The sequence below is a fragment of the Panthera onca genome, chromosome A3, assembly GCF_046562875.1.
Source record: "Panthera onca isolate mPanOnc1 chromosome A3, mPanOnc1 haplotype 2, whole genome shotgun sequence".
Classification (NCBI taxonomy): domain Eukaryota; kingdom Metazoa; phylum Chordata; class Mammalia; order Carnivora; family Felidae; genus Panthera; species Panthera onca.
The window spans coordinates 36,736,064-37,024,421 of NC_138341.1; the positions used below are offsets into that span (position 1 = coordinate 36,736,064).

Consider the following 288,358-nt stretch of genomic DNA (forward strand, 5'->3'; position numbering starts at 1 on the left):
TTTTTTTAATTTTTTTTTTAACGTTTATTTATTTTTGAGACAGAGAGAGACAGAGCATGAACAGGGGAGGGGCAGAGAGAGAGGGAGACACAGAATCTGAAACAGGCTCCAGGCTCTGAGCTGTCAGCACAGAGCCCGACGCGGGGCTCGAACTCACAGATCGTGAGATCATGACCTGAGCCGAAGTCGGATGCTTAACCGACCAAGCCACCCAGGCACCCCAAGGATTCTTCTTTGAATTCACTTCTCCCAGCTTCCTAACTCCCCAGTTCAGCCTCCTTTGCCCCAGGCTGCCCCCCTAACCAATGCAGGTTAGCGTCTCCCACCTCCTTTCCTCCTCGCCTTCTGGTGCCCACCCCACCCCCCAACACCCCCACCCCATGTCCAGATATCAATCGAATCTTTCACTTAATGACAGCGAGTGAGGTGTCTACGCAGCACAATGTCACGGATCTCAAACCTCAAGCAGCACTGGAACCACCAGAAGCTTATTCAAGTGGATTCGCAGGCCCTACCCCCCCAGAGCTCCTGATTCAGTAGGTCTGGGATGCAACTCGAGAATCTGCATTTCTCCCAAGTTCTCAGGTGACGCTGAGACCACTAGCCCAGAGGTCACACGCTGAGAAGCACTCTACTGGAGAATGCTGGAGCATCATCACACCTGTGCCTTACACACACACCCGCGAGAGTGAATGGCACATCTCCTGCGAGCCCGGCCTCTCGCTTCCCGGTGCCCTCTGCCCGTCCCCAAATGTCATCGTTGCCACAATCGCTGGCGTTCATTTTCGTCTTCATCCCTCTCAGCATAGAACAAACGTTTTTAAACTTTTTTTTAAGCATTTATTTACTATTTTTGAGAGACAGAGAGAGACAGGGCGTGAGCGGGGGAGGGGCAGAGAGAGAGAGGGAGACGCAGAATCCGTGCTGAGCCATCAGCCCAGAGCCCGACACAGGGCTCGAACCCACGAACCGTGAGATCATGACCTGAGTTGGAGTCGGACGTTTAACCGACCGAGCCGCCCAGGCGCCCTTCAGCATAGCACAAATTTCATCATGTTTGTTTCCATTTGGTCTGGACCCAGCAAGCCAACTTTTGACTGGAAGAGAACATTCAAAATTAAATAAGCATTATCGCGTGAAGAATGAAGAGAAGAGCAGGAACATGAAAACGCCTAAGAGGTGATAAGAAACGAAGGAAGAAAAGCAACGAGGATCAAGAAATAAGAAGGAAGTCGATATTTTCCATGCCTACTGCTGTGAGGTGACTCGGGAGCTAGCTGGATGTCCTGCTTCTCAGTCAGCAGAGAAAGAACAGCGGGGCCATTGTTCACGCCTGTAATAATCATCTCTAACAACAGAAAAAACCATTGGCGTCGGAGAGGATAATTTATGACTGGCAGGAGTTCTCCCTTTTGAGTCTGTTGTCACCATCTCTTGAGAGGCCTTCAGATGTCCCCAGGGACTGTCCACACTGTCCTGGAGGCCCACACCTCCTGACGGAGGCGCCAGAGCCATCTGGGCCCCCAGGGCCTGTCCCCGGAGGACACCCCTGGGAAGCAGGATGACAAAGTGAGTAGACATTTCCCTCTCGGGGGCCTTCGGGCCTAAACACGTCCATCCTTAAGTCAGGAAATGAATCTGTGGCAAACAGGACAAGGGTGTGTGGGGGGAGTTGGGTGGGGAGGCTCGGGCCTTCACAGACGTCAGAGCTGAGACCGAGGGGAGGAGCCAGCTGTTCTAGGACCTGCAACCCCCCTCCCCGCCACGGGCGTGGGAATCACCCGAGTCCACCTACCATAGATTCTCATGTAATAGGCCTGGAATGAAGTCTGGCTGACAAAACCTCCCCCAGCTGGTTGCACAGGGCAGGCTGCAGCCTCGAGGACCTAGAGGCAAGTTCAGACCACCACTCTCCTTCTGCAGGAGAGGAGACTGAGCTTCAGAGAAGCTGAGCCACTTGCCCAAGGTCACGGTATAAGTGACTTCGCGGAAGATGGATGATGTGAAGTCCCATCTCCATCCACCTGTTCTCACGTGGGGAGAAAAGTCTTCTCGTTTCTGAGGTGAGAACCAGCTGACTCTTCTCTCCCTACCAGTTTTCAGGGTCATCTATCCGGTGGGGCTCTGTCCACACACTGCTGAAATGAGCCTGGAAGATTCCTATCCTGACAAACAGGCTCCTGGGAGGCCTGATGGCTCCAGGCTACTAACACTCCACAGGGGACCTGTACCTGTGTTTGCCCTGTGGTAGCGTGCAGGCCATGAACCTCCTCTCGTCGCTTCTGTACTCCCAAGGAGAGAGCTTGTCACGTCGGATTGGGGCACAGCGGGTGTGAAATACGGTGCCCACAGAGGGGCGTCAGCTAGACTAAAAAATGAATCAGTAACAGAAAAACATTGCGGGGCATCTGCAGTTTACTGAGTGTCCGCCCTGTCAGGCACTGAATCTGTAGCAACCGGACATCTCATGAAAACCCTCTGGCAGGCAGCCCACCCGGCGGCCGTGGAAATGAACCAGCGCAGGCTCCGCTGGGAGGGGTGGTGCGTGTGACAAGGCGGGGAGGCTGGAGCTAGAAGGCCGGGCCTCGGCTGCACTTGATTTGCTGAATGTGCTGACCCAGAGCTGGGCCGGAGCAGGCTGGGGTGACTCCCTAGGTGTCAGGGAATGAGGCAGAACTTCTAAGAGTGGCGGGCCCCATTTTCGTCGTTTTGCAGGCTGACCCTCCCATCTTAGAAAAGCGCAGGATGAGGTGACTTGGCACACTGCCAGAGGACAGCTGGGGTGTCTCCTGCCCACTCGGAGCTACCCCAGCAACTGGAAAGGAAAGGAGACCAACTGGAAAGGCTGGGATGCCAGCCGGTCGAGGCCTTGGTTTTCTCATGTCTACACCGGCGTCGTGGCGGGGATGGGATGCGATCGCGGGCGTCAGGTTCCTGGGATGGCGCTCAGCATGTTGCAGGGGCTCCGTGGACGTTCGATGCTGCCCGTGGTGCTGGTTTTGTGATGAGTCTGGAAACGGCTTCTCCTACCTGTACTCTCTTGTTGAAAAAGCACACGAAACCCTCGAAGCAAACACAAATGTAGCAGATGAAAGCATGCAGCGTAACATGGTCCCCAGGCCAGCTTCTCCTCCGCACGAATGAGTTCTTTTGTCACATCTTTGTTCTGTGCAGTTTCCACTGGAGCCTTTACAGAAGGGCCCCGGGGACCTAGAGCGAAAGCGCTTACTCTGCTTTAATTAGGATTAATAAGCCCGGTGCTCTGCGTAGGTTGTGACGGAAGTGTCCAGTTCATTCGTCATCCATTCATCCATCCACTCATTCATTCATCCACTCATTCATTCATTCATTCATCCACTCATTCATTCATTCATCCACTCACTCATTCATTCATCCATCCATCCACTCATCCATCCATCCACTCATTCATTCATTCATTCATCCATCCACCCACTCATCCATTCATCCATCCACTCATTCATTCTTTCATTCATCCACTCATTCATTCATTCGTCCATCCACTCATTCATTCATCCATCCATCCATCCACTCATCCATTCATCCATCCATCCATTCATTCATCCATCCACTCATCCATTCATCCATCCATTCATTCATTCACTCACTCATTCATCCACTCACTCACTCATTCATTCATCCATCCATCCACTCATGCATTCATTCATTCATCCACTCACTCGTTCATCCATCCACTCATTCATTCATTCATCCATTCATTCATTCATTCATCCACTCATCCATTCATTCATCCACTCACTCATTCATTCATCCACTCATTCATTCATCCACTCATCCATTCATTCATTCATCCACTCATTCATTCATTCATTCATTCATCCACTGGTCTGCTCATTCATTCATTCATCCACTCATTCATTAATTCATCAGTTACCTACTCAACACCTGCCCATACCAAGCACTGCTTCAGGGGCTAGAATGCTATGACATCAAGACAAAGAAAGAACCGGCATGCTAGTGAGGGGGACAGATCACAGAGAAGGAACCTGCAGAAGCACTGATGAAAATCAGAGTGCAAGGCGACAGGATTGTGTGGGGCAAGAGGCCTGCCTGAGGAGTGACCCCAGAGACCCGAGGGGCCGGAGGACCATGGCGCCTGGCTGAGCACTCCAGGCTGACAGAGAAGCGAGAATGAGACTCTGAGGTGGGAGCCCCCTCACAGCGAGGACAGGTCGTGGTAATCAGCTAACCATATTTAACATGGGCAGTCTGGAAGCTGCACACGCTGTCCCAGAGCTCTTGGGTGAGCAGACCCTTGTCACACTCACGGGGAGACACAGAAAAGGAGGCTTTGTATAAAACGTGAGGAACCAGGGGCGCCTGGGTGGCTCTGTCAGTGAAGCGTCTGACTCTTGATTTTGGCTCAGGTCGTGGACTCATGGCTTCGCAAGTTGGAGTCCCGCGTCCGGCTCTACGTACTGACCTCGAGGATCCTGCTCAGATTCTCCCTCTCTCCCTCTCTGCCCCTCCCCCCACTCACACTCTGTCTCTCTCCAAAACAAAAACAAAAACAAAAACAAAAACGTGCAGAACCACGTGAGCACAGCACATCTTAAATTGGGGCCACCCACTTTGCCAGTAAGGGCTCTGTCTCTCCGTCTCTCTCTCTTTGTCCTTTTTTTTGAGAGAGAGACAGAGAGAGAGAGGGAGAGCACGTGCATGTGCCAGAGCACGTTCGAGTTGGGGAGGGGGCAGAGAGAAAGGAAGAGACAATTCCAGGCAGGCTCCACACTGTCAGTGCAGAGCCCGATGCCCGATGCGGGGCTCAAACTCACGAACCAGGACATTGTGACCTGAGCCGAAGTCAGATGCTTAACCGACCGAGCCACCCAGGTGCCCCAGGACTCTGTCTTTTGGACAGAGGACCATATATTAAGCCAAAGGAATGGCTATCTAAGAGTGGACATGTCAGCCATCAACTGACAGAGCCCAGGAGGGAATGTTTTCCAAGGGGAAGATATTCCCAGCTCTCAGGGTACGGCAGGTTGCCTTTATCCCTTCCACAGGGGGGGCCCACCGGTCAAGTGACTTTGGTTTGCCTTTGGCACCTCTCCGCGCCCCGTCCAGGCTCCACTGATCAGATTCTCCCTTTGTTGTCTCTCTGTCTCTGGCGTCATGGCATGTGGTCATTAGCCCAACCGGTTGGTCATACTAAGAGCTGAGGGTTTCACGGAAGCCAGGAAGTGGTTCGCTTGGGCAACAGACAGGCTCTACCTCCATGACCAAGAGCCGTCTCTGCCTTTTGCATCCACTGAAGACACCCGAAGCGTGGCCCCTTGCCCTTTTGGGAGCGCGTCCGCCCTCACCACCTGCGGTGCCTCGGCATTCGGGCACTGTTCCAGTAGCTCGCACACTGTTCGTTGTCCTCGGCAATCTGACCGAGGGGCTTCTACCGTCATTCCTGCTTCCCAGCTAGAGAAACTGAGGCCCGGAGACGGTAAGTGGGGGAGGTGGAATTTGAACCCATGATGTGCATTTCCAGAGGCCGAGAATTTTACTCTTTGCTACACCCCTCTGCAAGCCCCCTCAAGCACTTGTGTTTTTCGGGGCTGGCCCTTCCACACGGCTGCCTCTCTCCTCCAGCTCACCCCAGATGAGGACGCCTGAGGGCCTTTTGCTTGTAGCAGGGGACAGAGACGGTTCCTGGCCCCTCCCATGGACGCATTTGGAACCTGACTTTGATGGTAGGAAGCAAAGAAAAGGAATCAGGGGAAGGAGGTGACAGCTAATTTGGGCTCAACAACACCTTGCTTTGTTCTCAGATCCCCAAGTGTGGGGTCACTGCCAGGTGTCCCAGGAGACCTGTGTTCTTATAGCTCAACTTGCAAATCCCTTTCCCTCCCCCAGACTTGGCCCTGTCTTTGGCAAACCAGGGGGCTATGCTGGGTGTTCTCGAGGGTCCCCTTGCTCTAACGTAACTTTAGCTACCTACAGAGGGAGAGAAGATGACAGGTTGCACACAAATGGTTTGTAAACAGTGTCCAACTGATGGGTGCCTGGGTGGCTCAGTCAGTTAAGAGTCTGACTCTTGGGGCGCCTGGGTGGCTCAGTCGGTTAAGCATCCGACTTCGGCTCAGGTCATGATCTCACGGTTCGTGGGTTCGAGCCCCGCGTCGGGCTCTGTGCTGACAGCTTGGAGCCTGGAGCCTGTTTCAGATTCTGTGTCACCCTCTTTCTCTGACCCTCCCCTGTTCATGCTCTCTCTCTCTCTGTCTCAAAAATAAATAAACGTTAAAAAAAAAAAAAAAGGAGTCTGACTCTTGATTTCCGCTCAGGTCATGATCTCACGGTTTATGAGATTGAGTCCCAACCAAGTTCAGCTCCACACTAACAGCACGAGGCCTGCTTGAGATTCTCTCTCTCTCTCTCTCTCTCTCTCTCTCTCTCTCTCTCTCTCTCCCTGTCTCCCTGCCCCTCCCCTGCTTGTGCTCTCTTTCACAAAATAAGTAAATAAACTAAAAAAAAAAAATGTCCAGCTGGTTATACCAATACCTCTCATCCTACTGGTTGAAGGGAATGAGGGACTAGAAAGCATAAAACATCTCAAAAGGAAATAAACCAGCTCTTTGGTGTTTAATGGCCCTATCGTTCAGCAGATACATCTTCCAAATTAAAACCCGCTTCCTCATAAAAAAATGCCAGGATGATTTTAGCCAAGTGTTCCAGCAAAGGTATCTTCAGTAACTCAGCAAGAGCTCTCTAGATGGTTTTAGACCGGAAATTCCCAAAGAATTCCGTCTCCAGTTCTCTATGTCAGGGGACGTCAGCATGGAATGAAAAGAATGGGTCACTGGTGAGGTCCACACTGACATGGCGGCCTGCCCTGATGTCGGTCATGGCGTCAGGTGAGCAGCTGGGAGGACCAGGGTGAGGGCGGGAGGACCAGAGTGGGGCATAACCAAACTCCCTGGGCTCAGAGAAGCGGATGGTCTGACAGGTGAGCAGGGCCTCTCTGCTGAATGGAAGGCTGGCCTGCCTTTGGATGGAAGATGTTAGGACATGTGGTGTAGACTGTCTACAAATAAGTCATCTGTGAACCCAATGACTTTTCTATCAGTTTGTGTGTTTATTGGCTCAGAGTGAGAAAACGGCATCTTGGTTTCCAAAGTTTTGGGGCATCATATAAAATACTCTTTGTGAAGCAACAAAGTTTTTGTGGCTGTGTTGACCTCTGCAAACTCCAACATAGTGTTTTAGGTCAACCCTTTGCCGAAGTCAGACATCCATGGAGAAAAGTGCACAAGTGATCTGCATAAGAGCGCGACAAATTTTCACAAAGGAACCAAATCTATGAAACCATGACCCGATTGAGGAGCAGGACGCTGTTGAATCTTCATTATATTGTACACCTGAAACTAATATAACACTAGATGTTAATTATACTTCAGCAGAAAAAGAAGAGACAGATAACGACAACAACAGCGACAAAGAAACAGGACATTACAAACACCCCAACAGCCCCTTTGTGTTTCTTTCCAGTCACATCCTCCAAATAACGACCATCTTGACTTGCATCCCCACCGATTAGCTTTGTCTGTTCTTGACCTTCATGTCAATAGTATCATCCCGTGTGCCCTCTTGGTTGTCTGGCTCCCTACCCTGAACTTGAAGGTTTCAGTTCTGTGTTAGCTCGTGTTGTTTTAGATTGTTCAATTTCATTGCTAAGGACACCACAGATATTTATCCATTCCACTGTTGATGGAACTCTGGGCTATTTCTACCAACCTTGAAGATCGGGGCCTGGGTGGCTCAGTTGGTTAGGCGGCCGACTTTTGATTTCAGCTCAGGTCATGATCTCACTATTCCTAAATGGAGCCCCTGCCCTGCTCAGGCTCTGCACGGACAGTGTGGAGCCTGCTTGGGACTTTCTCTCTCCTCTTTCTGCCCCTCCCCTCCTCGTGTTCGCGCTCCCCCACCTCTTCAAAATAAAGAAATAAACTTTAAAAAAAAAAACTTGCCAGTTATTTTACCAGTAAAAAAAATGGGTTCATTCAGAAAAAGCAGAGAATCGCAATTCGGGACAAAGTAGCTTCAGAGCAAAAGCATAGGCAAGTCCAGAGATTGAAGGAGAGGAACGCTCTTTTACAGAGGAAAGGGACAAGTTGGGAGGTCTGTTGTAAAAAAAAAAAAAAAGTCCATTAGGGTCAACTGGGGGTTCAAATTATAGTGGTTTTTCATTGGCTGAGTTATTACAGTCTCTCACTGGCTGAGTGTCGCCAGGGGAGGAAAATCTTCCTCCTTCTGGGATAGTAAAGTAGTCGCTAAAGTAGTATCACCTTGGGGCGCCTGGGTGGCTCAGCCGGTTAAGCGTCTGACTCCAGCTCAGGTCATGATCTCACACTTCATGGGTTCGAGTCCCACGTCAGGCTCTGCGCCGACAGCTCAAAGCCTGGAGCCTGTTTCAGATTCTGTGTCTCCTTCTCTCTCTGCCCCTCCCCACTCTCGTGCTCTCTCTCTCTCTCTCTCAAAAAATGAATAAACATTAAAAAAATTTTTAAAGGTGTGGCTCTTTCTGCAATTGGCCAGGAGGGGTAGGGCATGAGAACTCCCACCTCTGGCCTCCCAACTCCATTTTAGTGTGGTTTCCTTTTAGAACTTTTCACGTTTCCAGTCTTTGGCTCCTTAACTAGATAGCTCTGAACGGTTTTGTACGTGTCTTCGGTGCGTGTGTGTGTATATGTTTCAGTTGGGGGTATACCAAGGAGGGGAACTGCTGAGTCACAGGCTCTACATTGTTCAGGTGCAGTAAATCCTGCCCCAAATTTTCCACAGTGATTGCACCCATTTACCGCCATGCTTGTCAGTGGATGGCGGTGGCAATGGCCACACATCCTCTCCAGCACTTAATGTTATTAGTCTGTTCATTTTCAGCCACTCTGGTGGGTATATAGTGGTGTTACCCTGTGAATGTCCTCTGTACTCCCCTGCTCATATTTACTGATAAATTGTATAGCCTCTTTGTGAGGTACCTGTGCCAGTCTTTTGCCCATTTTTTTTCTATTGGACTACTAATGGTTTTTGAAGATGTCTCATATATTCTGGACACAATTTTTTTAAATCAAGTTTAAGATACGCAAATATTGTTTCTCTGTGGCTTGCCTTTCACTCTCTTTTTAAGGTTTTAAATTATTTATTTATTTATTTATTTATTTATTTATTTATTTATTTTTTAGAGAGAGAGAAAGAAAGAGAGAGAGGGAATCTCAAGCAGATTTCCACAGTCAGTGTGGATCCTGACTCGGGGCTCGATCCCATGACCCTGGGATCGTGACCTGACCTGAAATCAAGAGTCAGACGCTCAACCCACTGAGCTACCCAAGCACCCCAACCTTTTTACTCTCTTCTTGGTGTCTTTTGGTGAGCAAACTTCTTGGTTTTAATGAAGTCCAGTTTACTGATCTTTTCTCATGTTCTTAGTGGTTTTTTTGTACTGTATTTGAGAAAATTTTTCGTGTCCAAGCTCATGAGATTATTCTCTGATGTTATCTTTTAGAAGTTTTATCATTTTACCTTTCATATTTAGATTACAGTCTACCTGATTTGATTTTTTAAGCTTATTTATTTATTTATTTTGAGAGAGAGAGAGCACGACCACGGGAGGGGCAGATAGAGAGGGAAAGAGAGATTTTCTCAAGCAGAGCCCAATGTGGGGCTAGATCTCAGGAACCATGAGATCATGACCTGAGCTGAAGCCATGAGTCAGACTCATAACTGACTGAGCCACCCAGGTGTCCTACCTGATTTAATTTTTGTGTCTGGTGTGAGGTAAGGTCAAGATTAATTTTTTTTTTCAATGAATATGCAGTCAACCCAGCAGAGTTTATGAAAAGACCATCCCTCCTGTCTCATTGCATGGCAGTGTCTTTTTTTAAAATCACAAATCAAGGTATTGAATGTGAGTGGTCTGTTTTCTAGAACTTTCATTTCTGTCCCATGGGTCTATTTGTCTATGCTTACACAAATCTTACACTGTCTTATTTACTAAAGCTTCAGAATAAGTCTTGACAAATGTTCCTATTCAAGATTGTTTTGGTCTTTTAATTTTCCAAATAAATTATAGGATGAAGTTTATGCTAAAAATAAAATTAACAAAACTCTACTGGAATTTATACTGAAATTGTGCTAGTTCTAGAGATCAGTTTGGAGAGAATTGACTTTAAAAGCATTAAGTCTTGGGGCGCCTGGGTGGCTCAGTTGGTTGAGCACCCAACTCTTGATTTCAGCTCAGGTCATGATTCCATTCTCTTAGGATCAAGCCCCACATCAGGCTGCATGCTCAGCATGGAGCCTGCTTGAGATTCTCTCTCTCTCTCTCTCTCTCTCTCTCTCTCTCACTCTCTCCACCCCTCTCCCCCACTCACACTCCCTCTCAAGTAAAAAAATTTAAAAATTAAAAAAAATTTTTTAGAGCATTAAGTTTTTCATTCTATAAATATTTGCTTGGGGTTTCTTTAATATCTTTCAACAATAATCTTATAGTTCTTAATTAAATTTCATCACATTTTGCTATTTTTAAAAAAAATTGTTTTATTTTTTATATTTAAGAGACAGAGCATGAGTGGGGGAGGGGCAGAGAGAGAGGGAAACATAGAACCTGAAGCAGGCTCAGACCCACGATGTGGGGCTCGAACCCATGAACTGTGAGATCATGACCTGAGCTGAAGTCAGATGCTTAACTGACTGAGCCACCCAGGTGCTCCTATTTTGCTATTTTCTAAAGACTTTTTTAAGAGCAGTTTTAGGGTCACAACAAAATGGAGAGGAAAGGAAAGATTTCCTATATACTCCTTCCCTCAACACTTGCATAGCCTCCCCCATAATCAACATCCCCAACCAGAAAGATACATTTCTTACAGTTCAGAAACCTACATTGGCCCATCTTATCACCCAAAGTCCATGGTTTCCGTTACAGGTTACTCTTGATGGCATACATTCTATGGGTTTGTAAAAATGTATGACCTGTATCTACCATTATAATATACAGAGTATTTTCACTGCCCTAAAAAATCATCTGTGCCCCAACTATTCCCTATATTTTAGGTGCTTTTGTAAATGGTGTCATTTAAAATTTGTTATTTTCCAATTATTTGTCACTATTTAAAACCATTAGTTCTCTTAAGGTGATTAAGCAGCCCATCTGCATGTGTTCAAAGCTACTAATGTGTGAATCGAAGTCATCATTTACAGTAGAGAAGTTTTTCTGTATGCTTTCTCTTTGTCACTCAGATTGGGTGACTTCTGTTGTTTTTTCCTCAATTTTATTGATTCTACCTTTTGTCGTATCCATTCTACCATTGAGCCTATCTGGTGAGTTTTTTATTTCAGTTATTGTATTTCCTAATGCTATAATTTCCATTTGGTTCCTTTTTTATAAGCTCTGTTTCTTGGCCAAGATTTTTTTTCTCTTCTTTCATTTGTTTCAAGAGAATTTGCACTTCCTTTCTAAAGCATTTTTATGACAGCTGCTTCAAAGTCTTTGTCAGGTGCTTCTAGCACCTGGTTCATCTCAGAGTGGGTGTCACCTGATTGTCTTTTCTCATCTACGTTATTCTCCTGGTTCTTGATATGATGTGTATGTTTGGACATCTTGCCTTTTATGTTAGGAGACTCTCAATCCGATTTGAATTTTTTTTTTTTTAAGCCAGCTCTCACCCTATTTAGGTTAACAAGCAGATCCTGGCCTAGGTTAGTGGGCTGTGGGTCCAATGGCAATTTAATTTCAGAGCGTTTGTCATATTATTACAGTCTCTTGGGGCTCCCACTGGTCCTCCCTGCTGCTACCTGAGGGGGCTGAAGGAAATTCCTCAGTCTGGTTCTCCCGGTGCCTCTAGATAAGGGGTCCTCTTGGGTCCATGGAGACAAAAAAGCTTCTTCCCAGGCGAGGTTGCTTGTTATGCTGTAACCCCCTTTTTTGGTACCATCTGGCCATTCCAGGTGTCTGTCCATGAGAGAGGAGAATCTCAGGCCCACCAAAAAGAGGGAACCTCTGTTGGTTCTCCTCTAGAGCCCGGTTGGGCAGCAGGAAATGCCAAGCCGAGATCACCTTCTCCTGTTGGACAAGGGGGTAGTAAGACACCCCCCTGCTGTGTTGTTCTTGCAGTACTAGGATCTCTAGCTTGTTTCCCTCTCTCTTTCCCCTTTCAGAGTTTTCCTTTGGTGACCTCTTGCAATATTTCCAGAGTTCATCATTGTACCTAGCTGGAGGAGGAAAGGGAGAAGTGAGTTTATGCTGTCTTGTCTGGATCAGAAGTCCTTTCAGTAGCTTTTGAATACAAAAACAATTCATTGACAGAATCAGCGATGATTCCATCTTGAATATAATTCATCAACCTAAATATAGCCAGGCTATAAAAAGGAAATCAATCACAGACTCTCAGAACTGGTAGGATCTTAGACTCGATTCCACTCTCCTTTACAAAAGAGCCACTTTCTGTAGAGCACCCGGACAAATGGACAGCCCATTTCCAGCATACCATGGGATCAGGGAATTGTCCAACCAGCGGTTTCCCTGGGGCACTCTGGCCAGGGATATTCAGGAAAAACATTATGGATCCATCCATGATGGGAGAAAGAGGTGGAATTGCCTATTTTAATTTCTGTGACTAGTATATTTCAGGACAATGCATGAGCAGCCAGTAAAAATGAATGCAAATGACGGGTGGAAAGAATACACGTGGAGATGAGAGAAAGCAAAGCTAGTGAACGTTTTAAACATACATTTTCACCCCCTCTCAACTGAAAAAAAAAAAAAAAAGGCAGAAACCTGCTGTTTAAAGCAGGAAATATTAGAAAACACCAGCTGAGAAACTGCCCACTTGGCATCTGTGAGCCCCAGCTGGCCCTCTGACCCTGCTCCTATTTTAAGTTCATGACGCACAGTCAAGCATTCCTTTGCTGCACCTGAAAGAATGACTTCAGCCCAGACTGAGCCCTTATTGGAAGTGACGGAGTTATTTTTAGACCTGGGCACGTAGTTTGCTTCAGCCTAATTGTTGGAACTTTCAAGGAAACGCGATGGGGGTGGGGGGAGGATGGCTCTCTCATTAACGTCCCACCTGGTGTTCCACCAAAGGGCACCTCATTTCTCAGACAGCTTGTTAGTTTGGAGCCAGTGGCCATTGCCAAGGATGACTCTTGGTTCCCCCCCTGCCTGTCACAAACTGCTCTCTGAGGCTCCCACACCAGATCGTACCCATCTTGCCAGTGGAAGTGAGCCCCCATGCCAAGCTGTTCTTATCCTCACTAGCTTACTTTCTCTGGAAAGCATGAGAGCCCAGCCAGATTCTGGGTGTCTGAATTTGGATTCTATCCCTTACAAATTATGTCTTTGGACACATTACTTCTTGGGGTCTTAGTTTCCCAAACTGCATAGACTAACAATTCATCGTTATAAGGATTAGGTAAAAGGTCGTAGGCAAAAAGCGATCTGTGTTGAGCAGGGAGTGCTCAACAAATTCTGGCCATTATTATTATTATTAATTATTATTATTATTATCATCAAGGGCTCAAAACACTTTTATGCGTTGTTCCACTTGGTCTTAAGACCTCATAGGTCTTGACAGGAAACCTATGAGAGAGGGGTTATCGTCCCCACTTTATAAATGAGAGCAGTGAGGCTTAGAATGGTTGGGTGAGTCGACAAGTCACAGGACCACTAACAGGGGAATTCAGGACTCTTGGCTTCAGTGACAGTGCCTGGGGGCAGCTCAGCAGATGGCACCATCACGTTCAGTAGCAGCCACAGTAGCAGGACGGCAGCAAGTATAGAGTGATCAATTGTCTGCACACCGGCTCTCGTTGAATACTCACAACAGCTATAGGCTCTGGATTCTATCATAAAACCCCACTTCGGATGAGGGGCCCAAAGTTCAGAGAGATCAAGGAAGGCGTCCGGGGGCACACAGCTGAGAGTCGGGGAGTTGGGGTGTCCCCTGGCCTACCATGCCCATGCAGTGCTCTCTGTCCCCCTGCTGCTGTCTACTGCGGCAAACCCTGAGAACAACTGCAAATACCTGCCTGATTGATGCAGCCCAGGCAAGGAGGACGAGCTATTTGTCCCAGAGTCCTTGGGATTTTCTATGCAGTCATGCTGCTTGCAATCAGAGATAGTTTTACTGATTCTTTGATTTCTTTTTCCCGTCTTGTTACAGCAGTTAGAACTTTTTTTTTTTTAAACGTTTATTCTTTTTTGAGAGACAGAGAGAGACAGAGCGTGAGCAGAGAAGGGGCAGAGAGAGGGAGACACAGAATCTGAAGCTGACTCCAGGCTCCGCACAGAGCCCGACACGAACCGCACAGAGCCCAACACGGAGCTCAGACCCACGAACCACGAGATCGTGACCTGAGCCGGAGTCGGACGCTCAACCGACTGAGCCACCCAGGCGCCCCTGCAGTGGTTAGAACTTCTAATACTGTGTGTAAGAGTAGTTAGAGCAGACATCTTTGCTTTGTTCTACATCTTTGTTCAGATCTTAGATGCATTTAATCTTTCACCATTAAATACAATGCTTGATGTAGGGCTCAGAAGATATTCTTTATGAGGCCGAAGAACTTCCCTGCTATTCCTAGTGCGTGGACAGATTTTTTTCATTATTAATGGTTATTGCATTTTGGTAAATGATTTTTCTGCATCAGTTGATATGATCATATGATTTTTCTTCTTTAGCCTGTCACTATGGTGTATTACATTGATTGATTTTCAAATATTGAATCAGTATTTCATACCTGGCATAAATGTTTCTTGGTCATAGTGTCTTACTATTTATATATACATCGTTGGATTTGATTAAATTTGGTTGATGATTTTTGCATCTAAGTTCATGAGAGATATTAGTCTTCAGGGGTTTTGGGGGGAGGGTACTGTCTTTAGTTGGTTTTGGTATCAGAGCAACGATGGCCTCATATATAGAAGTGGGAAGTGATTTATCCTTTCTTATGTCTGGAAGAGATTATATAGAAATAACATTAATTATTCTTTGAATGGTAAAATGTTCTAGTGAAGCCATCTGGGCCTAAAGATTTCTTTTGTGGAGCATTTAAATTGCACATTCAATTTCTTCAACAGTTGAAGAACTCAGTAGATCATCCAATTCATCTTGGCTAAGTTTTGGTAGTTTGGGTGTTAGAGGAATTGTCTTATTTCTTCTAAGTTGTTGAATTTATGAACATAAAGTTGTTTGTAGTATTTTTTATTATCATTATAATAGTTGCAGAATTTATTGTGGTATCTCCTGCAATTCTGATATCGGGGATCGGGATCTGTGTCTCCTTTTTATCTTTGCCAATCTTGCTAGAAGTTAGTAATTTTATTTTATTTTATTTTTTTGAAGAACCGTCTTGGCATTTCAATGGTTTTTTCTACAATTTTCCAGCTTTCAATTTCATTGATTTCTGCTCTTTATTATCTCCTTTCTCTGTTTGCTTTGAATTTATTTTGCTCTTCTTTTTGTAAATTTTTTGATGTAGGAACTTAGATTAGTGATTTGAGATACTTCCTCTTCCAAGGCAGCTTTTAGTGCCATAAATTTCCCTTTCAACATTGCTTTAGCTGCCTCTCACAAACTTTAAAAATCATAGCACTGAATGAAAATGAAAATGAACATATTTTCATTTTCATTCAGTGCTATGATTTTTAAAGTTTCCTTTGAGATTACCTCCTTGACCCATGAATTATTTAGAAGTTTATTTAGTTTTCCAGTATTTGGAAATTTTCCTGTTGACCTCCTGTTTTGATTTATAGTTTGATTCCATTGTGGTCAGACAACATACTCTATGATTTTAATTCTTTTGAATTTGTTAAGGTTCGCTTTACGATCTAGGATACAGTCTACCCTGATGAATGTTCCATGGGCCCTTTGAAAGGACAGATGTTCTGCGGTTGTTGACTGAGCATCCTATAAATGCCAATTAGATCTTTGTAGTTGGTGGTGGTGGTCTAATTTTCTCTTTAGTGGTCCTAAAGTTTCTGAGCGGGGGTGGGAGTGGGGGCGGGGGTGGGAAGCTCCCAAAGGCAATTGCAGATTTGTCTAATTTTCTTTCAGCTGTCTTAGTTTTTGCTTCGCTATTTTGAAACTGTTATTTGGTTCACAGGAGAACTATTTTTTTCTTAGTGGAATAATCCTCTTTGCCCATGGTAGCTTCTTTGCTCTGCGGTCTGTGTTGTCTGATGTTAACATAGCCATTCATGCTTTTGATTAATACTTGCTTGGTATATCTTTTCCCTTTCTCTTGCTTTCAGTCTCCTCGTGTCATTAAATTTGTAGTGAGTTTCTCATAAACAACATATAGTTGGGTCGCGTTTTGTAATCCACCCTGCCAATCTCTGTCTTTCAATTGGTGTATTGAGACCATTTCCATTCAAGGTATCTAGCGATCTATTAAAGCTAAGTCTAGTGTTGTATTATTTGTTTTCTGTTTGTTCCTTCTGTTTCTCATTCTTCTGTTCCTTTGTTCTTGTCTTTCTGTGGGTTGCCTGAACATTTCTTAGAGTTCCGTTTTGATTTAATTATTATATTTTTTAATATATCACTTTGTATTGCTTTCTTATGTGATTATTATGTTAGGAGACTGTTGCTGGGCAACCCTTGGGAGCCGGGAAGTAGCTGCTGGGCCTGGGTCTCCTTACGCTACTGGGTCAAGGCCAGGGAGACATGGGGCTTCACTGCTGCTGCTGTGGGTGGATCAGGCCACCCGCTGATGTCTCAGTTGTGGACCAGAGGCCAGAACTGCTTGGGGCTTTGCTGCTTCTGCTGCCTCCGCCCCCACTGCCTGCAGATTAGACTGTTTGCAAGGACCCTGGATTGTAGTGGGGGCTGGAACTTCTTACTGGGCCTCTGTTAGATTTTCCCTTTCCTGAACTTTGACCAGAGAGAGGAGGATATTCTTGGGTTTCGTTTTTTGTTGTTGTTTTCTTGTCTGTGCCTATTGGTGATTCCAGATTGCAAGCCCCTCCTGTGCCCAGATCAGGGTACATGGGAAATAAAAAGAAAATCCAGGGAACTCAGAAAGTTGCTTCTCAAGTCTTGAGGTTTCTTTCCAGTCCACCGTGTTTTGTTTTGTTTTGTTTTCCAACGTTCAGATTTCTTTTACCATTGTCAGTTGAATAGTTTGCAGGGAATTTAGTTGTATTCGGAGAAATGGAGTAGGGAAAAGTGATCCTATGACATCTCGTTCCAGAACCAGAGGCAGGACAGCCTATTTTCTAAATGTTTCAGACATACTTTCTTTCCTGGTTGATTTTCCAGAAACAGAAAAAAAATATTATCAATGGTGCTTCCTGTGGTCCAAGCTACACCCTCTTTCTCCTTCTTGGAAGGGATCGATTGCATTACTCAGTAGTCCCATTTCTCTGAGTCCGCTCTGTAGTCAACAGGATATTGAATTCCTTTTGAAAGCCGAAACAGGTAATCATTTCTTTCTTGGACCAAATGTTGATCAGTAGTGTTAATACTTGTCTGTAGCATGGAAAATGGTTTTCTTTGAGTTCTTCCTTGCAGAAGTTTTCTTCTGGCACTGAAAGGCTTTAACTACATTTATCTAGAAATGGATTCCCACGGCAAGAATGGAACTTTCTTCATGACGATTGTTTCGCTGCACAGGCAAAGACTTCTTATATCTGTGCTTTACTGATTTCTCGTCTTGGACCCTTGCCTGACAATATAGGATAGGATGGGCTTTTGGCCCAGTGACTCACAAGAAAGCACAATATCGAAGCTTGAAGTTAATGTTTTAAATTTACCAGCAAAGGCAGAGTAAGCAGAACACTGAGCCCTGCCCCTCTTTAAAAAAAGAAAAATACTGCCTTCTGTGCCCTTTTCCTCACCATAAAGATAATCCCCTAGTTTCTCTTAAGTAATCAGAGAGTGGAGAAAAAAAAAAAAATCCAATTTGTTATATATCTTTTACCTAAAAGACACAGTTTAGAAAAGAGTAGATCAGCTTTAACATGATTCATGCCACTCTTTTTTTGCGCCATAGACTACCTCTCCCCAGGCTTTTGAAACTCCCATAAACAAATCCCATAAGATATTCAAATACATAGCAACACTTGTAAGTTTACATGATTTTAGGCTTACATCAGTACAATGATTCATATAATGCGGTAAATAATAGAAACTTTAAAAATCGAATATTTATATTTAAGGATATATGAAATCGAATGTTCGCATGTGAAGTAACACATTTTCAAGCACATTTTACGTTTGTTTCTGAAATCTCCTTTTCTCCACTGACTGTGTCTTTAAAAATTTTTTTTTCAAAACATATACTGTTTCTTGGCACCACATGAAAAGTTTATTGTTTGAGTGCAGGGTTAAAAAGAGGCCAGTAAATTAACATGCTATATTTGCTATGGGCACCATTCACTCCAAATTGTGAAAAGACCCAGAGAAATCATGTACAGACAACCATCCAGCATATTAAAATTGTTTTTATTATTTTAAAAACTAGTCGTAAAGATCTGTGTTGAAGCACACTGTTTTTCATTTGTAAAAGTGGGACAATCTGAGTGAATTTGATTAAAACACGAATGGAAGACTCTCAGTCCTCTATAACCTCAGCAGAAAACGTGATTGTAAACGTTTACGCAGAACCTCGATTTCCCATAGCTATGTGTGAGATGAGCTGAGAACATATTTATATCAGTCTCTTAAAATATTATTTGCCCTCCTCACTGATAAGCCAACAGAGGATGAGAGTAAAAATGCAATAAAAATATGGAAAAAAAAAATGACTCCCCTTGCCTACTTTCAGCAAACCTAATGTTAAAAAAATACAATAATAATAAACAAATCAGCTCACAAAGAAAACAGCTTTTCACTTAGTTTCTTTTGAAGTGAATCTCCTTTTTAGTTTTGGAAGCCTGCACATGCAGGCTTCCTTGGAAATGGATGAATTCTGTAGAGTTTCCAGACTCAGAAGATAAACAAAGCAGCGAATTTCTCTTCCCGCCCCCACCCCCACCCTGTAAATAACCTCGGGCCACAGTCTGAGCCTCCCTCTGCTCCCCGCCTCTACCCAGGGGCTGGGGGCTGGGTAGGCCTGTGACACCGGGGTGAGGCAGCGCAGGGAGGAGGGGGGGGTGAGGGAGGAGCAAGTAGGGGTGGGCTCATCCAGGACTGAGCCCCAGCTGCAGCCCGGTGAAGAATGTCGCATGCATGCCCGCACACACAAAAAGTACACAGTGGAAGCCAGGCGAGAGAGAACTGTTAAAAAAAGAGAAGAAAGAAAGAAAAAGTACTGCTTCATCAGCTAAAAAACAGTCCTATTCTTTCCTGGTTTGATTTCAGCTAGTAGTACTGGCTTGGAATTGCCCGCAGCGATATTGGGCCCCTGCCCACACAGCAGGCAGACGGCTTTCCCTGCCAGCAACAGGCTTTTAATAAAACAGGATGCTCGCCCATCACTAAGGCCACTGAGGACTAGGGGTCCCGGGTCCGTATGGACTGCTTCTCCCAGAGCCATTCTCTATTCCTTATCAGGAAACTCCACTCCGGAGCTCCTGGCCCTCGAGCAATGCCCCTCTCCCAGGGGACTGCGGAGTGAATGCTTGGGGGTAGCCGCCCCATTCCTTGAGCTATCTGCTTCCGTAAGCTTCTTATCACCCGTGAGCGTGCTCCCTTGCTCCTTCTAGGCATTTTGGCTTTTATGAAGTTTCCCACCTTGACAGTTAAATAGGATGGACTTTTAAATAAGGACCTGGCTGTACAGGAAGGGTGAAGACAATCCGTCCCCGTCTCCCCACAGCCAGCTCTAATGAGTCATGCCAGATCTGAATTTGGATCCGACTCACCATCTCAAGTGTGATGAATGTTAGCACTTGGGGGAGGTTCACCTGCCCGTTTGTTTTCTTCCCACTTGGAATGAAATGGGGTATGTTTGTGTTGGGACGGTGGTCCCTAAAATTTGCTGGCTGCAGTCTAATAGTGTCCCAACTAATGGGTGAGCTCCCAGGGTGCCCTCCAGACCTTGGAGATCCTGTGCGCTGCCCCCTCCCCCCAGCCCATGCTGGCCCCAGGGCATGGAAAGTGGGATGTTGAAAGTTCTCCAGAAGGATTATCGATAGGCTCATAGGCATAGCCGGCTCCCGCCAGGGTGTCCAGAAGAGGCTGAGTATGGAACACATAACAGGCAATCAGCAAGTGGCCCTTGATGACCTCATATATGACTGGACTCCAGCATGAAAGAGACATCATTGTCATTAATAGGAAAGGCCTGGGGGCGCCTGGGTGGCTCAGTCGGTTAAGCATCCAACTTTGGCTCAGGTCATGATCTCATGGTCTGTAAGCTCGAGCCCCGTGTCTGGCTCTGTGCTGACAGCTCGGAGCCTGGAGCCTGCTTTCCATTCTGTGTCTCCCTCTCTCTCTCTCTCTGCCCCTGTCTCTGTCTCTCCATCTTGCAAAAATAAATAAATATATTTTTTAATTAAAAAAAAAAAAAATAGGAAAGGCCTAACAACCTAGAATCTATCCCCAGAACCGCCCTTGCTTCTTCTCCAGTTTAGACAACTTGATCCGTGTGTGCTTCAGTCTCCTCGTTTGTAATGTGCAGAGGGGGGTGTTGGAGGAGGGGAACTCACTGTACTTTTCCTTCGCAACTTCCGAGCAGGCCTTGCGGATCCCTCAGGACACCTTCCTACCCTGCCCCGGTGGGAAACCCAGCCAGCCATAGCCCGTCGGTCAGAGATGGCCCTTGAGTAAAGGCCTGTGATGGTTTCCAACTTTTCTTCCAAGGGTGGTAGACGGTGAGCCTTTGAGTCTCAATCCAGTACGTTTCTACGCACTTTGAAGTTCGGAGGAGGAAATTGACGGAATTGGTGGTACAGGTGGTGTTTTCATTTCTCCCTTCACTTGAAGTTCGTGACTTTGGAAGTGAAAGGAAGAGGGAGGAAGTATACGGAGGGAACATCTGGGCATGTAGATGGTGTCAGAATGGAGAATTGTGTCTGCTGGACCGCAGCCCAGATCCACCCTGGAGCAGCGGGGTCCTGGCAGGAAGCAGGATGTACTAACCCAAATCTGAGAACATGCGGCAGGAGACCTGCCAGTGTGACCAGAAAGAGTTTAAACAGAAACTTCAGAGGGAGGAATTAAAAAAAAAAAAAGCCCAAATAAATCTATAAAACCAGAAACGATGAGGCACAGCACAAGAATATCAGCTAGGGTTCTTGAAAAGAAACTACTCTTGCTGACTCAAGCAAAAGGGGAATGTGTGGGACGTTGTCGAGGGGCTCACAGGGGAGCTGTTTTCTGAGCTGGAGCGCGGGGTTCAGGCCGGGAGGGAGCACAAGTGTGTCAGGTGCCTCTGCGGGGTGGGGATGGGCCGCGGTCACTCCTTCTGAGGCTGCTCAGCTCCGCTCTGGGACAGGAAAGGGCACTGGGACAACACCCTTCCAGACAGGGAGACAGCACCTGAACTCCCCGCCCACCAGGACTGCCCGATGGTCAAGACCATGCCACAGAGGAACACAGAATTGTGCAAAGGAAGGGTGCACGGATTCTAGGTTACTAAAAAAAAAAAAACAAAAAAAAACAAAACACCAACGGTACCCAGTGCCATATGTGACGGAAGTGTTACACGGTAAACACCATGAATGGCCAGGCGTGTCTTAGAAGGGTGACTTCAAGGTCAATGGCCAGGTGTGGAAAACCCAGCTGGCAGGCACAGGCGGGGGTCAAAGGGTAAAGGCAAAGGTGCTTCCCAGCCACCAAGACCAAGCTGTGTGGAGCCCAGGAAGGAGTCTAGCTGCTGTCAGAGATGTAGGTCAAAGCCCAAAATACCTAGACAAGTCAAGGAGGGAGTAAGAAGCAAGGACTTGTGTCCAGGGCTCAAGGTCATCTTTCTGCACTCTGGTGGGGCCCATCCTGCTGGAAAAGAGCTGCTTTGAAAGGTCCTAGTTGTGAGCTTCAGAGTGGAGGAGGTGCCCAAGAGTGTCCGCGAAATCACTCCCGGTCAGGAAGGCTCCTGGGCTCTCCCTTTTGGGAAAGCAAATCTCTCCAGTTCAGAATTTGGCTTCCACTGCTCTGGGCATGGGGCCAGTTCCAAGAGGAGCCAAGAAACAGGATGGTTCTGCCAGGCTGGGGGCCCAAGGGAGACAGGGGCCTGGGGCTGCTGCGACCATCTTGCCTCCATGTGAAGCAGCAGGAAAGCCAAATGGAGAGACTCAGGTTCTGGTGACATTAACAGACCTCTGAACTCAGCTATGCCTAAGGCTGGGGTGACTTAGATTCTGCTTGAAGGCAAGCCCTTGGGGAAAATCCTCTGAGCCAATAGAATCTTTTAGTGTCTAAGCCAGTTTGCGTTGGCTTTCTATCACTTGTAACCACAAAGGGTTTCAATAATAGGCAGACAATAATACTAATAAGGACCTAACTATGCACTATTTCCCTTATAGCAACGCCAGGAGGTTAATGCCGTTATCATCCCCAATCTGGCATAAAGAAAACAAGGCCTGGAGAGATTAAACAAAATTCCTTAGTGCCACCCAATCTTAACCTGAAGGACTGGGGCTCAAGTGTCCAAATGCACAGAGACCGAGTGAAGAAAGAGACTGAGAGAAAACCCTCAATTCTGCTCATTCACGTGACTAATCCCAGGGAGGAACAAAACAAGAGGAAACACCAAGAAAAAAAAAATAATAAAAACCAATGTGGCCACCAAAGGTGGTCATTGGTGATCTCAGATCACCATGCTTTAGACCATCATGCTTTAGAAAAGCATGCCTAAAATGTGAAAGGGGGGCACAGAATCAAAGAGAATGTGCATGAAGGGACTGCCCTACTGAGGACAGCATCGAGAAGGCTAACACCCAGAATAAGCAGAAACCTACTAAAGGACCATGATTTCACAAGGCTTTTTAAAGCTACTTGAAGAGCGCAAGAAAGGGATAGGGCTTTCTTGCCCTATCTTGCTAACATGTAAAGACTTGACAAAAAAGCCCGCAATTTCAATTTAGCCTCCCACTTTTCTAGTTTTTCAGGTGATCTTGAAAAAGGTAGAACCCAGGACCGTGAGACAACACTCGGATGCACTAAATGAGTCAGTCTTCAGCCCAGGCAAAGAGGAAAGTTCTCAGATGACCTCGGAGAAGCACACCGATAAAAATACTGGGAAGCTAGCCCCTAAGCAAACTGTCCATTCTCAAACGCCGTAAAAGGATAGATTGCTTTATGGCAATCCCTGGGGGAATAGTCTAGAATTATAGACCATGTGGCTTGCAAACATTTCAAAAAGAATGCGAGGGACAACACGGGTTCGAGTCTCCCCAAACAACTAAGAATCTTTTGTGGTTAAACAGGTGCATCTGGTAAGCATTGTGTACCTAAAATAATGTCAGCAAAGCAGTTGGTATCTTGGAGCGTCCTTGGATGCCACGGATGGGGCAAGAATCAGAGCAGCATCATGGCCAAGGGTATCAGTGTTGGGGACAGATGCAAATTCTTACCCACCAACTGCTCTCTGCATACTGTAGGCTTCCTCTCTTGGAGGTACAATGTCTTTCTTGATCATCCAATGGGTATAAGAGCCCACCCCCAAAATGCAATAGACAAGCAAATCATGAACGACACAAAGTCCTTTCAACTGGATGGAATAGGAGGCCAAACCATCAGCACAAATTGAATCTGAATATATATCAGTACAAACACAGAAAATTAAAAATGAAACACAGAAGAACGTGCTGAGCAGAAACTATTTTGTCAGCTGCCTATGTAACCATGAGAGCAGGGAATAGCTCGAGTGCCCAACAACAGTACGCAAGAGAGCTAAGGAAACAGAGTGGTCCGAGAAGTAGAATACAGCTCTCAAGGGAGAGAACTAGGCGTAGGCCAGTATATTCCAGGCACCTGACTCTATATGTGGAAATCATGCAACAAGATGAAAAGCCGAAGACCAAATGACATCTACTTGGGGATACTGTTACATCAAAGGGTTACATCCAAATTTATAGCAAGTGGTAGAGATGTTTCTCTAAAAGTTGTATCCTCACCCGCGGAACAAAAGAAAGTCTGGCAGTTTTAGTTCCCATGGGATTAATGTCAGTAAAGGACGTGAGTGCTAAAAGCCAACGTGTACCCATGGAAGTATAATGCCTGGGTGTGCTCCATGCAGGGGACCATCCAGGTATCACGAGTGACAGACCTGTGTGAGCACATCCAGATACTGGTGTGATGGAACAGGTCATGGGTATGGCCCCCCCACTCAAGCTTATTCAGGCACTTCTGGGTTGACCTTTTGAGAAGAAAATTAACAATAATTTCCAGATAGATGAGAGAGTTAAATGTGGGAAATGAACTCATTGTAACAGAAAAGAAAAGTAAGACATGTATCTGCACCTGGGAGAGATGAAAACTTCCTATGGGTGAAATTCATGGGAATAGTGACAGAGGAAAATAATTGGCAGATATAGAAATATTAAAGTTTCTCCGTCCTAAGTCACCATGACAAAACTCAAAAGCACAGAAATAACCGGGGAACATACATGACAGATAGGGGTGAATTGCACGATCACTGAGGTGCGTGCCTAGCGTGAGACTAACAGAAAAATGGGCAAAAACACGATAAGGCAACGCGAAGGGAAAGAAATGCACATGTTCCGTAAGAAATCAAAAGATGCTCAAACTTGCAAACAACCGGATACATGCAAATAAAAGCAGTAAGCTAACATTTCTCTTTCAAGATAGCATAAAAAAAAAACAAAAAAAAAAGATAACAATTTATCCAAGGGTCCGGGGACAAGGGCAACCATGTAGGTGGGAGTGCTAATTAGAGTCTCCCTGCTGGCACTCCCTGAGTAGTTTACTTAACCTTCTGCACAGTAAACTGAAGATAATCATAATTCCTGTCTGACGGGGCTGTCAGGGGGATTGGGTGAGATTACTCTAGCCCGGTGGTGACACTTCAAGGAATCTTTTCTAATTAGAGGTAAGCAAGCAGGGTATGGCTAGATAAGTCATGATACATTTATGAGACCAAGTGCTAAGCAGACATTAGGTACATTGTAAAAGACTACTTCCTAATGAAAATAAGTGTAACGAGCCTCATATTTGTAAAGGAAAGTGCACACATTAAAAAAAGTTTTTTTGATTTTATTTTAGAGAGAGAAAAGAAAGAGCATGCATGGGGAGAGTGAGGTAGAGGGAGAGAGAGACAGAGAGAGCATCTTAAGCAGAGAGAGAGAATCCACGCGCGGAGCGTGGACCCTGACACGGGGCTCGATTCCACCACCCAGGGATCATGACCTGAGCCGAAATCAGGGGTCAGTTGTTCAACCCAGGCGCCCCGACACACATATTATTTTACGTACAGAAGAAAGACGGCTAAAATTTTGATTTGTTTCCTTCTAGTGGTTATTTCTAAGTGGTGGGCTTACCGGCGATTTTTTTTTTAACAGAAAAAAAGCTATTAGGACCCCAAAAATGTGGAAAAATGGTATTGAGGCTAAGCAAAGTCAAAACAAAGTGAAATAACCTCAACTGTGTCCTGAGAGTGTCAATCGTTGTGTTTAGATTTGCTGGAAACCTCGAAGTGCATGAAATAATTGGAGAAGATGGTCATGTGCGGCCTGAAAGGGATAAGGTCTTGTGGGGGTTGTGACATCTCTCTGCACAAATTTGATGGATGTCACATCAGGATGTGTCCCGATTTTGCCCTCTGGAATAGCACGTCACCTGCCTCTCAATGACCATATCATCTAAAGAAAAAGATTAGGACTAACTAATGTAAGGAACTTGGGGCCACACTCGAGCCCTCGGGACCTCTCTTGATGTTGGTGGGCATTTTGGCCCCCGGAAAGCAAGCATGGATCTCTTATGGGGATCCATGCAGAGGTCTCCTGCTTTGCATGGGGTTTGGATTTGATAGCTTCTTGTTTTCTCTTTAAGATGGACAGCTGTAGAATGATTCATTACGGGACAAAGAAAGGGAGCCAGGGCAACCATCAACATACGGAAGGTAAGGAAGGGGTGGTCTGACATTGTCCTCAGGAACATTGTACTTTACATCGAAAAGTGACGTCAGATTCATTTCTGAGACCTTCTATCCTGCTGCTCTGATACCCTGGCCGTAGCAGAGGACAATTAGCCCAGAAGTTGCTTCATTACAGTTTTAGTGAGATTTAAATAATTTCTCAGGAGACAAGCTCTGTGCAAGCTGGGTTAAAACGAAGCTAAGCCGGTGATACAGAGCTAACCCCAGGAGTGGAGGCTGTGTGAAATTTTCCATGTGGGAGCCGATTAATTGTCGATAAGGATCACACATCACTGGCCACGCCAGTCAACGTGACTGGTAAGGTGAATAGCAGAGGCGGACAAATATGGCAACTGATATCCGTTCCCTACCCTAAAGCTTAGGTCCCGAAATTTCCCTTGGGAAGCCCCCCCTTTAGCGGCACCAGCTATGTTAGTTGGGCGAATTCCCCTTACCCCGTATTTCAGGGGTTGGCTCGCATTGGCTTAAGCCAATTAGCTTGTTCCTTTGCCCTGACTTTGGGCCCATGGCACCCGAGGGACCGTTGGCTGAGCTTCCCGGGAGACAGAAGCCCTCTCTCTTCTGCTGGAGCCTGCAAGAGCGGCCCTCCCCGGATGGCACAGGACATGGAACGAGGAGTCAAACAGTGGAGAGAAAGAGGAGGGACAGCTTCTGGGATCCTATGATGGGAGAAGTACAAAACTGGAGCTTCAGGGACTCAGGAAACTTGTCCAAGATCGGAGCCTCTGCCTGATTTTTCAGTGTCCCGGGCCAGTACCTCCCCTTGATTGTTTAAGCTAGTTTGAGCGGAGTTTTCTGTCATTTGTGTCATACTGGTACGATGCTGAACAGGACGCTTACCTTCTAGTTTAGGAGACTGGATTGTTGTGTCTATGCCTTTGGCAACCACCAACAAGCAGCTTAAGGAAGATAAAATCTGCTTTGACTTTACTGTCAAGATAATGTTTTCAATATCTTATTCTAAAAACATGACCACTCTTGGAAGGACTTCTGTGAAATTTTGTCCCCATCACCTGGTCTGACCCAGGGCAGGGCTGGTCTGAAGATGACAGAGTGACCGAGCCCCAGGTTCTAGTACAGCGGATACAGCCATCCCCTTTTTTCTCTCTCTCTCTCTCTCTCTGTGTGGGTGGTGATAATGCACAGAAAGTGATTGGTCAACTGTAAACTGTTACAAACAGAATCACACGTCTGGTGTAAGTTACTGTTTGACACGAGTTTTCTTTACCGATTCAGTAAAATGATTGTGGTTCAGTTTTAGCCAACAGGGCCCGGCACGGAAAAATAAATCACATGCATTGTAAGATTTGATGAGGTAGGTCAATGCATCTTAAATCCTTCCCAGAGCAAAGAGAAAGTGTTTTTGTTTCACCGGAGGGAAGTAGCCTGGGCCCTACCCTAAGGCCCCATGGGGTCCAAAGTCCATGGGAACCCTTCTCAGGTCCTGAGGAGGCCAAGATTATTCAGGATACTGGCATGCACGCATTTCTACTCTTCTCCAGAGGGTGAAGATCAGCCAAGGGTTGCTGAGGGATGAATCATGTTTCAAGCTAGGATTGTATTTAGCTGCATTTGGCCGAAAACTCCAAAGACAGAAGCATAAAACACAAGTGTTTACATACCCATAGAAAAGACTTACAGAACTTTCTTCTTCTTGCCTTTCTGTTCCACAACCCTAGCTCTGGCTTTTGCTCTCAGTGTCACAAGGAAGCTGCAGGAGTTCCTGCTCTCCCATCTATGGCCCGATGAAGGAGGAAGAGAATATCTCCGCAATTGAATCAGTTCCTTTTAACTTACCTTCCTATAAATTCCATACTTCTGCTGGTATCCCATTGGCTAGAAATTAGTTACATGGCCACAGTGAACTTCAAAGGAGCCTGGAAAATGTAGTCTTTTAGTCGGGCACATTACCTCCCTGGATAAAATTGGGGTTCTCTTGCTCCGTAAATAGAACAGAGATAGGGTAAGGACACGAGAGAGGTTTATTGGTAAAGATCATTCAGAAAAAAACTGCGAACATGGGAGCATCCTCATGAGAAGCACGTGCCATCAAAACTTATTTCTGGGCAACGTTCAATGAGAATTGTCACAGAGGCTGGCCAAAGTGAGAGGCTTTACTCTTCAAAGGGTCTGGTTTCTGAGACCCCAATTTCTTTTCCCAGAGTGATGGCCGCTTGTAACAGGCTGTCCTTAGGGCATCAAGGTGTCTTACGAAGAAGTAATTTGACTTCATATTTGCTCTTCCTGTCTGCCTTTCACCTGCCAGTTGCCCCCCCCCCTTTTTTTTAATGCACTGAGTCACCCCTGGAGCTGCAGAGGGAGGGGTCTTTCTGTCCTGGGACACAGCGATCAGAACCTTTTAACCTAGTTGAGCAAATGAGCAGTGAGTTGCTGGGCACCAGGTGCCAGATGCTTGAGGTCTGTTATTTTAGTGAATTCTCACAACAACCCCATGCAAAAGGTCCTTTCAACATCTTCATTTGAGGCATGGAGAAGTGAAGCCATTTGACCAGGGTGGCAAGTTAGGCAAGGGAACAGCTGCATGTTGCACTTCCAGGAAAGAAGAACCAACGTGTAGAAGGTCAAGGAAAGAGCAGGGCGCGGGGTGTGGGGTGCACCTGCTGTGGCCACCTTTCAGGATCTGATCCTCCTTCTCTGGCACCGGCGTCCTACCAGGACCAGCTCACGCCGTTTTGGTGGGCTGCCTGGTCCGGAGGTGGGCGGGTGACCCAGAACCACTAACTAGCACATCCCATGCCCCAGTTCCAATGTCCGGGATGGGCGGATGGTCCCGTCATGCCATTCCCGTGTCTGTCACCCGGGCTGCTCAGAAGACAGTCTTCGAGCTAAGCTGCTGGCAGCCAGCTCACAGCCACCTCTAGTGGACAGCCCCCCCTCAAGAGCGATGGGGCGATTGAGATCCAGTCCTGCTGATGTCATAGAGTCAAGCCAGTCCTGGACTTTGCAGGCACTGACCAGTGGATTTCTTTCTCAACTACGTTAAGTTGAGTTCTTTCCCTTACAGCCCTTACTTCCTGCGTTAAGTTCTTTCCCTTACAGCCCAAATGTCTGAGCTTTTATGCAGGGTGGACAGCACGAATGCTCCCCTTCCAACCACTGGGGGCCCACCTATAAGAGAAGGGTGAAAAGTTAAGCAAACAGAAAAGGTTGTGTTTTCTAAAGCAAGGAGCATTTTTCTCTGTATTTTAAGCCATACATAAAAAGGAAGGCCTTTGGGGATGTTTTCTGGCCTGGGGCTCTGAACCTCTGCATTTCACTCATTAAGAAGCATCTCTGCTCCTCAGAGTGGAAAGTCCCTAGGAGAGGCAACTGCAAGCAAGGCCTCTGTGAGAGGAGAAGTGAGGCATCTCAGGTCAGTGGGGAAGGGTGGCTCACTCAAGAAACAGTATTGGGTCTACGGCCATATCACCCTGAACACGCCCGATCTCGTCTGATCTCAGAAGCTAAGCAGGGTCGGGCCTGGTTAGTACGTGGATGGGAAGAAACAGTATTGGGACGACAGAATGGGGGGACCATCCAAAAAGAAAAGAAAAAAAAAAAGGTGAATCCATACTTTAATGATCTATCCAAACAAAATCTACATAGATCAACTTTTGAAATATAAAACAAAAATGAAACCATCAAATTTTTTAAACTTTTTCAAAAATGTTTATTTATTGAGAGAGAGAGAGAGAGAGAGAGAGCAGGGGAAGGGCAGAGAGAGAGAGAGAGGGGGGAACAGAAGATCCGAAGTGGACTCTCAGCTGACAGCAGACAGCCCAATGCAGGGCACAAACTAACAAACCATGAGATCGTGACCTGAGCCGAAGTCGGACACTCAACTGACTGAGCCACTCAGGTGCTCCGAAACCATCAAAGTTTTAAGAGAAAATAATAACTTTTACCTTTTCACGTCAGAAGGAGGAATGCCATATTAGCACAAACACAAAGCATAACACCCCCAAACAGAAAGAATTGATGAAAAGGACTACCTAAAAATCGAGTTTTCTCTCTATGGCCGACCGATCCTATCATCAACAAACCTAAAAGGCAAATGTCAAACTGGGGGAAACTGTTTTGATTAACATCACTAAGTGCAACTGTCCCTAATATATAAAGACTCATACATCAATAAAAGGCCAACAGATAGAAAAACGGGCAAAGGACATGAATTGACGAGCTGTAGGAATGGGAAACAAACAGCCCTGAAGCATTTGAAGAAACGCTCAGCATCATTAACGAGAAGAAAAATACATTTACACCAAGATACTATTTGTCATTGTTCAGACTCTCACATTTTGATCACGTGCCATGTTCAAATACGCATTTGGAAACAGGTGCTCTGATCCATCCTAGCTGTTTGTGAAATAGCGGTTTTGGGGGAGGGCAATTTGGCGATATCTATCCAAACGACAAAGGCACATCTCCCTTCCCCTGGGACCTCGGTCTCTGAGAATTCGTCTGCGCGTGCTCTCACAGGTGTGTGAGTGATGTGCACACTTAAGGGTACACTTAAGGCAGCATTGTCTGTATTTGTCAAAGACCGGACATGACCCAAATATCTAACATTCTGCAACTGGTTAAATAAACTAGGGGGGTTCCTGGGTGGGCCAGTCGGTTGAACGTCTGACTTCGGCTCAGGTCCATGAGTTCGAGCCCCGCGTCGGGCTCTGTGCTGACAGCTCAGAGCCTGGAGCCTCCTTTGGATTCTGTGTCTGTCTCTCTCTCTGCCCCTCCCCTACTTGAGCTCTGTCTCTCTCTCTCTCAAAGATGGATCAACTTTAAAAATAAAACAAAACTCTGTAACTCACCCTTCTTGCCCCACCCCAGTTAAAAACGAGCTCTCCTGACACTGGACCCCGAGAAAGCAGGGGGTGCCCCTCCTGCCAGGGACACAGCACTGTGGCTCTGAACTCTGACACGGGGTCACCACACCCAAGTTTCTGGCCCCAGAGTCCTGTCTTTTGAATCACAGCGGTTGCGGGTGACATCCTGGTGCAAGCCCCCGGTATGCTCAGCCTTGGCACTGGGCTGTTTGGCTCCTGAGACGGGGGCGCCGATAGTGTGGCAGAGGGGGCTGGCAGGAGCAAGTGTCCAGCTGTCACTCTGTGAAGGCTGGGTGTCATCTTGGCACCCAAGGGCCTGGCCAGCTGCCCATGAATATTTGGATGGAACTCTCTGGCGGGAGGCGCTCCTGGCCCTTCTGGAAGGGTGTGCGTCTCGCTAGGCCCTCCCCTGGGCCTGACGGGAGGCTGGCTGTCAGATGGGTGCGAGTGCAGACAATTTGAGGGGAGACTGGCCACTCCTACAAGCCACCAGGGAGAGAGACTGCTCTGAGCTGACAGCGGGCCAAGTGAGAGGCCCAGGGCAACATCCCCGTGGATGGGCCTCCCTGCGCGCGTGTGTGTGGGTGCGTGCGTGAATGCCGTGAATGTGCACGCGTGGGTGTGCGCGTGTGTGTGCCAGGACCGCACAGACACCTGACACACGCAGGCATCCCCCTGGAGTCGTTCCCATCTGCTCCGTGGTCTGACTAGAATCGCCTTCCCAAACTGGTCTGCGTCTTGCACTTTTTCCACAGAGAAAGGGCCAGAGAAATTGGCCCCCTGCCCCGCAGGATCTGAACGTCTGGGTGGGGGCCACCGGGGCTGTTTCCCTGGGCAGAGACGCTGCCTGGAGGGCTATGCCGCTGACCTGTCAGGAGACAGGGAAACAGTTGTTTCCTGCGTCTTTGATGTGGGGCCCCCGACGGGCGCAGCCTGGACATTGTTTTGTGCCCACTTCCTTGGCTCGGGAGGAAAGAATTCTGTAGGCCCGTGTGGGGCATAAGCTTGGCTGCCAGCGTGAGGAAAGGGAAAGACGAGCGAGGACTTTCTGAAAGGAAGAAGGAGAGACAGAGACAGAGTAGGAGGGAGGGATTATAAACATGGACGGGAGGGGTGGGATTTGGGAGAGGCAGGGAGGGAATGGTGTGCAAGCCCACACCTGACTGTCTCTTACGAAATCACTTGCACGCCGCTGATGGGAATGAGCCCAAGTCCCACTGCCCAGGGCTCCTCTGTGTCTGGCGTGGCTGGATCTTAGACTCTCCAATAACCACTTCCGGTCAGCCTCAAGGAGCCGGTCGAGGTGGCCGAAAGGGTCCCCTCACAATGGTGATGGTGCTTGTGGGGGCTCTGGAGAACCTCTGTCACTCGCTGAGTCCATAGGGACCTCAGGGAAATGACCTCCTTTCCTCGGCCTTCCCCTCCCCATGTAAAAGGTATGTTGGACACTGACTGATAGAGTGGGCTATTAAAGTATTCATCTGGGGGGGGGGGTGGGTAGGAGGAAGAATCTGGAAGCCGAAGCCAGAGTGTGTATTGAATGTGAAAATGTACGGTGGCATGGAGAGGACTTTTTCCCCCAAAGCCAGAATATTGCCACAGTCTGCAGCCAGCAGAAAGGGGGTCAGCGAGCGCACGACTGGCCTGTCCCTGCGAAGGCACGTGCGTGGCGGCCCACGTGGACGTGTGCGTGTGTCTGCGTGTGTTGGGGGTGAACGGGTGCCCGGAAGGAGCCCCGAGCCGTGTATGGAAAGTAAAAGTAGTGAACGCTCAGTTTAAGCAATCGTTTTCCTCCTGGAGGCTAAAATTCACGGGCACTTAGCCAACAGCCACATTAGGATAAGAAATGTAATCTGTTTATATTAAGGTTGCAAATACATCTCATTGGTGCAGTGGGCGTGCAGTGCGCCATAACCTGCCGTGACGCTGGCCTTGGCTTGGGGTCCATGGCCAGCACACCGGAGCTAACGGGCTAGAGTTTGCAAGGCCCCGCCTAACCGCTCGCCTCCCTTCTCAGTCATCCGCTTCCCTCTGGGGTGGAGAAACACATTCCCGAAGACGACAGCTGGAGTGTCTGAGAGCCAACAGAAACTGCTGCTTCTTCCCTTCGCGGGAGCCGCCGCCACTGCCGGAGCAAAGACTGGAAGTGACCTCTCCAGGTCAGAAGGCACTCCATCCCACCGTCCTGGTCCCTGCAAATGGTCTCCGATGAGGTTCTGGGCTCTGTGAGGCCTCCCTGCTTCCGGACAAGCTCCGGGCTGCCCCTGCCATGTAGCCCGGTGTCGTCCTCCAGTCATCGAAAGTTTCTGGGTCGTAGTGCCTGCCACTTTGCAGAGAACTAGCAAATAAAATGAACAGCCAGCGCCTATTTGCCATCTCCTGTGGCCTGGCACAGCCTAGGCATTTCATGTACAGTGCCTCACTGTACCCATTGGGAAGCTTCCAAGGAGATACCGTCATCCTCCTGCTGTACAGATGTGAAAACAGAAGCTTGGAGGGCTTCGACAACTTGCCCGAACTCCTGCCATTGGTGGGATTAGTGTGGAGTCTGGGTTTGAACCCAGGTTTCTCCAATTCTGGAATCCCAGCTGCCTCCATGAAACGCCACGGGTTGCCTCCCCAGGTGTCCCCTGGAACCATGCAGGTCTGCTGTTCACCCACGCCTCTCCTGGAAACGTTCCTTAGCTTTTTTCTAGGTCCTTCCTTCTGACCTCTGCAAACTCATTTCCCCAAAGGGCCCGCATTCCCTCCAACCGGAATTCCATCAACAATAAAACGTGGGGGCTAAAAAGCAAGAGAATGAGAATCACACAGACCCAGCTGAGAATTCTGCTGTCGACTCACGCTGACCTTGCTCAAGTTACTCAGCTTCCCTGCTTCTAGATCCCCGTCTGTGAGAATAGAGAGCACTAACCTACTGCCTGCTCCACGCGGTGGGTGTGACAGCTAAGTGAGATAAAGCGTAAACAGCTCCCTGGCCAGTGTTTTCACAGCTCTGCTGAGGGTGCGTGTGGTGGCAAATGGGATAAGGTGGGCAGATGCTCCAGCCGAGTGTTATGTCATCCCCATCTACTGACTTCTCCCGCCCCAGGATGGTGTCTGAGAAGACTGAGCAGGGAGCTCGGACTTCCATCTGCAGAGTTAACGAGCTTCTCTACACTGTCATCATGGGGTTGGGAGGGGGGAGCCTGGACATTCACCCCCGCCTGGCAGAGACCAGGCTCTCCTCCGTTTCCCCACTGGAGTGGCATCAGAGGAAGCTCTCTCCACCTTCAGTGGTAACCAGGCCCTGTGGGGAATATCAGTGGGGCACTCTGACCTTCTACTTGAGGGAGCTATCCGTGGTGGCCCCGTGGGGAGCCAGAACTTCTGTCTCCATCCAGCAGTGAGGTAGAGACCTCTTCTTACTTTTACCTGCGTGTCAACAGATGCCAAGTAGGGAACGTGGATTTCCACGTCCCCCTGGCAGGAACAACACAACTCACTGTTAACCAATCCCTTTCCCTACTGGGGCAATGCCAGAGGAAGCCATTTAACACAGACGATTGCACTAATATCCAGTGTCTTGTAACATAATATTCGAAATTTTCAGTTTCAGTAGAAAATCGTGCACCATACCAAGAACAGGATGATCTCAGACTGAAAGAAAACACCCAATAAATGCTAATCCCAAGATGACAGAGATGTTAGAATGATCTGACAGACATTTTAAAGCAACCACCATAAAAATGCTTCAAAGAACAATGACAAGTACTCTTGAAACAAATGAAAAATTAGGACGTCCCAAGCAAGAAAGTCAAAATATAAAGAAGAACCAAATGGAAGTTTTAGAACTGAAAAATACAGTAACCAAAACAACAACGATAAAACCCGCGTCAAGGGAGGCACTCACCAGGGGAACCGAGGGGACACAGCGAACTGGAAGACGGGACATTGTTACATATCCATTCTGAACAACAGAGAGAAGAAAATGGGCTGGAAAAAAAGGGAACAGAGCCTCAGGGATATGTGGTGTTATAACAAAAGATCTAACTTCCGTGACATTGGAGTTCTGGAAGGAGAAGAAAAGAGGGCAGAGCTGAAAAAGTGTTCGTTAAGTAATGGCTTAAAACTTTCTGAATTTGGCAAAAAGCACAAAGCCGCAGATTTAAGAAGCCAAGCGAATCTCAAACAGGATAAACCCAAAGAAATCCACGGCAAGGCACATCAACTCGGAAACTCAAACTTCTGAAAGACAAAGCGAAATATGTATATATTGGAAACAGAAAGAAATGACACTCCACCTAAAGGGGAAAAATTTTTGACTGATGGATAATTGTTGCTAGAACACAGAGGCCAGAGTATCGAAGAAGTGTTGAAAGAAAAAAATGGCCAACTCAAAATCCTATCTCCAGCTGAAAGGTCCTTTCTAGTGGAAAGATCCTTCCGGAATGAAAGGGAAATCAAAGCGGTCTCAGAAAAACTAAGAATATTTGTCACCAGCAGACATATGGAATAAGAATGGACAAAAGAATATTTCTCAACAGAAGGGAAACAATAAAAGAAAGACTATTGGAACATCAGTAAGGAAGAAAGAACATAATAAGCAAAAATATTGGTAATATGGGTCATTACAAGAGACTTTCATTTTCCTCTTGAGTTTTCAAGATTACACTGATGATTGAGGCAAAAACTAACACTGTCTAATGTGATTCTAAAAGTATGTAGAAGAAATATTTGAGACAATGAGCTATATCACTAACAGAGATGCTAAAGGGACGTAAAGAGAGGTCAATGTTCCCCACTTCACTCAAATTTGGAAAATGATGACACTAGTAAACTGTGGTATGTCTCACACGATACAAAAAAATGATTTGGTAAAATCCAGCAAATATTCCTGATAAAAACTCTTAGCAAACGAAGAATAGATGGGGACTTCCTCAACCTGATAAAGGACATTTACTAAAAACTTACCACTGACATCATTCTTTTGTTTGTTTGTTTTCAGTGGGCTCCATGCCCAACGTGGGGCTTGAACTCACAATCCAGAGATCAAGAGTCAGATGCTCTACTGACTAAGCCAGACAGGTGCCCCTATAGTTAATATCATTCTTAATGATGAAAGACTGAATACTTTCCCTCCTGAGATCAGAAATTCTCACAGATTCTATTCCACATTGTACTGAAGATTCTATCTAGTGTAATATGGCAAGAAATAGAAATCCAGAGATCCACGTTGGAAATAGAAAAGGAAAGCTGTTTTTATTGGAAGGTGACACAGAGTCTACATAGAAAAACCCATAGAACTAAAAAGCCACTAGAACTAAAAAAGTGACTTTAGTAAAGATACAGGATACAGGAGTAATTCACAAAAATCACTTGCATTTCTGTATATTTGCAGTGAACTATTGGAAATTGAAATTTTAAAAGTACTACTTACAGTAACATCAAAAAGTATAAATTAGAGTGAAAATGACAAAAGGTGGACAAGACCTACACATTAAAAATTATAAAACATTGCTGATAAAAATTAAAGAGACCTGAAATAGGTAGAGAGATACTGTGTTCATGGGTCAGAAGGCTCAATGTTTTTATGGTATAAATTTTCACCAAATTGATCTATAAAGTCAATGCACTTCTGGGCAAAATCTCAGCAAACTTGTAGAAATTGACAAACTTCTTCTAAAACTCATACGGAAATGCAAAGGACTTAGAATAGTCAAAACAACTTTGCAAAGGAGGAACAAAGTTGGAGAACTAGCACCGTGTGATTTCAAGACTTATTATAAAGTGACAATAATCAGGACAGTGGAGTGACCGCAAGTACCAATATCAATGGAATGTCAGAATCAAGACTAAACAGACCCACTCGTGCATGAACAACTGATTTTTGACAAAAGTGCAAACAGGGCAGGGAGGGAGAAATGGTAGTCTTTTCAACAAATGCTGGAGGAACACTGGGATATCCAGAGGCAAAAAAGATGAACTTCAATCCACACCTCATACCATCGACAAATATTAACTCAAAAAATGGGTCATCATAGGTTGAAATATCCACAACTTCCAGAGGGAAATTGAAGAAAATCTTTGTGACCTTGGGCTAGGCAAAGATTTCATAGATATAGCAAAAGCATAACACATAAAAGAAAAAAATGGATTTTTTTTTTTTTTTTGAGACAGAGAGAGACAGAGCATGAACAGGGGAGGGGCAGAGAGAGAGGGAGACACAGAATCTGAAACAGGCTCTAGGCTCTGAGCAGTCAGCACAGAGCCCGACGCGGGGCTCTAACTCACGGACCGCGAGATCATGACCTGAGCCGAAGTCGGACGCCCAACCGACCGAGCCACCCAGGCGCCCCAAAATGGATTTTTTAGACTCCTTAAAAAATAAAAACAAAAGTCGTTGTTAAGAAAATGAAAAGATAAGCTACCATTGGGGAGCAAGCATGCGCAAATCATATATTTAATAAGGGGCTTGTATTCATTATACATAAAGAACTCCCAAAACTCAATAATAAGAAATCAAACAACCCAATTAAAAAACGGACAAAATATTTCAACAGATATATCACCAAAATCTAAGAATTATAAACAAGTAAATGAAAAGGTGCTCATCATTATTGGCCATTAGAGAGATGCAAATCAATATCACGAGATATCACTGTGCAACTATTAGGATGACTACAATAAAAAGGACTGACCGTAATGGGCGTTACGAGAATGTGGAGGAACCGGAACTCTCACACACTGCTAATGGGTTTGTAGAAATGATGGGGCTGTCATTAACCAAATCTTGCCAAACCCCGTTCAAGGAATCACGGCTTCATTTCTTCCCTGCCCAGTTTGCTTTGCACTGGGCCCCTGTAAAGCCAGCTTTCCAATGTCCCACAAGGTCACCTTCCGCAGTAGTGAGGTTTCCCCTTCAAGTGAACTGGGGTGGATCTACCTTAGAAACACTCTTGCTGGTTTTTTGGGTTTTTTGTTTGTTTGTTTATTTGAGGCACCAGAGTGTGAATTAGTACCGTGTGTTCAAAACCCGCCGGCCCTCTTTCGGTCTGCTTCTCGGTTGATTTCAGGTGTCTTGAAAGGTGACACGGCGCCGGATAAAAAGAAAGAGAGCAAGACAGAAAGCACCACGACCCTCAGCAATCTCTTGTAGACAATTTTTTGAGGGTTGAATACAACTCTGGGCGTGAGTCAGCTGCTGAGCGAGTGCGTTTCTGTCTGCTTGTGTCTCTCTGCCTTTGCAGTCAGAGGAAGGGCCCGGGCTCAGGCCAGGAAGAATCTGCTCTAAGCTGATAAACCCAAAGCCCATGTGCCAGGAACCCTGTGGTTTTCTGTCTTTGTAAGTTTTCCCCGCGAGGCCTGGGAGGAGAGGACACTCTCTAGGAGGAGGTACTTCCCCGCAAAGCATCGGCCTGAATACCGCCCAGGGGAGCAGTTTGCACACATCCGGACTGTGAGAGCTGCGCACCCAGGGCTGTGCGCTCCATTTCACGGGCTCCGGGCTCCGGACCTGGGTTTTCTCCGTTAAATGTGTGAACTGTAAAGTTCCGTGCCTTCTGGGGATGGGCGAAGGGAGGCAGCCTCTGAGCTGGAGTGGGAGAGGGACCCGCGTGCGGTCCCGTGAGGGTCCGACCGCTCCGAGACTGGCCGCAGCTTCGCAGTGACCGTGGCCAGAGAGCCCCAGACCCTGACAAAGCCAGCCTGCTCTCTCCGCTTTGCCGCCTTTTACTTTTCCTAAAACAGTTCTGGGGAGTTTCAACATTCTGCAAATGGCCAGCAAAACTCTCTAGAGCTGAGCTCAAATCAATCAAGGCAAAGAAAAAGTGCAGATTGGGTTTTTTTTTTTTCTTTTTTTCTTTTTTGTTTTAACCCATTGTGGGTGTGTAAACGGAGCTGTCAATCTGGAAGCCCCCCAGGAGCGCGGCATGAGTCCGCAGAGCTGGGTATTTTTAGTCTGCTCTCTCTCAGATTCCAGCTGGTGGACCCTGAGCGAGCTTTTGTGGGGCTCCTGGCACAAGTGGCTTTTCGGAACCTGATGATGCAACCGCAAGGTGGGCTTAGCTCATGCAGCGCACAGAGCTGTAGCCCCAGAAGCTCCGAGACAAGCAGATAATACACAGAAACCCTGTCCAATTTCACCTTAGAAAGAAAGAAAGAAAGAAAGACCTCTCAACAAGTTCAGATGCCCGTGTGTGTGTGTGTGTGTGTGTGTGTGTGTGTGTGTGTAGCAATCTACTAGTAAAAATTAAAATCATCACATTGTGTCACAGGATGGCAGCATATTTTGCTTTTCTTTGGCAATGATCCATGACTGAGCTACTGATTAAAATATACCCTATGAAGTACATGTGTTCTATGGAATGTCTCCCTAAGTATTTGCTGACTTGCCTCTGAATTACACGCCTGGTGAAGCGGACCCTGGCCGGAGGGAATCGCTTCTCCTTCATGCAGGTGCTTTCGGCTCCCCTCTCTCAGGCTGGGATCTGGGCTGCTTTGGGCTTTGTCTTTTGTTCTGGCCCCTGAGCCCAGCACAGGATCTAGAACAGGGAGGCTGTCATTCACATCCACTGGGGGCCCCTTCCTGGTCATCTGTCAGGGGGACAATAACGCTAGTCTTACCCTCCTGAGAGTCTCCTTTCCAGATCCAGTTCATAAAGGATGGGAGAGCTGCTGGAGGCTGCACACTTCAGCCGAGTCCTTTTGCTTTCTGCTCCTTACTTGGCACATCTGTGAGATCAAGGAAAAGGTACAAATTTAGCAGTCACGATTCAGTTATTTTACTTAAAAAAAAAGTTGGAGCTATTGTTACAAAACAGAATTAACATTTGTTAATTGTGGGATGGGGGTACTCAGGTGTTTGATAGATCATTCTCTGTTTTTCTGTATCTTTCAAAGTCCTTTGGTCCGATAAATGAAAAGGAAAGAAACATTTTTAAAGGATTTGTATGAAATCTGGTTTCCTCCAGATGGACACTCTCTGGTTCTGTGTACAGGGAAATGCTCAGTAAACCCCAGAGTCCTGAGACTGTAAGGAGAGGCATTAATATTATTCATCACATTTCTGTTCTATACACTGCTCCAGGAATTTACTGATACCCAGCACTAGGCTTCACCCCTACCCACACTCTCCGCTGCGTGAGACAGCCAGCCGTTTGCTCACTAAGCTGTTTTACCTTTCTGGTGGGATAGGAGTTTTCTAGTTGAAGGCACGGGAGTCCAGAATGATGGCACTTAGAATGTTCTGATTCCGTTTCATCCAACCCTCTCCCCTCCCCCGGAACCACCTGCAACCCCAACCTATACCAAACAGAAGCATATACCTGTAGGAACACTAACTCCTACCTCCAGTCACTAAACATTTGTCTCATATAATGAAATCCCAACTTTTGGGGGCTTAACCAAAACACGTTGCCGGAGAAAATGCACGTTGACATCTCCACTCCTCTAACTTAAAAACAGCCAAACTAAAATAAGTAACAACAACAACAAAAAGTTGTTTCCCACACATTTGCCCTGCTCTTACCACCAGTCTTCAGCCTGAAATAATTTCATGCTTGAGTTATTAACTTATGAAAATAGGCACAAAAGGGGAAAAATGTGAACAGGTCCTCAGCTATATTATTAGTCATTGCTACAGCTGAGTGCATTCCGGCACAAAGGCGTGTTATTCTGCCTGAGTACCTCAGTTTTGAACAAAATGTAGCTCACTAATGGGTTATGCCTCATATACCTTTTTGTAACCATTAGGTTGCCATTCTCTGTAATCTATCCTGTTTTTCATTACGGGTATGTTCATTAGGCAGGTGTGCGCGCAAGTGCCCGTGTATGCGTGCGTGCGTGTGCACGCACACGCGCACGCGCGCACACACACACACACAAACCCCCTTTTGTTTGTGACTGAAAAGAAAGGTCACGGACTGAGCTGGCAGTCGTTTTGGGGAAACCACTGTCTTGATAAATGCTAATTATCATTGATTATGATAGTTGATCGTTATCATTGATTATAATGATTTGGAAATCAGGGCTGTGGATGGATGTGAAATGTGGATTCTGACAAACTGGTGGATTGGGGGGTAGGAACATGAGTAAAAAAAGGGAACCCAGAAGCATTCTGGAGAAGACGGAGGTAGAGCAGGGGAGCCTGACCTGTCTTGCCTCAGTCTCTGTTTGTCAGGGGCAGTGCTGGTCTGAAAACATTCCGGGCTGGGCTCACTTGCCAAGTGTTCTCAGGTTTCCAGGCAGTAGCCCCCTTTATGGAAGTTTCTGGCTTGCGCTCAGAGATGTTGCCCCAAACCAGTGTGAGTCACATGAATAAAAGAGCCAAGTTTGGACCTACTGACTTTTGCTTCTGTAAAGCACAGAATTGGTTATAGAAATCAAGGCCTTTGGGTGTTAACTTCTGGATAGACAAAAATGCAACAAAAGTAGCAGGCAAGAAAATAATCAGGAGAAAGAAATATAGAAGGGAAATAGAAGAAGCTTGGAGAAGATCAAGGTCTTTCACAGACAAGTATGGTTCATTAGAGCTGTCTCCTAAACAGACCAGAGGTCTGCATGGGGCTGGAGATCCCAGAAACAGGGCCCCCCAGCCCCCACCAATTCTCAGCCAATAAGAGAAGCCCCGGGCACCTTCCCCCTTGATTAGGACAATGGGATTCTCCACCTGACACCTGCCTGGCCAGGAGGGACACTAATTGGGAACCAAATGTGGTCCTTTAACCCCTTTGAAGTGTTCACGAACGCTTTGATTTTGTTCTTTCCTCCTCATTAAGACAAACGGGGTTCTACTTTGCCCTGAAAAAATCTGATCTCACCTCCCAAGCCAGCTGCTCATCTTCCAGCTCCTGTGAAGCAAGCTCTGCAAGGCGGGGTCCCCTCCTGTCAGGTGACAGAAATGCCCACCTTGCCAAAGATCACTCTGGCCGGGCTCTGTCTCGGGGGTCAGCAGATCACACTGTAATCAGAGCCCAGGATGCATCACCACGGGATCTCCACTCATGTCAAACCACAAAGGGGCTTGTGGTAACTCTCAACCCAGAATGTCCCGTTAGATACCAGGCAACACAGACGTGATGAGGTTCCCAGATGCTATGCCTTGTGGAGGCAATCAGGCTGGAGAGAACTCCAGGAAGACAGAGCCTCCCCCCCCCCCCCCCGCCCCGCCGCCTCCCCAAAGATCTGGAATCTTGAAAGATTATGAAGCCAGCTTTGCCTTCGCCCTTCTTTTACTGGTGACACACGGGGGCAAAGAGGTGGCAGAACTGGACCTAGAAATGATATTGCTTCTCCCAGCTGGCATTGAACCCCTGAGTCTCATCTGCCATAACACCCCCCCCCCCCCATGCCAAGACCGCCTTCCCTTCTCCCAGTGCAGGGGCAAAGTCAGTGCAAGGGAAACCTGCAGAATGGAGGCAACTGGAGCCCCGTGGTCTCCTCAGAGACCATGAACGTGGGACATGCACCTTCACCTCCCCCCCACAGTGCCAGCCACAGGGGAAACATACGCCACGGCACCAGAGCTCTGCTCCAGAGGCACACGCTGAGAAAGAGGCCCCGGTGCCCAGTGGGGACACCTCTGGAGATGGCTGTAGGCTGTGGTGGAGTCCTGGGAGGCTGGATGAACTCTGTCAGGTGGGAAATAGAAAGGTGGAGAGAAGAGTGGTTGTTGTTGCCGTTGTTGTTGTTTAGAGAGATAGAGAGAGGATGTGCTAGTGGGTGGGGGAGAGGAGCGGGGGGGCGGGGGGCGGGAGCGAGAACCCAAGCAGGCTGAATGCTCAGCGCAGAGCCCGACATGGGGTTTGATCTCATGACCCTGGGATCATGACCTGAGCCCCAATCAGGAGTCCGACGCTCAACCGACTGAGCCACCCGGGTGCCGCGAGAAAAATGTTCTTAAGAGCAGAAATTCAAACCTGGGAAAGCATCGCCCATCTTATCTCGTTCTGTCACAGATATAATCTCCACAGCCAACAGGCCCAGAGTCCTGCTAAGTGTGTGTTTATTTCCTTGGACCCCCACAGATCTCCATCTGGGAGATCAGCATCTGAATTAGACCCTCTCCCCCTGTTTTTGTTTTTACCGTCTTTATCGCTTTAAGTGTTTAGTTCAGGAGCGTTAGCAAGTACATGAACATTGTTTTACAACAGATCTTAGATCTTATTCATCTTGCAAAACGGAAACTCTACCCATTAAACAGTCACTCCCCGTTCTCCCCTCTGTGCAGCTCCCGACAACCACCGGTCTACTTTCTGTCTCCGTGACTTTGATGACTCTAGGGACCCCATGTATATGGAATCACATAGGATTTGCCCTTTTGTGACTCACTCATTTCTTCAAGTTTCATATATCTTGTAGCAGGTGACGGATTTTCCTTCTTTTTTAGGCTGAATAATATTCCATTGTATGTATACACCACCTTTGGCTTATACAGCCGCGTGTTGAAGGACCCTTGGGTCGTTTCCACCTTTTGCCTCTTGTGAATAACACTACTGTGAACACGAGTGTGCAAATACCCCTTTGAAATCTTGCTTTCAATTCTTTTGGCAATGTACCCAGAAGAGGAATTGTTGGATCATATGGTAGTTCTATTTTTAATCTTTTGAGGAACCTCCATGCTGTTTTTCACAGCAGCTGAACCATTTCACATTCCCACCCACAATCGAGGAGGCTTCCAATTTCTCTACATCCTCACCAACACTTGTTATTTTCTGTTGATATGTATATATACATATATCTCCCCCTGAGTGGGTATAAGGTGATATCTTCTTGTAGTTTTCATTTGCTTTTCCCTAAGGCTTAGTGATATTGACTATCTTTTCATATGCTTGTTAGCCATTTGTATCTCATCTTTGGAGAGACATCTATCCAAATCCTTTGCCTTTTTTTTTAAGTTTATTTGTTTCTTTATTTTTTAATGTTTATTGATTTTTGAGCGAGAGACCGAGCATGAGTGGGGGAGGGGCAGAGAGAGAGGGAGACACAGAATCGGAAGCAGGCTCCAGGCTCTGAGCTGTCAGCACGGAGCCCGACGCGGGGCTCGAGCTCACGAACTGGGAGGTCACGGCCTGAGCTGAAATCAGGAGTCAGATGCTTAACTGACTGAGCCACCCAGGCGCCCCTCTGCTTATTCTGAAATCGGATTATTTTGTTGCCGTTGAGTTGTAGGAGTTTTTTAATACCCCCCTCCTTTTTTTTGTTTTTAGCTGAAAAAAACTGAAGGATCGAAGAGGTGGGTAACTTACTTGCGTGTGCTGTGAGTCGCCCCGCAGCGGGGAGGGCTGGCCCCAGGCGGCAGCTAGAGCAAGCTGTGGGCCCGTCCTCCCAGCCACATGGTCTCACAGCCAACACTGCCCGTCAAATGCACACCCTGTGTTCACAGCCTTGTGTGCCAAATTGCTGTTTGGAAACGAACAGCAAACTCTGGTTGTGGAGAACTCAGAAGCGTGTAATATCCACTTTAATGACAGTTCCACTCTCTTGTTTTCCCCTCCTCTGAGGAAGCGCAGAGAGAAAAGGCTGTTCATGGAAAAATACATTTAAATGGATCAGTGCCAGGCAGCCCTTTGCACATCTGTTCTTAACAGGTTTCAGCTGAAACTACTGAAAATATACATAGATCTGTTTGCGTGGAACCAGTTAAATCTGATAAGATTACGATTGGGAGGGTAACTCTGGATTTGGTGGTGGGGGAAAGAAAAAACCCTCCACACTTGGTCTCCGCACACGCTCCTAATATTTTACCACAGATGTTGTTGAGGGAATCGGATTTGCTGCAAATTAAAAAGATCTAAATTATTTGAGATTAGTTACAAACAAACTCAAGATGTCCCGACCGCCTTTCTGCACACAATTCCCGCCTCCCCTCCAATCTGGGCCGAGTCCTTTGTTATCAGAGCGGAGACCACAGCTGGGAAATCACTTGTTTCTGAGTAATTCTGTCCTCACTCCCTGCATCAATCGGTTTAGGGAGAAGGCAGGCTGTTCACACACTGAATGCCCAGTTGTCTTCCCCTGGAGGACACCAGTGGCCCCCAAGGACATGCAGGTAGCAGGGAGGGAGGACAGAGTTACACAGGTGCTGTGCTCTTTCCCAAGACTTTCTTACATCGCACCAGAACCACCTTTTGAGGTCATCCCATTACAGAGATGAGAAAACTGAGGCTCTACGATGATTTGCTCAGGACCACACCAACAGTAAAGAAAGAGGTGCTGTGAAGCTAGAAGCTGTGAGTTTTTCTCTCATCTAAATGTCCCATGGTGAGGGGAGGGGGGCATCTGGGTGGCTCAGTCGGTTGAGCAGCCGACTTTGGATTAGGTCATGATCTCGAGGTGCATGAGTTCGAGTCCCATGTCAGGCTCTGTGCTGACAGCTCAGAGCCTGGAGCCTGCTTTGGGTTCTCTCTCTGCTCCTTCCCTGCTCACACTCTGTCTCTGTCTCTCTCCAAAAGAAATAAACATTAAAAAAAAAAATGTCCCATGGGGCAAGGCCACAACTCAGATACCCACAGGGCCCAGCAGAAATGGAAGGAGCCAGGGGCCGTGCACAGCTATGAAGCAGCTTTAGCAAATTGATACTGGGGCAAAGGGGAGGGGGAAGAGTGAAGATATCATGGGTGCAGATCTCCTGGATTTGGTAAAGAAAGCCAGAAATCACCAGGTTTTTACCTGTAGGCTCAGGTATTGAAGTCAAACACCCGCCTGCTGTTGTGTGGGATCCCATTGCAGGGACTTTGGTGCCTCCAGAGGCATCTGAGTAGTGACTTGGGCGTCTGACTATCAGGATCCTTGTCTCCTGGTACAGGAGGTGCGGTCACAGGCAAGGAGCACCACAGCTCAGCACCCTGGTCCCTGTATCCCTCCTCCTCCTTCTTCTTCTTCTTCTTCTTCTTCTTCTTCTTCTTCTTCTTCTTCTAAATTTTTAAGTGTTTATTTGTTTTTGGGAGAAAGAGAGAGAGAGAGAGAGAGAGAGCTTGAGGAGGGGAGGGGCAGAGAGAGAGAAGCAGAATCCAACAGAATCAGACGGGATCCGAAGCAGGTTCCAGGCTCTGGGCTGTCGGCACAGAGCCTGACGAGCAGCTCGAACTCACGAACCGTGAGACCGTGACCTGAGCCGAAATCAAGAGTTGGATGCTTAACCAACTGAGCCACCCAGGCACCCCCACCCCCACCCCGTGTCCTTTCTAAAGCCTTTTCTGATAACTTTGTGGGAATCCTCCCTTGATTCTAGCATGCTGTGAACTGCGTTCATCTATAACCATTGATCTAATCATGTATCTCCAAAAGACGACATCAGTCTATAAAATGCACCACAGGACACGAGAACCGCAGTCACATGGCCTCAGAAACAATCAGCCCAAATTGACATCTGACAACATCCCCCCGCGGCACCCCCAGGGGCTGGGGTTGTGATTGGTAAGGTTTTCATTCCTGATGGACCCCACGCTGTGAAAATGCACCTATTTTTGTTCATTGAAACTCATTTTTTTTTTTTAATAAGCAGCCCAGTGGAAAACAATCGTGAATGGCAGCTTCATTACATGTGGATTTTTAGAACAAGGAAAATATTGCTCACACCCTATGACCTGTTCAATGATACTGAATTTTAATTAAAAAAATGTTACATGTTAAATTGATGACAAGGAAAGGGCGACACTACGGCTATAAAAGAAATCAGGAAGGCAAATCCTGGTGGACAGATCGTCTCAGTGATCTAGTCAATGTATGTTTGTCTTCTTTGTCTCTCTCTGTTTTTCCATTTGAAAATTTCTGTTCTAAGCGAGAGGGGACATATTCCAAACTCTATAGACTTCAAATGGGGAGGCTGGTGGGACCAGAGGTGGGTACGAGAAGGGGGGGACTTAATTTGCTCTCTGGGGGCCTCCCACATGATCTTGTGCAACGGATTGGTTGTTGTCCTAGAGGGCCTCCTCCAAGTGGCTGCTGTCCCAGGCCACCGTGGAAAAACCCTTTGAAAGGGCCAGTTTCGGGTCATCTTAGCAGGCCTGATAACTAAGAATGAATTATTTTGAAGGGATAGATTAAATGGTGTACGGATGGCCCACTGGACGTTCAGCCCAACCTGAGTGTCACCAATTAGAAGAGAATTTTCTTCCGAGCTGATGCAACACTGGAATGGAAAATCCAGGGGCTGAAAGTATGTCACCGTACTGGGTTTTCAGAAAAGCCGACGGGAGCAAGCCAAGGTGGTCAGCTTCTTCTCCGGATGGGTTTCCAAGACATGACGTGTCAGTTCATGACCTAAAGCCTCATGAAAGAGTAGCTATTTGCCCCAAACACAGAGCCCTGAGATCTGCCCATGGTGGAAGATTCACACCCAGCACAGCATGTGCAGGAAGGAAGCAACTTCCCTCAGGCTGCTGGGAGAAGCGTGGGTCTTGGGGCTGGGTCGGGAGGGAGGGGGCGGGCAGCAGCCCCACAGTGTGGGAGCTTGAGCGTCTCGTTCCTCCCGAGAGAATAGGTGTGCAGGCGTGCAGAGTTAACCCCCAGCTAGAACATGCCTTGACCCTCCCTGAGGAAGACTAGAATGATTCAGGGTCTAGGGTCCCAACCACGGGCACAGAATAGCAAATACAAAGGCCCTGGGACTGGCGGGGGGAGTGCAGAGTGGGCGAACCACAGCTGTAGCACAGCTGGGGCGGGGGGTACTGGCCATGCACGGTGGGGAGGCTGAATCCTGTTCTAAGAACACCCGGAAGCCACTCTCACGTTCCAAGCAGGAGAAGGATGTGGCTTGGTTTTACATTTCCCGAAGATCATGCTGGCTTCTGTCTGGATCAGAGTCTAGAGGGGTAGGAGGCTGGGCTGTGGGCCAGGTGGGAAGCCATGGGACAGGAGACTGAGGGACTGCATTTCACAGGTCGGACCAGCACAGCATGGGGAGGAGGGGGAGGAGGGGGAGGCGGGTGAGGGACGCGTCGGTCCTTGGAGGAGACATCCAGCCCCTGGTTTCCATACTGGGAAAAGGCCTCAATAACCCCCAGCTCTCGGAGAGGTTGTGAAGGTTGAAAGTGGTGCCTGACCCACAACAGGTACCCAAGACTGCGTTCCCATTGTCCCCTTTGTCCCCACGAACACAGCAGACGGCGATCTTTAGCAAGGCTACTTCTGACCCTCGTCCTCGGTAGAGTGGGAGGTAGGGCCTGGGCTGGAAGGGGTGACAGGGCGGGGTCGGGTTGTCCTTTCTGAGAAATCATGTGCCGATCCACAAACAAGATGGCGATGCAACAAACTTCCATGTTCTTGAAAACGTTTTGATGCTTACAAAAAGAAACGATCGCCGTCATGCAGCCCGACGTGCCTGTGGCCCAGAGTACAACAGGTGAGCCAAACCAGTGAGTGCCCTTTGGGCCAGGATCCCTGTGTCCATCCCCAGCGCTCGCACCTGGCGAAGCAGGGGTGGGGAGCGGTTCAAGGTAGCACAATTCCCACTTGCACGCCAAACGCGCACTTCTGGGCTCACACCGTGCCTGGCACACAGTGCCACACTGGAGCATCATGGTCCTCGTGCTTGTAAAGTTTATTAACAGGGTCATCCAGCCCGACCCTGCGGGGTCTTCCCTATGGCTGGGAAGTCTCCCTAGAGGAGGAGGGGCATCTGGGCTGTGTGAAAGATGGGAGGAAGGGGGCCCGATGGGGCCGGGCTCCCTGCTCAGGGTACAGCCTGGAGAAGGACACATGACCAGTTTTCTCTGAGCCAGCACATTTTCCATTCTAAATATAGCCCAAGATGACCCAAGACATCTTCCCCCTCACAAGGAGACTCAAGGTTCTGTATTTTCCCGCGTTTCTGTGACTTCTGAAAGAAGTGAACAGCGAGAGCTGAGGCTTTTACCTCCCATCGCCTGATCCCATGGACCCTGGGTCCTAAGGAGCGATGGCCACCCACCCTTGAGAGGAGGGCCTGGCCTGGGTGAGGAGCTCTCTTTGGTCCCCAACATTTAGTAGCTACCAAAATATTTTGCCAGCCCTCTCCCTCCAGCAGAGTGAAACAGGGCTTCTATCCACCTAGGCAGGGTCAGTCGTCACGCAGGCCGGAAATGAGAAGCTTTCTGCCACCCTTGTGTTCATCCACCCCAGCATCTCAGAAGTGAGGCCCAGCCTCATGAGTTTTAATTGGACAACAGATTCCTACTTCCCTTAGGAACCTTGCAGCAACATCAAGATGGACCTTTTATCACATTTCTGGAAGGTACAGGATACGAGCCTTTTGGAAAGAGGCACAGGGCTGACTCGTGGCTCCGAGGGCCTTCTCTGCTTGTTTGCAAAGGGGGGCAGGGGATAGTTTTCTGTATCTGAGTGGGGATCTGCTAATTGCTGCACAAGCACTTCTGGGGAAGTTCAAGTTTCCAAAGGCCTGTGGTTAACTCCGACGGTGCCAGCTGGCGCTTCCCGAACAGGGCGCTTGAGGGCACTGGTGGAGGGGCCTTCCGGGAGACACAAATTGCAGTGGGTATCTCCAAAGGGTTAATGACCAAAGAGTGAGGACGGTCATGTTAAGTTATATATAGCAAACAGTGAGCAAAGCAGGCAAGAGGAAAAAAAAGATAGAAAAAAACCCCATGGATACGCTCCCCTCCCCCCTCTGGCAACCCCCCCCCCCCACTCCTTTAACATGGATACGCTCCCCTCCCCCCTCTGGCAACCCCCCCCCCCCACACACTCCTGCAACAACACTATATATACAGACCGCAGATTGGGGCATAGTTAAATTTGGCACACTGAGACTACAGCAAAGAAAGAAAACATATCAAGTTACGCGGAGCCCTATTCAGATTTGGGCCTGGGCCTCACCCGCACAATGCTGGGCAGAGGAGAACAAGGCCGCTCGGTGTGTTGTCGAAAAGCGCACCGGGCCAGCTTTGCTTTCCTTTCAGTCATTTGCTGGCCCAGCCCTGGGCAACAGGTTAAGTCCCTGCCCCACAGGTGGAGACAGATAAAACAAACCCAAATGGTGCCATGGGCTGCAGGAAACCTTTCTTTCAAAACTTGATCCATCTCCAAAGAGGAAACACGCAAGGACTTTGCTCTGGACAGTAATCTGTTTTCTTAGGGCAGCTGGGAGAGACCTGGTGGCCAGGGTAAATAGGCAAAGCGGCAGTGGCGGGGTTTTGGCAGGCAGGGCTGCAAGGGCAGTTTGAAAAGACCCCTTCCTACACTCTGTTCCCAACCAAGAGTAAGCTGTCAATCTCATAGGGTGAAGGTGCTCTGGAAAAAGTCAGTGGAGAGAGAGGGAGGCCCTTCCGCAAGGGAGAAAGCTAAGCCACAGGTGCATGCTGGGATCTCCTCCCCCTCCTCCTCCTCCTCCTCCTCCTCCCCCTCCCCCTCCCCCTCCCCCTCCCCCTCCCCCTCCTTTCCTCCTTCTCCTCCTCCTCCTTTTCCTCCCCCTCCGGGCAGGTTCACCTGGCCAGAACCCAGCCCGCAAGTCCGCTCCCCTCAGAGCTCACTGAGCAGGGAGAGAGCAGGCCGGGACCTCTGAAATGCAACCCGGGTGGGTTTCAATCTCCGCGTTGAGCAGCTGGACGGGCAGGCCGGCGGCAGGCAGACTGCCAGCAAAGACTGGCTGAGTCTCTGCTGTATGCGAAACGGGCTCGGGGAGGGTCAGATATGCTTTAGTCATCAGACATTGTCCCTGTCAGCAGGCGCTAGGACTCCCGGAGGAGATGACACAGCCACCGGCTGGCACTTGTCGGCTCGGGCTGCGCCGCACATCAGCGGTCATGACGACGCTGCCCGCGTCACCAGGTCTGTGGGTCTTTCCAAAGCCATGCCATGGGGTCACCCTGTTGGGGCTTCACCTGACCTTAGGTGGGCAGAGCCCGGCAGGGCAGAGCATCGCCGCCATTTTGCAGGGGAAGGAACTGAGGCACAGTGAGGAGGCCGCATCTCGCCTGGGTGGGCACAAAGAACAGACCCTTACCCTGGCCCTCCTGTAGGCGTACGTGAGGGGTGGTCTGCACAGGACGGTGGTTCTCACCTCATGTGCCAGAATCTCGGGGTCATCCTCTACCTGGTGTAACCCACTCTCCTCAAGGTGGGCTTGGGTGTCCTGTCCCAGTCCCAGCCCCAGAAGGGGGTGGGTGTCCGGTGATCCTGGTTCACGCCGGGCTCTGCCACGGACCTGACCCCAGTCTCCACCTGCAACACAGGGACAGTGGCGCAAAGCCCGTCCAGAGCTGCTCCAGAGAGTGAGGGACCCAGCACGGCATCCCTCTCCCTGCCTGTGGCTTGACGGGCCCACGCTCTTGGCTCCCTGGGCAGAAAAGATACAGTAAGAGGTTGAATTGTGTCTTCCTAAGCATCACGTGTTGGAGTCCTAACCCCCGGTACCTCAGAACGTGACCTCGTTTGGAACTGGGGCCGCTGTAGATGTAGTCAGTAAGATGAGGTCATACCGCATTAGGGGAGGCCCCTAGTCCAGCATGACTGGTGTCTTTATAAAATTTAAAGGGGAAATTCGGATAGAAACACACACAACATAGGGAGAACACCATGTGGACACGACGGCAGAGATCAAGTTGTCGCGTCAATGAGCCACAGAATGCCACAGATTGCCACCCAGCCCCAGAAGCAGGGGGAGAGAGGTCTGGACCAGATTCTCCCTCACGGTCCTCAGAAGGGACCAACCCCGCTGAGCCCTTGATCTCGGATTTCTGGCCTCCAGAACTGTGAGACGGTACTGTTGTCGATACTTTGCTATGACGGCCCTAGCAGACACAGATGACGAAAAGGCCAAGGTATCTCTGGTTAGTTTACCTTGAAAACGGGCTTTGAAGCCCCTTCCAGCCTTACAGACATTTATTCTAGGCATCGTTGTCCGAACAAAGAGTGAAACAGTGCAATTGCAAGAATGCTCCACGAGTGCTCCGTTCCAGAAAAATCCCGCCGGCAAAAAGAAGGGAAGTCCCCTTTCTCTTCTCAAAATCCTAACCCTCCTTTGTTCTCAACAGAAATCATACACTGCGTAATTCTCCCAAAATGACCCCAAGGCAAGAGAACCTCTCTTTTCCAACCAAGTGCAGGGCTGACCCTCTTGCTAACTTCCTGGCCATCCCAACTAGTTTTCAGGAGAAAACTCACTGAAAACTCAGTCGCATGACTATGATGATGAGTGCCAGCCAGTCAGGAGCTTGAAGGGTTAGCTTGCTCAGGTAGGGAATTAGGTGACCCGGAGCATCGGCCAACACTCTGCCTTCAGCCCTGACCACATATGTAGTCCTGACTGTGAAACATCTCCCCACCCCCTTGGCAGGAACTCCTCCTGGCGTGGCAGCACCAGTACCCCTGTGCCTTTGGCCTCCCTCCCCTGGTGGCGTGGAGCCCAGAGACACCAACATCCTCTCAGACTAAGGAAGCCCTTCCAGAACTTGCCACCAGCCCCGGAATCCTGGCTGCTCCCCCAGTGATGGAACATTGGACATGGTGGCTCTCAGGGCTGAATTCTGGAGTGCTAACGTGGACCAGGAAGTAAGGCTCATGAGACTTGGTCTTCGACTGCCCTCCTTTCTCCCTTGCTTTACACCTGAATTTGGCCTCCTGCTCTACATCTGCCCGCCAAATGCCTCTTTTAGCCTCGCTGTTACCCCGCGGCGTCCCATTGTTTATACAAGTTATTTCTCCTCCACCAAGAATTTCTTAGTACCTCAATTAGAACGTAGGATTTTGAGAGATTCGTGCTGTCATCCTTCCCCCCACTCCTGCACTTTAGTCATTTGAATGTAGAAGTTACTCAGTCCAGATTTGTTGAAGGTGGATTCAACCTGGATGTCTTCTGTGCATTTACTCTTGTTATCTGTTTTGATCCCAAATCCTTTCCCCGTGTGGTTCCGGAGTTCCTCCCGCTTCAGGGTTTGGTCTCCTCTAGGGATGCTGATATCTCCTAATTTAGACCGAATCTACAGGAGTGTTCACTGTAGCTGATTACCCATCAACTCGGAGGAAAAGAACTCATACATTTTTAGGGCTGAAAGATTCTCCAGAAAGTATTTAGTCCGTTTCTTAATAAGAGGCCAGGTAACTCGTCCGGGGTCAACTGGTTACGTACGCGACAGAAGAGAGAAGCCAAATGTCCTGGTTTGATGTGAGGTCATTGGTCGTGTGGATGAAGACATCATCTGTATGGCTGGTGTAGGGTGAGTGGGGCGTCACATCGTATCTGTTCCGGAAGGTTCCTCCGTTGGCTCCTGGGCATTTCAGCTTAACTTTAACAGCTTCCAAGTGAGTTTAGACACCTTCATCATGTCTGCTCCACAGGGGTTGCGTGGGGGCAGCTGGAAGACGGACCCACTCCCAACACAATCAGGTCACACAGACGGTGTTCCTAGCAGCAGAGATGGAACAGTCTCCTGTTCCATCTCGCAAATCCACAGATATGACTGACAGGGAGTGTTTTCCACTTAGAGTCATGCAGATCTCAGAGGTAGGTCTGTTTCCAACCACTGAGGAAGCATAAAGCAAAACAGTCTTGTCGGCATAGACATATGCCTCATTGTTTTCAATCTGAACACATGTTTTACATCAAGAGAAGGGCTTGTGGTCGGGGTAGGGGGAGCTGAAGGGAGATTCAAAGGTTCTTCAGCACTCAAAGATCTCAACCTCTTCAAAGTTTCAACCCTCAGAGCTCTTACGATGTTTCATCCCACTCAGCAGAGACGCTTCTCTGCCCACACTCTCAGGTGCATGCGTGGGGACTCGAGTGTGGTCCAGAAGGACAGAGAAAGGTAACAGGATGGTCACCTCACTGCAGATATTTTCCCCAGAGGATGTCATTTCTCCGTTGGGATTTGATGAGCTCCCTAAGGCACATTCACGTGCAGAGAGCAGGTGATATCTGGCTGCTAGAGAGGCCGCATCAAGCCATGGCGGTCATGGGTACCACGAGCTCACCCTGGAGGGGAATAAGCACCTTCTATCTGGGACACCGGGCAGGTGGGTGCTGGCCAGAACCAGTGTCAGGGACAACAGGTTGATCAAGAGAAAAGGGAAGGGTTTGCATTCAGTTATCATCACTTTCTAGCCTCAGGGCTCTCAACTGCAAGTTGGAGATAATAATAACTTCCTTCCATGATATTTTTGGGGTTCACCAAATGCGATCATTACCTGTGAAAGTGCTTGGCACAGAGAGATGAGGGGCAGTGCCCTCGACGGGAAGGAATTCCGGCACCCACGCCAGCTCCTGGCTGTCTTCTTTCTGAGATGACTGTTTCTAAGGGGAAAGGAGGAGCAAGATGATGCTCCCAACCTTCAGGTCACGTCCAGGCAAGTCAAGTTGGAGTGTAAGATTACCACGTACACTGGGCCCCAAGTGGTTTGTCATCAGAGGGCCCCGTGGGAAACAGAGTGGCAGGGTGATGGGGGTGGGGCCAGGAGAGCCCAGCACGAGTCCTGGGGTCACTGCTCGCACTCTTGCTACTTTGGATGGGTTCTTTGCCTCCTTGGCCGTCTATAAATTGGCCCGTCTATAAATTGGAGCGGACTACACACAGCATAGGGTCGTGCCAAGGCTCCTGCAGAATGATCCAGGAAGACAGCTGGAAATGACAAGGTGCTGAAACATGTGCGATGGTGTTGTTGTTCTTAAAGGAAGGGAGAAAGGAGGGAGAGCATGAGAAGTGCGGGGGAAGGGATTAGCCTCTATTTAAAATTTTTTTTTTAATTTTAAAATAGTTTTAAGTTTCCAGAAGAGTTGAAAAAAGGGTCTGAAGAGTTCCCACATACACCACATCCAGTTTCTCCTACGGTCCAGCTCCTATATTAGGATGGGACATCTGTCCTGTTTCATAACCGATATTGATAACACTATTGTTAACTAAAGTCTATACTTGCTTCATATTTCGTTTGTTTTGACCAAATGTCCTTCGACTCTAGCGTTCCACCCAGGATCCCACGTTACATTTCGTTGTCAGGTCCCCTTTAGGCTCCAGTTGGCTGGGGCAGTTTCTCTGATTTTCTTTGTTTTTGATGACCCTGACGGTTTTCAGGAGTACTGGTCAGGCGTTTTGTAGAATGTCCCTACACTGGGGTTTGTCTGGTGTTTCCTCATGATTAGGGTAGGATTGTGGATTTCTGGGAGGAAGACACAGAGGGCAAGTGCCATTCTCATCACATCATATCAAGAGTACAGACATCTACATGACTTATCACTCTTGATGTTGACCCTGACATCTGGCTGAAGTAGTGTGTATATGTGTTGAGTTTCTTTTTCTCCCTTTTCATACTTTATTCTTTTTTTGAAGTTTATTTCTTTATTTTGAGACAGCTGTCAGTGCAGAGCCCCACATAGGGCTCAAACTCACGATCCACAAGATCGTGACCTGAACGGAAGTCAAGAGTTGGATGCTTAACGGACTGAGCCACCCACGCTGCCCATAGTGTAGACCTTGAAAGGAAACCACTGTGCACTCCACACTCAAGGAATGGGGAGCTCTGCTCCACCTTCTTGGGGGAGGAGTAGTTACCTCGATTATTTGAAATTGTACCCCGTGGGAGAGTTGTCTATTCTCCCCCACTCGTGTATTCATGTGATCAGTACACAATATTTCATATTCATATGTATCAGTATGAATCATGCATATTTGTTTTATACTTGTGTTATTTATAATCCATTACTACTTTATTGCTCAGATTATACCAGTTTGGGTCATTGAGAGCTCTTTCAAATGGCTGCTGGGTTCCTTCGACACACCCCCACCATCGTGCATTGTCGTTTGTTTGTTTTTCTGAGCACTTTCTTACTTTCTGATGTTACGAGGTGCTCCAGGATCATCTTGCATATTCCCTGCCCATCCTAAACTTGGCCATTTCTTCAAGATGTCCTAATTCCTTTTATCAGAGAGTGATCCTAACATCTGAAATCTGGGCACCAGATGCTCTCATTGCGACAAGGGTGTCATTTTCTTGTATGCTCTGTTAGCTAACAGATGTGTTTACGCAGGTAAACATGTAAATATGTGTTTACACCAACCTGTATCTACAGATATTTTGTACGCATCCCTCTGTGTCTGTATTAGGCTAGACGTGAGTTCTTACTGACGTCTCCAATGCTAATCCCTGGCCACGTGAATCATTCCAGCCTCCCCACTTTGTTTGCCTGTGTCCTGTCACTCCAGCAGTGAGGACCTTGGCTCCCGCCATCGGCCATCCATCTACTTCAGTTTTCAGTTCCAAAATTCACAATGGGTGGCTTCAGAATCATTAACGCGTGTCCCATGGGAAACAACTTTATCAGTCAGAATACAGTGTTACGTATAATTCCTTTTGCTTTTGGTTTTACAATTTCCACTCATTTCCAGTAGTACTTGGGTCAGCACGTTTTATACCCACCCATTCAGGGGAGGGATTTCCTGTATTTGTATTACCGTTAGATTTATTTATTTGTTTATTTATTTTTGGTCAGACTCAGCAGTCCATCCCAGAATCCCCCAGCCTCTTGAATAATTTTTAAAAATTTGCATACATTTGAAAATTTCCTGAGACGAAAACCTGGATGACTGATTTTGGCTCTTTATTTTTTTCTAATACGTGCGTTTCACACTCTACATTTCCACTGTTCTGCATTCTGTCACTATGGGTTAGTTTCTGTTTTTAAAAATTTTACGTGAACAGATTTGTGCAGTGTGTGCCCCGCCTCTCTGGCTGCTTTCACTCGGCGTAATTATTTCGGATTCATTCGTGTTCTTGCCTGTGTCGATAGGTTGTCTCTTCTTACTGCTCAGTCACATTCCATCATGTGGATGTGCCACTGTGTGTTTACCTATTTACCTGTAGCTGTACCTCTGGATTCTTTCCAGTTTTGAGTCATTAAAAATAAAGCTGCTGCGAGCATTCGTGTGGGAGTCTTTGTGTGGACATACACTTTCATTTCTCTTGGCTAAACGCTTAGGAGTAGAATGGCTGGGTCATATGGTAAGAGTATGCTTAACTTTGAAGACGCTGCCCATTCGTTCTCCAAAGTGGGTGGACCACGTTCCATTCCCACCACCGTGTGTAAGGTTCCGGTTCTCGCCCACTTCAGCACGGAGAGTATTCAGCGCGGAGAGTTAATTTCAGACATTCCAGAAGGTATGTGGGGCTATCTCATAGTTGTTTCTGTTTGCATTTCCCTAGTTACTAACGAGATTGCGCTTCTGTACCATTCATATTTCTTCTTTGGTGAAGTACACGCGCAGTTCCTTCTCCCACTTACAAAACTGGGTTGCTTGCATTTTTCTTATTGATTTGGAGGTGGTTGTTTTTTTTAATGTTCTGGATTCCAAGTTTATTGTCAGACATGTGATCTGCAGATAGCTCCTAGTCCGTGGCTTATCTATTCCCTTCTTTACAGGGTCCCTCATAGAGCAGAAGTTTTAAAACTCTATGAAGTCCAATCTATCAAACTTTTTATGCGTCATGCTTTTGCTGTCTTATCTAGAAAGTCTTTGCCTAGGGGCGCCTGGGTGGCTCCGTTGGTTAAGCCTCGGACTCTTGATCTCCACTCAGATCATGATCTCACAGCTCCTGAGATTGAGCCCCACATCAGATCCTGCGCTGACAGCACAGAGCCTGCTTGGGGTTCTCTCTCTCCCTCTCTCTCTCTGCTCCTCCCCTGCTTGCACACGCATGTGCACACACCTTCTCTCTACTTTAAAAAGGTAAATAGGGGCACCTGGGTGGCTCAGTCAGCTGAGCGTCTGACTTCAGCTCAGGTCATGATCTCGCGTTTGTGAGACACCGGGCTCGTTGCTGTCAGCCCATCAGCACAGAGCCCGCTTCGGATCCTCTGTCCCCGCCCCCTCTCTGCCCCTCCCCTGCTGGCGTGCTCTCTCTCAAAAAATAAATAAAATAATTAATTAATTAATTAATTAATTAAAAGTCTCTGCCTAACTCAGAGTTGCAGATTCAGTTTCTTTTTCTTTCTTTCTTTTTTTTTTTTAATTTTTTTTTAACGTTTATTTATTTTTGAGACAGAGAGAGACAGAGCATGAACAGGGGAGGGGCAGAGAGAGAGGGAGACACAGAATCTGAAACAGGCTCCAGGCTCTGAGCTGTCAGCACAGAGCCCGACGCGGGGCTCGAACTCACAGACTGTGAGATCATGACCTGAGCTGAAGTCGGACACTTAACCAACCAAGCCACCCAGGCGCCCCAACAGATTCAGTTTCAAAGTCTCCTGGACCTGCCTGTCTGCCTAGAATTTTTCTTCTATATTTTCATGTTGCACTTTATACAGTTGTAGGTTTTTAAAATGGGCCTGTGATCCATTTTGAGTTAATTTTTAGATACGGTGTGAGGTGTTTGTCAAAGTCCAATTTTTCATGCAGGTAATTATTCAGTTGTTCCCCAGCATTTACTGAAAGAGTATTTTTTTTCTATAGAGCTGTCTTGGTATCTTTGCTGAAGATCAGTTGTGCACATATCTGCAGGTGTATTTCTGAAACATATATTTTGTTCTCTTGATCTGTCTGTCTTGTCTGTATGCCACTATATACTGCTTCTTTCCAGGGACTTTATAACAAGACCTGAAATCTGGTAGTGCTAGTCTTAAAAAGGGGTTCTCTTTTTCAGAATCCTCTTGGTTTTCGCAGAGCTATTGTGTTTTCTTTTGAATCCTAGGACCAATTTGTTGATTTGGACAAAAACCAAAGGAATTAGGGATTTTTGACTGGGATCGTGTTGAATCTATGTCCGTTTATTTACATTTTACTCAATTCCTCTCAGCAATACTGGATCGTTTTCAGAATATAGGCCTTTCTTAGCCTTTGTCAGATCTGTCCCCAAGTCGTTCTGATCTTTATGTTTCTAGAAATGGTATTTTTTATTTCAATTTCGGATTGCCCACTGCTTGCACATAGGCATGCAACTGATTTTCTTGTGTTGATCTTCTATCTTGCACCCCTTCCAGACTCACTGGTTCCTTTCAGTGGCTTTTTGTAGATTCATATATTTTTTTTACCTTTTTGTTTGTTTGTTTGTTTCACGCGAGAGAATAAATTTCAATAAAGCTACTCCCTTTGACTGTATTGGAAGCCTGAAGGATTTGCTTTTTTTTTTTTAATTTTTTTTTTAACGTTTTATTTATTTTTGAGACAGAGAGAGACAGAGCATGAACGGGGGAGGGTCAGAGAGAGGGAGACACAGAATCTGAAACAGGCTCCAGGCTCTGAGCTGTCAGCACAGAGCCCGACGCGGGGCTCGAATTCACGGACCGCGAGATCATGACCCGAGCTGAAGTCGGCCGCTTAACCGACTGAGCCACCCAGGCGCCCCATGAAGGATTTGCTTTTAAAAAGTATACCTACTAGGGTGAGTGAAGGTATGGATAGAACCATTTTAGGGCACAATGGCTCAGCTACATGTCTGCTCGGGGTCTCGCGGGCTGAAATCAAGGTGCCAGCCAGCATATGCTCTTATCCAGAGGCTCTGGGGGAGGATCCCCTTACAGGTTCATTGAATGTGTTGGCAGAATTCAGTTCCCTGACTGCAGGGCTGAAAGCCCCAGCTCCTTGCTAGCTGTCAGCTGGGGATCATTCTCAGCGTCTGGAGGTCTCCTGCATTTTCTTAGCTTGTGGACCCATCTTCAAAGACAGTTATGGTACATCAAATCCCTTTTATGCTTCTCAGCTCTCTTTAAGGGCTCATGGGATTTCCTTGGGCCAACCCAGATAATCCAAGATAATCTCTCTAGATGAGGGTCAACTAATTAATAACTTTAATTAAGTCTACAAAGTTCTTTTTGCCATTCATGGGCATGATAGCTTATCAGAGTCATAGGTCCTGGGGATTAGGCACAGAATCTTGAGGGACATATTTCGAATTCTGCCCTAAACAATTAGCAAATAAAATTAGGAGTGACACAAAGTAATATGTGCAATACGACAATGTTTTTACAAGAAAAAATAAAAAATTGTGGGTAATGTTTGCTTTCTTCTTTGTCCTCTAAAGTAGAAATTTTTTTTTCTTAAGGTTTATTTATTATTTATTTTGAGAGACAGTGAGAGCGATCAGGGGAGGGGCAGAGAGAGAGAGAGAGAGAGAGAGACTCCGAAGCAGGCCCTACACCCTCAGCGTGGAGCCTGATGTGGGGCTCGAACTCACGTATTGTGAGATCATGACCTGAGCCGAAACCAAGAGTCAGACGCTTAACTGAGCAGCCAACCAGACACCCCCGTCCTCTAAATTTTTTTTAAACAATAAACATGTATCTTTAGAGAGCCATGAAGAGTTCACATAAAACCCAAACCCATAAAAAATTCATTTGCAAGACAGAACTCAAGGTGCATTCTTCCCATAGACCCAAAGACTGGCCTTTGCACGCGCACGTCTGTGCACGTGCGTGGGCACAAACGTCTCTGCAGTAGCAACCGAGGGAGCAGGTCTCCTGCAAGTTGCGCTGCCTCTTCCCAAAAGAAGAAGAGTCCACTAAGAAACTTTCGTTTATCCGAGAATATAGATTTCACGGCAAGTAAGCAATCTGTGGGGTGTGATTATATATGGTAGAATCTTCCGACTGTTCTTCACCCGCAGCGTCCTCTGCTGGAGGCAGCCACCTGCACCTGTCACCTGTGCCCTGTCCTTCTGTGCACCCTCACTCTCTGCACAGGCTTGTGCTCTCTCTCGGCCTCCTTCTCCATCCCCTGCTGGACCACTTTCTCCCTGATCTCCCCACCCCAAACTAGAAACAGCCCAGATGTCCTTCAGTGATGATGGGTTAAGCAGACAAACCGCAGCACATCCGTGCCTTGGGGTGCTATTCAGGGATCAAGAGGATGCTGGGTCTCCTCCCGCTGGAGGAATGAATGGATGAATCTCCCAAGAGTTTTGCTGAGCAAAAATGGCATAGATACCCCCCAATTCCACTTATACAATATTCTTGAAATGACAAAATTATGAAAGCAGAGAACAGACTCTTGGTTGGCGGGAGTTATGGAAGGGGAGAGAATGGGAGAGACGGAGGTATAGCTATAAAATGGCAACATGAGGGGGGTCTGGGTGGCTCAGTCCATTGAGCATCTGACTCTTGGTTGAGGCTCAGCTCATGCTCTCAGGGTTCGTGAGATCGAACCCAGAGTTGGGCTCTGTGCTGACAGTGCAGAGCCTGCTTGGGATTCTCTCTCTCTCTCTCTCTCTCTCTCTCTCTCCCTCTCTCTCTCAAAATAAATAAACAAATAAAGATTTTAAAAAATAAATAAGATGGCAACCTGAGAGATCCTTCAGTGACAGAAGGAAAGCGTATCTTGACTGTGGTGATGGATACCCAAATCCACACGTGAGATAAAAGTACACAGGGCAGAATGCATATGCACACACACACACACACACACACACACACACTGGTGAATATCCGTAAAAGTTATCAGTGTCCACATTCTGGCTATGATATTTCACTATAGTTCTGCCGGATGTCACTTTCAAAGGAAACAGAGTAAAGGGCCCCCAAGATTTCTTGGATTTATTTCTTACCTCACCTATGAACTTACAAAGATCTCAAAATAAAAAGTTTAATTGAAAAAAGTGAAGGAGAAGTAAAGCTTTTCTCAGACAAACAAGATCAGAAGGCATTCACTGCCCGGAGATCCATGTTGCAGGAAATGTGACGAGAAGTTTTTCAGGAAGAAACTTGGGTCTGCATAAGGCAGGGGTGAGTGTCAGAGAAGGAAGACATGAAGGTAAAAAAAAATTTTTTTTCGTTTTTCTTGGCCTTAATTAATTTAAATTACCAGCTGTGGTTTTGTAGTTTTCTTCTTATATTTTGGAGTTAATTTTTCATTCAAGTGTCAAGCATTTTTTTTTTTAAGTTTCAGGCCTCAGGCAGGCTCTGTACTCATGGGCCAATGGCTGGAAGGGTCTGGATGGAATCCTGAAAGCACCAGGTTCTCCTGAGGGTGCCCCAGCCTCACCCTGCCATGGTCCCCATTGTCTCTAAGAAACTGTGACAGCTTTTATCAAAGGGGACCGCTGACCCTTCAGTGCGTGGATACTGTCCAAAGCCATCAGGGTGAGTGACAGAAACAAGGACGCTGGAATCACGCAAATCTGAGTTCAGACCCCAGTTCTGCCCCTTAGCTGTGTGACCTTGAACAAGTTACTTAACCTCTCTGGTTCCAGTTTCTATGTTTAATGTACTTTTCAGGGCACTGGGGCAGTGATAGGACCTAACACGTGGGACAGAGCCTGCCGCATGACCGATGCTAAAATATGTTCATTTCTTCCTTATTAGGATGTTTATGACTGTCCCTCTTTCCGAGCAGACAGTTGGCACGCTCACGCAGAAGACTCCAGTCCTTGACGAAATTCACATGTAAGATCTATGGTGCTTTGTTCTTGCTCGAAAGTTTATTCTCTGCCAGGAGGCAAGCATAACTACCACTGCTCAGTTCTCCTCAAAACTTAGGCCGGGGACAAGTTATGCAGGAAGCCTTGCAGCTCGAGGAAAGAGCTCTGGATCCAAACAACCCGAAGAAACAACGATCCCACTCTGTCCCTCCTCCCAAATTCCCCTGAGAGTTGGAGCATCGTGTTGCCTTTCTGAGGCTCCAAACACTTGGCACCTTGGTTTTAATACAATTCTATCATTATTTCTCTACGCAGAAGTCAAAATGATGTCTTCAAAATGAAAACCAGTTCCTGTCAGGTCTCTACTCCCTAAATGCACTCAGTGGCTCACGTTGCACTTGAACTAAGAGCTGTTAATTAGGGCGGCTCACAAAGCACCCCTGACCTGCTCCAGCCCTTCCTGCTCCCTTGGTGGCTCACACCACTCAGCCACACTCACCTTCTCTCTGTTTCTCAACATGTTGAGTGCATTTGGCCCCAGGGCCTTTGCACTTGCTGGTTTCTCTGGCTGGAATGTTCTTCCCTGATCTGAGCATGCTAGCTTCCCATCTTCTTGCCCGGTCTCCAGCACTCTCTTAGCCGGCCGCCTTCCCTGACCGTAGTCTAAACTGGAGGGGCTTCCTCCCCTTCAGCAGCCCCTCTTTGCTCCCACTTTGTCCCATAGCAGGTGCCACAATCCAAAATCAACACATTCATTCACATGTGTACTTGATTTTTGCCTGTTGCCTCTTTCAAGAACCTCAGCTCTATGGGACAAGGAAATCCCTGGTGCCCAGATCTGGGCCAGGCATACGGTGTAGGTGGTTCCCAATACCTATTTATAAATGAGTAACTGTTCCTTCCCATCCTGGCACAAGTACTCACACCCTGCGAAGGCAACCCAGGCCCCCGATCCCCGGAGAGCCATTTGCGGATCCCAAGCCATCCCCAGATCACACTTGGTGAAGCTCACCCAAGAGAAACATGCCAGCGACCTCAGACGGTCACACGCGGCATTAGGCCTGAGAACAGAGGCTTCTCGGGCCAGGCTGGGAGCCAGGACAGGAGGTGCTGGATAGGGGTTAAGCGAGTGGGTCACCCCCACGCAAGTGCAGTCACGTAGGCGGGTTGCTTGGGATTAGGGAGTGTGCTAATTCAGCTGACACCGAGGCAAAGGGATCGTACCTGAGAAAGATTTACATCTCGTCTTCCTTCCCTCCCTCATGTTGCCCCCACTCCCCCGGCGGGGCTGCGGCCCGCTCCCCCCAGCGGTCATGACGCCGCAATAATAACCAGTTCAGCGGCCCGCCCCTCAGCCGGCTGAGCTGAAGCCAAGCACGAGAGGGGCTGCCCCCTCCTGCTCCCCACCAATGTATAGATATGTATATATATCCGCAGAGGAACATTTGTCAGAAGGCTCCAGGAGAGAAATGACTATTCCATAAAGATTTCATTTTTGTTGGAGTCCATCCACGTCTCTATATTGTCATAAAAATTCAATAGGAAACTTCCATTTAAAAAAAAAAAGGAGGCACAATTAAAAAGAAATAGGGACAGCTCCAGGAGAGGTTGGAGATGAAAGACGAAGGGGCCCGGTTCAGGCGGGGGGGATTTTACGAGCTACCAAAGAAAGAAAAACACACCACACAGAAAAAGTGCCCAGTGGAAACCGTCCTGGCTGCCTTAGGTGAGGCAAACCATCCAGTCTGGGGCTGTCGTCTCTGAGGACCGTGGGGCAGGCACCCGGGGCGCCTGGGTGGCCTAGTGGCCGTCCTGCTCAGTATGAGGCTGTGTGCATGGGTGCTGGCTGGATAGGGGCGTGGGCCCCCCAGGGAAGGCAGCACCAAGTCTCTGAAGCAGGAGAACCTTGCCCATGTAGGAGCCACAGAGGTCTGGAGCTCAGGACAAGATGATCCTCAGCAGTTCCATGACCGGTGACCCCAGCAATCGTAGGGAGGGAGAAAGGGCTTTTTAGCAACATTTCAGGAAGTCTCCCGTCTTCTTGCCCGGTCTCCAGTACTGTCTTAACAGGCAGCCTTCTAAGACCCTTCTGATCTACCTGTGGATCAGAATATTCAGCCTCAAGGTCCCCATTCCGTTTCATCAGACTGTTTTCCTGATTACACACACACGATAGATGTTCACTGTGGAAATTTTGGAAATACAGAAAACCAAAAGAAGACGAAAAGCGACCACCATTCTTTCACCTGCCTCCACGCATCTCTTATCCTGATGTGGCTATTTCCCAATCTTTGGAAAAACGCAGTTTGTAAAGAAGAAAATACGAGAGACAGCTTGGGTATCGAAAGTGGGGCGGAAAGGGGAGATCCACTATCCAAAGCAGCCCGCGTGCGCACAATGACGAGTTCCTTGGGGACAGAGCTGAGCTGGCAGAGAGCGATCCTGTCCATCAGAATCCTGGATAGCTCAGCGGAGAAACCAGAGGTCTGCCAATGGGGGCTGGAGGAGGAAAGAGATGGGGGAACCCTCAGGGTTTGACCCTGTGAGATTTGATGGCCTGTCCCCGTATATGGTCCCTCTGCAGAGATCATGAATGTGCAAGCCTTTCCACGCCCATTTGCCAATTACACGAGGTTTGTGGTAATGTCTGGTTCTGACGCTGATACTCTCTACCCTTGCTCCAGTGCATGACCTCGGCGGCCCGGCCTGCATTTCTGGAGATGCAGACACTAAAAGCTAAAGTCCTTGTCATTGAGCTGCTTGTAGCAGTGGGGGGGGGGGGGGGGGGGGGGGGGCCGGGGCCACTCTTCTGACAGCAGTGAGCCTCGGGTATCTGCCCACATAATTTGAAATTTGCAAGGTGGTAGCACTTGTTACTGTCACTTTTTTTTTGTTACATCCCCATGGCTGTCATCAACGTGATGCTGAAGGCCACGAGGAAGGAAGCCTTGCCTTAAGACAGGGCTGGGCCACGTCTTTCTGCCTGAGACTGTTCAGAAACCAATAAAGTGCTTTGGAGCGACTTTTTTTTTTTTTTCCCCTATCAAAATGAAAATGGCTATATTAGTCCTTGTTCCCGGTTTTCGGACAGAGAATCGTCTATGGGGACCTGGCACAGCTTTTCAAACGTGGCGGTTGGCTGGAGGCTGAGCAGCAACCCCGGGCAGCCACTGGCCTCCCTTGCAATTAGCTCAGGCTATGCCATGGCATGGGCCACTCACAGGGCTCACGGGGCACCTGCCACTGGCGACAAGGGCCACTCTGCCAGGTGTGAAGCAGGTCAGGGACAGGTCTGAGTGCCTTTCCCAAAGCTGCCGCGTGTTCCTCTTCTATGGGACTGGACTGGCTCTCATTGACCCACACCCCTGCTTCTACTATGGCCATGAGCTCACCATTTATATCCAGGGGATATAAATGTATCCAGGGGATATAAATGCACCCAGGGGAACCCTCTCCTTCCCCACTTTTCAAGTGAGGAAACCAAGGCCAAGGTAGGTAGGGAGGCCCAAAGTCACCTGGCAATCACCCGCAGAGGCCACAGATAGCAGGGTCATGCTGCCTCACAGGCTGTAGCCAGGGAGAGCATGAAGCCCACGGAATCAGAGGCGGTGCAGGACAGGGGGGCAAGATCGGTGGCTCCAGCAAGGGTCTTGGTGGAGGAGTCCAGTGACCCGGAGGGATGAGGGAGACCAGACACAATGGGTGGGCTGGGGCTGCATTGGGTCAGTTCTGGTGTCTTATGCGGGTTTCTAGGGAGTCCCATTCTTGGCAGGGCCGGAGAGGAAAGGGCGAACGCCTGCAAAAAGTCTCAGGTCAAAGAGCCAGGCTCAAAGGAAGAGGCCGGGAGGGGTTCAGACACCAGGCCTGGGGTGGCAGACCAAAGGCTGAGGGTGGTTTCTAGAACCACGCTAGGAGATCAGTCTGGGCCCTGTGGGAAAATGACCTTGATGTCAAGCCATTCAAACCACTTAAGTGGGCTTTTGAGTTCCTTCGGGCCGAGAAAGGCCCAGCCCCGGAATCTGTAGACTTGGTGACCTTAGCCCAGAGGTCATTCTCACCCAGGCCTGTGCACCCAGGCTCATTTACGCAGCTGCACCAATGGTGCCTAGTGGAAAATCAGAGAAGGCATTAAAAAATAAATGTTGTTCTAGAAGGAGCCTGGAAGGATGTCAGGAAACTGATCGCAGTGATTGCCTCAAGGGAAGGAAATCAGCCTTCGGCAAGAGCTGGGGGGCTTTTTGTACTTGAAGGTTTTTACAATATATGTATTTTCCAACGATGTGCACATATTAATTGTAAAAAAAATTACGACAAAAGAATTCCATTGTTAATGATGACGGAAAAAAAAAATCACGCAGACACTTTATAAGTTGAAAGACAGACGGAGCCCAAACCACAGTCTAGTAAATGCATCTACTCTGTTTCAACACCCCTACCCAGGCACAGGGACAAGAATGGTGTCTTTGGCCCCAGCCAGAAAAGCAAGGGTAAGGGGTTGTGTACAGGCCAGGACTGGGGAGGTGGGAGGGAGCTAGGCTTTCCCTCACCTTAATAATAAAGATATTTGGATCTCTTGTAGAAATTAGGCATGTGCAATGAACACAAGGAAATGCAGCAAAATAATACTTATAAAAACAATGATGGCTCACACTCACATAGTACTTCCTATATGCCAGGAATTGTTCATAAATTTCATACATAATAGTTAATACAATCTGCCTAACAACCCTATGAGGTAGGTACTATCGTTGTCTTTATTCTACAAATAAAGAAATCGAGGCCCAGAGAGGTTAAGCAACTTACCCAAGGTCACACAGCTAGTGCCCGTTGGAGCTACAGTTAAACGAGGTGGTCTGGCTTCAGAGTCCACACCCATTTCTATATCTCTACAATATACGTCCAAAGCACTCAGCTTCTCAATCCTTTTATTTGAAAAGCTCATATGAGAGTAGAGAAAACATAGATCCAAGTGGACAGGCTTGAAGTCGGAGGGGTTCCGCGGTCATATTCTCTCCACACAGAATGCCTTCAATTGTCACAAATGGTGACAAGGACAAAGCAGAGGCAAAAAGCGAGATTCCGTCAGGTCAAGCTTAGAAAAATGGTGAAGGGGCACGAGGGACCATCAGATGGAGGCACGGGATCTAAGGCCCCCAGCCGGAAGCATCCAGCTTTGCTAAGAGTGCTGCAGCACCTGGAGGAGGAACAGACCCCTTTTGCAATCTTATCTGTAAAAAAGCAGGGTTCTGTGTTTATCTCAGCCTGGCCCCGCCCTCAGGATTAGCCTTGCACAACCGGAGGGGACCCTGGCTGAGTCGGCTCCCTGCTGTGTGTACTGAGCTCTCGCCTCTCCTCTGGATGGCCTTTCCTGGCCCCCCTCCTGCAGCCCGTCTCTGCGGAGCTGTTATCCCCTCGCGGTATCCCATCACTGCTCTGTCCCGTGTCTTTTCGCACATGAGTCCTGGCGACACCCCCAGGATGTGGAGCCCTTGGGGGCTTCCCCCTTTGTTCCGGTGCTGGCCTGGCTGGCTGGAAAAACAGGTGGGAAAGGGTGTGCTCCTGAGAACAGGTAAAAGCCTATGGCCACCTGGGGGGTTAGATTGGCTTCTCCTTCCTCAGTGGCAGCTGCTTCCTGAAGGATCTGGTCATCACAATCCCAGCCCTCTGAGATGGGTCTGAGTCAGTCTGAACTGCACTCCGGGTTCCTGGGACAAGCTCCACGCAGACACCGGGCGGGGAGTGCCCCGCTCGGCCCGTCAGCCTTCCAGAGCACGGTTAGAATTGAAATGGCAGAGAGGCGGCAGAGGACGCTCACATTTGCTCTTACATAGCTAACCTCACAAACACACACACACACGGGACCTTGCACACTCACGCACCCAACCTCATATGCACACACAGCAAAAGGCACCAAGTGTCTCCAGGGGGAGGTAATTAAACGTTGATCTAAGTCCCTTTGAAGCATCAAGTCTTTGCTAAAGTCTCCATGGTGTCGTGATCAGTGCCTCAAAGGAGAACCCTGACTTTTCTGGAAAAAAATAAAATAAATACGTGAGACACACCTAAGTCTTGCTACAGAAAATATATACTAAGGAACATGGAACAGTGGGCTGGGTGATGGAGAAGTTCTAAAAGGAAAGCAGTCTGTGTGTCTACCCTATTCCAGTCATTTCTACAAATGATCACAAAAGGTGGGAAGCATTTGCGTTTGGAAATTGAGGAGAAATGAATCTGCACATGTGAATCTGAATCCAGCATCAAAACATAAGAAACAGACCTCATAGACAAATAAAGGAAAACCTGGCAGGGGACAATGGGTCTGCATTCGGCTAAAATCCATTCACCTGGACTGTGGTTGGTTCTTCGTTGCCCCTGAAAGTTAATGACTTGGAAATCACAGGCGCTTCAAAGAACACGACTGTCCACCCTATCGTTACCGTGCTCCCAGGATAGCTCTCTAAAATAGTCTTCTCTGAGTTTACTCTTTTATATTTTTCTCTCTGAACCCATGGAAGATATCAGAATTACTCCTTCACAGTTAAAATGTGCCGCTGTGTTCGGAACAAAGACTGATCTTGGGTTTTGATCTCTGTACCCACAGTGGGAGTAAGTCTGTGTAACTCCAGGCAAGTTCTTTTATGTCTTTGGGCTTCAGCAAATAAAGGGGCGAGTGCTATCACCAACAAAGCTGTACGAACAAAGATAGATCCAATGATGAAGGCTAAATTCATCTTCAAGAAACTCCCATCTCTGTTCCTAGGGCCCAGGGCCACCAATAATTCCTCGGATTGAATTTCTCCCCAAGGTTGTTATGTCCTAAAAGCCACACTTCCCTTATCAACAATAATGTGGTTTGTCAGTTTGGGTTGGCCAAAATCATGTTAACTGTCAAACAGAAGTCCTGGCCAGCCAGGGAAACCAGTGTCTCCATGAAAAATAGGATGTCATTCTAACCAAAAGTAACCGTGTTTAAGGTTTTAGTTAGGGATACTTGTATAGTTTATATTTGGAAATCGTGTTTATAACTTGTAGAAATTGTCCTTCAACCCAGTATGATTTTCATGAATTGTTTTGGGATTCAGGGACCCTAAATGAGAATCACTGTCTCTGGTGATCTCTAAGTTTCCAGCATTCGTGATATTTAGCTTAAAAATCCTAGCTGCCAAGTGGAAAGAATATCAAGGACTCTCATCTACTACGGGTGAGAAGATAATCTGGTATAACCTTTGTGGAGGTCAGTTTTGCAATACATTTAAAAAACCTTAAAATGGGTGTGGAAGAAATTCTAGTTCTGAGGATGATGGAGTAGCTCTTACTGGGTCAACCTTCCAGCAGATAACAATAACAAACTCTGAATAAAATATTTTAAAAATAACTATTTTAAAATATTGCAGAACAACTAGAAACAGGCAAAAATTGGAGAGACTTTGACCTTCGAAAGAAGGAACCACACTGGGCGAAATCTATCTTTAGACAGTTTTTTGCTGAGGGCTTTCCTCAGTCAGCCAGGCAGAAAGTTTATTGCTCGAGGTGTCAGAGGACAGAGTTCAAGGCTACCAGAGGGGCTGGAAATGGAGGGGGTAAATCCTGAAAGGAGCTAAAAGTTTAAAAAGCTGAGCAGAGATTTCAACTGTTGCCCGTTTAATGAGAGACAGAGTTTGGAGTTTGAATCATGCCACTTTTTCCAAGAGAGATTTCATAAATACCTCGGGCATTCCATTGAAATCCTGGGGTGGGGCGCGATGGGAGGGAATCATATCTAGGAGCAGTGACTATGTCTTGGGATTAAAGATTGTCCCTTGGATTAAAGAAAAATCAAACGAGATCCATATTAAAGAGTGTAAACCCAAGCTTCTAAAACTTCAAGCTGATATGCCATAATTAACTGCTTGCTGTAAGTCAACAGAATATAGAATCTCTAAACCTATTGCCCACAGAGACCAGTATACAATAAAAGAATTCCTAGACATGCAAAGAAATAGAAAAATGTGACCCATACTCAGGAAAAAAAAAACCATTCAATAGAAACAGACTCCCAGATAACTCAGATTTTGGAGTTAGCAGAGAAAAACTTTACAGTAGCTATTATAAATATGTTTGAGGATGTAAAGGAAAAGATTGCCAACATGACTGACCAGGTGGGAAGTCCAGCAGAGTAACAGAAACAAACAAACAAGAATCCAGTGGGAGTTCTAGAACTGCCAAGAATCAGCAATGAAAAATTTAGTGGCTAGGCTTAATATCAAGTTGGGGGCAACAGAAGAAATGTCTCAGTGAACCAGAAGACAGGACAATGTAAATTATCCAATCTTAAGAACACAGCGTGAGAGAGATCTTTTAAAAATGAAAGAGCTTCTGTGACATTTAGTACCGTATCAAAGATTCTAATATATGTGTAATTGGAATTTCAGAAGAGGAAAAGAGAGAGAGAGTGGGCAGAAAAAAATACTTGAGAGAATATGGCTGAAAATGTCCTGAATTTCCTCAAAGAATATTAACGTATAAACCCAAGAATCACAAAAAATATGCACAGGGAAGATCACCATGTACACACACACGCCATGGAAAAGCACATCATAGTTAAACTACTGAAAAATAAAGAGAAAAACCTGGAGGAGCCAGAAAGGAAAATATCACAGATATAAGAGACCAAGGATAGGAAGCACGGCTGACTTTTTTCCGAAGCAACGAGAAATTACGAGAGAAGATAACGAAATGATAAATGCTGGAATTGACATCCAGTCAAATATATCTTTTGAAAAGCGAAGGTGACGTAGACATTGTCAAGGTGAGAGAACGCTTCCTCAGGAAGTATGGAAAGAAGTTATTCAGGGTGAAGAGAAATGACATCACATGGACACTTGTGCCTTTGACACGGAAAAGGGCTACCCAACGTGGCAAAGATGAGGGTAAAATAAAGACTACTTGTACGTTCGTATGTAATTTCTTTGAAAGGTAATTGCCCATTGTTGTTGCCTGTGGTTTCTGTGATACCATACGGAGTTTATCTCTGACCCCGTGGATAGTAGAAATCGACAACAAAATCCCTAGAAAATCTTCATATACAAATTTAGCCACACATACGGAGGCTGATCGACTGTAAGCTTCAAAGTAAAACCCTGTAATTATACACGCTGTGGAAGAAAACATAGAAGGTTCTTGCAATCTTGGGGGTAGGCAAAGATCTCGTAGGATGCGTAAAGCTCTACTCATAACCTCTTTGAAATGATACAGTGGTGTTCATAAAATTCTTCTCTTTCAAGGAAAAAAATGGCACAGAGACAAGCCAAAGACTGGGAGAGAACATTCACAACCTCTTTAGCTGGCACAGGACTTGTATCCAGAATATATAAAGGATTCCTGTATAGCCATAATAAAAAATACACAATCCAATATTTAAAATAAGCAAAGGACAAGAATTGACACTTCACAAATGGCCAATAACACAGGCAAAGCTGCTCAGCATAATTACTAATTAGGGAAATTCAAATTAAAACCACAGTGACTGGGGCGCCCGAGTGGCTCAGTCAGTTAAGCATCTGACTTCAGCTCAGGTCATGATCTCACAGTTCGTGGGTTCGAGCCTCCTGTCGGGCTCTGTGCTGACAGCTCAGAGCCTGGAGCTTGCTTTGGATTCTGTGTGTGTGTGTGTGTGTGTGTGTGTGTGTGTGTGTGTGTGTGTCTCTCTGCCCCTTTCCTGCTCGAGCTCTATCTCTCTCTCAAAATTAAACATTGAAAAAAAAAAAACCCAAAAAATTTTTTTAAAAGACCACAGTGAGATGCCATTTCTCATGCACTAGAATGCTTAGAATTCTTATCAGGACTGACCACACCAAATGTTGGCAAAGACACAAAGCCATTGGAACCCTCATACTTTGCTGGTGGGAGCATACCATCGCCTCGAAAAACTATTTGACAGCTATTATAAATTAAATATCCACTTACAGTGTGACCTGGCCATATTTCTCCTATGTGGTTTTCCAAGAGCAAAAAACATCCGTCCACAAAACGATGTGTGTTTGTTTATTCATAATACTCCAAAATTGGAAATGGCCCCAACGGCCACCCACAGGTGAATGGATAAACAGAGCGTCTCACAATGGCGCAATGGGTTACTTGTCAGCCAATCTGGGGACAGACACCAGTTAGAGCAGAGCTTAGCGCAGGGCCCCCCCGTCAGGACAGGCGGAGAGTAAACCCAGACAGAGACACCGCGGTTCGGGAACATGGAGAGGTCAGAGACGGACACCTGGAGACCAGGATGGAAGACCTCTGTTTCCCCGTGAGGTTAGATCCTCCTCCATGCCACAGGGCACACTGATCCACTTCTGGCACTGGGGCTGCATCTTGGAAAAAGAAGAGGGGGGAAAAGAAACCTAGGGCACCATCGGAAAACGTCGAGCTCGATGAGTGTAAGTCTTAAAACAGTAGAAAGCGAGACGTCTGCGGTGAGTAGAACGAAATATTCTGTTGCTACCAACAGGAAAGGGGCCTGTTAAGATGAGCTTAGCTATTAAAAAAAAAAAAAAAAAAGGATGAAAGTTATAATTTTTTGCACTTCTGGCACGTAGCTGAGCTGTCTGTGTATTTCTAGAGGATCTGAAAACTGTGGCTGAGGCCTCAAGGACCCCAAATCTAGATTTCGGGGTTCCTTTGCACTCAGGTGTACCCCTGGTCATAAAACCCACTGCAGTAGGCTTCACTGAGCTGTGTTAGCTTAAGATAAACTGCTCTTTGAAATTCAAATGAACTCCGGTGCGGTTTCTCCTCTAGAGAAAGAATCTTTTCCACACTGACTCAGTACCAAGTCTGAGAAACCAAGTCACCTATTAAAGTTGATCGTTAAAATCTTGTCATTCTCATGAAATCTTACAGGTGTTTGAGTGCTCCCCTTCCACTTCTGAGTCCCAAATCCTAGACAAGCTCTGCGTCTTCTCTAGGAGGAAACGGTGGGGTGACATTACCCTGCATCTTCCACACCCACCATCCCCAAGCATGAGCGGTGGATGAGAGGGGCATCTCCGTGGCCTTGGGGGACTGAGATTCTTTCATCACTAGAAAATTCTAGGGGTGCCTGGGTGGCTTGGCCGGTTAAGCACCTGACTCTTGATTTCGGGTCAGGTCATGATCCAGGGGTCGTGGGGTCGAGCCTCTCCATCCTCGCTGAGCGTGAAGCCTGTTTAAGATTCTTTCCCTCTCCTCCTGCCCCTCTCCCCAGCTCATACTCTCTCTCTTAAAAAAAAAAAAAAAGACAAGAACATTCTAGAGACATGTTCGAACTTGAGTGACCAACCATCCTAGTTTGCTTGGGACTGTCCCCAGCTTTAACACCTAAAGTCCCACATCTCAGGATTTTTCCCAGTCCTGTGCAAGTTATGCTTTGGTCAAGAGTTGTAGGTTCGAGGCGCCCCCTCTCTGCAGAGCGGCCCCCTCCTGTCCCGGAGCCTTTTCTTTGAAAGTCTTCCTGAGGCTGATGTCTTCATCTGTGCCCTACCTGCCTCAGCCTGTTCTGGCTCTGTGCTCTCTTTGTGATCAACCCCATGCCACCTCATGCCTCCTCTGATCTTGGCTGTGACCTGTCTCACCTCTTGTCCAACGACACCCTTCATGTTCCCAAGAGGACTCAGAGTTTAGGACTTTTTTTATTTTAACACCTGTGAGTTATCTGTAAATTTACATAGCTATCAATTCTGATAATTAAAGAAAAGTCTTTTGTCCTTTATTTGTTATTATTTTTAATTTTTTTTTAACATGTATTTGTTTTTGAGAGACCAGAGAGAGACAGATTGCAAACGGGGGAGAGGCACATAGCGAACAAGACACAGAACCTGAAGGAGGCTCCAGGCTCTGAGCTGTCAGCACAGAGCCCGACGCGGGGCTCGAACCCACGAACCGTGAGATCATGACCTGAGCTGAAGTCAGACGCTTAACCGACTGAGCCACCCAGGCGCCCCAAGGTGATACTACTTTAGCGACTACTTTACTATCCCAGAAGGAGGAAGATTTTCTTCCTCCCCTGGCAACACTCAGCCAGCGAGAGACTGGCTGTAGGGGAGGAAACCTATTTTTTCCTCAACCATCTTGGGGATGCTCGGCTGGGCCTGAAAATTAAACTGACAAAGACAGACAAATAGGAAAAGAAGCATGCCGATTGACGTAATGGGAGTTTCACCTGACACAGGAGCCTTCGTAAGGAAATGAGAAACCAGGGAAACAGTCAGACCCGAGTGTTCTACGCAAAGTTTGGTAAAGAGTTGAGGAGTGTGATCGATTAAGGAGTGGGAGGTAAGTGCTAGAGACTGGGGACACGCCGTAAGGCCTGTTTGTAGGAATCTCCTTGCTATCTATTTGTTTTTAGAGATCAGTATGCCCCTCTCCTCTGGGTACGGGGCGGGGTGCACCTCTCCCATCAGTGTTTCATGACCAGTTTCAGGGAAGAAGGGCAAGGCGAGGAGGAGGTCCAAGTGACTGTCCAGCTGCCATTTTCTCAGACCCCTTCATCTTAAGCTACCCCGTGTGCCCCGTATGTCCAGCAAGGTGCCATATTTCGAGGTAGTGGGTCATGAATTCCATCAGGGCTCTGGCAATAACAAGGCCAATAGAAGAGCCTGTTGTACAATAGATAGCCAGGGGCAGAAACTGGTGAAGCCAACATCATTCTCTTGCTCCGGAGCACCCCAGGCATACCCTTTGGTGACAGAAGCGGGGTCCTTTATGCCAGGCCTGGGTTACCAACGCACTCGTCCATCTGTAGGATGGCACCGAAACGAATCCTCAAGTCCTCCCTTCCTCCCTCACAGCAGACAATCCCAGAGTCACAGGTCTGAGTCCAAAGCTCCAGTGAACTCTGTCACAAAGGGCCAAAGAGGATGGCAGTCCGGGAGAGAAAACTCCGCTGGCTGAGCCATTGCCTGCCGGGAAATCAGGGCTCATCCTAGTTCCTCATTCAAGGCACACGCCCTAACTCCCAAGGCAGTTCGAAGCTTGGGGTTGCCCAACTCAGGCAGGGGACGCGGGGCACACCGGGTCCTCCTGCACACCCTCAAATCCCACGGGCTGATCCCTGGGAACTCTGAATGTTACCCTATATGGCAAAAGGGCACTTTGCAGACGTGATTAAATTAAAGATCTTGAGATGGAGAGCTCGCCCTGGATCATCTGGGTGCACCCCAAGTGTAATCATTAGGGTCCCTGTAAGAGTGAGGCAAGAAGGCCAAAAGAGAGAAGGTCAGGGACAATGGAGTCGGATGTCAGAGTGATTCATTTTAAGACGGAGAAAGGGGCCACAAGCCAAGAAATCCCGGCGACCTCTGGAAGCTGGAACAGTGCAGGCAGCTGAATCCCCCAGAGCCTCCAGGAGGACCCCCCCGTTTGACATTAGCCCAGTGACACCGATTTCAGGCTTCTGGCCTCCACAGCTGTCAGGGGATACATTTGTGTTGTTTCTAGCTACCAAGGATGTTTCCACAGCCGTAAGAAACTAGAACACTTTGCATGGGGAAAAAAGCAGGAAGGGAGAGAGGGACCAAGGGGCTGACTCATCACATCTCAGGAACCCAGACCTCTGCATCCTGCTGGGAAACACTCTCCTGGCCTCCCAACGCGAGCACCTCCCTAAAATCCACAGGAAGAAAACACCGGGTCCTCCAGGGTTCAGCAGAGCCCCGGGACAAGCCTGTGATCCTTCATTAGCTCCAAGAGGGCCACTCAGCCACCCTCGGCCTCCAGCAGGTAGGGCATTTTATGGCCTTCCAGAACCCCGAGCTGGCTTAATTGCCTCCGAGGACGGCAGCGAGCCTGGACGGCTGAAGCGTGCACTGGTGAACCTCCACGGTGCCCATGAGTTCAAACTCACTTATCCAGTGAACACACACACACTGGCCCTGTGCTCCAGGCATTTGATCACAGAGCACGAGGGACACTGGGCTGGGTCACAGGTATCTTTCAAAAGATGCACAAACCCAGGTGGAAACCAAATGTTTCCTGCTGGCTCATTTTGTTCCAGCCTGGGCCCGAATGTATTTACCTCAATTTCTCAGCACGGTGGGGTGTGGAGAGGGGGAGGGGGGATGCTCCAGTCGCTCACTGTGGGGGCAGGTAATTGGTGCAAAGCCCTATTTACTGAAATAGCTTTCTTCTGACACAGAAAAAAAAAAAAAAAAGTCCCGAAATAAAGGGGCCCGTGATTGTTTGCTTCCTTTTGCTTTTTTGGTTACAACAGTAAAAACTGTCCTTCAAACAGAGTCCCAAAGGACATCAGAGCTTGACAATGACGAATGGGGAACAGATGTTTCTGGGCCATCAGAATGACAGCTTCCTCCTCGACACGTGGGCTCCGGGACCCAGGGATGGGGTCTCCGTCTGGCCTTGGAGGCCAGACAGTCCAGACACTGGTGGCCAGGGCTCGAGATCTGAGGGTGTGCAGGAGGACCCGGCAAGCCCAGTGTCCCCTGCCTGAGTTGGGCAACACCAAGCTTTGAACTGCCTTGGGAGTTAGGGTGTGTGCCTTGAATGAGGAACTAGGATGAGCCCTGATTTCCCGGCAGGCGATGGCTCAGCCAGCAGAGTTTTCTCTCCCGCAGGCCTATGAGGCAGGTCTCAGGACCTGTGAGCCAGCTCAGCAATTCTGTGCCACTGTGGCACGGCACTTTCTGGTCACTTCACTCCCTGCCCCACGTCCCTCTCCCTGGGACGCACCCCTCCCCCACCTCCGGGCTGGCAGGGTATGTGGAGATAGGCACAGGGAGTGGGGATGGGGCTACTATTAACCGCCTCCTCCTACTATGGGCCTCCTCCTCCCGGGCCTCCCCTGCCCCATTCAGCACCGGCCTCATCCCAAGCCACCCCCCACTTCTCTTCCATACCCCGCGCGCATGGGGTTCTGCTGCCCTGGCCTCGGAACATTCAGTCAGAGCCTCTGGGGGGCTGGAGGGTCCCAAGAGGGAGCAGTGGACATGGTCAGGAGTACTCCCAGGGCGGCCGGTACAGGAGGCTTGGATGTGGGAACAGTGGCCCGGTGCACTCCCGGGGTGGCAGGCACGGGAGGCGTGGGGAGCCAGAGGAACCCTGGCAGGAACTCAGGAGCCACTCCCTTGCCTGCCAGCGAAGCAGCAGCCCAAGTGGAGCTGCCCCACACCTCACCTTCCCCTCCAGGCTCACAATATCCCGCGTGCGGCCAGCGGACGCCGCCTGCTCCTCCATTCCTAGTAGGAAGCACAGAGACCTACTATAGGACAGGTTCTAGATGCGAGCCGTTAGGAGACAGGCTCTGGAGGACAACTCCCCGGGTTCAAATCCCGGCTCCAGGACTCACCCTTCGCGTGCTTCAGCGTTTTATAAACTCTGGGTGCCTCACTTTCCCCATCCTTAAGTGGTGAGAAGTTTAGAGCTTTTCCCTGTGAAGCTGTTTATGAGGATTAAGTGATACAGGGCCTGTCAAGGGCTCAGCGCGGGCCTGATCCAGGTGAGTGCCAGGTGCAGATGGAGAAGAGAGGAGAGCTGAGCACCTGACCTAACGGATGGAGCAGAATTAGAACCCGGGCGGCTGGACAGTCTGTCCATGAACGCACGGCCCCCCACACCCGTCAGCCTTCAGCGCACACGCCTGGGTCTTGCTGTCCACACTGCCCCTGAGCACCAGCTGACTTCAGACGGGAAGGCTGCTGGGAACAGCGTCATGGCACCATGAGTGCTGTGCAGAGGGGCAGGGGGACGAGGGGGCGGCTGGAGCCCAGTTTGCTCTTGCGAAGCACTTCCTGAACTGCATATTCAGTTACCACAATATGAGTCAAGGTCCCTTTCAAGTGGCTTGCTGAGCTTCCCTCTGATCTGGCACAGCCTCCCCGGGATGGACAGGCAGCAGCCTTTCCTGATGAGCTGTCAGGTCCCTCCGGGACGCCCCTTTACTGGGCGCTGGCACCAGGCCCTACGCAGGCACTGATTTGCTTTCCCTACAACAACCCCGTACGGCAAGGTCTGCTCTTGTCCCCGTTTTACAAATGGGGACACTGAGGCTCAGAGAGGTTGGGTCTGAGGTTGGATCACACCGCTGGTGGGGGCCAGGGCTGGGATTTGAACTCACGCCTGTCTGGCCTTCACCTGCCCCATTCTTCTGCCGGGCTCACTGTAGCAAGAGGAGGCGGCGTTCACCTCCCCTGCCTGAGTCAAGGAGAGGCCTGGCAGCTTTCTTGGAGTTCTTTTGCAGGTCAAGGCTGGGGAGGCGAGATTGTGGAGAGGGAAGGATTAGAACCAATGTCTGCCATCCCAGGAGGAAACAGGGGATTCTCTAGGCAGGAAATACAAGAGCCCCACTGATGGGCCAGGGTCCCCCTGTGCACTGATTCCCAATAAGAAAGGGGTCACTCTGCCCACAAAGGATCTCATCTGAAAGACCGAGGTTCCCTGGATGAGGGAGACAGCTACAAAAGGCTTTCGCTAAAGCCTGGCTTCAGGACCAGGCACACGCCTGAGTGGAGGGGACGTGGGGAAGGGTCCTTCATCCTGGAATGGGGGCAGAGGGTAGGAGGGGCGGCAGCTTTGCCAGGAATGCACAACCCAAGACCTGTGTGGGTCCTGCCCCAGGGGGTCCTTTTGGGTCCCTGGACAAGAAGGAGGGATTCTCAGCGGCACTTAGGAAATGAGGGAGAAAAAAGGAAGCAGGTGCGTTTTGAAATAAACACAGCCTGTGGAATACCGACACTAGCCAAGAAGGTCTGAATTGTGCTGGTGGGGATTCAGGTCTTTGTTTTTGCTTTTGTCATTGTTGTTTTGATTCAGCTCAGGGGTTTTCTTCGTAATGACTACGAGGAAACTCCGAAGGCTATTAAAACAACAACAGCAAAAAAAAAAAAAAAGGGGACAATAACAACAGCTCAACAAATCTGACATTTTCAGCCAACTCACCCATCTGTTGAAATGGAAATGAGTCCGAACCCAAAGTCACATCTTTTCCCCCTCTGCTGCCCTCTCTGCACAACTAAGGATTGCACACAGAAGTCCAACAAAGTTGGGAGACTTGAATGACTTACCCTTCCTATAGAGATAAAGAATGTTCATCAGTATATTGAAAGCCCTGAGAAGTCCTGCGGTCATAGAAATAGTTTGACTATTTCCCAAGATCCCCAAACTTACTAGTCCAGAAAACTCTTTTTTTTCTGGCAAAAGGCCTATGTTACCTCCCTGTGAAGCACATACTGAGACCTGCTGGCCTGGCCATCTGTGGGGTGGGAGCAACATTGATCCCAGTGCTTATTTAGCAGACATGAACTTCTGCCTAACTGTAAGGGCCCTGGCACCTAGTCTTGCCCTGATAGTTTAGCCAGACCCAATGTTTAAAACCTTAGGGTGTTGATAGCACTTTTAATGATGGCTTGGGTTGAAACTAATGGGGTCTCAAACTGTGGCCCTTGGGCCAAATCTGGCCCACTGCCTGTCTCTGTAAATAAAGTTTTATTGGAACATAGCCATTCTCATTCCTTTACATACTGCCTATGGCTGCTTTTCGTTATAGTGGTAGAGTGGAATCGTTGTGACAGAGGCCATAAAGGCCTGAAAAGCCTACAATATTTACCATCTGACCCTTCAGACAAAAAGTGTACAGAACGCTTGTTTAGAAAAGAATCAGAACTCCCTTGAAATACTAACTCTGTTGAAGCCTCAATATCAGGCAAATTTTAGATTCTAAATCCCTGTAATTTGGGCCAACCCAGGTTCTGTGGTTAAGTTGTTGATGTAACTGGCCCACCCAAGGGTTCAAGTGTAAAGGGGTGTGTGTGTGTGTGTGTGTGTGTGTGTGTGTGTGTGTGTATGAAGAGGATGCAAGTAGGAACGGAGTGGGAAGGGAGAGGTTTTATTGCTTAAGAATATTGAGTTTGGAGTCAGAGCATGGCTTAGATTCCAGCTCCATCACTGGGCAAGTTATGTCATCGCATAGGCCTGCTTGATTATGTGTAAGAAACATGGAGATAATGTCTTTGGCTGGACAGGGCTGCTGTGGACAGTGAATGAGATCGTATATGCAGAGCCCCTCTGCCACCTCACAGAGGGCTCGGCCTTTTTGGTTAAATGTACCCAGGGTGTATGAAATGCCCGACAAATATGATTCAGGGCCGTATTCCAGGGGCAGGCAATATCTGGGCGAGACAAAACCCCCTTGCGTTCCTGGTTGGATGTTAGGCGTTAATTTGGGTCACTTCCCAAGTATGACTTTCTGCCCCGCTGGCAAATGCCAAGTGAGGGCACTGATGATCTCACACATAACTAGGGCATGTCCAACTCCTCCATGTACAAACCACGTAACCACCCGGGAAGCAGACGGCCCTGCAAGTGTAACCCACAGACTGAAGATGACCCATGGACAAGTGGCAAGGTGTGCGTGGCTTCTAGGCTGGGATTCACGACGCAACGCTGGGGATTCCAAGGGCAAACTTGAGCAGACCCGCTCTCTGTCAGCTGGCGAGGTCTGCCCAGAGAGACGCTAGTGTTTATCTGCCACAACCTTTAGGTTTTATTACACTCAGTTGCCTTGTATATTTAATAGGGAAATTTGCTGAAGTGGTTACTAAGCCACGAGGAAAAAAAAAAAAGGAAGGGAGTGGGGAGCCTCTCTCCGACCCTATAGTCGGCAAAGCTGCCTCATTAATCAGACCTGCACTAGGATCCAGCGCTGTTCATGTTTAGGGCATTAAAACTCAAACTAAAATTGTAGCAGGAGGTAATTTGAGTACATGCAGCCTGTCTCTCTGCAATAGATTTATGATGTTTACCCAACAATGGATGGGAACTTTCAGGGAAAGAAGGGTTTTGCCCTCCTCCTTTTCAAAATACATCGTCAGCCCACAGTGATCAAGTTCCCAATTTTTGTGTGAGTGTGTGAGACTTAAAAAAAAAAAAAAAAGAGCTGCAGGGGTGATAAAAGCAGATCTTGTATTTAATTTTCAGCAATCTGAGCACCGAGGAAGGATGATTGGAATGAGCTTTCCGGGAGACAAAGTGTTCTTGTGATGCTCTCACCCTGCACCCCTCTGCTCGAGATGATCTGCCAAGTATCACCCGCACGGGGCCCCCCGCTGCCGAATCCGGGACAGCTGGCCACTGTGCCTCAACAAGAGACTCAGAGAATTCCCGGCAAACGTCTCCAGGTTCCAGGCTGCGACTCTGCTGTCAGGTGCATCGTGGTTATAGTCCCTGGGGCTGAGTGCCAGTGAGTCCAGAAGAGCAAGACCTCCTATTTTCCAAGTTTCCCCACCTGCCTTCTGGGCTGAAACTCAGAAAGCAGGAGATGCCTCTCACAGAGAGGAGGGAGAGGCACAGCGGCTCCGAAGGGAATTCCTTTCTAGAAGGAGGTGACTCTACCATGCACAGGGAGCACAAGGAGTGGTCAGCCTGCGTGTGGACAGGGAGGCAATGAAGTGCACCCAGGAGCACCCATCTCCCTGGCGGCCGGTGATGGGAGCCAGGCGGCCATGGGTGCCTCTTCCAACTCTTGCTGGTCTTTGGTTGTACAGCTTTGCCTCAGACCTGCCGGATTGGTGATAGGTTGGGGACAATCATACCCACCAGATAGGGCTGTTTCACAAATTAAATTGAAATTTTTAAAATATTTGGTTTAACCAACCCGCTCTGAGCGTCAGCTTCGCCACTTCCTAACTGGGTCTCTGGGCAAGTTGCATGCCCACCCTGAGACTTCATTTCTCTCTCTCTCTTTAAATGATTGCTACTGAATCTGGAGCTCCAGATGATTAGAAATACATTATATGCTTTTTTATTTTGAGAGAGGGAGAAAGCACAAGTAGGAGGGGGCAGAGAGAGAGAGAGAGAGAGAGAGAGAGAGAGAGAAACCCAAGCAGGTTCCACACCGGCAGCGCAGAGCCCGATGCGGGGCTCAAACTCACGAGCCGTGAGACCATGACTTGAGCCAAAGTCGGATGCTTAACCGACTGAGCCACCCAGGCGCCCTTTCATTTCTCTGTCTTAAAATGAGGATGACGTTGCTACTTGCCCCATGGGGCCATGGATGAGTGTATGGAAGTGCTTTTGAGAACAATATAGGCTCATAGATTTTCAATAAATATTACACTCCTGTCTCAATTTGATAGAAAGATGCGTTTCTCTTTGAATTTGGATGGGTGTGGTGGGAATCAGAGATTGTATTTTATGTCAAAGTCACAAACGCTTTGCTACACGAGGGAGGCCTTTTTCCAAGGTGGGATGGGGGAGGAGGTTAGGAGAAAGAAATCGAAGGAGTTTCAAATGTGACTAACAGTTGTAATGATGAGGTAATGGGGAAGATTTATTCGCCGACGGAAGGAATACTTTTAAATCTACCCTTTTCCATAATGGGGCCCACTCTTACATAGACTGCAGCTTACATACAAGTATTTGTGTAATTTTGCAAAGAACGCTCAGTGTAGAAACACACACAAAGGAATGACATTCAGAGACACGACTCATGTTGCCTTTGCCTTAAAAGCACCCATTTCACCGTCTGGCTGGAGAAACACTGGCTTGGTCATTACCCAGGAACCCAGAGAGGAGGGGCCTTGTAGAAACTAGGACCAACCAGCCAACAAGAACAGTGACAATAAACACCACCACAACAAAATGACTCTTTTCAGCTTAGTGCATCTTAAAACAGCCCCCAACTTTCCAACTTCAATAGTTTGAAATGAATCAAGGGGAAGAAAAGATAGCATTAACCACGCACAACTGAGTTTCTCAAAAATATCTTGGGGCACCTGGGTAGCTAGCTCATCGGTTAAGTGTCTGACTTCGGCTCAGGTCATGATCTCACGGGTCTTGAGTTCGAGCCCCGCGTCCAGCTCTGTGCTGACAGCTCGGAGCCTGGAGCCTGCTTCGGATTCTGTGTCGCCCTCTCACTCTGCCCCTCCCCTGCTCACGCTCTGTCTGCTCTTTCAAAAATAAATACATGTTAAAATTTTTTTAAAATAAAATATCTTATTAACACAGCTTTCCAAATAAATCCTCTAACTTACCAGTCTCAACAAACTTGCAGTGACTGACGCTCCCTGTCGTCTAGGAAGGACACAGATGGGGAAATGAATGACATTTCCATTCTTTAGTATTCATCTGATGTCCCACCTTGTTTGCTTTGAGCTGTTTGCAGAGCTTTTGGGATGTGTGGAACCGTTTGCTAGTAAGGCCAGCTCAGGCCTTCCAGAACGAAGCCTCCCAACGAATTGCAGAGGAAGAAGACCTTCAGTTCTGTTTTTCTGCAGGGTTGACTCATATGTGTGTGTGTTCATAACATTTAAAGAAGTAATGTGCCTGGAGAACAGGAAGGGAGCTGCTTTACAAGCAAAGATAAGATGTGATTAGAGGATGAGGTTGATCAGATAAAGATACCACACACACAATTTGGATTTTAGCCGGTTCTTTAATTTATTCTGAGAGGAAAAGGCGGGGAGAAGGATGAGGACCGAGAGCGTTAGGAATTGGCTTCTCACGAGCTGCCTCTCTTAACACGCTTTGTGGGTTTTTTTCAATCCCATCTTTAAAAAGATGCGGCCATTTGTTTCCTCTTCTGGGACTCCCTCTCCTCCCCTTCATCCTTCATATAAGAAGGCGGGGAGAAACTTCCTTAGAAGTCCTATCTGTACCACCCTATCTCAGAAGACTTGAAACATTTATTCTCAATGTCCTCAGTTTTCCCTCCCCATGGGACCATTATTTGAAAGAAATTCCACCAGCATTCAACCAACAGGCACACATATCGTAGGTGCAAACAGTGAGGGGCAGGAGAGTCATTCCAAGACTGGGGTCTCCATCAAGTCTTCTGAACCCAAAGGACGTACAGTCATCTGTTACGACGTTGGTGGGACTCCATCACAATCTGAGCATGGAGAGGGTTTCCTCTTTCCCTCTAACTATTTCAAAGCATATTTTGGATCTTGTGGGGTTTTTGTTTAAAGTTTTTAATTTTAATTCCCGTATCATTAACATGCGGTGTTATATTACTTTCAGGGGCACAACAGAGTGACTCAACATTTCCATGTAACACCATGTGCCCATCACAAGTGCACTCCTTAATCCCATCCCCCTACCTGCCTCCCCTCTGGTAACCCTCAGTTTGCTCTCTACAGTTAAGAGCCTGTTTCTTGGTTTCTCTCTCTCTTTTCGCCCCTTTGCTCATTTGTTTCGTTTGTTAAAATTTCCATATGAGTGAAATCGCATACTATTTGTCTTTCTCTGACTGACTTATTTTGCTTAGCATAATACCCTCTAGCTCCATCTGTGTCATTGCAAATGGCAAGATTTCTTTCTTTTTTATAGCTGAATAATATTCCATTGTGCGTGTATACACACACACACACACACCTTTTTAATCTGTATCCATATCATTAATGAACATTTGGGCTGCTTCCATACCTTGGCTATTGTAAATCATGCTGCAGTAAACATTGGGGTGCATGTATCCCTTTGAATCAGGTCTTGTATTTTGACAACAACTCCATGGGGCTTGAAGCCAAAAAGTCGTATCTTCATTTCATAGCTAAGGAAATCGCAGGGCAGAGGTTAAATGACACTTTCAGGTGGAAAACTTGTGCTAGAATCCGTGTCTTCCCCGTTCTGTTGGTTCCCTGTCATTGTTCCATTTATTACACAATATTCTTGGACAATCCACTGGCAGGGACAGTGCTTGTAAACAAAACACTGCCTGCCTGGGGAGAGAAAAGTAGTACCTTGCATATTGCAAGTCTATTTCACGGCTCGCTCTGAGGTCAGGACCTCCGATGCCCTCTTGACTTCCATCCCAAGACCTCAGAGGTGACAACGGATGGAAATGGAGTGAGGAGATGAGCATTTAATCAGAGTCCACAGGGGAATGGAGGGCGGAAAGTTACTAATTATTTTTGAGAGACAGAGAGAGACAGCATGAGCGGGAGAGGGCAGAGAGAGAGAGAGAGGGAGACCCAGAATATGAAGCAGGCTCCAGGCTCTGAGCTGTCAGCACAGAGCCCGACGCGGGGCTTGAACTCACAGACCGAGAGATCATGACCTGAGCCGAAGTTGGTCGCTCAACCGACTGAGCCACCCAGGCGCCCCCTGGAAAATCACTAATTAGAAACAACTTGGACTTTAATTGAATTGTTCTTCTCATTTCAGAAACCTTCCACAGAACGATTCCCCTCCCTCCATTGTCTTTGTAAGTTTTGCTGTTTTTGAATTGGTGTATTTCTATATTTTACAGTTTTCCTTTTCAGAAATTAGAATAAAGCAGTTCTTGGTCTCCTGAAGCAGATTTTGAGAAGCAGCAAAGTGAGGTTTTCAATCATGCACAAGACTGACAATTTAGCTAATAAAAATCCTTTTCCCCCCCCGTTTCCTCAAAAGTCAGTTCTCAGAAAAACAATCATTTATTCTACCTACCCTGTTTACCAGCAAGGTTAAAAGTTCAGGCAAAGAAAGACATCAAAATATTTACATTAAAGCAAATCGATGCTTCTATACCACGTCTGGCTCTGCAGATTCGGAATCAGGGCCTGTCACACTTGTCCCAAGAAGAGGAAGCAGAGTTCTGGAAGGCTGGTCCTATGTTTCTCCAGCTCTCACTCACGCTCTCTCTCTCTCTCTAAGACTATTCTCCTTTTCTGAGACTGCTGTCTTGGCCCCCCTGCCTTTTAGATCTTTTCTTCCTTTTCATATTTTATATTTATAGCTTAGGTCATTAGGACCCTACCCAAGTATTTTCACTGACGGTACGTTCCTACTATTTCCTGATATATTTGTTTTTTTTTTAATCCTCAATCTTTACAAATGAAAATAATAATGATCACAGCCACCATAACTGAATCTGTACATTATGCTTTCATGCATTACTGCAAACAGCCTCCTAGTTGACAGGATGAAGTTGGAAACCAAAGCTCAGAGATCCCACAGCTTGCCAGGGACCAGGCAGACCAGAACTGGGGGCGTGTCTGCCTGAGTCTTGTAATTAATGGGGTCTCCATTGTTCCAACCCTAAAGGAAAGGCCCCAGCACTGGCCATGCCTTCAGGGGCCATGACTGTCTTCGGAAGAGACGTGTCAAAGAAAGTGAGGTAGCCTTTACCTAACACGAGCAGTGCTGTTGCCGAGGGACCGCATGTGAGGGCTGGGGCGGGGGCCATGCGGACAGCAGACCGGGCACCAGCTGCTCCGGGGACCGGGTGGGTCACCCTCATCTGTTGCCAGCATATTGCAGCCCCGTAGATCCCAGTAGCCCAGTAGATCCGTGGTTGGATCTATGTCAGCATATTGCAGCCCAGTAGATCCATGGTTGGCCTTGGCTGCCTGTGCAAGAAAAGGCATTGTTGTGGGTGCCAGCAGGAGAGGTAGTGCTGGGAAAGGAACTCAGCTGTCCTCCAGCACGGACACCAGACACGACACTTGGAGGCCGATGTGCCCCTCGACTGGCCCTAGGTCAGCAAGGAGGGCAGGAGGATGGGGCCTCTGTTCAGGTGATCCTGTCCCGGGTACATCCTTCCTGAGGTGCTGCCTCCTCTTCGGGTGGTGCCATGAGGAGTTCTGCGGGGCTCTGAAGAGAGCCCCCCAATAAGGGGTGTGCTCAACACCCGTGCCGCGCACAAACACACCCACCCACAACCCGCACACATCCCAGATAACCCGTTTACCCACCCGCCTGCGCACAGCAGGGACACCCACGGTATACACAACACGCCCGCCCCCACGCCCCCTCCACCCACGCACAGACACCCACCACGCACACCGCGGCACGTACACAGGTGCTCGCGCACTACCGACACCCACGGTCACCCCCACCCCCCCCCCCCCACACACACACACGCACGCACGCGCACACGCTCATGCTCAAGCTCCCGTTGTTGACTGTGCTCGTGGTAAGGCAGCCATGCCAGAACCGGCGATGAACCGCCAAATAGCTTTTCCTTCTCAAAGAGATGACAGGAGTGTGGGGGAGTTACGGTCGGTAAAGTAACTTCTGGAGGAAAGAAAACAGCAGATGGACGGAAGGTAACTTAAAGACAGTGACCGATTACAGGGCTGTGTTCTTCCACCTCTAGAGGTTCCAAAGATAAAAATAATGGAGTAAGAATGGTTAAGGGCTGCAGGCGGGACCCTGTTTTGGATGCCACATTTCCCTCGTTTTTGCTTTTCTTCCTCAAACAGCAGCAGCAACCCCTTCTACTGATGTAACTCTTTTTATGGTTTCTTAGCCCAAATACCCTTCTCCGTCCCCTTGACTCTCAAACAGCCTCACTGTTTGCTGAGGGGTGGGGGCCTGCCTGGGACCCCAGAGAGCCTCTGACTGATTCCCCTCAAATTCCCCAACTAGCTTCTCAGAAGAATAAAGACCAAATTCACTTTACCAACATTTCCTCACCACCTACGTAAGGCAGGCACACGTTGGGCTCTGGAGGTAGAAGGTGTTACCACAGAGCTCTGACCTCAAGAGGCCCAGAGAGCTGAGCTCTAGCAGTTGTGCTCACGGGTCTTCTGGGATCTGGTGAGAAGGCAGATTCTGACGCCAGGGGCCAGGGCGGGACCTCTGCCTTTTTTGACCTTCCAACCACACTTGGAGTAGTGGGCAGTTTGCAGAACCAAAGTGTATCCACATCCTGCCCCCCCACCCCCCCGCCCTGCCAAAGACCCTCTGCTAAGAGGGCAGGAGGCAAGACCAACATGGCTGCCAGTGTTGAGGGAGGAAGGAAAAGGCTCAGGTAGCTGCCGGGGGGGCCTGAAGTTCTGCTCAGCGGAGGGGGTGCCCAGGACTCGGCAGGGACCCTTGGACTTTTGATTGCCTTCTGTTTTCAGTTATGTTCAGCTATCTTTCCTCTGTCACTTACCAGTCACACTCCTTTTTTTTTTTTTTTTTTAACGTTTTATTTACTTATTTTGAGAGAGAGAGGGAGAGAGCACAAGCAGAGGAGGGGCAGAGAGAGGGAGAGGAAGAGAATCCCAAGCAGGCTCTGCACTGTCAGTGCAGAACCCGATGCGGGGCTTGAACTCACACACCCGACCGTGAGATCATGACCTGAGCCAAAATCAGGAGTCGGACGCTTCACCGACGGAGCCACCCAGGTGCCCCGAAACTCAGTTTTCTTAACTGAAACAAAAGGATAATAATGCCATCTCTGGGGCCTGTGATGAGGCCTGGAAATACAGCAGACCCTTGAACAACATGGGTTTGAACTGAGCAGACCCACTTATACCTGGATGTTTTACAGTACAGCACTATGATGTATTTTCCCTTCTTTGTAATTTGCTTAATATGGCTTACTGCCTAATAAAAATAATACATATAACAAATAAAGTATGTGTGAATCAACCGTTTGTTGTTGGTAAGCTTTTTGGTCAATAGTAGGCCATTAGTAGTTGAGCTTTGGGGGGATCAAAAGCTATAGGCAGATTTTCAACTGTGTGGGGCGTTGGTGCTCCCAACCCCCATGTGGTTCAAGAGCTAACTGTAATGTGTGAACCACCAAAAGTTGTGTCCCGAACAAATGAAAGCCTCAGGTGGTAGCTGGGATTGTTCTAGGTGCACGTTTATCCATCCAACTACTTAAGTGACCGTCCCTGAAAGGGCGGTACCTGTTGTAGACCTGGAAAAAGTGAGGCAGGGACCCCAGGTTAAAGGAGAGCATGTCCCACTCATCATGGGGACCCAGAGTGGCTTTTGAGGTCCTGCTACGTCATGTTAAAAGGGAGGCAGACCCATGATTACAGAAGTGAGAGCATTATGCATAGGCAGACCTCCAGGAGGTAATCCACTTCTGTTTGGAGACATCAGTCCTCCATGGACGCCTGTGACTCAAGGCCAGACGTTCTCCAGGTTGACTCCCTTCTACTGGGTAAAAGCAAATGTGACTCGAAAGGAGCTCAGTGTTAACAAAAAGACATGTAAATCTAGAAATTTGAGGTCAAGCCATTTGTCAGAAAGCCTCAGCAGAGATAAGCATGTTGCCGCTCGCCCAGACTATGAAACCCTCACTGCTTTTGAAAACTGAGTCAAAGAACCCTGCGTGGGGATTCACGTGAAGGAAGCTGGGCACAGCTGTTTCAACTACAGTGCCTTTCTGAGCCAGATGCCCACACGTGGAGCAGGGCAAGAAAGTGGATTGTTTTCACTAAGTTTTCATCCACTGGATTCCTTTCTCTTACTGGCACATCTGATGAAAAGGGAGCATGGGGGCCAAGCAGCATGAGGAGGGAACTCCCTAAAGCCCCCGTGTGACCACCTCAGCCAAGGGCACGTGCACGGAGCCACGTTCTTGCTGGGCTTGAAGGATGCGCACCTCTAACTCCAGAGCAACTTGCAGACATCTTCGAGATACTGAGGTGCAAGGGAGAGGGGCTGGAAGGCTGGGAACGAGCAAGTATCACCGCCATTTTCCGAAGGAACGGGTTCTAAAAACTACAGAAGAGCAGACTCACTCCAGTTTCCGGACAAACCCAGAAGAGGCATCAGACAAAGTTCACAAGCATTTGGGAAGAAAGTGGTGGTCTTTAAGAGGCACCACGAGTTCTCTAAGAGAAAGTCATTCCATGCTAACCTCATTTCCTGTTTTGACGAGCTTCACCAGAACAGTCGATTAGGGGAATGCCCCAGAAAGTGCGTCTTGCTTTCAGTAAAGCATCTGAAAACCTCTCATCGTATCCTAGGTACATAAGATACCAAAGATGGGCCAGATGATGGAATGACCAGGAGAATTCACAGTAGCTGGGACAACCTTCCCAAAGAGGTCAGACCATGGCATTACCTCGGTCCTGCTACCTCTACTCCCATGCCCGCTGCTGGAGATGGCCGTCCTGGCTAGGCCACCCACTCGATCTCAACACAGACTCTTGGGTGTTTTCTCCCCACTGGCAAGTGAGGTTTGAAACGATTCTCGGCAGCTCTACACGTAGAGAGAGTTCAAGGCTCCAAGGTGACCGTGTCGGTCTATGGCTTCTTTTTTTTTTTTTTTTTTTTTTTTTTGCTCCAGTTCTGTCCTTTGGAGGGAAGCAGAGCTATTCCCATGGAGACCCACAGGGGCCCTGTCCTCTGTTCTGTCCCACACTCCACTTTAAAACTAACTTGGGGGTGAGGGTGGGGAGACACTGAAGGTGTATTTATCACATTTGCCAGTCACACAAACCTCTGAGGAAAAAATGGCCTCCAACCATCAACTCGCAGGAGTTAGAAAGCTAGGGTGAAATGAGACAGAACAAATGTGAAGCCTATGTCCTTTTGAAAAACACAATCCCCTGTAAGAGTGCAACATTCAGGTATGTTTGGTTCTAGCTATGCTGCTACGTGCTTGAGTGTGACCAGAGAGGACAAAATAATGCCTCAGAGTCTCCGCTTTTACTATTTAATTCTTTCCACAATATTGAGCTTTTGCTCAGGGTGTTAGACAGGCAGTAAAAACCCTTTCCCTACTTAGGTTATGGCCTTGTTGTGAGGACAAAATAAGTCAGAGGTGGTAAAGTGCTTTGAAAAAGGGAAAGCTTCGAAATTCAAAATAGTATTATTATTTGTTGTAAGGTGCTTTCCCTCCAAAAAAAGAAAAAAAACTCTGACAGTCTCTGAGTGATAAGCAGAAAATGATTCAGCTCTGGCTTCTGCTTCTCCAGCTGTAACCCCAAACTGGCTGAGCTGGCTGAGTGGCCTCAGTGAGCCCATCTCAAAGCCTGAATTCCTACAGAACTCCAAATTCCTGCAGCACTCCAACCCTCCCCACCCCCCCACCCCTTGGCAATCTGCTTTTCCAAAAGTTCTTCCTGGAAGGCCTGCTTCCCACTGTCCTACATTCTGGTAATGAAACAATCACTCAGACAGCTCCCTTTCCAGAGCTGGGGCTTCAAAGATGCAAACTGAAGGAACAGCCAGAGTCAATGCCAAATGACTTGAGTCAGAGCCTTGGACCTTTGTAGGTATTGTAAATTCTTCCGGATCCTACCATGCACTGCTTTGAAAGCGTGTCGTTCTTGCTGCTGCCCAAGCCCGGGCTCAAGAGGTGGATGAAAAATATATTGCAGGCCCAAGACAGGAGAGCAGGCCCTAGTCAAATTAACAGACTGAGATAATTACCTTAAACTTCCCTTTCATTCAGTGTAATTTCACTTGGTGGTTATAGGCCTCAGAGTTCACCCAGACAGAGCTGTCTGGTAGAACTTTCTGTGATGATACATGTGTTCTAGATCTGTGCTTTCCAATGCAACAAGCACAGCCCCATGTGGATATTTACATTTAAATTAACTAAAATAAAAAGGAATTACAAATGTAGCTCCTCAGTCACACAGCCACGTTTTAAGTTTTCAGGAGATACATGTGGCTCGTGGCTACTAGCCATATTGGGCAACTTGGCCCCAGATCAACCGTTCTTCACCTTGGCTACATGACAGAATTACCTGGGCATTTGGAGCCTGGACATTTGGATTTTTGAAAACTCCTGGGTAATTCTGACGTCTGGCCAGGGTTCAGAACCATTGCCCCACCCACCTAGAATTGTGCGTTCAATTTATTTTTTCTCCTCCTGTTCTTCTTGAGAACGAAATATACCAGGACAGGGATGTGTCTAAAGGGGTTTCGGTATGTGTGAGCACCCCATGGGGCACGTCCATAAACCCACAACTGGGCTTGGGCTCTGTGTATTCTCAGGGGCTTTGCCTGTGTTTCCCCACGATACCTTTCTGCACTGCCTCCTCAGAGTTCTAGACTCTGAAAAACAGAACTGGCAGAGAAGGGAAAGGAACCTCAGGGCAGGATGGGATCTTTGGGATCATCTGGTCTTCTTGGTGTTCTGCCGAGGAAAGTAGCACCTAGAGAAGTTAGATGATTCACCCAGGCAACAGCTTGCAGAGCGAGGACAAGGGCCCCATACTCCAGACTCCCCACTGAGGACACATCCCTCTGCTACATGGTTGCCTTTAATCTTCCAGGAACATAAGCAAATGAGATTTAACCTAAGGACATTGATTTGCAAGGCAAAACTTGGTTTCAGGTGAGAATCTGATTTTCCAGGTAATAGAGAGTTTATGATCAACCTTTCCTGCCGCCCAGTATACTGACAGAAAGCCTGTGTCCCCACCTTGGCCACTCCATTTACCCCCTTAGATCACCAGAGGTAAATGGATTCACAATTTCCTCATCCGCCAAACAGTGGTTAGAATACTGGGCAACTCAATATCACAGAGTCAGTGTGAGAAGTGATAAGACGATGGATCCAGTCAACACATAATTATTGAGCAGAGCGCCAGGTGCTGAGGACAGACTGGGCAATGAGACAGACTAGAATCTTCCTTTATTGAACTGAAATTTGGAAGGCAGGTAGAGAGAGGTACACGGCCAATTAATGAGTGAACAAACAGCATAACTGTTGATATTGGTAAGTGCTGGGAAGGGGGAGGGACAGAGTGGGTCCCATCCAACTCAACTCTAGAACATGCCATAACAGTATGAGCCCAAGAAACCTTGTGGAACGAGGGTGACTGATGCGCGGGGGAAGAAAAGGAGGCAGCTGAGAAGACAGAGCTTTCCAGTAGAAAGCTCAAAGTTAGTGATGATTTGAGTGTGATCGTTAACAGGCCACGATTAGAGTAGGTGTGGAAAAAGAGTTCCAAACGTCTTCCGGGGTTTAGTTAGGATCAAGCCCCAGGGGAAACCCTTCACCTGCACTCTGGCCGTGGGCAGCAGGTGGAGGCACTGGAGGGGGCCGAGTCCTGACTTTTCTGTGTCTGTGTCATTTTCGATCAACTGCGTCATAGAGCTTCTTGTTTCACCTCCCAGTTATTCTGAAACAAAAACATGCATGAAAAACACAGGTCACTGCCAACCGCATTGAGAGACAGTCACTCCAGTACATGGAAACCGAAAAGGGAAAGACAGATCATAAATGCCACAGTGAGCTGGGGAATCAAATTTATCACCACCTATTCAAACAGCGATAATCAACGAACATTGCGGGCGGTGATGATGGGGGGGGTGGAGGGGTGGGGCGGGTGGGCAGCAGGGCGTTCGTTTAAAAATAATTCACAAGAGACAGAAAAGGCAGATGTTCCCAGAAGCCCACTACCTGTTTACTGAAAGCTGAAGTTAGTTCTGACCTTCTGGGTCAGGGTCTACTGCTGGGGCACATTGAGGCTCTTCCCCTACGTGCTCCTGTTGGCCTTGTTAAAGGGTCACACAGGACTTTCAGGACAAGTCTGGTATTTGCTCAGTGTTTGCCCAGGTGCTACACCGAGCAGCACTCCTCAAGGGTCCAAAGAGACGTGAGAGAGGTCACCAGGGAATTGCAGCCCAGTGAGGAGGGACAAGGAATATGGAGGCTGAACGTCTGGTCCCCTGTCCTCTTTCCATCCCAAGAGAGTTAGCCTCCCAGGTGCACCAAAACATCTCGAATGGAGTGACTGGCACCAAGGAGTCTCAATGAGGTGGAGGGAGAAGGGGCCCCTGACCATACAAAAGCCCTGAGGACAGCAGAGGGCTGAGACAGCTCTAAGGACAGAGGTTCTAATTGAAACCACTTTGCCACTTGAGACCAGTACGGTTTGGCTCCCAAGCAGCAGGTTGTTTGCGGAAGCTTATTCTCAGTTCCCAAACAAGTGAAAGGATCCTTCCAAAGGCAGGCAGAGGGACAGGTCAATGCAGGAATATAGATGATGTCCCCTCCCCCAAAGATCATGGCCCTGCAAGCCAGCTTTGCGTTTAAATCTGTGGCTCAGACATTCCAAGGGAGGAAGAGAAGGCAGGAGACAGAACTGCCATGGGAGGGAGGTCAAATCCACACCGGTCTGTGCTTTTGCAGACGTATTCTCTGACCGGGCACTGCTTGCTGATGGGCAGAGAAGATACGGGCTCTGCCTGTCTACTCAGAGCTTCCTTGGGTTTGCCGTCCCCTCCATGTGCAACCTGCCCAAGATGCAGCCCTGAGTCTCCCAGGAAAACCAGCTGCCCCTGCCCCTTCCCATTTCCTGACCTTTGTTAATGGCGCAAAATTCTCTGTAAAAAGGGAGGAAAGGGGTGCCCGATTTTGGAAAAACTCCATCCTCCCCCTAGAGATTCATTCACAATGCACAGTAGCATACAAAAGACGCTGAGAAGTTAGGAAATAAAGAAAACTGTTGAAATTCATTCATTGTGTGCTTCCCAAACCCTTTTTGCACAAGGAGACTTTGGAGCCTTTGCCGGCAGAGTTCTATTGAGTGGCAGAGTTTCAAGCTCCCCTTAACACTCATCGTCCCTGCTGTTCCCAACACTCGCGTGGCACTTGTGATAGTCTGCATTTATTTCTGGAAACTCTGTATTGTTGTTCCTTCTACCTTTCCCCTAACCTTCTGTGCAAATGCGTTAGCTGATTCACATCAACTCCTGCAGACTGAGGGTTTTTGTTATTGTTGTTTTGCTTTGTTTTGTTTTGTTTTTTGTCAAGGGCCCCATTTGCCGGTGGCAGTGAAATACCGGGCTTTCTGAAAGGTGATAAATCTGGCTCTGTGGTATCTGACATTCTGGGAAGAGCGTTGCCCAGATGCATCTGTTGGGAAAACCAGCTTCCTGATTTGTGTCCTATGAGCTGGCATTTTCTATTGTGGCTTAACGTCTGGAAACTGACCCCAAGATTTCTTATGCAGTGCCTTCCTGGGCAGGCAAAGGGAAAATAGGAGCGAAGAAATGTGTCAGCCAGGGAGAAGGGTGCAAGGGAAAACCTGGGTCCTCTAGTGTCGCCGTTGAGATAGAGAGATGGCTTAGGAACTTGTGCTGTCCTCCAGTTACCCCACTTCTGAGGGATGAAACACCAAAGTATGACAGCCCGGGCAGACTTTAGTAACAGACATCCAACCATGCAGACCTTGACCAAAATCACAGAGTGAGACGTGGCAGGGCTTTAAGGATCACGTGCTCAACCTTCATTTTACAGGCACCCGAAGGGAGGAAGTTGGCAACTGTCCTAAGATCAGACTGGAAGGGACCCTACTGGGACCGAGATGTGGATCCTTCCTATCTAGTCCCTAAATTCAGAGCTAGCTTGTTCAGGAGCTCTTGCATGGATAAGTAAAATCCATAATGGTTCCATGTTGGCCTGCTATGTAGTTACCATTCAAAAAACAACCTAGGAGAGCCCATTCAGGAACTTTAAAAGATCTGCCCCTAATTAAGAGCCAGTCACACATGTGGCTTCCCACATGCCAGCATCCACTGATAGTTGGTGGAAACCACCAGCCTCACATTGGACAGTCCCAAAGGTCACATGTTCTTCCTGTGCTCACTCCCAGTCTGGCTGAATTACATCTCTAGTATTGAAGGGCCCCCCAGTAGGTCTCCCCCTGCGCGCCCAACTTCACTTTCCTTCAGATCTGAGGCATGGCCCCAGGGTCACAAACATCACACTGCAAATACAAGCCCTCGTCTTGGACCCGAAATGGAGCCCAGGCGACCTTCTGGATGTTCCCTGAGCTAGCTCCCGGATCCTTCCCTTTCTGTTCCTAATGGCAGAGGAAAGGCTCCAGGCATGGGAAACTGAGAAGGGGGAAGAAAACAGTAGCTCAGACATCCACCCCCAGACCAGATGGTTCACTGGATGGTTTCACCCAAGCCTCTTTCCCAGGCAGTAAGGACCGGGGCACGGGGGCGGGGGAGCAAAGCCAGAGACTTGAGTTTGCTGTAACATCCATGGTGCTGTCAATGTCTCACCGCTGAAAGGCCAAGCCAGAGCCCCCAGCCACCCATGTACAGAACACACACTTGAGCCTGTTCTGCACCAGAGTCTTTGTCAACGCTTGGGAAAATGACAGGCCAGGCACTCACATCCTGTTCGTGCTGACTCATGGTGGAGTCTGACAGGGTTGGGAGCCAACTTTTTGAGATTTCGAAACAGCTGCCCAGGAGGATAGAGTGTATTCAACAACACCAAGGTGTCCAGCTCTTGGGACTCCACTGTTTTCGTTTCTCAGAAAGTTAAAACTGCGAGGCCACAGCCAAAAACGATCACAGATTAACTTCGGAGATAAGTGATACGGGTCCCTTGTGTAAATTATTAGGCTTCTGGGCTGCCAGACATGTCAGGGCAGGGGAGGGAGAAACCCACGCTTGAGGGGCCCCCCTTCCCTGGTTTCTGAAGGGGGCTCCCATTTCTAGAGCCAAAGCCACGTAACTCTGAGCAGACCGAGAGCCTTTCCTGAGGGGATGTCCCCTGAGAAGCAGTTTTTGCAAAGTGTTCCACGCATCATTACAGACCTACACGTGGTTCAGAAAAGACTCCGTGTCCCTCAAAACCCCTGTTAGCAGAGCACGAGCCTATCCCCGGGCTGCCCCAGAACACACCCAGGTCCTCTTGGCCACCGTTTATCGGGCACATCCCATATGTCAGACACAGTTTCAGACGTGTGCCCTCCCTTAAGCGTGGCATCGGCCCTCTCAGGTTGGCACTACTAGGCTCCTCCCTCCCACCTGGAAGACAACAGGGAGTTCTGCAAGTAGCTGGTGAAATGGTGCCAACCACCTTCCCACCTCGCATCCCGATCAAGATGTTCGGCCCCCTTTCCGGGCTGAACAGGAGCTCACAGGTGATTCAATCAGCTCGTTCCCCCATGGATCTTGGAAGTTTGCCCATCTTTTGGTACAGAGAGGTACCTATTAAATACCTCCCTCCATCTGTACTGAAGAAATGGAGACAAGAGGGTTGGGCAACCCAAGGGTGGCCCTCACTGGATTATTTCCTGGTCCAGTCCTGCCACCCCACCCCCTCGCCTTGGCCACTTTCACTACCCTTGAGATAAAACCCACTTTTCAAAGAACTAAACCTCAAAACCATTTTAGCAGACCTGTAGTCTGGTTGACACCGTGAAAGCCCAAAACTACGGGTAAACTTGCTCTCTAGTTACGAAGAGAGGCAAAACTCTGAAGGACTGGGTTTATCGTAGAGGCAGTGCCGAGCACACGAAGGGACTTGGCGCTGGAGGGAAAATGGAGACAGCCAACAGGTCCATCAGACATTGGCCTTTTAGGTATTCCCATCACCCACGGCCCATGGCCCTAACCAGTGTTTCTCAACACGCGTCTTTGGACGAGCGGCATCACGTCACCTGAGAATTTGTTAGAAATGCAAATCTGCAAGCCCTTTCCCAGACCTTCTAGATTGGAAACTTTGGCAGCGGGGCCCAGGGATGTCTCAGGGTGGTTCAGACACACGCCTAAGAATCCCCAGTGGTGACTGATGTTCAGAAGACCTAGCGATGCTCTTGGATAAGGAGACATGGGCTTGGTCCCTAGTGACCGCGGGTGACCGCACATTGGCCATGTACTGACGTTCTCCATTTAGTCAACTGTTCGCAAGTTCTTCACCGGATGGTTCTCTCCTGAGATCCCCACGGTGGCAGGAAAGAGCCAGCGACTCAGAGGCTATTTGAGACTTTCAACAAGTTCTTGGAGTGACCTGGGGAGGAAGGTGGGTACGATGTGCCCCTCAATCTCCTTTTTTGGGTACTGCTCATCTGCCTGGAATAGGCTGAGCCCTTTGGGATACTAAACCTGTACCAGTGATTACCCTCCCCCCCCCCCAAGTCATCACATTGCTCTCTCAGCCAAGCTGCAGGCCCCCTGCCCCACCGTGGCCCTCCTTTCATTCGCTCTCAGTATGTTTTCCCTGAGGAGGATAATGTTTTCACCAGCTCGACCCTCCTTACTGCTATCCTGGGAGGAGCGGCGGGGGCAAAACCCACTGGGCTTCAGAGCTCTGCTCGCACCGACACCTGGCACCAGCAGAAGCCCACGACCGGGCAGGTAGGCGGCAACGTGACCAGGTGCTCCTGGTCACGCCCCCCCCCCAAAACATTAAAAACATAGTTTGTTTAGTATTAAGAAAGAAAAACACTAACCCCATACAGGAAGTATGAAAAGAAGAAGAAAGAGGAGGAGGAGGAAGACACTGAAAGTGGCAGAGAGGGAGGTGCGCACAGATAACAAGATGTTCCTCAGCTTCCACCGTCCGCCTCGTCGGGGTGGTGGGAACAGGTAGGGTAGGGCACTGGGGAGGCCGGGGATTTGCAAGGGTGGGGGAGATGGAACAGAGAAGGGGACTATGAGTCACGAGGCCCAGCCTCGCCAGACGTAGGGCACGTCCCATTCAGGGCCCTCTCTGCAGGTGTGGCCGTCCCAGCCAGACTTGGAGAAGACACCTAAAATGGAAACTGCCATTTGAGATCACCCCACGCACCCAGTGCCTCTCCTGTCCCACGTTCTGCCCTGCTGTGCATTTCGGGTGAAGACACAGGAGTTACCAGATCATGATCACCTCCCCGCATGCCCCTACCAGAGGTGTAAACCAAACAGCAGTCAGCCAGGGAGAAACCCCCGTGCTGAGCCTTCCATGCAAGCTGGCGGCTACGCAGACCTTCAGGACCGCAATCCCAGACGGGCCTGACCTGCTCTGGAGTGACGGACACTGACGTGAGGCCACCCAAGGCAGGCAGGAGTCAAGCCAGATGCTTAACACAGAGCCATTGGCCCTCTCCGAAATACGGCTCAGCTGGATTTTGAAAAATGGGGACACGGGACTCACAGTGTCCACCCAAGGATTAGAATGAGGAAAACCGGTGAGGCTACAGAACATTTCCTCTTTCACAGCCTCAGACAGCAGGAGAACAGGAAATAGGAGCCCTCCCTCTGCCCGTGATCAAATATAAATACGAACACTGTAAAATATGCACGCGCTGAAAAGATACCAGTCGAAAGGATTTCAAGTCATTGCTATCGCTGTCAAAGAAAGCCCTTGGTCTTAAAAAAAAAAAAAAGGAAAGAAAAAAGAAAAAGAAAGACAGAAAGAAAGACAGAAAGAAAGAAAAAGAAAAAACTGTACAACCAAGTCTCAAAATAGAACCAAAACCTGCAAATCATCCTCCAGAGTGTATTAGGAGCCTATGTCTTAGCAGGCTGTTGAAAGGTTAATAATTTTCCTACCGAAACTGAATGTGGGTTGTGAAAGAACATTAAAATGAAGAAAATTTCCCCGTGGCTGCTATTTTATTATCACCAAAGCCATCAAGTTTCAGTTTGAGTTATTTGTATTTATTTGTGAAAACAAAGATTAGATAAGTAGAAACATAAGCCTCATCCTAATTATTGCCCTGGAGTATCTGATTTTTAAGACAGAAAAATAAGACCATCACACACACGCGCGCGCGCACACACACACACACACACACACACGCAGGCATGGCAGGAGAAGTCAAAACAACGGAGAGGAGAGAGGGTGCCGTTGTCTTTTTCTATCGCTTGAAAAAATGTATTGTCTCGCGTTAAAACCCTGATATGTTTGCACAGTCTGTGAAGCTACAGGAGAGTCGATGTGTACATTTAATTGTTGGCGTTTTTCTCAACTGCATGCTCGGGGAGAGAACTCTTTTTTAAACTGCAAACTGTAATTTTTCTTTGACACTTGCAAAAAAGTTAGTGAGAGCCATACAAGTCAATGGTGAAAACCTGAAACAATGGCATTTCAGGGCTGCTTTAAAAGATCAAATTGTGAGCTTTGAGACATTTATAAGCAGGTGGAGCCTGAATGAGACGTGGGGTTTAGGGGCAAAGCTGGATTTCAACTCAGATGTGTCTCAGAGCCCAGGTGAACAGCTTTGTTTTCTGGAGTTTTAAAAGAAATCCACCAGATGAAATGGTTAATCAAAATCTATGGGTGAGAGCAAAAACTTATCTTCCAGCGCAACATAAACACCAGAATGAAAAAAAAATAACCTGCATAAAGACCTTCAGTGGTCTCACATCACCGAACAAACTGTTTTTCTACCTATTTTGTGTTGCTGGCTTTTGTTATCAGCCCAATCGGCAAATTGTGGCCAATTTTGTCATGGTTTAAGCAGACATTTTGTTCCCAAACTGCTTTCAACATTTTAGCTACCAAATACAGTTTATGAGAAATTGAACAAGCCACAATACAAACAGAAAAGGTATCTATTCTTGCTAAATTAACCCCTTTTAAGGTTAAAATGACACACACACATAAATGATTTATAAAAAAAAAAAAAAAAGAATTCTAGTAAATCCACATTTGCAACAACCAAATCAGACTTTTCCTGGAAAAAAGAATAATTAATGAATAATCCACTGCTTGGATTTTGAAACCAACTACATGACATTCCCCAATTCTGGTCACCATTACACCATGAACTTGCTTTTAATGAGGCAGCATGTCATTTTTATTTTACAGACACACACACATCAAATATTATTTGACCACGCAGACCAAAAGCCCAGAGGAATCAGTGGAATTATGCTAAGGTAAAATAACCCGTGAAGCAGTTATTTACTACTGAAAATAAATGACACCCACGTAGTTCATCTTATAGATTAATATTGAAACCAAATGGCAGTCTTATACCGCAAATCATTTCACAAAAAAAAAAAAAAAATAATAATGAAACTAGTTAACATGAAAACACAGGGTTTTAATTTTATGAAACATTAAATATTAAGATCAAAACGATAGAAAGCTGACATGGTTTGTTGTGTTTTTTTTTTTTTTAAATTTTGTTCTTGCTGAATTGTAACACAAATTGAAAATGAAAAAAGAATGAAAGAATCCTTGCTAAAAATCCAAGAATTACTACTTGGAAGACAAGCAGAATGTCAGAGAGAGACGATTGAAGAAAACTTCTCTGTTTGCAGCCCTACCTCATATTTGAAGGCATAGCAATTATACACCATTTTTAGCCTTTTAAAATACCAGCATGCCCACACACCATCTCAGATTAAACCAAGGAGAAAATGACACATTCTGAAACCATTTTCTAAAGCTTCTTTTCCTGATAACACTCAGACGCTTACAATCAAATTAATGAGTTTCTAAAAAGCCCAAACAACTCTCCATAAAGACACAATTGTTCACAACAGCCTGCAGACATTTCTAAATTTTTCAGGCAATACTAAGAGCATTAGTCTTTGCTATTTATATTTAGAAAAGCTAAGCTGTTTTTAACATCTATATTAGAAAGAAATGCTTGCTACTCTGTGCTTTGGCTAATTAACTTGAGGAACAATTTGAAAAACACCAGTAGATTCAGCCCAGTATCCCCCTCATTTCAAACAATTGAAAAGTTAGTTCATGTTTTTCCTCTACCTTCTTTGCACAGGTCTGTTTTCTTGTAATCTATTCATACTCGAAAATTCTTCAGGTAGTAAAGAAAGGAAACACCCACAGAGAGTAAGTCATTATTTCTTCTGAAAGTGGATTTCTTCATAAATCATAGACCAGCAAACAAACAGTAAAAAGAACTAAAAAGAAAGAAATGACAAAACTCAGGAAGGACACTGAAAATCTACGCTGACTGACAGAAAGCTTAGCAGGGGGGGATTTAAAATCACTGGACACATTTGTGGTCAGTTTCAAACGCTCTTGGGGAGAGGTAGACATTGCTTTTGGTGAGCGTGACCCGGTGACGGTATTCATGTAATGACATCTTCTATTCAAGGTCATGGGTTATGCCGTTTAATTCCAGACCTGAAACATGTGATTCAGACTTTACACTTCATGCTTTTGTGTTCCAATCCTGACTTAGGCAAGACAAGAGCATTTAAAAACACACAAACCAAAAAGCCTTGAATGAACACTACAGTGCATGATGACAGGGAATAGAGAAGACTATGGTAACCACCTGAATTTGTTACTTTAAGAGATTTTTCTGTATGAGTATTTTACCCTAGAAGATCTGCCCTTGCCCTTACCCAGCACCATCGAAGGCTCACATTCAGAAAAAGCCTGACCTTAACTAATACTTGCCCACTCTTTTAAACCACACATGTCCCCTTCCCCCGAGGTAAGACTTGGGAAATGATGATGATTTTAGTCATCTGGAAAGAGTGAAACATGACATGATCTTGAAGCACTTTCTTCAAAACGGGTGTCATTTTAACTCTGTTTTACCACAACTAAAAAGGCCGTGCTCACGGAACAGATTCGAGTTCGCCCTCAATTGTATCTGTAACCCGGGAATTTCTTAAGAGCCGAGGGGCACAGTAGAAGAGCTTTCACTGAAGAAATGTTCGAAGCATTAAAAAGAAATTCCCCACTGTTTTTTCTTTACAAGTTTATGAACCAAAACGTGAGCGCTTCCATATTAAAAATTGTCCTCAGCATAATTACTTCATGGGCAACTAGCTAGCTTTTCTTTTCACAAAATGCCTTTGTGAACGGCAAGATTTTCAAATACCATTGTTCTACTCAGAGACAGTCCTGGGCGGAAGTAAAATAGAGTTTTCCCCCCAATTTGCTAGATATCCCTTTCTACTTGAAGCCAATCCATCATGTATGAACTGATGACAATTTTGGTAAAGTAACCTGGCTTTAAGGGTTAGGGAAGGTTCAACTGTAAAATCGGAAGACCAGGCTTTTTATTTATTTATTTTGAAAGCAAGTAATAGTTTCCCAGAATCTACAAATAACTGCTACTGGGTAAAAAAAAAAAAAAAAAAAAAAAAAAAAAAAAGAAAGAAAGAAAAAGAAAAGAAAAGAAAAAAAAAGAAAAAGAGAAAAGAATTCAGACAGACAAGGAGGAGAGAAACCTGGTTACTCAGAATTCTTGACCTGGAAATGAGTCTCTCTCATTTGATTTTCTATTTTCCACAAAGAGAAAACAAGTAGCTTTCTAGTCACAAAATGAAATGTGTACAAGAATAAGGACTGTGTAATGTATTAAACACTGTTGTATCGAAGTGAACACAGACACAGGAATCGCGTTTCTTGTTAGTGTCAACCGAAGCCATCATGCTAGTGATACAGTGAGTGAACAAAGACAGATCAGACCGACAAGAACAGGATAATTTGGGTTGTAAACCCAGGCTAGGGCTAAGTTATTCTCCTCTGACAGGGTCTGTTAGCACAATTAAAAAGCACTGTGGAAACTCTTGGACTAGGAAGAGCCTAGTATATTTCTGAACCTAAAACTTTTCATTGATGGTGGCTTGAAAGCTGTTTAATTAACTGTAGGATGCCAATCACTCTCTTTATCAAAGCCAGCTGAAAACAAAACTGAGAGAAACAGCTTGTGGTTTCACAAAAATGTATTTACGTGAGTATATTTTAAAGGGAGTTCGATCATTAGGTACGATGTCATCTGTGATGGGTGGTAGATTTGACATTTAAAGATGTCAGGGGTTGTCAGATTTATCTCCAGTCTATACTTAGTTTAGATGTAACCACTTTGGTGAGCAGACCTTGTTTTGTTAAATTCCAGCCCAGAAATCTGAAAAGACTTAACTCTTATTTACTGAATACAGATCTCCTCATGTCTTCTCACTTCCTTACCGAAGATCTACTAAACAGAAAGTGGAGCCCCTGGGTGACAAGTGGAATATAAGCCCACTTTCACACCTCGTCACAGGGATGGTGACAGAGCCGAGCAAGCCACAGTGAACAGAGCACCCAGGGGGAGTTATTGATAAGCACGGTGTTGCCTGAAATAGAGAAGAGTCCGAACTCTTTAGCCTGCTTCTTCGCCGAGACTTGTCTTGGAAAGAACATTCTGATAAGACGGGCTTTCCTTCACTTCACACCTCAAATTGTTGACGACAAGGAGGAAAACCCAGAGCGACACCAAACGTTTCACCACGATTAAAACTGTCTCGATAGAAGTCCTATCAAAGGAACAATAAAAGATCCTGGATAAACGTCCTATCTTCAGCCAGGAACATGGGTCCATAGTTTTTTGTCTGTTGGTTTAGCAACCAAGAAGTAGTAATGCTACCTATTTTCTTCAGAGATGGGTAAGTGAATCACCACCGTCTCTCTCCAGAAGGACGTCTGGTGCATGGATCGGTCGCTCACCCACTCTTTTCCAAAAGCCACTTTCCATTTTGCCCGATTTGTTGGGAGCGGAAATTAAGCTCTAAGACCAATGAAGCTTAAGACAAGCTGTCGCAGACCCGAGTGAAATCGCTACCCTGCAGCCACCACCAGCCCTGAACCACAGAACCTCGTGCAGGGGATCTCATAGATCTCTCAAACAGAAAGGGAAATGGTTGTTGATATAGGTGACAAAAATGTACAGTCAGATAGGAACTCTGCTGCTTACGACCCTTCTGCCTTAATTCACATTGTGGAGGTCAAGGGCAGTCTTGTGATAGCACAGCTGGTAACGTTGTTTTTAAAAGGTTACAGAAAAAAAAATTTTTTTTTATATACTGCACTCCTCGTGAATTACTTTCTATAGTTTGTTTTCTGTAAAGGCTTCTCTCCAAACCAAACTCTTTCATTGTTAATCATTTTGTTTTAAAAAAAAAAATGCAGCAATACACTTAGGATAAAAATAAAATGAAACGATTAAAAAAACGTAGCATTGAAATCTGCCTATATAGGTTGCCGTTCAAGCCCAGGAGAGCCAGGCCAGAGGAAATCCCCACCCGGGTTCTGACAGAGCAGTTAGAAAAGGAAGCAGCGAAGGGGCCCGGGGAACAGGCAGAGGACAATAACCATTGCAACCTGTTACCTGCTCGGCAACCATCTCATTCGTGGAAAATAGCAACCTTGATTTCTTCTATAAACCCCAAACACCTGGACTTTATTTAAGAGCCTTCTTCTACTTGCCTGTGCTGTGACATTCATTTGAGAAGTTACAAAAACGGGTGCGTGAAGACCAGCAAAGCCAGTCTCTGAGGAAGGCTAGAATGAAGAAGTTTCACTCTCCCCCAAGCGCCGGGGAGCCCTGCTTCTAGATTCTAAAAGGCCCCGTTTGACAAGTTCCTCTGAATACCAGAATGAGCTTCTGAGCTAGCACACAGAGGTCCCAGGGACAGCTGATCAGCAAATTTGCTTTATGGATTGGTTTTGAGTAGGATGCTTTAAGAAAAAAAAAAAGGGGGGGGGGGCGCCTGAGTGGCTCAGTCGGTTGAGCGGCCGACTTCGGCTCAGGTCATGATCTCTCGGTCCCTGAGTTCGAGCCCCGCGTCGGGCTCTGTGCTGACCGCTCAGAGCCTGGAGCCTGTTTCAGATTCTGTGTCTCCCTCTCTCTGACCTTCCCCTGTTCATGCTCTGTCTCTCCCTGTCTCAAAAATAAATAAAAGGTTAAAAAAAAAAATTTAAAAAAAAAAGAAAAAAAGAAAAAAAAAGTTACAATACAGCACTAAAGCACTTCCGATGGAACTAATTCAGAACGGCCATCCTAGCTCGCCTGCAAAATAAAATGTGGAATCTTCCATTTCAGCAAATCAGAGGGGCTTCCCACCTCATAGAGACCTCCTTCCCACCTGCCTACGGCTGGAGGCATACTCCCTTCCCGCCTCAAGCTCTGCCTCCAGTGTCCCTCCCTCCGTGGCTGTCTTTGTTGTTGACACTGTTCCCACTGCGTTTATTAGGCGACACTGCTTGTAAAGCCTTCTCTCTGCTGCTGCCTGTTGCTAGGGGATGAGCCCCACTGCTTCCCGAGAACAACAGCCACAATCCTCCCTTGACAGGGAGCAAGGACAACATCTCAGTTTGGTGACAAAGTGGAAATAATCCCTAAAAACATCCTCATTTACATTTCCCCTTAGAAGGATGGCAATGTGGGCCCCATCATGAAATGTATATTTTCTTCATCTCGGTGTTGGGTTTGATGCCTTTGGAATGGATCTCACATCCATATTGAATTTCTGTCCCCTGTTGCCAACCGTCGTGCCCCAGGTGACTGTGGGCTCTTAGAATTCTTGGCTGTGATCTCACTCGGTTGTCAGCCTTTATTTACTTTTCTCTCTCTCTTTTTTTTTTCTTGGAGAGAAGCAAACCACATCGTCAAAGCATTTAAAAACACAAACCAAAGGAAACTAGGGTTTCCAGGCTTCAAGCAAATGGTATTTACCCACAATTTATTTCCAAGAAGTAATTCGGAATCCATTGTCGTTTTCCGTTTGGACTCATTTAGAAGCACAACATCATAGGTGTCCCGATGGTCTGTTTGCTTCTTGCCAGCAATGAGTGAAGAGTAACTCCTGTCCTCAAACCCAGACTCACCTCAATTCTTGGGACATGGCTTCCCCAACCCTTTTATGTGCCTCCCGTTGGGGGTGACCACAGTCTGGCCCCCGCTGGCCACTGGGACTCAGGAGTTGGTGCAGATGGTCCAGGCCGTTCTCTCTCTCGGTGCTACCACCCCCCACACTTAACAGAAGTTCAAATGTCACTCTGTGGGTTGAAAGGCACCTCCTTCTACCTCTCCCTGGGAGGATGGACCTTGTCACCGGGCAACCCAGAGGCCTCATGCTTCAGGCCTCCCTGGCATAGTTGCAAGGTCCCAGATGTCAAGATTGGCTCCTTCAGGCTCTTGGGGCAGGAAAGCGGGGCTTCCCTGAGTCCCCTCCCGGGACAGTGTTTGGTGCAGAGTGGGCACTGGTGAGACTCTGCCTCGTGGATTCACAAATGGTGGATGGATACAGTTTGTCAGGTAGCAAGAGTCAACTTGCTTGCTCAGGACCTACTAGAGTCCCAGGGCTGACACAGACTGGTACAATGAGGTGAAGGAAGCTGACAGCTGCCATTTGCCGATGTAGTGTCCCAGGTACATTGTGTAAACGATCAAGTTTGCCCAATCTTCTGAGCCAGATACTCTTAGTACCTTTCTTTCTTTCTTTCTTTCTTTCTTTCTTTCTTTCTTTCTTTCTTAATGTTTATTTATTTTTGAGACAGAGAGAGACAGAGCATGAACGGGGGAGGGTCAGAGAGAGGGAGACACAGAATCCAGAACAGGCTCCAGGCTCTGAGCTGTCAGCACAGAGCCCGACGCGGGGCTCGAACTCACGGACCGCAAGATCATGACTTGAGCCAAAGTCGGACGCTCGAATAACTGAGCCACCCGGGTGTCCCTCTTAGTATCCTGATTTAGAGAGTCGGAAGCCATCAGACGGGTGGTCCACTTCTGCAGGTGACAGTAAATGAGGAGTCAGGGGAGGACGGCAGACATCTGTTGGCCCAGCCAGTGTTCTTGCCTTCCTACTATGTCTTCTTCAGTGCCACTTAAGTTGATGGCCACCATCCCAAATCCCATGGAGCCTCTTCCATAGAGGCTGTTTGTCCATATTGCCACATACCTGGCTCGACTGCGACTTCTCCGGGACAGATTCTGTGGCTGGCTGACCCTGCCTGGCCAGCACCAAGCACCTTGGCTGGAGTACCAGCGTGTGAGAAGTGGTTTACCATCTCCTACACATGAGGCCTTCTGGAGCAAAGAGGAAACCGTCTTCACTATTGGGTGTTCAAGTTTGTGCTAAAAACAAATTATCAGCAGACCTGGAAAAGGCTCATCACTTCAGCTTTGCACCTTGGTGAGCCTCAAGTTTCCGTCTGTTACAGGACTGAGCGCCTTATGGAGGGGCCGAGCCCACATGCCCTGCGGTGAGCATCAGGGATGGGTCAGGCTTGCTCCATCGGTGCAAGTGCAGAATGCCCTCAGGGGAGGAGGGGGACTTCCTCCTGTAAAGTCATGAAGAGGACCCACTTGAGGGGCTAGGGAGGAAGGACAGCTCGAGTTGACCACTCATCAGATGGTTCCCTCTATCAGATTCCCCAGCCATACCTTGAAATCAACATTATCCCGCGGGCTTGCCTGTTGGCAATCATCCCTGAATATTAATTTATTAATTCACTCTTTCACTGACCCATTCCACACTCTGCCCAAGCGCCTAGGACGCACCAGGAGGAAGCCTTTCCCCTCGATGCGGATTCAAAACTCTTTTCAAAACTTGCCCCGTTAACCACATCAGCAGCTCCTTGAAATGAAACAGAAAAGAAAAGCTCCACAAAGGCCGTTTATCCAATTCAACAACATTTCGCTTCGGAGGTTTGTGGGTGTATGATCTTCCTAACCAAGGCTAGAACATGTTTGGCACACCCAGGCCTCTGTTCTGCTAGACGTCCTCAGGGGCAGAGGTCAGCAAAAAGAAGAGGGCACGTTGGATGGAAGGCCGCTGTGGATAAATCGGGAGGAAGTGCCACGCTGGCGCACTGAGTCTCTTCCAAGGTAGGCTAAGTGGGCCATACGGAGTGTGGCTGCGGTGGAGGAAACAAAGGCCTTCTTGCCAAGGAAGGAATCCAGTGTGCGTTTCACAGAAATTAGAAGCGTGTTAGATTGACTATTCTAATACCGTTCTTCTTTTCCCTTTGGGTTTGCAAAGGAGCTCCCAGCTCACAGGGGCATTTGTAGATAAGGTTTCATCCACACTTCAAGACTGCACAGAGAGGCAGGCCGGGCAGACGGGCTCGGGCCCATTCATTCATTTATTCCACAGATGAAGTTGTTTCACAGACAGAAAGGCCCAGGGAAGTAGCTGCCTAGACAAATCACATCAAGAAGACCCGGGGCGAGGCCCCCTGACCCCCACATCTGTGTGCCACAGCCTCCCAGGGCCGTGCGAGTGGTGCTGTCTGGGTAATCTGGGGGCGCTCTCGCCCAGTAAAACACACAGGGCCTAAGGGCAGAAGGGGAGGTGGGCACAGGACTGGGTTCAAGGGCAAGGTGCTGGTTCCTAGCGCTGGGTCTTAATTAAGCTCTAGGTACCATTTGGTCCGTTGTCAAAGTCCCTACGCTGGGCACTGTGCTTGGCCTATAGGAGACACTCCACATATGTGAATCGAATTTACCACTCCTGCGTGTTAAGTGGGACCCAAGACCGTGACTCTTATGGATTTTGAAGACATATCAAAATAATATCAATCGCCATAAAGATTGGGAAATGATTAGCAAGGTAATTCACATGAATAAAAATAATACCGTTTACACACACACACACACACACACACACACACACACACACAGGGTCATCACGTTACTGGGCCCCCTCCCCAACAGTGTCACACCACTAGCCAGAACCAGCCAAACTCTGGGAGCTGAGAGTGGAATACTTTGTGTAACAGGAATAGAAGGAAAGAGAAAAAGACACAGCTTTCTTTCCGTTCCCTCACAGAGGCCAGCCTGGGTCAAGCCCACTTTAGACTTCCTTTGTACCTGAGGGTTCTCCCAGGGACCCCCGCCCACCCCAATGCCCGCTTCAACTCCTAAAGCCACCCAGCACCTCCTTTCCCTTCTGCCACCCCTCCCCCTGCGGCCCCTCCCTCTCCGTTCCCTGGAAAGACTGGGGAGGTGGGGTGTGGGCATTGGGTCACTGAGCTCAGCCTTCTGGACCAGTGGTTAACACACTCCCAGAGGAGAGGCTCCAGCATGTCCGTAAAACTCTAACAGGCGACTTCTTCCGGCCTCGTTTCAGGCCACACTGTGGGGGTGGGGGTTGGGGTTAGAGAGGCCATGTTTGCAGACAGGACCATCCCACTAGCAGAGAGGGCTTCTCCCAGGGGAGCCCTTTGACCAGGGTCTCCCGCTTGGCCCACAGTCCCACTCCAGGGGAGCCAAGAGATGGCTGTGGTTACCAGGAAGGCCGGTGGGCCCAGGGGGCACCCCTCTCAGACCACCCAGGGGCTTCTTTATTCCTTTCACCTGCCAGTGTTCTGACACACCTCGCCCCCAGGGCACCCTAACTCCGATCCTGTCTGGCCCACTTGGTGGGAGTACAATCCTCTCTGAGTCACTCCACTATTGAAAAAAAAAAAAAAACGAGGGGCACCTGGGTGGCTCAGTCGGTTAAGCGTCCGACTTCGGCTCAGGTCATGATCTTCGCGGTCTGTGAGTTCGAGCCCCGTGTCGGGCTCTGTGCTGACAACTCAGAGCCTGGAGCCTGCTTCGGATTCTGTGTCTCCCTCTCTCTCTGCCCCTCCCCTGCTCATGCTCTGTCTCTCTCTGCTTCAAAAATAAATAAAACATTAAAAAAAATTTTTTAAAAAAGAAAAAAATGATAATAAAATAATTGTGTTTCTGTTGTTTGCAGCTTATCTCGGCCTCTTTCTTCCTGCAGACTAATAATACCGGGTGGTCGCACTGTTTAATTCATGTCTTTTTATTTAAGAAAAAAATATAAAAATAAGGTCGCCTGGGTGGGTCAGTGGGTTAAGCCACCAACTTCGGCTCAGGTCATGATCTTGTGCGATTTGTGAGTTCGAGCCCCACGTCGGGCTCTGTGCTGACAGCTTGGAGCCTGGAACCTGCCTCTGATTCTGTGTCTCCCTCTGTCTCTACCTCTCCCCTGCTCACACTCTGTCTGTCTCTCTCAAAAACAAACATTAAAAAAACATTTTTTTAAGAAAAAATATAAAAACATTTTCTTGTTTTTTGAAGCAATTTATGTACGTTGTTTCTTAAAAAATGTACAGAAAAGAGAAGATGGGGACCCAAAAGGAAAAGCAAGAGGAAAAAGTGGAGGAGGAAGAGAAGTTTGGGAAGGAAAGAAGGAAGGAGGGAGGGGAGAGAAATCAACACGGAGACTGACCCCATCCAGACAGAGCCTGGAGGAAGCCACCACCTCCTTCTAGACTCGGATACTTATTCCATGCAGTTTTAAATAAGCAGTGGTAGAACTTTTAAAGAGAAATGGAGATTTGGTCTCACTATTCTGTGGAGCACGGTCCTTTCCCTTTGGGGAAAGTCAGTCTTGCCTTGTTATAAAAATATCACTTTGCCTACCTAGCTTCGTGACAGGACTATTTAAAAAGCAGGTCAGTACATGAAGCCAGCAAGAATTATCTCAAGTCTGTAAACAGGACACTGGAAACCCCTGCTATGGAAATAAATCTCTTTGCCTGCAGGGGAAGAACAAATCCAAGGAGATGACTCAGGAAGGCGGCAGGGGGCATTTCTAGGCACTTTTCATAAACTATAGCTTTAATGGAAAATGTTTTGAGGGGCGCCTGGATGGCTCAGTCCGTTAAGAGTCCAACTCTTGGTTTTGGCCTTAAGTCATGATCTCTCAGTTTGTGAGTTCGAGCCTCATGTCGGGCTCTGCAGCTGACAGCGCAGAGCCTGCTTGGGAGTCTCTCTCTCTCCCTCCCTCTGCCCCTCCCCCACTCACACTATCTCTGTCTCTCTCAAAATAAATAAATAAACTTTAAAGAAAAGGAAAATGTTTTGGTATTAATGACGATTCTGCAACTTGGGAAGTCAAAAGATTTTTTTTTTTTAATTTTATTTTAGAAAGAGAGAGAGAGCATGAGCAGGGGAGAGGGGTAGAGGGAGAGAGAGAAAGGGAGAGAGAATCTCAAGCAGGCTCCACACCCAGAGAGAAGCCCTTCTCAGGGCTCGATCCTACGACCCCGGGATCATGACCTGAGCCGAAATCAAGAGTCTGACACTCCACCAACTGAGCCGCTCAGGCAGCCCTGGCAAGTCAAAAGATTTTAAACAAAATACCATGAAATAAGAGCCACACCCATTATGACTGTCTACGCAATTCCCGGTCGCGACCCTATATCACTACCTCACGATATAAAGAGGCTTTCAGAGGAACACTGACTGCCAAGCTGGGGAAGCCACGGTCTTAAGGTAACAAAAAGCTTAACTCCAGGCACAGGAAGATTGTCCAGCAGCTCCCCATCCAGGGGCAGGTCTGCGGGTATCAACCTCTTCTGCCCTAACCAGCCAGCTGCTTGGATGTGAAACATCTACGCTGTCCCTCCAGCCGGCAGCCTGGGCCGGGTCCAATGCCCCCCTAAACACACACCCCATTTGCTTGTTCTTTCTGTTCATTAGGTTTTTCTTCTCACCTTCTCTGCAATGTCACGAGTCTGCTAGTTTTTTCCTTTCTTTTTTTTTTTTTTTTTTTTTTCTGATAAGCCCATTTCACACTCTGATGGACACACCCGTGTTTGGACGTACGTCTCATATTAAATTCCAGGACGTCCTCCCTTGGCTTCGCCCCATTACTCTGGTTACCCTCTGTGCAAAAGGACCGCAGAAATAGCCTGGAACAGCCCTGACCTGGAAAGTGATGTTTCGCGCTTCCCACTGACTGGGATGGTGTTTCATCCCCAGTCACAAATCCACCCGAAATACTATCTCTCACGCTCTATCCCAGTGAATGGGACTGAGCAGCCATTTTCTTCAGCAAGACGCATTTTGAAAAGCAAAAGTATTGCCTCATTTGGAAAGAAAAATTGTGTCATGCCTGTCTCACACATTAGGGCTTTGTGGTCCCCTGATCAGGCAATTTCTTCATTTGGCCGTGGCCTCCACCCAGAATTATTAATGCTGACGCTGAACACGGATGTGTTACCATCAAATGCTGTGTGGCAGGGTGTTTGGTGCTAGGAAGTAGCTAAGTCGTCTACAACCGGGACTCGGGTGGAAAGAAATATAATTAGTATTAATTCCACTAAGGTGAAATTAATATATATATATATATATACACACATATATATATCTATATATCTATATCTATGTCTATATCTATATATATATATATATATCTCAAATGTGGCTTCAAGCACTTGTTCAATGGTACCAGTAAGATAAATAAATAAAGGCATATCACAGAAAAGTCTCTGGAAAGTATATTGCAAGGCCGCAGAGTGTTTGTTGAAATTTGTTTCCTGAGGGTTTAGCTTCCCAGCTAATTTACACCACTTGTAAAAATCACATGGATGATTGTCACATACATGCTTCCCTTAGTGGAATGCTACACTCAAGAATAGTAGCTGGGGGCGCCTGGGTGGCTCAGTTGGTTGAGCGTCCGACTTCAGCTCAGGTCATGGATCTCACGGTCCATGAGTTCGAGCCCTGCGCTTGGCTCTGTGCTGACAGCTCAGAGCCCGGAGCCTGCTTCAGATTCTGTCTCTCGCTCTCTTTTTGCACCTCCCCTGCTCATGCTCTGTCTCTGTCTCTGTCTCTGTCTCTCTCTCTCAATAATGAAATAAAAAACATTAAAAAAAAAAAAAGGAATAGCAGCTGTATCAAAATATGAATTACGGTGGTAAAAGCACGGGGATACCCTGTCCAATCCAAAGCCCACATAAAGCAATAGCAGCTGCGTGCAAGGAGAAGTCTCAAACTACCCACTTGGAGAATCAGTGGCCTGCAAGCTGCCACCAGGGAGCCACTTTGGTTTCAAACACGATTTTCCCGTGAAATGAAAGCCCCGGGTCTAACGGCACTCTTAGGCCACCGGGTGCAGTGGAGATGGCCTCTGGGCTGGGAGGCTGTCCCCCAGAGACATACCCGACTAACTCAAGAGCCATCCAGATTAAAGGCTGCAGGATTAAAACATCCTTTCTGCAAGTCTTTATCACAAAGTGAATCTAATCAGCGGCACCGTTTGCTAGAATGAGAAGGAATGACAGGTCTGGGGAGGGGCGGCAAAGGGTCAGCAAAGAGCCCTGGCCTGGTGTTTCGCCAGCACTCAGGGGTGGTTCGTGCTCCCTCGGGGCTTCAGCTTCCAGGCCTGCAAAACCAGAGGTCTGGACTGAGTGGTGCCTCCGAAGACCTTTCCCCCCTATAACTTCTGTAATTCTTTGCAAATCACATCTAGCATCTAACTTTATTGTACAAAGTAATTCAGACACTGTTTCCATTCCATGCACGTGTTTTTGTTTTGTTTTGTTTTGTTTTGTTTTGTTTTTACTGGAGCAAAATATACACAACATGAAATTTACCATTTTAACCATTTGAAGCATACAACTCAGTGGCCTGAAACACATTCACACTGTTTTGCAGCTACTCTCCAGAACTTTTTCCTCCTCCCAAACAGAAACTCAGCATCCTTCAACACTAGCCTCCATGCCTCCACCCCGAGGCTCTGCTAACCTCAAGTCTGCTGTGAGTTGTACAAGATGGGTGTCTCATAGAAGTGGAATCACAACAATACTTTATTTACTTATTTATTTCTACTTTTGATAGAGAGAGAGAGAGAGAGACAGAGCTTGAGCAGGGGAGGCACAGAGAGAGAGGGAGACACAGAATCGGAAGCAGGCTCCGGGCTCTGAGCTGTCAGCACAGAGCCCGACGCGGGGCTCGAACTCGTGGACCGTGAGATCATGACCTGAGCTGAAGTCGGATGCTCAACCGACTGAGCCACCCAGGTGCTCCCATAACAGTACTTTTTATATCCACAAATAGCTTCAGCTTCGTAAGGACTGAACAGGATCACAGATTATTTTCTACGATGCATTTTTTTTTCCCCTCTGTCCTGCGGCAGGTAAATTATACCACGACAGAGTGACCTCTCTACAGCTGCTGGCATGAGCAATTCTTTCACAGATTTGCAAAGTGGAAGTTGAGTCCCAATACCTAATTGCCTAGATAGCATCCCTGCAGGGACAGAACCCAGTGAGAAACATTGGGGGCATACTGTTTGGTTTTGGTGAAAGACACACTTTTAAAACTGATATTTTAAAAGTCATTTCAGAAGTAAAATAAACCAGGGTGCTATCTCATACCCACCGTGAGCACTCTGTACACAAACTCTCTCTCACTGCTGAGGAAAGTTTTGTGAAACAACAGGAAGCTCATAGTGGATCCCGACATTAGCCCCTAGTGACCGTAAGCAGAAAATATGGTGAGTAATTCCCCCGAAGATGGGGACGACTGGGGTTGATTATTTAGTGTTTACTAATTTTCAAAGAACTAACAGAAAGGAGAGGGAGGAGGGAAAAGGAAGTGTTCCTTGCCGATAGAAAAGGCAAGTTTTATTTTTAAAATTCATCTGTTAGCACCAAAAGTCGTTGATAAAGGCAGCATGTGACATTTGTTTTGCAGAATAAGGAACAACATGCATCTTGCTAATTTTCTTGACATGTACACGGCAAGTTAAGTGAGCTGTGGCATCACAGAAAAACTACTTGCCCAGGCGAGCAACTATGAAGTATGAATCTCATAGGTGAGCTTATATCAAATATTAATTTAATAGGTAAACAAGGAAATATTAATGTCATGAAATACAAGGGAAGATGGAGGTAAAAAAAATCACTGACCCAGTAGGTGAATTATTGATTAAAGAGTATTATTTCCTATATCATAACAATGGCAAAACACGTGGATGGCCATATGACAGTTGGAATTTGAAACATAATTCCAAATCATATTTGCCTTAGATCTGAAAAGGCCTGATGTCCTGCAAAAGCTATGAAGGCTTGACAGGGAAAAAAAAAAAAAATGAAAGTCAAATGTGCATTTTAATTCAGAACTGGGTACATGTCAACTTGTTTTAATTTCTGAAGCTTCTCCTACTGAGGTTATTACACAGTGCCCTTTTTGATATTGAAAAGAAATCGTGATTAATCAACTAATATCATTTCTCTCTTTTAAAAAAGTCTCACCTAGTTTGTGTGTGTGTGTCTGTGTGTGTGTCTGTGTATTTATGATATCTGAAATGTTACAGTAACCAAGAAGATTTATTAATAAGCTTCCTAGGAAAAGGGAAAAATCTTCTAGGAAAGCGAATTCTCCATATGGCACAATTAATTGTAGGCTCTCTTAATTTTCTGGGTGAGAGGCTAGAGAGGGTGTATATTTATAGATATTTACAGGACAGAATGGATTTTTTTGTGGGTTTTTTTTAATGTTGATTTATTTACTTTGGGAGAGAGAGAGGGAGAGCATGAGCAGGGGAGGAGTAGAGAGAGAGAAGAGGGAGAGACAGAATCCCAAGCAGGCTCCACACTGTTAGTGCAGAACCCCAGGTAGGGCTCTAACACATGAACCGTGAGATCATGACCTGAGCCGAAACCAAGAGATGGGTGCTTAACCTACCGAGCCACCCAGGAGCCCTGAGAATGGATCTTTTGAACCAACAACCAAACAGTAAAGCTCTAAAACTACACCACCCAAGTCCTCCCCTGTTTGGACCCTGTGCTGCCCACATACTCTCTGCTGCACAGATTAGCCACCTGACTGCCCAAGCAAGCAGCCGGGCCGGGTCTGGCCCAGCCTCTATGTCCACATCCGCTGCACCATAGGATTTTGAAATCACCAAGTCACTAGGCCACCCACCAGGCAAGGAGTGATCACTTAACCGGACAGAAAATAACTATGTGTAAAATGAAAGCGTTATCAACATAGGTCTAAAGCTGGTAAGATGACCTTTGGGGAAATTCCAAACTGAAACAGATCAAATTCATTTCCAATCCCTCCTAAAATATAAAAATGTCAAAAATAAAAATGTGCTGATTAGGCTCAGTGCACGGATGTTTTTAAATGACTAAAATAACATTTGTCATGGAAATCCCTACAAATTTACAGCAGGGCCATTGACAACTTGTGTTTAGTCACGTTGCATTTTTTTGATAATCGTGTCCAAACCTTCCTGTCCGGACGGCAGAATCCAAGGGTGTGTGACCTTCAGAGGGCTCTGGGGTGGATGTTTTATCTCCCCCACACCGTCAGTGGGGATGAACATACTCCAAAAATACGACTCACCAATGACTGCAAGTCAACTCACATTTGACTGTGAAAGCCACAACGGGGCTGGGGGGAGGTCTAAAATGTCTACAGGAGAAGGTAGAGCGGTTGTGTTCTGGAACCCCTGGCATCTGTGGGTGAGCAGATTATTTTCTAATGAGTAAGACTGAAATCAGTGAAAACGCTTAGCATTAAAGAGAAAAATAACTGATCTGCTCTCTAACCGCGGAGCGCAGTCATCTAAGAAAAGACTTAATAATTCATGAAATCTGAGCCCCAATATCTTCTGTTCACAAACATGGCAGGGGTCTGGTCTAGGAAACATTTAGACCCTTCATTGCTGGAACATTTCATTTACTGACGGGGGCTGACTTAGGTGGATGCAATTCTTGAGTCTGAACAGAAAATAAAATATCAAAAATAGGAATGAGGGTACTGAATACCTACGTACTTGGCCCTAGAATGTGCAATGTGTTAATGAAAAAAACACTGCTCGCTGTCTCCGGGAACAATGGCTGCCTCGCTCCTAAAGGAAACGTGGTTAATCCTGTAAGAACCAGGCTTCTTTACACCTATGCCATAAAAGGTCCTGTAAACACAAAACTCAATGTAGAAACCTTTTCCCCTCTGGACCCTCTGCCCAGAACCTCAGCGACTGTTCACACACTTCTACATATCCTACTTCTTCCCCGGAGAGGGCTAAACCCAGAAAAGACCTCGTGGGATATCTAATTGGTGAAATCCTATTATGCCCAGGAGGTTTGCTTTTCTCCAGGTGCAGAGTAACAGAGGAGATGTTTATTTAGTCCCTCTATTTTTTTTTTTTTTTTTGACATTAATAACAACTTTTTTAAATGGCTTCAGAGCTCAGATCCGTGGGAATCCCTGGAGGCAGGTCCATACGCTTGGCCACAGCCTTTCTCCCTTCCCTTCCTGCCCAGCCTCACGCTCCTGGGATTGCATCTCTATCTTTCCTTCTAGTGTTAAGCATTAGTTTCAGTTCTAATAAATACAAAAACAAAAGGGCAGAAGGGCAAGCAACCATCTAGGATTGTGCAGGCATCAGCCATGGGTTCAGGCTTGACTGGAGCAGGTGGGGGTATTTAGATGACTTCGGGTGGCTGTAAATTAAAACACCCACTCAGTGGTGGAGGAAGGGGCCCTCTGGGGGCTTTTGGAGAGGGATGGCTCTCTTTGCCTCAATCTCCTTGTCAGGGACCCTCTTCCCTCCCTGAAATTCTTATTTCCTCGGCTCTCCCTTCCTACAACTCTGCACCCCCTTTTCCCACCTGGCTTCTCTAGCTGTGGGAAATCTGGAGGTGACATCCTGGCAAGGAGAAAAAGGCAAGGCCTAGGAGGGTCCAAAATTCCAGGCCTTGGTCTGCAAGCCCTCACTCAGAGGTGGGAGATCACGGGAGACCTGAAACCCCACAAGTGCAGCGTTAGAACAGCCAAGGTGGCATTGTACCATGAGTGACAACAGCTCTCCAAGAAGGGACACATCCCTGTGCTTCTCCAGTCTGGCTTCTGATTGCTCCAGAGGCCGGAGCTTCTGCCCCCCAGTTCACCCAGCCTGGGACTTGGCCAGGCAGAGGTCCTGGGACGGGGAGGGTTACTCTCAGGGGTATCTTTCCTTGCCCATAATTCTGTTGTAGCTCGTGCCACTGAGTCACTGTGGCTATGATTATTAAAGTCATTCTTTAAAAAAAAAAAAAAAAGGAACAAGATTTGGGTTTTCTTAACAACTTGTTCAAACGGCAACAGATCAGGGTTATAGGTAACTAACTGTCCTAAAGATAAAAAAGGTTGTACATTCCTATGATACCGTTCCTGGTGTTTACACACACACACACGCACACACACACACACACACACACACACACACACTGAACATTCAAGAGAAATAGAATATTCCTGTGAACTCAGTATGAGGAGTAAAGAAGAAAGATCTTTTCCACAGGAATGGCCTAACTTTTACCTCCTTCAAATTCTGCAACTTGGTTCAGGACAAGTAAAGAGGAAACTGCTAGACCGTCTGAGCAAGCCCCACTGGTCCCGGAGACTGAGGCCTCAGCAGGAGGCTAGCAGCCACGGAGCAAGCTCAGGCCGACTTCATTTCTTTATTAACACCACCACCTACAGGGACTGCTTTGAATAGGACGGTGTGGCGTGGCCCAGAAAGCCTCACCAGAAAAACAACGTTCAGAACAATTGCACCACATTTTTTTTTCAGCTTCCTGTTTATTAGTATTTTATCGAAGAGCAGAACAAAAGTCTGTATAAATGGGGGAAAAGAAAACAAAAGCACTCACTATAAAGTCTTACAATACACACACAAAACCCCTTTCCAAATGCTGGTTCATTTGGATATTTTTAATGGAACCCACTCCAGGTCCTCAAATGTCTGAAGGCAGAGCCGAATTCCATGAATACACGGAATTCATGATCTTACAAAAAATACATATTAGTAAAAAAAAAAATTTTAAGTGGGCTTGTTTTCCAGTTTTACACTGGAAAAGACCACATTTGATCAATAAGACTTCGCATTTTGCTAGATGTACCCAAGTGTGCAACAACAACAAAAAAACCAAATGTCTCCTATAACCTTTGTTGCAAAGCTTGGTGTGTTGGAAAGGGATAAGGGCATGTGATCAAATTGCGGGTTCGCAGGCTCAGAGGTGGACAAAGGACTGAGACATCTGTATTTCTCCTCATAAGACTGGGCCCCAGCTAAGACGTCATTCCGGCTAAGACGAGGTCATTACTCAATCACCAGTGACCGCTGTGAATCTGGCTTTCTTCCTTAATTTGGCGGCCGCGTTGTTCTTCAGGCCCTTCCTTGCCCACATTTGAGCTCAAGGCCGATGAGATTGAGGGAATAGAGAATGAATGGCCACAGGGTAACCTTGATGGCCACGTTTCCTCTTGAAAATAGGCTGGAGTGTGCAGTGTATCTTTATAGACAGGTGTTCGTCAAAGGCCTAGGCCCACTTGTGTGGAACTTTCTTTTGCTCCTCTTGTCCTAAACTCCACAGAGTCTCATTTACATTGAATAGTTCCAGTATCAGGTTTTCCCCACTCAAGAAGGACACTAAAAAAGTGGGATTATTGGGGCGCCTGGGTGGCTCAGTCGGTTAAGGGTCTGACTCTTGATTTCAGCTCAGGTCATGATCTCACAGTTTGTGAGATGGAGTCTTGAGTCGGGCTCTGCACTGACAGCATGGAGCCTGCTTGGGATTCTCCTTCACCCTCTCTCTCCTCAATCAATCAATAACCAAATAGTTGTAAAATTTGGGATTATCAACTCAGTGAATTGCCTGGATTTCTTTCTATGCCCCAGCATCAGGAATTTTATTATCTACCCTCCATGTCTTGTTCTCTTGTGATATGAACATGCATGGCCTTGCTAGGTATTCCTGATACTAATTACCTTGTTTGCATGGAAATGCAAAGGAGTCAATGAGAAGACGCCTCTACTGTATGGGGTAACGAGGAACATACCTGCAGATAGAAGGTATAAATCAAGGCTGAAATGTGAACTTAGCATGGATCAAGACCAGTTTAACTAATCAGAAACAGACTGTGAACGCTCTAGCAGGACGAATAGTGTCTTTCTGGAAAGCACAGTGAGGGGCTAAAAGCGAACTGAATAATCACACTAAGCAGTGAAATCCACCAAATAATACAGCAGCCATCATCTGCTTGCTGGTTGTAATCATTGGGAACTCACTGGATGTGCCTGGAACACGGATGACAAAGAAATGCAGGGTTGTTTTGTTTTGCCAAGTGGCCTTGGTCGACCCTCTCAGTGGTCAGCTCTGGGAAGGGGACTCCCTGGGTCAACTCTGGAAAGAACATCCCTGTGGCATTCTCGCCTCGCAAGCACAGACGAACCTTTAGGTGATACTTTCTGTTAAGAGTGGACTTGTTCCTTGGGCATAAGAGTGGACAAAATATTTTATCATCATTGCAAAGTACTTTTGAAGCAACTCACTGCCTGTAGCTAAGCGGTGTGTAGAAAAATTAGAAAGACAAAGTTCCCATGGAGTTGAGTCTGTTTGAGAAGGGAGGCAATGCATGAGAAACTGAGCCAGAAAGAGAAGAAAAAGAAGGCGGCGTTCTGTCTTGATCGCCTCGCATTTGAGAGGTGCCAATGCCAACCCTGTTCTGAGATTCTTTACTTAGGTGAGATGAGAAATCCTAGATTTTGCTGAAACCACTTTGAGTTGGGTTTTCTGTCACTTTCAACCGAAAGATTCTTACTTAAATCAGAAATGCCTCTGTAGTTGTATACTATCCACTCTAAAGGAAAAGGCTTACAAGTATGGATTCTTCTCCCTTTGCGAGGCATTTGGCATTATTCCGTAGTCTGCCCCATTTAACCAGAGAGGTAGACACATACACCGAAAGATCCAAAGAAGTCCAAAGGAGGTAGCCCTTCTGTGCCTCTCTGCCTTAATCTGATGAAAAATCCTACTCTGAGAGATGTCACCCTAGACTTGCCAGGAATGTCCCTCTGAGACTCCGTTTTATTGTACGATTACATAGGAAATTGCAATGGGAGTTAAAACATACAGAAAACAACAGGAAACCAAGTTAAACCAAGTTAAACCGTTTGCTGCAACAGGGAAGACTAAGTAATGACAAGGGACTACATGATTTAATTATTAGAATTCCTCCCAATTTCAACTTTTGTTTCTTATCAAGCCATTTTATAAAACACCAGTTCCCCAGGGATTTTATTTTGGGGCTCCCAATATTCTTTGCTTGAAGATAGAAAAATGCTTGAAGAGCTTAAGATACAAAGGCTTAAAACAAATAATGCTTATAGGTTTCCTGACACTGTTGGGGTCTCACTGAGATTTAGAACAACCCAGGATCACAAGGGCTTTTAAAAGATGTTCACAGGGGCGCGTGGGTGGCTCAGTTGGTTAAGTGTCGGACTTCGGCTCAAGTCATGGATCTCACACTCCGTGAGTTCGAGCCCCGCGTAGGGCTCTGTGCTGACAGCTCAGAGCCTGAAGCCTGCTTTGGACTCTGTGTCTCCCTCTCTCTGTCTGTCCCTCCCCTGCTCATGCTCTGTCTCTCTCTGTCTCAAAAATAAATAAAAACATTTAAAAAAATTAAAATAAAAAAATAAAAGATGTTCACAGAGATTAACTTTAACTTTGAAATAACAAGAAATATGAATCCAACTTTGATCAAAATGTAGTCTTTAATCAGCTTTGATTTGCTTTGTAGAAACAATTCTAATTATATGGGCAAATCTGCTGAGATTTGACATATGATCTGCCCTGATCTTTCATTCATTCATCACTGTGTAGCTCAGAGTACAAACTAAAAGGGCCATGACACTGAAGCAGGAGTTTAACGCGAAACCAAGATCCACCTAAGCTAAGGACCTAAGAAGGAATCCCAACCAGCCCCCCACTGGCAGTGGGCCGAAAAGCAAAGAAAGCTGGTGACATTAAAACACAGTGGCCAAGTCATGCCAGGGAGCCCATCAGGCCTAGAGGCAGCCCCCACTGCTGCCCATGTGCTTTCCCTTTTGGGCCTTTTTGGTCTAAGAATGGATGCTGATCCTGGATGCCCCAATTTAGCCACTCTTTGCTTCCCAGGGGTGCCACTCTCCTGGGTGAAAGCCTTTGGCTGGTACTGGGAACGCACTGGGTCCTCCCAAAATTGCACCTGCAGATAAAATTAACAGACTGTGAACTCTGAATTCCTTAGAGAAGAGCTTGCTCGCTTTCATCCTCCAAGTGAGGGGAGCCCTTGTGGGCGGGTCTCCAGGTGGAGTTCTAATTTTCTGGTCCACCGGAGGTCCTTTTCTGCTCCTCCAGGAGAAAACACTAACAGAAAAGGAAGGCAAGAACCCCCTTCATTTCACCATTGCCCATCAGCTATCCACTAGCCCCTTGTCAAGCCTTCTTGCAGTCCCCAGGCCTGGCTCAGAGCTCTGGAGCCTTCCCACACCAGTCTTCCTACAGTCACCTTGGCCTTGGGTTCCCCTGCTCAAGGAGCTCCAGTGTCCCCTACTGCCCCCAACACTGAGTTTAAATTCTCTGCCCAGGTTGAGAAAGACCTCTATGGTTTGTTCTTGCCGTAGCTGTGAGACATTTTATTCCTCCCATCCATCTAGCCTTGCTTTTTAGTCGACAAAAATGTATCGGGCACTTGTATTCGCTTGCTCGGGCTTCTATTACACAGTACCACACAGGGGGTGGCTTAAACAACAGAAATTTATCTTCTCACAGTCCTGGAATCTAGAAGTCTGTGGCCAAAGTGTTGGCAAGTCTAGCTTCTTCCTCTCTCCTTGGCTCGTAGACGGCTGCCTTCTCACTGTGCCCTCACGTGTGCTTGTATCCCGATCTCCTCCTCTTATGAGGACACCAGTCATATTGGATTAGAGTCCACCCGAATGACCTCATTTTAACTTAATTACCTCTTTAAAGACCCCCATCTCCAAATACAGTCGCCTTCTAAGGTGGGTTAGGACTCCGACATAGGAATTTGGAGTGGGACCCAACTTAGCCCATCACAGCAGCAGTAAGATAGCCTGTGATGGGGGAAGGAAAGGACAGAGATGGGGACAAGAATGGTCACCACTCTCAGACAGATAAAATCTCCCTGCTCCTTCCAGGATGACAGCCTGATTTTCTCCTAGCTCACACCTGCCCCGGCCTCTCCCTTTGCTCGGCGGCCTCTCATACTCCTTTTCCTCCCTCCATCTACTCGGGCTTTCAAGGTTCAACCACATCTTTCCTTCCTGTGGTGCTCTCCCCGAAGCTCCACTGCTCTGAACTCCTCCTCTCCGTGCCCACTCTCTTCCTGCCTTTCAGGCTTGGAACTGTCCAGGGGGATCCAGCCTGGGGCTGGGCACCATAGCCACCGAGAGCTTAGTTCTCGTGGGACAAAATTCTTCTCCCCTACCTGCTTTCTAACATGAAAATGCCACCAAAGGGCAGGAGGGGCCCCTGGCTTCTCCACAGCCTGTCTCTGCATCTTTTGGGTGATTGCTGCCTAGGTCAGAGCATTCCAAATGCATTTTTTTTTCACGACTTAAAGGAAGCTTTCTAGTGCCAATAAGTGAAATCCCCAGGCAGCATATCTTGATGAAACATTCTGGTTAGTGTTATATTTTTACCCACTTTATGCCCCAAATTATGTGCACGAGAAGTGACATCTTACTATGTGGGACAGGAATGCGAGTCTCACCAATGCTGACCTGGTAACACTGGATAAGATCTAAGATTATAAACAACCAGCATCCTTTAAACCATGACCATATATTTAGGTGTGAACAAGTGACCCTGGTCTACACTATTTTTCTACTGTCATTAGCAGAAGAAGCCACCAATCAACATGGGAGCCCTAACCCTTCCTGGCTTCTGGAATATCAACTCCTCTTGAAACATGTTGGGGATGCCAGCAGACAGAGCCCTCCGAGTTAAGGTCTGTGCTCCCAGAGTGCTTTGTTCTTAGTGTGGTTTAGCGACATGGTTGTTAAGACCATGCACTCTGGGATCCAACAATCTGGCTTCAAATCCAGGCCCTGCCACCTACCCTGCTGTGTGACCTTGGACACATTGCTTGACCTCTCTTTGCCTCATTTGCCCCATCTGTAAAATAAGGATCAAAATGGGACCTCTCTCAGGGATTGTGTGAGGATGAAACGAGATCATTCCCACAATGAACCCGGTCCAGAGTCTGGCATACATTTGGCCCTCCGGGCACTTCCCAAGGACAAGAGCACTATCCCCCAGGGGGGCACGGTACCTGGGACATAATCATCCAGGTAATGTTTGTGGAAATCAGCACACGTAATAACCCAATTCTAGTTTTAGGGCTGTTTTTTCCTCCTTCTTCCAAAATGTAACAAGAAAAGTAACACAGCCCAGTTAGAAAGTTTAAGCTAACTAAATAAAGCCCTCCTGCTCTTATCTTTTGGCCTCATCTATAAGGTTTCAGGGCAAACACCCCACAAATGCCTAACAGAATGACACATGTGCCTATTACCTTCTTTTCAGTGTTCCATAAAAATACTTTTAAATAAGAAGTTCATGGGTAAAGCTATACCCATTACAAAAAGAGAAAAGAAAAGAAAAGAAAAGAAAAGAAAAGAAAAGAAAAGAAAAGAAAAGAAAAGAAAAGACCATGGTGTTCATCCTGGGGTCAAATGAATGGCGAATGAATTTATAACCGAAAATGCCCAGAAAGCGCCTTTCCTGGTTGTTACCACCACCTCCTTGCAGTCCTCCTGCCCAGTGCCAAAGCCCATCTCAGAGCTGTGAGGCTCGTGCTCTGAGCCTGAGTTACCACCACACACACACACACACACACACACACACACACACACACATGATGATAGTAGTTAACATTTGTATCCTCTGGCGATGTAAAAAAAATAACATGAGTTTAGCAACACACACTAAAGAATTTGCATTATTTACATTAAAAGAGCGCCTATATCACAGAACATTCGTGATTTAGTGATTTGCAATGGCTGACATGCACGTGGACTTCAGAGTCCCCGAGAACATCACGAGGTCCAAGGCCTCCAGAGTGGGACCGCTCCCCCACAGCGTTTCCCGAGCGGCCACCAGCAGGTCAGGTGGCTGAAGACAGAGCGAAAGGAAACACGGCTACGAAGCGCGTCTATTCCTACAACTCTACAGGGCAGTGTATATATTACAGCGGAAAATCTGGTACTTTGAGCACATCACTCCTGTATCAGAAACATTCTATTATCTCCCACCCCCTGACTCTCCCTGTCACTTAGAGACATTAGCTAGCCAAACATGACAGAAACTGTAAGATCGCGTCATTGTCAAATTACTACTAACCAAAATGCCTTGCAATGCTTCAGGGATACAGATCAAGCGGGTGGTCAAAGTTGCTGGCCCACGGAACCCCCCCTTTAGGACACCCTTGGGGCTTCTGAGCCATTCTCTAGTAAACAGGAGCTACGACCAGTGTAAGAGCCACCTGTCTCAGTGGGGTCTCAGTGTGTGTGGCAACACAAGTCTTGAAAAATGGGGATAAATCATTTTTCAAGAGTTGCTTCTTTTTCTTCTTCTTCTTCTTCTTCTTCTTCTTCTTCTTCTTCTTCTTCTTTTCTCCCTGAGTCCATTTCTGAGTCCGCTTGAGTGTTCCAGAACCTGATCCCTGAGGGTCCGTGTGGCTCCTGGCTACTGTTGGGTACATGTTTCTTCCCAGGCTGAGACCAGGGATCCTACGGCCCGACCTCCCGGTGTTTTTTTCTGGTTTCACACTTGGTGCCCCGGCCCCTCTGCCTTGCCATCCCGCTGCCTCTGTGGGCGGCTGGAGGGCGCCATGTGTCAGTGGGGGCGTCCGTGGGCGACAGCGCTGACGTTAGGAAACAAGGCCCCACCCACACAGAGCCCGGGTTTCAGTTTCACCAGGCAGCAAACACCATTATGCAAATTATTTTCCTCGCCCACACGCCCCCCCCCCCTTCCCCATGGCAGTCTTACATATTCATTCTTCCTTCTGAAGTTACTGTCCACCCGAGGCCAGCTAAGTATTTGCATCCTATTTACTTTAAAATGTCCAGGTGCAATTCTGAAACAAGATTCTCCTTTCAGAAGGGCAATTGTGAATATAATGAATTAGTAGCCGTGTCAGGAGCAACGCCCGAGGCTAACGCCAAACTTGGAACATAAATGGAGCGGTGAAAGGCGCGCACATTAAAAGCAGGAGTCTGCTGGGGGTGGTGGGGGCTGTTCTGACTCCTCCCAGTTGGTCCAAGCGGGGGACAGGCCCCTCCGAGAGCGGTTCCGGCCGCCCTGCACACTCTGAGAATCTTACCGGGTTGGGGAAAACAAATGTCTGGTTCACATTCAAGTCACATCTTTGAATTTGGGAAGTGCGGTGGCTTTTGTCTGCGTTCTGTGTGATTCATTTGCGCTTTGCCTTGAGTGACTCAAGCGAACATTCCACTCACAAAAAAATTCCCGACTGGAAACGGTGCATTCTGGAGGGGTCAAGGGGCTGCCACAGAGGCAGGCTTTCCTTTTACCCTTATGTTCCGTAAATTATTTAGGGATACCCTAAATACGACTTGTAGACCGGCACCGTTCTTTTAAGCTGAAATCACCACCATTTCGTTTACGGGATTCACGTCAGCCTCGTGAACGATTTTGAGTGTTTTTCTGGAAGATGGCAGGGGTTTCTACGAGCAGATAACACGGCGGGGGCCGTGTGCGGGAGAGTCGTTTCTACTTCCCTTAAAGACGGTCTTCCTTGCTCCCACTTGTGCTTGGTTTCACTTTCAAGGTGCATTTGCCGGGTTCGGGTAAAGCTCACAGCTGCCACGGAGTGACTGATGACTCTGTAAATTATCCTGAGTGCAAAGGAAATCTAGCTCATTTATAAAAAGCTCTTAAAATAATTATAAACTAAACTGCAGGTGGGAAACTTTTATAAGACAAAAACTACCGAAGCACAGAACGCCTTTCGGAAAGCCCCGACTAGTAAGAAATCCTCAAGTGACTTGTCACTCCACTTTAAAGCAGACGCGCCTTGAGTGTGGTGTTCTCATGCCTCCACTGCAAGATCGATCAAATGTAAGGCAAGACAAAGCCCACACTTCCTTGCGAGGGATTCCCAACAAACTCGGAGGCTGCCTGTGCCTCCGTGAAAGGTCATGGGCGTGAGGCCAGGTTGAGGAAGTGTGTGGCTGCAGCTAAGTCCCCACCGGGCTGTCCACTAATTCCCTGCTGGGCACTGGCCTGAGCATTGTCCCTGCACTAGGAGCCGAACCAGGAGATGGGTTCTGTCTCCATTTGTAGGTCATAAAACCGAGGCTTTAGAGAGGTTCAGTAACTTGCCTGAGGTTCTGAAAAAGCCAGAACTCAAGGCACTTGGTTTTGACCCCTATGTACTATTACATCTATGCGGGAACAGAACTACCAGATGTACCGATTCGGCCTCGCTTCCGAAAGCCATTTACCCAAAAATGGTTTTCCTTTCCCTGCCATGTGCGGCCAGGCTCATGGTTGCCCAGCCCTTCCTGGTCTGCGTGGACACATCTGGTTAGCTCCAGGGTGTGGCATTAGGGATCCCAGTGCTCCCACACGCCAAAACCATGTTCTCCAACAGCTCTGTCAATAAAATTAGCTGATGTCCGGTGGGGGTTGGGAGTGTGTTGGCCTTGCTTCAGGAGTCTCTCTAGTGGCCTGGCCTGCAGAGAATCCCTTTCCCTTTCTTACCCCTGGATGGGATCTGAGAACCCGAGTCTCCTTCCCACTCTGCAAGAGACGCTTGTGGTCTTTCTTCTCTTCCTTCTTTCCTTTGAAGCTGTGAGATCGCCCCGATGCAGGGAAGGGAGAAGGGTCTCTGAATCCCTGGTGGGAACATCGGTGTGTTTTCACATTGGCTTGCACGAAATGGTGCATGCTACGGCTTACAGTTACTAGTCTCAGAGGTGCTCCCAGGGGACAGTGAATGAACTTTCACTGGATGCCCTGGGGACCTTCCCTGGGACCTACCTTCTGTGAGAGTGTCTGAGATCCAAACAACTCTCCCCCAAAGCCTGGCCAAAAACCTGCTCTCAAGGTAGGAAATACTTCACAGGGACTCACATGAATTCATCTGCTCAGCGTAATCTGGTAGCAGAAGTTTGAAAGGCCCAAACAGCTCAGGAATAGTTAGCAAATAACTGATTCTTTTGGACATTACTGCTATTGATGCAGCAGAGAAAGACTGAACCCCATCAAAGAGATGGAACTTCATTCTTTGTGATAGGAAAGATCTATTAAAATCTAACACCAGCGATTTTCAGGAAAAAATGAATCATTGACAACGTTAAAAATATTCTTTAAATATTTTTTCTGACATTTTTTAAATGTTTATTTATTTTTGAGAGAGAGACAGAGCATGAGCAAGGGAGGGACAGAGAGCGAGGGAGACACAGAATCCGAAGCAGGCTCCAGGCTCTGAGCTGTCAGCTCAGAGCCCAACGCGGGGCTCGGACCCACGAGCTGTGAAATCATGACCCGAGCTGAAGTCAGACGCTCACAACCGACTGAGCCACCCAGGCGTCCCGACAACATTAAAACTTTAAGTTGAGTTATAGAAAATCTCCCTGCTCGTCTCTTCCAAGGAAGGTGGATTCTGAAGATGTCAAGGGGTGACCATCAGTAGGTTTGGGGGTGAGGAAGAAATAAAGGTTAGAGCAAAGCAAAGAAGCCTCATTAGCCAGCTGCCTAAGAAAAGCGGGAAGGGCTCAAAGGGCAGGACCCGGAGGTGCGTGGAGGGGAAGGGCCACGTGGAGGGGAAGCCGAGTGGACCAGAAGAGAGGTGTGCTGGGAGAGGTGGTAAGACGCGAGGCTGCCTCAGGGAGCACAGGTGCAGGAGGAGCAAAGTGGCCAAGGGGAGTTTTCAAGAGACTCTGCCCCGTATGATGTCACCTCCTTCTCCAACACACTCAGGAGAATGCCGTGAATGCTCTCTTCTCAGTGCACTCTAGGGGGGCTTTGAATCCAGCTCAGGGTGAAGCCTTGGACTGGGAACTTGGCTGTAGTTCTTTGGGTCATTTTCCAACCACAGCCAATATGAGTAAATTAGGCAATTGCACCGCCTGCTTCAAATTCCTATTTTTAATAGGAAGTTAAATTGGAGCATTGAAAAAAATTCCCCCCCCCCAATAACTCCTTAGGAATTTAAATGCACTTCTATACATTTATGTAAATATTTCTATATATTTATGTAAACACATTCATATGATAAATGCTATTTATATATACTACAGATGTAAGGATATATTGGCCGCGTGATTTTAGATATTCACGATTAAGGAGTGTGTCAGTCAGAGCAGGCTAAGCTGTGTTGCGGTGACAAATTCCACCTCCCGTATCGTAGTGGCCTGTCCCGACAAAATTGTACTTCTTCCTCACGCTGCATGTCCAACACTCATTTCTTTGGCCAAAACAAGGACCACGGCCGTGTGTGACTTCACAAAGGCTGGGCAACTACAATCCTGCCCCGTGTGTGCAGGAGAAGAGAGAGGGAATATTCGTGAGCAACACCAGGGACTGCCGGCAGGAGTGATGGGTGAAGAGAAGAAAAGCGCAGCTCAGAAGGCCTAAGAAGGTGGGTCTGGTGAATGCAGGAGCCACCTTTCCCAGGCCTGGCGGTCTGCTAAGTCATTAGCTACCCCTTCTCACCTAATCCCCACAACTTCTCCATGAAGTGAGCACTGTCAAAATCCCCTTCACAAATGAGGAAACGGAGGCCCAGGAAGGTTAAAAAGTTTGCCCTAGATCGGACTGCAAGCAAGTGGCAGATTTTAGATCGAGACCAAGGGCTCTCTGACCCCAGGCCCTGGGTTTGCAACTCTCCCGTCCGCTGGGTTCAGTGGGACGAAGGAGAAGGCTCCACCAAATCTGGCGTTCCTGCCTCTCCGGGAAAGCGGGCTCCAAAAAGGCACGTTCGCGTAGACTGAGTCCCTAGGGAAAGGATGGCTCGACAGGGCTGGGAGGCTCTCCGATGTTTAATTCTCCTCTGCAATAGAATGAGGAAAAAGAGCTGCATACTTACGGGGATCGTCACAGACACATGACCAGCCTAGCTCGCATGGAAAGGGCACGCATGAAATATGGAAAGGGGACCCAGCATGCAGCACATAGCAGGTGCTCACTTCAACACCTACAGCTCAACAGAGCCCTGGTGGAGTACCTTCAGGAAGGAACAATTCAAAGTGGGCTACAGAGAAACAGGAGAGTGTGGCTCATGATAGAAAGCACAACTTCTTCCCTTCTATTTTATCTGTTTTGCCAGTCAAAATAACGCTAACCCTGGGCAGAGGACTGTAGTTGTCAGAATTCTCCAGAGAAATAGAACCAATAGAAAATGCATAGAGAGAGAAAGGGAAAGAAAAAAGAGAGAGGGAGAGAAAGATTTATTTTAAAGAAGTGAGCCATGGAACTGTGGTTTGACAAGTGCAAACTCTACAAGGTAGGTCAGCAGGCTGGAGACCCAAGGAAGAGGTACGGTTCGAGTCTGAAGGTCGTCTACTGGTAGAATTCCCTCTTCTTCAAGGGGCCTCAGTCTTTTCCTAGTTAGGCCTTCAACTGATTAGATGAGGCCCACCCTCGTTGTGGAGGCAATCTGTTTTACTCAATGTCTACAGATTCACATTTTCATCTCACCCAGAAATAACTTCAAAGAAACATCTAGAATCATGTTTGGCTAAATATCTGGATACTGCGGCCCAGCCAGATTGACACAAAAGAAGTTAACCATCCCAAGCACCATAAGCAGCATTTGAGGCCACTGAGGCCCAAGAGGGGGTGGAGATGGTAAATGTGTACCAGAACCTGCAAGCGGGGTCCTGCCTCCCGCCTCAGTGACCTACAGCCCACAGCCAGCCCATGAACTCTGGTCAGCGGCTCTAGCATTCACAGACGTGGGCTATTCTGGTGGCTAAAAAGGGCAAGAAGTTAACCCCAGAAGCTCTGACCTTTATGGTTACACTCGACAAAATTCTAAAACGCCAAAAATAAGGCTTTAGCAGACCTCAGAGAAAGAAGTAGTGTGTCCCAAGAGCCAGCCAGGTTAGTAAGACCGGGTCACCTGCAGCCGATCTCGTTTTCTTGTTGCGGGGGCCTAAGATTGGGAAATCAAGGAAACGGGGAGAGCGGCCTGTCTAGGCTTCAGGAAGACAGCAGCTCCAAAGACGTCCTAGAGGCCACAATGGAGAAATATGTTCAGAAACAAGTTTAGTCGTTTCGCAGGTGGTTGACTGAGCCCAGAATTCTAACTGCTGTCAGGCGGAGGGCTGTCTCCCTCCAGCCACCCTCCAGGCCCACATTCTCCGCCCTGTCCTGCCCACCACTTCGGTGACTTGACAACAACATAGTCACGTGTTCGTCAGATCTACCGATGACCCATTCTCTGCAGGGAGCACATTTATTGACCTACGAACAGAATGCCGGAGGCTTTTGGTGAGATAATGGTTTAATGGTTTAATGCATTTCACAAAGGCAGTATTATTAGGTTATGTATTTTTAGATGAAAAAAAAAAAAACCCAAACCCTAACTTTATAAGTTTAGAGTATAGGAGACTTGTCTTTTGCAACGGAAATTAAAGAGGAAAAAAATCTTACAGGATTACATTAACAATAAATGTGATACTGACAAAAGTGTGATGTGGCCACCAGCTAAGCAAAGGGCTCCAGGGTGCTTAGTGGGGTGTGAGGTGCTGGCCGGTTCTGCTCTGGGCTGCTCAGACCTCACCTGAAGCATCCTGTCTCTTTCTAAGATCCACAGTTAGAAGGATGGAAGCAGCTGAGAATATTCAGGGGAGAGTGGCCAGACAGCAGAGGGATTTGTTTATTAAATGTGAAACAGTCAAAGGAACTTTAGACCTGGGAATGCCTTGGAGGAACATGAGAACAGACAGATTGAACTGTGCTACACCAAAGGGCAGAATGGGGGGTCAGAAGTTTGAAACAGACTGGTTCAATGCAAACCAGATTTTTCCAGCCATTAGAGAAGGTGGTCTGGTGGTCCAGCATCTGGTCACTGGAGGGGGGGGAGGGTGGGGGGGGGGCATCGCAGAGTAGAGTGAAAGTTAGAGTGGATTTGTATGAGGTGGCACGTTGGAGGTGCGTCTAGGAAAGGAATAATAGTTTTGTAAAATGCTACAGCATGTGCAAAATAAGGGTAAAAATAATCACGTAGCTGACATTTTCCATGCCTCTACTCAGTACCGAACTCCGCATTAAGAGTTTTAAACTCAGGGGCTCCTGGGTGGCTCAGGTTTTGTTAAGCATCCAGCTCCGGCTCAGGTCATGGCTTCCTGGTTCATGAGTTCGAGCCCCATGGCGGGCTCTGTGCTGACAACTCAGAGCCGGGAGCCTGCTTCACATTCTGTCTCCCTCTCTCTCTGCCCCTCCCCTGCTCGCGCTCTTGTCTCTCTCTCTCTCTCTCAATCTCAAAAATAAATAAACATTAAAAAAAATGTTTTTAAGAGTTTCACATTTAACATTAGTAGCAGCCTTGGAAAAAGGTGTTACCATTTACCTCCATCTTATGGATGGGGATGTTGAGGCCTAGGGATGCAAACTGAATTATCCTACTTGCCTGACCAGTAAGCAGTGGGCTAGAAATTCAGACCCTGGTGTGTGGGGCTCCGGTGATAAAAGAACCACGGCTCTTGAGGGAAGGGCGGAGTGGATTATATTTAAAAGCATAAAACAGAAGAACCAGTCTGTCTTCACCTGGTCCTCACCTTAGTCACTTCCTGTGTGAACAGAACACGTGGGAGAAAATGGCAACAATTGCAAAGCAACATAAAACCCATAAATCCAGGGCAGGATTCAGGCCAAAAGCGTCTCCAAAGATAGTCCACCCGCTGGAGGATGATCATGGACAATTTGAACTTGAGAGGTGTAAGGAAAAGGGCCTGTGGGAGGCGGGCTGGAAGGAAGCCTTCGTGGGGCTGACGCAGGAGTGCCGGGAGTGACATGAGAGCATGGGACAACGATGGGGTGCCAGGGAATCGGCAGGTCTCGGTGCGGGGCCTGAGACTGGTCAGGGGCCCGGCTGAGCCCGAGAGCTGCCTCCATCAGAGGGAACAGTAGGTCAAGCCATTAGGCAGGCGATGCAGCCCTTTACCACAGGAACAGGGGATCGTGCTCAGAAATCTAGGGGCCCCTGTGGTTCACAAGCATGGGAATCATACACTGCCTACTTGCATTTGGCCCTGGGCCAAAACTGGTTGAGATGAAAACGTGCTATTTGAAACCAGGATGAGATTTGACACCCTGGCTAGCAAAATTCTGAATTTTTGTAGCTGCTAGATCTAAACCACAGAAGCCAGCAATAAAGAATGCAAAGGTGGACATATTTTGTCTTTATAATTGAGCATGACAATATTAATTGGCCAAGCATTTCATCTAGCCACTTACTGTGTGATTCATCCGTTGGTGAGACAAAGGCATGGAGAGGAGTCCTAAAGGCAGTACCTAGAACCAATTGTTATGGGCTGAATTGTGTTCTACTAAAATTGATACGTTGAAGTCCCGCAGTAGAGCACTGTAATTTGAGATCGTGCCTTTAAAGAGGTAATTAAGGCAAAACGAGGTCACACAAGTGGGCCCTAACCTGATGTGACTGTCCTTATAAGAAGAGGAAATTAAGGGGTGCCTGGGTGGCTCAGTCAGTTAAACATCTGACTCTTGATTTCAGCTCGGGTTATGATCTCAGGGTTCATGAGATCGAGCCCTGCATCAGGATTTCCTCTCTCCCTCTCTCTCTGTCCCTTCCCTGCTTTTGGCTCTCTCTCTCTCTCTCTCTCTCTCTCTTTCAAAATAAATAAACTTTAAAAAATATTTTTTAAAAAGGAAGACAAGCATACGGACGGGGGGACGGGGGAGAAAGACCAGGTGCGGACTCAGGGAGAAGGTGGCCATCTACAGGCCAAGGAGAGGGGCCTCAGAAGAAGCCAAACCGGGGGCGCCTGGGTGGCGCAGTCGGTTAAGCGTCCGACTTCAGCCAGGTCACGATCTCGCGGTCTGTGAGTTCGAGCCCCGCGTCAGGCTCTGGGCTGATGGCTCGGAGCCTGGAGCCTGTTTCCGATTCTGTGTCTCCCTCTCTCTCTGCCCCTCCCCTGTTCATGCTCTGTCTCTCTCTGTCCCAAAAATAAATAAAAAACGTTGAAAAAAAAAATTTAAAAAAAAAAAGAAGAAGCCAAACCTGTCAACACCCTCATCTTGGACTTCTAGCCCCCCGGGAGTGTGAGCAAATGAATTTCTGCTGTTTAAGCCGCCGAGTCTGCGACATTTTGTTACAGAAGCCCTAGGACATCTCAAACCAGTTTGGTTTGAAAATCCCTTTGGTTTTTCTGCTTGGTGACAAAGAGTTGCAAGGTGTCCAGGGTTTATATCTTGTGGGCCATCAGACACTACCAAGGCAGCCCCAGCCTGCAAGCTTTCAGAGGACCCTCAGCCCACAGCATCTCAGTCAACACGTGAGCTTTGATTTCACAAAACTTAGTAATGTCCTTCCAGTGGAATCTCACATAATAAGGAAAACAGTATAGAGCCTGGACTGCAGCATGGACAACACAGAAGCACACAGACAAATAGACACACACCCAGAGTTAGCTTGGAATAGTTGGAGAGAAGCCATCGAATTCAGGCTGGGCACGGTGACAAGTCTCTGATGATAGAAGAAAGTGCCCACCATCACAAAAGGAAAGACACAGTTAGGTGATTTGGATTATATTAATGCCATAGTACGTGATTAATAAAGAATATTCCAAATGGATCTGGTCCTTAAGACAAGGAATTTTCTTGCTGCTTGGAACCAGTGGAACCCACGGCTCCCAGAACTGCCTGTTCTAGGATCGCACATATTTGCATGTTGACGTTGTTAATAAAGGACTACGGAGATAATTGAAACAAACCCTGTGGTTTGGAAGTCACGGTTTCTGCTGCTTAAGGTTCAATTTTCAAGCTCTTCTTTTGGAAAAGCTTTTCAGGCTCAAAGTGCATTTTATGGATGCTTAATAGAGTGACAAATTCCGTGTGAGAGATTTTAGAAGCTGTCAGGTGAAGTGAGCCAGCTGGGGCAATGAGGGTTTTTATCCCGGTGGCTGCTGCGTGGGCTCTGAGAGTAATCCCCCCAACGGAATTCCAGCCATGGTTTGAGAAAGTCAACCTTGAAAGAAGCATGTGTCCTATGGGCGCTTCCCTGAGGGTCTGTATACTCATTTGTGTATTTGTGTATTTGTGTCACAGCAGCCAGATCAGAACCAACCTACTTTGCCTGCTGGGTCCTCCACCTCTGTGCTGATTCTTCAGCCAAAGGGCACGGGACACCCCTGTTCGAACCCACCGCCGGACACGCCCACCGCCGGACACACCCACCGCCGGACACGCCCACTCCATGCCTTTGCGCGCACGGACCCCTACACCTGCACAGCCTTCCGTGGCCACGGCCGCACATCCAAATCCGCCTGGCTCTCAAGGCCTGGTCCGGATGCCACCACGTTCGCAAGCACCGTGGGCCTCAGGGTAAGTCACCCTCCGGCCCCTCTCCAGCGTTCTCCCTTCCTCCTTTGCGCTCCCATTGTGCTTAGACTTCTCTCCTTCAAGGCTGTAAGCTGTTTCCACCAGGATTCCTTTCTGATTCTTTGCTGCATCCTCATCAGTACCTTTGCGCTTAATGAAATAACTGTGGCCTTTCACAACTCATTACTTCCTCATGCAATGCAGAAATACTCCTCAGTATACTTTGGTGCTCTTTCTAATGCAAGATGACTATCACGTCTGTTCTTTCAAGTCCTAAAAGCTTTCCATCAATCTGTCCTAGTTATATACCTCGATTGAGGGTGGATTAAAATTTCATGAACCCAAATGTTTGCATACGAGGGCACGCTCATGCATGTTCATACATAAATGTGAACACACAGACCTATGTGCACGGGATGAGGCCATAAGAGGGGAATATACCGACAACGGAGGCCAGCTGAATTTCTTTGGGAGATTGCTGCGTGAGTTGCTGCGTGTTTGATGCAAACATGAAACAAACCTCGGTCTAGGAAATGTCCTTCAAATGCTTCGCCGTATGCATGAGCATCAAGCACCAAAATGTGTGACTTCCAAACCACAGGGCTTGTTTGAATTATCTCCTTAGCCCTTTATTAACAAAGTCAACGTGCAAATTTGTGAGATTCCAGGACAAGCAGTTTGGTAAGCAGTGGATTCTGTTGGCTCCAGCATTGTGGTTATGGACCAGCCACAGTAAGCTGTCCATCACAGTGGAAGGGCCTGCTCTGGCCTCTTCCTTCTCCCGGTCACTACTCCTTCTTCACGTGGACAGCTTTCGAAGGCGGGCACCGCGGTGTGCTCCTGGCACGCACGCATTCCCACGTGCTGTTGGTGGCTGCTCGGCCAGCACACACTTGAGGGAAAGAGGGGCCACCCCTCTGTAATGTTCTTATCTTTTTTTTTAATTGATTAATTTATTTTGAGAGAGAGCGCCAGAGAGGGAGAGGCAGAGAGAGGGGAAGAGAGAGAGAATCCCAGGCAGGCTCTGCACTGTTCACGCAGAGCCCGATGCGGGGTTCAAACCCACCAGCTGTGAGATCATGACCTGAGCCGAAGCCGGGAGTCAGACGCTTAACCGACTGGGCCACCCAGGTGCCACCCCTCTGTAATATTCTTAATGCTTGCGTGGGAGAAACTATTTCCACTCTGGACCCACCCCTCACATGGTCACAGTCATTCTCCTGACTCATCTGTACCGGCCCAGGTGTTACCATCTGGTCTGAGCTTTTGAAATGTCAGTGGTGACATGGGCGGCCTGGCGTTTCAAACCTCAGCCAGTCGTCCGTGCTGCCTCTTCTACCTCGATCCGTGTGTCCATCTGCCACCCTGCCACCGGGGTCTGTTCCCTCCTGGCCACATGTAGCTTCCATACTGAGGCCGCCTTCCACAAGGGCTGTGAGTCTCCAGGATGTCTTTAGTTCTTCCCACAAAGTCATTTTTCTGAAGCTGTGCATCATCAATCAACCTATCCTTTGCTCAAAAGCTTTAAGCACTGTACACACACACACATGCACACACACATGCACGCACACACATACACATACACGCACACACACATACACACACACACACACACATACACACACATGCACACTGCCTGCAGGTGAAAGGCCCAACACTGTGATCTGCCAATGGAGGTCCTAAAAAACTGCCCCAGTCTCCTCTTGCCCCCAAGCTTGCCCTTGCCAGCCAACCCCAGACCCGCCACATGCTGCCATACTTTGCCATGCTGCTCTTCCCCCCCTGGGAAGATCTGGGGGTCTTTTCTGATTTTTTTCTGAATTTCAATCCAAATGTCACTCTCTTTTATCCCGTACTAACATATTCCTTCTAAATTTCGATAACATTGGTATGTTTTGTCTTGGCAACTCTGGTCCTATATAATTCTCTGAGAAAAAAAAAAAGAGGGGAAGGTTCCATCCACCATCGACATTTAGCATATACTGTCCAGGTTATGCCATTTTGGATATTTACAAAGCATGGCCAAAGGCTCTGAGAAGTCCTGCAATAATAATAGTAATAAAACGAATTTCTCTTGAATCACCCAGAAGTTTCTCATTCTGTACTAGAGTGTGGATTCCCTTGGGGCATAGCATCTACTATGCTCTACATTACTCACTGGTACCCCTTCGCTTCCATTGCCACACTACCAATAACTGACCCACAAGCAGCCTGAGCATAAACACAGCAGAGAGGAAGTTTTATGGAAACTTCTGTTTCCTATGGGGCAACTGTCACTGGATGTCCCGGAGGTTCCATTTCATAAACCATGGTGTTGGGTGAGCGACCAGAGTCTGAGAACCCTGCAGCAAGCCCTGTCCTCAGGGCACTCTCCTTGTTGGGAACCTGATCTGTCAAATCCAGAAGGAGAACTCACCAGATAACTGTGTGTTTAGGAGAATTACAGTGGGACCATGTTGTTGGTATCATGCACTACGGTGCTTTCTCTATAACTGGGCAGCAAGTTTCTCCCTAAGTGGGGGGTACCTGGGTCTAGTGCGCAGGAGTGGTAGAAATGGGTCCCCCTCTGACTGGTGCTCTTTTAGTCTCTGAATGCTGCCGCCAGGCTGATGCTCCTGTCTAGGGAAGTCCTTGCACAGGTAGGACACAGTGGGTAGTAAGAGAAGAATCCCAAAGAGAAAGGAAGATTCCTTCACTCTGCAGGAATCCCCAGGGATTGGTGGATAAACCAGGAAGGTTGTCCAACAGCTCCCCACCATGGAGCGTGTCTTTGATGGGGACACAGAGGCCTCCTACAACTCACGTGTCAGGGCCCCTGACTCTCAGCTCTGGGAACCTTTAGGATAAGTGCACGGCTGAGTCATCTGTTCAGTAGAGCACCTGGGCCTCCTGCTGGCAGCCTTCTTTCTCTGTGGGTTCCGCCTGGTACAGAGAACATGGCCCAAGCACAGCAAGTCATGTGGCTGGAGGTTCTTTAATGGGGACAGAATTTCACTGCAAATTCTATCCCCACCCCTGCATTTCTGTAAGTTGTTTTTAAGGCACATTTCATAAATCAGGATCTGCTGTTACATAAAGCAGTAGTGAAGAATCCAGTCACGAAAGGCAACTACATTTCATCTCTTGCTGCCTCTGCCTTCCGGCAGGACTCCCTGGAACACGGTGCTGGAGGACCATAAGGAACGTCTGGGTTCCCAAGTAGAGTGCTGAGACCCATGGCCTACATCCAGGCCCGAAGGCAGAACGTGCAGGGCCCCTTGTTTGGAAATGATTGAGAATTTCAAGATGGCAACAGCAGAACATTAATCTAGGCGTGAGCATTCTGAGCACAGAGCCCTGGACAATTGCACAGATCATAAGCCCATGAGGCTGGTTCAGCTGGTATCTGCCACAGACCCAGACGGGAGAGTTCTGAGGACTTAATGGTCTCCCCCCTGAGGACTTCGCGGCACAGCATCCTGGAAAGACTTCTTTGAAAAGGGAGCTTCAGACGGGCCCTCTGGGAGCTCTTTCTAGATTTCTACCATCAGAAGCTGTTAGCAGACTTGAGCTCCACTAAATCATCTGGTTTGACTCAACCTCCACGCTTCGGTGGGGTCGGGTTCCTTCTCGTAGGCTGTGTCCATTCCTACTCTTCAGGATATTTTCCTTGGCCCCGGGAAAATCAGGCTTCTCTTCTACCTGGATCTCGTGCCTACTTTGCACACGTCCGATCAAATGTTTCAATACGGAAATATCCGAACCTGATTCTCGCCGTGCCTACAAGTCTCCCCGGGGCCTGGCTCAGCCTGGCCTGTATCCAGCGTGAGCATCTGTTTTTCCATGAGCTGACTGCCAGCTGGATCCATTTTTTCCAAGCCTCTTATTGGCTCTCCACTCACAGCCCCCTTTGCTGCAGCCCTACCTTCCTTCCACCATGTTCATTGTCCACTGGCCCCCGGTTATCCACCCTGACCCCTTCCCGTTTCTATGTCCTAGTCCCCGAAATCTCTACACTTTCTTTCCATCCCTCAGCCCCAAGGCCCAGCCAACCCGCTGACTTCTGCATACCAACCAAAATTGCCTCCTTTCCCCCATTTATGTCTCCCAATACTAAACCCATAAACTTAAAATATTTTCAGCAGGGGGGGGGGGTAGTGCTTGGGTGTTGGTTAAGCATCCGACTCTTGATTTTGGCTCAGGTCATGATCTCATGGTTCATGAGATCGAGCCCCGTGTTGGGCTCTGCTCTGACAGCACAGAGCCTGCTTGGGATTCTCTCTCTCCCTCTCTGTCTCTGCCCCTCCCCCACGTGGGCTTTCTCTCTCTCTCTCTTTCAAAAATAAATAAATAAACTTCAAAGAAATCCTTTAAAATATTTTCAGCAGGACAAAGTAGGCTGCTTAATAAATGGTACTAGGAAAAACTGCTATCCATTTAAAGAAAGACTGGATACCTCTTCTTCAAGATGTAAAGGAAAATAAAACCCCATGAACTTGGTATTTTAAACCAGAAAGATAAAATTATAAAATGCCACAAGAAAAAAGAAGTATGTGAGAATAGTTTTGTAATCTAGGGGTGGGAGTAGACTTTCTAAGCAAGCCAAAACCTGGGTGTCCAGAAAATAATAACAGATCGGATTACATAAAAATTAAATATTTCTGTAAAATAAAAGACACGATAAGCAAAGTAAAAGGTCAAACAACAGACCGGGAGAAATAATTTGCGGCGTATATATCAAAGGTTTAAGACCCAGAATATGAGAAGAGCTCTTGTAGAACAACAACCAGGGGAGCCTGGGTGGTTTAGCTAGTGAAGCATCCGATTTAGGCTCAGGTCATGATCTCATGGTTTGTGAGTTCAAGCCCCACTGTCAGTACAGAGCCTGCTTCGGATTCTGTCTTCCTCTCTGCCCCTTCCCTACTTGCACTCTCCCTTTCTAAAATAAATAAACTTAAAAAAAAAAAAAAGAACAACAACCAAAAAGAAAGGAAAAGAAGGAAGGAAGGAAGGAAGGGAGAGAGGAAGAGGAGGCAAAGAATATGAACAGGCTGAAAGAAAGGTATAACCAATTTTTTTTTTTTTTTTTAGTTTAAAAAATTGAAAATTAAAAAAAAAAAAACGAGAGACAGTGAGAACATCATTGCTGCCATGCAGTCTGGGACTCGGTCCAGCTGTGAGGACAGGCCTGGACTAACCATGAGGGAACCCCTTGGGGAGGGGTCTCCCGGGAGCTCTAATGTGGAAGCATCTAAATGCGCAGTGTTCTGCTCGGCCACATAGAGGGTCTTCTCCCCTCGAGTTTAAAAAAAAAAGGAACGAGAGCAAAGCAACTTATGAAAGTCATGAGTAGGCCACAGCCCTTCTTTAAACCAGCTCCCCCCAGCACAATCCGCTAATTTACGTATTTGTGTTTTTCATCTTTTTTTAAAAAAAAATGTTTATTTATTTATTTATTTAGAGAGAGAGCAGGGGAGGGGCAGAGAAGGAAGAACAGAGAGAATCCCAAGCACGCTCCCTGCTGTCAGCACAGAGCCTGATGTGGGGCTCGATCTCATGTACCGTGAGATCGTGACCTGAGCAGAAAGCAAGAGTCTGCCACTTAACCGTATGAACCACCCAGGCGCCCCGATTTATGTATCCGGTTTTAAAATCAGTACTTCTAGGGGCGCCTGGGTGGCTCAGTCGGTTAAGCGTCTGACTTCAGCTCAGGTCATGATCTCACACTCTGTGAGTTCGAGCCCCGCGTCGGGCTCTGTGCTGACAGCTCGGAGCCTGGAGCCTGCTTCGGATTCTGTGTCTCCCCCTCTCTCTGCCCCTCCCCTGATCATGCTCTGTCTCAAAAATACATTAAAAAACATTAAAAAAAAAAAACTTAAAAAAAAAATAAAATGAGTACTTCTGGAGGCAGAGTTTAATCCTTTCCATTTTCTTTCAGGGCATTGTTACTGTTTTGTTGGATTTACGTCCTAAAACTCTTCAGCAGGGAGGGCAACATTTTTTTTTGAAGATTTTATTTTGTTTTATTTTATTTTATTTATTTATTTTTTATTTTAAGTTTTTATTGAAATTCCAGTTAAACATACAGTGCGATATCAGTTTCAAGCGTACAACAGAGTGATTCAACACTTGTATCCATCACAAGTGTACCCCTTAACCCCCATCACCTATTTAACCCATCCCCCCACCCATCTCCCCTCTGGTACTCGCCAGTTTGTTCTCTATAGTTAAGAGTCTGTTTCTTGGTTTGCCTCCCTCTCTTCTTATCCCCCTTTGCTCATTTGTTTTCTTAAATCCCGCATATGAGTGAAATCATATGGTATTTGTCTTTCTCTGGCAAGATTTGAAGATTTTATTTTTAAGTCATCTCTACACCCACCGTGAGGCTCGAACTTACAACCCTGAGATCAAGAGTCGAGAGCTCCCCCGACGGAGCCAGCCAGGTGCCCCAGGGAGGGCCACTTTTAAATCCACCCCCAGAGGCGGAGCCTTCTGAAGAGATACCAATTGTATGTAGCTGCAAAGTAAGGTGACCACAAATTTGGGGCAAAGAGTCCCGCGTGAACTGTAGCATTCGACAGTTTGAAGAAACTTTAATTATGTGATGGATTGCCCAGGCAACACTGGAAGAAAACAAGCCTGAGTGGGAACAGCAGGCTGCTCTGCGGGGGGACCTGTGGGTGTCCTACACCCACATCTGCGGGACCTACAGTCCCGCACCTGGTGTCCGGACGGCTGACCAAGCACCGCCACCCGGGTCCCAGCCGAGCCCTCTCTCTGCCCGGGGCAGTCACACAGCACCTCCACCCTTTGGACACTTTCCACCTGGTGCATTTATATTTTCTTCAAATACTACCTTAAGGTAATAGGCTGTTTACATCCCACGGTCACAAGTTTGCATGCCATTTTCCCCGCAGCAAATAATGCCCTCAATTTTACAATAAAAGAATTATTGAAAAATGTTCAAGCTGGCTCTTATAGCAAACTGCAGTGACCCAGGGGCCCCAGCAGTGGGGGTGTGCCCTGCCGGGTCACAAGGGGATCCCAGCCAGCACACGTGTGAGCAGAGACTCAACGCCTCCAGCTGCCTCGAACCCCTGGCTGGGCCCAGTCCCCCGGTCCCCGGTGCACCCTGCGAGTGCACTCAGACGCTGCCTCCTGACTTTGAAGTCAGGGTTTCACTCTCTTGACGAATACTCATTGCTGAAGGCTACCCTTGCTACTAAAATAACTTTCCATGAAATACTCTTGACTGTAAATGCCCTTATATTATAAGAAATGCTCGTGTTTGTGTGTGGTTACGTCTTGTGTAACTGACTCCACCAGGTTTTCGAGGTGAAAATTGCTCGTTTCTGTCATTTCCAAAACCTGACATTCTTTCACTATAATGTGGCAATTTCTCAGTTCTTTAAACTATTTTTTTCTTTAAGTTCTCATGAATTGGCGGTTCCTGTTTTTCTGAACTGCTTGTCAAAGCCATGTTTGTGTCAGGCTCACAGTCGCCCTTGTTCAATAACTAGGAAACACGGCGAAAAGTCCCCACGGAAAGTGTGACCTCCCTGCCCTCGGAAGCCTCCCTGCTTGCTCCGTAAGTTGTAACTTGGAGGGATGCGTGTGAACATTGGTGGAAGGGAAAGGACTGGGAAGAGACAACGCGGGTGAAAGTTCCGATTGCCGATTGCTGGTGGGGGAGGTCCTCGGAGTGAGGTTAGACCGAGCTCCGCTCACGTGGATTCCGTGGCCGGGAAGCCGGCCCTGCCTGGGGACACATCATACGGCCCACCAGAGCATGGATCCCGTCACCTATGAAGATGTTGTGGCTCTCTCTTTTTCTCCCCCCACCCCACCCACCGCCCCCTTTTTAAAAAGCTCACGTAAAGACCAAATTCCGCTTTTGGACCTCCGCGTTTCTGCAGTTCAGGAAAAGTTAAAACAAAGTGAGAACGTCCTAGTTGTTTAGATAAACCAGGACCGCCTGGGAACAGGCTGAGCTGGACCTGGGGTGGAAACCGGCTCCCAGCAGCCTCCTTCCGCATCTGGAAGCATGTGCACCGTTTTAGTTTCTTTGAGCTGCTGTAACAAACTACCATAAACTCAAACCACGGAAATGCGTCTAGTAGTTCGGCCGGCAAGAAGCCCGAGCCCTGGCAGGGCCACCCTCCCGCTGAAGGCGCCAGGGAGAGAATCGGACCCCAGCCTCCCTCCCAGCTTCCCTGGTTTATGGCAGAACCACTGCAGTCTCTACCTGACATCCTCCGTGTGTGCCCGTCTGTGTCCAAATGTCCCCTTCTTGTAAGGACACCACCCATGTTGGAAAAGGGGCCACCCTCCTCCACGATGAGCTCATCTTTAATTATGTCTGCAGTGACACCACTTCCAAATAAGGTCTCATTCTGAGTTACTCGGGGCGGGGGGTGGGGGGCGGGTAGGGCTTCAACATGTGAATTTCGGGGAGACACGATTCAGCCCGTAACACACACAGAGGCCTTGAATGATGACTCACAGGGTCTGGATCTCTACTCACAGTCTCTGCTGTTTCTCCTGCCAGCGTTTCCCCCCAAACTCTCTCCCCTGAAAATAAATTGCCTTCTTAAAAACACACGTGCTTTCTTTTCTGTCAGTGTCGATGTCTACCCTAAGAGTTAAATTAAAGGTTGTTAAAAGTGTAGAATTCCATACAGCTCAAAATGCTGCTGCCGGTGGAGACGGTCCTGGTCAGGATGTGCCTCTCAAGGAGGCTACTGGCCAGCCAGTCCTCCGAAAGAAGCGGGGCCGCTCAGACAGGGGCCCAAGGCTGTCTGTCGTGCCTCAGTGCGGACGTCCAGCCCCCCTGGGCTCTGTGCTGTCTTCTGTCTTTCAACCCCGTGGGTGCCCTGAGAGTAAAATCCAGGAAGCCTCCTGGGCCCAGGAGCTGCCGTGAGAAACCAGCTGTGGCTGGGCGGCTAGCTGTCTGGCCTGAACTCTGGCTCCCCAACTTGTTAGCTAAGTGACCACAGGCCCAGCTTCCTCCCTGAAAAACGGAGATCATCACTGAGGGTTACTCTGTGACACTTGGAATAGTGCATGGCCCAGAGAAGGTGCTGTGAAACGTCAGCCGTGGCCACTTGGGTGCCTCATGGCGTAGTGAGAGCACACACTGTCACTGGTGAAGGGGGAGGGGAGGGAATTGTTTAAAAGAATTCTGAGATGGATTTTTTTTTTTCAGCTCTCGACCTCCATCATCTCCTCCGTGTCTTTTATAAATACAATTTGTTGCCAGGCTGACTGTGGGGACCCGGGACCCTCATGGAACACAGGGCGGCCAAGTCACCACTCACTTTTGGCCCTTGGCTAGTTGCCAGATCGCCACCCCGGGGAATGGGGTCCCAGGCCATTAGAGCGCATCTCAGAGCCCCCACAATGGCCCTCACCGCTCTGGACCCCTGGGGCTTTGCTAGGGACAGGAGCTCGAACGCGGTGCCTTCCCTACGTGCCCGCCTGTCCCTCGAATGCCTGGACAAGCGCATGCCTCACCCTCAGGACACTGGAGACGGGGAAGCGTGGCCACCCCACTAGCTCTGAAATTCAGCAGCCCCAAATGCAGGGAACATACAACCTGGTGTTCTCGAGAACCCAAGAGTGGTTTAACAGTAAAAACGATCGTGCTAGTTTTTATGGAAAGTAGGAAAGAAAAGAAAAAGATTCATTCAACTACTTGCTTGCATTTGCATAAAGAAACTCCGGACAGGTAAACAACGAAGAGAAGGGTTTCAGAGGAGAGGTCAATGGGAACTGAGTAGGAGAAGTGGGGCGAGGGCGCTTTTCACCAGACCCCTTCTTAATTACTTTCACTTTTGAACCTTATTCAAGAAATTAATTAAAGCTGGAAACTCTATTCCCTAGTCACTTTTGCAGATTAAAAGAGACATTCATATGACCTCAAAAAGAACCAGCTGAAAGTCGGTGTCACCTTCGATGAGGACCCTTTTCCAGGTGAGTCCCTCAAGGTGCCCCTGGCGGGAGGGTGCCCCCCACGACTAATCACAGAGTTGCCAGCAAGATTCCTTGAGGTCGTGCAAGAGCTGCTCAGATTCCAAAAAAAAAGTCGTCCTCCATTTTGGGAATGATTTATTTGAACCATCCGCAAAGGCTTTAATCTGGATGCGGTCCTGGGAAACAGAATGCCACACAAGGCCTGACATCTGGCCCGCTGAGAGGTTCGTGGTGTTTTGGGGGAGGCTGGTGGGAATTCTGGCTCTGCAGAGCTGTGCACCCTGAAACTCTCAAGAACTTCAGTCTGCTCGTCTGCAATATGGGCGAATAGTTGCCAGCCCTCGTGGGATGGATATGGGGGTTGAACAAGTTAATGGATAGAAAGCAGCCAGCATACACGGGGCCTATGGGAGACGCTCCATAAATATTCGTTTCTCCATCCCCTGCTGCTGCCAGGAGGCCCTTTCAAAATCGAATTGATTTACTACCTACGGTTTAAGCCGCATGGTTAATCTCCCCTAAGTCCTGCACAAGATATAAATTAAAACCTCCAACATGAGAACCAGGGGGCTCCCCTTTTCTACCAGCAGAGCACCGAGTAACTGTAATGATCTTTGGAATCTGTTGGCTCAGAAAGTTCTGGAACCCTCTCTTTCTTGAAACTTGGAGAACAATTTCCATTTGAATAAGAAGTCCGTCTCTTGCCACTGGCTCTTCGTGTTCACAGAGTGGTAGAAATTAGAGTTGGAAGATTCCAATAATTCTGGCAACCAGAGGGCAAGGGGAGGGGGGCATGAGCTGAGGGGGGCAGCACTTCCTAAAGACAGTGTAATCTGGCCTCTCTCGAGTGATTGCTTCCATTCTGTCCGAGTGCCCCTGGTGACGGACTCAGTCAGTGAACACAGAGCACGTGATACCCACTTTGGGAAGGTGAGACAGTGACTGGGCGGCTCACTTTCTCACCCGGAGCATTCTCGTTTGCAGTCACCTCTTGTGCTGCTGGGTGGCAGTCTGTATTCATTCTGCGTCTCTCCTCTCCCCTCCCCAGAGCAGGCACTTCTGGGGACTTCAAAAGGACCGCCACACAGAGACAGCCACCCATGTGTCAGGCCGGGCTCAGTGGCCTATCTGAAAGGCATATCTCACACATATCTGGAATCGAATGCATCCAACCCACAACCCCTGAGGATGTGACTATGCATAACCAACTAAAGCAACAATCCCCCAACAACTGAGCGTTTAAATGTTCTAGATTTAACTGCTGGTTAACTGCTGGTATCCAACAGCAGGCCCCAGGGTTAGCTGTCCTCGCCAAAACCTGCCAGGATTTGAGGATGGGGGAGGAGGGAACGAGATAGAAGGAGGTAAGCCTACCCATCAGGAGAAGTCTGGCTGAGTGTCTAAATTATCAGTACCTGCCCCGTTTGTCAACGGGGTCCCATCACACATTTGATTATATGACATGTTTCGCCATCTATCGTCAGCATCGGTGAAACCTGCACGGCAAGGTGAGCTGTCCGTGAGGTGCCCCAGGATGGCAACCTTGAAGACAGTCGCTAGTGGAGTGCCGCCCTTCTCTGCTCTTGGTCTACACGGATCCCAACAGTCTTCTGGTGAAGACTTAAGAGAAACACCTCTCTAACTTGCAGATGACGTAAAGCTTCACATTTCATGTTGGAGACTATATGGGCTAATTCTAGAAGATTCAACCAAGGATAATGTAAAGTTCTACTTGGGCTAAAAAATAAATTAAGACACCAACAAAGAAGTCAGTACCCAAGTGCAAAAGGAGGGAGATGTGGCTTTGCACACGCCCCACACAAAGAGGCAGGGAGGCAAGCCGACTACAAGTGCAGTGTGGGGGCTGATGGATGGGTTGGCCCCAAACCTCAGCTTAGCATCCAGGACAAGGGGGGGTCATTGTACTCATCTGAGGGCGGGACGCCAAAAACTGCCGTCCGTGACCAGAAGGGCAGCGCGGGGTCAAGGTTGCCGAACACCTCAGTGCACACATTCAGGAACCACGGAAAGAAGGGAGAGCTTGAACACAGCAGTGACAGCCACGCAGCTGGAAGGGCTCATCGTGGAAGAAGCCGGGGCTCATGTTATTATTCAGCTGTTTCTGGGACAGAATAATTGCTCAGTGAATGTTACCGAATGTGCTGAATTAGGACCATAATTATGACCACGGATATGACCGAATGGCTTCAGGGGGGCAGAGGGAGGTCCAAAATGTGGAAATACCAGAAAACAAGCTTTGGATTATTTATGGAATATCTTCTCAGTGGGTGCTTTGCAGGGATGGGCCGGGCTGTCTCCGGAAGGAAAGAAGGGGTTTAAGTATAGATTAAATGGCCCCTCTTGGGGCTCACATAGAGGGACTGCTGTGGTGAGCAGCGCCCTTTGACTCCGGAGAACTCCTGATGAACAGTGAAGAGTGTCCTGTTAATGATGATGGCTCCAAGTTGGGCTGTTGAGCACTCGCCATGGTGGGTCACCTCACCACCCTCCACAGATCATCAGAGACGCTTGGTGACTCACTTGTGGTCACACAGCTAGCCAGGGGGAGCCAGGGACCTACCCTAGCTGCCCTATCCATGCAGAGAAAACAAAGCAACACAAAAATGCACAAACTGACCCCTTTCAGATCTTCACTCAAATGGAGGGACACTTCGAGGGACCCTCAGAGACCCCCCCTCCATACAGGAGGGGCCCGTGGCCTACGCCACCTGCACCTCCCTCCAGCAGCCCTTCTAGCAACCACATTTGCTCATCCCCTGCCTCCATAGGTCTCAATACACACTCGAAGAGTACTGAAGGCCTGGACAATCGAGTCAGTCTCCCGAGCTCTAAGATAATACAGCTCATGCTGCCCGGGGCCTGGAGAAAATGAAACATGGAGGCAGGATGATGGGATTCCCCGGATGCCCGAGTTGGAGCGGATGGACCACTGCTGGGTGGAGATCCGGGGCCCAGAGAAAGGTGTCTCTGGTCAGGAACAAACAGCAAAAAGGCAGCAATTCCAATAACAACAGCTCTTGCTGTAACACCTACTGTGGGCAGCACTTTGCTAAGACTTCTTCAGGCACTGACCCCTTTCATGCTCACAACAGCCCTCTGTGGCAGTGACTCCTATATTCCCATTTCACAGGTTAAGAGACTGAGGCCGGCAGGCATGGGCGCTGGGCAGCGAGAAGCTGGCGGAGCCGAGCCGGCTTCATCCGGGTGGCTCGTGGCCGCCCCACTGACAGATGGTCCGTGGAATAGAACACACAGCACCGTGCCTGGGGGAGCGGCCGGAAGCAAAGTCCTGGAATTTGGGGGTGACTTCAGGGGCACCGTGGGGGAGCATCATTTTGCTGTGCTGTGATGCTGCAGTGGAACAGGGCAGAGGGGAGGAGGGGCACGGGCCTGGGGCCTGAGTGTGCGATCTTCCGCCCATTCACCGTATCTCCCGGCTGCTTGCGTGTTTCCTGTCTGTCGTGGCTGAATATGGGCTAATCCTTCTCCCTTAAAAAGCCGAAAGAGTCAAAAGACACATCTTGGGGACTTGTAGAAAGACAGTGACAGGAACCAAGCCTGAGGCTTCCCTTAGGCCACTCTGGTCAGTCCCTGGAACAGCTCCACGCAGACAAAAATGAGGATGCGTCTCCCCAGACAGGAATGTGCAGGATCGAGTACCGCAAGCCGGGACCGTCTGTCGTGTGGGCCTCAGGTGAGGCCTGAAGAAACCATCAACACACCTGGAAGAAATGCTCTAGATATCAGGTGCCCAGCCTGGGCTACCTGCTGGGCAGGTCATTCTTCTGGGCCACTGGAGACCTTGAAGGCCCAACTCAGGTTTTATGCCCAGAAGGGGGGACAAGGCTTGCCCTAGGGGCACTGGTGGCCCCCTACCTGCCTGGCCCATAGTTCCTGGCCCAGAAGCTCTCCACCTCGCTGAGGACTGAGAGCCAGGCTCAACTTCACCCCTTCACACCAGTACCACATCTGTCCTCAGGGCGATGGCCCATCTTTCAAAGCTGCCCAGATCAGGAAAACATGCTCTAGATTTGGGCTTTCCAATATGGCAGCCACTAGCCACATGTGGCCATTTGGGCATTGAAATCTGAAACTAATCAAAATAAAATAGAAGTTTAGGTCCAATTCCTCAGTCGCATTGGCCCCTTTTCAAGTGCTCAGTAGCCGCACGTGGTGGCTTGTGGCTACGTGTGAACACTGATCTAGAACATTCCATCATCACAGGAAGTTCGGTTGGACAGTGTTGTTCCCTGATCCTTCGAGGGTGCTCTGCCATCACTGTTCCTTCTTACCAACCCCCCCACACCAAGATGGGGGGCTCCAAGTTACGAGAGGCCCAGCAGCAGTTAGCAGACAGGACGAGGCATGTAGAGGGGGACCCCCCCACCGGATACTCCTCAGCTGCACAGGCTGGGAGCTCACACCATGGTCAGGAAAGCAGAGGCATGTTTCCAGAAGGGGCCTAAATTCAGGGACAGACAATCAGGTCATGCGGGCCCCTCCAGCTGCAGCAGGGGCCCCCGACCAACTCCGCAGCCCCACAGGTGCTGGGTCTTAGGTGTCGAGTGGGAATGGTGGTGACCACCTCGGATCGCAGATTGCCCCGCTCCGGTTTTCTGGCACCTCACAGCCCTGAGGCTGTGTGATGATGCCAGGAGCATTGGGACAGAGATCCCCAAGAATGACCAAATCTGAATGTGCCCTCAGCCAGGTTGAGGGGGGAACATAGCAGCAGCGTGAGTGCAAAGCAGATCTGGTATAATGTAGAGACTTCGGGAATAAGGGAGTGTTAGATTTTTGATATCTTAGCCCTGTAGACTGAAATTCCTCCCACTGAACAAGACAACTGGACACGCAGAGCAATTATAGGGGAGATGAGGGACGATGGGAAAGGTGGCACAGGAAGGACATATCTGCTCTGAAAATCCTCAGTATCATTTCCAGAGGTGACAGGAGTGTCGTGGCCGCTGAGGCTCATCAAGACCCCAGGAGAAGCTGGGCGCACCTGCCGTCTGCAGAGAGGCTGCTTGGGGCCACCTGCCATCCAGAGGCGCCCCTCCAGGGACCAGCCCCCATGCTCCCTTCTCTGGAGGCCCTCCTGTGGTTGCCCTCTGCCCTCCCGGGGCCACCCTCTGCATAATACTCTTGCAAATCAAATGTTTCCATTTATTTCAAAATCAGAAGAAAAACCTGAACGTAGTGAATATGAATACATAACAATGAATCCCGTTTGCATGACATTCATCTTTATACCAAGACGGTCATCGTATGTTCTCACATGAGGAAGGGGCCACTAAAGTCCATAACCCGGGGATGCAGCCCTGAGTCCTTCCTCATTCCTTATAGCAAAGGCATAAAAGACAGCTCCATACAAAGGGAACTGGCACCCCACAGACCCTCCTGGTTGACCTACAGATTGAATTTCAGGAGTGATTTCTCATACCTCCCTCTGCATCATGCAGGTAAACCTGCTCCAAAAATAGTTTGCATCTCCAGGCAAAGCCCTGTGACTATCTGCCTGCTCTGCCGTCGTTAGCACTGGCTTGCTCTCTCCAAGTTGTCTTCTGACTTCAAGGAGGCTGCTGGAGGTCCAGCCATCACCTCTGCATTCCACACAGGAGGACGGAGGGAAGTGGGGGACAAAACGTTAAGCCTCTTAGATGCCAGGCTCCTTTAAGTAGCTTTCCTAAAATCCCCACTACCCACCGCAGCCTGTGTGTTTCATTGACCAGTCCATCTGTCTGTCTGTAAAGGAGCTGGAGGAGGAAAATGGAGGCACGGAGTAAGGCTCTGGGACGGTGCCAAGCAAAACACAGGAGGGGACTTGGTCCGAGGTAGAATTAAGCAGACGCCCCTTACCGAAAAATCCATCTTGTTCTCAGGCATCCTCGTGGCCCTGGTTGTGCCACCGGATAACGGGGTCGTGTGGAGCAGAGGGTGTGACAGGCTCACCTTCTCTGGCCTTCGCGCAGGTTGAATTATGTGAATACACTGCGTGTCCTTGGAACCGAAACTTTTCTACTTCGGCCATTCTGCTCTTTGCTGGACCGCTGCCGAAGCTTTGAAGCCCAGTCTGGATGAAGCCCCGTCTGTATCCTCGGGGCTGGAAGGGCGTGGTCCTGACTCAGGAGCTGACTCTGGAAAAGCTGGCTGCGAGGGAGGGGGTGAGTCATGAACCCAGACATAGCTGAGATTCCTGGTATGTGCTCTGTGGGGGAAAGAACGCTCAGCTTGGACTGAGTTCCCTCCAGGCAGGAGGTGCTGCGAGACGTGAGGGCGCCCCACCTCCCTGCGCCCTTCCGCTGGGGCACTGACAGCAGCCTGACATTATTGGGCTCATGTCTGTTTCACCAGAAAGACAAATGGGAAAGACCTGGTCTGCCCGCTTCACCTCCGCATCCCTGGGTCAAAGAACCAGACTGTTGGGTTCAAAGCCAAGCTCCATTCCTTACTAACAGTGTAATTTTGCCATCACCCCTAACCCTTCCGTGTCCCAGATTCCTCGTCTGCTTGATGGGGACAATAATGGTAATCTGCCACACACAGGTCTGTGCGAACTTAAGTAAGGTCATATTTGCAAAGCATCCAGAACAGCGCCCGGCACCGAGCAAGCACTCAGGAAACAAAGCAGTGTTCGAATTATCTTTATTTTATTGGGGAAATGGTAAATATTTGCCAATGCAGGCATGAAAAGAAATCTTATGTGACTCTAATACAAAAAGCAAGCGATTTCTGTCCCGTTGAATGCCCCGCTCCAAGTTGTTCGGGGCTCTTGAAGCCAGTCTCCTCCTGATAGTTCTGATGAGCCCAATGTGGTTATTTCACAAAGTAGACCCTGGTCCCAGAGGAGCTAAATGCTGTAAAGCATAAATCTTGCTGTCTCCTGGCGCACTCTGTTGTGGAGACTGCTTGTTGTCTGTCCTATATCCATTCTCCTTTACTTCCTGTGTTGTCAACAACCCTTACGTTGTCAGGGGCAGCAATGTTCCCAATTAAAAAGCTATATTCCTCTGGCTGCCGTACAGAAACAGTGGCCAATAAAAGATGTAGGCAGAAAGGGTTAGTTGGGGGTTCTGGGAAAGCTCTTTAAAGGAGCCTGATGTCTAGGATGCTTAGCTTTTTATCCCTCCACTTTCCTCTTTCCTCCTATGTGGAATGCAGAGGCGATGGCTGGAGTTCCAGCAGCCGTATTAAACCATAAGATAACTTTGAGGAAGGAAGTCGATGCTAATGATAACAGAAAAGAGAGATGAATGAACTAGCTGCCCCTTGACCATTTATTTTGTAAAGTTTTCCTTTATATCTGTCTACATTGGTAGAAACCCATGCATCCCTCTCACACTCCATGAAAGATTTGTCCAGGGAGAACAGCTAAAGTGATACATTTCTGCCATTGCTAAAAATTCCAATATTATAAGTATGATAAACTTTTGAAAGGACAGCATGGAGGGAAAGGCTAAAAGCCTCTGGGGCAGAAGCCCTCAGTTGCAGGGCAATCAATCCTAAATGCAAAAGTTAAGCAGGAGAACCGCAATGGATAAGATTTGCCATCACCATTAGCTTTTTTGATTATAAAAGATGCAATAAAACCAGATGGTTATTGTTTTTCTTCTTCTTCTTCTTCTTTTTTTAATCAGAGGAGTCATCAGGCCTCCCAACCTCTCCTCCTTCCGGTGGACCCAACTTCCTTCTGATCCTCTGTTGGCTTCTCCCTGCCTGAGCTCTGTGGTCTAACCAGAACCCTCTTGAAGTTGTGAGGAACCCAAGCTCTGCCCCAAAGCACTGGGCCCGGCACACGACTCACACGACTCCCCTGCCACCACGCTGTGAACAAAAAGGGGCTTCTGGATTTTGGCACAGGTAACCGCTGTGGGAGAAAACCACCCACAAAGTGGCACCGTTTCTAACTGAGACAGCCATGCTCAGCAGCCAAAGCCTAAACTCTCAGAAAAGAGAGGTCTAAAGCACCCGATGCCTGACTTTGCAATACCAGAGAGGGCTGATTGAGCAAAGGGACCCATGTGGTCCCTTCTTTCGGACCCCTGAAGAATGAGCGTAAAGATTTGGCTTCTGGGGCACCGCGTGATCTTGGATATCTTCAGAATTGGCAAGGAAAGGCCATGTTATGCTCACCCTGGTTTTAGTTTTAAGTGTACCTTACTTAATGTTTTCAATATGAGTCACCTCCATATACTGCGATGATTTTCAAATCACCAGAAGTTGCCTGCAGCTCATTTTAGACAGGAAGCATGAGGACAGCATCCAGCTGCTTCCACCCTGGAAGCAGGTCTGAGGCCAGTGGTCCTGGATTTTCTGGCCTGTGGCCCCAGTCTGCTGGATTACAGACAGCGCCCTCTTGGCCCCCTGTGTCTCCTGACTCTCCTCTCCTGATGGAGGCGAAGACCCCCTCCCCCCCCGCCCCCGTCAGCCACGCACATCTTGAAGCAGCCACTCCGTCTGATACACCTGCCTGGGACTCCCGTACCTGGAATAGGTTGAGCAACTGGCCATCCTTCCTGTCGTCCAGGGTGGGTACGTGTGCGCGTTGGGGGCAGGGGGTTAAAGGAAATGCACAGAAAGTTACTACCATGTGGTTGGGCTGAAGGAAGGGGGAGCTGCTCTCATCGCGAGGATGTTACCGATAAAAACGATGGTGGTCTTAGCAGTGAGGATAGTGACAACATCTAGAACGCCGGGTTTTCCTGGAGAGACCCCTGAAGCACCCTCCGTTTACCAAATCAATAAAGTTCTTACAAATCAGAGCAGGACACAGATGAGATCTCACTCCAGGAGCATGAAAGCCAATTCTTTATGGCTACCCCCAGGGCCCGGGGCCCAGGTAGATGTAGAAAGGTGTCTGAGTGCATGTCTGAATCAGTGGATATGTACTTAGCAGCTGCCGAGTCCCCTTGTAACTTGTGTGCTAAGCATCACCGATCTTTCCAAGGTCCCAAGAGGCTGGTCGTCTCATTAACCCCATTTCACAAATGAGGATGGTGAGACCCCAAGAAGTTCAGCAGCTTGTCCAGCGTGAGGGTGAGCTCTCTGTACATCAACGGCTAGTGGGGACAACTGTCAGGGACCGTGAAAACCTGGAGGGAGGTAACCAGAGCCCAGGCTGGGGTGCTGCCGAAGGGTGCGGGGTGGTCGACAGGGCCGGCCAGCGAGAGGCCAGTCTCTAAGCTGAGGGAGCCATGACCACAGGGCACTGGGCAATTTCCAAATGTCATCAAATTGTCAGCATTTTCTTTTTGCAGTAGGTGTCCTTTTAAAATAGATCTGCCCAGTTTCTATCTTTCTTTTCTTACTCCCTGCCTGCACCCTCACTTAGAATCAGCATCTTTTGGTAGTTGGAAAATATGACAAAGCAGCAAATCATATTAATGAACGCTCTGTTTTCAGACCTGCCCGTGGCCTTATTTCTGGCCTTTTTTTACATGACTCTCCTGATTATCAGAGTGATCATATCAGTTCACCGCAGGCTTATATCTCCTTCCCAACAGCGTTTATCCAGGAGGATTAAGACACGGGAGCCGGTGATAAACACCCGTCTGATACCTGGCATGTTCTCTGAAATGGGGACAAGAGAACGTGCTCGTGTGAACAAACCACTGAGGCACGGCCTAGGGCATTTCGCCTTTTTGGGCTCTGCTCTCCATGAAGATGGCATTTCTCTGAGCACTTACATAGATTACTCATCGAGAGACACAGAGTGGGCTGGGATCCCACCTCGGAAATCCCTGGTGTGTGCCTTGCTGAGATCCTGAGTTTCGAGACTCTCAGCCTTGCCACCGAGGACACTGAAATCACAGGATCTTGCCTGGAAACGTCACGGCGCTGCTCAGGGGCCACAAGCCCAGATACCTTCAGAGTCCAGGTAAGGAGGGAAGCCAGTAGAGCTAACATCGATGGGGTTCCTTCTGTGTCCAGGCCCTATTGGAAGCAAGCACTGGACAGATGCTACCTCTCCGAGCCCTCCCAGCAGCCTCTGAATGTCATGGTCCAGAAGGCCAAGGCTTCCAAGCCAAGGCCATCAGAGCCTTGCCACGTTAGGGTTCACAGGGCCTGTGATCTAAACAATAGGGGCCCTCACCAGAGTCAGCTGAATACAGAGACCCAATCCTGGACGGGCAAACAGAATTTGATGGGGGTGGGGGTAGGCTCACACAGGACTGCATTTGGCCTTTGAGCCGCCCACCTGCAACCCCAGTTATTAAAAAATTTTGTTTTCCTTAACATAGTTCTCAGTTTACAGATAAAAAGAGTAAGATTCGAGGGAGATTTTCTTCCTCGGAATCCTACTCTCTGATTTTAAGGTGACGCGCCCTTCCTTCCCACCCCCCCACCCCCCGCTATGTGTCACCTGCAGAATGCCAGCTTTGAAGCTCAAGCAGTGACCCGCTCCCTGCGCCACTCGGTCCCCTAGCAAGTGTGATGTCACGCGACAACAGAGGCAGCTTTTAACCCTGGGCTGTCCCAGCCCTTCACAAGCTCTGGATTTTTAACTTAACAAATTGTATGCTCAACCAGTTCTGTCAAGGCAGACCCTCCCTAAAAAGGATCATCCAAAGGAGAGGGTCTCTGCACAGGGACCTGTTAGCAAAGGGGCCTCGCAGGGGCACAAGGAAGGGCTGGGACTAAAGCTGGGAGGGGGTGGGGGTCACAGAACAGGGAACGCACCCAAAGCCGATTCTAACCACAGACCAAACAGCCCAAACGTCCTGGAGGGGCCAGCCAGCCACCGTGCTGTGCCCGGGGGCAGATCGCATGTGCTCTTTGAGGTGCTCCAATTTTAGCAATTGGTGCTGACTCATTATTAACCCAGAAAGCCCACACACTCAAATGACCCTACTGAAAAAGCTCCCTGTCATCCCCTGCTTACTGATGTGCAGTTTTTTTAAGCAAATTCAAAAAATGTTTATCACAAGGTATTTATGACATTTTAACCGTTTCATTTACAGTAACTAGAATGACATTTAAAAAAAAAAAAAGTTTCCTGTAGTTTCCTTGACTGTAAGGCTAAGTCTCATCAGAATAGTAACAGGCTGAGAAACGCATATCAAGGTCGTATCAGGCCTCAAGGGCTCAACTATCCAATCCTCACCCACTGCCCCAGGCCGCCAGGCCCCCCAGGCCCCCAGCCCACCAGCCCCCAGCCCCCAGCACATTTTCTTTCTGATTTTACCACTGTTAGTGATATTCAGTCACGAGCAAAAGGAAAAGGCATAAACTACGTTCCCAGAATCAGTCATACACCCATAGACAGGGAAGCCAGAATTCTGCCTCTCTGTCGTATTTCTTGCACTAGAAACTGGGCGGCTCAGATCATGCAGCCAGAAAATGTCTCAGGGGGCTGTCTTCCTTCACCTCGGAGAAGCAGAAGCTGGCCCAGCCTCGGCAGCCCTGGGTTAACACAGGTTCACCCACCTCTATCTCTGAACTTCCCTAGGGCTCCAGAGGGGAGTCTGGAACACCTTATTTTCCAACCAAGCATCACAGTCTATTCCAAGACAGCATAACATGCAACGAATAGCTACACGCTCCCAATTAATGACTGAGACAAGCAGCCTAAAATACAGTCGTCCTGGGGGTGGGGGCAGAAGAAGCAACTTTTCTAAAGTTATGGATCCTCGAAGTCTCAAATGCGGTGTCCCTTCCAAGAGGGCAATGCTTTAACCCAGCCGAGCCTCTGAGGCAGACTATAGAAATGATTGTAAAAATGACAGAAACCTACTCACCGGGGAGAAGCAGCTGGCTCCACCTTCCCAGGGCCCCGGGGCCGTGAAGAACTTAAGCCCACACTGGCTCAGGCACAGCCGGCCTGGAATATCAGTGCGCAACTTAGCATTGAGCATGCAGTCACTGGCTTCCCTCCATTCCCAATGGTGTCCCCATGACTGAGACCAAAGAGGAAAAAAAAAAAGGGGGGGGAGAGAGAGAGAGAGGGGAGAGAGAGAGAGAGAAAGAAAAAAGGAAAAAAAAAGAAGAAGAAAAAGAAAAAGAAAAAAAAAGGGCGCACACCTCAGTCTTCATTCTCATTGGAACAAGATGACTCACGCTGACTCACAGCCACCACTTCCTCTCCGACATTCTCTTCATACTTGCAAGCTGGGCTGGTCCCGTTCCCAGGGTCTCTGCAGGCCTTCCTGGAAGAACAGCCTCCTGCCCCTGGCAAAGTGACCCAAACGCTGACCTCGCATGGAGCACCCCCCCACCCCTCGCCAGCACGGGGGCGGGAGCGCCGACCCAGGGGAAATGCTTTTTATTTAGGAGATTTGAGCCACAGGAAAAATAAAATGCACGAATCTCATGTGCATTTGAATTTCAAATACACGCTGAAACGTTGTCCTGGGTTGCACAGCCCAAAGGAACCTCTTCCTCTTTTTCAGGGCATTTCAGGGAAGGGAGAAGAAAGGAATATTGTCTTACTCTTTTAAGGAGGTTGGGTTTACTTCACCCTGGCAAGACTGACCTCAGTGCATGTTTCCTACTGCAGATCTTCTTCTGACATAGCAGATCATGGGATCTCAAATTGTGATCTCCCCCAAGCTGTTTATCAGGAGGGTGTGTGTTCTGCTTTTAGGATTAAGGGACTCACCAAACCTTTCTATCCATCTTGCAGACTTCCAGCGTTCGCCAGACGTGAATATGAAAACCCCAAGAAATGAAAGGAAGGTGAAACAATCAACTTTTCAAAAGCTGTTGAGGAATGTTAACACGCAGGAGCAGAGAGTAGCCTCTGCCCCCCACCCCCCGGTTTTCTTTGGGATGATACTGGGCGTGGGGCAGTCTTCCACAGCTTCCTGCATTTTTAAATTATGAAAGACTAAGAGGAGAGCAAGATCATGTGATACTCAGCAGCCTCCTGAGAAGCCGAGACATGCGGCCGTGATTGCTTTAGGACGACCGTGGCTTCTAGAAGGCGACACACACAAGACCGTGCGTGAACACCGATGCTCTTAAACCCTTTTTGACCTAGTGCCTCCTGCTGTGTAGGCCACACTCTGATACCCCTAAGGGATATAGAGAAACTAAGGAAATTGCGTTTTGTGAGGGGGCAAAAGACCCAGGCCAGCTGCATCTGTGAGCAGTGTGGACCTCATCCTGGCGGGGTCAGAAGATCTACTTTCCATTTACAGCTAGATTCGTCTTAGGGAAAACATAACTCCTATATCTCAGGTTCTTTTAACAGGAAAAGTAGGGCATTCTCTATCAGACAGGACCAAGTGCTTCGACTTCCCCATGAACGTTGTAGTGTGCCAGCTGGCCAAATATTCTCATTTCTTGCAGGGTTTTGTCTGTCTGTCTGTTTGTTTGTTTTTGTTTTTTTCAGGAGAATGGAAAACCTGCTAGTTTTCATTGCAGTGATTTCCTTAGGGGAGAAGGGGGAACAAGGATGGGGCAGCAGACTCACGAACAGCCTAAAGATGTGGCTTCAGCAGCATCGTGTGTCATCCCCACGGGACATATCTTAGCCAGCGGGGGCCCAGCAGCCCCATGGGAAATCCACCCTGATGCCAGGAGTCTGCAGGGGCTATCGAAGCAGGGGTTATGGGTTATAAAAAGCCAGACTTTATTTTATTTATGAAGACTTGGATTAAGTCGACTCATTAATCCCTGGGAGAGAACTAAAAAATATATTAATTTTTTAAAAATCGCCAGGAATAAATGAAAGAAATTTGAAATGGTTGGGAGAAACGTAGGTCCCTGCATAGCAGGGACATCCTCCTGCCAGGAGGACTCGGCCAGAGGCCTCATCACTATAGCAGCGGGACCTTCCATAGTAACAGTGTTAACAATGAGCCTTCTGGAATATTCCAGGTCAAAGCCTCAGATTTGAAGCTGGGCCTCCTCCCAGAGGACAGTTTGAGCCCTCACTGTGGAAGGTCACTGGGACTGTGTCCTCCCTATGTAGTATTTTGCTGAATAATCCTATGAATGTTATCTCTAAATTCCTGATTGCTTTTCCATCCAGAGCTCTTCTCGTTGGGCTGGGAAGTAGGGAGAGGGTATTAGTGTGAGAAGGAGGAGGCCACTCCCAACACATTCACAAATAAAGCATTCATTAAGGCATCTCGGTAGCACTGCTTCCCATCGTTGTGAATATGGAATGTTCTAGAGTGGATTCTCTTTCAACTGGCTGATTTCTGCATCTTCCACCAGAAAGGAAACAATGATGACCCTCTGGATAGGGCTACATGGAAACACGATTTAAACATCTACATGCTCTTTCGCCAATGAAAATAGCACTGTGAAAATTTAGGTTTCAGTGAATTAGGAAAATAATCAAGTTTCACTCCTGAAGTGCTCAGACTGAGGACATGTTGTAGGGTTCTTATAGATACTGATGGCTCACGTTGAAGAGTGTTTGTTACATGCCAGTCACTCTCCTACACATGCACAGATATGACCGCCTCTGATCCTCAAAATAGCCCTATGAGTAAAATCATCCCCACTTTCTAGCAAAGAAACCAAGGCACAGAGAGAGCCAGAAGGCTGCCCAAGGTTGCAGAGCCCAGATACGTACCCAGGCCGCCTGGTGTCAGAGCCCACATTCCTAACCACCAGACCAACATGAATTCCCACAAAGAACTTTTTAAAAACCCTTTGTGCACACGTCTCCTCACATCATGGTACATTCTCCCAGATTCTGCAGATGTAACATAGACGTTTTTCCTATTCATTTGAGAAGTAAATCAAAATCCTAGCCTTGGAGTGAACTATCCCTAACAACAGTAAAACTTCTCACTAATGGAAAAAACTGGTTAGAATTGCCCACCGGCACGTCCCAAGAAGTATACAAAGCTGTCCATGATGCCAATGCCTGTACAGACAGTACTCCTCCTAATAGGGGACACGAGGTCATTGGGGAATGTCCCTAATGGTCTTTCTCCCATCCAAGTACTAACCAGGCCTGACCCTGCTTAGCTTCCGAGATCAGACGAGATCGGGCATGTTCAGGGTGGTATGGCCGTAGACCCTAATGGTCTTCCTGTCACTCGAGCAAACAGGTCTCCCCACCACCCTCTTGCCTGGAAGAAGATCCATCCCCTTGTTGTAAATCCGGCACTGTCCTTCCCCCGCGCTCTAGCCTTACTTCTTTTCTAGGATTTTGTTAATAATCAAATACAGGTATTTTCCCTCCAACATCCTGAACCTTTTCCTGTCTGTGGGCCTCAACACAGGCTCCAGTCACTTCCATCTCCCAAATCCTTTCCCTGCCTTTGACCTTGTGGATGCCCCATTCATCCTATCCCTCCCCCCGTTAGTAGCAGCCTTGACACTTGGTTGGGACTGACTCCACCCCCATACCCAGGGCAGAGTTTGGATTGGGCTAAACAAAACAAGGGAATGTCACCCCTTGTCACTGTGACTGGTTCCAGGATAGGCTCCCAAGCTTATGTCAGCTAGGGCCTGGCTACTTCTAATCACACTGATGGGGTCAGGGGTACCCAAGTGGAGCAAAGCCCATGACTATGGCCTTTGCCATATGACAGGGAAGAATGAACAGAACGTAAGAGTCTCCTTCTTACTCTTAAGTCTCGAAAGTTTAGGACAGGGTATTATAAATAAAGAAAAAAACACGATATGGAAAAATGAGTGAAGTCAGGCAACAATATATAGTTGTGCAGGTTGTACACTGTACAACCCCAGAGAACAAATTTACGATGTACACAATCACACATGTGAAAGGATACCTCCCCAACACCATGTTAGGATCCCACAGCCTGGGAGGTAAAGAGAACGGGGGAGAAGAAATAGAGAGAAGAGTCTGCATCCTGTTCCCCCACAGGGGGCTGGGTCCAGAGAAGCATTACCCCTCACCCCACGGCAGTCCAAGGACTCTGAGAGTAAAGGGAAACCTGCAGTTGGAATGGTGAGGGGTAAGAGTTTCATTGGCAGTGTTTCCTGGTGGCACTTGAACTTGGTGGTGCATCTTAAGTTAGATGGGATGCGGTCTGCGACGCCATGAGAGTGGATGAGTTCACCAGAGGAATGAGTGTGGGAAAAGGAAGCAAAAACTGAGCCCGGGGGCCCTGCAGCTTTAGCAGATCGTGTGGTGAAAGGAGCCAGCAGAGAAGGGATGGTGGGGGAAGATGGGGGGCAGGGGCCAGCCAGGCGGGAGGGAGGCCAGGAGAGTGTAGCGCCTGAGGAGGCAAGCGGAGAAGGAGCTTTAAGAGGAGAGAGTGACCACCTGTGTAAGCACTGCTGTGAGATCATGGAGGTGGCAGCTGGAAAGCATCATGGATTTGGTAAGCAAGGTCTGTGTTGCGAGGAGCAGGTGAAGATCTGAATAGGGACAGGAGAGAAGAGGGGGAGAGAAGTGGAAGAGAGTGAGAAGAGACACTGCTTTCTGGGACTGGCTGTAACTGGAGAAGGAAATAGGGTCCAGGGAAATGTCCTTTTTGGCTAAAAGAGATAATAACTTATTGGGATACTTAACTGATAGAAATGACTTACTAGAAAGGGAAAAGAACTGATGATGCAGTAGGAAGGACCAGACCTGCTCCTCAAGGGGAGGGCTTGGCCCAGGGGAGCCCTCCACAGCAGCGGACGTTGACAAGGCGAGGAGGGGCCCACACACGCCATGTTCCGTATGCTCTGGTACATTTCGTCATTCGTAGTAAAAGAAAAGTGACATCAATTTTTTAAATTTAATGCCAAGTAGTACATGACTGTAGTCCTTCTACTAAAAACCTTAAATCGTTGCAGATTAAACTAAAAGTCCCCTTTGATGAGGAGGTGGCATTTTTCACTAAGGTAATGAGGATGCCTTTCGAGGGATGTGGGAGGCAGGATTTCGGGAAGTGGAGAAGAGGCACGCGTTCGTAAGAAAGGGAGAAAAATACTAGAGAAAAATGTCCGTGGTGGCACAGGTTGGAAGGTGAATCAAGTCTAGCTTCCCCAAGAGGAGGTTGGTGTGAAAATATTGATGAGATGGATCGTGCCTCGCTGCGGGGCTGGATTGACTCCAGGGGGATGAGTCTCTCTCTGCACCCAAAGAGAGGGGGAGGCCAGCTGTGCTGAGGCCTGGGTGCAAGGCCTCCTGGGCTCTGCTGACACAGGACTTGGAATGCAGAGGTACAACCCTCCTTCAAAATACCCCCAACACACACACACACACACACACACACACACACACACACTTGAGATCCTTCCAAGTTGTGCAGGTCAATATTTATTCCTTTATTTATACGTGCTATTCCATTGTATGGGTATACCTTAGGTTGTTTATCCATTCACCTGTTGAGAGATATATTGGGCTATGACAAATAAAGCTGCTGTGAACATTTGCATACAGGTTTTTGCATGGACACAAATTCTCATTTCTCTATGGTAAATACTCAGCGGTGGAATGGCTGGTTCATATGGTAACTGTTTGCATGTCTTAATAAGAAACTGACAAATTGTCTCCCAGAGTAGCCATACCGGGAAATTTTGCATTTCCACCGATGCATGCATGAATTGTTTCTCATCCTTCCCAGCACAGCTATTGTCAGTATTTTTTGTGTTAGCTGTTCCAATGGGTGTGTAATGGGATCTCCTCGTGGCTTTAATTTGCATTTCCCTGATGCCTAATGATGTTGGGCATCTTTTTGTGTGCTCATTTGCCATCTGTGTATCTTTTTTTGGTGAAGGGTCTGTCCAAATCTTTGCCTGCTTTTTAATTGAATTGTTTCTTTTCTTACTGTTGACTTTACAGTTTCCTTTATACATTTGGATGCAAGTCTTCAAATCAGATATATGATTTGCAAAGATTTTCTCCAGGCTGTGGTTTGTCTTTTCATCCTCTTCAATAATACTTTTACAGAACAAAAGAACCTTCATTTTAATGAGGTCCAATTGATTGATTTCTTTCTTCTATGGATTGTGCTTTTGGTCTCATATCTAAGAAAATTTTTCCTGGTCTTAAGTCTAGGTAATAACTATTTTCCTCCTATTTTGTTCTAAAAGTTTTAGTATTATACATTTTATATTTAGATCTATGATCAATTTTAAGTTAATTTTTTTTACAAGGTACAAAGTTTAGATCGAGGTTTGTTTTTTTTTTTTTTTTTGGCCTGGATGTCCAATTGTTCCAACACCATTTGTTGAAAAGAAACAATCCTTCCTCCATCGAATTACTTTTGAAAGTTTGTAGAATATCAGTTGGCCTTACTTGTGTGTCTCTGTATTTGGACTCTCTGTTCTGTTCCATTGATCTATGTGTCCATCTCTTCCCCAATACCACACAGTCTTGATTACTGTAGCTATGTGATAAGTCTTAAAATCAGGTAATGTAATTCCTCCACCTTTATTCTTCTTTCTCAAAATTCTTTTAGCTATTCTTGTTTCTTTCTATATAACTTTCAGAATCAGGTCCTCTGTATCTACAAAATATCCTGCTAGGATTTTAAAAGGAATTGCATGAAACCTATACATCATCAATTTGGGGAGATTTAGCATCCTTATAATGTGGAGTCTTCCAATCTATGAACATGGTATGTCTCTCCATTTGTTCAGGTATCTGTGTATAGTCTTTATAGCTTGGTGTCTCCTCTATATGAGGTAGAAATTGTCATCCCTACAGAGTGTGGGTTTGGTCCTTTCATTGCCTTCAATAATTGAAGAATCCTATAAGTCCTATTTTATAGATAGCTACCAAGACTTGATGCCCTCACCTTATTAGTCTTAAGATTTGGGTGCTGACCATGGACTGAAGCAGATAAGCCACCACTCACTCCCATCCTCCCCTCTTTAAGGAACTCATGAAGCATTGTATGCTCAGTAAGCCACGTGCTATGTCCTAATGTCTCCAGTGTGCTAATCATCCTCCTGTTCCTGACCATTCTTCTCTCTCCTCCCCTCTGCCTCTTCTCTGGACTATTTGCCAAGATTCTTAGTCCAGATTTCCCCCTTTTTCTCTCAGTAAGAGATTCCACTATCCCAGCCCATGGGGCCATTCTCCTGGGCTGACGTAGGCAGTTGTCAGTCACGTCTCCGAGTCCCCACAGGCACTGCCAGCACCTCCACACTCCCAGTCAAGGAAATGGAAGCCCTAGGCTTTCCTGTCTGTCACCCCCTCCATCTTCCTTATGTCCACCTAACAGTGTGCTAATAGGCTTTCCAAACATAAATGAAGAAAACAAGCCCTGACTTGCAGCGTTTCCTGACTTCTCTGACGCAAACTCTCTCTCCAGTGTTAATTTCATGCTACCAGCATGATGTCACTGAAAGTTAGTTGGGAAGAAAGGCACAAATTAGTTCTTTCAAGCTGGGACAAGCCAGCAGCATACCACTGCACCCATCCATCGCCAAACCTCCTGAAGGTCCTTGTCCCTGGAGTTTTTCATACAGTAACTAACTGGCCACCTGTTCAGGATCCTCAAGGAGCACTTATTTCTGCATTTGTAAAGGGTTAGGTTAGATCAGTTGTTCTTAACTTTGGGTGCACGGAGACCCCTTTGAGAGTCTAATAAAAGCTACAGATGGCTCTCCAGAAAGAGCAGTAAAATGTACACCGTGCAACACTTTGCACACAAAGACTATTTGTGCTAATCCTGGACTCCTCGGGTATCCAGGCATGTCAGGGGCGAAATCCCTGGACCAGATAATCTCAAAGGTATACTCCACTCTAAACCTGATGGTTGGCATTGATTCACACCATGGCGCATGGTGACATCTGACAAATTAAGAGATAAGAGGTGCAAAAAGAATACAGATTCTCAAGGTTACCTCTACTTCTCATGTGAGTTAAAATACGAAGGAACCTCAGAATTGAGGATGTTGTGGCTGACGGCAGGGCCAACAACCTTGCAGACACCAGCCATCCAAGAAACAGCAGCCTAAGTACAGTGCAGAGGGCTACTTCTGAATGCCAGCCAGGAGCTCTGGCCACGGGGAGCTAGAGCTCTGACTCTTGGTCTCTACTGCAGGGAGCATGGGCACACTGGACCTTCCCAGGGAGGCAGAGTTCAGGCTGATGTATAGAGTAGTGGCTGCCCTCCTCAGACACAGACACTCATCTCTTGGAAACATCAGCTCAAATAAATCATATTCTCATCTCTCTGATTCTTTCACTTGGAACACTTGGAAGATGTGCTTCTTTTTGCCAGCACCACTGCAGGAGGTCAGAGCTAGGAGCTTTATCACACAACTGCTCAAGGTCAATCCCGGCACCTCATCTTCTACCCCCCAAAAGGACCCATCGTAGACTTAAACTGACGACATCAGTGCTGTTTAGGGATCCCTAGCACTGTCAGGTGGTAAAAAAGAAAAAGGAAAACTAAGCACTTGATATGGCTTTTCTAGGAGTCTTTCTGATGCAAATAATTTGTGAGCAAAGATTACAATTTGGACCACTCAGTGTTTGCACAGTGATGTTATTCTCATTCCTGGTTATTCAGGCCCACACTAATCTAAGGGTTTCTGGGAAGGGACCCCTGTTTCTCTTCTGGATGCCCCCTTCTTGTTAACTGACTGTACACATATTTCCCTAATTTCTTCTTGTTCATTTTTCCCCATAAGAATGTGTCTTTCGGGGCGCCTGGGTGGCTTGGTCGGTTAAGCGTCCTACTTCAGCTCAGGTCATGATCTCACGGTCCGTGAGTTCGGGCCCCGTGTCGGGCTCTGTGCTGACAGCTCAGAGCCTGGAGCCTGTTTCCGATTCTGTGTTTCCCTCTCTCTCTGCCCCTCCCCTGTTCATGCTCTGTCTCTCTCTGTCTCAAAAATAAATAAACGTTAAAAAAAAAAAAATTAAAAAAAAAAAAAAAAAGAATGTGTCTTTCATGAGGGTGAAGATTGGGTCTATTTTGTGCCGTACTCCATCCCCTGCCACACATTATTGCCAGGCACCTTGTAGATTGTTAATAAATATTTGTTGAATGAATCGATAAATCAATGGACAACAAGGTAAAAAAAAAAATAGAAAGGATGTAATTAAGGCCAAGTCCATTGACCTTAAGATAAGGGAACTCGTGGGCGGGCCTGACCTTGTCAGGTGAGCCTTTTAAAAGCAGCGGGTTTTTCCCAGCTGCAGGCAGAAGAGGAAGTCAGGTACTCCAAGCACAAGAATTGTCAGGATGAGGGCAGCCTTTTAAGAACTGAGATCCAACAAGGAACCTCAGATTGACAACCACGAGGAACTGGACTCTGCCAACTAGGCAGACGAGCTTGGAAGTGGATTTTCCCCAGAAGCCTTCAGATAAGAGCCCAGCCCCGATGGCACCCTCATTTCAATGGGTGAGACCCTGTGCAGAGAACCTGGTGAACTCACCCAGACTTCTGACCGACAGAAGTGTGAACTAACAAATGGGGGCTGTTTCAAGACACTCGGTTTGTGGGAATTTGTTACACAGCATTAGAAAACTAATACACTCGGCCCATTTGCAACATGGAGACAAAAATAGTTTCAACTTCATAGGGTTACATAAGAATTAAAAGTTAATGGGTGCACAGTGCTTATGTCTCTAAGTATTGGCTTATGATGGCTTATAATAATTGGCTTTTAATGGATGTAAAGTGCTTATATCTCTAAGTATTGGCTGTTATTCGTAAGTGCTCTTGACTTGGTAAAATGCCAGGTATGTGTGGTTGATTATTTGAAAGTTTTCCTATCAATACAGTATTTGACTCACAGGATATAATCAAAAGTCTAGAATTTCAAATGGATGAATCACATACTAAATATGCATCATCTTCTAAAACCCAGTGACTGTGCATGAGCGGCATGATTACAAAACCTGACTTAACAAAGCAGGCTATAATCAAAAAGCTAGAAAACTACGTGGAGCAAAATGAGAGCAGTTGGGAACTCAACCATCCAACAAACATTTAATGAAAGCTTGCCAGGTGCCAAGTGCTGTTGTAGGCCCTGGGGCACAGCTGGGCAAAATACACCAAAGGGCCCTATTCTCATGAAGCCTACATTCTGATGTGGTAAGACAGATGAGCGCACAAGAAAAATACAAGCTAATGATATGAACTGTGAACAAATTAGCATAGGTAGGAGGGGACTACTTGAGATAAGTAGGCCATCTAGATAGGACACCCTGAAGAGATGCCATTGAAGTGGGGAATTGAATGGCCGCTGGGAGCCTGCCAGCAGCACCCTGGGATGAGGAGTCGGCGAATGCTCAGGCCCCCAAAGCCAAAAGGAGGTTGATGGGCCACAGGACACGAAAGAGTCCAGCATGGCCAATGCTTGGTAAGCGATAAGGAGAGAAGATGGGCTGGGGAGGGCGGCAGGGAAAGAGCTCAGATTTTATGCCAAGTACGATGAGGAGGCATTGAGGGCTTTAAACAGGAGCGCTTTAAACAGGAGCGCGTTATCCTAAGTGAAATAAGTTAGTCAGAGAAAGACAGATACATGTTTTCACTCATATGTGGAACATGAGAAACGTAACAAAAGACCATGAGGGAGGGAAGGGAAGGGGAAAAAATAGTTACAAACAGAGAGGGAGGGAGGCCAACCATAAGAGACTCTTAAATACAGAGAACAAACTGAGAGTTGATGGCAGGGGGCGGGGGGGGGGAGAGAAGGGGAAATGGGTGATGGGCATTGAGGAGGGCACTTGTCAGGCTGAGCACTGGGTGTTGTATGCGAGCGATGAATCACGGGAATCTACCCCAAAACCAAGAGCACACTGTATGTATACACTGTATGTTAGCCTACTGGACAATAAATTATATTTAAAAATAAATTAAATAAATAAGTAAACGAACAAACAAACAAACAAACAAACAGGAGAGTGAGCGGTCTGATCTGAACTTTCCAAGGCTGACTCTTACCGCTAAGTGTAAATCACTCATGTACGACTCAGTAGAAACTGAAAGTCCAGGGTGCCCTGTTGGGGATGTGATGATTGCATCAGGGATGGGGAAAAGAGAACCTATTAGAAAAAAGTTTGGGAGGTAACACTGATGAATGGATTGGGCTTGGGGGGACTGACAGAGAGATTAATCAAGCATAACTCTCAGATTTTTAGTTTGAGCCACTGAGTGGTGCAGGGGGAGGCGGTTTGGGGCAGGGAGAAATCGTGGGTTCTGTTTCAGTCGTTTTCATTTGGACATGCCTCTCAGGCAACCATGCAGAGATGTCGAGTAGGGAGGAACGGTCGAGGGGGAAAGGTCAATGTTGGAGGTAGATTTGCGAGTTAAAGTTCTAAAGATGGAATTAAAGATCTGGTCTGGATGACAAAGAGAGAGGGAGAGATAACATATAAACACAGGAAAGGAATCCAGCATCCTTGGCCAGTGACGGCGGAGGAAAGCCAGGAGAAGTTGTGCTCAAATGGAAAAAGTATTATGGCCTAGGGTTGGGGGAGTGCTAGTAAAGAGTGCATCATCCACAAGTATTCAACCCACCATGATATTATTTAATCCTGGCAAACATGTTAATAACGTTCTGAGTTACCGTTTGTATCGGCTGTTTCTGGTTTCGTGAAGACAGACCCTATTGAAATGTTAGCCAGAAAAACACAAAGCGACATCGTTACTAAGAGTCAAGGCAGTCAAATTCTCCATTCTTGGCTAAGCGGAGGAACTTACGAATGGCTTCTTCCATTGTAAACAGCAGCGGATGGTCGTCTTCATCATTTTGCATGATTTGGTGTAACTGGGGAGTTCCTTAGGCTTGATAACTGGAAAAACAAAACCAAACAAAACCCCGAGGATCTAAATAATTCTTTGGTCTGCTGCAAACAGCCGAGAGATCAGTGAAGCCTATGCTCCCGTGCTGCAATCCTCATTTGAAGCCCAGTGATGTTTTTAGCATCAGCATTACCTTCTTAATGTTCACTTCACTTCACGTGGACACATACACCTCACACGATCTGAGTTTTCCCTTTGAAACAGTTCCTAATCAAAAACTTTAACTGGGTTGAAAAAGATCAGTACACTTCCTGATGGCCGCAGATGGGTTATTGATATAATCAAATGAGAACGTAAGGCAGTGCCTTCAATCCAGAGTGGCTCTTAATGGAAACTGACAGGTTAAATCTCATATGTAATAGGGATCAACCCCATTGAGGGCTTGAGTAGAAGTTACATTGAGAGCATTGTGGTCTTCGCATCATTCACCCCGACCTCACTCCAAGGTATTGCCCGCCTCCATTGCACAAACAATGGTATCGCAGGGCCTGCCATGTCTTCCTGCCTCTGGCTTATCATACACCACTCCCTTCTCTGAACTGTTTCTTTCACTTTTGTGATGCGACAAAGCCACAGATCTGATCAAGCCACTCTTCACAGCCTCCACATCTACCCAGCTTCTTGGAGTCCGTGTAGGGTTTGTGCCTCCATCAAACAGGCCCAGATGGGAACCACATCCCAACTTGAGAAAGTGACCTTTCTGGGCCTCCCTCCCCTCCTTTGTGAACTGAGAGTAAGCATGGTCATGAGAGAGTCTTGTCACAGCATTTTGGTGTGGATTAAAGAGTGGGGGGCAAGTAGTGTGCTTAACCGAGGGCTGGCTGGGCCTTTAGTAAGCACCCAGCAAGTGGCAGCTTTCTGGAGTGGATATGCTGTCATTGTGTCTAACAGCACCCTTTCCTGGTGGACCCTCCCCTTCCCCTTTCATGTGGTAATGGCGGTTCGATCGTTCTAGTGTGCCTCACCACCTTTCACACAGTCGAGCAAGTACATCAACTAGGATTTGGTCTGGCTGCATGTTTCTGAAAAAAAAAAAAAAAACAAAAAAAAAAAAACTAACAGTGGCTTAAGTTAGGACTTTGTTTCTCTTTCATGTAAAAGCAGTCTGGCACCGGAAGAACAGGCTGATGTGGCAGCCTCTAAAGGTCACTAGGAACTTGGGCACCTGTCTTTCTGACCTACCATGCTGGAGCATGGCTTTCAACCTCCAAGTGACCTCATGATCCAAGATGGCTTCCGGAACTCCAGCCAACAAATCCACAGTCTCCAGATGGACAGGAGGGAGACGCATGGAAGACGAAAGAAGTGTATAATGCCACTCCCACCCCCGCCATTATGGACACTCTTGCCGAAAATCCTACGTAATAATTCCACACATAGAACTAAGTCACATGGGCCTCGCCTAGCCACAAGCTAGTCTCAGGAAGGTAGTCTTTCCATTGGATGCACTGCCACTTGACATAGAATGGGTTTTTTAATTAAGCAAGAAGGGGAGCAGAGCTCTTAGTTGGCAACTAGCAGTATCTGCCAGTGTATGGGTCCAGGCTGGGCCATCAACGCCCTTCCGTAGCATCTGGTCTATGACATCAGGAAAGAACGGGTCCATGTTCCCTATGGAGGGGCATAGTCCCCCCCACAGAAGATACTGCCAGCACACAGAAGAATCTGAGCCAGGCGAGGGACAAAGGGTGCCCAGGAATGAGGTTGCCAAATGAAATTCCGTCTGCCTACCTTGCCTTCATGTTTTACTATAATCCTTTACCCTTCCCCTGAGACTGAAAGGTCCTGATAAGAAAATCCTGCCCTACCCACATGCACACTCCTACAGGTGACCATAAATGTTTGTCACCAGACGACTGAATGAAAAGCAATTGTGCTATGGTTTGGCAAATGCAAACTGTATCCCAGCAGGAGTCTTCTAATCAAGAGATGTAGAGGCTGTCAGACTCCTCCCTCTGCCTCAACTGCTCCATTTGATAAAAGAGATCATAATAATGATACCTCTCAAGATAATATCCACAATCCTGGCCATATAGTAAGAACTCCCTTAGTGTTGGCCATTAATGTTATTATTATTATTACTGCGTGCCATCGACTCTGAGATGCACCCTTTTTATATACACATGCATTGTAATGGCATTGACCCTAAATGGTGTGCCATGATTTAATCAGCTGAGGTGTATTTCTTTGGTGGCATGCAAAATCATGCCCTTTTTTATAGTCAAGGCTGTCTGAGAGTCAATGGAATGGTTATTATCATGAAAGGAATAGAAAGAGTTCAGAAACTCGGGCTTTGCAAAGTCAAAAAAGTCAACTGCTTGTAGATTTCAAATAGTAAGAGTTGGAACTGAGAAGGTCTTTGAGTGACCGAGGCCTGAACTGGCATGGCCTTCCCCACATTGTGTTCTGGGAAGATCCAAGATTGCCACCATTCAGTCAAAACAGAGAGAGGTAAAGGCAAGAAAGAAGGGAAATCAAGTAGGGCTGAGACCTGTGTGTTGGCAACCACTCTGGGTATGATTGTATCCAGGCGGAACCGACCAGTAGCAGACAGATCAGAAGCTGACTGTTTTTGCAGAACCTGACTTGTCAAAGAAATTGTGAAAGAAGTATTTGATACATACAATGGAATATTATTCAGCCATAAAAAGGAGTGAAATGCTGATACGTACTCTAATGGGGCTGAACCTTGAAAACATTATGCCCAGTGAAAGAAGCCAAACACAAAAGATCGTATACTGCATGAATCCATTTACATGCAATATGGAGAACAGGCAGGTGCACAGAGATCGAGCATACCTTAGTGGTTGTAAGGGGCCGGGGAAGGCAGGAATAGGGAGCAACTACTAAATGGATGCAACATTTCCTTCTGGGGTGATGGAAAATGTTTGGAACTAGATAGAAGTGTTGGCTGCACGATGCTATGGTTATACTAAACGTCACTGAATTGTTCACTCTGAAATGGTTACTTTTACATGATGTGAATTTCAGCTCAAAAAAAATAAAAAGCATTTACTATTCCACTGTGGGACCCCCAACCTTCCAGCAACAGGAAGTAGGGTAGAAAAACCACCCAGCTCCCACCAAGGACATGTTTCCAGACCCATATCATTTGCAGTCCCCCAAGATGATGGAAGGCCCTCCAAATCAATAGGGGCCCCAAAGTGCAATGGACAGGCAGGGTCCCCAAGGAGAAACCCACAGACGGTGGGACAACCCCCCCTCCCGGCGCCACCTCACAGGGGCTTCACCCTGGCTGCCAGGAAGACTTCAGAATTGCTGGACCAGGCACCCCTGTGTGTCCCTTTCCCCGCCCCATCTTCCCCTCATGGAATGGCAATGCCATTGTCATTATCCTGTCCTATTCTGCTGTGTGGGGCAGGTAATTTATCTTATTGCTTTACTATTTGTTTATAGGCCTCTGGGTCAAGAAAGGGTGCATCAGACCCTACTGAGAGACTGCCATGCATCGCCGGGGGATCCAGAAACATTCTACCAAACACAGCTCAAATTATGGCATGGCAGCCACTGTTCATTGCCCAACTCCACATCTGCTCTCCCTTCTGCCCCAAATAATGGAGTTCCTGATTTTCAGTTGAACCCAGAATAATTCTTCCTAGAACAATTCCATATTTGCTAGTCCCCCTTGCAGCTGGGCATGGCCACCACCTGAGGACGGCAGGATCAGGAGCTGGAAACAGCCTGAGTTAGCCACGATGGACAGGCACCATGTGACCCTAGACTGCCTACTTCTAGAATTTTTTACATGAAAGAATAAAACGTTCCATATTTGAGCCTCTGTTATTGGAGGTTCTTATTATATGCGACCAACCCTAGTCATAATCGATACAGTGGGCTCTACCTGCTCAACTCTGGGTACCAGAATGTGAAAGTCTGCAAATAGCCTTAAGGCTACCATCATCTGGGATTTGGTGAACCTCCCCATTCTGTCAGGCCTTTCAAAAATGGATCAGGCACACTGTTGTACAGAAGATCTCTAGAATTTATTCATCTTGCGTAATCAAAAAATTTTTAGTGTTTTTTTAATTTATTTTGTGAGAGGGAGAGAGAGAAAATCCCAAGCAGACTGCCAACACAGAGCACGAGGCAGGGTCCATGAACCGTGAGATCAAGACCTGAGCCAAAATCAAGAGTTGGACACTCAACCAACGGAGCCACCCAGGCGCCCAGCAGAACCCAAATTTTGTAACTGTTGAATAGCAACTCTTCATTTCCCTCTCCCCTCAGCCCCCAACACCCACCATTCTATTCTCTTCAATGAGTTTTGCTATTTTAGATAGCTCATGTAAGTGGAATCATGCAGTATTTGTCAGGACTGGTTTATTTCCCTTAGCGTAATGTTCTCCGGGTTCATCCATGTTGCCGCATTTTCTTTATCCATTCATCCATTGACGGACACCTGGATTGTTTCCATACCTTGGCTATTGTGAATAATGCTGCAATTAAACATGGGAGTGTAAAAAAATCTGAGATCCTGGTTTCAGTTCTTCCCCATAATACCCAGAAGTGGGGTTGCTTGATCATATGGTAATTCTATTTTTAATTTTAAGAGAGTAGATCTCATGTTAAATATTCCTACCACAAGAAAGAGAGACAGAGAGAGAGAGACAGAGAGAGAGGAAGGAAGGAAGGGAGGGAGGGAGGGAAGGAAGGAGGGGGGAGGAAAAAAGGAAATGCTATTGTCCACAACAAACACTATATAAATACTTGAAAATACGAAGATTTTCCAAAAACTTGATCAGGGCACTAACAGTTTCCAACAGAGCAATGCCACAATCCCACATTAAAAATTACAACAAGGAACTTGCCAAGTTCAGGCATGAGAGTCACCCTTGAGCCTATAGGCTGCCTCCCTGGACACTGGAGTTTCTAGACAGATCTGAAAAGCAGTAAAGGAAAACAGCATTGAAGGCTGCATCTTTTCTGTGCATGAGAAATGATTGCAAAAATACCTTCGTTTTACCTAGGATGCTTCTTAACCTGCCCCTAAGAGGAAATCGTCTTCGGATGTAGTTCATGAAATTTTAATTTTTGTTTTCATATCATTTTTGTTTTGCTTTCATTTCACAGGTGATTTCATCTGCTGATTACCCAACAAACCATAGCTCCCACCAGCTTCTGTTTAACATTTATCTGGTTAATGGTGAGAGAATACATACTAATCAAGATAGCATCTGCTGGTCAGAATAACAGGGGTTTCTTTTATCTGGTGTTCTTAAAGCTGCGGGAAAGTACTAAGATCTTGAAAGCATGTATGTTTTCATATAAAGTTTATATAGTTTTTATTATAAAAGCTATAAATGCTGTCTGGGGATAATCTAGAGAATACAGAAGAGTAGAGACCATTCATCCCACTGCCCGAGGCCAAGCAGTGTTAATATTTTGATGTATTTCCCTCTGCCCATTCCTGCCCTCTTCCTTTCTCTCCTCATCTGTTTGCATAGATGTATCCACACTGTATACCTAACTGTGCCCTGCTTTATTTCACTTAACGTTACAACAGAAGCGTTTTCTTCATTATTAAAATTCCCTAGTGCCTGGAGGCGGGTGGGGGCGTCTAATTTCATGCTGAAGCTTGCATGGTCCTCAGTGGGATCATCCCACCGTGTCTTCAGTTCACAAAGGCAAGTTCCCACCAAAGTGAGCTGCTCCTCCTCTCCTGAACAGGAAGCAGAACAAAGACGGTCACGGATGGCAGGACATGCCCGGACTTGTTCAGCTGCCCACTTCCAGGGCTGGTTTCTTGCCTGCAAAGCAGTCTTACTAATCCATACTTTCTTTCCTGCAGACACACACATTGGCTTTGAACCAAGGATGCAACCCCATACCAGAGCAGTCCCAGGGGGAGAAAAATCCAGACACAAGAAGAAAAAAGTAAACTATGCCAGCGATTGCAAGGTAAGATTTTAGGACCACTCGTTTTAATTTCCATAAGAAGAAGGAGTTGTCCTAATTCACACTCGATTCACAGCAACCGCATCCCTGCCTGTAACGCAGAGAGTTACGGGAGCTCTGGACTTGGATGAGGGGAGACAGCAGGTACAGCGAGCTGAACAGCCCCAGACATTGACCCTGGCGTGGATCCCCTGCCAGACTCCCTGGTGTCTGATTTGGCTTTTCTAAAGCAAAATATCTTTTCTACAAAAACGCTGCAACATGAGAACAGGCTGTGCCTTATTTGATCATTTCTGTGTCCCCAGCACCTCGCATGTGCTTGGCGCATTCTGAAGCATTTGCTATAGTTCACTGCATAATGACTCTTTTTACAAACGCCTTTAAACGTTGACAATTACAACTTAATTTGCGTTCACAAGCACTTCCTTGTGAAGGAGCCATTGCCTCCAAAGATGCTTAGCCCTCTTGCTGGGTATGGGTCAGCCCTCTCTGCTTGCTGTCCCTTCACTGGCCTATTCTCCGTGGTGAAGTGAGCTCAGCTTCAGCAAAAGAAAGGCAGAGGGACGGGAAGGGGGACACCACACTGAGCACTGGAGGTAGAGGTGATCATGGGTAAACTTCCCTATTTCAGCATTCCTGTCTTCTTCAAATTTCTTCTTCCCTATTTCTTATTCCTTTACCTCCCCCTAATTCCCTGGATGCAGGGCTCAGGTTGATCCTATTAATGCTACGGACAAGTCACGTTAAGAGTTAAATGCACCCTAAGGTGGCCCAATGGGTTGAGCATCCGACTTCGGCTCAGGTCATGATCTCACTGTTTGTGAGTTCGAGCCCCGCGTCGGGCTCTGTGCTGACAGCTCAGAGCCTGGAGTCTGATTCAGATTCTGTGTCTCCCTCTCTCTCTGCCCCTCCCCTGCTTGCACTCTGTCTCTCTCTCTCTCAAAAATAAACTTTAAAAAAAATGTTTAAAAAGGAGCTAAGTGTACCTTCAGTGGGCAGACCTACATGCAATTTATATCAGTTTATTTCTGGGAAATTGCAACGACAGTTAACGACTTCAAAAGAATTCTTTGGACCACATGTGCTCTCCTAAGTTAGGTGCTGCTTGTCTGCAGAATTGTCGGGGCCTCTGGACCAATCAAGAGTTGTTCTGGAATCTCTCCTACCCTGGGAGACGGAGAGGCAAAAGGGTCCATCTGCAGTGGAAAAGTGTTTTCTCTGTAATAAGAAAAGTAGACAATATGTGTGATATAAACCGACATGCACTTCCTCACATGTAAGGAAAGTGTAATCAAATTCTAAAGTGGAAACAGTCACCATCACCGTCGTCGTCCCTGTCATCACCATCATCTTTATCGGCACCGTCATCTATGTGGTTGACATGTGCAAAACTTTTACAGTGCCCCTGGCCCTATGCTAAGCAGTATGTATCTCCTCACATAATCCTCCCACAACTTCATAAGGCAGGTACTTTATAAATGAGGAAACAGAGACATTCAGCAGCTCACCCGAGGGGACACAAGACTGGCAAGGCAGGGACTCGAACCTGGACCGTCTTTCTCCGGGACTCCCAGCTTCTAACTACTCACTATCATAAGTAATAGGCAAGAGAGGCAGATGGGATTCCAGGACTCTGACTTAAGTCCCTGGCAAAACAGGGTGGCACTGGGTCTCTCAAAGGTGCCCACATGCTTGCCTCTCTTATTCACTGGGGTGGCCCTGGCAGTGACATGCACACGCCAGACACTCGCCAGATCGTTATCGAACGGACATATGAATGACCCTGTTCTTAAGTACATTTCACACTGTCAACTTCCCCAAGTTAGTTTCTGATATTTGAATTAGGCTTCCCAAGCTGTCTGTACCGTGATTTCTGTACTCTCATTCATAACGATAAAAGTCTAATGCTTCCTTCCTTGTCAGCTTGAGAGTGGGCAGGCTCCGGGGAGAGTACTGGAATCCCCCTGCCTGGTCACACAAACTCAGAGAACACAAGAGCAGCTGCTAACAGAGGCCATGATTGGCTTGATGGGCACAAGATCAGCTTATTGGCTTGAGGGACACAAGATCAGCTTGAGAGGGGGGCGTGGTGGTGTAGCAAAGTAGTCAGGTCTCTGTAGCCATGAGCTGGGGGAAAGGCTGGAGGCAGTGGGCACTTTGAGATAAATGGTTCATACAGTTACCATTCCCCAGGGTCTGCAACAGGTAGGGACAGCCATGGAAATGCGAATGGACCTTGTTGAGTGGCACTTCCTAGAACAAAGGAGGAAGAGACTGGGCTGGTAGTCTTTTCGCCTTCTTCCCCCCATTCCCCACTTACCCTCCTGCCATTTGGAATGCAGACATGAAGGCAGGAGTTCTAGCAGTGACCTTGAGGCCATGAGCAAAAAAGCTGGAAGAGACATAAAGCCCTTAGCCTCTGAGCAAAGGCCAGTAATTATCTGCCTCGAAATTTCTCATTATGTTAGAAAAATAAATGCTTATGTGCTTAAGCCACTGAGCAGCCAAATCCAATTCCTAACTAACACACCTTCTGTAGTCGATAGCCTCTCAGATATCCCCCATTTGATGATGGCCTCTCATACCTCCTGGGAGAACACTATTTGTAATATGAAGTTAGAATACTACTTAATAAATCCCAACATTTATCTTTGGGTCTAAAAGTAAACAAAAGTTTTATTTATTAACATGTCCGACTAAACTACACATTAATATGATATATTAAGGCCAGAAGCCACCTCCTGGTATTCATACCTCTGTATAATTCATCTCCTTGAGTCTGAGCTGGACTTCCTGACTCTCTTCTAACAAAGAATATGGCAGAAGTGATGAAATGTCACTTCTGAGATCAAGGTATAAAAAGACTGAGCTTCTGTTTTTTTTGTGCTCTCACACTAGCTTCTTCTACATGATAAGACAGCCCTATAGAGAGGCCCAGGTGATGAGGGAACAAGGCCTGCCAACAACAACATGAGTAAAACTAGAAGCAGATACTACCAGCCCCAGGTGAGCCGTCAGATGAGACCACGCCTTGACCAACAACTTGACGACAACCATATCAGAGGTGTTGAGCCGAAGATGTCCAGCTAAGCCATGTCTACGTTCTTGACCCACAGAAACTGTGAGAGTAAGTACTTATTGTTTTAAGCCTGTTTTAGATAATTAGTACATCCTCTGATTATCTTGGATTAATATGCAACATCATGTCTATTCCCTAAGTCTTCTATTGTATGTCTTAGCCCATACCAACCTCACTGAAATATTGCTCCTGAATAGAAGTTTTGGCATAGAGTCTGGCACATAGCAGGTGCTCAATAGAATGAGTGAACAAATGAAGAACAGGCACGGTTTCTGGCTGAGCTGTTCTACAGTGCCTTGAGCCTCAATAAATATTGAGCAAAACACACAGGTAAAGACAAGGGGAAAATAACAAACTGCATCAAATCAGCCGACCATGATTGGAGGTAATTTGACCTGGCTGGCCAGTAGACCCTGTTCTGTGATTTACTGAAGACAAATTCCTCATGGGAGACCTTATTAAGGTCAAAGAGTATTTAATCCTCCTAACATGTCTCTTTGGATCTAAAACTCAACAAATGTTTTATTTATTACTTTTCTCAACTGAAGTACCCGTGAATATGATGTGTTAGGGCAAGAAGTTACCGTTCAAATGAACAGACTCTTAGCAAAAGCAAACTCTAATTTCCCCAATAACTTATGAACTGATGCAGAAGTGAGAACTGATTTCAGAATCAGCTTCAAAGGTCACGGAAACCATGATGGCCGCTGTTCGAGAGGCAAGGAGGGATGGTTCTTTGCTGTCCAACTCAGATGAGACTCTTATTTTAGTCCACCCCGTTGTCCATTTCATTATCCAAGTCATTTAAATAGTAGCCTAAAGCAAACTATAAAACCCATCACACGCTTTAATCTGAAGTGAGTCCACTTAAAAGCGTCGCACCAACATGTGACTGTTTGCCAAATCCTACTTTGATATTAGAGGGGTCAAGGAAAAAGGATTTTGCAAAACAGAGATGAAAAGCATGTTGGCTGGTGGGGGGTGGTCATGGGTAAGAGAGAGGGTGGGCAAGAAAAAGAGTAAATGGCAAAGAAGGTGGCTGGGTAGGGGGCTCCATGCCAGACCCCCCCACGCCCTCACCCTAGGAAGGGCAGGAAGGGACACACTAAACGCTTATGGTCAGGATCTACAGCACTCCCATAGAGTGGGGACACGACTCCCTCAAAAGTTATTTACACGGCAAGGGCAATATTTCTTATTCTACATTCTAAATCCACTTTAAATTCAAAGAAAAATCTGTCCAGCCTTTTTATATGATTTGCTTCAATGCATTAAGTGATGAATGGCTGTCCCTGGGGTCTTGCAGAGAGCTCAGAGGAAATTCTACACATCAAGGAGCCTGGGGGCTTTCTCTGGTATTTATTTTGGCAGTGGTTTGATTCCTTCCTTCCCTCCATGCCTGCGTCCCCCCACCCCTCACGACAGTGTTTATAGCACTCTAGAACACTACAGAACAAGGCTCTCATCCTTTGCTCAGCGACATCTTACACTTCTTAGAAAGAATTTCATCCTAAGCAGCAATATCATGGAAACATAACTGGATTTCTACTACTGGCCTCAGAAAAGGAAGGAAGTTCACAACATTACTCAAGGAAAAAGTGAACATCGAGGCATAATCTCTTAAATTAGCCTCCTGGCAGAACATAATATGTTCTTTTATTTATCAAAAAAACCTTTTTTTAACGTTTCTTTATTTTTGAGAGAGACAGACAGACAGACAGAGTGCAAGCAGGGGAGGGGCAGAGAGAGAGGGAGACACAGAATCTGAAGCAGGCTCCAGGCTCCGAGCTGTCAGCACGGAGCCCCACGCGGGGCTCAAACTCACGGGCTGTGAGATCATGACCTGAACCGAGGTCAGAGGCTTAACCGACTAAGCCACCCAGGTACCCCAGAAGACAAAATGTTCTGAGAGGGCCGGGCTTGCCCAGGAGAGACAGACACCAACATCTCTCTATCAACCCCCTTACTAGCACACAGGACAAAAGGAATTCCTTAGTCACACAGGCTGCTCAGTTCCTGGCAATAAGCAGCTCTTATGGTCCATTTCCAACCCCACTGCTCTGGATCCATCAGCAGACAAGACCCGCCAGCCTGGAAGGACCGTCCCTTTCCTCAGGTCTATTGGTCCGTTTACATGACAACTTCATTCCTTAGCAACAGGAAGACTTCCCACGCTCCCCATGCATGAAGGTTCTTTCACTGCAGAAACCAAACTCTCCTTCAAAAGGCACTGAGTTCTCACGGCTTCCCCAGGCCAAGGTGCTGCGCCTGGGAAAACAGCCAGTCCCCAAAGCTAGAGAGAGGCAAGGAAAGCCTGTGTGAGAACCAGCCAGAAAAAAATGTGGTCACAAAAAGAAAAATCACACACGCACACACACACACATACACACACACACACACACACATGCATGCACACAAGAAAATAGCAAGTGTTGGGGATTTGGGGGAGAAATGGAGCTCTTGTGCACTGTTAGCAAGAAAGTAGATTGGCACAGCTTCTATGGGAAACGATACAGCAGCTCCTCAAATAATCAAAAATAGAATCACCACGGGGTGCCTGGGTGGCTCAGTTGGTTAAGCCTCCGACTCTTGATTTCGGCTCAGGTCATGATCTCACGGTGGGTGGGATCGAGCCCCTTGCACTGATAATGCAGAGCCTGCTTGGGGTTCTCTCTCTCCCTCCCTCTCTGCCCTTTCCCTGATTGTGCCTCTTCTCTTTCTCTCTCTCTGAAAGGAAAAAAAAAAGTTAAAAAAAAAAAAAAAGAATCACTCTATGATCCAGTCATTCCACGTCTGGGTATTTATCCAGAAGAATTGAAAACAAGGTCTCAAAGAGATATTTGTACACCTGTGTTCATAACAGCATTATTAATGAGAACCAAGAGATAGAAGCAATCGATGTGTCCATGATGGGTGAATGAATAAACAAAATGTAGAGCATGCATACAATGGAATATCATTCAATCTTAAAGAGGAAACAAAATTCTGACACCTACTACAACATGGATAAACCTTGAGGACATTATGCTCAGTGAAATAAGCCAGGCCCTAAGGACAAATATCACATAATTCCACTTATCTGAAATATCTGGCAAATTCATAGAGACAGAAAAGTGGAATGGAAGGTGGTTGCCAGGGGCTGGGGGAGAAGGAACTGGGGAATTATTATTTACTGGGTTCAGTCTGGGATGACGGGAGAAGTTCTAGAGATGGATGGGGGTGATGGTTGCACCACATCATGAATGTATTTAACACTACTGAGCTGTACATTTAAAACTGGTTCGATGGGGGACATCTGGGTGGCTCAGTTGGTTAAGCGTCCATCTTCACCTCAGGTTATGATCTCACGGTTTGTGAGTTCGAGCCCTGCATCAGGCTCTGTGCTAACAGCTTATGGGGGTGGGTATGCGGATCCTGGCCCTGCTATCAGTGGCCTGTCTGACCCTGTGCTAAGCATGCCCCAATCTGGCCCTCCATCACTGGGTAAGTGCATTCAGCAGGACAACAGCTATGTATTGCTTGCCTAGAACATGTTACAGACCATGGGGACCGGGAGGAGAGGATGTGAATCATACAGCACCCACTGCAGTTTCAAAGACATGTGAGATCAGACAGGCAATTCCACACCATGCACAACAGGTCCTCAACGGGCCCAGAGAAAGAGAGGGACCCCATCCTGACAAGGCGCCCGTCCTGGGCAGGGTTTCAATGTCAGAGGCAGAGCCTGCGACAGATGCAGAACCTTCTGTATGTCAGTTTAACATCCCTGAGAGTTTGGGGCTTATCCAGCAAGAAAAGAGAATCCCTTCCACAGAAAGCACCTATGAAGGTGAAAGAGGTTCTGATGGTTGATAGGAGGAAGTGAAGGCCTGATTGGAGGGCAGTGGAGGGTTGCCAATGCCAGAATGAAAGGGGATGAAGAAGACAACCAGAAATGCAAATTCAGACAGTGGCAGGTTCAAAGGGACCCAGAGTTGGATGACCGCACCTTCGATGGAAGGGCCATGGTCAGAGGGACCAATCTCTTGGCAAGTGGTGGCACCTATGGTTCAGTAGATATAAACATGGCTGGGAAAGTCAAACCCAGATCCTTAGCCCAAATCCTTCCAGTGGGTCCTTGACGTGGAAACTCCAATTTGCTTGGTCTTGTGACATTGGACATGTGCCTCTTAACCCACAAGGTCATAATTGAGCAGAGAAATGAGGGAATAAATCAGGCCCATAAATTAACACACTAACTTTAAGTGAGCAATCGGGGTATGTCTCACCTTTAAAGGGTTTATAATATTTCAGAATTTTTTTGACAAATCCAAGAGATTAGCCTGGTGGTTATAAAACATATAATCAACGGGGCGCCTGGGTGGCTCAGTCGGTTGGGCATCCGACTTCGGCTCAGGTCACGATCTCACGGTCCATGAGTTCGAGCCCCGCATCGGGCTCTGTGCTGACAGCTCGGAGCCTGGAGCCTGCTTCGGATTCCGTGACTCCCTCTCTCTCTGACCCTCCCCGTTCATGCTCTGTCTCTCTCTGTCTCAAAAATATATAAACGTTAAAAATAAATAAATAAATAAATAAATAAATAAATAAAACATATAATCAAGTGTAATATGCGTTGTAAGTTTAATTCAGTGGAGTTACAAAATGTTTTAAATGCCTGGAAAGTTCTGCTTGTCACAGACATTGGGAGTGCTTAAGAAGACAATGAAATATATTAGATGTTTAAGGCTATTTAAAATATTTGGGAGGTATAATTAATAGGACTAGTAAGTAAAATAATAAACTTATAAGTTGAACTCTAAAGCTTAAGGAAACTAAGTTTTTGAAAGTTTAATAATTCTAACATTTTTCTGACATCGTGTAGAAAGAGGAACACTCATGCACTGCTGGTGGGAATGCAAATTGGTGCAGCCATGGTGGAAAACAGTATGGAGTTTCCTCAAAAAGTTAAATATAGAAACGCCATATGATATAGTATTTCCATTACTAAGTATTTACCCAAAGAAACTGAAGGCACTAATTCAGTAATATGCACCCCTATGTTTATTGAAGCGATATTTACAATGGCCAAGATACAAAGCACCCCAAGTGTCCATCAATAGATGAATGGGTAAAGAAGATATGGTATACACACACACACACACACACACACACACACACACACTCACACACAATGGAATATTACTCAGCTATAAAAAGGAATGAAATCTTGCCATTGGCAACAACATGGGTGAAGCTAGAAAGTATAATGCTAAAGGAATTAAGTCAGACACAGAAAGACATGTCCCATATGATTTCACTCCTATGTATCATTGAATAAACAAAACAAACAAAGGAGGCAAGTGAAAAAAATGGACTCCTAAACACAGAGAGCAAACTGGCAGTTGCCAGAGGGGAAGTGGGGGACGGGGGGGAAATAGGTGATGGGGATTAAGGAGAGCACTTGTGATGAGCACTGAATAATGTATAGTATAGTCGAATGACTATATTGTGCACCTGAGACTAATACAACACTGTGTTTGATGTACTTCAATAAAAAAATAATACTACTTGCAACATCCCTTTAAAACCCATTCATTTGGACCCAGTCTTCTCTATGCACACTACTGCCCTCCAGCACGCACCCCCCACCCCCCACCCCCCGCCCCCCATTGTCACACCAACACCCGTGGGTGAGAGACTTTGCGAAGGAAGGAGCGGGTAAAAAGAGAAAGAAAAGAGAGTGGGAAGTGAAGGATATATTCTAGGCAAGGGAAGACTGAAAGGGAAGGGGGGTGAGTTCGGAAACTACAGTAGGGAACACAGAGCTGGATTCTTCTTATGAACATCCAATATAACCAATATATATCTTTATATATCAATATATATCTATATATCAATATATAGCTTTGACTGGCTAACGTTTAGTTCAAGCAGATTGAACTGGAATGATTTCATCTGGGCAGGAGAAGGAGCTAGAGGAATAAGATGAGATTAGCCCGCAGGACATTGGCCATCAGATGAAGGGTTTCTTTCAGACTCAGGACTCTTAGAGCCGGATGGCCGCCAGCAAATCTCTTGCTGGGTGGGCGGCAGGCGGGGTGCACTGGCTGCCAAGGGCAGGAAGCTGTAGGAAGAGGCAACTGGCCTCGAAGTGGAGGGCAGACTGGAGCCACGGAAGGTGCTGAGGCAAGAACAGGGGCTGGTGGGGAAGCAGAAAGGAGGCCATCGGAGACGGAGAGAGAAGAGGGAAGGGGAAGAGGTACCGTCCAGGCACCTGAGCAGTGAGGACGGGAGGAGATGGGAACAGAGGAGGCAGAAGGAGATGCCCGGTGGGGAAAGAGGAGAGGAGTATTGGGCACATGTTTGGGTAGGGCCGGTGAGACCCTGAAGAGAAGGCGCTGCACAGAGAAACAAACATGGGGTTCAGGGCAAATAAACCGGGTTAGTTCGAGATCTGATCTGGGACTGGGACTGGAGCCAGCCCTGCACGATGGTCAAAGCAGGGAGGAGGGGGCTGAGGGGGACTCCTTCCCCAGGAGGTGGAGGGAACACAGAGAGAGGAGTGCATTCCACGGAAATCACCTCCCACCCTCCACTCGCGGGGCAGCCTCTGTACCCCGCGTCTCCAACCAACACAGCAACTCTGCAAAGTGTGTGATTTTGCCCCACTTCATAGATAAGGCAGCAGAGGCCTAAGAAACTACGATTCTCACCCAAGGTCAGATGCTCTCAGGTGGCAGAACTAGGAGACACCTAAGTCTATGTGTCTCCACTTCTGGGTTCTTCCTTCCAAGGCCCCGTGTCTCCAGGCACAAGGCTGGATCCCTCCCAGCCCTTATTAATGTGATGTTCGCACTCAGAACAAATGAGATCGGGGCCGTGTTTTGCTTACTGGATTACTTACGGTTTCACAAGAACTTGGTACATCTATGTTTTAGGGGGAAAAAAACCCAAATACTATTTCCAGGTTTCAGTAAGGCTATGATCCAGAGAAGTATCAACAGTGCAAAGCAGGCTTGAGCCCTGGGTCAGTTCTGCAAAGGGTTAATGATTCCTCTGGAACCCCGAGAACCAGGCCCAAAGGAATTCAGATGGTGAGGTACACAGGCCTCATGTCCCCCACAGCCCCGAGTCTTGTGTCATTATGTGACAGACCACAAAGCTGCTTCTGTGCAATTAACTTCTCTCTCGCTTGCTTGCTTTTTTTTTTTTTTTTCAAATTAAAATCAATATCGTAACGATGAAAAAAGCAGACTTTGCAAAGCACAGGAAGCCCTTAGGATCTGTGCTTCTCCTCCCACACCTGCCAAAAATGCAAATAAATTTCCCTAGGGCCTCAATTCACTTTCCATATACTAAAGATACCAGCAGTCACTCAAACTTCCACGTAGGAAGTGTTAGACATCTAAGAGGAAATTTGCTTATTAAACCCTTGAATAAGCATTCAAGGGGAGGCAGAGAAGGCGTTTTTGTCAACCTCTTCATGCCAAGTTGTGGCCAGAAGCTGCATGGCTCAGCCCGCTGCAGCCTATGGTGGCCATGAGTCCGGTTGTCACCAATGGGAGATGGCAGGAGGTGACATGGGTCTTATCCAGGCCAAGGCTCCGAGAGGCAGATGGAATTTCTCCGTTGTCTTCTGCTGGCCGGGTGCAGAGGCCTCCAAGGCCTCCGGAATGGTGGAAAGCCATGAGATAGAAGAAGCCAGGGTCTCTGAATCACTAGGGAAAGGAGAAGGCCTGACACCCAGGAGGGACATTGCCAGATTGTTCCCCAAGCCTTAAGCCACTGGCGTGTTGGGGTTACTTGTATAGCTGCTAGCATGACTCTATCTAATATATCTGTGTGTCGATCAATGTATTTATATGCATGTGTGGTGTGTGCACTGTTTTAAGAAATTCTGAGATGCCAGGGTAGGCTTTTATTAAGTTAACTGCATCGCAGGAGGCTTCTTCATCGTGCAAACGACTCACTGCAGGACAGCTCTCCCCCAGTGCAATTAAAATATTATTTGGCTTTACAAAAAAACTGATTTCCATACAGCTTGAGAACACAGGGCCACGTCATGAATGTGTGCGCTGATCCGCACAGAAGACAGGAGGCCCCAGCTAACCTTGGAGTCCCTGAAGGCCTCTTGCCTGTCCCCTGCTTCCGAGCCGGTGAGGCTCGGGTGGGTTTCTGATCGGAAATGTGGCTGGATCTCTGCGAGATATGGGGACCTCCACCATGAATGCCATTTTCATGAATGGGCCATAAAAACAGTAAAGCATGGATGTAAGTTGCAATGGGGTCTCTTATTGGTGAACTGGGGAGTCAAGGTTCCCAGGCTTTTCCTTTTAGAATACGAGACTGGGGCACCTGAGTAGCTCAATTGGTCAAGCGTCCGACTCCTCATTTTGGCTCAGGTCATGATCTCGAGGTTCGTGAGTTCGAGCCCCCCATGGGGTTCTGCGCAGACATTGCGGAGCCTGCTTGGGATTCTCTCTCTTAGCCCCTCCTATGCTCTTGTCCTCTCTCAAAATAAGTAAAATAAGCTTAAAAATTATTTTTAAAAAGTAGAACATAAGACTGAGGGCCCAGTGAGAAACGTTGGGGCCCAGGGTATCTAGCCACAGTGAGCTGGGGGCCTGGGAGTCGGGGTGGGGGCAAGTAAGAATGAGATGTGGGTGAGTAACCAGAGATGGAGGCTGCTGGAAAGGAAAGGCAGTGAGGAAAACAGAGCCTGAGAGTGATACCTGCAACGAGTTCACACTAAAGCAACAAAGAACAAATTTCATGAAAACTCACTGCACTCAAGCCAGGAATAGTGGGGTAAATCCAAGAAGGAAAAGAGATTCTAAAAACTGCCTGGCCTTTAAATCCATTAGTCATTTATGTAAAAAAATCGAAGTGGCTGATAGAATGATAGAATTTTAGATAGAATGATAGAATTTTAAACATGTTTTTGTCTAAATTGGGGAGGGAGTTGTTTTCTTAGCAAACAAAAAAAAATGTGATCGCAAATGTAGGCACCTACTAGGACAGAGACTGGGCTGTAGCTCAGTTCCAAATATTCTGCTAGTCTACCATTAGTGCTGATGACATCTGGTCCCAGAGACATCCCTCGGACGGCCCCATAGGAGACCAGATCCTGCAAGCTTCCAGTGTTCCTCTGGCTGCAGAACCCCGTTCCTCTGTAATTCTGTTCTCCAGAGAAGAGCTTGGGGAGCAGTGTGGTGAGAAAACACATCTGACCAGGAAACCCCAGACTGCAGACATGATGCCAAGCAAACATGAGAAAGCCAAACAAGTTTTAAACTATTCAGTCCCTAAGCATGTTTAATTACAAAATCACCAAAGCAAGGATCTGAAGAACCGTAGAAATATGCTCTAAAGAGTAGGAGGAGAGAATGTCACCTGCATTCACACTGCAGGGCAGCGTTTCTCAGCTTGTTAAATGCCCGTGGCTATTTGGGTCCCCAGAGGGTCTCGGTAGAAGGCACGTTCTGATTGTTTACGTCTGGAGTGAAGCTGGGGATTCTGCATTTCTTACAAGCTCCCTGGGGACGCATTGCTGCCGATCCAAGGTCTGCACGTCTAGTAGCAAGGGTCTCGAGCTTCAAGGAGCAATGGGTATTAGAGGCACAGCTCCTGATCGGAGACTTGGGACATGAAGAGAAACTGGGACCTCAACAAAGCTCTGCGCACGTCCTTGACATCGCCAAGGGTCAAATACACTCACACGCATACACACATACACACACACACACACACGCTTAGGCTCACACACGAAGGAATCTATTCAAAACCTGCGCTACAGATTTTTTTTCATACCCTACATCACATGGGTGTTACATTCAACCTGGAAGTTTGAACATTAATTCTTGAAGTTTCTTTTTGAGTCTCAGTCACAGGATTAACCCTTAGAAGCAAACGCCTGATATCCAGGCATGTGCACCGAACCGACTCTCTTAATGCCACTAACCTCAGCAGGTGGGTATTGGCGTTTTTAATTGATATCAACATGCTACCTGGCACCCAAGTGCTCCTATAGCCTGAGCCCCCAAAATGAGTGTGATTATCTCGTTCTTCATACATCTGACAGCTGTTGACGGCCAGCAACGTGAAGTGTAGCAGACGCTATGGAAGGAAGGAGAAGCAAGGACGTTGAGTCCGGGCCAGGTCCCAAGACACATTTCTCTAATCACTCAATAGTTAACCGCCACCTTGAATTACCTTGGAACTTACAGGGAGGAGCTGTTCTCATTGTTCTCTGTCCTCCAATTGTATCATAGGATCTTCAAACCGAAAAGACTGCCGATGAAAATATAATTTATAAGAAAAGCCAACAGCGCCTTTTCTTCGAATCCCTGCTTTGTTTAGAATTAAATTATATTGCGATTTTTCTTATCAGAGAGTTCGTTCATATTTTGAATGAAACAACACAGAACGTGTGGCCAAATAGGAGCCCTTGCCAGAAAAAGGCAGGAAAGGAGCAGACACAAACTCATGCTGAGCTTGGGGACCGCTGGGCAATCTCTTGGTGGGGGACCCAGCCCTGTGCCCGGTATCCAGGAGGACCTAGCATGGTGCCCTGCCAGACCGACGTGGGCTCCAATTCCCCAGTTACCGTTTATGAGCTGCTGGACCTTGGGCTGGTCATCTGACCTTGCTTAGCCTCAATGTCCTCAGTGTCCTCTCTGCTTCGTTGGGCTACCAGCAAGATGGAAGAGATCTTGTGTCTAAAGGGCCAGCACATTACGAACCCTGCCACATGGTAGCTGGACAGTGTTGCTGCCTGTGAACCTTTCTGTCCCCAAGGAGTTGTCACCTGTTTGCCATTCCACACTCTCCTCTGAAGCCTGTCTTTCTAAGATAAGGGAAGGGGCTCACCACCCCCTCTTCCTGAGCCTTTCACCCTTCTTTTTCACCCAGGTGAGAATCCATTTCTGTACCCGACATTGCATCAATATCCTTATTGTAACCCTTTTTCCTTTCGTGCTCCTTTGGTATCCTCACTAAGAAATGTTTGCCTTTGCCAATATTGTGAAGATATTCTATGTCGTCCTCTGAAAGTGGAATCGTTTTATCTTTCACGTTTAAATCTGCCATGTGTCTGGAACTGATTTTCAGTAACATTATTTTAAATATTAATTTTGAATTGAAATATAATTTGAATACTACTCTGCTTGTACTTGTCATCATTTTTTTCTCTTTTGTTTTTAAATAAGAAACCAGAAGCTTGGAAAGTACTCCTTTTCTGGGTGGGGTAAAAAAAATTGTAACTGCTAGAATTATAATATTGTTCTATTTTTTTAATGTCAATAGTGTCCTATTTTAAATTTAGGAGAGCCAAAATATCAGAAAACAATTTCTCCATTTTATGAGGCAAAATAAAAAGCAATGTGCCGTAAGTATCGATTTACATACAGAGGGGATGTTCATATGAAATATATGAGTCTTGGTGACTACTTAAGACACAGACTGTTTTAAGGAAGAAGTCATTCATTTGACAACATATTATTGATATTTATATTAAAAATATACATTCGCGGAGCGCCTGGGTGGCTCAGTCGGTTAGGCGTCCGACTTCAGCTCAGGTCATGATCTCAGTCTGTGAGTTCGAGCCCCGCATCGGGCTCTGTGCTGACAGCTCAGAGCCCGGAGCCTGCTTCGGATTCTGTGTCTCCCTCTCTCTCTGCCCCTCCCCTGCTCATGCTGTCTCTCTCTGTCTCAAAAATAAATAAAAACATTAAAAAAAATTTTTTTAAATATACTTTCGCAATGAATATATTTATATAAAACATGTATACTTGCTAGCTAGGTTATGTTCATGATATTTATTTGTACATATTCATGGGTATATATTATATTAAATGCATTTGCATGGATGTGCCAGTGAATGTATATGATTTGCTTGGGTGAAGCTGGGGACATTCCAAAAGCACCTGACCTAGCCCCGAAATGAAGACTTTGGAGGCTTGGTTAAACAATATCATTCTTGTGCAGGATCAAGCTTCACTCTTTGCTTCTGAGCACTTTCATTATTTCAAAGCAGTGTCTTTTAGATCATGGGACTCCATGTGCCCCAGAAAAGAAGTTCAGTCTCCCTCTGGTATGAAAGACCCTGACATTTACAGTGTGGCCGTTCCGTTTACAGTGCAGCATCCTGAGTCAGAACTGGAACAGCAGAGACTGATTTAGGTAGATGTGGTAAAGCGCGATTTCTCCCACTGGGAACTGACTTCAGAGGCTGGGTTTTTCAGGTGGCCAAGCCACTGAGCAGGGGAAGCAGTTTATTTTATCCTCCCTCTGAATATGAAGATGTATGGAATCGTTAAGTAACCTGATAGCCTCGGGTGAAAAAAACAAAATTATGCGCTGTTCTATTCATAGCACCACAAATCAGTTTTTATTCCAAGCTGTAAATGTTACCATCGGTGGTGCTGGCAGGTTCGCATGAACACAAAAAACGTGCTGCCCGAGTGAAGGGTCAGGCTGAGGGTATCAGGGTTTCCATGGTGTAAAAATTGGGGCAGGGCGCCTGGGTGGCTCAGTCGGTTAAGCGTCCGACTTCGGCTCAGGTCACGATCTCGCGGTCCGCGAGTTCGAGCCCCGCGTCGGGCTCTGGGCTGATGGCCCGGAGCCTGGAGCCTGCTTCCGATTCTGTGTCTCCCTCTCTCTCTGCCCCTCCCCCGTTCATGCTGTGTCTCTCTCTGTCTCAAAACTAAATAAACGTTAAAAAAAAAATTAGAAAAAAAATTAAAAATAAAAATAAAAATTGGGGCAGGCTGAGAGGCAAGCAGTAATGAACTGAACATGGCTTCTGGCTGCATCTGGACTCTGGCTTGCTTGAAACAGCTGTCAGGCTCTTCTGAAACCTTTCAGTTGTTCTACATTCCCACCCGGGTCCAAAGACTAACTTGATTCCGTATCCACATGGCCTGTGGGCATCTGAGAGGACCCAAACTTCCCCCTATATCACTTTAACCAAAGCTCCTGGGTGAGACTCGTGACCCAAGACACGGTCCCGCACATTGGTTTTGAACGTGATTTTTGAACTGGACAACTTTTTTCAGAGCCAAAATTACTCATGACTGTATCAGGCACGTAGGCATGTCAGCCCGGGACACACAGGCTGCAAGAGCCGTGCCCGCGGGGGAGCTACGGAGTGCCATACGGCTCTACTGTCCAGGCCCGTGTTGACGACATCTACCCATGCCCGGCTTTTGTTTGCTTACAGTGGGTTCTAGTCCCTTCTGCCTCATGATAACTTACTTGTATGACTTGCTCCTTTTAACTCCGAGGCAGGAAAAATAAAACTCTGACCTCAGCTCAAGGGGGACGCTCACCTTCTGGGCACCTGCTACCCACTGGCCATTCCAGGTTGCCAACGGTAAGTTGGAAGGGAGGAGAGTTGGCCCGTGGGCCCTCCTACATGGTGTCGCAGACACCTAAAATCACCGTGTGTTGCCGGGTTTTAGTAGGTGTGGTCTAATCCACGGCCAGCCGTAAGACTAGGGTCAACCCCTAACGGGACAGAAGAGCAAGGGAGAAGCCTCTCTTATCCTTGACTGGTTTCTTGAAATTAAATAGAGGATGTAGTGAAATCGACCAGCCCCACCTGCTCTTCACGTTGGGTGGCCATGGGAAGACCCCACCCTGCCCTGCGGGACTTTCATAGCCTCCAGGACCCCATTGCTTTGCTCATCAAAGAAGATACCAGCATCTCTTTCCCTTCTCTGATGGGACCCCTCACAGCATGAAATGCCCCAGGTCAAACTCTAGGAGTCTAAAACTGTAAAAGCAGCATTTGCAAACTCAGTTGGCCCCGTCGTTTTCTGTCTGGCTTGAGAAAGAGATGGCTAATTCTCAGTGTTGTTCCGCGACCTGCCCAGGTCAAAACTCCACGCAAAGAACGTGGCGACTGCCATAATGACTGATGCTGTGGCCCAAACCCTTCCAGTTCTGATGGAGGATTTGATCCGATGGCAAGAAGACCTCGGAAATGAGACCACGGAAGACGTGGGTACCACGTGCTCAGCTACCAGAGCAGCTTCCCCCTTCCTGGCTCAAGCGATACAACGGCATAAGCCCAGGTCACCACCACACGGGACGCAGGTGTGAAAGCCCAGAAGGGACAGAGGGCCACATTCCGCAGCCACGCTGCTTCTCACGACCAGGATGCCTGGAGGCAGAGCGGCTGGCTGGCTCCCTCGCCCATCTCGCCGGCCCTCTGCTAAGTCACAACCTACTTCAACCTGGACAATGAAAGGAGACACGCCGGCAGACCACTTTCCAGACTTCGATCCTCTGAGGTGTGATGGTGGTCACGCTGGCTTTATTGCTCTTGGCAAAAGCTTGTCCTTCCCGCAGAACAGCCGAAATACTAGGTTGCATCAACTGCCACTGAAAACACAACCCGTTCTGTGGCAGACACAAAGGAAATAAAAATCGCTGACACCCTGTTTTGCAAGGACAAATTAATTTGCCCCAGAAATGAAGCGTGTGCCACCGATCTCATTAAAAGTACGGTGAGATTATCAGGAAAAAATTAAGACAAGCTGTTGGTTATCAGCCACATCACTTCAGCTCACAAAGGCAAGTCCTGGTTGTCAGTTTGCTGCTGGGGGCAAGGACAGGCGTTAACAAAGAAAGTCACATTCAATTAGAAACCGTCACCGGGGCTGGCATTTGCGGTTATTCTGCACGGATCAGCTTGAAGCACAGCCACATTGCTTCTTTTTGGCTTGAACTTGAAAGCAAGGGCACTTTTGGAAGCAAGTCCTCTCTAACATGTTGATGAGAGAGAGAGAGAGAGAGAGAGAGAGAGCAGTTTGCCTGGAAAGTTTGGAAACTGAGGCTCCGTGGTACTGAGCATGCTCAGGATACACGGGATTGAATAACTATTTCTCTGGTGCTTTGGAAATACTCAATTACTGAAGATGGGCAGGTTGGATCTGCCAGTGATGTTCCTGCTGTTCCTGCTGTTCTCGAGACCAGGTCCTGTCAGAACCTTGCCCCCGGCCCCACTGCCCCCAGGCGACTAGCCCACGGTCTCCAAGCATGGCTGTTAGGCAGTGCAGGTCCCGCACAGACACTCATCCAAGGCCTAGGACGCTCCCTGACAACCGCCACACTGAAGGTCCCCGCAGGCCTCCTGAAACATCCATTTAACAAACCCTTATTGAGCAGTAGCTATGGGCAGCCCTTGAGGCGCTGGGAATAAGTAGTGAGCGAGAACACCAGAGAAAGAGAAATCATTTCGGTGGTTTCATTGCTAAACCAACTTCATTGGTTTTCAACGTTTACAGATTGGTCATTTGGGCTGTGGGTCATCTCTGAGTGAAGTCCACCTGACACTTTTCAGGAATGGCTCATGTCCCAGCTCTCCCGCACAAGCACCTGTTGTAAATGCTCCTTTGCACCCCTTAGGCCAACCCAGACTCAGACACGTACATCGACACCAGGAGAAAGCCATTACCACACTGTCGGCACCAGCCTCAGGACATTTGCACATGCTGCTCTCTGCCTAGATTTCTCTTCTTCCTGGTATCTATGTCCTTTTCTTACTTCCTTCAAGTTTTACTCAAAAGTTACCTTGTCCTGGGAGAGGCCCTCCTTTTAAAAGTATACCGCTCCCCAGGGACTCTTGGGTGGCTCAGTCGGATGAGCGTCCGACTTCAGCTCAGGTCATCATCTTGCGGGTCACGAGTTTGAGCCCCGCGTCGGGCTCTGTGCTGACAGCTCAGAACCTGGAGCCTGTTTCAGATTCTGTGTCTCCCTCTCTCTCTCTGCCCCTCTCCCACTTGCTCTGTCTCTCTCTCTCTTTCTCTCTCTCTCTCTCTAAAAATAAATTAAAACATTTTTAAATTTTTTTTTAAAAGTATACTGTCCCCCGATTTTACTTCCTCACCCCTTCCCTGCTTTGCTCTTTCATCATTGGTCCTTTTCATTGTCTACACTCCATATTTTATGTATCTTGTTTGTTCCCTAGATTCAACTCCATAAGGACAGGGACCTTGGTCTGTGCCTGGAAAAGTTGTTTGTACACTGTAGCTGTTCAATGGCTACTGAGGAAATGCATGCACGATTGAATGAAAGCCTTCAGTATTTCCAGTGATTTTCAGCGTGGCCTCCCCTCTTTCAATGCACCCAGGTGAAGCTTCTTATTACTATCATACACGTCCATTCTGTTTCCTGTTCATTCTTATAAAACAACAGAAGGAAAATGCAAGAAGCTGTTCAAAGAATTGCACCAACCTGACTCAGAGGACGTTGCTGAAACTGGTCTTTGGTGGCCTAGGGGCAGCAGTGTCATGAAAGGCTTCCCAACCTGCTCATGAAGGAACTAATTTAGTCCCTGTTATAGGCCCCAGTATATTAATGCCCAAGGTGGTTCAAGGGTATTTACTTGAAAAGATATATATTTTAGGGGCGCCTGGGTGGCTCAGTCGGTTGAGCATCCGGCTTCAACTCAGGTCGTGATCTCACAGCTCGTGGGTCCGAGCCCCGCGTTGGGCTCTGTGCTAATGGCTCAGAGACTGGAGCCTGCTTCAGATTCTGCGTCTCCCTCTCTCTCTGCTCCTCCCGCGCTCATGCTCTGTCTCTCTCTCTCTCTCTTTCAACAATAAATAAAAACACTAAAAAAGGGTTTTTTTTTAATGAAAAGATATATATTTTAAAGGCATATATGAAACTCTAGGAGGGCTGCATCTGACTTAGCCTGGGTTAGAGTTGGCTTATTGGCTCATCTCTCCTGCTGGACCTTTCTGTTCTGCGGGGACAGGAATGGGAGATATAACTTATCACATCGTATCCCTCATAGCATTTTGGATACAAGTTTGCCACAGCAAACGTGAAAAAGAAAAAAGAGACGGGTGGTTGAAACGAGTTGACTATGGAATGTTCTTCTTTATCCATTCTGGGTTGCAAATCCCAGGATCCACAACAACACTTCTATGCGGTCACACCCAGTTTCTCACAGTGGTTCGAGAAGAAGCAAGAACAATTCTCTTGCACTGAAAGCAATTGGTCGGAGCCCCAAGAGGCTAAGATTCCCACCGGGGACTCGTGCAGTCAAGGAGAGAGGCATAGACAGCAATTCCATGCACACAGAGAGGCCTGTTCGGGTGGCTTCCAAGAACCAAGCTTCCAGAAGCTCTTGGGGATCTTTTGTGGATATCCACCGTCAAAGCCCTACTCGCAGAGGGAGAATAAACCCTTCATCTCAAAGGCATGTACTTCAGAGAGCAGATGATCCTCGAACGGGATGGAGTGGTTACACCCCCAAGGAATTGGGACGGAGCAGAGTTATGGGTCGATGCCTGTCCCTGAGTGTCCTTCAAAAGCGAGCTCTTAAACCGAATGGGATCACTTTGGACAGAGACCCAGTAGTGCATCACTGCAGACTGGGACTCTGGGTTGGTGGGCGTCCGGGGGGCAAGCCGGACAATTTTTACAACAGATACAGTTAGAGACATATATACCTCTAGTTGAAAGAAACACATTAATAGCTGGTATGAGGGAGGATATATTTTCTCGTTCATTCTAGAGAACGCGTCCCCTGGGAACCAGGGCAAGGCTGGGCTGGGCTGGAGCTGACAATGAGTGAGTGGTATTTACAGCGCTGTGGGGCTGGGACCCGAACACTCTCTGATCGTGATTCATAGAGCAGCTTTTTACCTTTTTACTTGGCGTTCTCTGACAAGCTCGCTAAACCTCATTCTGGCTTACGCTCCGGGAAAACCACAGTGGTGAATATCCATCGTCCAGAACTTTGCTTCCGACTCAGCCTTCCCTTGCAAGGCTGTGCCCAGAGATGGATTAACCTCCGTTGATGGAGGTTGTGGCCCAGAGCACGATGCTCTGTTACGGCCACAACTCCATAGGTGTGCTTGTGTTTTTCTCAGCATACCCATTTTAGGCTTGTGCGGCATTAAACTTTTCTGCCAGTAAGTAGAAAAGGCAATTTTTGTAAAAACTGAGAAACAACTTGCAGGCGAGAGCAGATATTTCAGAAATGACTCAGAATCGTGTTTTGCTAGAAGAATGCCTAATGAAATGCAGACCATATATTCATGAAACTGATAACACGCCCTCGGAAAGAAAATGACTCTTGGTAGACATCTGAACTTGAGCAAAACATTCATGTCATTGATGATGATACAATGGATTGGCTCCTACTCTGGCCGCAACCTTTAGCTTTAACGTAACTGCAGAAGGAAAGAGTATTCTCTGGGAGCTATGAGGGAGCATATCTTTTTGATCATCTGAAACGGTTCATTCACCTCTGAAACTGAACTGTAAACCTTAGTGAAGAAGGTTCTCAGAATGATCTGACCCACTAAGCTGAGCCAACTCCCCAGGGTGGCATTTTCCACACCCACAACCTGAAATTCAGGGACCCACATAAAGACAGCTTTTACAGCATCCCCCAGGACCCTTAGGGAATCGTGTAATAACATCCCAGAGCCAATTGCCTAGGAAAGACCAAACTATTCCACTTGAGCATGATGACAAGAAGCTTTCTACTTTCTCACTGTTATAAATTAATCAAGTCAGAGCGTACTTGAGATTCGTATCACCTACACAGGGCATTTCTATAGACAGCCAACTCCTATTTGGGACCTAGTCAGCTAACACTATCTGGATGTCAGATGCATCTCAAGTTCTGCCGAGTCTTTCTCTTCATTTCAAAGAGATAGTGTTGGCAGACCCTTGACCTTCAACTTGCTGCTCTGTTTGACAATGGCTGTTTTTGGTCCTTCCGCCGTGAAGAGAGATGGTTCACACATAAGAGGGTCAGATGGACAAAAATCGAGAAAGAGGGCAGGTGCATTTATAAAGCCCTGTCCAGGGCTCTGGATCAACTCTTCCCAGAATCCAGAGGCTTGATGCCTAAGTGGCTCATTCTCACACAGCACCTCTTACTTCTCCAGGAGCAGCTTCCGGAAGGATCAGAGTCAGGCTGCAAAGGAGGCTTTAAAGGACAGAAAGAGTCATTCAAAACCAAAAGTAATAAGAAGAGTGTGCATGCTGGAAATTTATTTTTCCAACCTCATGAATTTTTCTCAAAATCATTCCTTAAAAGTATAATCATTGCAGTGATGTTTAAGAAAAACAAGAGTTCATATGTTTTAGAGATGCCCACTGAGATACTTACAGGCAAAATGATACAATATTTGGGATGTGCTTCAAAAAATCCAGACGGTGGCCAAATGGGGTTTTTGATGAAACAAAATGGACTCTTAAGTTGGTAACTGTTGAAGGCAGGTAATGGATATATGGGGGTTCATTATAACATTCCCTTGTGTATATATTTGAGATTTTCTATAGCACAAAGTTAAAAATTCAATATTATGACAGATAAGGAATGTCTTTCTTAGCAACAATTATTTACTTTGAGGCTCGGTTTCCTTCAACTCTTTAAATTTGTTTGCCTGTATCTTCATTGCACGGTTTTTGTCTTGCAAGAAAGAAACCCCAGTGTTACAGCTCTCTCTTCTCTCCACCTCTCCCCACCTCCCCTCTTCTCTCCTCCCCTCTCCTCTTGGCTCTGCTTTCTCCCCCGGGAATCCGGGTGATGGGGCGGTCAGTACAAGGCCTCACATTGAGCAGACACACTCCCGAAATCCTGTAACTTGGCCCTCCCCACCCAAACTGCTATTCACTGAGCACGGATAGATACACTGTTATGTGGAGCAGGCTGGCCTCCACCTTAGAAAACACCCTTTAAAGAAACAATCACAAAGCTCGACTACTGACAATTAACAAAGTATTTATTTTCAAATTCTTGGATGAGAAAAAATAGACCAACACACCCTGCTAGGGAGAGACACAGAGGGAACCCACCTATCTCTGCCCCTGGCCCATTGGGACTGTCCCTCCTTCCTTAAGGTCAGGACTGGCCGAGTCTGGACACGGTAGATGGCCTAACTGTGAACAGAGCTGAACTGAACTCCTGTCACTTATGCAGACCTGCATGGGCTCTCTGTGGGACCTTCGCATCCCCCACTGAATCCTTTCCAAACTCAAAAGGCAGTTCCCTAAAACAAATCAGCACAACTGAAAGGAATCTATCAACTGAATCGAGAACTCGAAAGAATGAAATGTTCCTAAAGGAGCAAGCTCTCTAGAAAGAAGTTGGTGGCATCTCCCGGGGACCAGGATGGGTGTCACATTAAACATTTATTCCAACTATAATAGCCTGGTAGGTAGATGGGAAACTTTGCCAAAAGCCAGAAAGACTGTTTGCTGGGTCAATGTAACAGAAGGGAAGGGTAGCTGAACACAGAAACGAGGAAGGAAGGCTAATGACCGGCTGATGTGAAAGTGAACTTGGCCAGAGGCCCTGCAGAAAAAGTCTCAGTGTGGTACCCCACCTGTCGAGTACTTTATTCACTGTGCCCACTGCTCCGTTCCAAAAAAACTGAAATCCACTTTGCGAAAAGAACTACATTTTGAATGTCTGGGTGGAATTTTATTTAAAGGAAGTCTGCTGCAAGTTATCTTAGAGAACTCTGAGGTTATCTGTGGGACCTCAGGCAAGTTACCCAACTCGTATCAGTTTCTCCATGTATAAAACAGGAATGATAATAATGCCTACTTCATTGGGTTATTGTAAGGATTAAATGATTAGCACATTATTTGAAGGGCTGAGAACAGTGCCTGGGATCCAGTCGGTGGTCAGCAAAGCATAATAACTCTATTGTCGTTTGGCGTTTCAAGTGTCAATATGTTGAGTTTTCAAATATGAAGAAAATTCACAAAGTTCTATGTGTTCACTCCCAAAAGTACATATGAAATATACACAAGCATGTGCATTATATAAGGTGCCTATGCTGTGTGTTATAACCCCATGGCAACATTTATGGGTGTTCTTCCTGTGGACATATGAGCACAGAATGTCATCCTCTGTCCCTAACTGCTTCATTCTGCCTCCTGAATAAATGTTCTGGCTCCAGCTCATCTTGTACAAACCGCCAATAACCTCCTAAAAGATCAGCTCCTTCTCACCTTCTGCTCAAACACCTTCAGTGACTCCCCTTTGTCTACCAAAACCCAAAGCTCCTTGGTGGCATTGGGGGCAGTCCAGAATCTGACCCAAAGCCCCTTAAAAACCCTCTGGAAGCCCTGATCCCTGTGCCCTTAAAATCTAATGGAACAACACGACTTTCTCTGCATTCTTCACTTCCCTTTCTGCTTTGAAGCCTCTGCGTAGAATCCCAGTTAGTCCTCTGGCTTCAGCTCCAAGGCCAGCCTGTCCAGCGTACTCAGCCTGACAGGAGCATCTTCCTTGCCAGTGTCCCCTCACCCTCAGTGTGTGCTGACCCGGGTAGGGCCCCTACTCCATGTGTGTTAGACCACAGTGGGGGTACAGCTATTACCTGCCTTACTAGAGCTGTTAGTCCCCGGAGGATAAGGGTCTTGGCTCATTTTTCTGCTTTCTCCACTGAACCGCCATGATGTTTTACACATGCTAAATGCTGTAAGGACATTCTTGGAACGCAGTAATGAATGAAGGGGCAATACACAAGATTTCACCCACGGGCATTCTTTGCTCTAGATTTAGCTGTTACTGGGCCCTGTGTCTTGGAGAGAAACAGTGCTGTCCTGCTCGATTCCTTTGAATCCTTCTGACTCCGTGAAGGAGAAAGAGTGACTATTTAAATGGTCCAACTTCTTGCTGAACTTCCTTTTCCACAGAGAGGACAAGCCTGAGGCTGGGCCCCCCACGGGTAAGAAAATCAACAGCATCACTTTGTTACCTCGGGGTCTTTGTCTATCAGTGTAAGGTTGATCACATGCTTCCATCTAATATTGCCGATGAATGGCAAGTAATTCTGGCTTTTCCTGTCTGATGGCAATGGAGAGCAGGCACTCTAGGCAAAGCTATCTAAGCACAACGAGTGACTCGTCATGAAGACAGCAAACAAGTGAGCAGAATGCCAGTGTGTGTGAGGCGAGCGCTGCGAGCGTATGATGTGATGTTGGAGAGATGTGGGTTTGGGTTTGCACACCCTTCTCACCTTGCCAAACTGACAGTGCAGCCATTTTCCCCACTAAGTGTCTGTGCCCTTCCGCCCCCCCCTCCCCCCGCCTGGCACCTGCTCCCCCGCCCCCCGCCCGCCGCCTGCTCCCCAGAGCAATTATCAAGAGTATCAACAAGGTTGCCAAGGACTGCCTCTCCCCTACTCTGCAAGCCCTCCAAGTCTGGAGCCAGCACATATTTTCAGGCCCGCACGATGCCCGCCTCCTACAAGTCACTCAGTGGGCATTTGAAGTGGACAACACCCGCTAGAAACCAGCTGGCCAAATGCTAGCAATGGGGGTCACATTTTACAAATCATTCCCGCCAGCTCTTTATTCAATAGTTACCTTACACAGTGCTTTCCTCAGGGCGGGTGCTCAATAAATATTTCTGGATGAATAAAATGCTACTTTTACTCTCAGGTCTTTCCTTTTGATTGTCAGAAAATCTTGTAAGCTGAGAGCTTCTCTCCTGACTTTGGGGTGGTCCAAAACCCGAATCGATCGTTTCTGGTTTTCTGCCGGTCTCGCCCAGGCTGTGCTAGCCCACAGGGCGTCTTGGTGCAAAGTGGGAGCACAGCACCCCTGTGTTGGGGACCAGAGGCCCACTCGAGGGGCACAGGGGGTGAGGTGACCGGCAGCTGGGTTTGGCCGTAGTGCCTCCACTGGGCACCCTCAGGCGCAGTGTTGCAGGGGCCAGTCTGGACTGGAAAGGACCTCTCCTGGTCAAGGCCATACGTTTCCCTTCTGGCAGTTCCCGTTTGCCCCCAGATCAAGGTCATGTATGGAGTCCCGTTGGCTGCCACAGGCCAGAGAGAATCTGTCATCAGCCTCGTGTCCTGTCAGCAGCCCTTGCCCCACTGTCAAGTGCTATCAGGGCTCACAGGTGGATCGCTGTCCAGAGGGGGCTCCCTGATGAGGCCTCGCTGTGGTTAAGCCCCATGCGCGCTCCTTAGGGAACTGAAGGTGCCCTACATCCTTCCTCTTTCCTTTCGCTTTTTTTATAACTTTTTTTTTTTTTACTTTAAATGGATTTTATTAATAGAGTTGTTTTTTGAGTTGTTTTAGGTTTGTAGAACGATTAAGCAGAAGTACAAAGAAGTCCCATACGCTCCCTGCCCACCCCCCACTCCAGTAACCCGGATCATGAACAGCGCCCCTGAACTAAAGTCCACAGTTCATATTAGGGCTCACTCTTTGTGTTGTACTTTCTAGAGGTTTTGAACAAACGTACGATGACAGTATCCATCAGACAGAATCGTTTCCCTGCCCTAAAAATCCTTTGTGTGTCTTTTCATTTAAAAAAATCTGCCTCATGGGGCGCCTGGGTGGCTCAGTCGGTTAAGCGTCCGACTTCGGCTCAGGTCATGATCTCGCGGTTCGTGAGTTCAAGCCCCGTGTCGGGCTCTGTGCTGACAGCTCAGAGCCTGGAGCCTGTTTCAGATTCTGTGTCTCCCTCTCTCCCTGACCCTCCCCTGTTTATGCTCTGTCTCTCTCTGTCTCAAAAATAAATAAACATTAAAAAAAAATTTAAAAAAAAATCTGCTTCCGCTCAAAGGCCAGCCGACCTGCCTCATGGGTGGCCACATCCCTGGGGGAGTCTTCCCTGTTCACCAGCCGTAGGAGTCCTTGCTCACTTGTGGGTGGCAGGGGGGGCAGGGTGAGAGGGTGGGTGGAAGGGGGCTCTCCTGAGAGGAAGGGTGTGAAACTGCTTTTGTCACTGAGAAAGAGCAGCAAAGTGAATTCTATTCTTAAATCACTGGTGATGATTCTTCCTGAAGCTGTTGGGAACACCTTGCTTTTGTGGTCATGACCTGTGGACACGGTGTGGACCCAGCACGGCAAAGACCGAGGCTCCCTCGTGGGACGTGTGCTGCGGGTGTGGACCGCACACCTCTTTCTGCTGCATCCCAGCACCTAGGATAGGGCCTGGCACACACATGCCCAACCGTGAGGCGAAGATGTTCCCTTTAAGCTTACTTTTTTACCCACACTACACCTGCCTTTTAAGAAGATCTGGAGTCTGCGTGGCCTGGCCTGGGAGCCGCTGGCTGCCGGAGTTAGAGGACCCCTCTGGGAAGCAGACCCACAGCCAAGTTACTTGCAAGTTATTTGCCTGAGCTGCCCGTGTCCGAGGACCCGGGCTTTAGCTGCACCTCTTCTGTACAGGGGCAGCCGATGCAGGGAGGGGCCTGACCTGGACGGCTGTGACATGTGGTCCGTGTTCCATGGGCTCTGTGAGCCCAGAGCCTGGTGCCTACATCTCAGCCTCGGGAACAGAAGAAGGGCTCTCCAGGGAGTGGCGTGGGAATGGGCCTCGAGGGGTGGCCGAGCAGGGTCAGTGGATTTGGGGGATGGGTATAGGGAAGAAAGCTGGTAAATATGAACTTCTCTGCCTGAAACATCAAAAAGTATGAGTAAGTATTCTCCAGGTTAAGTGTCTCTGCACAGAATCAAACATCAGCTTTCCCCTTTCCTTGGAAATCCCATCCAGAGGCTAGAGCTGGCCTGTTCCCGGAGGTGGGGTGAGATCTGTTCTGGTTTCCACTTCCTGGGTGTCCCGGCACCCTCTGCCGCTCGGTCCACACCTCTGCACGTCACAGACCCAAGATGGCCTCCAAAGGGAAATTAGAAACACAAGCCTTTTTCCCATACAACCAAACTCAAAGGATTTGAAGAGTCGTGAAAACAACCACATCAAGAGACCCAGAACGTAAAGGATGAAGCACGCCACCTCCCATGAGCCACCAGTGCCTGCCCAAGTCCCGCTGCTACAGCAGCACCACGCCTGGGGCGGAGTGGACCACGGCGGAGAGGGGGCTCCTGGGGGGGCATGCCTACCCTGATGAAGCCTGAGCCGGCCGAAGAAGCCGCCAGAAACTCCCCCACACTTAGAGAACTAGGGAATTTTTCTCCAGCTCCAATCTTAGCAGACTCCAAGGGACGTGAATGGAAAGGGGCCCAATACAAAGTATGACATCAAATCCACCCACCTCTTGAATTCCTCTGTGGAGACAGTTGCCAAGAAGAGGGGTGGGTTAGCAGGCAGGCCTGGAGCCGCATTGCTGGGTGGGCGTCCCGGCTTGGCTGCTTATTAGCCGTGCAACTCCAGGCAGGCTAATGCACCACTCGTGCCTTTACCTGTCAAATGGGGGTGAGAATAATATAACCACTGACCATACGGGGTGTAGTAAGAAGAAATGAGCGAATATGCGCCTGGCCTTTAGAACAACGACCGGCAAGCGATAAATGATCAAAAATGCTACTATTCTTATCAGCACAAAGGACTTGAAGGCAAACCTTTATTTGTGCATCTATTTATTTCCTCAGAAGATGAGATAGCTCTTTTCTCTCTGATTCATGTGCAGTAACGAAAGCTACCTGGTATCTTGGGGTTTGTATTAATAAACGCGCACAGGGGCGCCTGGGTGGCTCGGTCGGTTAAGCGGCCGACTTCGGCCCAGGTCACGATCTCGCGGTCCGTGAGTTCGAGCCCCGCGTCGGGCTCTGTGCTGACAGCTCGGAGCCTGGAGCCTGTTTCCGATTCTGTGTCTCCCTCTCTCTGACCCTCCCCCGTTCATGCTCTGTCTCTCTCTGTCTCAAAAACAAATAAACGTTAAAAAAATTTTTTTTAAATAAATGCACACAGCTCACTGTCTGACGGACACCATTCTCGCTTGGTTCCCTGTGACTGCTGAGCATCCTCCCTAGTTGCCAGACGCAAGCTCCCTCATCCTCACCAAACTCCAGGGAAAGGGAATTACGACGTACAAAGCAGGAACATCGGGAAACGTTCATTGTCTCATTAAGCTGTTTTTCCCTTTGACCACATCAAGCACCTAAGTTTTAATAACAAGGTATTAATAGTGAAGATAACATAGTAGGATGCTATCAATTCTATTGACAACGCAGCAAATACTTTTGGATAAAAATGTTTAAGAATACAATACATGTGTGAAGACATAGACAGGGTAGATTGGTCTCAGAATGAGCATCCCTTCCTTATTCAGAATTGGCATCCTCGGTGAACACTTCTGTGCTTCCTCACTTTTGCCCGCACCTAGGACACCCTTTCACTGTCCACCGATGAACAAGTCGGAATTCTTTGCAGACATGGTTTTTGAGGTATCCCTAACGCTCATTGGAAAACCATGGAGGTAATTAAGCTACAAGCATCAGCAGGAACAGCAGCAGAAACACCGACTTGCATCTCAGGATTGAGGTGTGCTCCAACCCACTAGGGCCAAGAGGGTAAACATCGCTCAGCCTTCTTATTTATAAGAGCCAGGAAACGTATACAACGGTCTTGCTTTTCCTTGATTCTCTGGACCTGTCTTCCCGGTTATATTGGATTTTGCCGCGTAAGCATGGCTGCTACGCGTTCCTTTATGCACGTGTTTTACTTCTTCAAGCAGCTGGCAGGCAGCTCTTCTGTCCCACCCTCTCTGGGCTCTCACGGAGCCATACCCATAGTAAGTCCTTGGTAAAGGCTGGATGGAGATCAAGTGGATGCTGAACAGGGATCTTCAGGCTGGAAGTCGGAGGCTATTCTTTGAGGCGTGTTGAGTTCCAGCATCCCGGGCAGTAACTAAGCAGAGGACAGACGGATCAGATTTTCATTAGTTCAGGGATGGGCTAAGGAAGGGGAGAACAGGATCCTGCGTCCATAAAGACAGACACTTGCACGCACCAAGAGGGTTGTTCCACACAACTTCAGTCTTACTCATTGTGCTAACGCCAGCCATTACCAGGGCTGACTGGGACAATGCTTGGAAGAGAATTGCGTGTCAAAATTGACATTTTTAGAGGTCATAAGGACATAGGTCTGGTTGAGAAAGGACACGCATTATTCTAGATTTTAAAAGGTTCCCTTAGTCAAGACCCAGGCCTGGCCGACCTGACCATGAAGTTTGCCACAAGCCTGAATGAAGAGAAGTTGGAAGCCTTCGGTAGAAGTCTAGCCTGGTCTGGCAGGAAGGGGATGTAGGCCCTTTTCCAGTGGACAGATGCAGGGAGAAGAGGAGGGGTATCCTGGCCCTGGTGTGTCCTCTGTGAGGGAAAACAGGCATAGCTATGAGTTGACCCTTAAAAGACCTGGGGACAGACGCCAGACCAGGCTGAGATTGAGAGAATCTGCAAGGTCAGAGAGATGTGAACCATGGGAATCCCAAAGGACCCGGAGAGCCAGCCAGGGCCAGTGGTGCCCAGATGCTCAAAGGCTGGACCAGGCAAGCCCCTGCCCAACCAACACCTGCCATGTCCCAAAGAGTAGAGGAGTTCAGGGGCCTCACCTCACACCACGAGAATCCATAAGCTTCTCCCTCTTCTGGCTGCCAACCTGGGACAGAGACTCTAGAAGAAATACCTTTTGAGAAGGAAATGTGTATCTTGGTGTAATTGGGTATATACCCAAAAGACGGTGAGTTAAACCAAAAGAGTCCACAGACTGCCTGGGTGACTCAGTCACTTGAGCATCCAATTCTGGATTTTGGCCTCAGGTCATGATCCCAGGGTCATGGGACTGAGCCCTGTATCAGGTGCAGCTCTGAATGTGGAGCCTGCTTGGGATTCTCTCTCTCTCCCACTGCCCCTCTCCCCACCCCCTTTCTCTAAAATAAAAAAATAAAATAAAATATTTTTTTTAAACCTTAAAAAAAAAATCCCAAAAGGTCCCAAGTTGCTTTCAGTAGGCATATTTAAGGTTGACCTCCATCCTCTGCCATCAGCAGGAAATGATAAGATACAGATAGATAAGCTATAGATAAATTATCGGTATAGATAATTTTTTAAATGAAATAAACTACCATTTTCTGTACATCTGAGTTGTAGGGTGTACATTTTTCCTCTCCTGGAAGTGTGCACAGTGTGGAAAGCCCAACACACGGGAAGAGCTTAATTCATGCTGCAGATTTAATAAATGCTTGTCATGGACGCGCAGAAGCCCCACTCGTGGAGAAGCTCCCATTTGCAGAAGTTTGTGCCAGACAGAAGCACCCCAATGTGTGATTCGGGTTTAAGAGAAAGGATACTTGCTTTTGTAGCCTAGAAACTCAACCCTGGTTTTCCAGGCCAGTCCGGGCACTGAACTGCTATGGGACCTGGGGTGAATCATTAAACTATACTGCGATTCGGTTTCTTTCTTTAACATAAGGAACTTGGTTAAGACAACTTCTAAAATTCTTCCATTAATTAATAATGACCGTCATGTCGATAAGCGCAAACATTTATTGAGCCCTTACTGACTGCTCAACCGCTACATAATTTGCTTTGTTTGCCTAGTCCCAATTCACCCCCAAAATAATATTATGAAAGAAGGAAAACTGGTATCATCTGCAGAAGATAGGATTGCTTACATAGAAAATTCCAAAAATCTACAAATCCTTAGAAATGATAACATTTGGTGAAGATATAAAATATATATATGTCAAAGAACTAGGAAACATAATTAAAGCGACACCATTTACAAGTATCAGAGAATATCGATTCCCTGAGAATATATCTAGCAATAGATGAAAGGCCTCCATGAGGAAAACTTCTAGGCTTTATCAAGACATATTAAAGAAGACCTCAATAAATGGAGAGATATTTATGGATAATATGATTTGATATTTTAACAGAATCTATGCGTTCAGTGTAATTCCTACCAAATTCCCATTATGTTCTCTTTTTTTTTTTTTTTTAACTTTTTTATTTATTTTTGAGACAGAGAGAGACAGAGTATGAAGGGGGGAGGGGCAGAGAGAGAAGGAGACACAGAATCGGAAGCAGGCTCCAGGCTCTGAGCCATCAGCCCAGAGCCCGACGCGGGGCTCGAACTTATGGACCGCGAGATCGTGACCTGAGCTGAAGTCGGACGCCCAACTGACCGCGCCACCCAGGTGCCCCCCATTATGTTCTCTTTTTAACAGAACCTGAAAAGATGATTCTAAACTCATTGGAAAGAGTAAAGGACCAAAATAGCCAGACTTTTCTGTAAAGGGACCAAGGGATATGTACCTTATGGGACATCTGGACTTTTATGAGGCTGGACAGAAAAACCCGTCAAGGGTATGAATGAGATCCCAGAAAAAGACTCGTGTGTATGAAGAATTTTGGTCTGTGACAGATGATAAAGAACGTCAGCAAGGGGAGGACAGTAATCAATAAAGGGAGCCGGAAAAAATAGATATCTATGTGTGAAAAAGAACTTGGCTATCTCCCTCAAACCATATCTGGAAAATAACCCCAGAGAGATTAAGAAATGAAATGTCAAAAACAAATTTTAAAATTCATAGTGGATAATACAGGTGGCTACCTTTTATACCTTCTGGTACCTAAAGATTTTCTTAGGTGAGCACATAAAGTTGACTCTAAAAAGATAAATTTAACTATAATAAAACCAAGAACTTTTATTCACCAAGAGGTACCTTTAAAAGTGAAAGCTTCATCTGCAACAACGTGGATAGAGCCAGAGAGTATAATGCTAAGTGAAATAAATCAGTCAGAGAAAGACAAATACCATACGATTTCACTCATATGTGGAATTTAAGAAACAAAACAAATGAGCAAAGGGAAAAAAAAAAAGAGAGAGGCAAACCAAGAAAGACTCTTAACTATAGAGAACAAACTGATGGTTTCCAGAGGGGAGGTGGGTGGGGGGATGGGGGAAAAGGTGATGGGGCTCAAGGAATGTACTTGCCATGATGAGCACAGGTTGACGTATGGAAGTGTTGAATCACTAAATTGTACCCCTGAAACGAATATTACACTGCATGTTAACTAACTGGAATTTAAATAAAAACTTTAAAACAATTAAAAGTGAAAGCCCAGGCTAAAAACTGGAACAAGATATTCATAGTATCTACCACAAAGATTTACTATCCATAATACATGTAAAAGTGCTACAAATCAATTTATGCAAAGAAAGCAGAAACAACCCCAGAGAATCAGGGGGAAAAGACACCAAGAGGTATTTCGCAAAAGAGGAAACGCATATGCCCGATAAATTTATGAAGACACGAAGACAAACACAAGTCAAGATCACAATGAGGTAACATTTTGTACCCATTCAATTGGCAAAAAAAAAAAAAAAAAAAAAAAGTGAAAGGTCTAACACCATGAAGTGTTGGAGAACTTGAAGTCTGTGGCTTTGGGGACTGGCAGAAGCCTCTAGAAAAAGGTTTGGCATATCTCCTGATGTTGAACATTCATTTGTTCCCTGTCGTGATTCCCTTTCAAGGTTCATCGCCAGGAGAGAAGCCCTTCCCCTTTGATAGCAGCAGATGGGCACAGGATGGGTATAAACAGCACGGCTCTAACTAGTACAGATCTGGACCTCCCCCTTCCCAGGTGCCCCTCTTCAGGGAGAGTGGTGACTACACTCTGGCGTATCCATTCCCTATGCAGCCACAGTCAGAACAAATGAATTACAGACACACACAATACTATGGACGGATCTTAGCAATCTATCATCACACGTAAAAAGCAAGTCCCCCAAAGTTCCATGTAGCATGCCCCTTTTATAAAGTTAAAAACAATTGAAATAAAAATATACATATTTTCCAAAACTACAGAAGCCAAAAATCAAATAAGGGGAATCAGGAGTGTTAAGAATGTGGGATTCAAGGGGACAGTGACCTCAGGAGTGGAGAGTAGGGGTTACGGATACACTGGGGACTATCTAGTGAGATGTAGGTTACTGTCCTCGTCGGAGATTTCATTTTGGGTGGTGGGTCCTCGGGAGCTCATTATATTATTGGAAATAACTGATTATATAATAAATGACGAAGACAGCCACACACAGATCAGAAGTAGAGACTCTTATAACTAGGATCGTGGTCAATCTAACTGTGGAGCTCGAGGGGTAGGGATGGGGGTGCCCTCTGGGGTAAATGCTGCTATTATCTACAGGTTACAGCAAGGAGACCGAGGCTCAGGCTAGTTAGGCAGCTTGCCCCAGGCCACACAGCTAATAAATAGCAGAGCCAGGACCCAACGTCAGGGCATTAATTACACCCACGTAATCAACAGGCAGCCATGAGTCCTTGCGTCTACAAGTGGCTCGTTCACTAGGAGAAGCAGCCCCCGTGGTGTATGTAACAGGTGGGTCTTCCATTGCATAAACCTGGGCCACGTATTCCCACGACAGCTCTCGTGGTTGCTCCTTTACAGTCACAACCCGGAGGCCTGGGGACACTCCCATGAGCCGATGTCCCCCCACCACCTCCATGTGCACCCAGAGTCTTTTCTGGCACCCTTTCAAATCGTTTTCGTATTCTCTCCGAGCAGTTTCGTTTTCTAGGCCTGCTACTTCAGAACTCATTCATAGGGTGCACATGAAAGAAAGGCTTCTCAGTACTGACTAAGCACATGAGTAAGCTCTTATTTTAATAGCACCAGTAGGAGGTTTCTTTATAAATGAATGGCGAGAGGAGGAGGGAAACGTTTGCAAACTGCCCACGGACAGGAGCTAAAACCCGTGAGAGCATGCTCACCCAGAATTACTCTTTCCAGTTTCAAGGTAAACTCTGTTTTGTACTATCTTTTGCAAAGAAAAAAAAAAAAAAAAGTAAAAAAGACAGCAAATAATCTCGTTTCACAGTGCAGCTCTTGACAATGTCTGCTGTCCCGATGAGTGGAAATGTGTGGACCACATACACAGACAGCAAAGGTACCAGGATCCCCTTCTGGCCTGAACGCCTGCACGAATGTGGGCAGCAGAAATGCTCATTTCTGACTCAAGGCTGGCTGTCTGGTCTGCATTTAAACACCGTTACTTTGCGTGGCCCCGAGGTGCTAAATGCTACTCTTAGCAAAATGACGCTCAACACGATTAGGTCATGATTGGATTTATGATGGGGAAGAACCGGTCAGAGTCAGGAAGCCTGTTAACTGTGTACGCTGCCCCCAGGCTTGCACGTTCAGTCCTTCCCTGTCACTAAGGTGACACCAACTCTAGAGAGCAGTGCCCAACAGAGCTGTAGCTGAGCACCCGGCAGGCAGCGTGTAGACATTGTGGAGCCTCAGAGGGGTCCCTGGAGGTGGTCTTGCTGGAGTTGGGTGAACCCCCAGGACCCTCCCCATCTAAGTGAGTGCATGTGCATTTTGTAGCCTCGGGACATGTCCCCTAGCTCCCTTTTCCATGAGATGGTACCCCCGTACCCCTCACAATGACAGGGCAAGGTCTGGAGTCTGCCGACCTCTCCCTAGCTTATGCCCAGCATGTTGCCTCAGTCGCTTCTAGTACAGAACTGACTCACCCCTTTGCAGTAACTTCAATATCCACCTCTCTGTCTCTTAGGGTCACAAAGGTCCCACATCCCCAGCTATTGGTCATTTCCCTGGAAGTGGTCTGATGGCCAAGGCTATCCTGTTTCCCAAGCAATTCCAGTGCCAAGGGATTTGCCTCAGCTCTTTGCAGAGGCCCCTCCTTGGAACAAAGATGGGGTCCCCTCCTTTTTCTGGCAGACCTTGGCTACCCTTTTCCCCCTGAGCTTCTGCACATGGCCAGACCAGGAACTGCACAGGTGAGGACCACGTTGGCTCGAGGATGTGTGAGGGAGGCATGCGATGTCCTTGTTGCAGGTGACTATCCTGCAGAGAAGCACTAGGAGAGCCAGCAGCAAGACAGACGCTTGGCCTCCTTCTATGGGGATCTTCCACTGACCTCCTTCTTGCTGTCCCTCTTCCCGCGTTGTTTTTAATTGGCCACTTTTAAAAACTGGCAATGTGATCATTATAGATAATCAAAAGCTACAGAAGTGCATAGGGAAGAAGTCAGGGTCCCTTCACCACCTCCAATCCACGGCCGCACACGTGCCACTTCCTCGCCATTTTCTATGTGCATCAGTGGGTGCAGCAATGGCTAGATGCACGGACACAGATCCGGGAGTGGATCTGTTGACCCCTGTCTTGAAGGGGTTGAAAATGTGCACACCCTTCTTTGAGGCCACCCCCTCCCCCACCCCCCACCCCCATCTAGTGTTAATCCAGCTGCAGCTGTCAGGAAATGATCTGCCCTGGGAGGGTGACTCTAAGGATGCAGGATGGAACATTCTAGATGAGGAATGGGCTGCAGAAGCCTAGGTCACACCGGAGTGATTTTTCCCTTGCACTGGCCGCAAAGTAAGGGGCCAGGGGCTATTTGTGGATCTTTAGTGTTACTTTTATTTTCAGCATTATCTCCACTATTTCTTAGGATGCTTGTCCTAAACGCAGCAGACTGGTGTTTCCTGGGGTTTGGGGCCTTCCTCACGACATCCGATCTGCTCTAACTTTCATCTCAAAGTTACTGGATGCGGGTATGTTGTTTTCAACGCTGGCACCAGAATCATCCCTCGGCTAATGAGATGATCTTGATTCCGCTTTAAAGATGATAACACAGCAAAAGTTAAAATGACTGCGCGGTAATCCACAAAAGCCCAAGAATCACATAGCACATGAGCAGCGTGGTCTGCACCAGAAAGCAAAGGACCTCCATGGGACCTACCTGCCCAGTCACTGAAACGAAAGGCAATCTGTTCACGCTCCCCAGCCTTACCCACAACTCCACTGCTTTGAAGTTGTGCGATTTTTTTTTGTTTTTCACCCAGAGAAACTTGGTATTATTCCAAAAGTTGCAAACCTCCATGATTCCAATTCAGAGAAATTTGGTTGCACTAATTCAGCGGCGGCCGCACTCCATTCTCCTTTGTTGCTAAGCTGAGCAGCCGCGGGCTGTGGGGGCCCCTCCTCAACCAGGATGCCGGCAAGTAAGGGCCCCCCACTGTGGTACTCCTAGTGTCCCCCCAGAAGTCGGCCCAGGCTGCCAGGCCTCAGCATGTCTGGGCAAACCAGGTCACTCCACCCACTCTAGCCAACGTGGTGGAACGTCTCTGAACAGGACGGGGGTGTTTGAGGGAGCTACACCTCCCAAGGATAATACCATCCCACCAGGCTGCCCTGTGAGACCCAGCCTGTTCAGGATGTACCTCGGTTGGCGGAGAGGCCCTGCTCCTGAGCGCTCTCAAGTGTGAAGCCTTCTTGTCTGGAGTCAGGTGGCCCCAGAGAACCTGACCATCAATCACTGCAGGGCCCGGCCACCCCGTGCACCTGCCCCCAGCATGCCGGACGCAGGCATATGAGGGCATCACTTGATGCTGGTTCTGCACCTGCTGCCTGACCAGGGTTAGCTGTGGACATGCCAGGCATTTGGTTTAGAGCCCACCCACCACCCTGGGCAGTAAAACTGCCCAAAATGGCCTTAATTGCCTCCCGGGTCTAGCCTTCTATGTGTTGGGCAAAAGCTACAGGATGGGTCCTGCGTGGGTCACCCTCACCCTGCACCTTCCCCGTCACACTCCAGAAACACGCTCCAATTTGGGCCGGCTCTTGGTTCCCGTGGAATGTGCTACAGACCAAGAGGGTTTCATTCTTTCTCGTCTCCATTTGCATGTTTCCACTAAAACTTTCTGCAAGTAACTATTGACCCTGGGAGGGGGTCTTTGGGAGGAATCATACCACTTCGGGAGGCAGCCCTCTGCTCTGCCAAGACGGCTGGTTGAAAGCAAGACCCCGGCGGCAGTCCCCACCATATGGGGCACGTGTGTAAATCAGGTTCCAGTAGCCGCTGGAAACTTACTCTGCCTCAAGCCGAGGCCAGGGGTGTCTGCTTTGCAGAGACGTGTGGACAGCTCTGGGGGAGCAGAGGAGCGGGAAGAGCTGGCAACAGGGGTTTAGGTTCAGGAGCCTGGGGTGGGATGGAGGTAGAGATGGTGAAGGAAGGGTGTGGGGAGGAGGCAAGGAGGAGAGAGAAGGGTGGGGGGTGGGAACGGGGTCAGGGGGGAAGGAGGTGGGCAGGGGGTTTCTCAAGAAAACACACTTGAGAACTAGAGCCAGCAGGGTGTCCGGGAAGCAGCTGCCGAGGGGGAGATGTGGGCCGCTGAGGGTCACTCCACAGTTAGAGTGATTTATACTGTCCTGAGGAGGTCCTCGGCAGGATCCGTGTTCGGGCTGTGCCCAATCCATCACAGCCAACCAGCGCTGGCGCTCTGCCCCCGTGCAGAAAACCGGAGCCACCGGGGCCGGGGTCCCTGTTCATCACGGCAACTACAGCCTAGGCCCTTGACGGCATAAGCCCTCACACTCTAGAATCATTCTGACAAAACCTATCCTGACCACAGCACCAGAGTCACTTGTGGGGGGGAAATGGCACCTGTGGTATGCGAAAACATACTGCAGTCCTCCCCCTAAACTTACGAAGTGCATCCTTTTCTCTGTCGCCACCCCATTATCACATATTTTTTACATCATGAAGCGCTCTCAGCACCTGTGAATGCATGCCGAGAAAAATTATAAATCGGTACTTCCCTTAAAAGTTCTGTTATTGAACTTTAAAGAAATGGTTGCAAATTATGGTGTCCCTCAGAGGGGCCCAGGGAGTATCCTGGATCCCAGGAAGGGGACCCCTCGGAAACACCCACTAGCGTGCATGGCTGGAGGGGCAGGAGTACAAGACAGAACTGTCTTTTTTTTTTTTTTTAAGTTTATTTACTTATTTTGAGAGAGAGAGAGTGAGAGAGAGAGAGAATCCCAAGCAGGCTCCTCACTGTCAGCATGAGGCCTGACACAGGGCTTGATCCCACGAGCTGTGAGATCACGACCTGAGCCGAAATCAAGAGTTGGGGGTTCAATGGACTGAGCCATCCAGGCACCCCAGCGAGAGTTGTCTTCCTAGGAGCTCAAGGATCCAGGGCTTGTGACTTTGCAAAGACATTTAATCTCCCCCCCAGGAGAGTGCCAGGAGCAGTGCTGAATGAGACTCTCTCCGGGCCCCACCTAGAGGAAGGGAAGACAGAGGAGCTCAGACGACAGCACAGCGGTTGTCGAGGGACCAGCCAGTGAGCCCCCCAACCCGCCCACGGAGCGCTGGACACAAACTCACAGGGCAAGATGGCATCCTGAGAGGTACCTGGCCTACCACCCTGCCTCTGTCCAGCCCCTTGCCCTGTGATTTTTTCCTTATTGCCACCTGATATTATATTATATCACGATCGTTCATTTATTGTCTGTTTTCCCTACTAGAGTCTAACTTCTCTGACAACAGAGCTTCATATGCGCACACAGAAAAACACCCCACCCAGCGTTATTCATCACCATTGGTATCTCCACTATCTTGGACACGTATGCTCACCTAACCCCTGATGACTCGTGCTACAAGTGACTGTCACCCCAAATCACAGAGGGAGACTCCCGGCTGCAGCTGGAAGTCAAGCCCAGCTCCCAGAGCACAATGCTGGTAATACTGAGGATATTACAGGGTGCAGGAAGGAGGGCATACATAAAGCTGTAGAGAGACCTCCCCTTGGCTGCCCCTGACCACTCTGGCCTCCGTGTGGAGGTCTAGTTCTTAGGCCTGAGCCTCATTTTGTCACATATAAAACAAAAGCCTGTGGGCTACGTCACTGGTTTTTAACCTCTTCCTTAGCAGAATTAGTTCACCGAATATAATTCTGCGCACAGCTCCAGTAAGGCACAACGACTAACATTTATTAGCGGGGCGGTGTTCTAGGAGTTTTGTGTGTATTAATTCATTTAAACTTCAGAACAGCCCAATGAGACAAGCACTAAGGTTATCCTATTTTTCAGATGAAGAAATTGAGGCAGAGTGCCCCAGTTCGCTCAGCCAGTAAGAGCAGTGAAGCTACTTAACTGTCTTGCTCACAAGGCCCACAGTCTCAACTACCACCTCTCAACAACGAAATGTTCTCTGTGGTCTGGAGTTTGAAGGGCTGTGGGTGAAGTCCCCCCCACCCCGCACCTTCCTCGTCAGATAAAATCCTTAGGTTCCGTATGCTGGTCAGGGCGGTCTGAAAAGGTCTCTTCCAGATAAAATGCAGTCATATCCCCGAATTCTCATTTCTCCCAGAGGTGTCAGGATAGAGGAAGAAATGCATATGGCACACCTGTCCAGGTAGCATGGGAGCAGGTATAGACAGCTGTCACTGGTTTTGGTAATGTTAATGGTGTGTTAGTGCAGCCCAGGAGGGTCCGGTGAGCGTTAAGGAAACTGTGCCCAGGGCATGTTGTGATGCGATCAGGAGAACGGAGAAAGAGAGCATAGTGGCAAGAAAAGAAGGACTTGGCTGAAAGGCCAAGGGGAGCTACGTAACAAAAGCTCGAGAGTCACGGTGGAGAGGCAGACAACCTACCCAGGTGGGGAGGCAGCAAGCTGCGGCATGGCAGGGAGGGGTGAGGAGGACGAGCTAGGAGAGCCAAGGTCCAGAGAAGCTTCAGGAGTCCGGGCAGCAGAGAGGGGAGGATCTCCAATTTAAACCAGCGATGTCGCGGGCCAGGCTGGCACCCGTTTGCACCGTATTCAAATGGTGTGATCGCTTATTTTCAATAGACAAGCCAATGGCACATCAGCGGCGGTGTGCCGATAAAAGTTTAACAGCCAGCTCTCCGGGGGCTCCTGGGTGGCTTGTGGATGGAGCGTGTGACTCCTGATTTCAGCTCAGGTCATGATCTCACCATTGTGAGGTTGAGCCCCGAGTGGGACTCTGTACTGGGCGAATAGCCCACTTAAGATTCTCTCTCTCTCTTTCTACCCATCTGCCACTCATGCTCTCTCTCTCTCTCTCTCTCTCTCTCTCTGTGTGTGTGTGTGTGTGTCAAAAAAACAAAATAACCAGGTCTCCAAAGAACAAAGCACTAATTTATAAGATTTGCTGACTTCCGTGGTGTAAAGACTCCTGTGGGGTCTGTGTCAAGTTACCAACGTGACAATGTCACTGAGCCCGGAATCGGGAAGAGCTGGGCAGCCGCACACCGTCATGCGGTAGAGTATTCCCACTGCACACGTAACAACAGATGTAAATAACTCAAGAGCACCGATGACGGAAAACTTTACTGAAATAACTAGGAAGTGCTAAGTTCTGCGTTCATTACTATTCATTACCTTTGCTTTTCATATAATCTATTCAATTGCAAGTCTACATAATTTTTAAGAAGGGCTGGGGCCAACAACCAACTCACAAATTTCCTGAAGATCTCACAGTCAACTCTAGAAGAGCTAATACCCGCCTCTCCACACACCTCTGCACTGGGTGTCTGCGAAGGCAGGCAGGGGAGTGGCCGTCAGCTGGAGGGCCCCGGGAGGGCCCCAGGGCTCTGCCACGCCCACACTTCGGGCACACGGGACCCACATGGCTCAGAGCTCAGGGGCCCCCAACAGGAAGCAGGCGCTGAGAGAGTCTAGGAAATCATGTGCACTGTTAATCCCGGCAGACAGCTCCCGTTCCCACGTACACTTGAGAAAAGGAAACACGCTGGCCAGGCCGAGGCCCCTCGGGAATTTCGGGGATGTTGCTACAACAGGCCATGAAAGCATCTGACTGTGGGAACGTGTTAGAGGGGCAGCAGCCGGAGAACAAGGCGGGGCGGGGTGGGGGGGGAGGGGATGGGGACAGCAGAACCTATTAGAAAGGCCCAGAAAGAGGCAGTGATTCTGGTCCCAGCATCAACCAGAGCCACCAACTCAATTCCTAGCCTTGAGCAAGGGACTTAGTTGGAATTCCTAAAGGCTGAAAATGTTGGGTCCTGGGCAGGGAGGCACTGGAAGAGGAAGATGGGGGAAGAAGGGTGGCCAGCATTGGACCCTGCCTCCCCACTCTCCAGGGTCTGAGGTTTGCCTAACAGGCCTCCCCTTTGTGAAAGAGGAACGCTGAACGTGTTCCCAGAAGACCCCAGGCTCCTCAATGGTCTAGCAGACCATTACCCCCTGCCCTCGTGGCAAGCCCAGGTTTTAAGGCGGCCAGATCTGAGGCCAATAACATCAAAAGAGGACCCACAAGAAGGTTACAGAAGGGTCAAATTTGGGAAAGAGGGCCCAGGAGGGGTGGGGCCGACTCGAGCCTGGCTGTGCCCTTGACCCACTATGAGAATCATGGACATGGAAAACGCCCAGGCTAGATTCCCTCAGAGGGTCAGCAAGCCCCAAAGCATCACTCCACTGCAGCCCACAGAGGTGACAGCAGTGACTGACACAGGAAATGAATGCCACTGCGAAACAGGAGGGTTGCCAGATAAGCTACGGGACACCCAGTGAAATTTGAAACCCAGATAAACAACAAATGACTCTCAGTATACACATATCCCAAATATATTGCATAGGACATATTTACACCCCAAATTATTCATTCTTTATCCGATATTCACATAGAACTAGGTGTCCTGTTTGTTTTTTGCTAAACCCGGCAACCCTATAAGTAGGTTTCTTTTATCCCCATATATGCCCCTCTGAAACCTAGCCACACTCTTTCCTCAAAGGCAAGACAAAGCTTTTATAGTACAGTTGTCCTCATGCCCATCCTGCCATCCCACATGTCCCCAGGTGCACAGTTCATGCCATGGCTCAGGACAGGTCACCAGGACAACCAACATCAACATGAAATTGTAACAACAGGTTTCTGCCCTGGGCAGGTGACCAGGTGTCTACGTTCACCTGTCACTCAGCCTGTGAGTCTGGTAGCATTGTCATCATCCCCAGGTTACAGATAAGAAAACTGGGCTCCGAAGACCCAACCAAGGCGAGGTATGCAAGATTTGAAATTCCTTTTCGCATTCCTTTGCTCTTTTGTGACCAAAGAATCTGGTGCTCATGATATAACACGCAGAAACTACGAGTAAGTAAAAAAGAAGCCAAAAAAATGGCATCCATAGGTCCAACCCTACAAGGCATTCTTGCTAAGAAGGTGCTGAAATCAATATTCCCAGAGATCTCCACTTCGAAGGGGAAGATGTGCTGCTTCTCTTCTTTGGAGATACTTTCTCCTGCACCAAGAGACGGACAAAGCCACACTCTCTTCCCAGGATGTGCCATCACCGTCTCCGCAGAAGTTGCCAGCAGGCCATCCCTAGCTGCCCTCCACCTCCTCTTTTTTTTTTTTTTTTTAAGTTTATTTTTTCATTCTGAGAGAGACAGAGACAGTGCAAGCAAGGAGGGGCACAGATAAAGGGAGAAAGAGAACCTCAAGCCCCCGATGCGGGGCTCAAACTCACGAACCGTGAGGTCATGCCCTGAGCCAAGATCAAGAGTCGGACATTGGACCGACTGAGCCACCCGGGCACCCCCACCTCATCTTTTTCAAAGCTGACGTGACAGTCCCATCTGGTTGAGACACATCTCCTTTCTCTGTTTAGACCCAGGCTTGGCCTTGCTCTTAGGGCTGAAGTAAGACACTGAGTGACCCTGGTCTGGCCGATGCCCTCCACCCCCACTCTCCTCACGTGCCCCTTGCCCTTTGTGCCGTTTCAATATGAAGATTCTCCACATGTTAAATGTTCCATTTGTGGCGCCTGAGGATTGGCCAGGATCCAAGCAAAGACATTCCTGCCCAAGGTCCCACGGGTATGGGTCACGCGGTCAGGTCTCAGGGGACTGAAGTCAACCAAGCCCCCGGACGACTCCTGCCCAGAGCCATCCCTCAGATCCCCCAGACATCACCCTGCAAGCTCAGATGTCAGCACATCTGGCTTTGGCCCAATCCAGACTCTCGATTCTTTGTATTTGAAATCAACTCCTAAAACTTGGGTTGATTGTTGTTTCTGGGAAAAGGGAAGGAATACGGACTCCACAGTGAAGCAGGGATACGAGCAGTGGTGTGAACAGAGCTTACTGCCATCTTTATTCCTCCCAACTCTCTTCTCTTCTCACTCGCCCTCCTTTTCAGAGACGCACTCGCCGGTCTCCAAGGAAGACGAAGTAACTGGGATTTCAGACGTGGAGGAAAGTTCGGACTCACCACTCTCTCCCCAGTTCCGGAACACTTTGTTGTTTTAGGATCGGAACGCATCTTAGAATGGATGTGAACACGTGACATGGTGACCGCTCCTTTTGCCCTGCCTGTGCTGTGATTAAATGAACAATGGCACCTTGGAAAGCAGGAAATGTGACCGTTGTTCAGCTTACTCTGGACGAAGATCATAGACTCACACGTTGATCTCCTCTCCTTTCCCAAACCCCACCAAACCGTCGAAAAAACCTGCAAGCAAACGAAGGTGTCAGTGACTAAATGGAAAAGGGAACAGGAGGGAGATGTTGAGGAGAGTGAGGAAGTTGTCATCTACAGGCCCGCAGAGAGGAGGCACCAATAGGTGGTAGAACCCCCTGGACTCTGCAGCAGGGGTCTCAGGTTCCTGAGGAGGAGGGGACCACCTCCTGAGGAGGTGGTGGAAATAAGGTCTGGAAGACAGACTGCATATCGAGCTGCAGAGCCTCCAGAAGCCCTCCTTAACCCACGGGGCCAGGCACCCCACCAGAAGATGGCAAATGGCCCGTGGTCCTCAGTCATGATCAGCTGTGAGACACATGGATGAACCCAGTACAACCGTTCCTGACCCTGACCCTGACCCTGCACAGAGCAGCTAGCAGGTGTCATCCCATCCACCCCAAACCCGCCCCTGGCCAGGCCAGAGAATGTCCAGTTCTGACATTTGAGGTCCACTGAGGAAAGACCAGCTCACTGCTGCTGTACCTTCCAGGGAAGCCTACCTACTAACAAACCTGCCCTCTCCCCACCGCACAGGCAGACCGGGCCGCCGATCAAAATTGTAGGCCCTGATTCACAAATAAGAAAACAGAGGCAGGGGTACCCAGCACCGTGAGAACTCCGAAACAAACAGAACAAAGGAGGCGCAGAGAAAATAGACAATGCAGAAAGCGGACGACTTCCAAAACAACAGCTGTTGAATTTTCAATTACCATTTTGCCTCGATAATTAAATTTTTAACCACCATAAAGTACCAATAGCTGGAGATCGATCTAAAATTACCTTCCATTAATAAGTCAGAGATTAGCAATCCAAGCATACAGAATATCGTAGAAGTCAGTTTCAAAGAAATACAACCAAAATAGATAAAAATGGCTCTCTGGGGGAAGGCTATGGCAAGGACTGCTCTTTTTCAGCATTTTCTAAATTACACTTTGAATTTGAGGTAATATAGATTCCTGTGCGGTTGTAAAACACTACGCAGACACCCCGTGTACTCCTTACTAAGTCTCCCCAATGGTAACATCTTGTAAAAGTGTAGTAAAATATACTGACATTGATATAGTCAAGACAGAACATTTCCATCCCAGCAAGATTCCCTCGTGTCACCGTTCTGTGCCCACTTCTCTCCCCCTCCCCCAGCCCACTCCTTAACCCCCAGCATCCACTGATCTGTTCTCCATTTCCAGGATTTTGCCACTTCAAGAATATTATATAAACGGAATAATATAGGATGTCACCTTTGGGGGCTGGCTTTTTTTTACCTTGCCTACTCCTCTGAAGATCCCTTCACGTCGTTGTGTGTGTTACTAGTTTGTTCCTTTTTACAGCTGAGCGGTACTCCAGGGGATGGATGTACCATTGCTCGTTTACCTGTTCACCTACCGACAGACATCTGGTTGGTTTCCACTTTCTGGCTATTATGAATAAAGCTCCTGTGAACATGACGGTACAGTTTCTGGGCAAATATACGTTTTCATTTCTCTGCAGTAAATACCCAGAAGTGTAATTGCTAGGACACATTGTAGTTGCCGGTTTCGTTTTTTAAGAAACTGCCGAATTGCTTTCCAGAATGGCTAACACCTTTCATTCCCACCAGCAACATAGCAGTGATCCAGGTTCCCCACAGCCTTGCCAGCACCGCAATAAGTCCCTATTTTCTATTTTAGCAATTTCAAAAGGTACGTAGTGACAAGTGTTGTGATTTTAACGTGCATTTCCCCAAAGGCCAGTGATGGTGAACCTCTTCTCGTGTGCTGATTTGCTGTCTCTATAGCCTATCTGGTGAAATGTATGTGTGTGTCTTCTCCTCGTTTCTAATTGGATTCTTTGTCTCTTGCTGTTGAATTTGAGAGATTTTTACATAGTCCAGATAGAAGGCCTTTGTCAGACGTGTGTTTAAAAATATGCTCTGCAACTTGTCCTTTTATCATATTAACAGAGTCTTTCATGGCACAAAAGTTTTTAATTTTGATGAATTCCAACATATTGGGTTCTTTTCTTTTTCTTTGTGGATGGTGCTTTTGATGTTATATCTAAGACTCTGCCTAGCCTTAGGTCCCAAAGATTTTCTCCTATGTTTCCTTTTGAAGATCCTATCTTTTTTAATTTTATATTGAAATCCATATTCCACTTCTTATTCTATTTTTTTATTTTTATTTTTTCTGAGAGAGAGAGAGAGAGACAGAGAGAGGGGGAGAGAGAGAATCCTAAGCAGGATCTGGCTGTCAGCTCACAGTCTGATGCGGGGTTCAAATCCACAAACTGTGAGATAGATCATGACCTGAGCCAAAATCAAGAGTGGGATGCTTAACGGTCTGAGCCACCCAGATGTCCCCCAACGTTCCACTTTTTATTTATTTTTTTAAATATTTTTAATGTTTATTTTTTTTTTTTTTAATTTTTTTTTTTTCAACGTTTTTTTTTTTTTTATTTATTTTTGGGACAGAGAGAGACAGAGCATGAACGGGGGAGGGGCAGAGAGAGAAGGAGACACAGAATCGGAAAGAGGCTCCAGGCTCTGAGCTGTCAGCCCAGAGCCTGACGCGGGGCTCGAACTCACGGACCGCGAGATCGTGACCTGGCTGAAGTCGGACGCTTAACCGACTGCGCCACCCAGGCGCCCCTAATGTTTATTTTTGAGAGAGAGCGAGACAAAGTGTGAGTGGGAGAAGGGCAGAGAGAGAGGAAGACACAGAAGCCCAAGCAGGCTCCAGGCTCTGAACTGTCAGCACAGAGCCAGATGCGGGGCTCGAACTCACAGACCGTGAGATCATGGCCTGAGCCAAAGTCAGACGCTTAACCAACTGGGCTACCCAGGTGCCCTGCCACTTTAAAAATGTTTGCTAGAGTTCTCAAGTAAAACCAGCTGGGCCTGAAATTTTTTTGGAAGATTGAAATTATAGATTTAATGTATTTAATAGTTCTAGGAATATTTAGGTTATGTATTTCATGCTGGTGAATTGTGTGGTTTGTGGTTTAGAGAATTTGGTTCATTTTCATCAAAGCTGTTGAATTGTGTAAAATTGTTTCAGTGTCCCCTTTTATCTTTTAATGACAAAAAGATCTGGAGTTGAACTCAGCATTTTATTTCTGGTATTGGTAATATGTGTCTTCTCTACTTTACTGTTGTCAATTTTGCTAGAGGTTTATCAATTTTATTGATCTTTTCAAAGAACCAGTTTTTCTTTCCTTGATTTTTCTCTATTGTTGGTTTTCAATTTCACTGAGTTCAGTTCTTTATGTCTCCTTTGGGTTTATTTTGCTGTTCTTTTTCTCTGGAGCGTAGGAATTCAGATTACTGATTTGAAATCGTTCCTGCTTTCTAACGTAAGCATTTAGTGCTATAAATGTCCTTCTCAGTGCTGCTGCTTTAGTTGCTTCCCACAAATTTTGATATTTTGTCTCTTCATTTTTATTCAGAATTAAGTACTTTTTAATTTCCTTTGAGGTTACCTCCTTGACAAATGAATTTCTAAGTGCTCTGAGAATGTACTGTTAATTTTCTGTTACTGACCTCTAATTGGATTCCATTGTGGTCAGAGATCTTATTCTGTATGATTCCAATGGCTTCAAATCTGTTGAAGTTTGTTTCATGACCCAGAATGTTTTGGTAAATGTTACATGAATGGTTGAAAATAAAAATGTGCATCTTGAGGCCGCTGGATGGAATGTTGTAAATGTCAGTTAGATCCTGTTGATGGATGGCATTGTTGAGTTCTTCTGTATCCTTGCTGAATGTCTATATAGTAGCTTTATAAATTGCTGAGTTAGGCATATTAAAGCCCCTGATTGTAATCAGCTTGGCTCTATTTATTCTGAAGCTCTGATGTTCGGGGCATTTACATTTGAAATTACTACGCTCTTGGAGTACTGATTCTTTTCTCATTAAGCAATGTCCCTCTTTGTCCCCAGTAGTCTTCTTTGTTCTGAAGTTTACTTTATCTGATATTAACATATCTACTCTTTTCCTTTTTAATGTTTCCATGGTGTATTTTTTCCATCCTTTTACTTTCAATCCACCTATATGGTCAAATTTAATGTGATTATCTTATAAACGAGCATATAAGACAAGTTGTGTCTATGGGGTTTTTTTGTTGCTGTTATTGTTCTTTATCTGCCAACTTCTGTCTTTTAATTATTGAATCTAGATCATTCACATTTGAATACCTTCTCTTCACTACATTGGTCAGGGATTCCCATCCTGATGTTATAGGGATAACGGAAGACCTCACACCCAACACGGGTCAGATGAGATTAATAGCAATTTGTTAATTACTGACACTCACAGCCTGGGGAAGGAGGAGTCAGGGCCACATGAGGCCTGCACTGTGGAATACAGTTGGTTCACTAACCAACAGGGGGCATGGGAGGCAGACTTTGCAGTACCAAGAGTATGGGGTGACCCCTGTATCCCGTGGGATGACGTGATTGGTGCGTTTGAATAACCCCATGGGCTGGCAAGGGTCTGAAGCCTGCTACTGGAGGGTAAGCAGGCTCTGTATCTGATCCCCATGGCGAGGAGGGTTGATTGACTGGTGGGCTTTACCTGCCAAGATGCATCGTCATTAAACTTCCAATGACTGAAGACAAATAAACACTTCTGAAAGAGGCTAGAGAGAAATGAGGCATTACTTACAGGGGGGCAGCGACGTGAACGGTAGCAACTCCTCCTCTGAAATCACAGAAGCCAGAACGAAGCAGCACCACATCCTGTCAGTGTTAAAAAACAAAAACAAACCCCTCAAAATTGGCAATCCCAGATTATATATCCAGCAAAATTACCTTGCAGGAAGGAAGGGGAAAGAAGACCTTCGCAGATGAAGGAAGACTGCAGAAGAGGCTCAGTCATCGGCAGCCTATCTTTGAAGAATGACTGAAGAATTTTCTCTAAACAGGAAGAAAATGGTAACAGAAGAAGTGTAGCACTTCAGGAAGGAAGAACAACAAGTGGGAAATGGGGACAACTTCTCAGGACTTTTACAAATTAATGTTGAGGTAAAAGTATCACACCTTTGTGTCTGCCGAGTAGGAGTGTAAAAGACCTACTCCCCATATGGCTTCCCAGCTCGGGGGTATAAGTGCTGCCTGCCTCTACCAGGGGGTGTCCTCTCCCCCCACCACCTTCCTCTGCCCACCCCACCCCCCACAGGGGAATGAGAGAGTCACCACCTGCTTCCACCTACAGGACATGGAACATATAGAAGATTAGTCCTCTCTCATCCTGGAACCGGGACAGTTTTTCGGTTGGTGTTTGACTGCTGTAGGGCGGGTACCCTGCAAAGGTTTTCTGTTCTCCTAGGAAGCTCACTTCCCGGTCTTCTGGCTAAGGAGACGCAGGCTTTTCTTGGAGCCTTGTTTGTTCGTTTGTTTGTGTCTGTTGGTGGTTCTGAGTTACAAATTATTCCAGCACTTTATCCCATTTAGAAGGAAAACAAACAAACTGAGCTCCCCACCGTGTCATTCCTCAAGTCCTGCCGTCCCTAAGCAGTCCACCTTCTTCTTTTCCCCTTTCAGAGACTTCCTATGTTGGCCATGCTATGTCCAAGGATTTTTTTTTTTTTTTTTTTTTTTTTTTTAGTTGTAAGAGGAAAGGCCTGGGAGGAATGGAATCACTCCATTTGGGCTGGAACTAAAATCCAGCAAATACTGGAGTTGAAGAGGAAAAAATATTGCCAACCGACGACTGCAATTTCCTTATATCTAAAACATCATATGTAGAATTATTTTCCCCGCAGCTTGTGAACTCCTAAAATTCTGATTTTTTTTTTTTTTTTTTTTTGTAGCTACTTTGAAATCATTCCATCAAGGAAGGCACTGGTGAACTACCGATCTCTTTTCATCATCTCTGCTAAGAAGGTCTCATTTGTGTCTAATTTCACTCGGCTTCAGATTTTCTTTTTTATTTCTTCCCAATATTTCCCCCTCCCAGTACATCTCATGGAAGGTAAGCCATTCGTGTTCTAAGGGCACAGTCACTGGGCTTCTTAAGAGGGATGTGGGGCAGGGTCTTTCGCTTGAATGTTTGGGTGGTCTTCCACAACCCATTTGGCTGTGAGACCAGAACTGAAAGGAGGTGTGGAACAAAAGTCCTTTTGAATTCCATTCCTTTTCGGGAGAAAGCACAGCGTCTGCCTTTTGTTTGAGGTAGAGACGCACTGCCATCCTGACTGAAATCAGAAGCTTGTGTTGACGCCTACTGCTTTTCTAAGCCATTTTGTTTGTAAGTACTTCATATTTACAAGCGTCAAGAATGTACCCTCTTCATCAGGATGTGGAGAGGGCTGTGGACTTTCTCCTTTACAGCATTTTTCTTAAGCTGGATTCATCGTGCAACACTTGTTACTCGCAGGGTAGGGGGCGATTCTGGAATACATACAGGCATTTGCTCAATTCCTGGGTTTTCTAATGTCAAAAGACTTGCTCTCTCACCCACACCACATTATTTTTCCAGAAATCTTTCTGAAAAGTATGTCATAATTGTAGCTGGTCTTTGGTTTTCATTTTTTTAAATTTAATCATGTGTGTGACATATCTAATCCTGCATTTTTAAATTCATTCTGTAGGTGTGTTTCTTCCTTAGTCCACAAAAAGAGAGAGAGAGAGAGAGAGAGAGAGAGTACCTTGACTGTGATAGGCCGCTCCATCCAAAATGTCAGTGTAGGCAAATTCGAAGCCCGGCTGAAAATCATCATGTTCCTCTAAGCAACATCTATCACTTCCTTTTGTTCTTTGCTTTCACAGGCATTTGAACTTGGGTACCACCGTCCTTATCATTTGTTTGGATTCTTGGTTTAAGCTGAGCTTGCTTTGGATGCCAGATGGCTTATCCACATCAGAAACAATGCAGAGCTCCAGAAGAGAGTAATTTACAAAAAGCACTTGCTCAGCGGACGGTGCAGTGTTGTACTTTGGGCCCGCGTTTTCTCCCTCCACAAAGGAACTTTCGGAGATTACAGCTTGTTTCCCGTGCGCCGGCTCTGTTCCCCCTGGCTCTCCCGGAAGGGCTTGACTTCTCAAGAAAACACAACTCTTTGTGGTTGCTGCTGCTGTTGTCCAAGAGGGCTCTGACCCTCCATGCTAGATAGCTTTACGACAAAAATTCTTCCTCTGTTGGCACCCACTGAGTCTGGAGCCTTAGGTGCATGCCCGGCATGTCTGGGGTGAGGCGCAGGATGTTGGCACTCCACGCCAGTTCTAAATTTGGTACAAGGTCTGTGCTGATTTTGCTTCCTTTTCATTTGAAATAAGATAATTGATACTTTATCAGAGGCGTTCATCAGCGCTCCCTCCCAGAGCTTTAATGTCCTTTCGTAGCTTTTCAGATATCATGACAGAAGGCAAATGAAGGAAACATGCTTCCCCAACGGGCTCATTTTTCAGCGTTTTCAATTTGTTATCCATTTTCATAGACTTTTAAGACGGCATCCTTTTCACTGTCACGTTGTTTACTTAGATTCCACCCTGGAAACGCTCTCTGCTAAGGATGCCCATGGCTTTGGGACGCGTGGTACTTTCAGCACCCACATACTGAGTCCAAAGAGGGGGGAGCAGTTAAGCTTCCAACTTCAGTTCAGGTCATGCCTCACGGCTCGTGAGTTCGAGCCCCACATAGGGCTCTGTGCTGACAGTGTGGAGGCTGCTTGGGCTTCTCTCTGTCTACCTCGCTCTCTGCCCCTTCCCCACTCATGCTTTCTCTCTCTCTCTCTCTCTCTCTCAAAAATAAATAAATAAACGTTAAAGAAAAGAACAAAGAGCCTCCTCTGTACTGGGCAACGGAAAATGAGGCACTTCTATGCAAGCGAGATGCTTGTCTACTTCGTCACTCGGGCCCCCTTCCTCAGTGCGCTGGCACACTGGCCTCCTTTCTGTCCCTGAAACACGCTGACTCTGCTACACCGTGGCCCTCCCACTGGCCATTCCTCTGTTAGAATGCTCTTCCCTGCCCCCCACCGGGCAGCCACCCTCCCCGTTCGGGACCATCTTCCATATACACGCATCGCCACCAGTCACGGCCCATCATTCCACTCTGTCTCTTTTGTGGCGGCAATGGTGCCTTGGGTAGCTCTTATTAAAACGAAATCACCCGGAATACTTACTGGTTAGGTGCTCAACCTCTCGCTGCCTTGTAGAATGTGAATTCCATTCAGGCAGGAACTTTAACCATCCTCTTCTCAGCCATGGGCGCATAATAATAATGTCCAATATACCATAGGTACTGTGTGAATATTTGCTCAGATGAATTGTGTAGACTCCAAATGAAATGATTGGAAAGGACATTCATGAAACTATCAACACGTAGATATATTTTTGCCTTGATCTGAGGGATCACTAAGAGAAACAAAGATGTCCAAGTCAAGTGTTTGACATGAATTGCTCTGGTCTTGCAACCAGAAAGGAAAATTCTGTTAAAGCTGGATTCAACGAAGGAAGAAGACTTACCCGTCCACCTCCTCTCCTTTCATTCGTTGCTTCGTGCATTCGGCTACTAAGCACTGGAGTATGTCCTGCGGCCAGATGCCTGCCAGGGACCAGGGAATGAGACGAGGGCACCCTATTCCTGTCTTCACCACCCTTGCCATCTAGACACATGGTATGTGCAAGGACAAAGATGCATACCTGGGGCCCTGGGAGCACAGAGCAGAGTAAGTCACCAGAGATCAAGGTGCACGGAGATGTCAGGAGATGGCTGAAAAGTGCCAGTATGGGCAGGCATCCAGGAGGCCAACCTTGAGGGGAAAGCACAAGCAGCAGCAGGGCTCATGGGCAAAGGTTCAGCAAGGAGAAAACAGCCCAGAAGCAGGGGCAGGAGCAAGAGGCCAGGAGACTGGCATCCAGATGGGGTGGGTGGCCTGTGCTACGTCCCTGGTGGCTGTGAGCCCCAGTGGGGGCCAACCCTTCCCTCCAGCGTTGTTATCATTGTTGAGAAGAAGGAGAAGTATGGTCAACATTAAGTGAACACTTCTTGGTGACATATGACATACTCGATCTCGTTTCATCCATCACAACATTGTGACAATGTGGGAACCATTATTCACCTCACTCGATCTATGTGAAACGAAGGCTTTGACAGCTTGGCTGGCGGTCCCAAGGTTGCACAGCTAGTAAGTGGCAAGTCTGGGCCAGAACTCAGGTCTGTCTCCTCTGGATATGTCAGAGGGCCTGGACTGTGTATCAGGCTCCCACATCCAACAAAAGTCCCCTCACGGTCTCCCACGCAGTTCCTTTCTCTGCACCCAGGCTTGGCCTGGCCTGACCTTGACATGCCTATACAGGGGGCTCTGGACTGGTTTCAGAGGAGGAGAGCACATGTGCAAAGATGGGGACAAGGAAAGCATATGGTCAAAGAGAAACAAAACCGAGCCCTGTGCACCTATAGCAAGAGCGTCTGGAAAGTCAAAAGCCCAAGTGAAGTTGGGCGGAAATGCTAATTACATTACAAAAGGGTTTTGTTTTGGATGTTTGCATGCTGGGGTTTTTTTGTCTCTGTTGTTTGCTTTTGTGGATTTTGATCTGTTTTTTAAACCATTTATTTGTAGCAATACTGTGCAACGTTTACTATTTGCCTGATATCTTTCAATATCAAATGAGCATCGAAGTTGTTCCTGCCCTCATAAGTGCATCCAAAAGACAAGACTTTAACTACGTACAGCATGTGACTCATCCAAGATCAGGCACCACAAACCCTGGAAGGAAGGCAAGGTGTGGGGACATGGGGTGGGGAAGAACTGGGAAAATCTGGAGCAGAGGGGAAAAGAGGATGAGGAGTGGGGCAGAAGGGAGGTATTCTTCCCACGTCTATGAACCAGCTCAACTGGCTCTTGAGCGATCCTAAGTTGCCTCCTGAGTGAAGGCTGGGGTACGAACACACCCGAAATACCGGTCTGAAATTTAAAGAGAAATCAAGGGTGCAGAGAAGAAAAGCCAAAGGATGAAATCAATGACAAGAAACAACATAGAAAGCAAACTACATTCTGGAGAAGACCGAGAAGCACATGATGGTGAATAACAGCTTTTTAAATTCCTACCAAGTCATTTTAAAACCATGTGAATTCCATAATCAGGAGGTTCTGGTTCAGATGGAAACACTCATGCTTGACCACAGCGGTTTCTGGAAGCCGCGGGGGACACTGAAGCCTCTCCTTTATGGAAGATGTTCAAGGGCACGCTGACCCGACACCTGACTGGGCTTGGGGGTGGTCTTGCTGCAGCCCCAGAGATAAATGAGAGGGCATATTCAGGTGGCTCTCGTAACCCCGACTGCCCTTGCACAGAAAGAGATAAATGGGCAGTCCATTTTGAGATCCAAAGGGCAGTGCAGTGGAAAACAACCTGAATGATGAAATCTCACCAAAACCCCCCTGAGAGTCATGCAAAGGTGTGTATACAGCTTGTGCTTGAATAAGCCAAAAAAAAAAAAAAAAAAAAAAAAAGCCATGTAGACAGAGAGATGTGTACATATAGGGCAAAAATTGAGCCCCTAAATTTTAGAGATCATTGTAAAGTTTTCATGTTGGGTGGGGATGCTCCTTATTAAAAATAACAAACAAACAGGGGCACCTGGGGGGCTCAGTCGGTTGGGTATCTGCCTTCGGCTCAGGTCATGACCCCACGGTCCGTGGGTTCGAGCCCCCCTATCGGGCTCTGTGCTGAGAGCTCACAGCCTGCAGCCGGCTTCAGATTTTCTGTCCCTCTCTCACTCTGCCCCTCCCCCGTTCATGCTCTGTCTCCCTCTTTCTCTCTCAAATACACATAAACATTTTTTTTTAATTTTAATAAAAAATAAAAAACAAAAAAAAAAAGCATTTGATGACACTGAGTGCCACGAATCAGAGGTCTCAATTAATCTGGTTTTGTGCTCCTGATCAAATGATTGGTAGGATGTAGTCTTTTAAAAAAACAGAAGCTAAATCTCGGGGTGAAAGGATCATGAGAGATTTTTATTTATTTTTTCAAGTTTTCTTGGAAAAGTTGTATATTCATAATCAGAGATAAGCAGGAAGGAAGGTATTTTCAAGGAAAAATAAACATTATGGCTCCACATTTAGGCCTTCCACTTCTCAGCCTAATTTTTATCAGTCTCCTAACTGTATCAGTTCTTAGGCATCGGGTTTCCTCTTGAGTGACAGGACATTTCCTAAGCTGGGCCCGGTTCTCCTGAGAACACGCAGGAGCCCAGCACAAAGCCAGGCCTCCCAGAGGATGCCTGGTCATGTCTCTGGCCCCAGACCCCTGCTCTGAATGCCAATGTCTAACCCACAGTGTGTTTTCCCAAGCCAAGGCGCCTTCTCAGGAGTGGGCCCATTGCCATGCTGGCTGGGGAGAATCACCGCCCGGCCCAAGCCATTCAGCTCAGACACTGGCCCCTGGCCAACGTCCGTCCCGTGAGCCCAGGAGCTGCCAGTCTGCTGGGGTCAGGAAGCCGTCATGAGCTGGCAGAAGCCTGGAGCACACACAAGCTCACTCTGAGGTCCTCTTATTCTCCTGGTGTTTACAATTCTCTCTCAAAAGACACAATGCTTTCCTAAATAAAACTAGTTATGGCAGCAAAAGTGAAAAACAGGCTCCCTCTCCTTCCTTCCCGTAGACACAGAGAACTTCAAGGCTGTCTCCATCAAAAATGGGCAGTCCAGCCTAAGAGCAGGGATGGCCACAAAGGGGAGATCAGAGCTCTCCCCCAATGGTGAGTCGTTGTCATTGCATTTCCTACAAGGTAAAAGAACGTGGCCTCCTGTCAAGTGAGGACTTCTGTGTCTGAAGATTGTAAAACAAGAATGTGTTTGGAAATCCCAAGTGGGTCTGGGAAATCCCCATGGGTTACTACAGATCTGTATCTCCACCTGACTCAAGTATTTCCTTGGTCAAGCCTCGGACTAGTTCCATAACCTCTTGGAGCTTCTATTTCCATCTCTAGAAGATAACAGTAATAATACTAACAGGATTGGATGAGGATTAAACACATAGACGTTAACTGGTATACGGAATGCCCTCAATAATTACTGGTTATTATTGTTGTCGTATGTTTCCCTAATGGCAAGTGTTGTGACAAAGAGGCTTCCTGGCCAAGGGAGACTGGGATCCGAGGGCAGAGCACCGCATGAATGATCACCGCTCCTCCTGACGACCCAGGCAGAGTGCCTCGGGAAGAAAACCAGCCCGTGACCACCATCTTAAGTCATGCCTGTCATGGGACCATGACATGGGCACCCGGATGAGAGTTGGGAAAGTCACGTCATCTCAAATGCTCCTCATTTCATTGAGGACAGGGCACGTGCCGAAAAGCAGTACCTGAAGCTGGAGGAGAAATGGGGCAATTTTGGACAAACGTCTTATCATATCTGAGGATCCGTTTCTTCATTTCGAACGTCTGGACCAAAAATGAGAGGCTGAAAATAAAAGTTCATTGTAAACAGTCAGGGGACTCTCAGCTACACGGCAGTAGAACCCTCCACAGGAGTGCGTTCTAAGATCACACCATAGAAACCACACGTGCGCCTTCTCAAGGGACCCCGGAAATGCGTGGATGCTGATGCAGAGTCAAAGGAGATTGTCAGGGCTGCTGAAGGTGCAGGCGAAAATCCCCCGGTGGGGTCCTCACCTCTGCAGTTGGTGATCCAGCTGACGTTTCTGGAACACAAACCACGCACTAACACCCTACTTGGAGCTTTTGGCTCTCTGTGTACGATGGAGAGAGCTGGATCAAGCAGGACATCCGACATGGGAAGTCATATAGAAGTGAAGATACTCCCCGTGTTGGAAATAATACTAGTCCGAAAACTAGTTGAACACTTGATACGTAGGTTATGGTTTCGACGTGCAATTCCTGCTAATAAAGGGTGCCAGGCCCATCCCTCACAGTAGCAGGCATCTTTGTGATATCCCTGAGTGAGAAGGGTTTTAAAACCAGGACCTGCCTCAAAAGAAAAAGACCAAGTCCAATCTAAAGGATCTCCGCAGGATACAGGAATGGTATAGATTGTTTAGAGAACAAGAAACTTTGTGTGAGACTCAGGATTAGAAAAATTTAATTATATCATCCTGCTGTATCATCCTGTTTAATTATATCAGCCTTCTAACTATTGCTCAAAATCCAGACACTGTAAAAGATGAAAACATTCAACTACATTTAAAAAACAACTTTTTTGGGGCGCCTGGGTGGCTTGGTCGGTTAAGCGTCCGACTTCGGCTCAGGTCATGATCCCACGGTCCGTGAGTTCGAGCCCCGCATCGGGCTCTGTGCTGACAGCTCAGAGCCTGGAGCCTGCTTCCGATTCTGTGTCTCCCTCTCTCTCTGACCCTCCCCCATTCATGCTCTGTCTCTCTCTGTCTCAAAAATAAATAAACGTTAAAAAAATAAAAATAAAAAACAACTTTTTTGTGGCCAAACAATATGTATATCATAGGCAAACACAAAAGATGAATAACAAACTAGGGTAAGACATTGCAACTCCTAACTCAGACAAGACATAATCGCCTTAATGTATAAAGAGCTCCTAGAAACCAATAAGAGAAAGCATAAAACCCAACGGACAAATGAACGAAGAACATGAGGAGACTTTTCACGGAAAAGGAAATGCAAATGGTCCCTAAAACTATGAAGCCACCATAATAGGGGCACCTGGCTACCTCAGTCAGTTGAGTGTCTAACTCTTGATTTTGACTCAGGTCATGATCTCATGGTTCGTGGCTCTAACTAGCTCACAGGAGCCCGTTATTAAATTTTCAGGAATTTAGCAAGCCAGCCGTTAAATGCAGCCACTATTACAATTTTAATTATATAAACTTGTAATTAATACATTAGATTAAAAGCAAAGGAAGTAAAACCCAGAACTTCCTGATTACATTACTACATTCCAGTTATCACCCGTGTGACCTGCGTCACTTGTGTCTGTGTGGTGCAAACAGCATGCGATGGCGTGCTATTGCCCAGCTCTTCCCAAATCCATGGTCAGAGACTTCGTGGCGGTAGCTGGAAATCAGCCTGAGTGGGAGTAGTTACACCATGGAAATCAGCAGACACTGCAAATCAGGGCTTTTACGCTTCTCGTGTTTTGGGGGGTGCTTTTCAGACAGGTGGCTGTTAAGCATTTACCAGCAGTCCCCTGCAGAATCCCGAATGTTAACAACATCAGAAAGGCCGTTGAGGGGGGAGGGGAGCAGGTACTCTCATTCATGCTGATGGTGGGGGGCGGGAATTATGATAGAACTTCATTGAGGGGCAGTTTGGCAACATGTACCAATGTTGAGATTTGCGTTTTGCCCAGCAATTCCCCTTCTGAGGATCTATCTTACAGCCCTGTCCGCGTGTGTGTGAAATGAGGGCATTGTGGGCTTACCCAGCAGGGCTTGTAATGATAGTGAGTCGGCCAGGATCCCTCACAGGGGAAGGGTGAAAGCAAACAGTCCATCCCGACACTGGTCCCCTATGCAGCTGTGACAGAGGAGGGGGAGCTATGGAAAGACCTCTAAGGCCTGGTACAGGGAAAAAGCAAGGCACAAAACAGGACGCCTCTTGTTTCGTGTTTTTGCTTGTTTGTATTCGCATACGGGAACTGTAAAGGATAGGTGAGTACTAATTAAAATCAGTTACCAGGAAGTGGTTATGGGGCCTATGGGACGGATGGGAGAGAAACTTGTTTCTGCATACATTTTAATATGGTTTTCATTTTTAAACTATGTGAATATATTCTCTGTTCAAAAATGGTTAAGAAGTCATTCTTGGGGGATGTGATTTATTGTGACGGAATATGGTTACAGCAGCTTTTCTACCGTATATACACCTTAGAATACTTTGTCAATAAAGAGAAAAGAGAAAATTATGTACAGATGTTGTGGTCCTTGACACAGATACGTTTACTAGAAAATTGAGGGGCGCCTGGGTGGCTCAGTCAGTTAAGCGGCCGACTTCAGCTCAGGTCATGATCTCACAGTCCGTGGGTTCGAGCCCCGCGTTGGGCTCTGTGCTGACAGCTCAGAGCCTGGAGCCTGTTTCAGATTCTGTGTCTCCCTCTCTCTCTGACCCTCCCCCGTTCATGCTCTGTCTCTCTATCAAAAATAAATAAACATTAAAAAAATTTTTTTTAGAAAATTGAGATGAAAGCAAACATCGATGGCAAAACGATTGAAGACTGTGTGTAAGATGTTATCGCTGTTGTTTGGCAATCCCCAGGAATCACCGCATTTATTTCTGGAGAGGGCCTGAAGGGATCGTCCATGACTGCACTCAGATGTGCTAAGATATTTTCCTGCCCTAGGAGCTGGGAAGCACCAGTGTGGCTTTTTGATGGGGCAGGAGGCGGGGCCTTAAGGTTATGAAGCTGCAGACAAGCAGGCAGGTGGTATGGAAATCCCAGCAGATTTGGCTGCTGTCTTCAGCATTTGCAAGCCAGTCAGAGCCACAGGCTGCCCCCACTCCGGGGCTCGCCACCTGCCAATGTCCCACGCTGTTCACAGGCCAGGCCCAGAGGGAGTGGGTGGATTACCCCTGGGAGCACCAGTCAATGATGGAGGTCCCTCCTTTCATGGACATCAGTGTGACAGTGGCCTTTGCAGTTCCCGAGCACAGAGGCATCTCCAGCCACACAGAGGGAAACTGTCTGCCTCTCCAGTGGCCCCCACTGCCCCACAAAGGGATTCATCTCCTTCTCTTGTCTGCCAAGGTCAGGTCCACATCCTTCCACCTTCTCCTTCACTGCCATAGCTATTTCTGTGCCTTGAACACACCATGCTTCTTCCTGCCTCAGGGCCTTTGCACTTGCTCTTCCCTTTTCTCCAGATCCTTCTCATGATTCAGGAGGTAAGAGTTTGGGCTCTGGGAGTCAGACTAGCTGCCTGTTTCTGTGCCTAAGAAAACCACAGGCTTGGACATGCTCATGGAACCTTGATGTTTCTAGAATAAGCAGTAGACTCCCAACCCAACTAAGCCTCAGCAGGTTCAGTATTTCCTCTGCAGACCTACCAAATGGGGGCTGGAGAAGAAAGGTACAGTTTCTTGCCTTTCGGATTCCTTTTTTTCCCCCCTTAGTAAGAAGCATTTTACTCTTTCTGCCCTCCTTAATTAGCTAAAGGGTGGGCTCTCCTCAAAGACCTAGCTTTTGCCTTGTGAAATCTCAAACTGAGATGAAGAGGGCAAAGACTCTCAGGAATTGGCAGGCTCTTTTCAAGCGACGGTAGCAAGAGCTCCGGGGTCAACTGTCCACCAGATTCCATGAGACAGTGAGGGCTTGTCATGTAGCAGGACATCGTACTGGCTGCAGCTGGGTGGGGGAGCCGCTCACCTGTGCATCTGGGGGTATGGGCTTACACGGCGCCTGGACTCCCAGCAAGGTGCTGGGGGGGTGGGGGGGCGTCATCAAGCATGACAGGACTTCCAGTGTGATTGGAGGGAGGAATGATCCTGTGTTCCTTCTGAATAAGTGGGTGGAACTTAAAAAACATCAATACCCCCAGAGCTAAGATGATATAATGAAGGTTTCTGGCAGTCCGTGAGCTCAGGGCCTCCACTATTGACACTCCGGGACTTGACCCTTGAGGCTTTTTTGTTAAGTGATGCCAGTAGGTGATATACATACAGATAAGGAGGAGGGTTTGTTGTTGTTGTTGTTGTTTTTTAAGTTTATAGTAAGAAAATGGAATCGGAAGAAGGCAGGAGAGGAAGAGAAAGAAACCGTCTCATTGCTTACAGGCTACAGTCGGGGTTCAGTGGCTGTGTGCAGACGGAATACTTATGGTGTCGTGATGCCCAAATGGGAAAGATCCAGAAGGATACTGCAGCCGGGGTGTGAAGTCACAAGGGCCGTCTCTCACCAAAATGCCGAAGACTGACTCCACTGCCCGTGACTTCCTGACTAGGGAACTAGCAGGACAAAGGGTTCCATCCACTGAGGAAGACTAGGTCAGGGTAAGAAGGCAGAGATGACTGGGACACCTGGGTGGCTCAGTCGGTTGAGCGTCTGACTTTGGCTCAGGTCATGATGTCATGGTTCGTGAGTTCGAGCCCCGTGTCGGGCTCTCTGCTGTCAGCACAAGGCCCGCTTCAGATCTTCTGTCCCCCCACCCGCCCCGCCCCTGGCCTTCTCTCTGCACGCCCCCTGCTCACACACTCTCTCTCTCTCTCTCCAAAATAAATAAACATTTTTAAAAAGGCAGAGATGAGTAACCACCCTTCCTATAAGTCAGGAATGCCAAGGCAGCTAAGATACAGCCCTGACAGGGCCAAGGGGGACAGCTACAGGACTAGGAATTTCAGTAGGATGTGATGAGAAGAGGGACCAGCTGTGCAGTGGAAACAGGAACACAGGGGAGTGTGGAACCCTGTGGGGGTAGAGTGTAGTCAGGATAGACTCCCTGGAGGAAGTGGCACTAAAGCCCTCAAGGCTGTAATAGACAAGGGTATGGCTGGAGGGCAGGAGCCTCGAAGGAGGCAACCCTTTGCCCTCTTCTTCTCTGTTGCTGGGCGAAAAGTGAGCTGTCCAGGCTCGGATGGCATTTTCCCAGATCATCCGGAAAGTTCAGGCAGGTTTGACCTGAGTCAGAGCCTAAGAGAGGGCAGTGAAGCTGCTATTTCATCAAGGTCAACCTGCACAGCCATCCAGACCACCTACACTTCCTCTCGGCATCGCACCAGCCAGACCCCGTGTTCACGAGGCCGCGGCAACAGCACATCAGCCCCGGGGGGGGCCCCGGGCAGAGCGAGCAGTGCGCGGCCAGAGGACTCACGGTAATGACACCACTGTGGCGAGGCTCACACATTGCCCCGGGGAACAGGTCGGTGTCCCTAAGGTCCTCGAGCGTGACGCATGCTAAATAATACTGGAGCTCGTTCTGGCATCCCATGGATCACCGTCTAAACGCAAACTCCTCTTTGTCTATGACCTTAAACTCCACGAACAACCGGCGCTGACAGCTGCTTTTCCCTTTGCCATGCGTGCAATGGTGCGTTGTGCCCTGAGCACAGACCTCACCTGAAGACCAGGCAGGGGCCCGGAGCCACCCCATTTCCTCCAGTCTGCTGCTGGCTGCAGGTGTCGCTGGTAAAATGAACGATGCTGCCAGGGAAGCCACGATGAGCTTCAGGGAGGTGGGCGCTTGCTGGAGGGAGCAGAGGGCACCCTGGGCAGCGTGTGGTCCTTCTGGGGCATCTCCCCTGAGGCCTGCTGAGGTGCAGGGTGGGGCACAGGTTTTATACACAGGAAATACAGACTCTTGCCCTGAATGCTTTCAAATTAGGGGAGTTTTTACATTTTTAATATTTTTTAAAGAATTTTTTAAGTTTATTTATTTATTTTGAGAGAGAGAGAGCAGGAGAGGAGCAGAGAGAGAGGGAGAGAGAATCCCAAGCAGGCTCTGCACTGGCAGCGTGGAGCCCAACGTAGGGCTCGAACTCACAAACCACGACATCGTGACCTGAGCCAAAACCAAGAGTCGGACACTTAACCAACTGAGCCACCCAGGCGCCCCGGGGAATTTTTTTAAACACAATAAATCATTGGAGCACCTGGGTGGCTCAGTCAGTTGAGCGTCCGACTTCGGCTCAGGTCATGATCTCACAGTTTGCGGGTTTGAGTCCTGAGTCGGGCTCTGTGCTGACAGCTCAGAGCCTGGAGCCTGCTTCAGATTCTCTGTCTCCCTCTCTCTCTGCCTCTCCCCCACTCACGCTCTGTCTCTCTCTCTCACGCTCTCTCTCTCTCAGAAATAAATTAAAATTAAAAAAAATTTTTTTTAATGAAATAAAATAAAAAAACACAATAAATCATTTTGGGAAAAAGTATTCCCTGCTTAGCAGAACTATTTTCAAGCACTTAAGAAGTGACGCGGTCAACAGCCGTTCTTAGTTAAATTATTTAATCCGCTCAACAGAAGCAGTGAGCAGAATGAGAGGTGGGTCTCACAAGGGCTGGGGGCCTGGAGTCGAGCCACCTCCAAGGGCCTGTGACCCGGGGAAAGCGCCCTAGAGTCCCCGTCCTCCTCTGTCAAATAGGGATGTCAGGACAGCGCATTAGAATATCTCGTGCATGTCAACAAACTCTGATGGGTTTACTTCACATATTTATGTTCATGCAGAATATGAATAGTATGTATCATTACTCAGAAAGGCATTTGCTCCGATGACGTTGCTGCTACGATCGATCGAACAAAATGCACAATTATTTTAGAACTCGAATCATTTAACATTAACCTGTCACCCACAAAGGTTTTTTGAGGCTCCGATGGGAAAATACATGCCTGTGCGATCCCTCACGACCAGTGCCCAGCACTTTGTCAACACACTCTTCGTTATTAGTAGTAGTAACAGCAGCATTATTTTTGTCATTTACAATTTAAGAATGACTTCTGAGATGAGTTGCCATATACATTAGAAAGCATGAAAATTCTATGTCTTCAAAAACACTCTAAGTTTCAGAAACCTTTTCCGACAATCCAATCAGCCCTTTCGTCGCACGCCCCGAACGCGTTCTCTCCACTCGTACTATTCTGGGAACACGGGGCCAGCACCGCAGCCTCGCTCTGGTCACACCTGAGCTCGTCCCAAGCTGCTGATGAGGACCCAGGCTTCCTTTCCTCACTTCCACCTCCACACTGAAGGCGTCCACAGACAACGCGTGGGACCAAAGCAGTCAACGGGAGTGTGGTAGGGATACTCCAGGCACTCGGGTCCACCCTGGGCTGTCTCGGGTCCCTGGGCTGTTGAAATGCGGGCTGCCCACAGCTGAGCTGGACACCAGCGGCCAGTGCTGCAAATTCCACATGAGAAAACCAGAGACGATGGCCAACATTTAAGCCTGCCATGGGCCAGGCACTGCCCTAAAACACTTTACATGGATTAACCAGCTCATTGAGAGGGGCACTATTATTTTTCCCATTTATAAATGCAGAAACAGAGGCACAGAGAACTTAAGGCACATGCCCAGTATCACACAGCTTTTGAATGGTGGAAGTCGGGACTCGAACTGGTCTAGAGCCTCTACCTCCAAATCTCTGCCCCATGTGGACCACAGGAATCAGGGGATTCCCACTTGGAAACACCACAGAGCCAGAAAGAGGGACGGGACTACAGAGCCTGTTGCTGAGAGTTAGTGAGTAAGGTACCCAGGAAAGTCTAGGACTGTGCCATTGGTCACTAGCCTGGTGCGGGGCATGCCTGGGCTGCCTGCTGACCCACGAGGACACTGAGGTGCAGAGAGGAGGAGCCCACAGGGAGCTTCTGTGGAGTATCCGTCTTCCAGACTCACACCCCCTGGATGCAATCTCAGTGGATGGAAGAAAATGACCGTGACGTCACGACCTGAGCCGAAACCAAGAGTCAGACGTTTAACCAACGGAGCCACCCAGGCGCCCCAGGGATTTATTTTTTAAAACACAATCAATCATTTTGGGCAAATGTATTCCCTGCTTAGGAATACTTTTCAGCTGTGGAAGCCAGACCACCTGAGTGATGAACCCCTGTCACCTGATGGTGGCAGATTCCAATTTTAGCAAAAGGGGAGAAAATGTAAAAATCTGTACTTGAGGGGCGCCTGGGTGGCTCAGTCGGCTGAGCGACCGACTTCGGCTCAGGTCACGGTCTTGCGGTTTGTGAGTTCGAGCCCCACGTTGGGCTCTGGGCTGATGGCTCGGAGCCTGGAGCCTGGAGCCTGCTTCGGATTCCGTGTCTCCCACCAGCCACTCCGAACTCGACAGTCAGCTCCGTAGATCACCTCCGGCCGTTGCCTGTGTCCGTGGTTTGAAGGTAGCCTACTGATTCCAGACGCAGGGCGGGTTTGTGAGTGACCGTCTGAGGACCGCTGGTCTGTCCACAGTCGAGTAATTAGCAACTTGTGGAAATGAGGGGTTGACCAAAAGGACATCTTCCTCTCACCCACCAGCCTCCCACTTCCTATGTCTGGGCTGGGGGGGGGGGGGGGGGTTGGGGGGTGGTGGCTGCCGTCAGATCATCAGGCTTGCTAATATCTGTAACACGTGTCCGCTAAAGTTCAGAAGCTACTAACAGTGTCCACAGTGGATGAAATGCACCGTGAATAACCCTTTACATTTTAAGGATGAGAGACTAGGAGAGCCAGTGACTTCCTCATAACAAACTCGGTAGCGTCTGAAGTCACATGACCTCTCTCACCCACCAGAAGCCATCTAAGGTACCCAAGCTGTCATTTTCGGGGTCACTGACAACAATCAGGATCAGTCACATAATTTTCAGGAGTCACCGCACACAGAATTTGGGGTCGTTTGAGCAAAAAGCATTCGGCATTGCAAGACAGCAAAAGCAGAGCATTGAACCAGGCGTGAGCACCTCTGGGTGCAGGAGCCCTGAAACCACACAGGCTGTGCCCTGTGACTCTAGCCTGTCACAAAGCGTCGGAAAGGTTTTTTGCCTGTCTTCAAAGGCGTCCATCACCTGCTCATTCCCTCGGGAGGTATTCCTCTGAGCCCTGCCCAGGGAGCTAAGCAGGCATATTGACAGGTCTCCAAGACGCTCTCACAGCGGCCTGACTGCCGATCTCTTGACTTAGCTTATTCTTGCAAATACAGAACCCTAAGTCCACGGACCTAGTACAGGCTGAGACACCGCAGCACAAACTGCCGAAAATGCCCCCAGCGACTCCAACACTTTGATCGAATCAAACCCAGAAAGTCTTGGGTTAAAATGTTTCCTTCCCCTGCCCGCCTTTTATTTTTGGACATGTGCCTTTTAATGTAACATGATGTTTTCAATATGTGATTAGTTTTCCCTCTACCGATAAGAAATATTTAGAAGCACTTGACTCAGAGCACCTTTAGTATTGACAAAAGTTTGGCTTTTGTCCTGTTCTGCCACCACTCAAGTTCCATCTAGAACATACATACGGGGCTGAGAGCTCCCTCTTTCGCAATCGAACTCCTATGGCTAGGGAGCGTCAATTCTGTTCTTCCCACTCGGCACAGGAAGTGTAGACCTCGACAGGAGGCAGGTCAGATGCACTCCTCAAAGCTGCTTTTTGGAAATACATCTGAATTAGATTTTCAGCGAGTGCCACCCCGCCCCCCCATCAACGTCCTCCCTGTGGGAGGTCACACACTCACTCACAATGTCGTTTCCATTGCTCAAAACATGTTTTGCAACATGTGCCTAAGTGGCTCAGTCGGTTAAGTGTCTGACTCTTGATTTCGGCTCAGGTCATGATCTCGTGGTTTGTGAGATCGAGCCCCCAGTCGGGCTCTATGCTGACAGTGTGGAGCCTGCTTGGGATTCTCTCTCCCTCTCTCTCTCTCTTTCTGCTCCTTCCCTGCTCATTCTCTCTCTCTCCCTCTCCCTCCTTCTCTCTCTCTCTCAAAATAAATAAATAAACATTAAAAAAATTTTTTTAAATTACATTTGGGAAAATGCCTTAAAACTGTGGCCTTTCTCATCAATAACCTAAATGGTGGCAAATTGTCCTCTGAAGGTAGATTGGCTTTCTAGAAACAGTCTAAAGTTGTTTAAAGTCAAACAGTAAACCAAAGAGGGGCCAGGAATAAGAAGCATGTCTGCTCCCAGCCAGCTGGTGCCCTTGTGGCCCATCCTGAGGTTCTCAGGGAATTTAGGAAAGATAGTTCCAGATCAAGTCTGGGTCAGGTCCCTTCCAGAGCTTGGTTAGAATATGTCCACATCGCCCAAGGGGCTTCTCTGAAGAAAACAGCATTTATTTTATTGGATACATTTGGGGACGTTTGTAAATGTGTTCTAATTCCCTTGGTCTATAATATTATTTCCTATGTGTAAAGAAGATTTAGCTTTCACGTTCTTTGCAGAACAAGTTAAAGCTACTTACATCTTTTTTTCTCTCAAAGAATGAAATCCTGCCATTTGGAGCAACATGGATGGAACTGGAGGGTACTATGCTAAGTGAAATAAGTCAGTCAGAGAAAGACAGATACCATATGTTCTCACTCATATGTGGATCTTGAGACGCTTAACAGAAGACCATGGGGGAGGGGAAGGGGGAAAAAGTTGCAAACAGAGAGGGAGGGAGGCAAACCATAAGAGACTCTTCAATACAGAGAACAAACTGAGGGTTTATGGAGGGCGGGGGAGAGGGGAAAGTGGGTGATGGGCATTGAGGAGGGCACTTGTTGGGATGAGCACTGGGTGTTATATGGAAGCCAATTTGAGAATAAATTATATTTTAAAAAGAGGAAAAAAATTTTCTCTCAATAGCACACACACACACACACACACAAAAGAAACTTAAACTATGGCATACTAAGAATCTTTTTTTTTTTTTTTTAGGGCAACTAACTTTCTCACAGCAAGTCTGGTAATTTCTGAAGTCCCATGAGCACTTCTGTGTCAGACCATATTTCTTCAGACTGGTGTTGGCCACCCTATAGAGTCAAGAGCAATAATCTCAGAGCTCTGGCACCTTCCTGTCTGGAGCTTAGGATGTTCTCTTGCATTCCTTTAATCCACCGTGGGTGGGCAGGCAGGGGTGTGGGGAAATTGCTAAAGAGGAAAAGAAGGATTATCCTGAAGTCAGCCCTGGAAACATGGACTGAGGATCATCTAAAAGGCATGAAATCAAGGCCTGGGTTTTCTTTCCTTTCCAGAGACTGTACTTATGTAAGCAAGATCTCACAGAGCTGTCTCTGACCCTGTCTGTCTTGTTCACAATAAAAGCCACAGGGGCAAGTGGGGAGCTCAGGAGCCCCAGAGATCTCTGGGGAGTTTGAAGGAGGCAGCCCTGCATATTTGGCCTGAGTCTGCCAAGAAGCTTGAAATGGGGGCCAGAATATGAACCACAATCACAGCTTTTGCCCATTTACTAGTCCAAATGATTGGGGCAGACATTAGCCACTCATGTAAAAAGTAATTACTCACCAGGAACTTGCTATAACCTGTCCTCTGTCCCATCTCACATCGTTTTGGCTACTTTCTGCTCCCAGCCCCCTAGCTGGCTGTTCTAAGGCCTGGGCCAGGTACAGGTGGAAGGCCCAGAAAAGAAGGTCAAGGCCTAGGACTGGCCGGAGCATCGACCCCAGTGTGGCAGCCATCACTGGCTCAGGAGGCCACAGGCACTGGTGCAGGAACATCATGTTCCTGAAGGGCACATTCCTCTCCCATCCCAGACATGGTCAATTTGCATGAAGACATTTTTCCGGCAGGTGACAAGGAACTGTATTAGGAAAGGGGTGCCTTTTTCTAATTTGTGCAAAGACCCTGTATCGGCTAGCAGTTCTGATTTTGGCCGGCAATCTCTAGGTAGCTGAGAAGCGGAGAAGAAATACACCACCTCCTGGGACTGGGTAAAACTTGGAGAGGAAGGGAGGTGTAAGCCGATCTGCTTTGCTCCTGTTCTCACCTCTTACATAATCGTTTGGCAGGTATGTTCGTTAGAAATTAAACTCAGCCTACAGTTAAGAGAGATTTAAACAAACAAACAAACAAACAAACAAAAAGCAACTTGAAGAGATGAGGGTTTATTCTCTCACATCGAAGACAGAAAGTGGGCAATCCAGGGCTAATCCGGGAGCTTCACAAGGTCATCAGGGGCTAATCGGCTCAAACAAACACTCTTGCCAGCTGGGAACCCGAGCCTTAACCTACCACTGTGGGCTACCTTATCCTAAACAGTTGATACATATTCTCTCCTCTCGGAGAAGCTCCTGGGAAATGGGTGTGATATCAATACTCATTCTGCATCCAAAGACACAGAGGCACAGATGCCTTAAGGAACCTGGATTCATCTAGAGAACACATATGAGATTCATCTGTCTTTCTGTTCTACCGTCTGCACCGCTTGACCTCCTTATTTAGAGTCACCTGTGGTTCCAGCCATCCTATCCACATCCCAGAAAGGGGGAGAGAGGAGGGACAAAACAGGAATCGTAGTGCCCAGCTCACTCGCCTCCCCTAAGGGACCGCCTCAGAATTCCCACACAACACTTCCACTCTGGTCACATCCAGCTGCAAAGGTAGCTGGGAAGTGTAGTCTTCAAGCTGATGCCTGGCCAGCATCACAGGATCCCATCCCTGCCCTGGTACCTGCCAAACACTAGTCCTTTTCCATTTCCCTTGTGCATTAATTCATCTCCCCTTTTCAGTACCCACACAGACCATGGCCAAAGGATATGGAGGAGATCCAGCATACAAAACACAGCTAGGGAATCTGTCCCAGTTGGAAAGGTTGGGTCTCCCCTTTTCCTGAGCCAGGCAGACTCTGGACCTAGGTAATGCTATTAGGTGGGGACAAACACAGAAGGTAAGAAGAGCTATTTATTGATCCAAGTGCTTCTACATGTGTTATTTTTTTTTATAACTCCTCAAGACTCATCTGAGAGAAAAGCCATCACACGCATTTTGCCTACAGTTCACCAGAAGCTGCAAGACAGAAGCAAGCCCTCCCCGAGGCACGTTGGTGGGGTTGGGAGTAAAATGTAAGGGCAGTCTTGACTCCAGAACCGATCCTACTATTGCTGGTTAAAATAAATTCCACCGTAGCAACTAAAAACAGTTTATTATTTCACCTAGGTTGATAAAACTAGGAATTTTAAAGCCATTGCAAGAATTTTAAATCGCGGCTCGGTGCCTAGAGCAGCATCAGAAACACCCAGGTGAGGGTTTCGCTAGTCCATCCCAAACACAGGGACCCCACAGTGATATATTGTCTTTCTCCCGAAGTCAGTTATTAAAATTAAAGTGGGTACCTAAACGTTTTTTTTTTTTTTTACTGTCAATTCAGTGGCTTACACATGACAGAAATATTTACATGAAGTCATGAACAGAAGGGAAATGTTTGTTATTACTGTATTAAGGAAATTAGGTCCCTCAAGTGTTGGCTCAAAAGATATTGACGCTCATAAGAATTTTTTTTTTTTTTTTTACAAATTTCCTTACTTTCTCACAGCCACCCTCTCACCTCCTTAGTCTGGGGACGCCAGGCCTGTTTGTTAAGAAGCCAAGGAAATAGAACAAAGGCTTTTGAGCGGTCACATGCTCTTCCCCAGGCTCCACAGCCAGTCTCGCTCCAACGTCTGGACTCTTGGACCACATCCTTTCCACCCTGTAAAACCGAAGGGGTGCCGACCGCTGAAGCATCCAGCAGGAAGGGGACAGCAGCACATCTCACCACGAGTCCCTGTGGCCCACACCTGCAAACACTGCATTCGGAACCCCTGTGTCTCTCCCTAGGGACAAGAGAACATGTCCTTCCCAAGGTAACCAGGTCCAGTGCTGGGCCCTCTTCCCTCGCCATCCTGGAGGGCAGATGCCTTCAACACACAACGCTGTCCTTCCTTCTACACGCATCTTTCTCCCACTGTCCCTCTTCCCACACTGCATCTTCCCTGTAGTTGCCTCCTGTCGCCTCCTGCCCAGGAGCCAGAAGCCAAGTGGCAGTGCTGGCTCAGGCCAGGCCCTCCAAATTTCTCACCCTATACCCACTCTATGCGAGAACCCAGGTTCCTTAACCCATGTGTGCCTCCATTTCTCGGGAGAGGCATCTGCCTCACGGGGTCTTTTCTAGGATGAGAGCATATGTGTGAAATGTTTAGGACGATGGCAGGTCAGCAGGGATAGGTGCCAGGTGTTATCATGAAGACGCTCATTCCCACCCGGGAAGAGTTTCACTTTAGGCAAGTGACCCAAACTGATACAGCAGTCTCCTCGCTCAGCCCCCCACCTCCACTCCCAAACCCTCCAATCCATCACCCTCCCACACAGCTTCTGGAGTCCGACCCAGGTCACGACATTGTTCCACTTAAAATCCTTCCATGACACCCCAGTGGTTTCAGTATTGAACCTGAACTCCTTACTTTGGCTGCTTTACAAGACTTTGCACCATCTTGCCCTGCCCACCTCTCTACCCAACTTGTGTTATCTTTACCTGCTGAGCAGCTCCGGTCACACTACGCTTCAGTGGTGCCTCAGGACCTTTGCTCTGGCTGTGCCCTCCCTCTGCACCCTCCCACTCTTCCCCACCCACCTCTCCCACAGCCCACTCATTCTCCTCCTTTCCCTTTCAACTTATGTGTTGCCCTCTTCACAGGGGGCTTCCCTCATATCCCATAGAATGTAGATCCAGCCCATCCCTCTTATGTACTGAATATGTGTGTCTCCCAAAATCTGTAGGGTGAAGCCCCAACTACAAGGCAACTAACTGTATGTGGAGACGGGGCCCTTAGGAAGGCTTTTAAGGCTAAATGAGGTCATAAGGATAGAACCCTGATACAAGAAGATTAGTGTAAGGACACTAATAAGAAGAGACATGAGAGTTCACTCGTGCCCCATCACCACCGTGTGCAAACACACTGGAGGCCCTGTGAGTTCACGGCCAAAAGCTAGTCTCCCTCAAGCCATGAGAAGAGTCCTCAAAATGTGACCTACCTTGCCCGCACCTTGACCTTGGACTTCCAGCCTCCAGAAATATGAAAAATAAATGTCTACGGTTGAAGTCACCTGGTCTGTGGTATTTTGTTATGGCAGCATAATATGGCTCAGACACCCCATTCTCATTCTCTGCCAATTGTTTACTTCCTTCATGGAAGGAAGGCCCCATTTATAACTACTGTCACTGCCCCCTTACAGACTCTTTGCCTGTGTCCTGCCACCGGAATATAGCTCTCTGTAAAAATCACCTGCTCCAGACATACCACAGCGCCTGGCATATAAGTATCCTCCAAATCAAAGAATCCACCAAAAACGATACGCTTCCAGCCAAGGAGAGAAGGGATTGACTCATTCCCCTAGGACTAGACAAACATCCCTAACCATGGAATCCCCATTCCCAGGATGGACTGCATCGTCACCACTGTCTAAGCTACAAACACTGATCTATTTCTTAGTCGATCCCCCACCTTGTTCCAAAGTGAATTTAAGCCAGCTTATCAAAATACAGAAAATACAACGGGATAAGCAGTCAGGGAAGAAATGATAAGAAAAGTAAGACAAAGTCACGCAGGTGGCCCATGCGCACTGTGGACACCACAAGCTCCGGGTGCCCCAGCAGCCACCGTGAAGAAAGTGGCCCAGGAAGCCTCGTGGTTCGACTGTCCATTGGCCACAAAGAAAGCATGGTCTGGGAGAAGCGGCTCGTACGAGCGCTGACCCGTGGCGGCATCTCCACCTCATCCTCCCTCAGCATCCCTCCCACCCACGGTGGATGAGTCATGAACAGCATCCTTGAGGAAGACACAAGGGAGGCTCTTCTTTGGGCAGCTCTTCCTTCCAAGCTGTGCAGGACAAGCTGTTCTAAGGGGAGCAAAACAGGGAGGGCCACGATGCGCTCCTACAATTTTCTGTCTCTGTGTATCCCACACCAGGAACGGGCCCTTTTCTTCCCTCTGCCCATTGCTGTCGGTGAGACAGATGACCACCCTCCCTCACTCTACCATCCAGACATCCGGGTCTTTGCAAAGCCGACCCTTACTGTTATCAGTGGCTGAGAAAGTGAGACCTTGGTGCAGGGGGTCCGAGCATGGGTAACAGATTCGCTGCAGATACACCCGCGGATGTTGCCGGGGACCAGGGGTCCCCGGAGCAGGTGAGGTCTGCAGGATCAGACCCCTCCCCGCACGCAGTCCTGCCCTGAAAACCATCTCCTACCCTAGCGCACGCCTAACAGGCTGTGATGACAATTACGTCTCCTCTTAAGCATCGCAGACACATTCTCTACTTTAACAGCCTGGACTTTTCATCCTCTGGACGAAGCCCGGGAAGAACTCATGCTCTGCAAACAGTAGGCTGTGTTGGACCTTCTTTTGCCCTTGGTTGTTTTTCCGACGTGCGTTGTCTGTCCTCCTGGGGAATTCCTCTGCCGGCTTCGGCTCTGTGGTCCTGAACTTCACCCCCTGCTCTGGTGGTTGGCGCTTCACCTCCTGCCTCACGCTCCAGGTGCCCACGGGGAAGCAGCAAACCCACAGCAACACCTGGTCCTCTGTGTCTGTTTCCCACACTTACCCAGATGCACCAAGTTCGAAAGGGCCCTGGAGGAAGCAGTGACCTCGGATGACCCACCCAAAGGCGTTCACGGCCAGATAGACATGGAAACAAACAGAAATACTAAAGATGCCCTTTGGGCTATTTCTCTTTTATTTCAGACTTCCCTAACTTCACAGACCACATGATCTACCCCTTGTCTGCGTTTCCTATAGATTTAATCCCAAATGCAATCAAGCTTCTAATCTAGAAACTGGAAAATTATTCTGCCAGGCAAGAGAAGTCTCTTTATGTCTCTGAGATTCTAACCCGGCCAGCAAGTCCTTTCCCGTCATCCCCTGACTTACTACTCTCACTACTTCCTTTTTTCTAAGAAATCTTTTTTCCTAGTCCCTTGAGTACCTGGTCCACCTGAGAGTGTTTCATTTCCTTCCCAAGAAACACCATCCAAATTAGACGGCAGAACAAGGCAAGAGCAGGGGTTCTGGAGCCTGACTGCTGGGTTTCATAATTCTGATTTTGCTACTTACTTGCTGTGCAACCTTAGGTGTGTTACTTAACTTCTCTATGCCTCAGTTTCCTCAGATTTAAAACTGAGGCTAATAACAGTACCTCGGTCAGGGGTATGGGACGATTTAACGTGTTAATATACGTAAAGTTCTTAGAACCATGCAGTATGAACTGAGAGCTATATGAGTGTTTGCTGCTATTATCAAATTATGCCACCAAGTAGGAGGTTTTAAGAGTGAGCCAGACCAGGGGCGCCTGGGTGGCTCAGTCGGTTAAGCAGCCGACTTCGGCTCAGGTCATGATCTCGCGGTCTGTGAGTTTGAGTCCCGAGTCAGGCTCTGTGCTGACAGCTCAGAGCCTGGAGCCTGTTTCAGATTCTGTGTCTCCCTCTCTCTGACCCTCCCCCGTCCATGCTCTGTCTCTCTCTGTCTCAAAAATAAATAAACGTTAAAAAAAAAAAAATTTAAGAGTGAGCCAGGCCAAATTGCTGTCCTCACATGAAAAAGGCTGACAAGGAAAGAAACCACTTCAATGCAATTTAGAAATAAAGTGAAGTCTGGTAGGGGCGGCTGGGTGGCTCAGTCAGCTAAGCGTCTGACTTCTGCTCAGATTATGATCAGGTGGTTCGTGGGTTCAAGCCCTGCGTCGGGCTCTGTGCTGGCAGCTCGGAGCCTGGAGCCTGCTCTGGCTTCTGTGTCTCCCTCCGTCTCTACCCCTCCCCTGCTCATTCTCTGTTACTCTCTGTCTCTCAAAAATAAATAAACGTTAAGAAAAAAAAAATTTTGAATAGAAATAAAGTGAAGCCAAGTGAAAAGCCGCAGGCTGTGGGGACACAAAGGCTGGGGCAGCCAAGTCTGCAGGAGAGTCTGGAAATGTCCTATGGTGGAAGCCCGCAGGGGCAGAAGGAGCAGTCTGATGAATTTGGGGTGTATTAGTTTTCCATTGCCACATAGTAATTTAATCCAAAACTTAGAGGTTTAACAACAACAAACATTTGGTTGTCTCATAAAATTTAGGGGGGGTCAGGAATTCGGGAGTGGCTTAGCTGGACGTCGGGCTCAGGGTGTCTCTTGAGATTGTGGGCAGATGTCAACAAGGGCCGCAGTCATCCGAAAGCCCCGATGGCACAGGAGGGGCCACTTCCAATGAGGGGAGGTGCCCACACAGCACTGGCACGCGGATGCTGGCCGTTGGCACGAGGCCTCGGTCCTTGACGCGTGGCCCTCTCCAGAAGGGGCTGCCGGAGTGTCCTCACGAGACCGCGGCCAGCTTTCCCCAGAGCAGACTATCTGTGCCATCCACATAGCATGGCAGAAGGGGTAAAGTCTTGTACGACCAAGCCTCAGGAGGCACACTGTCTTCTCCACAACGTTGGTTTTCCAGCACAGCCTGGAGGCGGGGACCACAGTCAGGAGTCCCCGGGGGCCATCTGGAGCCACGCTGTGCCGCGCCTGGGGAAGGGTAGATGGGGATCCAGGCGAGACCCCAGGCCACAGGGCCTGTGGTGGCCCCATCAGACACGGCTTTGGCAGGGTGGGGGGGGGGGGGCATTATGTACTGTCGTAAACAAACTAAGCTATTACTAAATATTGTGAGGTGACAGAAGAAAAAGGGAAATTCTTATTTCTTCTTCTTCTTCTTCTACGCATTTTTTTCCAAGCTCTGGGACACTAGCCCCTCCGCAATAGAACCACCTCCCCTGCACTGTGTGCAAAGTTATGAATCCTTTTCTCTCTGGATTTCCCCTAATTGGGTCTCCTGTGTCTTGAATCTGGGCTTGTGGCAGAAACAGAAATACCCACCAAATGTCTCATTTCATTATCCAGCATTGCAGGAGCTCCCCTACATTGTCCTTTTCTTTTTAAATTTTTAAAGAAAAATTTTCTTTTTAAAAGAAAAGCTTCCTTTCCTTTTTAAATTTTTTTTCATCGTTTTTTTATTTATTTTTGGGACAGAGAGAGACAGAGCATGAACGGGGGAGGGGCAGAGAGAGAGGGAGACACAGAATCGGAAACAGGCTCCAGGCTCCGAGCCATCAGCCCAGAGCCCGACGCGGGGCTCGAACTCACGGACCGCGAGATCGTGACCTGGCTGAAGTCGGACGCTTAACCGACTGCGCCACCCAGGCGCCCCTCTTTTTAAATTTTTAAAGAAAAATTTTCTTTTTAAAAGAAAAGTTTCCTTTTCTTTTTAAATTTTTTTTCAATGTTCATTTATTTTTGAGAGACAAAGAGAGACAGAGCGTGAGCAGGGGAGGAGCAGAGAGAGAGGGAGACATAGGATCCAAAACAGGCTCCAGGCTCTGAGCTGTCAGCACAGAGCCCAACATGGGGCTCAAACTCATGAACTGGGAGACCACGACTTTGGCCGAAGTCAAGAGTCAGACGCTTAAGCGACTGAGCCACCCAGGTGCCCCTCCCAGCCTCCTTGTAGTAAAACAGGGGTCATGGCTGTTAGTTCTGGAAGAACCTTGAGTGGCAGGGACACACAAGGAAGAGGCTCATGAGTGTCTCTTCTCAGTGCAGAGGTGCTCTCACCAGCCTTGGTCCCTGAGTGACAGTGTGGAGCAGAGCACCGCACTCGTTTGACACATTCACAACCACCAACCTTTGTTCTCTTAAGCTATTGAGATTATGGGAAAATCTGTTACTGCAGCAAAACTCAGTCTATCCTGACAAATACAGGAATCCAAGAGGGAATAAACCTTCGTCGGCAACTTCAGGGCTCGCAAGTGTATGTTGTGGGAGATTGTGCAGGTGTGTGTGAGGCAGTGAAAGGGCACACACTTTGGGGATGTGTGACCATTTCCCTTCCTACAACCAGAAGCCACACAGGTTAGAGTGATTGTCATTGGCAAGGAAGGTGCAAGAAAGCAATGAATAGAGACGATGTCAGATCAAGAACTAACCACATCTGGGGCACCTGGGTGGCTCAGTCAGTTGAGCATCTGGCTTTGGCTCAGATCATGATCTCCCAGTTGGTGGGTTCAAGCCCTGCATCGGGCTCTCTGCTGTCAGATCCCCTGTCTCCTTCTCTCTCTGCCCCTCCCCTGCTTGTGCTCTCTCTCTGTCTCTCTCTTTCTCTCAAAAACAAATAAACATTAAAAAAAAAAGAACTAACCACGTCTGTCAATGCTATCACCAAAGACACCTTGAATATGTCCCCTCCTCTCTGACTCTATGGCCACCTTCTGAGTCCAGGCTCCTTGACCTCCTGTTGGGTCTACTGCTATAGACTTGATGGGTCTCACTGCTTCTGTCACTAGACCCTCCCACCCCCGATCTCTTCTCCATGCAGAAGCCAGAGCAATGTTCTTATGATCCTCTCTGACTCTATGGCCACCTTCTGAGTCCAGGCTCCCTGACCTCCTGTTGGGTCTACTGCTATGGCTTTGACGGGTCTCCCACCCCCGATCTCTTCTCCATGCAGAACCCAGAGCAATGTTCTTATGACGCAAATCTGTTCACACCACTCTCCTGCTGAAATCCTTTGTTGGATACCCAACGTTCTCGGGCCTGGCCCCTGCCTTTCCCCGCAGCCTTGTACTACACCCCTCTAACCTCCCACACTGTGTCCCACCCACCTCCGTTGGTCCTACACGCCAAACCCCTTCCTCCCCCAGGGCCACCGCAGGCACTGTTGTTCTGCCTGAGACTCCTTCTCCTCCCTATACCTCCCACAGCATCCTTCAGACATCGCGTACCATTATCTCAAAAAGGCTCTCCCCGACTGTCACCCCCAGCCCATGTAACTAGGTCAGTCACCTTGTTTTCAACTCTCAATGCTCCCTCGACCCATCTTCACCATTACGATGAAATACCAGTTAACACTGAATAGCTAATTGGAGAGCTCACAGTTTCCAGGCTCACCCAGGCCCTCTACCCAGAAAGACGTTGTTCTAAACAGGGGCAGAGTGCTGTGGCAACTAGCATGAGCGTGCATTAGCCCTTCAACAGGCACAGGGCCCTACACAAAGAGAACCCACGGGCCTCCACGTGAAGCAGAATTTGGGCGTGAAGGCCAATCTCCATCACTCTCCCTGGTCTTCTCAAAGCAAGTGTCAGAGAGCAAGGCTTCGAGTCTGGGTGGAGGTTGGGGGCCCAGTGCACCCACTGACATGGTGACAGCACATGCCCCAAGGTCTCCCTTTCAGGCAGGGAGTCTTCCCTCCCAAAGAGAAGGGATCTTTTCCCTCCCCTGCCCTGCCTGCCCCTGCAGCTTCAAGGGGTCCCAGCGGAGACAGGAACAATGCAGACAGTCCTGGGAGAGCCCTGAATTTCGGAGCACTCTGGCACTGAGCTCAAATCCAGGACTCATTTTCCACAGGCACACTTTATCACTCCCTGTCGGGAGCCAGGTTTCCATCCTTGTAATTCCCAAGGGAGGGGCGACGTGCCCGGACTCTAGCTGCACGATGCGCATTCATATTTTTCCTATAAAACAACTCCAAGCACCCGAGTTATGCATTTTATCAGAAACCACGCGCTCGGTGATTTTTAAATATTACCTCCAAAATGCATATATATTTTGCCAAGAAACCATCAGCTGTAAATTACCCTGTTCCAAGGGCCACGACATGGTTACTGTCACGATGCAAGCCGTTCACATAAACTCCAAAATGTCTCACGCTTTATCTTTAAATTTTACAAAATTTATTGATCTTTATAGCCATGAAAGGCAAGAAGAAATATATTTTAAGTTCACGTCTTTTATTACTGACCCAACTGACCACGTGAAACGGCTCAGATTTATCATCACGTCCAGTTGCCAGCATTTACGGCAACTTTTAAACATGTCATTTTACCTTCGGCTCCTCATGGTTCAGGCACTTTGGGGGTTTACTAAGTATCTCTGATTTCAGGACCAGAGCAAATAAATGGTTTAAGTACTTTTGCAGCTCATTGGAAAGAGAATTTGAAATGCACTTGAGAAGATTGTTAACGTGGGCCACAGAAACCTAGGGAAGGTTGCAAGCACTCCCCAAATTTATGTCTCTCCCCGTATGGGAATAAAAGGAGATGCTCCCTCTGCCAAATAGATTCCCAGGCTCCCCAGTGGGCATCTCTGCATTGTCAGGGAGGTTTGAGAAAATAGCATTCAATCGTTCCTCCATTTGCCAAAGTAAAAGTTATTACTGATTAAAATGGAAAAGGAAGTTTCTGTGTCTTTAAAAATGTCCTCAGTGCCATTTACCATGAAGCGAGTATAAACGAGACAGTCCCCTCTGGGTGTGGAATTCAGCCGCTATTCATTATGAAAGCAAGAGATGGGTTTTTTGTTTTGTTTTGTTTTTGTTTTGTTTTGTTCTTAAAGTTTATTTATTTATTTTGAGAGAGAGAGAGAGAGAGACGCAAGCGGGGAAGGGGCAGAGAGAGAGGGAGAGAGAGAATCCCAAGCAGGCTCCACTGTGTCAGCACAGAGCCCAAAACGGGGCTTGATCTCACAAACCGTGAGATCATGACCTGAGCTGAAATCAAGAGTCAGAGGCTTAACCGACTGAGCCACCCAGGTGCCCCCAAGAGATGGGTTTTTAAATACGAATATTTATGGAAAGGGAACAAGCACCGAGAGGGGACAAGCTCGGTATGCTTCAATGACATCCATGTCGAATTTGGTCAAGGATGCAGAGGCTCAGGGAGCTTACCCCCTTGCCCTTCACTCCAGGTCTGCGCGTCCAGCCGGCCCCTGAGTCCTGAGGCATGTTTCGTGCGTTTCTTCTTTCCCCTTCCCGTCTCCTGGCTCTCATACTCTGCCACCCGACTGACCTCCCTACAACTTGGTTTTGGGATATGTCACCTCTAGGCCCCAAACACCTTGTAGGCTACTCACGGCCAGGACCCGGAAGACAAAATTGAATCCTATCTGTTCCCAAGGCAGAAACCATCTCTGTCTGTGTACGTCTCAAGTCTTACACCCCATCATGAGATTTCTGCTCCCAGCACCCCAGCGAACCCAAACACACAGCTGCCTCCAGACTCCTCTTGCACAACCAGAAGGCCTCCCAGTTCTCTCTAAAATCTCCCCACCTGTCAAGATGCAGAGGAGCCCCCTGCCCTCACTGGATGAGACTGTCCTCGATCCTCTAGGCCACGCCCGAGGTGTCGTCCAAGGCAGTGCTCTGGGCACCTGGCCTCTCCCTGCTCCATCCTCTGTAACTTGTGTTGGACACTCAGCCTCACACTGTATGTAATTTTTCTGTGCATGGCCTCTCCCCGTCACAAGACTGTCCCCTTGAGGGCATGTACCATGTCCCACGTGTGATTATCTTCCCTGGGATCTAACCCACTGCTTACAAAGAGTAGGTACTGAATAGACAGGTTTTGAACAGAATCAAACTTATTTGCAAAAGCAAAATAGTCAGGCTATAAGCTGGCAGGGATGGGGGGGGAATGATGCAAACTTACCTGCTTCATAGAATTCTGTGGAAAGTTTATCCATGTCAATGGTTTTTTTTTAAATTTAGATATTTATTTTGAGAGAGAGAGAGAGAGAGAGAGAGCATGAGCAGGGGAGGGGGAGAGAGAGGGGAAAAGAGAGAAAGAATATCAAGCAGGCTCCAGACTGTCAGCTCAGAGCCCAACACAGGGCTTGAACTCATGAACCGTGAGATCATGACCTGAGCCGAAACCACGAGTCAGACACTCAACTGACTGAGCCACGCAGGCGCCCCTACATGTCAAGTTTTTTTTAGAGTCTCCATAGTCTCCACCTTTACTGAAGTTCTGGGGATGGGCTCTGAGAAGGAAACATCTGGCAACATCTTTGGAAGAGATGTCACGGGTCTAGAAACGAACGGTCCCTCCCTTGTGCCACTAATGATACCTTTTGCGTCCCCCTTTCCCTTAACGCATGCTTGCATAAGAGGTGGTGGGCTTCTTGCCTGCAGGGTCTCAACGATGACACATCCTTGAGGTCCCAGAACCCTCTGGCACATGAACGAGGTAGTGCTTGAGGAAGGCAGGCAGGGGACTGGCTTTCTCCAATTGGGGTGAAGCTAGCTTAAGTCTGTGGGGCTATGAGAATTCATATGTGTTTGAGTTTCTAAACCCACTCAACAGAGGCTGGAAAACACCCTGTCTCTTTTTTGGCACAGCTAGTATGTCCCTGCTCTGATTTAGCAGCCAGTCATTAGTGGTCAGATTCAAAACCCAGCATTCACAACTCTCTCCTCCATCCCGGGAGGGCCAGCCCCTTTGGAGCAAAAAAGTAAAGCTTCTGTCTTACTCTGCTCCAGCTGCTGTAACAAAATACTACAGACCAAGTGGCTTAAACAACAGACATTTATTTCTCACAGTTCTGGAGGCTGGAAGTCCAAGATCAAGGTGCCAGCAGGTTCGGTGTCTGGTGAGAGCCCTCTTCCTGGCTTGCAGACGGCTGCTTTCTCACAAAGGAAAGAGAGAGGGCTCTAGTCTCCTCCTCTTCTTATAAGAGGCCCCACCCACATGACCTCATCTAAACCTAATTACTTGCCAGTGGCCCCATTTCCAAATACCATCACATGGCGGGTTGGGCTTCAACATAAGGATTTTGCCACTGAGACCGCAACAACCTGCTTTGACCCTGTGCTTCTCCTTCATCTCTCGGCAGGACCAGACCAAAGCACTTCTCGTCATTAATAGTAGGCAGTCTATGTGCCAGGAAGAATGAGAGGCAAGTAAGGAAACAAAAGAGAAGGGAATAAAGCCAGGAAAGAAAAGACTGCTATTAAAAACAAATTCTTCAGGGACACCTGGGTGGCTCAGTCTGTTGAGTGTCTGACTTCGACTCGGGTAATGATCTTATGGTTTGTGAGTTCGAGCCCCACATCGAGCTCTCTGCTGTCAGCCTGGAGCCTACTTTGGATCCTCTGTCCCCCTTTCACTCTACCTCTCTCTCTCTCAAAAATAAACAAACATTAATATATATATGTAAATAAATTCTTTACGGCGTGACTTGAAAAAGTCTGTGACTAAGACAAGCACTTGCAAGCATCCTCAAACAGCCCAGAATTGTTTCTTCAAATGCGAGATGCTCAGATATGGGAAAGGGCCAATTGGCAACCTTCTTCCAAATGAGCCACTGTCCGTGGCCAGAAACGTTCAGATCACTTCCTGTATTAGTGCACTAGGGCCGTTGTAACAAAGTACCACAGATGGCTGGCTTCAACCATGGAGACGAAACCAGTTCTGGAGGCTGGATGCCCAGGATCAAGGTGTCGTCAGGGTCCTTCTGAGGGCTGTGAGGGGGAATGTGTCCATGCCTCTCTCCTCGCTCGTGGGGGGTTGCTGGCAATCTGTGGCATTCCTTGGCTGTAGATGCATGTCTCGATCTCCTCCTTTATGTTCACGTGACGCAATCCTTGTGGGCGTGCGAGTGTGTGTGTCCACATTCTCCCTTTTTGTAAGGACACCAGTCATACCGGATTAGGACTCACCCTAATACCTCATCGTAACTGAATTGTCTGCAAAGTCCTTATTTCCATACAAGGTCACAGTCATAGGTACGAGAGGTTAGGACAGCAGCATCTTCAGGGGTTAACCCACAACACCTTTCAAATGTAACCCATAACACTGCTCTAACATAAAACATTCACTTGGATGGCATCAGTGAACTGGATGAGAGGCACAGATAAAAACGAATGACGAGGACTCCTTACATCTGGGTACAAGGGGCAGAGGGTGCGAACAACAGCTAAATGGCACCGATGAGTGAGGACTGAGGTGTGAGATCCCACCTTGGTCTTCAACCCTGTAAATACCCCACCCCACCCCATCCTGCCAAGTGCTGATACAGCAGCCTGGAGGCTCAGATCAAAACCAGCCTGCTGGAGTCAGGGGAGATCTCTTAACACAACCCAGGCCCTGATGGGTATGCTCCTAAATAAATCTGCCCTGAAAAAACAAGTATTTTCCTGAAAGAATAAAACGTTCAAAAATAACTTCATATTAATACACGTCACAGACTGAAAAGTTTCTCATTTGTTCCATCCTCCATTTTTAAAAAATCCGAGACCCTCTTAGAAGCACAGATTCTCACACTGCTACCCCACACCCTTAAGGTCATCTCATTAATTATCAGTAAGCCTGTGGGATACCCGATATTTCATATTCACATCACATAATTCAACCAGTTGCCCAGGAACATGGCTCTCCCAACGTTAAGGTCATCGGACAAGTGTGGACTGGTGCGTGAGTTGGCATGAGATGCTATTCAGTGGGTCTTTGCTACTGGAAAGTTTCATTCATTCGTTCATTCATTTGCTTGATTACTATTTACTCAGAAGATATACGAGGTGTATTCCTTTATGGGACTATTTTAACAAAGTACCACAGACTTGGGGTAAACAACAGAAATTTATTGTCTCACAGTTCTGGAGCCCACTAGTCCAAGATCAAGATACTGGCAAGGTTGATTTTTTTCTGAGGGCCCTGAGGGAAAATTTATTTTCCATGCCTCTAGCTCAGCTTCTGGTGATCTGCTTGCCATCTTTGGGGTTCCTTGGATGCGGAAGCGTCTCCCCAATCTCCGCCTTCGTCTTCTCATGTCTGTGTCCAGGTGTCCCCTTTTCAGAAGGACCGACCGTACTGGATTCGGGACCCACCCTACTTCCAGTGTGATCTCGTCTTACCTAATCACGTCGGCAACTACCTTATTTCTAAACAAGGTCACATTCCGATGTGGATTTAGGATGTCAACTTAAAGATTTTGGGGGGGATACATTTTCAGCCCATGACACTACATGTCTGGCATGACATTAGCCCTGGAGATTGAGAAATAAAGAGCTGGCCCTGAGAAAGAAGTAGCTTACCCTTAGGGAAACTGATGGCTGCACGCCCCTCTCTTCTCACAGTTGTGATCCCATCAAAACAGATGTTAGCCCAGAGCAAGTTCAGATGCCCAGGACCTAAAGAATCTACCCACGCACACTGGGATAACACTTTTTTCAACAGGTAGGGTTAGGGGAGACTTTCAGATTCTGAGGACCTAAAACATTAGGCACTACACCTAAGAGGTGTGTAAACCATAGACGGCAACAACACAGAGGAAGGGGGCACTCGGGTGACCCCGTGTCTCTAATCCAGTGAGAGATGCTCTAATGGAGGACGGAACACAGGCAGAGAACGCATCTCCTGCTGGCAGGAGGGAGGAGGGCAGCCAGGTGATGTCGGAAGACTACGCCAGAGCTGGTCCCTGAAGAAGAGGCAGCATTTTGCAGGGGGGGGGGGGGGTGGCGCTGGTGGTGAACAGGATGGGGACACGTCGGACAGAAGGAGCGGCTGAGCAGACACGCTGCGAACAACAGGTCCCGGGTGTGTTTCCGAGAACCTCAATTCCGCACATTGTTCAGATGGTTTCTTGTCACCGAGCTGGTGCATGTGGGAAGTGAAAGTGTAAAATACGGTGGTTTCAGAAATAGGGTGTTATTTTGGGTGCACCTAAAAAGTTCGATAGCCTAGCAGATCACTTTACAAGTTCAACAAATATATTTTAAGTAAAATAGTGTGACTAAGTTTCTTAATTTCTGATCATCCAAAAAAGGGACCCCAAGAGCATTGAAAAGTGAGTTTATTTTTACTCATATATTCTGAAATTCTCTGCCATCTAAAGGACCAAAGCAGCCCAAACTTTAATCTGTGTTGTATTAAAAGGGAAAAACCTCTCTTCACCCTCCTTTCTGTCTTCCTCTCACACAGATTTGGTGGAATTTCTTGAGGTATCGATGGGGCTCTTCTGCTCCCAAGGCTCCTCTCCCAGGTCATGTAATGGGGTCATTCCGTGTTCCCTGTTTCTGCCAAATATGACTTAGCAGAGGAAATGGAAGCCTTTCCCTTTCCCTTTGAGTTTAAATCTCAGGTCCCGGGATAAAACCAGGGTCCAGGAGGAATGTGTGACCTTACAAAGTAAGTCTCTGACTTCAGCTGTGCAGTGGTCACCTGAGCAGAGGGGAGGATTCTGGGAAAGGCCTGTGCCCCAAAGCGTGTGCCATGCATACTCACCCTGCCCTTTTGGTGATCAAGAAGCAGAAAGATAATCTCAGACCCCAAGGCAAAGCCCTGGGTGGAGCAAACCCCAAATTCCCCAGGAGAGGCACGCAGAATAAATACCTATTTAACGGTTCAGAATTGGCAAGCCAGACCCAACATGTGAAGTTGGGTCATGTGACGTTCACACGACTCCCCTAGGAGGGGTGGGATCTCCTGAGAACTTCCCAGGCCCAGAGAGAGCAGGCTTGAAGCAGAGTCGGGATCAAGCAAGAACAAGAGACAACAGCAGTGACCAGCAGGGCCCCATGACCAAGAACTGGCAGGAGAGCATCTTACGAATTCAAGTGGAGAGACTCTGGCGTCAGGGCCAGGCAACCGGCCCAGCCCTCAGCACTGGGCACATGCTCAGGAAAGACAGAGGATGCTGACTGACCAAGAATAAGCTTCCTCTGCCTGTGCAGAATGGGAGCCTGAGAAATTAAATTATGTGAAAGAAAAACCAAGGTGCATTTCTTGCCATTGACTCCAGGGCCTGAGATTGGTGCCTGCCTCCGGGACATGAGTCTTGTTAAATTGCGGTGGCTTCTCCTTAATCACCCAGGGAAAGGGAAAGGGAAGGGCAGGGGTGCGGCGATGCATGGTGACTCAGCCTGCTTGAACTGAACAGTCAAGGCAGAGGTGGGAGGGAAGAAGGAGAGGCAAAGTTTTGAAGGCAAAACAGATAAAAGCAGTAAACGAAAACGAGTGGTGGGGCCCGTGCCACCGTCTTGTCCCATGGCAATTCCCAAGGGTCAGGATGCTGGGCCTCCCTAGATAACCACTGCTTCCACCTTCACCTCAACACTGTGTTGTCTGCAGTCAGGGTGAGCTCTGTAAGACCAAGGGCTCAGGTGCATCTAGGTGTTGAACAGAGTGCCAGGTGGCGACTGTGTTGGAAAGGATGACGTTGGCCTTGTTGAGCAGGACGACTGAGGAGCTCATGGGAGCATAAGAAGTATGAGTCCCACCAAAACTCCCACATGCCTTGGGACTTCCCTTTCCCACCTGGGAATCCAGTCTGGCCCGTTGGCATGAGTGCACTTTAACTCTTCACAAAACGGTTGCCTGCATAACAGAATGACCAGGTAGAGAGGGTGTGCCAGCCACATAGCCCACCGCTCCCTCCAACCCACACCACCCGTATCAGCCACCTTCTAGATGACCCTAAGGAGAAGGTCAAAGAAGCCATCAAAGCCTCAGCGTCAGCATCCCTGAACTTCCAACACAGCCCTGAACTTCCAACAACTCAGACTTCTCGCAGGCAGAAAGAGCAAACCCCAATTCTTGCAAACTTCTCCCTTTTGGGTTTTCCATCATTTGCAACCTACCCAAGCCCTGACCACTCTGGTCTGCAGGTGGGGTATGTGGGCGGGGCCTTGGAGACCCCCCACAGTCCTCTCCAGCCCATAGCTTCCAGCCCCCAGGCTCTTCATGCAGCAATAGACAGGGCACCCAACATTATGAAACCATAGCCAGACAGACCTTCTGTCAAAGGAAGAGAGACAGGAAAGGCCTGTGTTTGAGGCCACAGACCAACACAGTCAATCCACCCCTCCTGAATTTCACTTCCTGACTCACATTCTTGATTCAAGTCATCTGGTTATCATGAGCCCCAGTCATTGGACCCCCAATAGCATTCCTTATGTAGGAGACAATATGCATGCTCGTTCTATGGAAAGGTCTTGGGTCTCCAAGGCTCTGAAATTCTTGTACCTACTTAATTACAACACATATGATCAAGAGATCAAGAGCATTGCCAAGAAATTGTTTCTAAATTGGGGCTCCAACAAATCCAGAGTATATGGGGCGACCTACTTCCAACAAGCCTCAGCAAGACCTGTTTCAACATGGGGTACCATGAACCCACCTCATCTCAGTGTCACCAGAACACAAACGCCCGTGAAAATGCAGAGTCCCTCATCCTGATGCCTATCATCATCCCATGGGAGGAGGAAATAGAAGATGGAAAGACCTACTCTATTCTAATCTAATCTATTCCAGGAGAGGAAAACAATGATTCCCTGGACAAGAGCATGGCCTAGTAAGCAGAATGAAGGAATGTGGTGCTTACTGATTTTAGAAAATGACTTTAGTTGTCACATGTATAAGGAGTGTCAATGTCCAGATAAGGGCTGATCCCTGCATGATCAGCAACACACTTGGCCCAACATGGAAAGCTGAGAATGTGGGAGGTGCACAAAACACATTCAAGTTCAGCTCCTTGTGTGAGCAGACCATAGGGAGAGGATGCTTGTGGGCACTTCCTAAATTTTTCAGGACATGGTACTGACTCTAAGCGAGACTGAAGTTAGAGATGCCTGGATGGTCTCATCAGTTAAGCATTCACCTCTTGATTTCAACTCAGGTCATGATCTCACGGTTTGTGAGATCAAGTCCCACATCAGGCTCTGTGCTGACAGTGCAAAGCCTGCTTCGGATTCTCTCTCTCCCTTTCTTTCTGCCCCTCCCCTGCTCTCATGCACATACATGTGTGCACACACTTTCTCTCTCTCAAAATAAATAAGTAAACTTAAAAAAAATAAAAGAGACTGAAATTAAATGTTTGTCAGAATGATTAGAGCAAACTTTACAAAGCACTCCTGTGGGGACCTCTTGCCGCCCAGGGATATGACCCCTCGGGCAGATGGCTCCGAAAGCTGCGGGTCTTTCATATTGGCCTACATCCCTCAGTTCTGGACTTTTCCACTATATGGGTTATAAATCATCCAAAACTCACTTCCATGAGGATTCCAGTGTGGATCCCTCACTCATTGTGAGACCAGATGCAGCTTTCAAGCATCCCCCAAACAGAACCAACACTACAAATGATAAATTAATAAGAAACAGAAAATTTAGGTGAAGAATATGGGGAATCAAGAGAAAGGGTCCATCACATACCATCCAGGAAACAAGCATGAGCCAATGCAGGATCAGGCCCAGGGGAGAGAATCTGAGCCACGGGACCGGCTGTTCTGGTGTGTTTGACAGCCACTAGGACTGTGGAAAGGACATGTTATGCAAGCAGAAAGAGGAGAGGGCCAATGGGAGGAGAGTTGTTAGAAGACACTGATTCTGCTTTTCCCCATTTGGCCATGACACCAAAGTCTCCCGCCAAGTAATTTGGCTCACAAACGTTCATCATGGGAGATCTGAGCATTAAAGAGCAAATAAACAATCACAACTAAGTACCCCATGTGCTGGCCAAAAGACATGCTCTCTAGGTAGCAAATGGGCAGGCAGACCACTAATACTCCAAGAAGCACAACTCGGCCAATCATGATGTCCACAATGACCATCGATTTCACAGGGTGTATGCAGTTGGTCCACAGCTACTAAGGTTTCTGCCTGTGTGGCCGTCAGATGTATAGATGAACAAAATGGTTTCTAGATGTTTCAAGAGAGTTTTAGGCTAGTCACAGAATCAAGGCAGTGGTGAATTTGACTTTTCTTTTTACCCAGTCATTAACAGACCCTGTCAGGCAATGTGGGTGCCTCTAAGTTCACCTTTACTAAGGACACCAAGAGAAGGGAGTTTGGGGCTGCTTTCATGGGGAGGCCACCAGCTAGTTCCATGGTGCCACCCACCCAAGTTAATGCTTATTGCAAATGATTAGTTAATGGTTTTAAGCTCTTGGTCTAAAACCACCACCTTGAATTTATATAGCACCCGCCTTCCTACAAAGGCCTTCTAAAATTCTTGCAAATTCTTCCCCTTTGCCTTTTCACCCCAGTCATGGGGTTTGGGCTTGTACGCCCTGCACAAACCACCACAACCACACATTAGTGGTCCCTGCCTCTAGCCTCCCTCTGCCCCTGATATGTCAGAGAACATTGCTTCCAGGCCTCTGCAAGATTATTCCCTCCTTGGTACACTTTGGGACCCCATCATCCCTCCCACCCTACCCAAAATAAGCCTGATACTCTGCTGGCCAAGTCCTCCAAAACCCTCAGGGATCCTTCTGCTCCAGGACACCAGGTGGCAGCTCCATTTTCCCCATCAGAGGCCTCTGGATGGCAATCGTGCTACAGTGCCCTTGTTCAGAGTGTGTGTCTGTGTCCTATTGCTGCCATAACAAATCACCACAGACTTAATGGCAGAAAACAACACAAATGTATACTCTTCCAGTTCTAAACGTCAGAGGTCTGGGTCCTACAGAGCTACAGGGGAGGTGCTAGAGGGCTGGTTCCCTCAGGAGGCTCCAGAGGAGAATGTGTTCCTCGTCTCCTGCAGCTTTGAGAGCCTGCCACAACTCCCGGGCTTGTGGCCACATCAAGCCAATCTTGGCTTCTGTTATCACCTTGCCTTCCCCTACGCTGATCACCTGCCTCCCTCTTATCAGGACCCCTGTGAGTACATCAGACCTATTCAGATGATGCAGAATAATCTTTCCGTCTCAAGATCCTGAACTTAATCCCATCTGCAAAATCCTTTTTGCCATGTATAGTAACATTCACAGATTCCAGAGAGTAGGACATGGACAACTCTGGGGCCATTACCCCATCAACCACACAGTGTTGTCCTTCCCCCTAAGATGTGGGTGGTAAGGGTCAAGTGCACCTGGTTGAACTTGTACTCCAAGGTGGACACACTGCCCCCGTACATTGTTCAGTGAATGAACGAGAAAATGAGCCAAGGAGTGAATGAGCAAAATGGTGTTTCTCTTACCTCCTCTAGGCCTCCTCTTACTTCTTATTTATTTGCTTGTCTATTTCCTTTTCTTTCTTTCTTTCTTTCTTTCTTTCTTTCTTTCTTTCTCTCTCTCTCTCTCTCTTTCTTTCCTTCCTTCTTTCTTTCTCTCTCTTTCTTTCCTTCCTTCCTTCTTTCTTTTTCTTTCTTTCTCTCTTTCTTCTTTCTTTTTCTTTCTTTCTTTCTTTCCTTCCTTCTTTCTCTTTCTTTCTTTCTTTCCTTCCTTCTTTCTCTTTCTTTCTTTCTTTCCTTCCTTCTTTCTTTCTCTTTCTTTCTTTCTTTCTTTCTTTCTTCTCTTTCCCTCTTGTTTATCTTTTTATTTATTTATTCCCTTTATAAACTCTTATTTACAAACTTACTTACTTCCTATTTATCCCTTTCCTTCTCTCTTCCCAGTGCCCACTTCTTCTTCACACGTATATCAGGGAGTCCAGTGCACTGGTTTGTCATTATTTGTCTTAAGCCTGCCTCCTGCCTTAGCTCTCTCGTTTCGGTGAAGTAGATGCCCATATTTTCTTCTGCTCTCACCCCTCCCCAAATCTGCAAAAGATTTAAAATGGACAAGAAAGAATACTCTTCCTGGCCCTCCCTGCCCTTCCTTATCTGGGATCTATTTGACAGCTCAGGAAGTTGTAGAACACCCATTGGAATGCACACCATTCTTGTCCATAGACACACAAATGGACTCCGTCCAGGGGCCAGTGTCAGTTTTGCATCCACTTGTAAATTCCCTTCAGCATTCCCACCTGCCAATGACTTTGTGGTGTTTTCAATTCTCCTTTGGACTGGCTGTAGCATCTTACTGGTTCCCTCATTAATAAATGGGGCACCTGTGTGGCTCAGTCGGTTGAGCATCTGACTTCAGCTCAGGTCATGATGTTGTGGTTTGTGAGTTCGAGCTCTGCATCAGGCTCTGTGCTGACAGTGCAGAACCTGCTTAGGATTCTCTCTTTCCCTCTCTCTCTCTCTCTCTGCCCCTCCCCTGCTCTCTCTCTCTCTCTCTCTCTCTCTCTCTCTCTCACTCACACACACACACACCACAGTAAGTAAGTAAATAAATAAATAAATAAATAAATAAATAAATAAATAAAAGAAGAGAGTAGAAACATGTCCAGGCTGGTGAGCAGAGGCACGAGCCTACCAGGACGTGCCCTGGACAGCTGGGGCGCCTGCCTGTCTCACCTTTTAATCCAGAGTCCACCTCTCCTCTTCCTTATTCACCTCTCCTCTTCCATACTCACCTCTCCCTTACACACTTCTCCAGGGGCCACTCCAAGGAGCCCTGGCTTCTCCTGGCCCTTCCCAGCTCCTGCCCTGGCCGCTCATCCTTCAGGGGGGACAGCGGCCGGCTTCTCAATCTCGAACAGTCTATGCCAGTACAGCTTCAGCTTCTAGCCCTGCCCCTGCCCCTGCCCCCAACAACCATCGGATGGAGAAATCCTGGAGTTGGTGCTGCTCCCCTTTACCAGTGTGGAGCTGCCTCCTCATTCTTGGAAAGAAAGAGAAAGTCCACCTCCAGACAGGAGAAGGGGTTAGGCCAGGGCCTGTGTCCTGGGCTGGTGACTGTGCACAGAGGAGCCAGATTGCTGACAACCAGGGTAAAGGCAGGTGGGCAGGCAGCCTAGGCAGCAGGGGCTCTGCCCCAGGGTCCTAGGAGTTACCGCATCCCGCCAGCTCTTCCAAACTGCAGACGTCCACCCAGGGTGTTCATTAGAAAGACCCACCACCTTGAACTTGCTGCACACAGACGCCCTCTGCAGTTATCACAACTATTCGTTCTGAACTAGGCCTTGTGGTTCTTTTGGTGTAACATGCTTCACATCCGGGCCCCAGTAACGTCATCTGCTTTGGGGGGCGGGCAGTGATAGGTCTGGATGACCCCCAACAGCCTCGAGCCAGAAGTCAAGCGCTAGCTTCCATTCTCCGTTGGGGAGCGGCCCCAAGCGAACCACAAGTGCGGGCTTTCTTGCAGAGTTCACAGGGATACAAATGTGCTCATTTGCTGCATCTTCTGCCCCAGTCCTTGAGCTTTCTGCAAGCAGGCCCGTGCCCACCAGTCACTCAGTCACTCGTTCAGTCTGGTGTGGACACAGCTCAGTGCCAAGTGGCAGAATGCCATCATCAATGAGCTCATGGCCCAGATGAGAAAAGGAACAGGGACCAAATAGGAGCACAAACATGGTTTCAATCACCATTGTGACCACTGCTCTGGAGGAAAATGTATAATGGGAAGGGGTGTGGTGTATAATGGACATATGACATGGTCAGGGGGTCAGGAAAGCTTCACTCCCAGGGAGAAGTGAATGGGCTCAGGAAATTCAAGCTTTCACCTCTAAGTGAGATCCGGGCCGTAGGAATTTTGAAAATGTCTTTTACTGTTGGAGGAAATTCCCTACTGCTCCTAATTTGCCGACAGTCTTCACCATGAAAGGATGTCAAACTTTGTGAAATGGTTTTCCCATCTATTGAAATGATCTTATCATTTTAATCCTTCGTTCTGTTGATAGAGTTATGTTGATTTTGTTTCTAACACTTCGCCAGGCTTGCATGGCTGGGATAAACCCAACTTGGTCATCATTTTGTATCCTTTCTCTAATATCCATGGAAACAGGAGACAGGCTAATGAATAATTTAACTCTGCCCCAAATCCTCAATCCTCACTTTTTCAAAAGTCACTATCATCTAAAACTGGTTGAAAACAGAGTATGTAGAGGGACCATGCTAAGTGCTGGGGACACAGGTGGATTTCTAAACGCACTGTTAGTAGGTTTCTTGGAGACGTAGCTGCAGGTCAGGATGGCAGGGGAAGCACCTTTAGGGGAGGCCGGTGGCAAGAGTAGAAGAGAGGGAAGGAGTCTAGCAAACTCACTGGGTCGAGGGCCATCCATGGATGTCTCCAACGCCCAGATACAAAGATGGAACCTTATCCTCCTGCTCAGCAGGGAGCCAGGGATGCAGGCAAGTGCCCACAGGGCAAAGGCAAGTGAATAAACATGGTAGAAAGCCGTCTGCACAGAATGCCTCCCATGTGATTAAACCATGAGTGAGAGAGGAGAGGGGTGCCATCTTAGCTCAGGCCACCATAACAAAATACCACACACTGGGGGGCTTAAACAAGAGACCTTTGTTTCTCACAGTTCCTGAGGCTGGTTGTTCAAGATCAGAGAACCAGAGGCCGGATGTCCAAGATGAGAGAGTTAGCAGGTCTGGTCTCTTCTGAGACTTCTCTCCTTGGCTTGCAGACAGCCATCTTCTTATCATGCCCTCACGGTGATCCTTCCGTACACGCCCCTGGACTCTCTCTGTGTTGTGTTCTCTTCTCATAAGGATGCCAGTGAGATCAGATTAGGCCTACCCTGATGGCCTCATTTTAACTCAGTCCCCTCTTCAAAGGCTTTATGTCCAATAAGCTTACATTCTGAGGTACTGGGGGTGAGGACTTCAACATAGGAATTTTAGGGGAGACAATTCAGGCCATAACAGATGTTAGTGATTTCCTGATGGAAGAGACTACATTTTTTACATTTTTCTTGGTACTTGTTTAGTTTTCCTATCCAACTTTTTTCCCCCACTGAACATGTATTACTTTAAAATTGATTTTAGGGGCGCCCGGGTGGCTCAATCAGTTAAGCGGGCTACTTTGGCTCAGGTCATGATCTCAAGGCTCCTGAGTTCAAGCTCCGTGTCTGGCTCTAGAATCGGAAGGTAATCTGGTAAAGGCCACCACCTCCTCTCCCAGGGCTTTGAGTAACAGGGCTTCCCCGGTCATCGCCCGTCTGTCCTTCAAAGACACTACTGGCTCGTTCCCAATCCGGTTTGCACAGTCAGCCAGAGCTCAAGCACCAGGGCTCCAAGGAGCGCCCCCTCAGCAGCCGGGAGCTCCCCTCCTCTGCGGTGAATCCCAGCGTGGCTTCCGAGGCTGGCTTAGAGGGACAGCTGGGAGGCACCTGCACAAGGGCATGCGGCTAGAGCAAACTCACCAACCTGCCTGGGCCAGAGGACGGACGGGCCAGATTTGGACTTGGGTTCCCCAGTGGATCAAAGGGACTTCCATTTCTTCCAGCCTGAAAGTTAATTGACAGGCAGTGTCTCTACTGATACGTTTACTGTCTAAGAGAGTCGGGTTCATCTTCTGGTTAAGGATAAGATACCCCTCCTCTTCCATTTTTCGAGTAAAAATGGGTTGGCGGGAAAAGGAAAGCCTCCCATAACCTTTCCATCCTGGCAAGATACTTTTTTTTCCTTTCTGTTTTTTTTTTAATGTTTTTAACAAATTTAATGTTTTAGCAAATTCCCTTATAGCCTTTGTGCATCGCCTGTGTACAAAGGGATTTAGGACAGAAAGGATGGATTTGAGGACTTCCTTTTTTAATAGAAAATGATTTTGCAGCCCTCCCTTCCCCCAGCATACACATGCACATATTGGGTATTTTGTCAGCATTAACCAAGAATCAAAATAGCTGATCTTAACTTAGAAAGGCCCTCCAGCTGTCAGGAAAAAGTCCCTGAGTGAGGGAAGTATAAGCCACCGAAACTCTTCTTGAGAAAAATTTGGCAACAGGTATTTTACTTAAAGCCTGAAGTTTTCATACCCTGGGACCTCGTGATTCAGCTTTTAGATATGTCTCATAAGGAAATAGGAGTGTAGAAAAGACTTACCATCTTGAATGCTTTACACAGCCTTGTTTATGATAGTAAAAAATTTAAGCAACCTCGAGATCTAACTGTGAAAGAATGTGTAAATAACCATGCCACAATGTCAACAGAAGGTCCCTCAGCGCCCCTCACCTGGCCCACCAAGAGAGCACAAGGGGACCTAACGGGAGTGCCAGTGCTGGGGCGCATCCCCGGCCCCCCGCACCGGGAGTGTGGACTAGGAAACAGAAGGTGCTTGCTCTGTGGCCAGACCAACACAGGTTCAAATCCATTTCCACCTGCACTCGTGCAAAGTGGGTTGAAATCCTGAGCCTGCAGGACTCTCAAAGGAATCACACTGGGCCTGACACGTGGGAGCCGACACTTGCCCAGGGTCACCCAAACGGCGTGTTGCAGAGCCAGGATTCAAAATTGGGTCCAGCCCATTCTGGGATCATTACTTTTTCTGTTCCTTATACCAGGCTGTCTCTTCTAGACTATCCTTCCCCCAAACCCTGGGAAAATAGCAGCAGCACAAACCCAAGACAGGTGGCTGAGACATGGGGCTTCAGCTGGGAACCTGAACATGGTCTTTGCCCTTGGGACACAAGAAGTCGATTCAGAAGGTCGCAGAAACCAGCCGCTTTCACTGCGAGGCCCCAAGTCCTGGGACTGGGGTGCTGGAGGGGAATCCAAAGCAAACAGTCACGGGCTTGGAAGCAGACGCTGTGGTCCATCACGCCCAGCTGTCAGAGGGACCGGACTGAGCTCGCAGGTAGAGAGGGGCATTTTTAGTTCACTTGGCCACGATCCACGTGTTTTCACCGTCAGCGAGGGAGGCAAGAGATGACTTTCCTGCCTGCCACAGACAGAAAGCTCGCTGGTGCCAGCTACATGGAAGACGTTTCTTGCCTCCCCCTTCAGGAAGAACTCGCGGTGGTGGACACCGGCCTTGGGCGGCCGCAAGCTCACGTCGGCCTGCTCCCTCTGCCCTGAGGCCCCCGGGCACTAGGCCCCAGAGGAGGCCCCCGGGGCCCCTTCACGGTCCAGTCTTCACCCCCCTCCACTCTGAAACCTTGTAGGTACCCGGGCTGTGAGTCTATGACGCTTTTCTCTTGCGCTTGTGTTATTTATCTGTCATTCTTTCCTTGGGTTTCCTTTCATAGTCCACTGGAGATGGGGCCTCTCTCTCCAGAGGACGCCTGGGTCATAGTGATCATTTAGTAGCAGGAAGACAGCTCTGGAGGATAGTAGATGTCATTTCCGAATGCGAACAGATTTCTCAGGCCCATCACAGCCAGCCAAATCAGGCTGGCAATTTGTAAACACAGCTCTTCCTCCCAGCCAGGCCCATGGTGACAAAACTAACAGGCCTACCTGCTCCTTCCTTCCTTCTCTCCCCGTCCCTCCCTCCCTTCCTCCCTTCCTCCCTCCCTTCTCTCCTCCCTCCCTTCCTTCTCTTCTCCCTCCCTCCCTCCCTTCCTCCCTTCCTTCTCTCCCCCTCCCTCCCTCCCTTCCTTCTCTCCTCCCTCTTTCCCTCCCTCCCTTCCTCCCTTCCTTCTCTCCCCCTCCCTCCCTCCCTTCCTTCTCTCCTCCCTCTTTCCCTCCCTCCCTTCCTCCCTTCCTTCTCTCCCCCCTCCCTTCCTTCTCTCCCTTCCTCCCTTCCTTTTCTCCTCCCTCCCTTCCTTCTCTCCTCCCTCCCTTCCTCCCTTCCTTCTCTCCCCCTTGCCTCCCTCCCTCCCTTCCTCCCTTCCTTCTCTCCCCCTTGCCTCCCTCCCTCCCTTCCTTCCTCCTTCCCTCCCTCCCTTCCTCCCTTCCTTCTCTCCCCCCTCCCTTCATTCTCTCACCCCTCCCTTCCTTCTCTCCTCCCTCCCTCCCTTCCTCCCTTCCTTCTTCCCTCCCTTCCTCCCTTCCTTCTTCCCTTCCTTCCTCCCTTCCTTCCCTCTTCCCTCCCTTCCTTACCTCTTTCCTTCCTTCCTCCCTCTCTTCCTTCCCTCTTTTCTCCCTTCTTCCCTCCTTTCCCTCCCTCCTTCCCTTCTTTCTTTCCTCCTTCCTTCCCTCTTTCCTCCCTTCCTTCTCTCTTTCCTTCCTTCCCTTCTTCCTTCCTCCCTCTCTCCCTTCTTTCCTATTTTCCTTCCTTCCTTCCTTCCTTCCTTCCTTCCTTCCTTCCTTCCTCCCTTTCTCCCTTCCTTCCCTCTTCTTTCCTTCCCCTCTTCCTTCCTTCCTTCTTTCCTTCCTTCCTTTTTCCCTTCCTCCCCCCTCCTCCCTTCTTCCTTCCCTCTTTCCTTCCTTCCTCCTTCCCTCCCTTCCTTTTTTCTTTCTTTCCTTCCTTCCTTCCTTTCCTCCTTCTTTCCTTCCTTTTTTCCTATCTTCCTTCCTCCCCTCCTCCCCCCTTCTCTTTCCCTTCTTCCTTCCTTCTTTCCCTTCCTTCTATTTCTCTTCTTCCTCTTCTTCTTCAAAGAGACCAAATAGAAATAACGCTGAGGGATCCTGCAGGTACTCTGGGCACCAGAGCAAAACTCCCAGAGATCTGTGCACAAACACAGATCCCTCCTCCTCTTCATGATTTCACCCAAAGTACGGTCACCCTCCTTGAGATGAACAAGTGAAATAAAGGGATGGAGGAAGCATTTATTGAGCACCTACTGAGTGCCAAGTGCACTCACAGCCTATGAGGCAGGCATGGTTCTTCCGGTCCACAGAGCTGAGGCTGAGTACCTGGGTCAGGAGAGGTACCGGAGGAGATGGGACAGGAAATGCTGGTTTCTGGCTCCAGAGCTCATGTCTCCACCGCCCAGCAGCAATGAGCTATGTAAATGGATCCCCCAGAGAGGCTCTTCCTGAAAACCGGTGACTTTTGTTCACACAAACAATATTAAACAACAACGAGAATGAACAATGTACAACTACACACTATAATATGAATGAATCCTGCGGCTGAGTGGGGCCGGCTCATACCAGCTTCTAAGAGCTGATTTTGAAATATTTTGGAATTTTTCAAGCTGAGTATTAAATCATTGGTGGCTTGAAATCAGCCATGGTGGGAGTGTTTATACCCCTGAAATTGCAAACACTACCAACAGCTCCTTTCTTCTCTCTCTCTTTTTTTTTTCCTTTCTTCTTTTTCCTTTTATTGAGAGCCAACTTACCAGCACACCACTGGATGGATCTTATAGATGCTGAGCAGAAGTAACCAGATGTAAAAGAGGACAATGCTGATCCCACTTACAAGGAGTTCAAGAACAGTTGCAGCTTCCTACCATGATGGGTGTCAGAGGGGCGGTCATTCCGTGGTGCAGAAGCATCAGGCAAGCTGGGCATGCTCAGCCTATGACAGTTCACTTGTGATGGAACCTTTTTCACAGTCATAGCTTCCCGACATCCCCAAACATCTTGGTAGGAAGGAGGGAGGGGGCCACTATTTGGTGAAAGGAGCCTTCACAAGTGAGATCCCTAAGACCCAGGCTCGGGAGTCAGAAGTACCACACTCCACAAGCTCAGGCAGGCGCCCCAGTCACTCCTGCAGCTGTTAAGGAGACTGAATATGCACCACGTTGTCCTGATCACTGCAAATATCCACTGTGTTGGCTAGTATTTGTTTTTGCCCTTGTTATTAATAAGCAGGGCTGAGGGAGAGGGGGCCTGGGTGGCTCAGGCGGTGGAGCATCCAACTCTTAATTTTGGCTCAGGTCACAATCCCAGAGTTGTGGGATCAAGCCCAGCATCAGGCTCCACACGGAGCATGGAGCTTGCTTAAGATTATCTGTCTCGAGAAGGACAGATTCCATATGTTTTCACTCCTATGTGGATCCTGAGAAACTTAGCAGAAGACCATGGGGGAGGGGAAGAAAAAAATGGTTAGAGAGGGAGGGAGCCAAAACATAAGAGACTCCTAAAAACTGAGAACAAACTGAGGGTTTCTGGGGGGTGGGAGGGAGGGGTGGGTAGGTGATGGGTATTCAGGGCACCAGTTGGGATGAGCACTGGGTATTGTATGGAAACCAATTTGACAATAAATTGCATTAAAAAAAAAAAGATTCTCTGTCTCTCAGGGAGCCTGAGTGGCTCAGTTGGTTGAGTGTCTGACTTCAGCTCAGGTCATGATCTCACGGTTCGTGAGTGTGAACCCCACATCAGAGGCTCTGTGCTGACAACTCAGAGCCTGGAACTTGCTTCAGATTCTGTGTCTCCCTCTCTCTCTGCTCCTCCCCTGCTTGTACTCTGTCTCTCAACAATAAATAAATGTTAAAAAAAATTTTTTTTAAAGATTCTCTGTCTCTCTCCCTCTGCCCCTCTCCCCTGATTGCACTCTCTCTCTTTCTCTAAAATAAAAAATTTTTAATTGAAAAATAAATAAGGAGGGTTGGGTAGGAGACAAGGGAAAGAGGAAAAGGAAAATGAATGTGTGAGAAAAGAGTCAGTGAAGGAAAGCGCACCATTTCCTGTAAAGTGTATGTTTTACGTCTGCTGCCCCCCTCTCTCCCCGCCCCGCCCCCCGTGGCTGGCTCAGCTCTCTCCTCACTTAAAATACTGAGTCTGCAATAGGAGAGAATAGCCCAGAGTCAAATAATACCAACTTGGAATAAGTTCGATCCTGGGGCATGCCAGGAACATGGTCCACTCTAGATCCACATGGAAGAATTCATCCAGCTGAACCCATAGCAGGTTCCCAGTGTAGCTCTAAAGGAATCATACCAATCGCAAAAGGGCTGATAATTCTGCTAAGGGCTTAAAAAAGATATGTGGAGAAAACATAAATAAAAATTGTAAAATTTTTAGCTGACCCCTTCATGGTGCTTCCAGACCTCTTCTCCCCTCTATTATACCACCTGTCGGGGTACCTGGGTGGCTCAGTCAGTTGAGCGTCTGACTCTTGATTTCAACTCAGGTCATGATCTCACAGTTTCACGGGTTCAAGCCCCATGTCGGGCTCTGTACTGACCATGCACAGAGCCTGCTTGAAATCTGTCCCCCCCCACCTTTCTCCTGCTCACGCTCTCTCTGTCTCTCTCAAAATAAATAAATAAGCTTACTATGGCACCTGTCCCACTGCACTGGAACCATTTCTTTGCATATCTTCCCCCCATTAGACAGTGACTTGTTGGATCGGGGACTCCTCCTTTGCCATCTTCTGGCACCTAATAGGACAGACTCACCATTTTTACTGAATGATTTTTTTCTCCCTCTGCTAACTCAAGTGTACCAAGTATGTGCTTGCCATGAATTTGCTGGTTGGTTGTGTTCCTTTAAGAAATGTCAAGTAGATTTCCTGATATAAAGCAGTTTGTGTAGAAATAGAGCTTTGTTAAGCAACATGTTCAGATGCCAGTCTCTCTTTTAAGCCCAGTAGAGTAGAGCATTTCTCAACATGGATTTCTAAGAAGAAAGCTACAGTGAAGGTGTGTTAGAACACACTTAGAACATGTGTTCACAGAAGCTGGTCACGGTTATAAAAATCAGGGTAATTGGTGCATGATATATAGAACCCAACCCCATCAATGATGTTTTTATTGTATTTGGAGTTTGAGCACGTTTATAAAATTAATAATCCACCACATGGCAATCTACCACAAGGAAGTTAAAATGAGCAAGTTTCTTATAATTAAAAATGTGATGCCAGAATTTCAGCTCACAAGAAGATGAGTCTCTGTGTGCCTCCTGCTAAGTCCAACAAGAAACCAGGACATTAAGGGTAACACTAAGACACAGAATGAGAGACTCTGAAAGGTCTGAGAGAAGGAAATAAGCTAGGGAACTCAGAACCCAAGTAACAAAACAATGAGTCTTCTGAGTTAACTTTTTGGCCCACATACCCCACCCACACTTGGAATTGAAGAAACCAGCAAACTGGAAACACCAATGGACACACACAAAAACAGCCTCAACAAAAGCCTACTCTATCGATAGCCAAAGGACCAGGAAAAGGGCAATCTAGCAAGACAGAACACTTTTAGACAATAACCACCCTACTCCAACCAAATTCCATAGAAAAAACTGTGGCCCCATCCCTACCCACACCAACGATCAAATGGAGAGCCTACATTTCTACCCTCACTGGGCCAAAAGTGGGTGCCCTAATGCCCTGTTAGCATGGTGTCAGAGAAGAGTGAGAGCCGGGACGCTTGTCCTCACCGAGCAATAAGGAGCACCCCTACCACTACCTGGTGTCAGTGGAGACCACTGGGAAGGCTGGATTCCCTCGCTGCTTTGGCAGTCTCAGTGGAGAGTGGGGAGTCAGGATTTCTACCACAGCCTGGTGGTAATGAGGCCAGTGCTTCCCCTCCCACCTACGGCGTCCTTCAAGCCCTCAGAGCCCTTGTACGATCATCTTTTGAAGAATTTCCAGGGCTACCTGGGTGGCTCAGTCGGTTGCGTGCCCGACTTTGGCTCAGATCATGATCTCGCAGTTCGTGAGTTCGAGCCCCGCGTCGGGCTCTGGGCTGACAGCTCAGAGCCTGGAGCCTGCTTCACATTCTGTGTCTCCCTCTCTCTCTGCCCCTCCCCTGCTCATGCTCTGTCTCTCTCTCCTTCAGAGATAAATAAACATTAAAAAAAAAAAAAGAATTTCCTGTGTATTTGGTCATATGTAGAGGGGAGGAACAGGAGAAAGTGAGTATATGCCATCTTGTTCTGGAACTGAAGAGCTAACATATATTTTTCATGCCCATTCTGTGCAACTTCCACAACCAACCAGAGAGCGGCAGACCCCCATGGACTTTGTGACCACGCCGATGGGTTGCCTCTGCGACACGTCTGTCAGTGTCTCAGCTGGAGCCCTTGAGAAAGATTAAGTTTCACCAAAGTGAATGTTCCTGTAATCCGCAGTTCCCAGGGGGACATTATTTTAATCGCAGGATGAGTGGTCTCTGGATCACACCGTCACTAAAGAGATCATGACCTGAGCCCCTCTTGCAGCCACCCTCCATCCTTTGCTGTCCTTCTTTCTGTCTCCTGCTTTTCCAGCTCAGTACGCCCACTTTTACGGCCATCCTTCCTCCTGCCTTGCTGTCCACCTGCCGACCATCCCTCTGACTTCAGGGTACCTACTTTTGGAAGGCTCCTCCTTTCAATCCTTACTGAGGATTTGCTGAGGGTCAAGGAAATCATGTGGCCAAGATTGTTTTTACTGCACCTAAACTAAGAGTAAATGAAGTCCGAGGAGCACCTAACAGACTTAGGCGTTACCAGCCAGAGCTTGGGTACTTGGGAGTTTTGATAATATTTTGGCAGTTCGGTGATGTTTTTACTACATTCTTGTTGTCGGTAGCATTCCAGACAGTCGGGGCTGCTAGAAAAGTGGACTGTGAACAAAATGAAGCATTTTTGCATGTGTTTTGTAAACACCCCACCCACCCATATAACACCGAAGAGTTTTAAGCTCATGACATAGACCCAATAAGTCTTTTTGTTTTGTGGGCAGGGCGATAACGTACACTAACATGAAGATTTTTTTTCTACTTTTCTATGACAAGAAAACAGCTGAAAGGCTCTTTAAAACACTCTCCCAAAGAAATCATTTCTGTGCCAAAATCAAACATAAGACATTTCAACCCAAAATCAAATCTGACAATGCCATGGGTACCTTAATTGTCTGAAGACGAAAGGGGGCTCTCAGTTGAGTTTTGTTGGAAATTAAAGCCAACTGTAACAAGCATTAACTATATACTGGATAACACCATCTCCAAAATGTAGAACACTCCTATCCTGGACCCAGATTTTAATGATGAGGCTTTGTGCCAGGGACATTCTATCACTGAGAAGGAAACCTGGAAGACCACTCTGCAGGCCTGGAAGTAAGCCTAACTGGTAAGCAGACATGTGTGACTTAACAGGACAAAAATAAATGACTGCCAAGTACTTCAAACTCACTTGTTTGGACTCAAGATGGGTCCCTGAAATAATAAGGTACGCTGATTTCCTAGGGGCCTTTGGGCAAGGTCATAAAATCTTTGTTAACAGCACACACATCAGGACTGGACAAACCACCCTCCTTCTCCTGTTTGTCTCCCTCGGATGCACAATAAAAAAGTGTTCCTTATGTGAATCAGCAGTCCCTTCCAAGTACACAGATTAATCCTGAACTGTCCAGATGATCATCTGACCGTTGAAGACTCTTTCCCACCCTACCACAAAATGAGCTGGGCAACTACATCATCCTGAGGCCCTACTACACTTCTCGGGCTCATCTAGGTCTCTGTCCCCAGGGCTCCAAGGACACTTTTTAAGGAAATTGGCTCTCAGGAGCTGTTTTTTCCATGAACTCTGCCCTTCCATAGTGTGTGTGGCCTGGCACCAGCCTGAACAGTGATTCTGGTCCAGCAGTGTCTGCATCTAGAGTGGGCGAGTATGCATGTGTGTGTGCGCGCGTGTGTGCGTGAGTGTGTGTGTGAGTGTGTGTGTGTACACATTTATGTAAATGTGCACAGAGGTTCCCAAACAGGAATGCCTTCATGGGCACTTTTTTCTTGACCAGCTCTCAAGACTGTAAACAGCCTCTTAAAAGTGCCCCCACATCTGATCTGCTCCATCCAATTTCTCCTTCCCAGGCAACCAGATGGGTCTTTCAGAAACCCCAAAAGCAAGGAGAACGGCATCTCCCCTGGTCAGACGTGTCTGAGGACTTACTGCCTCACTGCCTAGAATGGGGGTCTGGACCCACCATCTATCTCAAAGCCTCACTTCCCATGCTCCTGTCTCCCTTTACACCACTCAGAAAATACCCCTGACCTTTCAAGACTCAGTTAAGACTCCTATCCCCTATAAAACTTTTCCCAACCTGTCCATCCATCTCCCAACCTCAGCAAGCAGAAATGACACATATTGTATATTTTTTAATTATTATAACCCTACATGAAGGTCCTTCTCTATTGGATGGAAGTTCCTGCAGGGCAGGACCTCTGTAAAATATCTTCATATGCCCAGTGTTTCACCTAAATCCCTGGCATGTAACACCCACCAAATGTTTGATAAGTAAATGAATGCATCGTTCAGGTGGCAAAGAATTCCAGGTCCTTTCTGGTATAAAAGATACATTAAAAAAAATTTTTATCCTTTATTTTTGAGAGAGAGACAGAGAGACAGAGTAAAATCAGGAGAGGAACAGAGAGAGAGGGAGACAGAGAATCTGAAGCAGACTCCAGGCTCTGAGCTGTCAGCACAGAGCCTGAGGTGGGGCTCAAACTCATGAACCGCAAGTTCATGACCTGAGCTGAAGTCAGATGCTCAATCAACTGAGTCACTCAGGCCCCCCCAAGTATACAGTTTTTAAAGTGTTTGAACCCAAGAGGATCTCCCACATCAGGGAAGTGTGCATTTGAGGGGTCTTCTGGGTTCTCTAAAAAGCACACCCTCAATGTGAATGCTAACCAAGCAAAGAGAGGGTGCTCATTGCCAGCTAAAACCAGGGGAGAAAGGTCCAGAACCATGGCTAGCTTTACCCTTCAACCTGCCCTAGCAAGGGGGAGTAGGAGGCTAGGAAATGCAGAAGGAAGAGAAGGGAAAGAGCATACCTTACCCATACCCCTTCCCAGTGATGGTCCAAGAGCCTAAGCTATATATCAGGAAGGGATATGTGTAGAAGATTTTAACATTTGGCTTCCTCTCCTGACCCTCTTTCCTGGGTCGTTAGGCTCTCATACCCTTATAAAACTTACTCCCAGAAAAGCATCTGAGAATAAACTAGCCAGAGCATGCATACCTGCCTTCTGTCTCATCCCACGTCTCTAGAGATGACAATAAAGTATGCTTTATACAAGAAAACAATTCCTGACTGTGCTAAATAACCAGAAGGGACAGGGGTGCTCAGAAGACCAGAAGCTTACACGACCCCATGAGAGATGAGATCAGAGAGATGTGGTCAGAGACCACATCCAGAGTGGGCCTGTTCACCACACATCCTGCCCTGTCCCCACCACACCCCATCACTAGATTGTAGCAAAGGAGATACAGCATTCAGCCAACCTCCAACACAAAACCAGAAAACATATCCACAAAAGGACAAGTATTTAAAATGATCATAAGGAAGAACTGAACTCATAAGTGGAAGAATAAATTCCCCAGAAAAATAATTAACAGGAAGCAGAAGACCTAAAAATAAATGTAATTAATTTTATGGTAGTTGCATGTACATATTCTTTCACAAACAGAAATTTTACAAATTTTAAGTAAAAACTACTAAAAAGAACATAAGTACAATCTTCCAGGTGTAAAACAATAGGTTTCATTAAGAAGGAGGAGGGAAGAAACAGAAAATTTTATACCCAAGCAAACTATCATTCAAGTGTGAGGGGAAAAAAATAATTCCAGTTACGTCATGGTAAAGTGGATTGCTGTTCCCAGTTCTTCACTCCCTTCCTTGGCTGTGGTACCTTGAAGTACCTCCCAGCACAGAAAGAAGAGGGTATACTCCCCCCTCCACCCCATTGGCTTTGGGCTTGGCCATGTGACTTGCTTTGACTAATGATACGTAAGCAAAAACTTGGAATGTGTTTGCCTTGTCTGGCCCAGCCTCTCTAGCTCCTCTGATTCACCATGAAAAGAGTATGCCCCAGGGAGCTGCTTCTCCCATAATAAGATACGTGGATCCAATCCAAATCCAACTTACAGTTGGAGCCAAGCCCAGCCAAGCTTAACCAGAAGGAGCCAAACCCCAGCTAATCCACAGACCCACAAGCAAGCAAAATATATGTTTGTCATTATAAGTCACAAGACCATGGGTAAATTGCTATGTAGCATTAATGCAGCAACACCAAATTAATAGACAAACATAGAAAGCTTACTGAATTTTTCAGTCCCCTCCTCTGAAAGAATTACCAGAGGATCTCCTTCAGCAAAATACAGTACAATCCAAGAGACAAGTAACAACAACAACAACAACAAAAGTAGTAAGAAAAGAATAAAATATATAGTTCTATAGGTATTGGTTATAAGAAAAAGTTAATAATCTTGGTGACCATTCCAGATGATCTCCAAATGAGCAGTGGTGATGGTAGCAGAAGGAAATTAAAGTTCTTGTCTTGTTCAGATGGTACAAGAAAGGATGAGGGATGTAGATGTGATTAAATCAACATTGATCAGGGAAAATAACTGTCAATGTATGAATTAAAGTTTTAAGGGTAATCACGGGAAAAATATAGAATTGAGATATATTACTTTCAATCTATTAGAATAAAAAAGAAAGCAAGAAAATTAAGGATAACAATCCAACTAGAAGCAAGAAGGATTTTTTTTAATGTTTATTTATTTTTGAAGAAGAGAGAGAGTATGAGCGGGAGGAGGGGAAGAGAGAGAGGGAGACACAGAATCTGAAGCAGGCGCCAGGCTCTGAGGTGTCAACACAGAGCCTGCGTGGGGTTTAAACCCATGAGCTGTGAGATTATGACCTGAGCTGAAGTCAGATGCTTAACCAACTGAGCCATCCAGGTGCCCCAAAAAGGACTTTTTTTTTTTCATTAAAAAAAAAAAAAAAAAAAACAGGCAGCATTTTACAGATGAAACATAGGATAATATGGCAGGAATGAATTCAAACACATCAGTGATCAGTAAAAATTCAAGGCTAAATTCTTCTGTAAAAGCAGAAACTTTAAAATTAGGGACACTCCTGAAACAAAATAATGTGAAAAGGATTTTTAAAAAAACATAGCAGGCAAACACTAACAAATAGATACTGACTCGATATCAATTCCAGACAATAGAATTCTAAGATAAAAGCATCAAAGAGGCCACAGAAAAAAATATATCTAATTAATAAAAAGTAAAATCTATATGACAGGCATCAACCTTGCTGCGCCTGATAACTAATTCCAAAATATTGGATACAAAAACTGATATAAAGACAAAAAAGAAAAAAGAAAAGAAAAGGACACATCTACCTCACAATGGATGCATTAACACACCTCTTCCAAAACTCAACAGATTAAAACAGACCCAAGAAAGTGAGGACCTAGAAGATATGAATAATCTAATAAACGGGAATGATTTAATAGAGAGCTTTGTACCCAACAAGCAGAAAACACACATGAGTTTCAAACACACAAAACCCTCACAAAAACTGGCTGCTATCAGGCTTCAAAGATCATCCCAACAGGTTTCTCAAAGCAGAAATCTCATAGGGCACCTTCCTTGAACACAATTCCATAAAATATAAATTAATAGCAAAGCAATAGTCAAAACCCCAATTCATCTGAGAACTTTAAAAGAACTTGAGAAAAACAGACACAGCAATCATTCACTCTCTCCGCCTGGACTGCGGCTCTTAACATCAACCGCTGCTCAGTGGTCTTTCTTTTCTCCTCTTAGAATGTCTATCCCTTTGGATTTGCTTAGATGATCGGATATGAATATTTTTAGGCAACAATTTTGCTCTTCATCCAGTATGCTGGTTCTTAATTGAGAATTATGGTCAGAGGGTATTTGGGTATGGGTATCCTTTGCTTATCTTTATAGTACTGAAATTTTGTGGAAGTAACTTGGCTGTACAGAACATAACAGAAGCTTGTCAAATTCTTTTACTCTTAAAATCAGTATCTTTTTATGGCACATTTTCTACATGACCCTTCTTTTGTGCATTTAAGATTTTTCAATTAAATAAGACTGCTGATTTTGCTAGTTCTTCTAAAAGGGCTTTCAAGGAAGTAAAAAAAGAAGTTGAGCATCCAACTTTTGATCTTGGCTCAGGTCATAATCTCATGGTGGGTGACATCGAGCCTCATGTCGGGTTCTGTGCTAACAGTGTGGAGCCTACTTGGGATTCTCTCTCTCTCTCTCTCTCTCTCTCTCTCTCTCTCTCTCTCTCTCCCTTCCCCCTTACTCTCTTTCTCTCAAAATAAATAAATACATATTTTAAAAAATTTTTAAAGTAAAACCTGTATCATCAAACTCTCTTTAGATTTAAAATGTTGAATACAAAACTTCTGAGGAAAGAGTGTGCTTAGAACTTAGGATACAGTAGGCCATGTACGATAAATGTACCATAAATTTTCTAACTTTACACCTAAAACAAGGAGGTGCAGTCACTAAAAAATAAAAAAATATATATGTAGGACTTAGTGTACTCTTGCTTCACCAAACTATTTGCTATGGTTTTCAAGATCAGAATGGTACTCTAACTCAGAAAGTGAATGTTGTGTCTGAGTGGCTCAGTTGGTTAAGCATCTTGACACTTGATCTCAGCTCAGGTCATGATCTCATGGTTCATGAGTTCGAGCCCCACGTCAGGCTCTGTGCTGGCAGTGCTGAGCCTGCTTAGGATTCCTTCTCTCCCTCTTTCTCTGCCCCTCTCCTGTGAGTGCAGTCTCTCTCTCAAAATAAATAAAATTTAAAAAAAAATTTTTAAAAACCTGCACCTGTTGGGCTGAGCACTGAGTGTTGTATGGAAACCAATGGGACAATAAATTGTCTTTAATAATAAAATAAAATAAAATAAAATAAAATAAAATAAAATAAAATAAAATAAAAACCTGTAAACTGAAGTCAGAGAGGTATTCTGAAAAAGATTTACAGTCTTTAATGCAAATATTAGGGGAAAAGTTTAATGAAATGGATCCATTGAGCATGCAACTCAAGAAGCAAAAGACAAAAAAGTGAAGTAACAAAGAAGTGCAGAATTAATAAATCCAAAAGCATAAATACATGTTTGCCCAATGAAAACAAAGATTCTTTTCTTAAAACCTAGATCATTAGCTAGATAAATAACTCTTAAAAAGGAGTCAAGAATTTAGAATTTAGGGGCACCTGGGTGGCTCAGTGGGTTAAGCATCCAACTCTTGATTTCATCTCAGGTCATGATCTCACAGTCATGGGATCGAGCTCCGCATCAGGCTCTGTGTTGAGTGTGGAGCCTGCTTAAGATTCTCTCTCTCACTCCCTCTGTCCCTCTCTTCCATTCACAGGCTCTCTCCCTAAAAAAAAAAAAAAAAGAAAGAAAAAAAATTTAGAATTTAGCTGTGTGTATGAGTGAGTGCATGTGTAAGCAAGTGAATATGAAGGTGACAGGAAATTAAATAAATTCTATTAGGCCAATCAATAAAATTTATCAAAACAAAATTAAGTTCAGATACCTGCCATACACCCTCACACACAAAATTGAATTCCAAAGGAATCAAAGAAGAAACATAAAACAAATACTATAAAGGCATTACAAAATATCTAATATTTTTGTAAATTGAGGGTAGACTAGAAATAAAAACCAAAGGCTATAAAGGACTATGTACGTTTCTCAATTATGTACAACCACCATGAAAATATAGCTTAACAATAACAGAATGGATCAAAATATATGCAACGTGCATAACAGAGAATTAGCATCCAGAATTATAAATAATTTAATCAGAGAAAAGTAACAATCCTTCTTTTTTTTCCACACAAGGAGGGTCATAACCAGCTCCATGATTGTTATCATCCCTTCCCCTTAGCTTTCTACACAGACTTGCCACTATTTCCATACTACTGGAAATACACCTTCCAAAACCCACAGGTCCCCTGACTATATTATGCTGATAGAAAATGAAAGTCTTGGAGAGTTAGATGAACAGTTGTCTGCATAGAGATGCAGATCTCACCACACATAACTTCTAAAATGATTTTGTAATCATGTTCTAAGTGCCCCCCTGCTTGATTAGAACACAATCTCTGCAGATTGCTTTATTTTGTGGACACATGAAGTTAATGTCCCATATGAGAAACTATCCTAATTTCTACATAATGCAAAGTAATATTTGAAGCCTCCTGTCGGTCTGACATAGATCCCCCCAAAAAATGCTATATGATTTGTTAGAGTTAGTTTGGGTTAGTATCCAAACTATATAAAGAACGGCTATAACTCAATACCAAAAAAAAAAACAAAACAAAAAACAAAACAAAACAAAACAAACAAATAAAAATAACCCAATTAAAAATGGGAAGAGGACATGAACAGATATTTCTCCAAATAAGACACACAGATGGCCAACAGACATATGAAAAGATGCTCAACATCACTCATCATGAGGAAAATGCAAATCAAAACTACAATGAGATATCACCTCACACCTGTTGGACTGGCTAAAATCAAAAACACAAGAAACACCAGGTGTTGGCAAGGACGAGGAGAAAAAGGAACCCTCATGCCCTGTTGGTGGGAATGCAAGCTGGTGCAGCTACTATGGGAAACAGTGTGGAGGTTCCTCAAAAATAGATCTACCCTACAATCCAGGAATAAAACTACTGGGTATTTACCCCCAAAATACAAAAATTCAAAAGAAAAGAAGGAAGGAAGGAAGGAAGGAAGGAAGGAAGGAAGGAAGGAAGGAAGATTTTGTTTTCCTTGTGGTGAGAACTCTTAGAATCTACACTCTTACCAACTTTTGTATATATATTACAACAGGGTAACACCCCCCTTTTTTTTTCAACAGGAGGAGGTGAATTGGTAATCTGTACAAAGAGAAATATAAGCAGGCGCTGAATATAAAAAAGGATGCCAGCCTCACTAATCTCTTCACTGAAACCTGCTACCTCCACCTATTTGTAGGGAAGAGAGAGGACAAAGAAAAACACAAACCCTTGCACTTGAACCTTTTTAGGATATTTGCAAAGTAGTGATGGAGGAAAATAATTCTGATGTGCCGAAAGGAGACTTTCTCCAAGGATCTCCCCCCAAAATTTGAATCGGGGCTTAAAGGGTCTCTGATCCAAAACAAGTTGTGCCTCCAAAGTTCTGCTGGAACTCTGAGAGCAGCACAGCTCTTTAGTTTCCATCTGCATCACAAATACAATCACACTTTGTTTTCCTTTTGGGATCACACATTCTGCAGTTGAGTCTTACATGTAATTACTCTTGAAAACTTCCCCACGTATGAATCAGGCCACAACGTTTTCATGCAAAAAGCACCCAGGCTTTCTAATCCCAGAGTTGCAACATGAAACCTAGCCAACGTCTTAGAAACCACAGACCTGGGCTTGCCCACGAAAACACCACCCCCAGGGGCCCAGGCGCCAAGCCCTGGTGGTGGGTGCTCAACCACATGAGACATTAAGAACTAAGCAGAAGAGGCAGAATTAACAGCTAACACTCAAGAGAACGTCAGGGGAATGGGCCAGACCAGGGGAAGACATGACAGTTATATCAGTACTCAGCGCCAGCCACAAGGCATCTGAGGGCACAACAGCCTGTCCTAGAGACCAGCCCTTACTTTCAGGAAGTACTGAATCTAACCATCTTATTCATTTTTAATTGTGGTAAAATACACAGGACATAAAATTTACCATCTCGACCATTTTGATGGGTACTGTTCAGTAGCATTGAGTACATTCATGTTATTGCGCACTATCCCTCCATCGACCCAGAGAACTCTTCCCATCATCCCAAGTGAAACTCTGGACCCATTACACAGTCACTCCCTGCATCCCTGCCCCACTCCCAGCCCCCAGCAACACAGTTCTACTTTCTGTCTTTATGAATTCAACTACTCTAGGTAGCTCTTACGTAAGCGGAATCATACAGAATCTCTCTTTTCCTGACTGGCTTATTTATGCCCTCAAGACTCACCCATATTGCAGCAGGTTTCAAACTTTCTTTCCTTTTCAAGGCTGAATAATATCCTATTCTATGTATATACTACATTTTGTTTATTCGTTCATTTGTGGATGGACCTTAGGGTTGCTTCCATCTTTCAGTTATTGCAAATGTCATCCTATGCCTTTTCTAAAGGCATCTAGAAGATGGCCCACTGCAAAGGCTTGCTGTGAGCTTTATTTTCCCCAATTCAGCATCATTTCTAACCTAAATCCTTTGTGCTGTATCTTAAGGTCATCTCTTCCTTGTGCCCAACAAAGGCTCTGCTTCGGTTCTACCACTTACAAGCTGTAGGACTTTTAACAACACCCTCCACTCTTCACCTTCCTACCTCTTGGTTTTCTCATTGGTAATGGGGGAAATATTTGCAGGATTTTGTAACATGTTAAGTGCACTGATGCACAGAGGGCACCTGGCCCTGAGCCTGACACTTACTAAGAGCACGATATTGGTAGTTCTTTGAAATAAGCATACTTTGTAGATTTATAATTTGTCCACCTTCTGTACTCAATCTCAGACTCCTCTAGATGACTCGTATTTCCTAATCAGGCCCTTTTCTGTGCGTGTGTGTGTGTGTGTCCAATGAGTCAACTTTCACACATAAAGATGCCAGCTAAGCTATCTGCACGTCCTTCCAGAATGGCTCAGGACTGAGCAGTGAAGTCCATGCCATGACAACCAGCCTGGGGATGCATCATTCCAGCCACCTAGGGGGTGGGTTCTGGACCCACATCTCTTTGCATCTCACCACCTAAATGTACAGGAACACCGTCTTTACTGGTGCCAAAATGAAGGGACTAAGCCAGCCCCCTACACACATACTTCCCTTTAGGGCAAAGTTTTCCATATGCTGTGGTGGCTCTTGAACCCAGGTCGATTCAGCTAGCACCAGATTTCCAGGCTTCTTCAGACAGCCCTCTCCCCACCTTCCTCTACTTCTGGCTATGTTTGCCCCCTTTTTAGCGTCAAATTAAAGAAACAAACAAAAAATGCTATTTCTTCTCAGTCCATACAAGCCTGCACAATCCCATCTCCAAGAAATTTGTTTTTATATTCAATCTAGTCATGTAGTCGGTGTCCAGACTTGCCAACCTTGTGTTGGGGGCAGCTGCAGGCTAGTGTCCACCAGCTCTCTTGCACCACAACCGGGATCTCCCCTCCTCCTGAGCCTTCCTGTAGAGAAAGTTGACCATGGTTCATCTACTGTGGTAACAAGTTAGGCACGGTACCTACCCACCCACCCCCCAGCAGCCCTAGAGTCAGGAACCCCACCAGCATCAGATGCCTCTTCCTACGGTCATCTTCATGATGAAAATACTAGTTGGAAGCACCAGAAGCTTAGTTAATAAGGGGACAGCAGCCTATCACACTGACTTTCCTCTGGACAACAAAATTGTGGAAGAAGTTGAGCTGGGGGGTGGGGGCTCAACTTCTTGAAAAGTTTTAAATTTTAACTACTGCTCCCCCCTCACTAGCTGTAGGGTAGTCATCACTGGGGTGGCTTCCCAGTCACACCACCTCCCCCAGGGGTCAGGGGCTCTGTGACCCATTCTCTGGCCATAGCTGATGGAATTTGGGGAGAAACATCTGGCCAACCACCTTCACAGTATGACAACTAGCCAGTAGCAAACCTTCCTTTTCACTGTATGAATTGTTCTCACGGGAATCCCAGTACAAGCCCAAGCTTTATCTGCTTCTGAACCAGATTCAGAAGTGTCCAAAAGCCTCACATGAACATGTTAAAGGCATGGCTGTCAGGTCCCACTCCTGGAATACGCAGGGACTGGCGTAGCTCCTAGCCAGGGAGGCTCCTGGACCCCAGGCAGGCTCCCGGCAGCATTCTAGCTGGAAGGCCTGTCACTGTGCCACAAGACTCCTCAAGGCCTCAGACACCTGCTCCTACCGAGGCCTGCTGGTTTCAGCTTTCCCCAAGAATCTGGAAATGAGCTCCACAGCCCTCCAGTAAATCCCTGTTTATTGCCTGAGCCATCACAACCTTAACTAACGTACTGCATAATCTGAGGCTAAGCATATTAGCCTGTGTGAATGTAGACAGGCTGTGAAGTGGTATAGACAAAGCAGCCATTACAAGGCTGGCCCTAAGCAGAACCACTATAAAGAACAGCAACACTACCTCCTCCCAAGACAAAGGCCAGGAGGGCATTAAAAGTGGGGGGAGCAAGGTGAGAAGTGTGTGCAAAGCTGGAGTGATGGGCAGCGTGGAGGATGTAGGCCAGAAAGACCGGCTTTACTCAGTTCCCACTTGTGCCTCAGACTCCTGCCTCTGATTCCCATCCCTGCACTCCCCACCTCCAGCAGAGGCCCCAACATTGTCTATTCTGCTGGTTTCAAAAAGCCCCCAATCGCTGAGTATCTGTGCTCCTCTACATGCTGAGTCCTGTGGGCATCTACCCCCTTTAAACAAACCCCTGGGTGGGTTTGTTAGCAATGATGGTGTGCTAGGAGAATAACAGTCCACAAAGCTGCCCACCTCCTAATTCCCAGAACCTTGAATATGACAACATGGAAAAATGCAGGACTTAAGGTTGCTAATCACATCTGGGAGGACCCAATATAGTCACAGGAACTATTAAAAACAAAACAGGGGGGCGCCTGGAGAGCTCAGTTGATAAGGCATCTGACTCTTGATTTCGGCTCAGGTCATGTTCCCCAGGGTCATGGGATTGAGCCCTATGTTGGGCTTCACATTAAGTGTGGCGCCTGCTTAAGCTCTTCTCTCTCTCTCTCCCTCTGTCTCTCTCCCCTTCTCATACACACTCTCTCTCTCTCTAAAATAAAAGAAAAAAATAAAAATTTAAAAATTTTTAAAAAATAAAAACAAAAGAGGGATGCAAAGAGTTACTGGGGATGTGATGTGAGAAGGACTCAGTCCACCATTGCTGGCTTTGAGATAGAAGAAGATGTCACAAGTCAAGGGATCAGCACCCTTTAGAAGCTGGGAACGGCCCTCGCTTTATAGCCAGCAAGAAAACAGGGGGTTCAGTCCTACAACCACAAGGAACTGGGTTCTGTCAACAGCCCACAATGAGCAAGGAAGCAGATTCTACCTTAGACCTTCCAGAAAGGAACACAGCCCTGCCAACATCCTGATTTCCACTTGGTCAGACCCATGTTGCCCTTCTGACCTCCAACTGTAA

The 288,358-nt window shown here is 47.5% G+C and overlaps 2 long non-coding RNA genes across 15 annotated transcripts; one reads left to right on the forward strand and one right to left on the reverse strand.

The window, feature by feature from the left end:
• Positions 1-817: 817 nt before the first annotated feature.
• LOC132692332 (uncharacterized) lies at positions 818-157,319 on the reverse strand. 9 transcript variants are annotated; one of them, XR_009616304.3, is made up of 5 exons: positions 157,050-157,317; positions 92,730-92,851; positions 39,453-39,560; positions 1,796-3,063; positions 818-1,549 (listed from the first exon to the last, which is right to left on the reverse strand). It is a non-coding gene; the product is annotated as an uncharacterized LOC132692332 (long non-coding RNA). The 9 variants fall into 9 exon arrangements; XR_013554744.2 differs by lacking the exons at positions 818-1,549; positions 1,796-3,063 and adding exons at positions 7,082-7,394; positions 11,821-12,237 and having other exon boundaries at positions 157,050-157,308; XR_009616301.3 differs by lacking the exons at positions 818-1,549; positions 1,796-3,063 and adding exons at positions 27,218-29,151; positions 37,529-38,972 and having other exon boundaries at positions 157,050-157,319.
• Positions 47,760-52,515, forward strand: LOC132692352 (uncharacterized). 6 transcript variants are annotated; one of them, XR_013554738.1, is made up of 7 exons: positions 47,760-48,171; positions 48,574-48,762; positions 48,862-49,041; positions 50,046-50,118; positions 50,492-50,594; positions 50,999-51,120; positions 52,102-52,515. It is a non-coding gene; the product is annotated as an uncharacterized LOC132692352 (long non-coding RNA). The 6 variants fall into 6 exon arrangements; XR_013554739.1 differs by having other exon boundaries at positions 48,574-49,041; positions 50,489-50,594; XR_009616320.2 differs by having other exon boundaries at positions 48,574-49,041.
• Positions 157,320-288,358: the final 131,039 nt, after the last annotated feature.